Source organism: Channa argus, chromosome 4 (genome assembly GCF_033026475.1).
Source record: "Channa argus isolate prfri chromosome 4, Channa argus male v1.0, whole genome shotgun sequence".
Taxonomy (NCBI): domain Eukaryota; kingdom Metazoa; phylum Chordata; class Actinopteri; order Anabantiformes; family Channidae; genus Channa; species Channa argus.
This window is the reverse complement of record NC_090200.1, coordinates 15,901,862-16,119,971: the sequence shown is the minus strand read 5'-3', so window position 1 is coordinate 16,119,971 and position 218,110 is coordinate 15,901,862. Positions and strand designations below refer to the sequence as shown.

The window sequence follows — 218,110 nt, the reverse complement described above, 5'->3', positions numbered from 1 at the left end:
TTACTACTCACTAGGACACCATATCTGTTGCTTCCCCTTCAATACAATGCCCAACAATTTTAGGAAACCTATTAGGAGGTCAAGTGGAACCTGTCTTTGACCCTGAAAACAGTACACATAAAGAACAAGTTATTGTTACAGGTTGAACTATGCAATCATCATATTACACATTAAGTTTGAGTAATGTTTACTTAAAGCTACAGTTCCCAGCATGGAAATAACATTAGAAAATGTATCAATTTTATATATTTAGGACCTAAGCTTAGTTACATCCTGTATGTATAGCCTTTAAATATCTATAAAATTACTTCTGATCACTGGATCTAATTTAAAGGTTACATATAAAATCACAGAAGGACAGAAATTATAGAAAGACAGGAAGATTTTTTAAAATAAGGGAGATGCTGATCCTAAAATTAACACAATGCAAAATAGTGTCTTGTGCACTCTGGTACATTGAACTTGATTCTATGTGAAACACAACATGGTTTTGGTTATGTAGATCCACAAAATACATTTGTATTCACTGTGAAATTAAATATGTCTGAGAAAGATGACAAAAAAGATCAAAACTTTCTAACTTAAAGTAAACTTAAAGCATAGGTTTGGACCACAAAGAGGAAAAAAGATAAAATGAACATCAAACCAATATTTATTTTCTGTGTCACATTTGATAATGATCATCTCAAAGCACATGCATGCTCTGACTCAAAAGTAATTTAGTAGTGTCAACACATAACTAAGTAGCAGTACTAGTAGTTTCTGCTGTACTTGGGGACCCCTTTGCTATCGGGTGACCTAACAAGTTAACTGTGCAATGGGTATAGTGACTGTAGTGGATACACAAGATTGTGTGGATGACAGACTTTGCACCAGAAAGGTGGTTATATCTAGCTATACAACACCTGCTGTGGAGCAACATAAACAATAGATACAGTCATGTGAGTTGTTGGTCTTGTCAATCCCCGCATTATACACCAAACTATTTGTATATTTATATGTAGGGCTGTTGTGATTCCTATTTGTAAAGCTTAAAGCATATAAACATCACTATAAGCTCTTCACTGTACCATACACAGATTTGCTATTTAACAGTTTAGGTGGAGTTACAGAAAACACTACATTACCTAAAACTTTCCCTAAAAAAAGTGTCTGCAAAGCAAATAAGTGGGATCGTCATAAGATGCAAAGATTATGTTTTATCTACCTATTTACCTTCCATGAGTATAACACTTTCTTTAAATAAAGTCACATGGTGTTGTAAAATGTTTTTCAAGATTAAGTCAGGTTTGGAGGTGCAAAAGGTGTGAAGTCAACAAAGAGATTTGATGTAGAAGTATTTTGCTTGTCAGTGTGACACTGGCAAAATTACTATATTTAGACACCACTAGTATTTTTGCAGTAGAGGGAGACATTTCTTCGTAATGAGGCCAGGAGGCAGTACAGTATTTTTCATCAGGAAAATTTGTGAACCTTTTGTGAATTGCCATTTCTACAGTGATATGCCCGTTAGTTAGACTATTCTCACAACATTTTGCACCAAACAAATGCATCATATTAGGTTTTAGCTATTACACATAGAGAGCATGCTATTAAAATGTTTATGTTGTGAGATGCAAACTGTATTAATGAAAAGCCTTTATTTTTAACTCCACATTTCATTTTGAGTTTATCCAAAAGGCCGTAGGTAACATTTATCCCAATCAGACTAAAGTAGTCAATTAAAGATGAATTACTAAAATGATAAACATGAACTCAACTGGTGACAGAAGAACTTTTCAAAAGCATGACACACGTGAAACACTTGTTTTAAAAAGTATGATAACTTCTTATCTACATTTGTTAGTTTTGACTTGTGTCAGTCCAGTATTTTAACAGCTCCCATGCAAAATGTAGACAGAATTTAACAGAAAGTAAGATAACAGAACCATTTGTAGAGACATTTATTCTTCTTGTCAAGGCAGTGTATAACAGAAATATTCTGTCCCTGAGAAGAAACTCCTGGCCATACAATAAGGCAGAGGTTAGCTCACAGCATAATGAGAGGAATGAGGTATATCTACCAAAAACACAGTACCCTATAAGAGATAGAGGAAAAGTGACAGAAGAAAATTGAAACCATCAAACATTCTGACCAAACCAAAAACCAAAGTTCAAAATCTCGATTTGGTACAAGAAAATGGAGAAAATTTTACACAATCTTGACAGAAAAAGTAAAAAAAAATAAAAATCAGCAATGTCACAATTGTGTAAAAGACAAAACAGTTCAAGATCCATTTGAAATGACAAAGAAAGGCACATTAAACTGGAATGTGAACAACTTCCCCCTACTACATTTCCTATGTATTTTGCTGTCACCAGCGAAAATAATATTTAACAGAAATTCACAACAAAACAAGCAGGCAATTTGCAGGCAAATTGTTTTGCCTGCAGATTTAGCAGGCAAACCAATTAAATGAATATTATCTGGCTGCATGAACACATTCTAGTAAAACTACAGCTTGACTTAAATGACCCCTTCATGTTGTAACTAACATTTTGTCATTTTCATCATGTCAAAACCTGGAATTGGTAGAAATAATTTTGTACAATAATGCTCTGGTTCACTTTACAGATAGTTGATTAGGGTTCCATGTGACTATACTATCTGATACATTGGGCAACACAAAACAAACACATGTCTAAATTTGTCTTTTTTGAATTAATTCGCTCTCTCACTTCAGTGTTTTTTTAATTTAAGGCACTTCCGGATTTGTCTCTGCACAATGAACCTGAATTACAGCAGAAGGCACATTCAATATAGATAAGAACTAAAAAGTGGAGGACACTCAACAGGCAGACTGAGGTACACGTTTCTGAAATGTCACTGTTCCTAAACACAAATCATGCAATGCTAATATAATAAATACAAAGAGTTCCTTAATTTAAAACATAAAACAAATAAGGCTGTGTTTATCATAGCCACAATGTGCTGTCAAATACAAATATTCCACTTAGTCACCAATAAAACAAATCTTTTTCTTCTGCAGTTAAAGATTGAGCAAGAAATAGGACACTTGTGTGTATACATCCTTGGAGTGTGCACTGACATTTAATTAGCATTTAATTTTAAAATCAGGTCAGTTCCTTGTGGCCATTAGTGCAGAACATCATGGTTTCAGTGGTGCACGACATCATGCACAGCAGTATCTTCATTTATAAATGGTCAATACCCTCTAAGAAGTTAACAGTACATCCAGTGAAATAAACTCTGAGCGTATCAGTAGTATCTTCTTAGCAACGACCTTCACTGCTGCTACTTGTAAGTTGCTGTTTTACAAAGTCAACATCCAATGACAATTCTATGTCAACATCCTGTGTCAGTTTCTCTGTTGGTCAGCAGGTATTACGATTATGTAGCAGGAATCAACTACGGCCTTAAAGTGCTCTGGTCGCCGTGGTTGTAACCATGGCAATGTCACGATGCAGTAGCAAGAGACAAGGTCACCCACGGCTGGGGGACATTTGCCGGTTCCACATGCCACGTTTAGAGTGATAGTAGTGGAAGAAGTTCCTCAAGTAGATCCTCTCCACTTCCAGTCCTGCCTTGAGGATCCTTGAGAAATTAACAGAGATGGGTTCGTTTAATTTAATGATGTGTTTGTCAGCCTTCAGGGAATAGTTCCCAACCCTTTTAAATAGCAATATTAAGTGAAATAAAATAGGCCCGCTCGGACTCAAAAAAGGAATTAGCTATTTTACCTTTTACTGCAGATTCACGTGTGATTACAAACTGTTCCCATACTTTCTCAGATTACTCTCTGAGAAACATGCATTAACTTGTCACATTCAGGGCATGCAAGAGGAGAGATCATTATCATTATCAGTAACCATAACATGGTGGCTATTCCCTACATAGTATCATCAGTGGTGTCCAAAAATGAGTCAAACCACTTTTCAAAATGTATTTTTTAAATCATGTTGCATTGAACTGATAGGTTTTTCTATAACAAAAAACCAAAACACTTCTTTGTACGATGCAATGCAGTTAAACTGCACCACAAGCTAGTTGTATATGTTACAGAAAGAAACAGCTGAATAAAAACCTTCCGAAAAACTGTTTTAAGAGTATAGACAGTTGGACATTATTACATTAAAGGGATTATTTATTGCACCACTGTAATTGTGAACTGCATTATTTTGAACCGGTGTAGCTAATAACCTGACAACAGAAATATTGATTACATTTAGATGCTGGCACAGCTTTTTTCCTCCCAAGAAAATTAACATTCTTAAGCATGATTTCTCTACCAAAGTTTAAAGGAAAGAAAACATGGCCAGAATCTAAACCTGAATGCAACACACCACTCAACAACCATTTTGTGACACTGAGGAACACACCTGTCGAGCAGCTCCCAGTCTTCTCCTCCCCAGCGGTCTGTGAATTCCTTGGTGTTCATGCCTCCCACTGCATCCAGATCTGACTTATAAATTCCCAGCAGGCCAAAGCCATTCACCTCCCAGTAACCTGAAACCACAGACAAAAGTCACATTTTTTATCAAATCTAATGTTGCTTTTTTCTGCAGTTCTCTTAAACATCATGCAAATGTTTAATTTTAGAGGTTACATTTACTTAAAGCTCTTTTCCCCTCTTATGTTGTGACCTCTTTTTCCCTCATCTATCTCAGTGGCTCCTAATCTTGCTGCTCAGGGACCCCCTGCCCTGCTTATTTTCCAACTATACCTACATAACTAGTACCCTACCCACTGCTTATTACTGGGATCAGGTGTGTTCAGTCAATCAGAAGTTGTCTTTCCTTACCCCGCCCTCATCTAAGATGATATCTTTCAGCTTCTGACCGACTGAACACACCTGATGTGTGTAATACACTGTGGGTAGTGAAGAGAAATAATCAGGGCAGGGGTCCCTGAGGAATATGAATGATATTACATTTATTTACACTTGGCCCTGGTTTTAAATCTGCCATTGCTGAGTGCTTGATTTATCAAAACAGGTGTAGCCAGTAGAGATTGTTTGACTATATGTGTGTGGCAATGGGCCATAAATCAATCCAACATGTCTATAAAATAATAAATGAGGACATGAACTTAGACCTTGTTGTATACTTTCCTGTCCATTTCTGGAGCCACACATTTGCCCATCTAAGATTCATCACTAGACTAGACTTTTCAAAAGGTTCAGTAAGAAAGAAAAAAGGAGAGCCCTGATAGAGAAAAGTGGTAACTCAACAAATTTACAAATACATGCACAAAGAATACAAAAAAGGTTTGAAATGGCAGCTAATGTGGTATATGCAAACCAGAGTTTGTCAATTTCCTACCCTGAGCTATTCTGGGCACACAAAAAATAACTTGTTGTATCTGTGTACCTCTGGCATCTAATGGCGTAGCCCCACAGTTAAGCCTCATGACAATAGGCGCAAAGGCCATGTATCCTTCCACACAGTGTTTTCTGATGGTATCAATGATGGACGGAGGAAAATGGATGTGGAGATCACAAAGAAATACTATGCTGTGGTCATCCTGATAAAGGATGAAAGAGGGGAAGATAAAAAAAACAGATTAATTCATGCTCCTTATTTATATGAGTTCATATTTATTTTTTTTTGCCGAGTGTGTTGCAATACTCACATTTATAAGGTTGATACCTGCTTGAAGACCAGCAGATCGCTCAAAGTTTCCACCTAGCTTCACATACTCGTACCTGATAAATTCCATAGGCATCATTTTATTGTGCGCACATGCAAACAGACACAGACAAACAGACACACACACACACACACACACAAACACACCCACACATGTGCATTGAGCTTTAAAAGTCTGTGTCTGGTGTGAAAATGAAGCAGAACACACAAACCCACACCTGGGAAGTGAAGATTTTTGTAGAGCCTTCCTCACATCCACATCAGTACTGTTGTAGTCAGTGATGATGAGATTGAAGTTGGCGTCTCCAGTTACTCTGAATAGTTGTTCCATGTCAGCAATCAGCTGCAGCACCCACCTAGCCTGGTTTTTCACTGACGGACACATATACACAAATAAAAAAAAACTATAATGAGATCAGTGGTTTTAAAATATTTTATGTGTATGTCTCTGTGTTTATTGTCAAGCGTGTTTTGACTTTTGACATGCATCTGCAAAATCACCATCAGAAAACACGTGTTTGAGTTATAGTTACATAATCAACATTACATTTACTGTAATGTACAATGACAACTGATTTACAGCAAGTATTACATCCGATGAAGACAAATGTAAAAACTGACTGCTTGGGTTTTCTCAGCATTAAATCAGGGTCCAGACAGGGGATGTCAATATTTAAGGAATAGTTAAACCCTTTTAACCGCTCTGTATACTCTGATAATTATACAACAGTACAATAAGTAAGGCCTTTCTTGTGTACAAAGCAGAGAAGAGCAGGGGTTCTTTCTCCTTACTTATTTAAGTAACAAATATTGGCATAGGATTATGTAGCTAGGGCACCTCAGTTTGAATATTAAACTTTACACAGGAGCCCAGACATCTCCAAATCTAATGTTGACATACTGAGGCTAATGGTATTTAGGTCAAGTTTTAGTCATGAGTTACGGGAAAGTCATGTGTCTCAACCTTTACAACTGAGTACCTTGTTGACAAATGTTTTTTCTAGCAGTAGAAGCCAAAACAGAAACTACTGCACAAAAAAAAGCATGCCAAGTGCAAATGACTCGGTGAAGGGAATGCGCATGGGTAAATATGACTGCACAGTACCTGGTACTATGAAGTGGACCGTGGCAAAAGGATTCCAACGAAAGCCCACTGGGTTACACAGTACCAGCTCAGGTTTCGACCGTTGGAATCTAAATTCTCTGCTGCGTTGCCTGCTGTGGCGAATCAAAGCATAGATGTATTGTGACAGACGCAGCAGCTTGCCGTTCACATCTTTCAATTCCAGCTCCAGAAAGTAGCGGCTGCCCTGGATCCCATCCACACGCTTTACGACGTTAACCACACGCACCAATGTGAAATGTCTGCGTGGACATGGAAAAAAAAAACAAACAAAAAAAAAACACACAGTGAGAAGTCAGTGCAAGTTCATTATGAAATCTGTTCTTAATTTATTTGCTATTATGGTGCTTTAGTAAAAATATAATATTTTTAGTAAACAATTTTGCATTCATGAGAAATTCTGTTATATACACAATTGACAAGGGGTTCCAATGTGTACTCTATATCACAATATGATAAAGAATTAAAGAAGTACATAAGGTATATCTAGTACAAAAGTTATGTTTTTACCAATCAGGTGGCTTACAGAAAGAACATGACATCTGACATAAACGCTTCTCATCACTGAAGTGATGCACAGGCAGAAGTATACACAAAAAAACTTACTCATGGTGCTTTTCATTGAGTTGGTCCATAAAAGCCTTAACGATGGGCAGAGCATCCTTGGGGTGGAGCAGCAGATTGCCAGAGACGTTGCAGTTCAGATCAATCCAATCTGACCGCAGAGACTGAAGGTCCAGGTGGTTAACCTGGAATGACTGGCTCCAATTGACCTCAGTGTCAAATACAGGTGCGGGTGTAAGATCCTCATCGATGACACCTTCAAAGTCTTCCTCTGGCTCCCACAGATCATCTTGTTCACCCTCCCTGGTATCTCTCCTGTTGTCAGCTCTGTTGTAAGAATCGTGTTCCTCCCCTCGTGTATCCGACCACCTACTGTTTATCTTGCCTCTATCAATCGTCTTAGCTCTGTTGATGCTATTTTCTAAATCATCATGTAAAGGCATATTAATCTCTATCTCCTTATCCCTGAGGCGTTTTTCTGTGTCTGTGTCCCTTTCCTTTAATCTGGGGTAGGTTTCTCTATGGGGAGTGGTATGTTGTGGCTGGATCTCCATTTGCCTGGTTACAAACCTCCTTTTCCCTGGGTTTGGTACTCTGGGTTTTTCAGACGGAGAGGTTCCTGTTTCGAAGGGTTGAAGGTTTGAGTCGTTGAATTTCTGGACAATGTGCTTAGGGTTTGTTTTACGAGACCTTTGGTTCTGATGTGGTTTAGAGGTGAGCAGCTCTGACAGACCTACTGGTTGTTCCTTTTGTTTTAGCTGCTCTCTGACCTCTGGTATGGATTGTGGACTTGTCTGTAGTTGTCTCAAAGTTGTCACTACCAATTTTACCTTTCGTTTCCTTGATGACCTTTTTCGTTTTGGTTTTATCGGCTCTGCTTTGATAAATGTGCCATCTCGTGTAAACTTTGTCTGGTGTGTTTGATGTTCTGAGGTTTCCACCAGTTTGACAGTGACCCTCTGCACTGACTCCAGAGGCTCAGCTAGGTTCTTTGGCTCTGGGTCATACTGTGGGTCACTTTCTTTCCACTGTTGCTCCTTCAGCTTGTCTATGCGCAGTCTTGTGTCAGAAGAGTTTAGTGTGCTGTTAGTTTCCTGCTTGACTAAGGAGAAGAGTTTGCGCCTGCGTCTCTGAACATAATCATCATAATCATCTCCATTGTCTGGAAATAGGGCATTATCTATGTGGTCCAGCCTGGCTTCCTTTTCTCTTTCATAGGCTTCGTTGTCAAACTCATTCCCTTCATCTAGGACTGATTTCCTCCCATGGATACCAAATTCTGACATTTACCAGAAGCAGAGACAAAAAGGATGGTGACATTCCATGTAACTTATTTTGTTTTTTAAGAAAAACAATTTAAAAAAAAAAAAAAAAGTACCTCTGGGAATGTTTCCTTTCCCCTGCAAACCAGGACGGTCTAGCCTCATGTATCTAGAGAAACCAAACCTGGAGAAAAAAGGACAAAATTCAAGGCAAGATGAAAAATAAACACTTTCATCCACTGTTGTATATAAGAGTCACAGTAGATTAAAGGGTACAGAACCCTGAATTATATAGAGAGGTGTTTCTGTTACTCAGTTTATCTTATCCACAACATTCATATCAATGAGGTGAGGCTTAATTACGTTAGAATGCTTTAATCTTAGTTAGGAGTACCTGGAAAACTGTGTTTTTCCTAATGACTGTGTATTCTCATTAAGTATTGAGTAAGTCTTACTACTTATATAGTGGATCTACAGGTTATTTGTCATGTTTATCTCCAGAGGTCTCACATCTTTATGTAGTAAGGGCTCTCGGGGTAGAAGCAGCTGTTTTCTGACTCCATGTGTGTGAGTCGCGTGTAGTCATTGGGGTAGACATAGGACATGTGGACCTGGGAAGATGACATGAAAGAACATCCTGTTAGAGCAATTAGAGTTTATTTTTGGTGCTGCAAAGTGATAAATTATAAGGTTGGGTTAAATAAGTATTATCTGCTGTGATTAAACAAATATTTGAAACGTTAAGATAAGAGATCTTATATTTGTCCCAAATATTTGATTTATATTTGATTTGTTTTGGTGAGATAGGAACAGTGCATGTGTTTTCTGCATATATAACATATACTATGTAAATATCCTGAGGCTTGCAATTATTTGGTAAAAATCAGATGATAAGCTGGATGCCACTCTAGCCTCGAATCTTTGATAAATAAACTCACAAGAAAAATTAACAGCACTGTTTGCAAATGTTTTGGTTTTCTTCATGTATTGGTCATAAAATATTGTCTGTATTGACTTAAGTCACAAATGATGGTGAAAGAATTCATGGCAACACTGGGCTTCTGAACATGAAAAATCAATTAGAGTCAGGTGTTGAAACAAGAATTGAGGTGTGGATTAGAATAACCTTGACTTATAAAAATAATTAAACAGTGTCAGTGTGCCATTCAGAGGCAGCATCAGCTGATGTGACCCATGCCTCACGAAAAAAAGAGACTTCAGAAGGCCTAGGGTCTAGACTTGTTGTTTGCATGTAGCTGGAAAGGATTATAGACTAAAGACTTTGGATATTCATCAGTCCACAGTTAGACATATTGCCTATAAATGGAGATGATTTGATAAGGATGCCCACAGTGCTCATTCTTTATAGAAGAACGCCATTATTCTTAATGCCCATTCTTTCTAGAAGAACTTTTTTACCTAATCCTAAATTAGGTAAAAAAGTATCTTTTCCCAAAATTTTGTTTGGGAAAAACACAGAGCACTACTTTGAGTGTGAAAAGAGAACCATGTACCAACATAAAAACATATTCCCAACAGTGAAGTATGATTGATTATGATTAGGTGCTTCTTTGCTGCCTATGGGCCACTTGCAATTGTGGAGGAGAAAATAAATTCCCAAGTTTATGTCAATGTGACTGTCTGCTAACTGCTGGTCCGAAGAAGCTGGGTCAGGAAGCACGAAGATGACCCTAAACAATGAAATAAGTTTACTACTGCTTTGGAGACACAGAATATAACTTTCGGAGCAACCCAGTCAGAGCCCAAACCTCTAGCCAATTGAGATACTCTGTAATAACCTCAAGAGATCCGTTCACATCAGAAGTCCTGAGAATATAGCTGAGTTGAAGCAGTTTTGTAAGGAAGAATGGTCCGATATTCTTTCTGAAATATTGTGCAGGTCTAATCCGCAGCTACAGGAAGCACTTACTTGAGGTTATTCCTGCCAATGTTGGTTCAACCAGTTTATAAAACACTGACTTTTTTCCACCTTCATATACTCCACAGAGAAATGAAAAACTTTATTTTTTTTTATTATTAACTTGGTATTTGTGACTTTAGTGGAGATCAGATCACATTTCGTAACAAATGAATGCAGAAAATAGGAAAGTGCCAACAGTGACATTGTTTTTGCTTGCAACTGTATGAAGGTACAGCCAGCAGCTGGTAAGATTGGCTTAGCTTAAGTACTGTAAACAGGTGGAATAAAACTCAAGTGTAAATATGATATAATGTTATTTTATGGGCATGTGTATATAAAAGGACTATTCCTTGGTTAGGCAGTCACCATTGGGTGGCCGATCCAAAACCAGAAGAGACAAATATTTAGACTTTAGCAACACAGGTTGTAAATCAAGAGACGGAAATCAGAACCCATGCTAATGATTACTTTTTTGTAGTGGGTGCAGTACGCTTTCATTTCCTTTGAATTCAGGAGGCAATAAGAAGGCTACAATATGCAGTTGAAATTCAGATTCCTCTAATAGAGACCAATATGCAACATGACAGGAACCCAACAGGAGAGGAGTTTGAAAGGTGGAAATGCTTCCCATAACACTCTGGGAAAACATAAACATAAAAACTTGTTTCCTTAGTGCCATTCTGTTACTTTTTTTGCAAGGACAGGGGTCCTTCTTTTGAGAAGAGTGAGCTTTAAAGAATAATGTGAGTTGAAGTGCAAACAGTAGAAATTTAAGGTAAGTCAACAAACTACATAAACACATACAAACTGCAGTCCTTGATAGCGAAGCAGGGGAAAGTCTTTGATTGTGTAGCTGGGCTGGTATGAGCAGTCGGGCAGAACACCACGTAGGAACTTTGTGTTTATCAAAGGCACTGCAAACAAGCACAACACAGAGATTTGGGGGAAGATTACATTGTGCATTTGGTAGGAGGAAATAATTTGCACAATACTTGCATCCGGGACGGTAGAAAATGGAGGTTTGATGTATCTCTTTTGCATGCCGGAAAAATATAGAGCAAGACTTGTCTCTCACCTTGATAAATAGTGTCTCGTGGTTCTTCCCTCAGCAAATCTGCTTCGACACTGTGTTGTTTTGTGGGTGTGTGTTGGTGGCTTGCAGCAGTTTGTGGTATGTGGGCTACATCACTCATTAACAAGGCAGACTCATCTGTGGAACCAGGCCAAGGGGTATTATAATAAGAATCACTGTTTATTGTGCCACGAAACCACTGACTTGATGTGCAGTTTTGAGTATGCTTGCAGAATAATAAAGGCAGTGCTGGATTATGATAGACTGTGGTGTAGATTTACTCTGAGCTCTAGGCTAATAAAGATTCACTGAGTATTGTCTTTTTAGATAGCAGGAATAACGTGTGGGCTTTTGTGTACTTACTAACATAGAGGGAGATGTGCTTAGATTCAATAAGCATGAACCTGAAGCCTTGGTCCAGAAGCTTCCACTGTGTGAAAACAAAGAACTGCATGTCTCTTCCACTTTATTAGTCACATTGTACACAAATATGAGCACAGAGCTAGAATAAATGAAATAAGACAAGAACTATTCTGTGACTCTGTGCTGAGAAAAGCTACTTACTGCCACCTCCACATGGTCAGTCCCTTTGTCATTCTGCTTGTGGACAACTTCAAAAAAGTACTTCCTCTGAGCAGACAGCCTACCACACAGTAAAGGTTCATATTTAGTACTACATTATAGTCTTATCAGGCACAACATGAACTGTTTCTCCAAAGACATACAATTATGTAGCTTTAGAAATGATATATGTGTAGGTTTTGGTTGGGTTCACTGCTCAACTGCAGAAACTCCCACAGTTTGATAAAAATCTGTGTAACGCTATCTGTTCACCAGGACCTCTTGAGGCCGATTACAAGAAATTCAATGTTTCCTTGTTTAATTTATGCTATTTACAAAATGTATGGACTTTTTACTCTGCATATTTTTTTGCTTGTTTTCTTAAAGATAGTTTATACATTTAAACTAGAGGCAACATGCAGACAATAGGCAATGTTTAATCAGCACTGCTCATTATGAATTAGTTTGAGTTATATTTGCAGAATGTTATCCATACAGATTTTTATTTAGTTTGCTGATGCGTTTACACTATCATACTTTTATGCCAATGGCTCTAAATATTGCAATAAATTTGTGCAATACACACAAATTTAAAATTTTGTTTAAACAGGGCCAACATATGCAAGTACATAAAGTCAGTACTGCTGTAAATTGCTGATAGTTACAATTTGTCTTGCTCACCAAACTGGTCTAGAAACTGGTCTAGATTGTGAAGTTAAGTCCAGTGACAGTAAACCACACCCAAACTCTGTGACAAAAAGTCCTGCATACTGGCAGGAAATGCAAGTTAATAGTCTGAAACAGTAGTCTAATATTTTACCAGTAAATACCAGACATGTTATAAAGGGGGCCTGGTGATTTAATGTTAGCGCATTCGGTTGGGATGTAGACAGCCGCAGGTTCCAATCCCACCCCATCAGGTGCGGCCCCCCCAGCCCAACCCTAGTGCCCAGATAAAAATGGGCGTTGGGCGTCTTGACGTGAAAACCCAAATCAACTCAAGGAATGTGTATGTATGCTGTACGCTGATCTGACAAGCATTTGTATTTATATAGTTGTGAGGACATTGACACAATCCCTAGTCCTTCACATTACCTTTAACAATCACAAATGAATGCCTAGCCCCAGGAGCAGCCAAAATTTCCTCATAATGAAGATATCAAATTAAACACCACACTCGTGTAAATACAGCCAGTGCTGTACGCTCGACTGCACAATTTGTTGTGGATCCAACGACAAACTTACCAAACTGGTCTGGAAGTCTGACTGGCATATTTCTCAAACTCGCCTGGGGCTGTCCACTCTCTGCCAGTCTTAGCAAAAGGAAAAAGATGTGAAAATAAATATGACAGAATGGAAAAGTTTGAAAAAAATGACACTGCACAACCTAAAACGATGAGATATACCTTTCCAACCCATGCCAGTAACTGCAAATTGAGTGGCGAGTCATCTGCGCTGAGCCACAGTTCAGAGTTGTCATCAGAACTCAAAGAAAACACATATTCTCCTGAGAGACAGAGAAATTAGGACATACAGAGACAGAGAGAGGGAGAGGTAAATGGGGATAAATGACATGCATGTATTCAGTGTGCTAAGAACAGGACCTAGATGTAACAGGACATTTTATACCGTCAATGTATGGATGCAAGTAACCAAATATCCTTAGCCCGTAGTTAGTCCACTGAGGAGAGATGGCAAGCTTCTGCACTGTAGTCCTGGACTGAAAGAAGAGGAGAAAAACACAGAATCAGTTGTTTACTCAAAGTCAAACAATCTTGACTCCAGGGGCATGAGGATTTAGCATGTGGATGTAGAATCCACCTCTGAGTGAAAGAAAACTGTGTGTATGTAAACACTTATGTCAGTTTGTCTTCTAATCTCTTCTGTGCCCAAAACAAAAAACACCCTGTTGTTTTATTCAGTGATATCCAGTGATAATATCCAAGTTATTGAGTCTTTCAGAGTTATTCCGACTAAGACTAAGATCACCCCCAGTGTTGGTGAGAAAACCTAGAGCTGAAATCACCAGTAGAAGTTGTAATGCTATAGTAGTGGAAACTAATTAGTTTTGTCTTAATAGCGCAAATATTCTGTTTATATTTGGTTGGTCCCATAAAAAGGGGATTTTCAAAAGTAGCGCTTTTTTTGCACTTTTATTTTGGTGCTAAGCTAGCAATTTTTCTTGCCATGGTTATCATATATGAAGTAACATTATTATGTTAAACAAGATACTGGGTGAGATACAGTAGATATATGTTGAGGGAGGCTTAGCTCTTTGCACGCCCACACCCACAATGTGCTATGAGAAACAAAATTAATAGACTGATGAGGAGATCAATAAAATACATTTTTTAAGCACCTTAGTATATATTATCGTTAATGAAGTATTCGTGTTGGTCTTCCACCATCAAATTTGATGACAATGAGCTATGCGAGAACAGCATAGTTACTAATAGTAATCATTTATTATAACCATGCTTTTTTTGTGTAGACTGATAAAGAGATGCATTACAGTAGAGGCTAAACCATAGACATGAAAAAAAGACAAACATCACTGATACATCAGATTTTTAGAAGTCTCAAGTCAACTTATTTTTATTATTTTAAACTGTACAGTAAAAATATTTTTTTATAAGACATGAATACAATGTTGTTGATACTGTTTTGAATAAACTGCAACATTTATTAAATGGAATAAAGTGGAAAATTCTAAATTTTGTAGTAAATAAAAAAAACAACACCACTGGATTGGGAGTAAGTATAATACCCATTTACAGTAAATACAATTAATTAGTTAATTTGGATTAATACTGATATTGCATAGTTTAAAAATACACACAGAAGATTTAACACTGCATTAACACTCTCTGTGGAGTGGGACCATATGTTCACTGACTCCGTGTTACAATTACAACTCCTCAAGTGTTGAATGGACTCTGCTAAATTTACTGTGTAGCAGCTCTATCACTGCTAGAATGGTTTAAAGTGAAATTATTCATTAATTGTAAATAATGAAAAGCAATGAAAAGTAAAACTTAATTAAGGAAAACTGAGAGAAGATAAAATAAAGGATCTCACTCACATGAGGATACAGCGGGTAGTGCTGGTTCCTACGCAAGTCATCTGTGGAGCTGCCACACCAGTCCTCAAAGACGTGCAGATTGGCCTTTCCCTTATACTGCAGGAAGAGAAGGGTGAGACTGATGATGATGATGATGATGATGATGATGATGATGATTTAAACAAACTAGTGCCTGTGTTGCAGCCATTCCAAATTGGAAAATTACTAATTTCCTTAATAAGTTTAAATCAATAATAACACACAACTTGAAAATATACAAAGATATTACTTCTGGTTTACTGTGAACCAGTGTCTGTAGTCCCTCTCTCTTCCTATGTAAAAACCCAATCTTGCTAGGTTTTCTTTTCTTACTGAAAAGTGTTGCTTCACCCAAATTACAAAACAATAACTTTTCTCCTTTATGTCAGATGTTATCTAACTCTGTGTTTACCTTTTGTTTTATTTTTGCTGAGGTTTTGAGATTTCCATCTCTATGACTATCTCTACATTAAACTGGGTATATTCTACAATGCTCATTTAATGCCAAAAGATGCATCCCCACCAGGCGGCTCAGATTGCTGCTGCATTTACCTCATGCTTTATTAAAACAAAATGTGTAGGTATCCTGCTACTGACCATGTATGAACAACTAACAACCAAACCAGCCACCAATTATAGCAAGCAGACAACAACAGAATAGGAGTTCTGGCTCTGCCACAGAAAAAGCAGAGGACAATACCAGGGAGCAAGCAAATCAAACATCTTTACTTTAGAAGAAGTTACTGGTTTTTAACAGAGTAAAATGCCATGCTACTGTCACCACCTGTCTGGATACTGATATAGCAGTGTTTTAAATTTTTTTAAATTAATATTACAGTGCTTTCTTCTTAAAGAGCTTTTTACCAACATTGAATTAGGGCTAAAGGTAGAGAATAGACACAAATCTTCCACAAATCTCAGGAAATACAAGCCAAACTATTTTCAAGAGTATGGATCTCTAGAGCTTAGTCAGTGAATCTGTTGTATATCTGTCATTCAGGCAAGATGATCCTTTAGCAACGATCCTGTAGGTTTATACACAAATAAGAAGTGTATCACAAGAATTACATGACAATAGAAACCATAGTCAAAGTTCTCCTTCCCTACTCACTTACAATTGGTTCACTGAGAGTCAGGACAAATCACTAGAACAAACATGCACACATGCAGTCAGGTTTCAGCTGAAACCCAGATGACCTGTAAACATACACGTCTGTGACATCTGCTAGAGGGGCCATGTTATCTGATCTGTGAGCGCAGACTGTAGAACTGGGACAGAATTCTGTGGGTCAGAGCCTGAGCCTCAGTTTTACAAGTCCAGCATGTCAAATTTCATTAGCAGTCAAAGTAAACATTCTGCTGTCATCAGCACAGGTGGTTAAATGTTAGCCTCATCCAAGTGCTGAGGGTCACAAAATAGGTATGGTAGTGAGTGAAAGGACTTCATGGTCTCTGCATTGCTAGTAATCATTTGACAACCCTTTCCCCTGTGTTTCCATCTCTGTGATCAAAGGCCACCTAATTCTGAGAAGCTCTTTTGCTGTCAAGATTAATTTTATTTTAATTCAACTACATTTTATTCCGCTTTCCTTTCAGTCTGGCACACACTCAAAAAACAGGGACACATTTGATTGTTTTCTTGTGATAAGAAATACTAACAAAAAATAACCACCTTTTAAAACAGAAAATTGTCATAAAGCAATAGCAACATCCATCCCTACAGAGACTATTAAAATAATTATAACTAATGCAAAATGTGGACTGTCACCATGGAGTCAACATTCTTTTAGTAGGGTCTGTGTCACCCCTGTTTCCCTTACTATGGCTCTGCCCCCGGTAGTGGTAATAAAAAAACAAGTTGAAACATCTTTCAAAAGGTTTTGCTACTTTAAGAAAAAAGGAAAAAAAACTGACAAATCATGAAAGTAGGCATGTTCTGCACACTTAGACTGGGGCAGTTTATCCCATTGTTCCTGGTAGTTCCACTCAAGTCTCGCCTTATTTTTTAATCTCACTGCTGACAAAGGCATGAATGAATTTCAAAATGTGTAGGGTTACATTACCCGTTCATATTCTGACAAATGCTTTAAAACACATTTCAAAGTGCAGATAAATAACAATTTGAAGCAAACCTGTGTCTTTTTTTAAGGCAAAACAGTTTTGCAATGGCAGTCAATCACCTCTCCTGAATCCAATTGAGCATTATTTTCATTTGCAAAGAAAAAAACACCCTAAAAACGGGCAAAAACAGCAGCAGTAAAGGTGTGACAGAACATTACTATGAAGATAACAAGCATCTGATGATGTCTATTTAATTTCCAAACAAGCACTGAAACTGGCATTTTAATGTATGATTAAATTAGTCTGTCTAAATATTTTTGAATCATCTAAAATGTGCGTCTATAAATAAAGATGGCTGTAATTTCCACAAGTCCAAAGAACAGAATGAGTCGCAAGGATGAAAATTATGTCACAAATGTATATGCACCCGACTATAGCCTAACATAGAGTAATAGAAGCTGCTGACGTGGACTCAGAAAACATGCTTTACACAGAGGTAAACCGGCTGGGGTGGGAGGGGATGGGGCAGGCCTAGGCAGGTTTTTCAGGGTGCAAAATAGGTCAGTACATGAGAATGTGAGCACTGCGGACACACACACCTCTGGTTTCCAGGTTTGTGGAGTATAGCTGGAGCTCCAAGCAGCTGAATCCACCACACAGTCTGGGTTATGGTTTCTGCTCACCTGAAAATCAAACATTAAAGTCACCAATTTTAGTTTGGCTTCCACCACCCCTCCCTACACAAATACACACCCTTGCATCACCATATTTTCTATTACCACTCGTTTTTCCATGCCCCTTACCTTTTCGTGAAAGGTGTCTCTCTTCCAGCTGCTGCTGTCCGCGTCAGGATTCATACCTAAGGTGATGAATAAAAATAATCAGAGCAGCACATGGCTGACGTGATATGCAACTACGTAGCAAGAGTGAAACATGTGGTGTCTTCTAACGATCTACCTGGGAGCTGGAACAGGTTGGTCAAAGGCTTTAAAACACCTTACACTCCAAACTAAATGTATTCTAATCCAACATCAAATCTCCTTCTGACAGTTAAGGCATTAAATAATCTGTGAACTCACAGACTCCCCCTTGTGTATGAGACACACGTGCAGAACGACAAACTCTAAGAGTTAGGCGGAATCTCTGGGATTGCTGCTGACAGGATTCTGCCACAACCACAAAAACACTTACCAGGCTAGATTACCAGATTACCTACTTTACACCGCTTTGAGACACAGTGTCATAAATCTAACTTGCTTGCCGGCTAATAGTAGGTCACATATAGTACTATAGGTTTTGCTAGATTTCCAGTCTTTTGCAGGATGCATTTCCATCCATTTCTTGTGGGCTTATGTTGCATGAACAATGAAGCCCAGTGTCCCAACAGAGCCCCACCCACTTCTTCTCACAATTCAAAGCTGATGACCAATGAATGTCAGTTATCTTGTTCAATGAACTGGTATGGCACTCCTGCACTGGATAAAATGTTTGCAGATGCGGAAATATTATTCCCTCAAACCTTCCATCTTTTAATGTAAAGTGCTGTTGTTTTTTTATGAGTTTGTGGTGTTGGGGAGTAAATTGGATGTGCAGTGCTTGAGCACTCTGAGTCTGTCATTATCACCAGGGTGGAGACACATACCCTTGAGACATGAGGGCCAATTTTGGCAAGTAATTCTAGAGTGCTGGTTAAGAAAAGCAAGCCCAGGGATGTTGGATTTATTTTTATCTCCATCTGCACTCCTGCAGTCTTACAATTCATCTGTTGCAGTTTTATTCGTACACAGTCAAATGTGTAGTTTACATAGCCAAACAACCAACAAACCGTGATAACTAACAGAAGCTAAAATCAGCAGCCTAGGGAAATGTTCTCAACATTTCTCAAGTACAACTATACAGACTCATATCTAACAAAGTGCTCCATATAAAGTATCAGAACAATCACAGATCCACAAAGGCAGTCATTTCTCCAGTGGCACATTTATTAGCTGTAGCACTTCATATGTTATCTTTCCTCTTAAGTGCCCATGTGAGCTAGAAGTGGGAAAAACAGGCAATCCCTTAAAGACCTGAACCTTTAGAGCCATGGCTTTGAGTGCTACTATGGCAACCTGCTTGACAGTCTGCACTCTCTCTGTAGTTAATAGGTGATGAAAAAGTACCTGCCCTCGTGGAAAGGAGGAAGAGTTTTTGTATAAAGAGTGTACTCTATTTCCTAATGTTAGACACCCTGAGAGGCCCTTTTGCATTGTTGCACAGTTTTGTGCAAAACTTTGCATTTGCAAATTTGAAATGGCAAAATCACAAAACAAAAGCTATTGTTCATCAGCATAGTATTTAGTGCAGAATAAGCAAGTGCAAATGTTCCTTCATCAAAAATGTTTGTTTTTTAAATTCATTTATTATGGGGGATGCAAACCTTTTCACCAATTTAACTTTTGTTATAACTTTTTTTGAAACAGTACTTTACCATTTTTATTACTTCTCATGGTAAAAGCACATTTATACTAGCTGAATGTGCATTATTATTTTGTTAGGTTTAAGTTTGCATCCCATTACACTGTAGGTATGTTACAATGTTACAAAAGGTACCTACAATTGCATGTAGGTAGATGCTTTTAATTCATTTTTGATGAAGGAACATTTGTACTAGCAAATTATGCATTAACTATTACATTGATGAATAAATTATATTTATTGTTTTTGTCATTTCAAAATGAAGAGATGCAAACTTATGAACCCAGCTGTAAGATAATATGGACTTATGTATTTCCCTTCATTATCTATCTTCTTTTGTTTTCCTATAAGAATCGTGTACACTTGATGTTAGTATTAGGTTGGCAGAGTAAGTAGGTGAATAGTTATGCCTGTGGTGACAGTGAAGTGATGACACACAGAGTGATGCTTTCTGCAAAGTGACGTACATAATACCTGAAACATCTGTTGACCGGGTGTTAAAACCTTAAACCTAATTTAATTATCTAATGTTATACAGCATTTAATAAAGGCTAATGTATAAACATGTGGTTATACTCTATAGCCAAGCGCTGCCTTACTTTGTTATATGTATATATAGCCAATATGTGTGGGGTTTTGAGTTTAACAGTATTTTAAAACTGCATCCATATCAGCAAAAAGCCCATGAAGAATTATAATCAGGACTAATTTGTGCATAGCTTTTTAGTCCTAAATTACATCCCTGGGATACAGAGAAAAAGGGCACACGTATTAAACAGAATACAAATATGGATGTGCATTACAAACTACCTTAAACAATAAACACCGTGACATCAATTCATGCAATATTTGTCTCTAGCTGTTAATGAGCCAACCAAATAAGCGAAAACTACACCCTGTTTGCTGTACCAATAACTTCATTTTAATTTATAGAGATGCATATCCATATACATAAAAGATGACACAGCATGTAGTTAGAGCCCTTATCACAATCTATTTTATACTCCACTGCCAGAAAGCTTTGCAAAAAAAAGAAAAGAAAATTTGCTACATTGTGTTTTTGTTTATCTAGACTCACATTATTTTGTGTGACTGAAATTTTTTATGTTTCTCAAGTATCCAGAAAAACTGAAATGATCTGGGAACTGCAAATGAAAATCAGGCATTTCAAAACTGGTCCAACATCTTCTGCAGAACAGCTTGTTATGGATATCAAATAACACCGATTCAAAAAGGTTGTGGGTACATATTAATTAGGCACAATTAAACACAAAAAATGAAATCACACTAGCTCTCCCACTTGAAAAGCCAAGAGTTGAAACTGAAGCATGTTTTTTGCCCAGCTGCTATACTTATATAACATATTTAGAAATTCAGCCCTGTTTGAAGGCGATCTTGAGAAAAATTCTGCTATGAGGTGAGAGCTACAGCCCAGGAACGTGGGCATAGGTTTGCCCTGTTATGTATTTTAGGTCTCAGGCATGGGTTTACATGACAAGTTTTGCTCTTCATGTCTCTGTCTCTCTCTCTCTCTCTCTCTGTCTCTCTCTCTCTCTCTATCCTTTGGCTAGACACAAACTAGACTCTTCCTACTGTTTGATCTCAATCCACATGACCGTGTGACACCCTGATGTGATACTTAAACAGGAGTGCAATTCAACAGATGGTAAGCTGAGGTGTAAACAAGTTAAAGAACAGGAAGTTTGGTAAGCCATTGTGAGACAAAATTTTCTTGTAGGTGTAAAGTCAAAATATACCCTCCTGACCTCCCCATCCCCCCTCTCATGTCTCTCTCCACACACACAACCATACGCAGACACACACACAGCTTCATCTCTTTAAATAGGCATGTTGTTTCACCTGCTATAGAGTGATGTTTCATGTGCAAATGCATCCAGCTTTAGTAATAAAAGTTGAAGCAAGTGTGAACACAGTAACCTAAAAAACAGCAACATTCCTGTAGTTGCACTCCGTTGTAGATAGTTTAAACTATTCTCCATATTATTAAAAATGGTCTTTGACTTATTTAAACAGCATTTAAATTGCTGCTAATATTCTGTCCCCGGGGTAAATTTTTAAATGAGTATTTATAAATGAAATGGAGAAAGTATTAATAACAGCTTTTGAATAGAATTAATTGTATTCGCCAGCATTTCAGAAGAATAGCTTCAAAAACGAATAATGGAAATAAATTGAAAAGATAAATTGAAAGACAAAACAGCAGACTCATCAGAGAACATCTTAAGGAAGTTCTCTTCTGGTAGCATTTCTGTCATTGTGGTCTCATACGTGTTGTGGTGCAAGTTAGATGCATGGTGTTGCTGTAGCTTTAGCCTCATCCTTATGCAAGCGTATTCTTTTACCTTCTTACGTGAACCCTGCCCACTCTAAAACTCAGTTAAGGTTGAAATTGCATCACATTTGCAAAAAGGTTTACGGGACAAACTTTTTATTGAGTAAAATCTGTTGTAACTGCGTTCCGGACTTGCAAACCGCAAACTTACTACCATCACCGCTCCACGACTTTGCAGCGAGCATCTCGTGGTAGACAGCCACAGCTCCGACCAGCAGAATCGCCCCGAACAGAAGATATTTGCCCCTGCGCCGCAGTTTCTTCACGGGGAAAAATGCCGAGATCATCTTGGCTGTCGGGCGAAACCTGTCCCCGAGTTATTCATCGGTCAGGTCGCCCACTTTTTAATGAGAAGGGGACAGACCCCACCGTGAGCCCGTCCGTCTGCCACCAACCACTGCTCCCAGCGGGTGCGCTCTACCAGTGACTTGGGTATCCCCACTGTGCGCGGTCCCTGGAGGCTGCTTTCATCCCGCGAAAAACCCCACAATGGCCCGGTAATCCACACTGAGCGCTCTAGATCATCTGGAACTTTTAAGACATTTCCAGCTGATCGTTATCACACAATGCGTCCAGCTTCTGCTCCGACCTCTGCTCCGCCTGGAAGCAGCACCAACAAGTGAAACAACAGCGAAATCTCACTCCAGCTTGGCTTCAGCACAGCTTCGGGAAGACGGTAACAGAGCGGAACACAACCACGCCTTCAAAGTAAAATCCCGACAATCTCACAGGCGTGAAAAAGAAGTCATGGAGTATACTTCAGTGCGTGGAGTCCTTGTAAATTAATCAGACAACCAAACTATATTTCTATAGCATCATTTGTACAGGTTACAGCCATTCAAAGTGCCTTATAGATGATTGAAAAGTTGGTGAAAAGGCATCTCAAACAAGGGCAACAAAGTATAAAAAGTCAAGTGACAGCGACAACATTGCGCGAAAAAAAGTTACATTTGACGGTGTCCAACACATGGTACCAGCGGGGCATGAACTATATCCTGCTACAACGTTTGATTCCTTATGTTACAGCCAGAGGTAAGCAACATACTCATAAAAGCTTAGGCTACACTACATACCCATCGTTTCTCGACTTGTGTGGTTTATATTGAAATCTCAAACCGGAAGCGCTCTTTTGTTTGACGTAAACTTGACACTATTGCTCTCAGATTATAGGGAGGAGTGAACGTGCGCAGCGCCTATCACCTTTTTTCTTTTACCTGTAGCAGGTGGTGGTAACAACTGCAAGCACTTCCCCTAGTATTATTTTCCTTTCCGCTCACCTGCAACAACCACACTTTAAACTTGTTAGCCCACATTTTCTCCACAACTGGCATTTATTTACTAAGTGACATTCAGTTTTTACCTTAAAGTTTACTGGAAATAAATTTAGCTGCTTTTGACTACTTCATGCCCTGGTGTAGGACATAACCCGGATCACTTACATTGCCTATACAAAAGAAAACGAAAAGAACCTAAAAGAATATGGCTATAACGAATCAAATACAGAAAATAAACAAATAATTGCTCCTTTATTTTATTATTCACCAGTGGAGATCAAGCGGTGCAGGGCTGGAATCAACCCCAGGGAAATCGCATCCGTAAACTGACACCAGGGAAGGAGATCAAATCGTGGAGAAAGAAAGACTCCGACCTCCTGACAACTGCAGACATACACTCACTTGCCACTTTATTATGTACACCTTTACAATCTAATGCAATCTAGTACAGCAGCTCTGCCACCTCATTTATTTTAGAATATTAATATATATATTAAAATATTAGAACCACCTCTTCTTATATTGCACTCCAGTTCGACTCCATCACTCACTATGACCCCAATAATAAATAGAAAAGAATTATCAGCTTTCTGACAGTTTCAACTTTAAAACTGAGAAATTATAAAATTGTAAAAGTAGAACTCATGACAGAGCTGCTGTATCGAAATGCATTAGAGTGTACAAGTGTACTTAATACAAGTGCCTGAGTGTACATCGGCATCATTGTAGCCTACTTAAGATATTATTGTTGGGAAAAGAGACTGTTTTCTAATATTGGTTCCACATTGCAGGTTTCGCATTCAGGATCAATTTTGACCTGTATTTTTTCACTCAAATTAATTTCTATTGTATGTAACATCTTACATTTCAAACTTGACAATTGAGGTTTGGTTTGAAACAATGTCACTAAAAATCAAAAGCTCTTGAACCCCCTCAAATGGTTTAAATTATTTATGAACAAGTTGCACATTTTGGAGGAAAAGTTGGTGTGAACTGATTTCATTAAGTGTCAGATTCCTTCATAGCTAAATGTGTCAAGTTACAGTTGTAAAGGTGTTGTAGTTATTCATGCTGTGAACAAATGGCCTTTCACACATTACTTGGACAGTAAGGCGACAATAAGGAGGAAATCTACCATTACCAGATGTACAAGTAAAAAAAAAAAAAAAAAAAACACACATAATGAAGTTTCAACTATATTGTTTATTATATCCTTCTGTCAGTGAACCAAACAGACTTGTCAAACTGAGAAACCCATGGTTCATAACCCTGTTTTAACTGTTATTAGTTGAGTGTGTCAAGAAGAAGCTAATAAAAGGTCCATCCTTCCTACTGATGCTGCTTTATAATAAACATATTCCAGTTAATTGGTTGTAGTCATCAATTTAAGAACAATACCGAACGCACAAACACAACACTTGAGAAAAAAAGTACAAACTTGATAACCTTAAAGCAAATGAACAGTCCTGTACCCTGGGTGCTGTAAGGGAGCTCCATCTTTGGGCTGAGTGAGAAGCTCAGAAGTCAGCCATTTTTCCAGGTTAACGTCTTTTGACCCCACCTATTCACAATGTGGCTACATGCGTACTTAGGGACACATGCACTCTTAACATTCACACAGACACACACACACATCTACATACACAGCAATTACAACTCAGGGAATTGATCAGTAGGCCCATGAGTGGAGGGTTCGATAAATAGGATAAATGTGATAATCGGCAAAGGACAGGTGGTAGTGTGTGGGGAACTGTGTAGCCCTTAACAGGTGAAACGCTGCACTAAAGACTCTGCTTGGGATGCACTTTTTTTCCTACCCAAAACTATTAAAATCAATGTACAGTCCAAAGCTGTGGTTTAGAAGCAGGCTGGGGTGGTGGTGGCACAAACTAAATCAACATCTCTCTGTGCCATCATCCGGCAAAGACCCACCTGCTAAGCTGACTGTCACAGCAGAAAACCCATACACAACAAAGCCAGCGAAGACACACCTGAAGTCAATGCTTTCATTGACACACTTGTTCTGTTACACCTTTCATTTTCTCTCACACATACAGTCAACACCTTAAACAGAAATGGCTGAAGTTACAAACGTCTCGAGTACAGATGAACCTTAATGTAGTCAAATGTTCAACTATGCTTTTTATTCACTCGCAACTTCCTTTTCTCTGTTCTGATCCTCCATCTCTTCGTCACTGTTCTCTTTGCTTTCACTCTTCACCTTTTCGGCTTCTTTCTGTTAATGAGGAAAGAAAAACACAAATTACAATTTTTTATTTCCACTTTTCAGTCAGTGTCTTTTATAAACCTTACTTTCCCAGCCTCTTGTGATTGATATAGAAATTACCTTTGAATCCCTCTCTGCAAATTTCTGGAACATATTGGCGTAAATGCGTTTGTCTTTTTCATGTTGCTCTTTGATTCTTTTCTGACAAAGGACCACCTGGCAGGATAAAATGATGGACAGGTCAAAGAACTATAACTTCATACACAAGATACAATATACAGTTGAGTGCAAAACTTTGCATCCCCTTACTCTGAAATAGCAGAAATGGTAAAACAAAGAAAGCCACAACACAACCAAATGATGAACAGTCCGGCAAAAAGCTACAACACAAAATGAAAAGCGCCTGGGAGCAACTAAAAATACATTTACAAATCTAAATGTCTGTCACTTTTTAGTGTCCCCCAGAAACATTGCTATGACGGTTGTCCAGAACGGTTCCAGGGGAAAATAAAAAGTGACAGACATTTACATTTGTAAATGTATTTATTAGTTTCTTTTAGAGCCGTTTCCGTTTCATTGTGGCTTTTTACAGTGTGTTTGGTCATTTGACTGTGTTGGGCAGTGAGGCTTCAAATCTCACTGGGCGCGGCCTCACCCAGCCACCAAGGGCAACCTTGGTGGTGGTCCCAAGCTTGGACAAAAATGGGGAGGATTGCGACAGGATGGTTATTTGGGGTAAAAACTCATGCCAAATCAACATGTTCTGCTGTGGCGACCTCTTAAGGGTAAAACCGAAAGCCGTTGATTTTTGTCATTTGCTTGTGTTTCTTAATGCTTTCTTAATGCTGTGCCTGTGTCGTCAAATTGATGACGGGTTTTCTTGTGTTTGTGCTATTTGCATGTATTTTCTCGAATTGCAGTGCCCCGAGCCACCGTAAGTATGATATTCTGTACTTAGGTATTATTTAAGTCTTGTCTGCACTGAATATTACAAAAGAAAGGGAACTTAAAATATTGTTAGTTTCATTTTAGATGACAAAAATACAGTATAATCACGGTCAATACTCATGGTGAGTCTTGACTGTATAAAAAGGGACAGAATAATTTTTTCTAAGACCTTTTAAGCAATTTGTAACAGTTACAAATTTGTGTTACAAAATGCTTGTCTTTCTATTAATTTTTTTAAGTCTGCCTGTTTTCGGATTGGTGACAAACTCGGCTGCCATTAACACGCCCACACATGCACGCACACAAAACAAATTTTCTTGAAATATGATTTAAGACACACAGCTTTATACCTGGCTCTTGGCAGCCTTGTTGGCAGGATACAACTGAACAACTCGCTGGAAGTCGTCTCTTGCCCTGTCAAACTCCTTCATACCAAAGAGTGCCTCTCCCCTCCGAAACAAAGCCTTCTCATTGCTGGCATCTATCTCCAAAGCCTATAATGAAAATGATTGAGACATTTTTTTAATTAATAAAATAATTAGCACTTACAGCTTTAATTTAAAATACATTTGCATAACTAATGAACAGGTTTCTAGCCTGTCAAATACCGAATGAGTCATCAAATAATTATTTCCAAATGTGAAACCAGGTTAACGATGAACAACAAAGATACCTTATCACAATTTTCTAGGGCTTGGTTTGGTTCCTGTAGTTTAAGGAAGCACATGGCCAAGTTCAGATATGCAGCCAGCCGCAATGCTTTGGCTTTTTTCTCATCCTCCTCTGACAAGCCAGATTCATGTTCCAGCCATGACACAATCCTTTTATAGTGAACTGCAGCTCGTTTGTAATTTCCCCCCTAAAACAGAAATAGTTGTATTAGAAGTCTTAAAATAGTATTAATCAGTGTTAAAACTGTTTGCACCTTAACCCTCCCCTCCTTGCATACCTTAAAATACTGTGTCCCTTTCTCTTTGACAATGCCACTCTGTTCTAGCTTCTCAGCTGTGGTCATCTCCCATGACTCCTTTGCCTAAAGTAAACATTTATTACTTCTTAGAGCAGAAATACCACAGTATACAACTGACATGTAAAAGGCAGGGTCAAGTCCTGATGTGTTACTATACACGGCACTGAGGTCCGTTTACCTTCTCAAAAGCTGTGAGTTTAATCTTGTATTGCAATGTTGCTCCAGCGGGAATGTTATACTTTGAATTCCCTGCATTCCCAAAGCCATATCTACAAATAAAAACACACCAATTAGTTCTCATATGTGGTTAATAGATGTTGTGTTGCTTGCACCAGCTTAATAGTATAACAGTATTGTATAAAAGAATAGAAAAAAAAGACTTTTCTGAAGTTCAAGTTATTTGCTCTTTTTTCAAATCAGAGGTTAGCAGTGGTAGCCATGATAGTAACAATGTTTTATTACCTAGTTATTTCTTAGTTTAAGAAATTTTACTTGATAAGCATTATCAGAGACTATTTGCATTTCACCATGTTTCCTCAGTTAATCTGGATAATAAATGTATATAACATAGCAGCCTAAAGTACACATTAACACCTCATTAGTCAAACAATGAACAATCACAAGACACAACTGCAATAATACAAAAAATGTTTGGATTTTGCACGTGTGATCATACTTAGGCCTAATACTGAACAGTGCCTCCTCTCCCTGCTCCATAGCCATAATAGATTTCTCAACTCCAGCTGGCAAGTCATGACTCTCTCCATCCCCAATTTCAAACTTGAGTTCTCTCTCATCAAACACGCGTCCCTTATAGGTGCCAACCACAGTTACTGAAAGAAAATAGAAAATGCTGCAATAAGCTCATTCTACAAAACAGATACTTGATTTAACCACAAAGATGCTGACACACAGCAGACTTACAGCTGTGGCAAAGTGGTAACTGAAGATAAGTGATGTAATAAAAATGTTTTCAATAGGTATAGGAAGTTTGTTTTAAGCCAGAGGAGACTTTCATATACAAGACTGTTAAATTTCAATACTTGGATATCTGCATTTAAGTATCAAATCTGTCCCAGTCCACAAGTAAGTTAGTTTGTAAATATGTTTGTAGAACAGTGGTTGCAGACTGCTATTATTCAGTAAAGTTACATCAGTTATAGACACTAACTTGAGCCAAACTATTACTGTACATACAACTTTGGTGTTAATGCTCATGTGCAACATTGCTTGTGTGCACTGTTTAGCCCTAATCAACAAAAAGGAAAATTGATGTTGACATGTTGCTACAAGTACTGAAATGTAATGAAGAAAGCAAACTGCCATGTCTGATGTTATAGCAATACCTTCAATTGACATGATTTCAATATTTAATGGTCTTAAAGTTCCTTGCATGAAAGGCTCGCGAGCCAAGAAATTGTTTGATCTAAAAATACACACAGTCTCCCTTCAAAAATTAAAATTAAATCTAGTTTAATTGCACACTACATAATAAGTAAATAAAGCATAATTAGCAAAGTAAAAATGGTGACTTGATGTTTTACCTTCAACAGAAGCACCTTCATTTGGCTTGGAATATCCCTGGCCTTTAGTGATAATGCGACGGATGATTCCTCCATCTTCTTCATCAGTTAAGTCCTCACCACGAAATTCAAACAATTCCACCTGTAAGTGTGCAGATATCTAAATTAATATGTTGATATAGGAATGTGCATTTTAACAAAAACACCAAACAGTTTCAAATATATGCTACAATGGATGATCAAAACAGCTTGTTATCACTGAGCTTACCTCAAAAATAAGAGTGGAATTGGGAGGTATTTTGGGAGGGCTGCCTGCAGTTCCATATGCATACTCCGGCTTACAGATGAGCTGGCACAACTCCCCCACTTTCATTGTTGCTACACCGATGTCCCATGCCTTTATTACCTGTCCTAAAGACAGAGAAGACTAATTACAATAACAAGTTATGCAACTATGTTTGAAAAATGTTCCTGGCTCTGCTAGATATCAGACAAACCTTTGCCCAACTCGAAGGAAAATTTCTCTCCTCGGTCTCGGCTTGAGTCAAAAGGAGTGCCATCCAGAAGTGTGCCAACATAATGTACAAACACTTTGTCACCAGTCATTGGGAGATCTGAGTCGGTGCCTTCCCTTTTCACCAGCTGGAAAAATGCAGACAGAAAGAGACTTTCAAAACTGTGAACATTTTATTCCAATTCTTTTCTAAAAGGCATATACAGTCCATACATTTGTGACCTGTACATACAAGGTGCAGTTTGGTAATTTGCAAATTCTTCATTTTGAATGAATATGGGCAGTAACAAATTAATTTGTGTGTGCGTGTTTGTGAATATTAAATCTCCCTTAGCATTAATAGCTTTTTTGCATTTGGTCTTCCTCCAGGGTTCCAGACTCTTCCAGAAAAGTGGAAATGGCTAATCATGTGATTGCTGTTGTCACCCTGGCAATAAGTTTAAGATAAAAGCAATGACATAAAAGATGCATGGAGACAATGTTGTAAGGAGTTTGAAATAACTGTTTTAAATTTTAATAACCGTGAAACCAACCAAAGCATTAACCGTTAATTTTAAGCTAGCTGGGAGAATGTACAAATAACGACCAACCAGGTATGGATACAGGTAGCTGGAATAGCGCACATAACACAGCAAAACTCATTATTTTACCTTCAAAACGCCGCCGTCTTTCTTTGGTGTGATATCCTCTCCCTCCATTGGGATGGTGTGTTGCCCTTCACTTGTCAGCTCCTCTGCAGTCATTGTCAACAAGAAGACTTCTTCTTTCTACTACTCTGACCTGCACTACACTAAGTTATGACTAATGTGTAAAGCAAATGTAGCAGTCAGTAGCAATCGGACTAGCGTCAAACTAGCTAGGATAGCTAACTAACCAACGCTCGTTAAGTAATGCTACAGCTCTCCGCTAGCCTTATCAACGTAAACTAGCTCTTTGTGGACGTTATTATAAATAAATCACAAATGATACCTCCTAGCTCGCTGCGACGATGCTCGTTTACTGTTGTGAACCAAGCACACTTGTATCTGAACAATGTATGGGTTTCAAAGTACGCTTCTTCAAGTAGACGTTGTCTTGCAATCTGGCAGCTGCTAGAAGCTTAAAGAAGGGCAGAGAACTTTCCAGACATCCTAGGAGGAACCCGGGGGATGAACCCGCGTTGGTGGCGTTACTTTTGTTAAGCGTCCAACTCCCGGAGAGGCGGTGCACCTAAACAGAGCCGAGCAGATCCACAAAGTACAAATTGTTTTATACCACCATAAAGGTAATGATAAGTGTAGTTATTGTATAGTGTAATTACCTAATAGCACTGCATAGTATACTATAAATAGAGTACAGACACATTAGTCCCGTCCACAAAAACATCAAGATGCAGTACAACATGCACTTATTGTTTTATCTCGCTTCCTATTGGTCAGATTATGTGCCCACTACTGTCAGTTGGCGCGGTTGTTGAATAGCAGGTAGTTGGAAATAATAACATTTTACGCAAAGTTAACCTCCATTTTAGGAGACCTACGGGTGAGTATATGCCAGCGATTTATGCGGTGGTTACTCTCAACCGTGGGTAAAAGTCAACAAATAACATAAGGGTACTTGGGTGGCTTGTACAGTACATAGTTAGCCACGAGGTCGACATAGCTCAATAGAGTTTTGGTTGTCCTGTTAAGACTGGTAAACAGCGCACAGAGAACGCGTTTCATATCAAATTTAGTTTCCTGACATGCATGCGAAAATTCTTCAAAATGACGATTCAACTCTAGTTCGTTGCAATAAGTTGAATTCAATTAGTAAGATGATCGCGTACTAAAGCTGACATCCGTAAAGATTTTAAATGACCTGACATGATCTACCCAAAATGTAGGACTTACGTTAGAGATTTTACAATTTCCATAACGCAACATGTTATGTTTTGTAAAACGTTAACATTTCTGTCGTCCACCAGGGAATTCATAAAAATGGAGAATGACAGGGCCCAATTTCCATTTCCCTACCAGCCCTACAACATCCAGGAGCAGTTTATGAAATCATTGTACAGTGCACTTGACCAGGGCAAAGTTGGCATCTTTGAAAGTCCAACTGGAACGGTGTGTATGCAGGAGAGACACAAGTAATTGGTATATTTTATTAATAGCTTGAACTACTACTGTATTTCCTTTTTTACCCAGGGCAAGTCACTGAGTCTGATATGTGGAGCGTTGAGCTGGCTCACAGACTATGAGGAGAGGAGACGACAGGAGGCATCTGTCCTACTGCAGGGAGGAGAAGCAGCACTTGCTACTTCCACTTCTCAATCCTCTACTACCAGCTCCTCAGTAGAGCCTGACTGGATCACAGATTTTGTTCAAAAAAAGGCTGAACGCGATTTGGTGTCAAAATTAAAGGTGCAAAATCATTGTATTTCAGATGTTCCTCTGAATATGCACCCAGGTTTTTCCTAATGTTACTGGATGTTTGTGTGTCTTAGGAGGAGGAATTGAAAAGGAAAAGGAGGGAAGAACGCTTAGAAATGATCAGAAACAATGTTCAGCTAAAATATGCATTGAAAAGAAAGGTAAATGTCTTCTAGGTCCCAGACATCAGACCCAAAAATTGCAGTCTTTAAAACTACGGATTTTAATTTCTGTGTATGTGTCTGTAGGGCTGTGAAGACAATGAGGCATTCAAGTTGCTTCAGCTCAGTAAGGAAGAACAAACTGAGATACCCGAAGATCAAGAGGATGACGAGCTTATAATTGCGGAATATGAGAGTGATGATGAGTCAAAGCGCAAAAGCAGGTAAGGTCATTCATTCATGAGTAACAGATGTTATCATCTTTGCAAGAAGCCAAAACGGATGGAGATTGACATCAGGCTATGTCTGCTCATGTGCTCAGATTTTGTGAAGCTGAAGATGACGAAGATGATGAACTGGTCGAAGAACACGTTACTAAGGTGTGCGCCTGTGTGTGTAAGACACAGATTTCACATTTTAGCTGCAAGAATGTGTGTCCTGATATAAAACTTAATGATAATGTCTTGCTAATATCTGTCATTGAAATATTTGCATTCTCATAGATTTACTATTGCAGTCGCACTCACTCCCAGTTGGCCCAATTTGTCCATGAGGTGCAAAAGAGTCCCTTTAACAAGGACATCAGTCTGGTCACACTGGGCTCACGGCAGGTATATGTACACACACAAACACACCAGTAAACTCTGAATTCCCTAAATTTTATTATTTTCCCTAGATGTCAGCCAGTTTAATAGTAAACTTATTATGAATGTTAAGCAACATTCTCTTTCCTGTGTTCAAGCTAAATACTAAACTGTAGACCTGTAGAAGGCTTCACAGCTTTCTTGACATTTTTTTTATTCCTCAGAGCAATATTAGCTTGACTTTACACTGAACAGTGAGGAATGCAAGTATAGACTATAGATCCCAATCTTGACATGTAAGTATGCTTTGTCAAGGTTTTTGATCCTTTTAGGCAATAATGTGTGATATGTAAAGAGTTGTATAGGAAAACTTTAAAATTTAATCAAGACTCTAGTAAGTGCCACTAGTGTAAAGACAGTTGCACAGACAACATCAGTCAGTTGTAGTTTTTCTATATGAAAAATATGGAGACAACAGGCTGTTTTCAGAGTGACTCACCTCCCCTGTTTTTGTTTATGCAAGTAATTGTTATCTCTGGAAGAAGGTGCATCTAGTCAACTTTTGTTAAAGAGAGGGAGTCTGTTTGTTAAACAGATTTAATTGTAATGCTTCAAACTTCACAATAAGAGAAAAAGTGCACTATGGGGTGAATACACTGAAAAACATAAGTTTATTGCATCTGAGAGATACACAAGGTTTGTGTGACGTTACTGATAAAGCAGTATTATTTCTTTATTTACTTATTATTTATGACATTTTGATTATTTCTGATGATAAAAGAACATTTGTACTAGCTGAATGTTGCATTATTATGATGTTGTATATTTAGGGTTAAGCTTGCATCCCCTTATGTGCCCTTTCAATATAGGGGGATTACACAGGAACACTTAATTGTATTCAGTCAGTTTAACATGATTGTTTACAATGATGTCTGACACTAGTTTTGCAGTTAGCATAACTGTGTACTTTACAGAATCTGTGTATCAATGAGGAGGTGCGTCGACTAGGCAGCATCCAGCGCATTAATGACCGCTGCATGGAGATGCAGAAAAACAAACATGGTGAGAGCTTGTAAACACACTCCCATCAGAACTTTTGATCTAAGAGAAGGCCATTTCATGGCAATTTTTTATTTGTATTGAAAGATTGCATTTAAATCTGTTCCTCCATTTCACAGAGAAACAGATTCATGAGGAGGGTGTGAAACGTAAGCGAGCTCTGGCAAAGACAGTGTGTCCCTACAATAAAATTTCAGCACTGCAAGAGATGAGGGATGAAATTCTGGGGACCGTCCACGACATAGAGGAACTGCTGAAGTTGGGCAGGGAAACACACTCATGTCCTTACTATGCCACACGCCTTGCAATTCCACCTGCACAGGTAAGACAGTACTCATTCATCACCATGTCTGTACTTTTAGTGTCTTTGCTGATCTCTCTACGTTTATTTTAGATTAACAGCAATACACTGTATGTATTTACCCATCTATGTTCAAGCAGATTTTAATTGCAGCGTTAATCTGTGTTGATGTTTCACTGTCAGTCCAGGACATTCTTAAGAAAAAGATTTAGAATTTAAAAGAGAACTAAATGGTTTTATCAGGTAAGTTTATTTATTTTTTTTTTATGTGTGCATAGTTGGTGGTGTTGCCCTATCAGATGGTACTTCATGAAGCTACAAGAAAAGCAGCGGGGGTCAAGCTGAAGGGACAGGTATTATTAGATATAATTTTTTACATTTTTCACAGCTATAGTCACAACTGTCATTTTTTGTTGTTTGAAATACCAAAATAATGATACACATGATTTCTCATAAGAAGCTCTGGCACACATTGGTACATACTGTATCAATAAGATCCTTGAACAAAATGTACATACATATACCCTACATGATTATGGCATTGTCAGATCATAAGGAAATGGAGCCCCTGGAAAAAGACACAGACATGTTCTTATTGGTTATTTTCTCATGTGTCTGGGAAGATTTTGGTCATTTTGTTTGTATTTTATCTTTTTCAAGACAACTGTCTCTCTTTTTTTAGGTCATTTTGTGTTTTTATACTCAGGATTTTCACGTTTGTCTTTTGCCTTATTTTTAAAATAATTTTTGTGTTATAGAGGTCATTTTGTGCCCTTTTTAACTGAGTTCTGTGGTACTACAACAAAAAATATAAACACTTTTTATAAAGGCACAGTCACTGTGTCTAGTAGGCCTGTTCAGTAATCCCTCCACGTTTATATGGGGCATTTGACAATGACTGCGTTTACATGCACTTAATAACCTGTTTACTAGAATTTAGCGTATACATGCAGCAGAAGAGTTACCTTATTCTTCCTTCACCTCTGAGTTTTTTTAAACCTGGGTCAGAGATTTTAACTGTATAGTGACAGAAAACTGCTTTCTCCATGAGTCTCATGCAGCTGATCCACAACAGTCTGAACCTAAAAACGTATTTATATTTCTAAATCTAATCGGACTTTAGGTGGACTTAAATCTATGTAAATGCACTCACTGTTTCTGTACCTAAATATTCTTAAATATTAGTTTTAACATTAGGAAGTGGCGTTCATCTGCTACTGAATGCTATGGACAGAAATCTGTTTGAAATATATTTTCTTTTACAGGTGGTGATCATAGATGAAGCTCACAATCTTAGTGACACACTCTCCTGTATACACAGTGCAGAGCTGACTGGAGCACAGGTAATGACAGTAAAAAGCATCACACACATAGTCACGTTTTATACGATGCCTGTTCCCTCTGATATTTCTAAATTTTATAAACTAAACTTTTGCAGCTTTGCCGTGCCTATTCCCAGCTCACACAGTATGCTGACCGCTACAAGTGAGTATACACACGTAGACTCACATATTGCCCTAATTCACAAACAAAATATTATCTCACCCTTCTCACCATTGATTTGTATATTATGTTTATGCACAATCAGGAGCAGACTGAAGGCAAAGAACCTGATGTATATCAAACAGATTCTGTTTGTTATTGAAGGACTTGTCCGGGTACTAGGAGGTGAGTGAATTTTGGTAACAATTTGTTTTTGATAATTAATTATTGTTGGTTTGTAACATGGTTTCAAGAGGAAATTGCTGGAAAGTGAAGAGAGTGCCTGTGACATCGCTAATCTTGGTGTAACTCCTGCAGGTAAAGTGGGGCACAATCCTCAGAGCCAGACAACGCAAACGGGTTAGTAAATAACACTAATTAAAACACACTAACACACATATAAGAAGAATTTATGGACATGTTTCTTATTCTTCTAGGAACAGAGATGCTTACAATCAACAACTTCCTCTTCAAGGCTCAGATCGATAATATCAACTTATTTAAGGTAGGTGACAGTTTTACAGCATTAAAAATCAGATTCATATCTTCTGAACACTGCAGTCAGATTCTTTCAATGTCACTGTCCTTCTCACTTTAGTTACAGAAATACTTTGAGAAGAGCTTGATCAGCAGAAAAGTGAGTGTTTATGTCACTATGTATTGTTTAGGTTACACCTCATAGAGGGTGATCTTTTGAAATGTACATATAACTCATAGCTTCGCTCTGCAGCTAGGTGCCTTTGTGGAGAAGTACGCAGGTTCAGGTGTGAGTCTGCACACTCAGACTAACTCCAACAAAGAGAACCGACGCACAGAGGGCTTAAACCGCTTCCTTCAAACACTGCAGAACAACCCGAGCACTGCACCAGGTCAGATGTCAAATGTTTGTACCACCCAAATATTTAAACAGGATATTTTGGGGATGGGCTTCCTCCTTGCAGACATGTGCTATTAGGGTAGCAGCATGAAATGATTAAACGGCTTATAATAATCAACTTCCATAGCAGAATCAAGCTTGCTTTATAACAAAACTAAGGTGTGCTTAAAGTTGCTTCGAATAGATGGTATCCATGAGGTTGGAAGACTGTGTTAGAAGTACAGTCACAGACAAGATACACAAGTCAAATTGTTTATCAAATGCATCAAAGGAGACTATAAGCATGCAGGTTTTTTTTTTAGATCAAACTAGAAAGCTAGCCTGTTTCTAAATGACAACACTTTTTAAAGTGTCTAGCTGCAAGGAGGGTACTTTTTATGCATTTAAAAACTGATCTGTTCTTTGTGCTTGTCTGTGTGCAGTGTCTTCATCAGACCAGCAGGGTTCTGTAGAGACAGAGAAAGTTTTGTCTGCCTCTCCCATGATGCAGGTGGAGGGTTTCTTCATGGCTCTCACCAACAGCAACACTGACGGCAGACTGGTGGTGCACCGACAAGGTAGCATTTACACACACATTAATGACAGCAAATCAAATACGACTACTGCAGTCTTCAATTTTACTGCAGGTACTTTGTCTGAGAGCACCATCAAGTTCCTGCTGCTGAACCCAGCAGTCCACTTTGCTCAGGTGCTGAAAGAGTGCAGAGCAGTCATAATTGCAGGAGGAACCATGCAGCCTGTAAGTAATAGTTAGTTATTGAAAAATAAATTCAAGTCTTTGTTGCATAATTGTAAGACATGTTACATGTAGGTTTCGGACTTCAAACAAGAGCTACTGTTTTCTGCCGGAGTGGGAGAAGAACGCATCACTGAGTTTTCCTGTGGTGAGTGGCTCATTTTGTAACACTGCAGAACTTTTTTGTAGTTTTTCTCTTTGTGTATTTGAATGTACTCTCTTCTAATGATGTGTTTATCAGTTGGTTTAATGTAGGGAATGTTTTCTTTAAAAAGGCTCAAATTCTAGCCTATTTTTAGCATGAGTACTACTACATCTTGTGACTGAAACAACGATTTGTCAATCTAAGGTAAACAAATTGTAGCCCTTATATCGGAGATTCTATGAATTCAACCTGTGACCACACAGGTTGTGCATCAAACCCTTGTATTCCTGTACCGATGATGTACAGAAATAAGGAAAAGTACTGTGCTCTCAGATGCACAAGATCTGTGTGAACTTACAGCATAAATCAGTTGACCTTAGTTCACTGTTTATACACTTACTGGCATGTTTATTAATTCTAAGCTTTATACTGAATATGTGCTGATACAGTATCATACAGATAACTGTATTGTCTGTTTGTATTTTTTTGTTTTTGTTCATTCGAAAGTGTGTAAAGTAACTGATTTTAATTTTTGCTTGTAGGTCATGTAATTCCTCCTGAGAACATTCTTCCTCTCATCCTGTGCAGTGGTCCGTCTGGCCAGGAGCTGGATTTTACTTTCCAAAACAGAGACTCCCCACACATGGTAACAGACACATAAATATGCTGTTTCACTAACTTCCTACTGTAATGTTGTTGACCTGTAGAATTACTGCATATTTGTACCTGTTTGATGACAGATGAACGAAACAGGGCGAATTCTCTCCAACATTTGTAATGTGGTCCCTGGAGGGGTCGTGTGTTTTTTCCCTTCCTATGAGTATTCGAGACGGATCATTGCTCACTGGGAGGCTAGTGGTGCTCTGACTCGTCTGGCTAACAAAAAGAAGGTGAATTACATTATTTCTTTAAATAAACCACATTCTTTTACTATTTTGACCCTACATGCCATTATCATGTCTCAACTCCTGCAACAAGGGTAATGTTGAAGAAATAGCCTGTTGAAGAGTGAAAAAAGAACTTTACTATCAGTCTTTAACCTATGCCAAACACATCCTCAGATCTTCCAGGAGCCCAAGGCAGCTAGTCAGGTAGAGCAGGTGCTGAGCGAGTTCTCCCGTTGTATTCAGGTAAAATTGGCACTGCTGATATGTCCTAACAAAAATCGTCCTTACCACTTATAGTCATTGTTGGTCTAATTTCATTTTAGAGGTGTGCTCTGGACAGCGGTGGACTTACAGGAGCATTACTGTTCTCTGTGGTTGGGGGAAAGATGAGTGAGGGCATCAACTTCTCTGATGACTTGGGCAGGTGAGTGTACATCATGAGTGTACATCAATGTGCAACCAGTAACTCCCACTAAATGTTTTGTGTCAATTTGTGTTTATATTTGCATGAAATAATAGGTGTGTGGTGATGGTGGGAATGCCGTATCCCAACATCAAATCCCCAGAGCTGCAAGAAAAAATGTCCTATCTAGACAAACATCTGGTGAGGCGCTTTTCCTATTAGTCTTTATTGCATCCAAAAAGCTGGCAAGATAATATCACATGGGCATCAAGATGAAGATTATCATCAGTGTAATCACAGTTTGTTGTTGTTGGGTTTTTTTTTTAGCCCCACATCGGAGGTAGGACCCCGGGTCAAGCACTAATAGAAAATGTCTGCATGAAGGCTGTCAATCAGTCCATAGGTAATGATGCAATTTTCATAATGATAGAGGAGTATGCTATCAAAAGGTACTTATTATATATTAGGATTAGTAGTGATGATTATTTGATTTTTTTCTCCTCGAAGGAAGAGCTATCCGTCACCGTAGTGACTATTCCTCCATTGTGTTGTGTGACAGACGTTACTCCCGACCTGCTACTTTCTCTAAACTTCCAACGTGGATCAAAGATCGCACCAGCATATACACAACTTTTGGTCCTGCCTTTTCTGCCATGCGGAAGGTGAGATGCATTTGCAGTTACTTATAAACTCAATAAAATGGCAACCATGACTAAAATTGACTAATACTGTCTGTATATTGTTTCCTAGTTCTTCCTGGAGAAGAAGCATACGCAGATGTAGTTTAACTGTAGCTGGCCTTAACTGACACAGCTCATGTTTTCACCTTCATGAGAAAGCACCAAGAGTTGGAAGTTTCTACTCTTTCTACTAAAAAAAACAAATCTATTCTAAAAAAAAAAAAAAAAACACTAAAAGGTAATAAGTTCCTTATCAACATGATTGTCGCAGCCCTTTTATGCTGGTTTTTGTTTATATTCTAGAACACTGTGTCCATCAGACCCAGATTCCCCAGGCTGTAGTTCAAATATCAGCTTTTTTTTTTACATTTCACTTTTCACATATTGTCCCTCTGTTTTGACCAGGACCAACATATTTAATGGTTTAAATAATAAATCCAAGAATCCAATGTAATACTTGTTAATGCATGTTAAACTAATTACTGAAGCAGCTACTACAAACATTAGGTACAGCATTGATGTAGGCATCCAAATCACTGGATTATAAGTTTTAAATATTTAAAGCACTCACTGTAATGTGTTATGTAATACAAATATTTTATTCAAAAGAAGGATTTTAGTGAAATGGGTGTGAAAGTGTTTTAATGGTAATGGTTGTTTAATGTTTTTGAAATGTTTCACAATTCTTAATCAATAAAATTGTTATTTCACTTTCAGTGACATTCAGCCACTTAGACAAGTCAATGCAATATGATGCTATTACTGTAGATTGAGGCCAAGGTTCTGTGAGATGAAAACCTTCTTACTTTTACAGTTGGGTGCAAAATTTGCATCCACTTATTTTGAAATAGCAAAGAGTGTAAAACAAATAATTTTTTAATCAACATAATATATAAACGTTAAATTATAAATTTAAACGTTGATTATAATTGATGTGTAAAGGGGGTACAAACTTTTCAACTTTTTTTTTATTCACTCAACCATTTTCCTTACAAATGGCGTTTACTGTCAGAAGTACCAGCTAAATATGCATTGTTTTTATGTTAGATTTAGGGTTAATTTTGCATCCCCTTATGCCATTTTAGTGTAAGGTGATGCACATTTAGCTAGAAAAATGTTATTTTATCATCTGAAAAATAATGAAAATAAATAGTTATATTGGTGCAAATGTTTGCATTCCCCTTTAAAAATCAATTAAACGACTTTCGATGAAATTCTGATGAAGGTACATTTCTATGAACTGACTGTTTAATGAATATGTTGATTAAAAAAAAAAAATTTGTTTTTACTATTTTTGACATGTCATAGTGAGGGTATAACCTTATATTATTCTAAGGGCTGCTGAGGTGGCACAAGTGGCACATGTCTACTGTACGACAAATTTTCCACAATGATCAAATGCATTCAATATCAGTGCTTAAATTTAATGACCATCAGGTTATGCTTCCCAGTCGTCATCATCTGTTGTTGAGTGTGGGGCAGGAAGTGGTGGGATGACACCTGATATCCTAGCAAAAGCACCACCAGTACCAGCAGGAGTATCACTTGACTCCCCACCTGCTGGACCCTTCCCAGAAATGCCTGCAGATAGGACAACGCACATTATTCAAAGTATGTAGTTCAAATTATAAAACTACTATGTCTTGACATTAAAAAGACCCTCCTCACCTTTTCTTCGCATAGCAAGTTTATTAAAGAGATCAGACATGAAGTCTCCACCACTAGATGCTGCTCCCACTGCTGAGAAACAAAGAAAAGCAGTTACCAAGTAATCAGGCTATCAATATATTTAATATTAGTAATTGGAGCAGGGAAATAGTTTCATTTATTTCCCAGTGCTGCACTTCAAAGTGGAGCACATAATTATAAGTCTTTCTATCTGGTTAGGTGGCATAAGCACTTCTATTCAAAAATGAAATGTTAGGTCATGGCCTGGCTTGTCAACCATAAATGAAGGCAAAGATGTGCAGTCTAATATTAGGTCAGACAACTGAAAATCTAATTGTAACCAGATCAACCATTAAATGAGGCTGGCTTCTATAAAGGCCATAAAGCAAATGACTGTGAAGCCTGCTTTGATTGCATGTATTATTTAGGCTTCATTGTAAATCAGTTAATAAAACATGAGCAGAACCACATCACTACACATTATGATACCTTGCTCCTGCTCCTTCTGTTTCTTCTTCTCCATCTTGCGCTCTTTAACATTGCGTAACTTGGCTTTCCCAATGCCTCCAGCATTGCGGATAGACTCCAGCAGACTAGCACGGCTGTCTGATGGTTGAACCACCTCGCTGGGTGCACCGGAAACAGGACCTGTAGTCAGAGGTGTCAGTCAGTGTGAAATGCAATTTGGGTTTATGCCCATTAATGTCAATTAGGTCAAACTAATTTAAAAGACTGAATTGTGTTTCATAGTGTATATCGGGGGTAATAAATTATGATTAAAGTAGGTCCATCGAGAATTTCGTCATGTACAGGTCCACAGCATCATCATGTTGCATTATAATACAGTTATACATAAAAATTAATTTACAACCTCAATCCCCAAAAAGTTGGCAAGATGTGTAAAATGTAAATATAATTGGATGCAATTTACAACCTCAATCCCCAAAAAGTTGGCAAGATGTGTAAAATGTAAATATAATTGGATGCAATGATTTGCAAATCTCATAAACCCATTTTTTTATTCACAATAGAACATCAGATTTTGAAACTGGGAAATGCTAATATTTCATAGGAAATATTAGCTCATGTTGAATTTGATTGCAGCAACACATCTTTAAAAAGTTGGAAGAGGATGAAATTTACCATTGTGTAGCATCTCCTCTTCTCTCTCCCTGTCACTGTCCCTGCTATCACTCTGAATGCGGGTGTTCCACGGCTCTATTCAGTGAAGGCCCACCCTACTGTGCCTGCGATTGGCTAACATTCTCACCTTGACCAATCTCAGTCTTCATGCCTAAACCAATGGCAAGGAGTAGTGGCCAATCCCTATTGCTGAGTAGCTGTGTAGAAACAATGTCAAAAGACTTGCTGGTCAAAATGTAATCTCCGCCAAAATTGAGTAAAAACTCAATGATATGTCAGTACAGAGTCTGGGTCAAGACCGGGACTGCGGTCTGCATATTCTGACCAACGGTGTTTATGATTAAGCAACGAGCAGGTTTTCACCACACTGATAAACTCCCAACGTCAATCCTTTGAGTCTTTTGTGTGTAGACTGTATAAAACTTTGAATGTGAAATACCTGTAGGTGGGAGTCGAGATACTTCTGTGTCAGCTGGAGGAGGTGGTGGAGGAGGTGGAGCAGGGGGGACTCCTGCAGGAGTAGCAGGAATGAGGGCAGGCTCAGGAGGAGGTGGAGGAGGTGGAGGTGGAGTTGGGGAAGGAAATGAAGCATTAGTTGGAAGCTGAGACCCTGAAACAGGAAAAAAAATAAAATAAAAAATCAATCGGTTTACAAATACCCTATCAATCCAAACCACAAGAGCGTAGTGACCACTGTGTGTATATCAGACATTGCAACAAGAGACTGAAAATAAGGATTAAAATAACCAAAAGCAAGTTTAAACAGGTGGGTTGTAGGTTGCTTTTGATGGGTCTATATGTGTACCTGCTAGATTGCCTTCTTCAGAGAAGGAGGGCAATTCAGGGATGTTGTGTGTTGGTCCTGATGGGGCAAAGCCAGGTCCAAGGTCTGCACTGTAGGACAGGTCATCTGCGATGCCTGGTAGGTCAGGCAGGTAGGATGGCACATCTATCTCAGGCACCTCGCCCAGGTCTGGCATGTAGAAGTAACTCTCTGCTGTCTGTCAGAGAGAAAAATCATCAAGTTTAGTAATTGAATGTACTAGTACCAATGTTAAATGTTTTTAAAACATATCATTGACTGAGTTTTCTGTTTGGAATAAAGTGTAGAAGGTACCTGTCTCTCTAATTGCTCTCTCTTTGTAATGGACAGCGGAGCATCAAACGGTTTCTCTTCTTTTTCTGTCTCAAGTGTAGTGTGCGTTTTTGTCACTGCTCCCGCCAGAGGATCAAGGAACACATACTTCTTATATCTTTAAAAAAAACAAAAAAACACAAATCACAAGACATGGAAGAAAGACAAAACAAGACTCAACTCTGAGCAATGTCCACAGTGGGCATTTTTGTCAATTAGTCTTCTTGAACTCACAGGTTCTCTGTAGTATTAAAGAGCAACAGGGAGCTGACGGATGAGATGTTGCGCGGCAAACTCCCCAGCCCCTCCTCAGTCTCATCCTCAGACTTCTTCTTATTACTCACACACACAGGATAATACATTAACTTCTCCTGACGTGAAGAAGGAGAGTGACAGAGATGTGTAACATGTCAGTTAAATTGTGAATAATATATATTTCAACTGCCACCAAAGGCCTTCTGCACACAGACAAACAGCACTGCAATACTGAATTACATAGTCGAGGACATTGCTTCTGGGGGACATTGAATAATGCATTTCTACACCACAGAAAATTGCAAGCAGTGTTTTTCTTTTTTTTTTCTCCCTTTCAGCCACTCACAAATGTGTATTTAAAAAAAAATTGCACTTTAAAGACCAAGCTCACGCAGCAGAAAATATGCTGTATTTTTTTTATGTTTTTTTAAGATGGTGGAAGAAAAAAATTGATGTTCATTATAAATAATACAGAAGCTTGTGCTGAGCAGAACACACACACAGGGAAAAAATACTACTATAGAATTGGAGTGTATTCTTACAGTCCAATAATGATGCATAAATGTAACATCCTACAATATTCTGCCTATATTACATAACCAATCCAAATCTGAATTTGACTAATGTATACAGTAAATGGGAAGGGTCATTTAAATGCAGATTCTAAAGACCGCCTAATTCACCTCTTTTGTATCTCCTGTTTAAGGATCCAAATGGTCACTCATGTCTATGTCATGTTGGGCTAAGAAAATAATTACAGGCGTCCTTCCCTGCCACTCACCCTGAATAATCCTGAGATGATTCCTGGTTAAACACAATTTGTAATTCAACAACCCCACAGTGAGGCATCTTAGAAACAACAGATGGCCACTTGAAGTGACTCCTTTCCAACATACTCCCTTCCCAAAGTGTGCCCCCTGTACTTTTTTTCTTTTTTTGGTGTCAACTTGGAGCTTGGAATTATAGGTGAGTGTTTGAGTATGTATATTGAGTGGTATGACTTCCAACTGAGTTAATGGTGTGCAACACCTGCATCAATATGGATACAGAAGTGACACTAGAGGTCAGGGACAGTGCCAGTGGACAGGCAAAGGCAAAGCAAGGTGAACTAGCCATGTGATTGTGGACAAGCTTTTCTCTCCTGCATAAATTCTAATGGGTCATCGAAATGTGCTTGCACAGTCCATATAGAGTCAGACAGCTGGTCCAAGCCCTCCTGTCCTTGTATGACCACAGCAAGCTGTCAGAATTTGCAGCACTAATATAAAAGCTATGCCTCCATTTATCACGGTTTTGTACTTGGCTCCTACACCCACAGGCTAACAGACTTTCTTCTATTCTAGGCTAGGTTTACATGACTGACTCTTTTGGTTTCAAGACATTAGCTGTAGAACAAATGCATGTCAAAAATCAAAACCCATGTGCAATCAGGATTTCAGTGTACTGTATTTATTTCACCTGTAGGGTCTTTTCCTCAAAGGGTCTAAGTTTATTCTGTATCTTGTGCCGGGATCGAGTTTGTGAGGAGGGGTCTGTAGCTTCAGTAAAAAGAGAAGTGTAGTCCTGAAGTCGATCTGGTGCTGGGAACTTGGCACTGGAGAACACCTGTACATAGAAAAAAAAAAGAGAATATATAAAAGGGATCTTAAAATTAGATTTTTCTACCACTTTGTCAATATTGTGTATCAGAAATGAAATATGTAAAACTACTTTCCAAAGATACAGTGCCATTACCTTAGTCGCTTTCTTACTGCCTTTGATCTTGTCTACACGGGCCTGTGCTAGCCGGATCCTGTCAGTGACACTCTGCAGCTGGTGACGGTTCTTCTCTACACTCTCTGACACCCTGGAACCAATACACATACACAAAATAACATGAGTGCAGACATCTATAAACTAATTCAAATATACTATGATGTATCCTACATAGAGAACAGTGATACCCTATTCAACTTCTTGAAGGGTCTGCTGAATAATAAAAAAATATTATATAGTTTTTCTATTTAAGAACAATGTTGTACAAGAATAGCAGCTGTTTTGGTGGAGACATTGATTATTGGCTTTAAACCATCTAATTATTAAGACATTGTGTTTTATAAGGTTATAATCTCTAAATTCTCTTAATAAATGACAAGGAAGAGACTAAGCCAATGTCAACACTACTCATAAAGTCAAAACTCTCTCTTGATTTATTCTAATGGTTAAATGGTCAATTGATTGTGATCTGGAAGAGCCATAAACCTAAAAACAAAATTCAGGCTGAAAAGATGATTTACAAATTAAGTGGTATTGAAAACAGCCTTGTGACAACTTATGGCCTGAATGTATTTCCAGCCTCTCCCATAGTGAAACCTAAGGAATGACATATCTAATCAGTCTACAAAACAGATGGCTGTAAAAGAATCATTACAACAATTGTACACCTTTTAATAGCCCATTATTTTGTATTAGTTTTAATTAATACTTTGTTCAGAAACATGTCTCAAACTGTGACAAATAGTGCACTTGTGCATAGTTACCAGAGCCCAATTCTAATCACTTTACAACCAGAAATACATGCAACCCTAGAAACTGTGTTATGTAACCAGAAATTAAAATTCTAACTAAAAACAGTCACAGTTACCGTCTGAAAATATCAGTAGAGATGGTCTCCAAATAGAATAATGCATCTGCTATCTGATGGACAACCTCCTCTCTCCTCAGGTCTGGCTGGATGAGAGGCACAGAGTACACCTGGCCTTCCAGGAAATGCTTTTGTGTCATCCTAGAAAAAAAGACTTAGCAAAGTTTACAAGTGATTTGGAGCACAGAAGTTCCTGTGGACGACATTATACTTTCAATTCAGTCAAGAAATCAATGTCCGATCTGTGTGTGGTGAGTGAAAACCAATATGAATGTGGCAGTTCAGTGGTTTTCTAATTTCAAGCATGTTAGGTCCATGCTTGTTTGAGCCAATGCCACAATTTTTATACTCATGGACTGATTACAGTTATTTTACGTATTTTGGTTGCTGATACCCTGGCATCACTTTGTCATTTTTGTACATCCCTTGTAGTCATTTTACACGTCTCCAAGAACTAAATCCCTGCTGCTTTCACACACACCACACTTACCGACCTCATCCGACTCTAGGCCCTGCTGCTGCTCTCACATGACAATGTTGTGAGGTTGATGCTCTGTGGATATTTTCTGTCAGAGTTTTATTAGCAGCTGGCAGCTATTCCATTTAAACGCAAATAGTTTACTTGCAAAGCAACGGTCTGTGAAAGGTTACTATGCGGTTACTTGACCTTAACGTTAAAGACTCTATAATGAAAACCTAACGTTACCCGTGCTTAAAAAAAGAACGTTAACGTTAACCCAAACATAATAGATTTAATAACGTTATACGCTTCAAAATAACAATCTGGAAGATAACACCCTTACCTCACCATGTGTGCTGTTTATTCGTCACCGCTTACAATTAAAAAAAAAAAACGGGCTATCGATGTCAGCTACTTGTGTAGCAAAACAACAGTTCCGTGCTTCCGCATCTTCAAAACACGTGACCACACCATTATTGGAGAGTTGCCTTCATGATCTTTCGGAAATGAAAACTTTATAACTTGATTGAACTTCGACGACTTGAATGAACTGAAGTGCACATAGCTTATGAAAGGAAAAGCAGTATATCTCAAAAACAAAAGAATTACAGTCGTTGTTGTTATTATTATTAGTAGTAGTTGTATTATATTTTGTAACCTATTTCGTTTAACCTAATAGTTGACCAAACTGGGTCAGGTGTCTTTACATTCATTTTTCATATTTTCAGAAATGTATTTTCAGACTTTAAGTGCAATAAAACAGGACCAGCTCTTTCAGATAATTAGTTTTTCTACATCCTATAGGGTGCGTGCCTCCACTGGTGTTTTCTCGTGTCTGTGCGTAATAACGCATCCGTCCTCCAGCGCCACCCCTGCGCCCCCCCCTTCCTGTCACATCTGGATCTGGCTTCTCTCCTCAGCACCAGTCAGCGCAGTGTAACAGAGAGTGAGAGGGGGAGGGAGGAAAACGACCGGATAAACGGAGGCTAGCTCGGCCGTTCAGCCTCATCCAAAACCGAGGAGAATCAAGGAGAGGATAAAGACGGACACCTCACCCTCTCGTCTTCACTCACGGATATTTCTGTCTGTTTCCTCTGTCCTCTATCCACCCGTCCAGCTTTTAAAAAAAATCTTTTTCTCTTCTCTCCTCTTCTCTTATGATATGATGAGCTCCAGCCTGCTAGAAAACCCAGTGCAGGCGATTCTGTACCTGCGGGAACTCACCACTATCGTCCAGAACCAACAGAGTCTCATCCAGACCCAGCGCGCCCGGATAGAGGAGCTGGACCGGCGGGTGGACGAGCTCATCGGCGAAAACAGGCACCTCCGGGACGTCAGGGTACAACAGCAGCAACCTTACCATCACCACCATCACCATCATCATCACCCTGACCCCAGCTGCCTTCATCATCACCACCCCCAGGACCCCCAGCTTAAGACTAGCACGGGGTCGGTGCCAGACCATGCGTCTGCACCAGCACAGATCGAGGATGCTCCTGGGGTCGAGCAATCGCCTGCCCAACCTTTGGACGCAGGAGAGATGCAGCTGGTTCCGACCTATCCGTCCCCGGTTTCTCCGGTTGAAAGTGACCCGGAAAACGATAGAAGTTGCCCCAGCTGCCGCTCTTTGGTTCCAATGACTCCCACAAGCCTTTGTCGATCCCTGGCCCTTGCTAAGAAATCTGAGTGAGTAGATGCCAGGTTATGTGGTTGATGGGATATGTGTGTGTCCTAAATAAGGAAGATATAAGGTAGTCTGTTGAAAAGGTTTCACACATAACGTCTTATGGTACTGACTTTTCTGTTCTCAGTAAACGCCTGCCTTGGTTACAGTGGCCTGTTTTGAAGCGCTCATGATATTTGTGTGACATTCCTCTAAACCTGTATAATTAAGAACGTGCGTGCGCGTGGGTGCGTGCCCTGAAGATTGAGGGCTCTAATTAATGAAGAAGACGCTTGGAAATTTCCAGTTTCCATCTGTGAGTTTCTGCTGAGTACAGAGCCAGAAGAGGAAAGGTGGATTATTTAAATGAGAAACTGGATCACGATCACTGGATCATTACATAATAAACAGCTGTAGCCCTATACCCTTGTGTGTGTGTGTGCGTGTTTGTGTGTGTCTGTGTGTGTGTGTGTGTGTGTGTGTGTGTTGCCGTGTGTGTCTGTGTGTGTGTGTGTTGCTATAGGAGGACCAGTTTAGATTTTAGACTATGAAGGTGAGGACATGTTGGCCAGTCCTCACTTTTACACACACCTTCAAAAACCTGTTTGATGGTTATATGCTTATGTTACGGTTAGGGGTTGGGGGTAAAGGTTATGATAGGGCGATAGGGAAGGCATTAGCATTAAGTCAATTAATTTTCTCAAACATAAAGAAAGCTGACAAAAATGTGTGTGTTTAATTGTGCATTTGAAATGTACTCAATGCAAAATCAATATTGGCTGGAAACAGAGGAAGCTTCATGTACAATGATGAGACACCACCAGTCGCTGTCCATGGTGCTACTGGTTTTTCTGTTAATTACTGCACTGGATCTGGAATCTCTTAAGGGACCTCTGGGCCTCTCATCCTGTTGTGTTACACAAGACACATGAGCACACATACACACACACACATACTGTACCACCACCCCCTGCTTAGAAGCAGAGCCTCATAGTACATCAGCACCATCTAATGAGAGAAAACAGTCTTTCTCGATCTTTTTCTTTCTCTGTATAAGTGTGTTCTGTAAGTTGTATCCCAGCAGGAGTCCTGATTGGTCTCTCTGGGACTGCACCTCCGCTGGGGGGAACAGAACAGAATAGAGGAGGAGTTAAGAGCAGCAGAGGAGTGCAGAAAAGTGTTGATATTAATACTGAAGTGCATAACTCACCTGTCATACAATTCCTCCTCTTGAGTTCTTGAGTTGTGTGTCCTTGGGTGTGTTTGTGTGTTCGCCCACACACAAGAACAGGTATGGTTGTGCTCACCAATGGACTACCCTGCATTTACTATTTATTATTTTTTGACTAAAATTAGAACAACACATTTGGTTCCTAGTTTAAATTAGATTTACAAGGGAGGAAGAAATTCAAAAAAAAAAAAAAATTATTAAAAAAGAGCTGCAGGCACAAACAGTGGAGCTGTCCACCAGCTTATCACCAGAGTGGGCTAGTGGTTCATTTATTGGCCTTCAAACTGCCGTTGCTGCACCGTGTCATTGGATGCAACTTTAAATCCCCCAATTCTTATTGATTTTAGGTCCATCTGGATAAAATCAATAGCTTAACACCTAATTTTGTGTTTTTCTTGCGGGCAAGCCTTATAGGCGAGGTGATTGTGTGTGTGTGTGTGTGTGTGTGTGTGTGTGTGTGTGTGAGGCTTTAGAGGATATATATTCCTGTCATTACCTTCCATATACTGTCAGAAACTGACTAAAGTTAAGATCCGCCTGCTGCTTTTCCTGTTGTCAGTGATTTGTGTGTTTCAGCAGTTTCTGTGTTACAAATTATGTGTATTTTTGTGCGTATGTGAAGGTGCTTGTGTTAGCATATTTGACAAAATTCTGCATCTTACATTTTACTGTGTGCATTTATGTGAGTGGTTAATAAAGCTTAGTTTGTTTGCCCTACAGATAAACAACACGTGGGCTTGTGTCACTGCTAATTCACGTGAGGGACAGACAGAATTCTCTCCTACACTCATTTTGTGTCTCTCTTTATCCAGCTGAGCCTTCATATCTGCCCCACTTAGCCTGTGGAGCGAACAGTAATCAGCCATTCTCAGGAGAGAGGACAAGGCAGAGAAATATAAAGAGAGAGATGCATCCTCAGTCGTTGTCTTTGATGGAGCCCTTGGAGGTGTCTAGAGGAAGGAGCTGGAGGCTGATATCGTAATGGACCAGCAAAAAGGAAGGAGGCACAAAAAGAGAGCACGAGAGATGGGGAATAAAAACACAAAGAGTGACAAGGTGGGAACAGGACAGGAGGTTTCATTAGAGAGTGAAACAGGTACAGGGAGAGACCAAAACAGAGAAGAGTTAAAAGGAAAAAGGGTGCATTTGGGGTGGCTGTCATCCCAGTTTATCTATCTTGCTTGCGGACAAACTGGTTGGACAGCTGGGAGACAGGCTGTGGTGCAGTGGAAGGTATACACAACGCACTAGTAAATTTCTGGGTTCAAATGGAGCTATTCTAGTTCCATGTCAACCCTCCTCCCTCTTTCCACTGGCCTTATTCTCTTTACTGGATACTGGCTGATGAAAAGCACTACATTTATGGGACTCTAACAAAACGGGCTAGAGGGATGGTGTGAGAGAGGACACAGCATAGAGAGAGAGAGAGAGTGAGAACATGGGCCAACAGCAGGCAGCATGTACTGTTAAAAAATTCACCTGTTCTGTTTGTATGCGTTGTAGGGAGGCGGATGGTCGTTTTGTGCGTGCCTTGTACAAACAGATGGATGGACTCGCTGAGTGTGTGTGTTGGTGTGTGCGTGAGAGTATTATGTGTGTATATATGTCTACGAGACCAAAGCAACCTGGCCTCTTCCTCACTGCATGACCAATGAATAAAATCTGTGCAATTTGTGATTATACTGTTTTATATCAGCTTGATATAATGATTTAAGTCTGATAGTGAACGGGTATTTCAGTGTGTAACCTTTTTGTTGGCATTGTTAAATACACAGCAATGCTAAATATGTAGATTGAACACAGGGGAGTTAAAAAAGAGGTTACAACAGTGTTGATTAATTGTTATTATGGCTATTTATAAAGAACACACTCTAAAAGAAATACAATCCTTAATCTAACATGCATGTCTTTAGACTGTGGGAGAAAACTGGATAACCCGGAGGAAATCCATGCAAGCACGGGGAGAACATGCACACTCCACACTGAAAGGCCGCAGCCCGCCAGGGATCTGAACTGGGGACCTTTTAGCAGTGAGGTAGTAGCGCGAACCGACTACACAGCTTTATTCGTTTTTAATTATTTTTTACCATCTTGAAGAGAACAAGATTTCACTTATCTGTTATTTTCTAAAATATAATTAACATGTTAACATCCATCAACATTTGGATGTGTGGAGGATGAGTCTGGCAGTGAGGCTCACCCATTGATGTAGTTGCATTTGTAATTAGCTTCAGTGATTGAGTGGGGTATTTAACTTTGTTTTTGTTGGATATTCCTGGAGTTTTAGTCACAGTAGTGATCTGCACAACAAAGAAAAATTTATATTGAGGTGTAACATAATAGTTTTGGATATTCTTGAAAACCCGTGGAGTTGGTTAACTGGAGGCAATTGCTTGTCTGCTGAGGAAAAGCACTATTTGTCATATAAAAGATTAGAACATTGACAAATTTAGGCCTAACGACAGCAGGTAGTGGGCTTTACTGTCACCACTTGCAAACTTCTAACCTTTGGATTGTAAAACACAGCAAACATACTGCTAAATGGAAAACAAATTATTCATGTGTATGAACAGTTTCCATGTGTGTGCGTGTGTGTGTGTGTGTGTGTGTGTGTGTGTGTGTCTGTGAGGACTGTGAAGAAAAGACATTTCGACACGAGATTGAAAAATTTATACTTAAAGTACATGTATACGAAACACTAAAAAAGTTATCTTGTAAGTTCCATCTCAGCAGCTGCAGAAACACTCCCTGTTATCACAAAAAATAAAATAAAACAAATACATAAAATAAATGACAACATATATTTTTATTGTACCTTTCATCCTGTCATAATTATTGCGCTAGTTGTTTTAAATTTATTACTTAAGACAACCAACTTGTCAGATATCAATCGTTTATGTTGGAAAATAGTTTGAGAAAATCTCTAAGACATCTTAGTCTTCCTCTCAGGTAAAAGGACAAACATTTGACATTATGAATGAGGTATAATTAATTTATATGTAATCTAAAATTTTGTTTTTGTTAAACCTCAAATATATATTTCCAATTTGACTCCAAATTATGAGAAATTATTTTCCTGTAAATAACATGGGTAATTTAGTCACCAATGAACCTAATATGCATTGCATCTTTGGACTGTGGGAGCAAACCAGTGCACACGAAGAAAAAAATTACAAGAAATTCATAATTACTTATGTTTTTGTCACATATATTTTTCTTCTTCTTGGTGGTTGATGACCTTATGATGGAGAATAAGAATGTTACATAGGAGCTCAGATCTCTCAGCTTGGTGGAGTTTCTCCTGAATAGCCAATGGAAACGTTTCTTCTTCTCCTTTGTGGGGATTTCAGTTTCTTATCCTTATCCTTCTCAATGCCCACCACGATGGCCCTGATGGACTCCTGGAGGCATGAGGTAGCCTGGTGGTCAGCCATGAGACGGGACTTCTAATCCTCCCACTGACACCTGCCATTGTCCAAGCCCTGTTTCCAAATTTCCTTTAAGCTAAATGTGGCTGCAATGTTCTCATCCACTGAAACCTGCTGTTCTCAAACTTCTAAATCCAGGATTTTGTCAACTCGGAAATTTCCTCCTTGTGTGCATCTAGTAAACGGGACCTCTCTTCAATCCACTGAGAACGTTCAGTTCTCAGAGCCTTCTCTGGTTTCAATTTCAGTGCAGCATGCCTATCTTCCTGCGCTTTTTTAGACAGCTCAGTCTGCAGGAATTAACACTAGACAAGCACCTCCAGAGTTGACTTGGCTTTTTGTTTTTTTTTAGCAGTTTTTAATGAACTTTTCTTTAACTAGCAGAGATATTTCTTCATCCTTCTTGTCTATGATTGCATGGATTGTGAACTCTGGGATTGTGAACCCTGTTTAGTGTGTTCCGTTATAGCAGAGCTGCTTGTATCAGCACTCCTCTGAAACATCTGAACAACTAAAACATATTTAGCTCTAATGGCAGGTTACATTTCTAAAAACTCAGACTGTCTCTCTCATTACAGCACACTGTGGCTTATTCTTTACAGCACTCAGTAACAGACCGGACTGTGGCTCTGTCACAGCAGTGGATTTTGGGTCTGTCGACGCAGGAGATTTTGGGTCTGTCACCGCAGGGGCTCTGTTGGCACTGGACACTGTGGCTCCGTCTCCAAAGGGGACTGTGGGTCTGTCGGCACAGTGAATTGTAATCTTTTTTCCACTACAGCCTGTTTAGTGGTATTAAAGGAGGATGTTAAACTCACAGGTGGCTGTCGTGTGTTTGCAGCAGATAGTCCAAATCTCAGTAGCAAAGTTGACTTTTTTGCACGCCGATTCCCCTTTGACGTGTTGTCTTCAGGTCTTTGCTTTGACTTTCTAATTGATTCTTTCTGGATCAGAGGCACATTTTCTTCACTAACCTGCAAGCAATGGTCATCCACTCAATGTGTTTGAATTGTTGACTGGTTCACCTGCTTTTCATCTGGCTGGCTAGTTGATTCTATAGTACACTGTAAGTTTGCTGTCACTGCTGGATGTCTTGCATTGTCATCAGTAAGTTCTCTCATGGTCCTGTCCTCAGGTCCTTGCTTTCTGTGTTTCATTTGATAACTGTGGAGCTGAGAAATGTCTGTGTCTTGTTCCATATTTCTCCTCGGGTTACAGGGTTTGTGGCTCGCTAGCTTGTTGACTCTTTAGTAGAGTGAAGTTTATCGCTCTCTACACAATTTATTGATTAATTGTCAAATAACCATCCTTCTTGCAGTGATTAATCTTGGACTCTTGAATTTATTATCCAGCATTTTATTTTATTTTTACAATTGCTTCTTTTGTCTGTGTCCAATTTAAAATGTGTTTTGTGGTTCAGTGTGACCTAATCTGTCTAGTACAACACTACTCTGTAGCTGGCTTTGGCAACATGTCTATAGTATAGGTTTTAAGGAGGTTGCTAAGTATCAAAGGAAAGACTCCACAATGATGTCATCAAGGCATAATTATAGTATGAGGCTAATTCTTATGCAATATTGTGCAATAAAAAAAACATATTTGCTACTTGCAATCAAAAGAAATATTTTCAACCAAAAACAGTTTTGAGAATTGTTCTTCCCTTCTGATCCTATCCTTTGTCTCTCCTCTTCTGATTGTTATTGAGGGTTTTGTGTCATTGTATGACTTTATATTGTAAATCGAGTAATCAGACATATTATGTGTATAATTTTTTTTCATTCATCTATTTGATCACCCTTACACTTCATCTCCCAATATCAAAACAAAGAATTAACATTAACACTAGACAAGTTTCTCTTCAAACCAAGAGAAAATGAATTTGTACAGCAGCGAAGGAACATAGATGAGGGATAAATCCTATAAGGAGCCTCCTTTACCTCAGTATTAAATCTGTATTGCTAAAATGGTAACACAGCCCTTCATTTTGTCTACTCCACTGTGTTGAGAATAACTCGAGTTTTTAACTTGGGATTTTAATAAGCCTTAGTAGGTCTGTCCATCTCTCCCAGCAAGTGAGTGTGTGTTTGTATGTGTGTCTGTGTGTGGTGATACAACAGATGGAAGAGTATTATTCATAGAAACAGAGTATGATGAGTGTTGATCTGAGATGTTTAAGCAAAAATCTGTGTCCCTTTAAGTCTGTGGAAGTTGCTGTGAAAAGGTAGCTTTTTATAGCTCGGACTGTCACTCTGAGTCTTGCACTGACTCTGAATGCCTGTCACAGTGGGTCTGTGTCACAAGCAATATGCTGTGCCCAAGTCAGAAGACCCACTGTAGCGTAGCCAAGAAATTCACTGTCAACTGAATTCTTTCAGCTCATTGTGCAAGGACCTAATGTGACACTGCGCTCACACCCACACCTTCCAAAAATGTTACTGTGAGACATTGATGATCATGCCACATTTTCTTTCTCTGATATTAGAGGGTGTCCAGCATCCAGAGGGTCAAAGGGTCGATCTATCCACCAGCTTACACATGATGCGTGTTGGTATTTTTTTTGTTCGCTTCACTCTAAATTGCACCAGTGAAATGCCTAAAATATGAATGGAAATGTAAAATGCATGAGAGAGAAATGAGAGAGACAAACCTAAGAAGAAAAAGAGCAGGAAGTAGAGCTGGGTAAACCATCTGTCCAGATTGGGTTTTAGGAATTTTGCTAAATCACCACTGATTTAATGAATCGTCTGTGCGGGCAAGAACATCCGGACATGAGCATATAAACACTTATTCTCATTCTAAGCTTTCCCTGTCTTAAACTGACCTACATATAGTATTTACCCCAGGATCAGTGCTAAATTGTAAACAGAATCCATGGAAATAATCCAGAAGAGTCTAATGAGAGTCTCACCAGGATGTTTTGGGGATATTGGACTAAGAATAAATATAAAGGGGAAAGTGGGAATAAGGGAAAGTGCAGCTAATAAGTAAATGACTGAAATGTTATCCTTACAGGTCTGGCTGGCTCCCCTGTTTCCTTCCCCATTCGTTCACCTCTCCTCCTTCTTGTTTGTCCATCTACAGGAGTGAGACTGTGCTCCATCAGTTTTGCTGCCCTGCCCCTGAACATCCAGAGGCAGACACCACTGGTTTATCCAGGTAAGACAGACTAAACCACCAATCGCAAGCATCTTTTCTCCGCAGTTTGTAGTCCTACTGCTGCTCTTAAATCCACTGAAAACCACATACTGCACATATACACACTAGTCAAACAGTGTCATCTAGATGAGCAACTAAATCGTGTTAGTGCGTGCACAGCACTGTATAGTATGTGAGTGGAGCCTGAAGTCACGGCAAGAATGTTAAATGCTCAGTAAAAGTTCTATACTTATAAAGCCATACTTCTTACAGCCTAAGGCTACCTCACGTACTGTATAGTAAGAAAAAGAGAGAAAGGTAGAGATAACATATGAACAAAAATTGCCAATATGAAATTGCCCATGGCAACCCAGCAATGACGCAGCAGCTACCACTACCATAGTAACAGGCAAATGCATTGACTTGGAGAATCTACTGCAGCAACTTTTGCCAGATGTTAATGTGTAGGCAGGGTTGTCTTTCTGTTGTATGAGTTTGTTCTATTTTTGTTTGTTTGTTTGTTTGTTTTTTGTACGGATGAGGGCGTATGATTACATCACATTTCACTATGGGACATTTGAATGTGTAGAGCTCTGTTTTCAACTTTGAAAAGCTGATTTTTTTTCATGTTTTTTTTTTTCATTAATTGCCGTGTGCCCTCCTTTCTTTCTCCCTTCTTTTAATCCTCTGTACTCTGTTTTGAAGTCCAGTCTTTCCCAGTCAAGTCTGTCTCTTTATCTGCTGTAATAGCTTTCCTCCTTGAGTTGTTCGTTTCTTGTGTTACATCTCTTCTCATTATTTACCTCTATGTTGGAAGACCTTGTCTTTTCTAATCTTCTCGTTGCAATTATTCTTATATCATCCCTCCCTTTCTAGTCTCTCTCTCATTCTGTTTTTAGTAATATCACCATCTGTCTGTCTAGAATCCTCCTCTTCCCTCTGATCTGATGACTTAACTCCTACACCCACATAGTCCTGATTGGATGGGCTAATGGCCAAACGGCAGTGGACAGCCAACTGAGATGATGAGATGTAGAGGAGTGTAGTTTATTATATGTTATTTGTGTGTGCCTAACCTCCAGATCAAGTTCTGCCTGTAGCCTAACCTGCCGTATCTTTCATCTCCTTTGCTCAGCCCGTGTGCGTTTCGCTTCTGTATGTACACTACAGTAAGTCTCTGTGGGAGCTTGAGTGATGCAATTCGACAGATGTTCACTACTTTACTTACGTCACATTTCCAGGCAGAGCAGGAGTTGTGTGCTTACTGCATTTGTTGCTGCTATGTATGTGAGCATGTGTGAGGATGCGTGTGTGTTAGCAAGAGAGTGATTGTGAGTGTATACCACCCATATCATTACAGAGGCTTTTTGCTGTCCAGATGCATTAATAGCTCAACTCTTGCTTTTAAATCCTCTAATGTATACTAATGTACTCTAATGTATTCTGATGCAGCGCTGGGGCATGGCAGTGTTTTAATAGAGTTCTAGATAGAGACAGCCTCCAGCATGAACACACCAACCCACTCTCACCATATCTTTGTTTCCTTGCTCTGTGTATATTTCGGCCTTTCCTCTAGTTTTCCTTTTCCTTACTTTTCTCCGACTTTATCTCATTTAAAGATATGACCAAGCTTTTTTGGCCTCTCTCTATCTCTGGCTTTTGGCTGGAGACACAGAATAGTTACTTTCAAAGCAATCAAAGAGGGACTTTAGCGATGCACTCATTAATTTATCATGAACAGGCTTTTTCTTCTCCCCCAGTCCTGTTTAGCACTAGTCCCCTTCGTGTAAAAAATTATTAGAGTAAGCATTATCTGGGTTGAGGAAAGATTGCACAAGCACACAACATCAGGCACACACTCATAATTGCACACCATTATAAAACCTTTCAGGAAGGCATCATACCTCTGTGCTTACAGTTGTCCAGGTTGTATAAAATGTGCTGAATGTCAGTATTTTCTGGCCAGACAAGTTGGCTGTGTTTCATAAATCTAAATTTATTTTTTAAGAAACTTTGGATAACTGGTAAACTTGAATATTACAGTTATTCGTTTGGCAGATGTTTTACCCAAAGTGACTTATAAGTAAGGAGCAAACATCAACGGGAACTTGGGGTTCAGTGTCTTGCCCAAGGACACTTTGACATGAGTCCACAGGGAACATTTATAAAATATTTCTGGAATTAGAGTTTGTTATGCTTCTACCTTTTTTGCAGGTCATGTTTGAGCATATGCTTGTCTATTGTTGTATTGCATTTCTCAGACGTTGTTTTTATTTCTATTTAGCAAACTGAAATGTTCCTTCAAGTAATGTCATTGACATCTGGATGGACATTGTTGGTGTGCCAAATCAAGACTACAGATCCAATTGTGTATGATGATTCTTTTAACGACGTGGCCTATTTTCTACCTACTGTACTGTACCATGCATAAAATCCCATAAAAACTTAGCCTTTGATTTCTTTTAAATATAGAGATTTTTAATTTGAAGTTCTGGAGCAGACCATAACTCAAACGGATTCACCATGCACAACCCATCCTGGTATTCGTCTATATCAACCCCCTATTCCCACTTATCTGTCCGCTCTCGTTTCTTCACAAACTCACTCGTCCTCCTTTTCTCTTTCAGTCTACGTCTCTCTCTCTCTGCCTCTCTCTGTCTTGCTCTTCCGCCAGGGGGGCCACCATACCAGAAACCAAGCAGTGGCTCCCTCTGAAGTCTCCCCACACCACAGTCACAGCCTCAGCCACTGAGCTGTAACCACCAAATTTCAGTAGACTCCAGTACATGTCATAAATAAATTAGTAAACGTATTCATTCAATCTTTTGACGGCATGGCCTTCCCTGTCAGGGAAGCATGATTACAATTCATAGGTGAAATGTTTGCTTATCAACAACTAGTTGATAAATACATTAGCTGCTAACTTCCTAAAAAGGGCTCAAGTCACAAACTCCTCATTCATGGCCTTATTTATTTTTTAAGATTTTTTTCCAATCATTAATGGATTATTTTGATAATAAATCTGGTCACTCCTCTGCATAATGAAAAATATTGACAAATTATGACAATATTAGTTTTTGCAGCCCCACAACAGAATAATACATAAATAGTTAATGAGTTAAAGGAAAATTGTTGTTTTTTTTGCACTCACACATCAACAGTTTCACATCTGCAACTTCCAGTGGGGCAACAAATCTGACAATATAGTACTAGTAGTCTAATGAACCTTTTCACACTCTACATAGTTGATGACCTGCCTACACCCATAACAGTGGAGTTTTGAAGGTCAGGGGGGGGAACTGACAGAATTCTGTTTTCATTGCCGCTGCAGTGGACGAATGCTCAGCCTGGAGGATGGAACGTCCTCTGGTGGTGGACAGAATGTGGAGGGAACCAAGAGGGAGGGTCCTAGCGAGTATGAAATCTCCCTGGAGAATAAAAACAAACAGGTATGTCAAACTGTGTGTGGGTCTATATGCACATTCTGGGATGGAGCGAATGCTGACTTCTCCACCTTTTTTGGTTTAAGGAGCTGTGTGAAGAATGATTATTTGACATTGTGTCTTGCATGACAAAAAAGACTCCCATTTAGATCTATTTCTGTCTCTGTTGACATGAAAAGGAGCACCATCGACTCCACTGTCACAGCGGCAGGAACTCAGAAGATGCTATGTTGTCATGGTAACAGCTAATAACTGCTTCTGGCAGCTGGAGATGTCTTTATTTCTCATAGCAAACTACTGAAGGGTATGCTGTTGCTATTGCAATTGCTCCTGCAATATGAGCCTGTATCTGTGTGTGTTTGTGTGTGTGTGTGTGTGTGTGTGTGTGTGTGTGTGTTGTTTGTGTGTGGGCATGTACTTTTTGCTGGCGTCCTTCTGTTAGCAAACACACATCTAAGCACATGTATGGCTGTCCTCCTTTCGCTCCCTCTCTTTTGCCTATTCTCTTGCCTCTCACTCCCCCACCTTCATCTATGTCTTGCTGAAAATGTATGAGGGCAAAATTCTGGAGGATGCTGAGATTTTGGACTGATCTGTTCTGTCAGCAAATGAAACAGAAATAGGATCATGCAGGTGTTTAGCTTTCTATTCGTTTCTCAACAGCACCTTTGTCACAGCCCATCCATCGTCCTTCCCTTGGCCCTTCAGCCAGTATTAGCAGTTGAATGATGATAAATGATGTTTACTTTGACCCTAATACCATAAGCCCTCACTGGTTTTAAAAGAAAGGACAGATAAGTAAGAAAGGTACTTCTAAGGAGGTAAATTTCATGATTCAGGCAAAGCTGAAATTCTTTTGAAGACATGGGCATCGAATAGCATCGTGATGTTTGCCTGCTGGTGGGTGAATAAATATTTTTCAGTGACTGCTGTGTGTTTTGCCATATAACTCTTGCAATGTCTTCAGTGAGTTTCAAAGCCTTGTAAACATACTTGATATTTAAACTAACTACTGCTGGCGCTCTCCCTTTCTCTCCAGATAGAAGAGTTGGAGCAGAAGTATGGAGGCCATCTCATTGCCAGGAGGGCAGCCCGTCGTATCCAGACAGCCTTCCGTCAGTATCAGCTCAGCAAAAACTTCCAAAAGATCCGTAACTCGCTGTCAGAGAGCAAGCTTCCGCGTCGGATCTCCTTGCGCCAGCCCAGCCCATCAGGTCGAAACCGCAACTCAGCCCAAAGACACAGTTACAGTCTGCATCCAGGGGGAGGACACATACCCATTCGCTCTAAAACTCCCCCTCCTCCTCCATGTCGCTCCACCTCTCTGCCTCCTTCCCCTGCATCTGGCCCAACAGTTGCTCCCTCTCCTGCTGCCCCACCTTCTGCAGCCTCACCTCAAACCCCTGGACCCACGCTCACTCAGCTAGAGGATTGCTTCTCAGAACAAGTGAGTTTTTTTATTTCTGGCTACAGCTCCCATAAACCCGAACAAAATCAATCAAGACATCAATTTTTATTAACTTCATATATAGTGTCTCTGGGCAAGACACTGAACCCCTAACAGCCCTTTCCCAGCTGTGCAGTGCTGGTCCAAGCCCAGTAGAAATTGGGCAGGGTTGTGTAAGGAAGGGCATCCGGTGTAAAAAGCTGTGCCAAATCAACATGTGGACAATGATCCCCTGTGGCGACCCTGAACTAAGCCGAAAGGACAAAAATGAAAAAAAAAAATTAAAAACTGTCTTCACACATTTTAGTAGCAGGCCTTTAGGGATCATCAGTCCACAACAAAAATTAATTTGATCGATCTAGCCCTCATCCAGGTAAAGAATATACAATCAGCAGCTTGTGTTAGTCTTAAATGTATATTTTATCTGCCTAAACTTTAAATGGTGTGTCCTCCGTCTTGATAGTTTACCATAGCAATTAGCAACCCTGCTGATATTTCAACACATGAATAACTTGGTGTGTATTTTTTAAATCTTTATTGCAGCTGCATTCCTTGGCCCAGTCAATTGATGAGGCCCTTCGTGGTTGGAGCTTGTCAGAGGGTGGGGAGGGGAAGGGGCTACTGATGGACGCCGGGGCCCTTCGTGCAGCTGCTGAGAGTGCTGGTCTGCCACGAAGCGCCAGCTCGTTGCTTATGGCCTTCAGGGATGTTACTGTTCACATCGACAGCAATAGTTCCTACACCATCTCCTCTGCCACCACCACAACAACCACTTCTCTGGGCAATGCAGGTGGAGGAGAGCCTGGCAGCAGGAAGGCATCCTTGAGTGGGATGAGCAGTGGAGGAGATGGACGGTCAGTGGAGGAGCCTGAGTTTCCTGCACCTCCTCCCATTGAGGAGCTGGAAATGGTTGATACAGGATCCAGGAGGGGGTCTGCAGTGCAGGTGCCAGGAGGAGGAGGAATGCAGGGGCAGAGTAGCTTAGACAGAATCGGATCCACCTCCACTACTACCTCTACTTCAACGACCACCTCCACCTCAATCCAGTCTAACCAGCAACCTGCCCAAATGTACACACAGTACCAGCAGTATCACTACACTCATCCTCAGCAGATCCCCGGCGGCCCCAGCCCTGAGGCTCTGCAAGCCCTGGTCGTCTCTCTGCCCAGGGACCGCTGCCAGGATCCAGCCTCATGCCGCTCACCAACCCTGTCCACAGATACACACCGCAAACGCCTCTACCGTATAGGACTCAACCTCTTCAATGTGTGAGTTAGATGGCAACACACACACACACACACACACACACACACACACACACACACACACACACACACACACACACACACACACACACACACACACACACACACACACACACACACACACATTGTCACACACAGAAAACTGCTAAATATTTCTGCACCCTCTGGCTCAGGGTTGAAAGTACACTTTTTACTGTTTGTGTCTAACAAATCTCCATCGGCCCAGCAAACTGCTCTAAGCAGCTGCTCATTAGAGTCTGTGATCACTGGGAGGAGCTGCCTTTTCAGTGCCATCCTGTGATGTTGTGATGTCCATGACAAAAGAGAAGGAAAAAAGAGGGGCGGTAGATAAAATGAGGAGTAGAGAGGGAGAGACAGGGGAAAGGGAAAATGCAGCTGAAGAGGAGATGCAGACAAGGAGGTCATGAACAATGTGAGAGCTTCTCAGTGCCTATAAATAGACTCCACGGTTGGCCAGCACTTATTATTAGTTAATACAAATTAAAGTAAATTAACTCATACGCATCAGTGAGAGTGGGTCTGATCCAGAAGTCCAGAGTGAACATCTTGCACATGAATACACTCTTCCCTTTCTTCTTTCTCCTTGTGTTATTTGTTCTCTTACACATACATAGTCGTTTACATTTTCTTTCTCACTCAAGCCCATGTTGCCGTCTGCTCAAACGCACAAGAACATTACACACACCCTATCGACTCTAACTTTGCAATTCTGCTGTTGGCCATCTGCGACCAGGAACCCAGAGAGAGGTATCCACTTCCTGATCACGCGTGGTTTTGTCCCAGACACGGCCATTGGAGTGGCTCACTTCCTGCTGCAGAGGAAGGGCCTGAGCCGTCAGATGATTGGAGAGTTCTTGGGGAACAGCAAGTTGCAGTTCAACAGAGATGTCCTTGAGTGAGTTCTCACTGTTTCTCTGTGGTGATATATACACAGCACTCACAGTCTTTTCAGTTCTCATGGAGATTATTTTATACTGAGCCATTTAACAGATCATAAATAGCTTTTTACCTTTTTAAAAAAAAATCAGTATTTATCGCTGTTTTCAATTTGCAGCTGAAGGTTTTATTATCTACTAATACTTCATAGATCCATTATAAGCCATTAAGGCGGCACTACAGCATTTTAATTGACAGTTGTCAAACTCAAAAAATGCTGTGACCTAGATCTCCAAAAATGCAACAAAGAAAAAGACATTATCAAAACGCTTTCACAGACTAAGTGGTAGAGAAGTAAAGTGACCTTAATGTCTAAGATTGGTAGAGTGCCTATTTTCACACCACCTACTGCTAAGGTTGTGGGAAAAAAAAAACTTTCTTTGTCTCTTAGCAAACATTTTACTTGATCACAAAGACCCTCTGCCGTAACATTAAACTCCTGGTTTAAAGGAGCTGCAAAGCATGTGGAACACAATTTGTGTTCATTTTATTAACATCTAATTGACTATGCCTTAATTAATTTTCTGCTTTTATTAATTGTACTAACAATTGACCTATTAGTTTCGACATTACATTCGTATTACACTGTCGTCATCAGTAGATTTTAACTTTTAATTATTTGCACCACTTCAAAGTCTTCCTGTCAATGCTCACTTGAAATATAACAAAATACACAGTAGTTTACTAGAGCTTCTGATTCTTCCAAGGTACACACTAAAGTCCCTGGATGTAATACAAGATGTAATAAAAATGTGTTAGAATCTGACTTTGGTCCATTCATGTAGAATATCTAAAAGAGGACTTGAAATGAAACCTAATTGCCACATCTGTGAAATCTGAACTTTAGTCAGAGTCTGACAGGATGTGGCAGGTAATGGCAGGAAGATGAATCCTCTAAAGCCTCACACACACACACACACACACACACATGCACACACACACAGAGAGAGAGAAACAGTTGCATCCATAAATACAACACATCCATGAAAACACGAATTTACTTGCATCCAACTCGTGCTTGTTTCATCCAACCAGTGGAGACAGAGATCCAGGATAGAGAAGCTTTTTGCTGATGTTGTTGCAGAGACTGTAGAAATAGGTCACTGCACTGAACACACACACACACACATCTTCACTTTCTTGCACACAGATACACAGACATGTGCACGTCTTGTGTATGTACTACTCCCATTGCCACAGCCTATCCTCAGCCTTTCATGTACCTCTCTTTTGCCCCATCGCTCTTTGCATTTCATTATTTCACCCTCTCATCCCCCTCTTTCTTCCCCTCTCATCTCCCGCTGTTGTCAGACCTTTCTTTTTTATTGATGCTTGCACAGAGTGCGTCTGCACGTGTATTTCAGTGTGCATGTGCTGTCTTTATGTGCGTCTTCCAGGTCAGTGGTTCTATAATAGATGTATGACTGTAAGAGGACGATTTGCCATCAGCATTTGGGATTTTTTTGTGGACGCACAAGTACTAACACACACTGGCTCACTCACCTTCTCATTACAGTGATACACTAAAACTAAACCCCTTTCTTTCTTGCTGGCTCTTTTTTGCTCACTCTCTGTCTGTCTCTTTATAGCTGTGTCGTGGATGAGATGGATTTCTCAGGCATGGAGCTCGACGAAGCCCTGAGAAAGTTCCAGGCTCATGTCCGTGTTCAAGGAGAAGCACAGAAAGTGGAAAGACTCATCGAAGCCTTTAGGTGAGACTGTCAACTTGTCCTCTCGCTCTGGCTTCACTTTACAGTTCAAAATAACAACGGTACATCACATGACCGAACATGGCTGAGAAGGGTACTCTGAATTTTTTTAAAACAGTATATAGTATACTTTTGCCTGTGGCCACCTATGCTAAACAGGAATATACATACTTAAAATAAAAAAGATTTATCCCGATTTTATCTTGCAGCCTTGGGGTGGCAGACATATCCAGAGTGGCATACTAATAGACCAACTGTATAGACAAAGTGTTTTAACAGTTTCTGCCAGCTCGCTGCGGCAGGCTCTGATGAGACCAAAGCCCTGTATCATTAACAAATTACAGTGATTGCCTGTAACCTTTGACTAAACTCAGCAGTGTTTGATTGTCAGCCAATCATAACGGAGATCTGAGCTGTAGGCAATCAGTGTGTGTTCCATCAGCCCAAAAATAGATGCTCTATTTCACAACTTTCTCCCCTGGAGGACACCTTGTGGCCAACTGTTCAGGGTTTTTAGGCTGTCTAGATGTACAATAGTGTGTCCATTTCCGTCCAAATTCACTCATGAATATGTATCCATGTTTAGGACTCACAAGTTTTAGCCTGAGTTAGTTTTATGCTCACGTTGTCAGTGCCCTCCAGTCACTAAAATTTATGAGCATATCTGCTGAAGAAGAATCATTTAAATACTAAGGGGACTGTGAGAGACCTACTGTGGTTTGCATTCTCCCTTTAGGCCTTTGGCTGAGCTGTCTAGCTTTGCCTTTGATAAACCAGAAGAGCGTTTTTATGCTGCTGCTTTACCTGGAAATATCCAGCATCCCCAGGCCTAAAAAAAATGGGCAATAAAAATGCCCATCATTGTTTTCTGTTTCAGAGTAATTGGTTACATTGCTGTGTACATCTAGTGTCCCTCTGCTGATGTGCTGCTCTTTCTCTGTGGAATACTGACAATGTGACTGGCAGGACATCACTTGAGGCATTGCCCCTTTGATTTAAAAGGCTAGGATGACTTGTTGTTTGATGTATGTATTCACTGTTTTAAATGTGCATTTTTGTTTTTTTTTACTTTACTGCATCTGCAATATTTGGCCTTTGCTTATCGGAGCACCTGACCTTTTGTTATTTTTTGTGGTCTTGAGGCTTTATTCATAAAGGATAAGGGTGACTTTTCACAAAATGTCACAAAAGATTAAAACGAAAGCATATTGGTCCCACATCCTATGATTTCCTACTTTCCTCCCCTGTTTGGCACTCTAGCCCAAAGCACAGACCTAAAGACAAGAGTCCACAGTCGTAGAGGCTTTTTCATGCATTACACTGTACATAGACACAAATGCTTTGAGCTGAATGTCAACATTGCAGTGGTAATATGCACACATTGACATTGTGAACATGCTTAGCTGATAATTTTCACCTTCTTAGTTTGGCTTGTTAGCATTTCAACTTTCAATTTGCGTCTTAGCAGAAAACACAAACAACAAAGTACAGCTGATGGTAGTGGGAACTCTAAGGTCTTAGTCTTACTTTGTGAAGTGACTTGAGATAAGCTTGTTGTGATTTGGTGATATTTAAAAACTAAATTAAAAACTGAATTGAACTGAATGCCATAAGTTATGCTGGCATTTGGTCATAAACCAAAAATAATTGAAAAATAATTTGAATCTTGAGTATTGAATAATAATTTTAAATCTGGACTTGATGATGGCATTAGATGAAGGATCACAAAAGAGTCAGGTCATCCTGAGTAGGGCGTGCATCACTGTTCCACACAGGTGATCCTCTTGTAAAGATATTTCAGTTTGGACCAAAGTATTGGACTGACAGCCCAAAATGACATTGTTATTGTTGAGCCATTCTGCTAGAATGGATATGAAATAAATATGAAATTAAGCACCATTTTGCTACTTAATGTAAAGGCTATTGGCGCTGTAACATGAAATCACATCTTTTCTGTTCTGGGGGACATTCCTTACACTTCAGTTTAAGTGTACAGGTGTAAAGAAGTGAATTAGTAGCGTGCATTAGTACTAATGGTCTAGTGAGTAATTAGGGCATATGTAGGATTATCTCACAGTAAACTACAATTCCAAAAGAACCATGACAGCCAGTGCAAAGCTGTAGCCTATGCATAGTTTTGGTTGAAATGGTTGCTCTGTAATAGAGTGGAATAGGCTATAGAAGGCTTTTGCTACACAGACAACGTTGGAAAGCTAAATTTAAATCATTTTTTAATCTTTTCACTGGACCAGTTTATAGTATGTAAATATCATGCCATAAAAATGCTTGTTGGCAGCCCTGTCCTTTAAAAACGTATGTTCTTACTTGAAGCAAGAAGTGGTAAGGGAAGAGGTTAATAGGAACATTCATACCACTATCCCCGTCTGCTTCTGAATTTAGCACCGATCAGAACCTGCTGAGTCCCTGGGTGACTATTACAAATTTGTTAGTAATCTGAGACTAACTCTCACAGCTAGAACTGTGAGTACAGGTCAAAAACAAGTGGGAGTTATCAGGATAGCCAGGCATCCAGAGCCATGTCTGTTACGTAACAGTTGTTATGTCATCTGTTTGAAGCGTGTTACGCTTGTCATAAGTAGTTGTTTTTTACAAAGTGGTATGTGTGCCAGCTGGCATGCGACTTTAACATGCAGATATGACGATAGGAGATCCGGTGCTAGTGTTTAAATAAACTGCTTACATAAGACAGAGATCCACACTTAAGGATGTGTCAATGAAACATGTACAGTACACACACACACACACACACACACACACACACACACACACACACCTACAAACACACACATTCCCACTATGTTATTTTTTTCACTTCACTGTTTGCCCACTCAAACATGCTCAAACATGCACTCCCACTCAAACATGCAAACATTCATTCACACGTCTATCCACGTGTCCACATACATATACACTTCTACTTGCCATGCCTGCAGTGTTTGATGACTTTGCTCACATCTAGTGAGCAAATCAGACGGCTCCGTTGTTGCCTCTATGTGCCTGTGCATATTATATCTGGCAGTGTTTGTGCTGAGCAGCATCTATTTATTAACACAAAGTCATTACTTTAAAAAATGGGCTACAGTCAATTGATACTGAGTGACTTCTGTGACCTTAGATCTTATGTGGGGGTCTGGAAAAAACTTCCTAGTTGTGTTGGTCTCAGATGTGGCTTCTCGCTTGCATATGCTCCAACAAGTGCACAGTCCTCTGGAGCATAGCAGCCCTCTCGATGTCTGCATCCTGCCTGACTGCAGAGATAAAAGCCTCCCACTACTGAAATGGCCCACTGTGTAAGTGTGAGTGACAGTAAGAAAGATAGGGAGGGAGCTGTGAGGAAAGAGGGGGTTTGTAAAGCCTGTGAGCAGCAATGGAGCAAAGCAAGTACAAATGCAGCATCTTTGGTTCCAAAGCAGACAGGGACCCATCCCTTTGCCTAGGGCGTACATCATTTTGCACAGTCAAATGTGTCCTAAGTCCCGTCAGTCTCATTTATGACAAAGTGATAAACCTCACATCTAAATAGAAGTTTCAGTCAGGTAGTGTTTGAATCAAATAGTCACATTATAAAACAGTACATGAATGTAGTATTTTCTTTGGAGAGAGATGTTCTTTTCCTGTGTGTAACAGATAGAATAGCATCCTATTTAAGAGCAGTTTTCTTCATGGTCTTTATTACGTTATCAATTTGTACTGATCTCTCTCAATAATACACACTCAGATTTTTATTTATTTATTTTTTTTAATCCAAGATTTCCTCTGAGTTTGCTGTTGATATTTTGAATCTCAACACAGCTGAGAGGAAATGTGGGGATTTGGGAGTTCAGTTGGGCACAAGAACACAGTCAAGAAATGCATCATTACGTTCTGGTACACTGGCTCCAAGCCTGAAGGTACAGAGATTTTCTAATATTAAGTCTACCATCATGGGTTATGAATGGGCTGCAAAAAATATTAAAAACACCTCTTGTAGTGAAACAATACAGTTGAACAGCATAAAACAATACGGCCTCTAAAATGACCAAACAGATGAAGTAGTGCATCTCAAATGTACATACATTTGTACATTTATTTGAGGGTGCTGTTTTAAACTAGACTAAGCTTTTTAATATTTTTATTCACTTGATGCTGTTATTTTGGGTTGCTGTAATGTAGTCCATATGTACTGAACAGTCTTCTTACCTGACAAATAACATTTGCTCATTGTCATAATTTTTGTAATAGCGTCATTATTGGCACATACAGTACCATTTTCGAGGATACATCATATCCACAAATAAATGGCTTTTTAGGTATAATACAGTAATCTGCAATCTTTTTGTTGGTGTAGTGTTTTATGTCTTTGTTCTGTGTTTGTTACACCAGAGAAAATGTTGAAGCGAGCACATACATTCACATCAAAGCAATCATGATCTCCAGGATGTTACTTAGATCATCACTGAGATTTCAGTGTTGTTCTCAGTGTCTTATTGTCTTCATTTCTGTAAGAATTCACATAGCCAATATTATACCAACATGTTTTTTTTTTTTGTTTGTTTGTTTTTTATCAAAATCCTAATATCTAACTCAGATAGCCTATTTTTCCTCCACAGCCAGAGGTATTGTATGTGTAATCCTGATGTGGTGCAGCAGTTTCACAACCCTGACACCATCTTCATCCTGGCCTTTGCTGTTGTCCTACTAAACACCGACATGTACTCACCCAACATCAAACCCCAGCGCAAAATGGGCCTTGATGACTTCATACGCAACCTAAGAGGTCAGTGTATTCATGGAAAATATAAGAGAGAGATATGGACAGGATGTGTGCCTGTAGACAGAGCTGGTAGGATGAGTTGCAGACATGTTTCAACATTTGTGACAAGTAGTTTTATGAGAGTTCGAACATTGGGTATATATAGTAAGCACACATGCTCACCTCCAGCTTTTTAGAGCAGAGCATGAGGAGATCTGTTGGAAAGATATACCAGCAAGAATGATAAGGAATACGAATAAGAGAGTAGAGGGCAGAAGAAGTCAAAGTTTTACAAGAAGCACTCTCTTATCAACCTCTCTTAAACCCCACTATCAGTATTTTGAGTGACAGGTTCTTGCACTGAATTAAATTACTCAATGAGGCTGCAGTTGCCTGCTACCATCAAGAAAACCATCAACAGTGCAGGAGGAGATTCCTGATATCTGAATATCTGCCTTAGAGACTGGGGCATCAAACCATTTAATTGAGACTCACTTAGCATTAGATTTAGTGATATAAATTCAGGTTTTCCAGAAGCATCTCATTACCTGCTCTACACACCCTAAGACAGAGACATACACTTACTGCAACCAGGGCTTAAAGCAGAGCAGTTTGACTTTTATTTTTAAATGTCAGTGTCAGATTTTTTTGGACAATATTGCTCAAATATTTTTTTTGGTGAGCAAAACTTAAATTATAGGCTGAAAACAGTGTCACACTGTAATGATTAATTCCGAGAGCCCCTTCATAGTTATAATATGTACTGTCATTCCCAGAGACAATGACAGCACATATACGGGGATAAAAAGTACAATATTTTTGTAATTTACACAACCTACAGTAAAATAAAGTTAATGTGCTAAAATGTTTACACACTATGATTATTAAGGTTAATATTCAGGCTCTACATGTAATATCTGTGCCTTTTGTTAATCTTAAAGTGACAATGACTTGCAGAAGAAATTAATAAAGTCACTATCAACATCTGAAATTAATAAAACATTGCTAAGATAAGAGCAATGGACTCATCCCAAAATTTGTAAAATGGTGGTAACTTTTCTGTTTTTTCTCCAAAAACTGTTATCTATTCTGTCATTGTACATGGACATGGTATACAGTGAAAATTCTTGAAACACAACACTGTTTGTTGACATGTTCCCACCAACTGTCAGAAAAACATGGTACTGTGACAGCAATGGATATTGCGTTGCCCAAGCCATGCACAAATGAGTGAAGTCACACACACAGCACTAAGAAACATGGGGACCAATAAGTCTACCTTCAACTGTTGCATGGTGGAGCATTTGTCAGACAACAAATTTAACATCAAAATACAAATAAATAACTCTACAAGTCTTAAGGACTCTACAAACATAATTTCACACAAATAAGATTCTCTTGCTATGTAACAAGTATTTATTTCATTCACCCAGAAGAATCCATCAGAACTAAACCTTTTCACAAAGATCCCAGTAAAACAGTAAAACATAAATTAAACCTTACTGACTACTTCATTTGTTTCATAGCTTAGCAATTAGGCTCTTGGAATGTCCAGTGCCCCACCTTGAACTTATAACCAGTGACTTACATGTGGTAATTTTCTGCAGCATATTGTTAAGGCTCTGCACTCTGTTTCTACACATTTCCATTGATAAATATGATAGACGCGTGTAGTGGTTGGGCAAATGTTTGCCCATTTTGTGGGTCAGGGCTGATTTTGTTAATTATCTATAAACTTGTCCATGCTACTTAATAGCAAGGGCATATTTAGTGATGAGTCGGCCCCAGGCAAACCCAGACATGCCTGTATTCAGTCCGGATATACAGGCTATTTCTACTTTCTATAAATTTATACATTTGGGGCAAAACAGAGGCACAAATAAATTAGAATTGAATTAGCTGGTTTAAATATTGTGAGGAGCCGCAACACCTGTTGAAAAGCAATTTACTACATTCATTTAAAGTGATTTTTTTGTATGAGGCAAACCTGACAGTGAAATGAGCCACTTCTTCATGGTGAAGACAAAAAAAACCCAAACCAAACACCATCCATCCTTCCACATCTGCTGCTGCACCAGGTCATAACTTTACAGAACCTGACATTTATTGATCTGTGTGTCCGCTTAAAAAACATTTAGCAAACATGAACACACAGTAAGACTTGCAGTTTAACACCTCCTTGGTTAAAATGTGTCACCAGTAACTAAAGACAATCTCTGTCTCCTAGTTTCAGTAATGTTAAACCGTGTATAACAGGCAGAAAAGCTTTGAGGTGATAGAAATAAAAAAGCAAATATCCTGTTCACAGCGTGATAGTAAAGTGGCAATACCAACCAAATATTTCAGATTACACAGTTATCACTTATTGCAAAGCAGAATTGGGAAATGTAAACTGTTTGTCATCGTCATTAGCTCCGCAACTATTTGGAAAAATGAAGATCTTATCCAGGACACGTTTTGAAGGTGTAGTTTTATTGATCACACGGAAGAATGTCAGAAGCTGTGAAATATTTTCCCGTAATGTGTGGGGGTTGTGTGTCAGGGTAGCTGATAAATGAGTACATTTTGTTATTCCAGAGTAGGTTTTGCATGTCTATCAGTAACAAAGCTACATCATAGTACAGTACATTTCTGTTTTAGGGGGCCCTTCTAGATTGGACTCCCCAGGTCAATGGCCTGCTATGCCTAATGCTAAATTCAACCTCTGCCTTATAGTGACCCCTTTATTGCATTAAATGGGCTCTTGATCTCTCAGGTGTTGATGATGGAGCAGACATCCCCAGAGAGATGGTGGCAGGCATCTATGAAAGGATCCAACAGAGAGAGCTCCGCTCAAATGAAGACCATGTTACATATGTGAGCCGCGTGGAGCAGTCCATCGTGGGCCTAAAAACTGTGAGCAATAGCTTTGTTTGTGTGCAAGTCTCCCTCTATTTTCTTTGTTTTCTCATTTCAGGGAGCTGTGTTTGCTTTTTTGTTTCCTTTTGTGTGACGTATTATTTCACTGCAGTCTGTCCTCTGTACTACTTGACACATTTAACCTCTCCTCTGTAGATCCTGGCTGTGCCCCACCGACGTTTGGTGTGCTGCTGTCGTCTGTTTGAGGTGCCTGATGCCAACAAGCCTCACAAACAGAAACTGTCCCAGCTGCAGAGAGAGGTCTTCCTGTTCAATGACCTGCTGCTGGTAAGGATTCACTACTAAAATGTCCCCCACAGACTCACCGCAATGATCTAAATAAGCCAGTGCAGAACTGCAACCATAGAGCCACACAGATACACAGCGTGCTAATTTAGCCATGTTGTGTGTTATGTGTCCACTGTAGATCCTCAAATTGTGTCCCAAGAAGAAAAGCTCTGCCTCATACACCTTCTGTAAAGCTATGGGTCTTCTGGGAATGCAGTTTCACCTCTTCAGCAATGAATGTAAGATGCTGGTTTACAGCAGCAACTTGTCCTCAGTGCAATTTCACCCTGGTGCTTGGAAAATGCTGCCATAGCAATTTGATCAAGTCTGGCTCAGGAACTTTGGATGAATAGCCAAAGTGTCACCTGCACAAATAACTTATTACTATTTACTTACAGTAACTATCTCACAGAATAAAGTAATACTCTGATTGTATTCTAATGGAATGAAACCTGACACATAATGGTCATGACATATACAAACACACAGTAAGGAAATGATGAATGATATGAAACTGATAGTTCAGTATGTGTGGCAGTCACAACCGAGTGACAAAAATATACAATGTCAGGTTTCTCAGAATCAACAGAATTCAGTCCAGCACAGAAATACAAAGGTCACAGTAATGTAAAAATAAATTGCAACTGAAGGTGTAATTTATGGAGTTATAAAAACATTTTGACAGGTCTGTTAGTGCTGATCACCACAGCACCACAACTACTCGCTGAAACTTTGCATTATAGGTTTTCACAATAAAATCATATGTCTACCTAAAACCAAGATGTTGAAAATGCCATAAGTTCACAAACCAACGTACATTAACATTTTGAGGCTTGAGAAAAAGTCAGAGAATCACAGGTGTTAGTATTCAATCTGTGAGGAACATAATTCTGTTCAAAAATTATTTTGCCACATGCAGTGCTACATGCAACGCTCCTAGCACGGCTAAAAATATTTGAATAAAAAAGTGAAAACCACTGATCTTAAGTCCTTTGAGCTTCCGAAGATTTCTGCAGACCGTCAATGAGCCACTGCTGAAAATACATTTGGTTATTAACCTCAAAATACAGGATTTAGCAAGTATTCTTAGCAGCAAGTACAAACTGCAGCACGGAAGTGTTTTGAAAGATGCTTTTGAAAAATCCTGAATCTTTTTCAGAGAGTGATGGTGAAGGCTCTTTCTCTTTTTTTTCTTATCAGACTACGCCCATGGCGTCACCATGCTGAGCCCGTTTACCTCAGAGAAAAAGCAGCTGGTGAGCTTCTGCTCCCCAAGCGGGGAAGAGCTCAGGAAGTTTGCAGAGGAGCTCAGAGAGGCTATCGCAGAGGTCAATGAGATGGAGCAGATACACATCCAGTGTAAGGAAAGATTGACGCATATTTCAATTTATGCAAACGCAAATACAAACAATCAGCCTGGTTGCAATCTGTCTTTCTGGTGTTGTAGGGGAATTGGAGAGGCAACAAGGCATCCAGCCACATGGCATACACACCAATGGCGGGCAAGTGGACACACACACAGGACATGGCTCTCCCTCAGGTGCTGGATTTGCTTACGCAGCATAAAATGCATAACACAGCATACATTACTCATCACAATGCAGACAGTCTTCAAGGGAATGTAGAATATAAGACTTGATGAAAAAAAAGCACCTGAATAATCCCACACTGAAAAAGAAAATAAGCTCAGATGGACTGAGATGTTGCTTTGCTTGTAAAGGTGCAGGTACAGGGCAAGATTGGGAAATACCCAATATATTTGCTTTCTTGCAGAGTTAGATGAGAGGAGCATATTTGGGTGAATGATAATGAAGCTGCCATCAAATGCACGTTATCTTAGCTTAGCACTGGCACGCAGCCTGGCACAGCCTGAAGGTAACAAAATCCATGCACTAGCACCTTTAAACATCTTGTTTGTTCAATCCACAAAAAAGTTTAAAACAAACAAGTTCTGTTTAAACAGAGGGTCATGTGCTGCAATGTTTCTTTGCCAGGTGCAGCCATTTCCTCTAGTCACATGTTAATATTGAGCTTTAGAGGTGCTGGTAGGTGGATTTTGTTACTTTCAGACACTGCCAAACTAACACTTTCTCCCTATTTCCAGACTTTGTGTTTGGCCAAGTTAGTGGGAGCTTAATACTGTATTTAAAGCACAAACATGAGATCTTCTCATCTTCTCAGCAGGAGCAGATAAGCATCTTTTCATTATATATTTATTTAAATCTATTACAGCCCTATGTATGAAAACCTGTACAGGCCTTTTTCACATTCTGCACATGAAGCTAAAATCTGCTTGTTGACTTACAAATAGACCTGTTTCTCCCTGCAGGCCAACAGGATGCATATGATAAAACTGGCAACAACACAGTAGAGGTGAGTGCCAAAGCCACTCTTGTCTCCCTCAGGTAAGTATCTGTGTCGTCAGCTCTGTAGGTGTGGCTTCCTGTGTGTGTGTGTGCGGGGTGTGTGTGTGTGTGCATGTGTGCAGTTACACGGGGACTGTGCCTCAATCTAAAAAGAAATTTGCTTTATGCTTTGCTTTAAAAGAAGTCTGCCTGAGGCACATACCCACTATGCAGTCAAGGATACAAAGACCGTGGTGCTACAAACAGTCTCTTTCTGTGCCTCATGAGTGGATCAGCAGCCACTTTACTCGCTATATAACAACCTTTCTTTCATCAAGTGCTTGCCAGCCTTACTGTATAAGCCTTTGCAAGCCACCATACGCCTTGCTGGCTCCTAGAATACCATCTACAAAGCCAGATAAGCTTGATACTGTTAACGTCTACCGAGCGCGTCTGTGTTTGGGTGTGTGCTTGTGAAACCAGCCTGTCCCTAATTAAGCATAGTGAAAGAAGCTGTTTTCCCCTTTCTAGCTTTCTTTCTATTTGTGTTCTTTGCCCATATTCTCCTCTCTCTCCTGCCTCTCAGTCAGTCCCTTAGAGTTGTAAATTCATGTGTTAGGGAGACACCACGCCCTCGGTGTCACCTCTCTCCTGACATCCCCTTTATCTTTTAGCTTCTCATTCTGGCACTCATTGACAATATTTGCCTTTACACATAAATACGTGCACACATATAAAATACAGAATGTTCCCGCAATGATTTCTGACCAAAATCTCTTCTTATCCTGCAACCCTTTTCTCTTTCTTGGCTGGTGTGTGTGTGTGTGTGTGTGTGTGTTTGTGTGTGTGTACGTGCGTAATTTAAAAAAAAAAAGGGTGTGTGTATTTTGCATGCGCTCGCTTTACATTCTACCTACCTGCATGCCTGCATGCCCATGTGCGTAACACACCAGAGGGCTGCGTAGAGGCTGCGTTCAGGCTGGTAACTCCTCATGCGTTCTCTGACTGTTCCTAAACTAGGTGTCAATTCACAACAGGCTGCAGACCTATCAACTGAGCCAGCCCAGCACTGAGTCTACAGCTTTGGCCCTGGCTGCACCGCCCACCCTACTCAGCTCCGTGCAGCCCGGGGAGCTCCGCCCAGAAACACTCATCCAGTGCCAGCAGATTGTCAAGGTGATCGTGGTGGACCAGAGTGGCCGAGGGCGAATGGAGGCCTTCCTCAGTCAAGGCCCGGCCACCCATCAGCTCATCCAGTCAGCCATGTCCACACCCGTGCGGGTCAGAGAGGGAGACGGTCCTCAGCCCCCCCTGCCACCTCCCCCTCCTCCATACAACCACCCCCATCAGTTCTGTCCTCCTGACTCACCTATGCCTCTGCACCACACCATGCCCCTCACCCGCAGGCGCAACTCCAGTGGCTCCCGCAGCATCGTTTGAAATCTGACTCCTCAACAAACCTTGGAGGGTCTCACACTCAAACACACACAGACACACATGCTGGAGCATTAGTTGAGTCAGAAGAATAGGGAAAAAGTATTGCAAAAAAATCTAAGTCGCATGAAGGGACAAAGGAAACCAACAAAAATCTATTCATAGTTAGGACTGACAGGCATTTTTTTTTTTACGTGGAGTGGGTTGATGTCATTCCTGAAAGGCAACTTTTCTTTTCTTGTTACCCAGTAGCTAATGGTGTTGTCTGTCTAGATTTCACAGTCTGTGAGGGATCCTGTGACTTTGCAGTTTTTAAATGTCACCTGTCCAACAAACGTGTCTTTGAGCTACAACCGTGAAACTGAGGGGTGATGTCAGAAAAGCAAGCTCTGGCAGCTATAAAAAGGACACAGGATCACTTGAAATAGGAGGGACAAAACTCACTTTTTTAAATTGTCATTCAGTATATTGATGTGAAGTTCACACCTCTTTATTATTTACTTTGTCCAGATTTTCAGCATTAGATTCAGTACTCCTCGAGGAAATACAGCTAGTTCTGACTGTAATCATGCTCCTCATCTCTGCATAATGTGAAGAAACAAGAGTACCAGCTTATTTGTTTCCTTCATTGTCTAGGGAACGGATAATCAGAATGTGTGAAGGAGAAAGCAAAGAACAAAGTAAAAGGCTCTTGCATTTCTTAGTTGTCATGTATATATAGTGTAGTAAGCAAGGACATTGCTACTCACTAAAGTAGCCTAAAACCATATCCCGATGACAATCATATTTTTTTGTGCTTCATTGTTGTGTTTTTTCTAAACAGTAATGTGTGAGTGCCCTGAATCTGTAGCATTTTGCTCTCACAGAGCTCAGGAAAGAATGTGATGCACTGTAATATGTAATATCTGCACCTCTGAGTTGTACTGAGAGCTAAGTGCTAGTGTATCGTGTGTTTAATCTGATTACTTATGGGCAGCAGGGAGTAGTCCTGGTAATTCATACAAACAAGGCTACAACAGTCAGATGAAGCCTTTCTCTTGTACTTTTACCCCTAATGAGTTATCTAGTGTGAATATTGATGATACCTTTGGATTTAGGCAATATCTCTGCTCAGAGAACTGTACGCTTTAGTTTAAAAATGAATTAAAATCGCTCCCCAAAGGGCAGACCAAGGTCACCTCATATAAAAACGCACTCCCATCGCATATATTATATTTTATCTTGCGCACCGAAAATGTTACATAAGCAGACGCACTCCTTTAATGAATGTTAAATTATGGGAAAAACTGAAGATGTCCATGGAATAATTACTGATTTCATTGCAGTGCCATCAGTCCAGTGTTGATGGTTTTGAGCTTGAGCCAGTTTGTAAAGCAGATCACAAATCATCCAACTGAGAAACACTGAACACTTCTTGTACGTTTTGCACCACAGAATATATTGGATATATTGTAAATAGATAATATAGAATTATTCTGAAAAAGTGAATGGTTTGCCCAGTGTGTGTATCTAGGTGTGTATTTGTACAGAGAAGATCTAGTTTAAAAGAAAAAAGGATATTATAGTTATTATAGGTATTATTCACATTTAATATCGGTGGGGTGTCCTAAATCCTGCTGCTATAAGAGATGGGAAACAGGCAGCTTTTATAGAATACACTCTAGTTACCATGGTAACACACACAGATTTCAGATCTAAGTTTGTCATTAAATTGCCACGTCATATTATTACAGGATAATCAAGAGATAGCTGTGTCATTAAGGTGTGTAAAGGGCTATGCTGTATTGGTGAATACGCAGAGTAAACTGCAGGCCGCACACGTGCGCACACAGACAAACAAATATACACAGCGTATGTGTGTGTATATATATATATATATATATGTATATATATATATATATATATATAATATATATGTGTGTGTGTGTGTGCATGTGTGTGTGCAAACATGCTAACACTACCACACACACAGACATACAGTAGCTGCCAATGCAACAAATCCAGCTTAGATTCACCTTAGAAACTGCTTGATTTCTCAAGTCAGCAATCTCACTTTGTTTAAGTGTAAACTCTGACATGTATTATACAGCATGATAGTTTTTGTTTTCTTTTTAATTTACAGTACACGGGAGATGTTTGATTTTATGGTTGTATCATTATTGTCAGGGCATGTTGGGTTGATTGATGTCATTTCCCCCCCTTCTCCCTCTTTTTTGCCCAACACCTTAGCCCCCGTCTTCTCTGTGGTTGTCATGGAGATGAACCAGTCTGCATCCTCACTATGGAGCACTGTCATTAATCTTTGCACCCTCACAATATTTCTAAAAAGGATTTGTTAAAGATGAACATGTTTACTATTGGAATATTTCTAATTTTTCTGTTTGAAGAGAATGAAAGAATAAAGTAGTTTTTATTCTCAGTCTCAGACTATTTAGTCCACAACAACCCTTGACTGCTTTTGACATCAGCGGTGTCTCCACAAAGTGGGCGTCTGTACCTTTGCTAGCCTCTGTAATGAATGAATCTGCAGCAGGTGTGCAAGGAGCATTGTAAAATGAAGGAGGTTATAGGAAATCAGTCTACCCCAGTGTTTCCTTGTCCTGCACACAACCACACACACACACACACACACACACACACACACATAGTAGGTTTAAACATATGCATTAGATGATGAGCTCAGCCCCACAGCAATATTGAATCAGACTTGTACTTGAGGAATGTCAAGTTGTGTGTTGTGCATGTGTGCATGCATAATTTGGGGTACATAATGTCTTGTTGGAATCTTATTTTGTCAATCAAACAAGACCAGCAAGATGGTAATTTGTTTCATATTTCAATGTCAAAATGGCTACATCTACTGTAATGCGGGAAAAGTTCTCTAGTGATTTAGCTTTAGGAGTCAATGCCAGAAAATATACAAGTTGCTTTATTTTTGAAAATCAGACTTAAGAAAGGATCAATAACATCTCGACACAGGCAGAATTACAAAGAGATTAAGAAAAAAAAACATTTTGGCTGAATAAATTATCTTAAAAAAACAGAGATTATATCAACATAATACAGAAATTACAATACACTGTGGAATAAATTTGTGCAAAATACCTGCAGACTTACAGATGTAAAAGAGCTGTCAATAATAACTGTTTCTTTTTCATTCCCATTGTTTTTGAAATTCTATGTCCCCGTCTCCCTTTTTGTTTCTCTCACTCTTTGAAAACAGGTAGATAAGAGGTTTAGTAAAGGGAGAACTGTGCTGAGAAATGGGTTTAAATGGAGCAAAAAAGTCTTAGTCTTAGTCAGACTGAGTTCAGACAGCCCAGCTCACCTACGTTTATTCCTCCTCCACCTCCTTAACCATAGCATGGTAAAGGAAGTCCTGTCCAGGGACTGCACACAGCTCATTTCCCAATGACACAGAAAAACACTCCCAGGCTTGGGTGTCCCTCTATTTTCCTTTACATAGTGGTCTCTTCCCATTCCAGTTCAACATCACCTGAAGACCAGAACAAAGGTTTGGGTGAGCACATTGCTGTGGGGAGTGTGTCCCTTTGATGGTGTATTTGCAGTCTATGTTGTTTACCTTCCATGGCTTCCAGGGAGTCCATCTTCTCCAGAGCAGAATAGCTGACAAACCAGATGGACTGGCTGTTGCCTTTGTTGTTTAGAAGTTCCAGTGTACTTTGGTGCAGGAAGATGTACTGGGCCTGGCACACAGAATGAGACATTGGGCTGGATATAATTATATATATTATTTTATGCCACATTGGCTAAATTTCCACATGAATGCATTTTGTGTAGTATTAAGAAGTATAGTAATATTTTCCATTAGGGCATCCTGGTGGCAGATGATGACCATGTCCCACACATCATACCTGACTTCAACCCAAAAAGGCCTCACAAAAACAGGAACATTCTTACAAAGGTTTTGAAAAAACACAATAATTTAATATTGTGGATTGATTACTAAACATTAAGCATTAAGAGACTTAATGCTGCAGCAGCCACTTGATACGTTGTAATATGCAAATATAATTGTGTAAGTTAACTGTCTGAAAGAATTATGTCCCTTATTGTAGGCTTTGCCCAACTCTGCAGGCTGAACCCCCCACTGTCAAAATATGGACACAAAGAAATGTACAGAACATACAATAATGAAGACTAAAGAAGTAGAAGCATAGTCACAAGGCAGAAGGTCCCTCCAGACACTGAGAGACACACCGGCAGTCCATAAATTATGAGTGAGTGGGTTAATTTTAGCATAGTTTCATATTTTCAAGAGGGGAAATCCTGCACAGCATATGCCTTTAATCCACTGCCAGATCTTTCTCTTTATCAAACTGAGAATTTTCCAGATATTTTCTCTTGGGGATGAAGACACAGCAGCTCACAAAGTAAAAATTAGGAGAACTATTCTGCGTGATTGAGTTTTTAGTGATTTTTAAGTTTGCTGGAAAAAAGCAATAGTTTTTCTGTTTGTTTGTCTGTTTTTTTCTAAGTTGTAACATTTAAACATAAATAAAATATGTTGCTTTAATTGATGTGAACTCACCAGATTTTGTACCATACACATCCTCTCACTGCGCAACTCGGCTACCAGGCCGTAAATATCAACAAAGTCATGATCTCTGACGTGCTGAATGAGGTGGTCTAGAGCGATGAACACACCTGTTCTTCCCACACCAGCACTGAGGAACAGTGAGACAACAACACAACATTATACTCTTTTGGGTCACAAAAAAGCATTTTAAACAGTACCAGTATGCAAGCCACAGAAGCTACAGAGAGGGATGATCATATCATTTACAGAAATGATCAAATAGAGAATAGCAGAATTATCACTTGATTTTTAAAGAGATGGCGTCGTACCTGCAGTGAACCACTATAGTACTGTTGTTGTGCCTGTGAGCTCGGACAGCTTTGACAAATTTAATGAGTGTGCTGCAGGACTCTGGGACCCCATGCTCAGGCCATGATGTGTAGTTGAAGTGGCGAACCAGAATGTATTGCCCATGCTGCAAAAATGAATAACACAGGGAGTTTAATTTGAGATTTTACATGATGTGTACATCATGATGATGAATCTTAGATGGTGGACGAAAGTGTATCTGTGTTAGAATTATGTTACGTAGACATTATTACACTGACACAAACTATGATTGTTATAAACATGCAGATAGTTTTGCAGAGCGATAAAATGTTATCAGCAAAAGGTTCCTCTGTTTACTACAGGTAGAGAAGACTTTTTTCAGACAAATAATCCACGGGACAATGTTTGCTACGATACCACACTGTCCAGTTGTTTGAGGAAATATTTTACCTTTTTTAAAATCTTTGACCCATTTCTGAAGATTTGGACAATAGACTGAAGATGCACGAAAAACATTATTTGGTTTTGGTCTTATCGTGAAATGTTATGACAATTTTAAAAATACAGCAAAAACACCATCCTTTAAGTATGTAGAACATCTGTTGGTCTATTTAATTGCAGAAAAGGCACCAGGTTTACATTTAATATATTTGTTAAATGTGTACTTTTATATCCATCCTTATGAGAACTAGCTGGATATTTATACCTTGAGAGTGGGGACATTTTTGTAAAGTGAAAGCATTTGGATTTCAATTGTGCTTCATTTTCAGAGAAGAGAAATCTGTGGGTTAAGACCCAGTTGGAAGATTAGGATTAGAATTTGGTTTCAGTTATGGGTAGGTTAAGGACTGGGTCAGTACTTTAGGTTTAGTAGTTGAAAGTAGGGTGTTATGTCAGTGAGTGTCCTCACAAAGAAATAAAACCTGAATGTCTGAATGTGTTTGTGACAGGTTTTTAGCTCAGTTACCTTTTCTACTCTCAGTGTCCTGACAGTCCAGTCAGGAAGGACTTCCTCTGACACTTTCGAGATGAGAATGTCACTAAACACTGTCATTGGCTTGTTGTCCTCAGGCCAGTACTTTTGACACCGAATCTGAAATGTCACACACACACACACACACACACACACAAACACACACATCAGATCTTTGTAGTACATACAAGAGTTGTGATGGAGCCCAGATGGAGCCCAACTTATTCTTGAATGCTGACACTGGTGGTGTGTCAAATCTCTGCTGACGCACTCTGCCTTTCTCGTAGCACTGTGTTAGCATGGCAATGGTGTGAGTTCTTGTTTCCCAGATCATCCTCCAAAAGTCAGCCACTGTGCCGGGCAGGGGGCCCTGTGTGGCAATGAACTCATTGGGACAAAGGTAGCCCTACAAATGGAAAAGAGGGTATTATCTCTGACAGAAATAGAAGGCAGAAACAGATAGAGAACTATGTAGAACCAATATGAGTGTTTCTCAAAGTGGAATAACTACTGTTATAACCTGATAATGACAAAACTGGAAGCAACCCCCAAAGGTTAACTTTGGGGCTTTTAACAGCTGATACCTGGTACTTACCGAGATGAAGCTGGCGTTGATGTAGTCTGAGCCTGCAGTGCCTGGTTCTGACAGCAGTTTCACTCGATTATTATTGTCTAGTGATATTAAGTAGTGGTGACATCAACATGCATTTAATTTTAGAGTTAAAACAGAAATAAATTTGTATTTGGTATCATAAGCCTGGAAGGGTTTTCTTTTTTTTTTTGCCTGATCACTTACAAGGTTTAATGTTAGGAAATCGGTTCTTTGATTTGTTCCAGGGCAGGTCAGCATCTGTGGTTGCCAGGTCTGGCAGCAGCTTTGGGAGCTCCTGGATATATAAAAACTGACAATCAGTTATCACATAAATACACACACTAGGTTAACCCAGTTATAATATTGACCAGTTATACAACTTTTACAGTCTTTTGTTACTGTTTTGAAAACTGGCATCAAATTCAAAATGAGCAAATATTTCTCAGTTTAAACATTTGGTAGGTTATCTTATACTCTCCCAACTTTTTTTTTAAATGAGTTTGTGCTTTAAGCTGTACTTTAAAAAAAGAGTATCCCAGAGAGGGTGAATCTTTCAGAAAGATGGGATGAGGTTTAACAATCTGTGTTCAAGAAATGCACGTTAAATGCCTAAAAAAAAAACAATTAAAGTCAAATCACAAAGTATGTGGGGATTTCATTTCCTTTATGGTGAATAATATCAATACACTATTTAGAGATCCCTGAGAAATCTCTGTAGGCAAGCAGCAAGTTCAAAAACCAATACTGAATAGCCATGGTCTTTAGGTCCCAGCTAACACTGCCCAAAAATCAGAGACAATTTCGTAGTGAAAACCACTGCTTGCGCTGAAAGCCAGTGTCAGTGACTAGTATGTTGTTGCATCAACAAATACAAACAGAGCAACATATGCTGCCATCCAACTGAGCCAACTCTCGCCAAACTCCATTCTGCACATGTTACAACAGCATGGCTCGACAGTAAATAGTCCAGCTGCTAAAATGGCCTGCCTGCAGTCTAGACCTGTCACTGTTGAGATGCTAAAATCCTATATCAAGCAAGGATATGAAAAAAATCTCTTGTAAAATTAAAGCCACTGCTTTCTCAGTTCCCAAACACAGCATTGTTAATAGAAGAGTTGATGCAACACAGTGGTAATCATGCCTGTCTCCCTATGTTTTTGAAATGTGTTGCTGGCATCAAATTCAAAATGAGCAAATATTTTTTTTGTTTCAACATTTTATATGTTTTTTGGTACTATTTACAATAAAAAATATGTTTAAATGATGATGACATTTTGGGCTTAAGGGAAAAATTAGAGTAAAACAAAAAACACATTACTCCTGATTCCTCTACATATCTGGATTATCTTGACTTTATTATGTAAAGTGCCTTGAGATGACCATGTTGTAAATTGACGCTATATAAAACAAAATTTAATGAATTGAAATGATTACAAACTTAGAAATAGGTGCTGTTCATTAAAGGTGTCTAATATAAATAATAGATATTTCCAGAGGTATCTGGGTTGTTTCTTTTAAATGGCTCCAGGAAAGAGACAGAAGAAATCATCCACCATCTGACATGATGAATATGCAATATGTGTAGCTCATAACAGGGCAGTTTTAGACTATTTTCAGCTGTTGCTTTCTTTTAGGAATCCATTTTCAAATGCCTATCTGAAATAATCTTATATTAAATACCAAGAACAACACTGGAATTTATGTTGTTTTTACTTTGCAAACACCTTTGCTGTCTGAACTATTTTTTTTTTTTTATTATCTGTCCATGTGTTCAAGCTCCAGGTTAAACAGATAACGCAGATAGATTTTGTTGCTGTACATCAATTTGTTTGTCAGTGATTTTGTGGTTTTGAATATAATCATATTTTTGGAGGCAAACACTTAACTGCAAACTCTTCCTGGAACTTGGCATTGTCGTTGGCACACAGATCCTCTACGTGCTGCAGAAAAGTCTTCTTGTTGACAGGCCTAATAGACAGAGTAGGAGAGAAATACAGCAAATGCAAGAAACAGAGAAATACATAAAACTCCACAACTTTCTGCTATTTGTGTAAACTTATTCTAGGTTACAAAAATTACCACTGAGCAGTACAGGGCACGCTCATGTATGTCGTAGCTACTGTTCTGGGTGCATATTCACAATATTTATACAGGATGACTTACTTGAGTGATTTCCTGTAGCTGAGGAGCCTAAACAAAAATAGACAGCGATCAAAAATCAACCAAAATAAAGAAACTAGCTAAATAATTAGCCTGGTGTGTTTATCACAATGACTCTTTGCAGAGAAATAGGTGATATTGAATGTTTAAACGTAAATGCACTTCCATCTAACATTCACCCTGACTCGGGTGTATAATTTCGAAAGGAATATCTGCACATCAGTAAAGCCATGGTTATTCTTATGTGATTGATGTATCTTTGCATTATTGAAGACTTGTAACCACGCAGATCCTCAGCCATCGATAGAGCTGTGTGTCCACTAAGACCACTAAGCCTTCCAAGCAATTTTCAGATAGTGAGTGGGTAAACAAATTGAAATGGGCTCAAGCAGAGGAGTGTCCACTCAGCTCTGCAATCCCTGCCAATGATGGACGAATAGGAGCAGGCTTTGGGCAAAAATGTTGAATTCATTGAACTGTTGACCTTCACCAATGGTTTCATAAACGATACAGATGATTTGAAGGTAACATGATAATGCGCACACACACACACACACACACACACACGAGTGTCAAATGCAAAAGGGAGCACAACATGCAAAGTATACACAGCAGAAAATAAGACACACTGCTCAAAAGCCCAACTTACTGGATGACATAAATCTCCTTCCGTCTAAAGAAGAAGGAAGAGTACCTGATGGGAGAAGAGTGCTCAGTAATAACAAAGCCAAGGCAAATCAATGTATGTGTCTGCATGCAAGTGCAAGAAAAATTGGTTATTTTTAACAAACTCTGTTTATAGAAAGGTGGTGTTTATACAGATCACAGCTCACGGTCCAAGACATAAAGATATTGTGGTGACAGCAGCGCAGAGAGACACATACTGCTTTAATGAAACCAGAGTGAAGTCTGAAGAAAACTGGAGCAGCTGAACAGTGAGTGTGACATGCAAATGTCAAAAGTGTACAATTCGTGTTCTTTTAAGTATGTGACAGGTAAAATAAATGGACATGAAATTGTTCTGAGAATCTGCCTTTAATTTTGGAACTAATTTACAGAGAGCAGGATATAGAATGTTTTAAGACAGGTAAATATTTGCTCAAGCAGAGCTGTTACTTTCACACATGAGAGTTAAGAAAGAGTTATTTGCCAAGAAGAAACATTTCATTATTGATTTTCCTCTTTCATGTGGGTTTTATGTTTTCAGTGCTTTCAGTTTCCTGTTCAGAGCAGCATAGTGGTGTAGTGCTTAGTGCTGCTGCCTCACAGCTAAAGGGTCCCTGGTTCAAATGTCCCTGCTGGCTGCATCTTTTCTGTGTTTTACATGTTCTCCCTGTGCGTGCGTGGCTTTCCCATAGTCCCATAGTCAAATACATGCAGGTTAGGTTAACTGGTGACTCTAAATAGCCAGTAGGTGTGAATGGTTGTCTGCCTGTGTATGTCTCTCTGGCGACCTGTCCAGGGCGTACCCTGTCACTTGTCCAATAACAGCTGGGATAGGCTGCAGCCCCCTGCGATGGATGCATGTTTCTGTTTAGGCGGTGCCTTTCTTTAGGTATAAAAAGAAATTGACTTTTCACACCTACGTGGATCTCTCTTTTTTTGCTCCTTTTCCTGACATTACGCAGGTCAAGGGGGTTTTTAGATGTTTGGGGGAGGGGCATTCCACTAGCATTATATGATAATTGGCTGTTACGATATTTATATCTGTTTTTGCTGGCAAACTCAATCTGGGAGTCAATAAAAAAATTTGTGCATTACATTCCTTCTGTATAGTTTCTCACCTCTGCTCAGGCATCACTGATCGTTAGGCACCAATACTAAAGAGTGGCTTTGTTTCTCTCCTAAAGCAGAACTGTATCTTGAGAGGAAGGCGCTTGCACCACTTAATGTCTGTGCACTTGTTTGTGCCAAAAAAGAATACAAACAAACACGTTAGATGCTAGAATTTGTAGGCGAGGATGATTCGAGATGTAGACAGGATGACTTGTCTGTTATGCACAGAATGGAAGGTAAACAGTAAAGCAACAGTGATGGTGTGTTGTGTCATAGCTGCCGCTATTTTTTGCAATCTCTACTACACTAGAAGAGTCTGCTGTCAGGAACACCCATCAAGTTGGCAGCAGCAAAGACATTTTTGTCTTTAAAATCTTTGTCTGGAACGGCTAAATCAAGCATTGAATCATGTAGTGTGAATCAACCTCTGCTGCCAAAAATGTGTGTTATATTCTTCAAAGTGGTCCTTTTAGATTGGAACTACACTTTCAGACTTACCTGTTAAGTTTCTCCTGTTTCAGCTCCAGATCTGCCACAGCAATCAGTTGATCCAGTTTACACTTAGTCTCTATGATTTCTGCCTCTCTGGGGGAATAAGTTCCACCCTCCTTCTTGCGCTGGTGGATCCTGATATTTAAAAATAATAATATTTATAATAATTAAAATGGTAATGTCAATCAAACAAATGAGTTAATGTGCAATTGTTGCCCGTGTGTTTTGTCCATGAACATTACATTACATCAATGTAGTGTTTTGGTAAATGTACAAAGGTTCCCTGCTGCCGTCTTACTTGACTGAAGCACAAATGATGATGATGACTAAGACAGACAGGAAGAAGGAGAGTAGAACACCCAGAATCAGCTGCTCTTTACGGGTTAACAGTCTGTCCACTACTGAGAGAGCTGACAGAAAGCACAACATGGCTTAGAACAACAAAGGGGGCTATTCAGATTTTTTGTGGTGTAACACAAACATAAATATACATACCTGCAGTTTTGATGTTATCTGAATACAGAGAATCTGTGTATTGACCTTTGATGTTAGTGGCTCTGAACTTAAACCTGGTCAATGTAAAAACATAAACGTCCAGGCTCAGCATTACATTTGAATAACAGGTACATAAAACTGGGAGTTCGTAAATGATTGTGTGGTTAGGTATGTGTGTTGTGAACTCACACATAGGCAGTATTAGGTTTCAGAGGTCCATTGCAGAAATTGTCTGTGCTGTTCTCCACCATACAGTCATTGTTCTCTCCGATCACGTATGTTTCTGTTCCTGTGCGTTTGTGGCTCACCGGGGGCACGCTGCGACCGATTCTGATGTCTGCGTCTGTGCTCGATGCCCCATCCCTCAAAAAACACGGTGGGTTGGAGAACCCCTTGTCGGTCAAGTAAGGGGCAGGACGATCAAAAAAGGCACCCCTCCAGTTGGTTAGATTCTCTTTGTCCTTCACTGTAACAGGATGGAAGTGAGAGACGAAATAAATCACGGGAAGTGAGTAAAATTTCTGCTGACATTAGGCCCTTCGGCTTCTGCTTGCATTTTATCTTTTGTGAGCTTAGGACAGAAGTGACATACTTGTAGAACAAGATTGTACTTAAGGCTTAAGGCACAAACAAGACCAATACCCAAGTGTATTCAACTAAAAGTGATGGCTGTCAATGTTCTTGAAGACTCATACCATCTGACTCGGCCACGATGACCTGAATTATTGCGATTGGTCCATTATCGTCACTGAAGAAACAGGCAGGCGTGGGAATGGTGATACTACTGTGCGTTACCGTGGCAACCCCTCCATAGCCCAGCAATGCCTGGGGTTTTTGTTCTGGCCTGGCTGGGGCTGGAACACGTGCACATGTGAACACAGCAGCACACACCCACAGACACACAAACACACAGGTTTGTTATTATTTTGTGAAAACAGTAAATGTGAAGAAGTGATTTCGGTCTGTAGCATTTACATAGAAAATCTAACAAACAAAACAGACCACATAGCCAAATGAAACTGCATCTCTGCATTCTCAATCCAGACCGGACAACATTGCTCAGTTAACATTTTTTGTTGCTGAAACAACATTGTGCATACATTGTGTGGCACTGATGTTACAATGCAGAGGAAAAACAAAAAACTGAGCAGAGATGAGCCAGAGAGAACCTTTGATCCCTGTCGTTATCTGGATGTGTGTGCTGGGGGGGCTTCTACCAGCTCCATTCTTTGCACTAATCTACAGATGGACAAACAGAAAAAGAAACACAGCAGAGAAGTGGACAGGCACAAAAAGGAGTTACATACAAGAAAATACATTTAAACTTAAACATATACAGTATTTTAGTGTGCAAGAAGGGAAGTTCTGTTGAAGTGTATGAAGAGTGAGGAAGTGCTGTGTTTGAGTGTGGATGTTCACCTGTATACTGTAGTTGCGTCCTCCCTTTAGGCCCTCTATGACAGCAGTCAGTGTGTTTTGGTCTTTTTGGGTGATGTTAAGGCTGGTGTTCTTGACCAGCTGGCCCTTTTCATAGATGTACACATAGTAGGCTGTGATTTTTCCATTTGGCGTATCTGGTGGAGTGAAGGTCACCTTCAGATGCGTTTCTTCCTCTGGGATAACTGATATGGTCACGTTTTTGGGAGGGTCTTTGGGCTCTGGTGATAGAGTAGGAATGATAAAAGAGAAAAATAACCATAGGTATTTGAAGAGGAGCTGTCATAGATGTGAATTTTTACATACCTTCCTCCATTGTTTGAAATTCCAAAGGTCCTATGGATTTCCCCTCACTGGTAGCATGCTCCAGTGGACCTGTGAAGGCCGTGATTGTCACAAAGTAGTGGGTGAAAGCAGTCAAGTTATGCACATCAGTTGTCAATTCTCCTGGAGGCGGCACTGTTGAGAAGTTTAAATCAGGACCAGCAACCTGGCAAAACAGTTAATGGAAAGATTTAATATTGTTTTCTTAATATTTGCATTTTACATATACCGTGGTAACCTGCTGCTGAGCTACTGCTGCTAGTTGAAACAAAATCTGAACTGCAGAGCACAGTGTTAATCTGTCCTGCAAACATCTAAATGTGCTTTACGCTTCAATGGTGACGTGATATGCTAATTCGACACTACACATTTAGTCCACCGAGGTCACCTGGACAAGATATGAAGTTGGTCCAGAGAGGACAGCTGGAGCCTTCCATTCAATGTGAAGGCTGTTTGAGGTGGGCATCGCTGTAACATCACGTGGTGGGGCATCAGGGTCTGAAAGAGAAAATAACTGAAAATTCCAGTTGTGTACCATTAAATGGTTTGGAATGTATCTGAATCTGACACATACTGCAAATGATATATCTAAGTTGGCTTTTTTATATTTTTTAGAAATATTATTATCATTTTTAATAATAAAAAAAGGAAAAAAGAAAATACAAGGAAAATACAGACTAAAGTTTTGATCTTGTGAGATGCCATGAATGAATCGCATCTAAATGTAGTTACTTAAATCTGTATCTGTCCTACTGGTATGCCTGGTAACAAACAAATAGTTCTCCTGAGGATCTGGCCAACTGCCAACCCTCCCCTGACAATACACAATAGCCACATAATGAATGCAGTGTCCTTACTTCCAGCCAAGGTGCGTGCATAATTCCAACGTGTGTATTCTCCAACTCCAGCATTGGTCACAGCGGCCACTTTGAAGCGGTAGTATCTGTATTTAGCCAGGAACTGTAGTGTAAAGCTGTGATTTTCTTTGCTGCCATTCAAAGGGTTCACAACCACTGTGTAATTAAAGTCCACACAGTCTGAGGGCAGCTCATCTTCTGGGGCTGGCAGTGCAGTTAGTAGGCTCCCTTTTTCACATGCCACTGAAAGAAGCTGTACAATGATGCGATACTCTTTCAGGAGGCCTGGGACAGGGAGAGGTGGAGCCCACTGGAGAGTCATATTGTTAGGTGTGACATGAGAGATAGTGAGGAAGCGAGGGGCAGGTGGAACTGTTAGGAGAGACACGGAAGGTTTAATAAAGCATGAAGTAAAGATTTACAAAAGTCAATGGGAATAAAATCAGCTGTGCCTGAATCTACAAAATGAATGTACAGTGCAATAAATCCGACAACCTGATTCCGAATGAGTGATAGCAGTACAGTTTACTCCGTCTCCGGCTCCTGCAGAGTTGACTGCAGCCACATTGATAACATACTCCTTGTCTGGTGACAGCCCAGTTACTGTGTATTCCAGCGAGTTAACCTTGTAGTTTTGGGACTTCGTGTGTATTTTCACTATAATCTCATAATAATGGATTTTCCCATTAGTGTTGGCTGGATATTCCCAAAACAGATAAACTGAGTCCCAGCTCACTGCTGAGCATGTCAGGTTTCCCACAGCATCGGACACTGCAGACAAAGATAACAAATATCAGTTTTGTATCATCCTAGCACTGGCTTTAATTAAATACTCACTGTAAAAGCAAGTAACCAAGTTCAGTTTCAGTTATCTATAGTAATTTCGTCACACAGGCTTTGCATGGAAATTAAAAAAATTATAGTAACTATGCCACTGCAAATGTGCAGTCAGCGAACTAACTTTCCAGAATTATACTGAAGTATACTGATATACTAGAAATGAAATACTATAAAAATTAAACTTAACCTTCAATTTAGTGTATTTCTACTAATAATCTTTGCCGCCTTTATTTGTGTATTGGTTGTATACCAACTCAGCTGTAACAGTTCAAATTCAGCTTGTCCTTTATTATATTGCTGAGCCTTTTCACAGCGACATAAAGATTAAAAAAAGTCAGAGCACCATCTCCAATTCCTACATAAACTAAACTCTACTGCCGTTTAAACTGTAAAATTTTTATTTTTGAAAATATGTAGAAGTAAAAAAATATGTGTATGTAAAAGTATGTTCCTGTCTTTCCTTCTTGATTATTAAGTGTATCAACATGTGTACTTTACTGCTTTACATTTCCTCAGATTTCATATTGTGTCATGTTGTTTACTCTTAGACTTTACCTGACTCGTTAGTTGTGAAAGTCACAGGGATGCTGAACTGATTCCCATGGCCCACTCTGGTGTAACTGTAAACACTAATCTCATAGGGCGTATTCGGCCTGAAGCCTGACAGATACTCTATGGTTGACGGACCAGAGGAATTCTGCATTTGCACACACACACACACACACACACACACACACACACACACACACACACACACACACACACACAAACACACATATGGGATTAAATTAGCCAATTAATTAAATAATAATTAAATTAGCCATACATTTGATTGTGTGTGTTATGCATATTGTTACTGCTGTACAGTATCTGGAGTGTGTAATTAGGGTAACCATAAGTTGTGTATTCTTACCGGGTCTCTGTAGTGTGTGTGTTGTTATTCTGAAGTGGCTTTTAGCATGTGAAATTAATGATACCTGATGTGTATCGATGTGTGTGCTGAGGTCTAGGATCCTGAAGCCGTACTGTATCACCACCCCATTTGGCTCCCGAGGAGGCTCCCAGCACAGCCACACAGAGACTGCTGTGTGGTTGTGTATAGTCAGATTTTGGGGAGGAGATGTGGGGACTGAAACACAAAGTTAAAGTTAGGCAGATAGAGAAGAAAATAGACTGAAACACACAGTAGTTATAGTATACAGCAATAGTTTAAAAATTTAATCATCTCATAAATATGTTTAGGAAAAATTAAACGTGCTTTCAAACTAACCTCCCTCATCAGTGTGCAGCTGCAGCAGAAGATAAGGTCCTGCCCCTTTACGTGTTGAGGCTGTTATAGTGAGGTTGTAAGCTGTGTATGGAAGGAGATCAGTGAAGATGAACGAGGTGTTGGGGGAGTATGTTATGTTGAAACCCCCTGGGCCAAATAATGTGAGGGTATACTCTGTTATCTCCCCATTAGCCTCCAGAGGGCGCTGCCACACTACAGCGATGGAGGATGATGAAAAGTTCCGGGTAGACACCAGTAATGGAGCAGAACTAGGAACTAAAAAGAAAGATACTCACATGCATGTCTGAGTCACAATAAATGCATGAAAAACACTCCATAAATGTGTATGTCTGTATAGATAAACTCACTGTCATCATCTGTTCTCAGGTACACTGTGCTGGTGTGGTTAGTGGCAAGGCCTGCACTAGTGGCAGGGGTAACGGTCAGCACATAAGGGAAATACTTTTTGAGTTTAGTGAACAGGTAGATATTGTCAGTTGTGGTAGAGTTGATGATGTTGTTGACAGCTGGAGCGCCTTGGTTGGAAACGTTTTGCAGGGGGCCGGTCTCCTGTAAGGTCAGCACATAGTAGGGGGAGCCATTTGGTTCCAGGGGAGGTTCCCAGCTGATGACGATGGCCGTGGAGCTGTAGATCCTAGCTGTCAGGTTTCGGACTGAGTCACTCGGCACTGAATAAAGACAAAAGTACAACTGCGTCACTTTTATTAGCTACCAGTGACAAAGCGCTTAGCACTAAAAGGCAATAAATTAGGGTATCAATCAACCAAAAGCACACTTGAGGGAAAGTGAGCAGCACAGCAGGCTTCATCATCATCATCATCCTCTATCACAAGCAGCATCGTAATTATTGCCGGCATTGTTGTAATTGACAAACTCAATAACAATACATCAAATAAAACAATAGAGCATGACATTATTCTACACAGAACACAGCAAATGAAAACAGTGCAGTAAACAGACACAGATCATATAAAATTATAACAGAGTCAAAGACAAAGTGGAGAAAATCTCACACAATTAAAACCTTGGGCCTAAAAGGGAATGAGGAGAAAATACTCATCCTGTTCGTTATCATTAAAATGCATGGTACATAGTGCAGAAGTAAACGTGTGATGAAGGGGAAAGAAGAGATACAACTTGAGAGGTCCATATGATAAATGAGTGGATGTAAGGGGCCAGGGGTGTGTGGGGGTCTGAGCCCAGGGGAGTGAGCCCCTGCAGGGCTTGACTGTGCGGGAGAGACAAGGTGCCCTGGAGGTCCGGTGCTTGCTGAGAGTGGAGCAGCTAGAGCATAGGCAGAGATACAGAGTCAGTATGAGACAGAAAATACTTCACAAGCAAAATGACAACAAGAAAAAATAAATCCCAACATACACATTTTTAACTGTATGTAACTAAATTTGTGGTGGCAGCTGTCTGCACAGTTTTTCGCAAAATCACATAAAAACAAAGACATTTGTTATACAAACATTTTGATCTTTCACTGAGGATATCAAAGTACAAGAATTTTATGTGCAAATATGCAAATTGCAGTTTCCATAGTAACAATGCAATTCTAGCACAAGTACAGCGTTAACCTCAAAGCTGCGCAGGCTTTTTTTTACGGTGTCATCAAATAACCACCTCTGTATCCGCTTCTTTTCCTCTCAGTTTGAAGTCTCTAACAACTTTCGTCATGCTTACTAAAAGGAGACAAAAACTGACTTCCATGCCCAGTGTCTCAGCTGGACCAGCCGAGCCAGTTTGCAAGACTGAAAGTTATCTCCTTTCACTAACAGGCTGAAAGCAACATCTTTATTTGCAGTGTTTTTATGTAATTTTTTTGAAATTGAAGAGTTTTTAAAAAAAGTGTGCAGACTATCCCCCCCCCCCCCCCCCCCGACACTCTGGGTTGATGTATGCAGTAATTATTTTGCTTCATGTGCAGTACTTTACATATGTCAATTCATTTGAACAACTGTCATTTATATTGGTGTATGAATTCTTGTGTGTGTGTGTGCCTGACTGACCATCTTCTGGTAAGAATACGATTAGTGGCTCACTCTGGACCCCACCGTCCCCCTTCACAGTACTGGAGGTCATCCAGATGGTATAGTTACTTCCCGCAATCAGCCAAGTCAGAGTATAAGAGAGGGGTGAATCAGGAGAGGCAGGGGTAGGGAAGTGTGAAATTGGAACCCTCTGTAAAAAAAAAAAATAAAAAAATAAAAAAATAGTTCTAGGCTGATTTTCATGCACACTGAAGGACATTATTACTGTAATTATGCTGTATATGGATGAGCGATGAAAGGAAAGCCAAGATTTATTGTCTTTATGTATTAGAGCAGTATGAATTGTTTGACAACTTAGGAGCAGTTGAACAAACTGTAAACATTTTTTGAATGTGCAAACAATTAGCTATGACTTATTATTAGTTAGTTAAATATTCAGATAGCATGGAGCATTAGCATTGATTTATAGTCAAGTCCAATATCCAGCCTGCTCGCTTTTGGTCTCCACGAACTTCAGACAGAAAGATAAAGTACTTAACAGCTAAATGTTGCTCACTGTCTCACCTGCTCAATCAGAGTCTTGTTATGAGTGTAATAAATGCTGTAGTGTACAATGATTCCATTGGGTTGAGTGGGTGGGTACCACAACAAGGTGAGAGAAGATGCGGTCACATTTACAACAGTCACATTTTGAGGGGGGTCAAATGGCTCTGAAAATAAAAAAAGACATAAAAGAGGCAGAGAAAAGAGGAATTCAGAATTCTATTTATAGAAAATCAGTATTATGAGAGGATGATAGCTGTCAAAAACTCTTTGATCAAGCACCTGCAAAGGCGCTGGTGAAACTGATGTAGATCAGCACTCCTCCATCTCCCAGTCTGGTCCAGCTGGAGACAGAGGCATTGTAGTAACTGTCTGAGTCCACATTAACAACCACTGATGTTTCTGTCACATTCTGCCTCAGTTCACTCGTTTCATTCCTTAAAAGAGAGAGGAACCTATCATGTTGCACTGTTTGCTCTTCTCTTTTTTCCACATAAATGTCAATCAGGGATTTTTGAGTAAACCAAATAACTCACCAAACTGTGACAATGTAGTAGAGTATATCTGAATTGGCTGAAAGTGGTGGTTGCCATGACAACCCCACTTCATAATCAGACAACTTTCTGGCATGGAGGAACTGAGGAGGAGTTTCTGGAGCTGAGATGCAGGAGAAAGACTTTCCAGTAATATAACACATATACAGAAAGAGTATGGCCCATAAGTGCACTGAACTGATTAGGGATTTTTTTTAAGTTTATTTGCACTTGGAAAATCTGAAAATTGGATGGCCCCCAGAACATGTAAAAGATGATATTGTCCTGTAACAAAAAATTGGTTAGTTGTAATCAATCTCCTGTTTGTGCTCATCAGTGCCGAAGGGACTCATGAATTTGGTCACACGGTACCAAACACCTGTGATATAAAGTCATTAGCATCAGTTGCAAAAGAGAGACATAATTGAGGAGGAAAAGACAAGAAGAAAGTCAGATTTAATCAGCTGCCCTTCAAAGTCATGATGTAATCACTCAACCTGCTAGAACTCAAAACAACCAAAACACTTTTCTTTCCCCCCCACTCGCTCCACTCACCATCCTCCAATGTGGTTATATTGAGCGGCTCGCTGCTGTAGTTTCCTGGTCCGACACGTGTGTGTGCCTGCACCATGACACGGTAGTGTGCATACTTCCTCAGGTGCATGATGTGGATGGAGTTGGTAGCGGAGGTGAGGTTCAGGTGGTGACTGGAATTCCAAAGCTCCAGGCTGTAGTGGGTAATGACCCCATTTGGCAGCAGAGGAGGTTGCCAGGTCACATTCACCTCACTCGGACTGACCGACTCATATGAGAGGCCATACGGAGGACTACCAGGGACTGGAGAGAGGACACAAGAGGCATTGTGTTCATTAAAATCTGAACAGTATATATTGTTATGAAAGATTTTTAAATGTGTGTATGAGAGTGGATAGGTGCATTCACCAACGCACCATCCTCTCCGGAGAGCAGGTATAAGGTGTCTGATGTTTGGTTGCCATCCCCGTAACGTGTATATGCCCTCACAGACACATTGTAGTAAGAAAATGGTTTAAGGTTCATCAGAATGACTTTATTAGTGGACGTGTTCATCAAGGCTGAGAAGGATTCATTCTCATATAGGACCTCATAATGTTGGATAATCCCATTGGCTTTTTCTGGAGGCGACCAGGCCAATGTGGTGGTGGAGGGGCTTGTGTCTACCACAGTGAGATTCACAGGTGGGGAGTCAGGCTCTAAGGGTGACATGAAAAAAGAAAAAACAAACAAACCAAAAAAGGGGCAAAAAAGGTTTACCAGGTTACAAAGAAATAGAAATTTCGTTTGATTAAATCTAACATTTACTGTAATTGAGTAAAACACAACAAAATGGGGCAATCAACGACTGAGATTTAAAAAAAAAATTTTAACTCATTTATTATTCTGGGTCTCAGTATGTGGGGCATCAAACACAGTGTAATGGGTTCACAAAGGGAAATGCCGTGTTGTTTTATCTCTAAGTTGAGAACGCCGAATGGTTTGTAATAAACATTTTATTTAATTGCTCTTCTAATCCTTGACATTTTTTAACATTATAGAATTTGATCTACGTGTTGTTACGTTTAATCTTTGTGTGTATATATTTAGTTTGTGGCCATATGTCACAGTGTGTGTCCCTCACTTATAGGCTGCTTAGAAAAAAAGCGTGTAAACGTAAATATACAATTTGTGCTCAGCACGCACCATCTTCTAAGGTGAAAACAAACATATCATCCTCCTCAGACAGGGAGCTCTCTCCTGCAGCTGTAGATGCAGCTACTCGTAGCTTGTAACCAGTATACTTGTCTAAATCTATAGATTGGAACACAGAAGAGACATTTGTAAAAAAACAAAAAACTAATAAATAACAAAACACAGCCTTTATTATAATTATTATGTGTTTTATTACATATGTGTACATGTATATAGGATTAATACTAAACCTGTTATCAATATCCTGGTAGCATTAGTAACCCGCTTCAGGGCCTCAGTGCTGTGAACTTTGAGGCAATAGACAGTATAATGTATGATCCGTCCATTTGGCTGGAGCGGTGGGGACCATGTCACTAGTATGGAGGTGGAGCTGATGTTTTGATAGGATACTTCAAGCACTGAACTCGGGACTAAAAGACACACACAGAAGACACTCTTGAGGATAAACAAATGCTATAATGTTAAATACTAAGATTCCCACAGCTAGTAATGACAGTATGTGACCGCTCACCCTGCTCCCTGGTCTTCTCAGTGATATGTGTGGCAGGACCCTCTCCTACAGTGGTGGAGGCAGTGACCCTGAACGTGTACTCAGTGAAGGGATCTAGGTCTGATACCAGGTAAGTAAGATCCGCAGACAAAACGTCCATCACTTCCTCTTTCACTGTTACACCTGCAACATGCATACGGATAAAGAGAGACATATTGTACAAAACCACATGGACACGCAGAATTTCTAAAAACTAGAACAGATAAAAATGCTTGTTTAAAGGGCTGAAAGATGCTGACAGAAAGAGTGTTGATCGTTAGTGATCTCCCACCTGTAGTACCAGATGATGTTGCAGTGCGTGTTATAGGTTCTGTAATTGCATCACTTGTAGAAAAGCGGTGCTGACCCGGGGTCAGGGTCAAAGGGGTTGAGTCTGAGGTCATATCCCCAGAATTTGATTGCTTTGTTAGCCAGGGTGGAACCGTAGCAGGTGATGCAGAAGTGAGTGAAAAAGCAGAGGTCCGGTAAACTGCAGAGTCAGGAGACTGAATATCTGTACTATTAGAGTGTGAAGCAGAGGTGTAACTGGGCTTCTCAGTGACCACAGTTTCAGTGGCGGGTTGAATGATGGTGTTAGTAATGTAATCAGATCCTATGAAGCTTGAGGCAGCTATACCGGTGGGCAGTGTGTGATCAGAAACACTGGCTGTAAAAGCTGGTGGTGATGTGATCCAACTGAGGTCAGCAGTTCTCTTACGCCGCCCTCGGCCATTAAGGGCTTCATGGGTAAGTGCAGCATCTTTATAAAGAGTTTTATTCTGTAGGAAGGAAAATACATTTAAACTCCAGACAGTCTGTTTAATTTTGCCTTGATGGTTGCAGTATAAAGCAGTAATTCTTAACCACTCAGGCTCATCACAGCCCTTAAAGCAATGTCTATCTGAATCAGTAGACATCAGTAGATAGCAAACATATGGCTGGGATGCGATACCGTTGTGAGGACCATACTGTACACAGCAGTAAAATGTGGCTTACATCTGCAGTGAGGGTGATGTCCTGCAGCAGAGTGTCGTCACTCATGACCAGCAGTTTGTAATGAATGATCGGACCGTTGGGCTGAGCAGGGCTTCTCCAACTCACACGAATTGAAACCGAATCCTCAGCTACTGCCATCAAGTCCTGCACTGCACTGGGTGCTACTCATACAAACACGACAAACAGAGGCAAATAGACAGTGGTACACAAAACACACCTCAGTCATGTTGTATAGGCAAAAATTTGCAATTATATTTACAAGTTTGTTAAAATACGTTTAAGTCATTATCCTAAGTAGGTCATGGAGCTTAATGCAAATGCCCTAAGAGATATACTAGTACATTATGTTTAAATGTTCTCACCTTCAGCAGGTGTAATTACAGTACGTTGGGCTGCTGGACCCACTTCTCCTGCAGCTTTGGCTTGAACAGCCACTGTGTATCTTGTGTAGGGAGTCAAATCAGAAAAAGCAAACTGCATATTTGCTGTGTTGTTATCATACAAATAACCTGGAAAAGAACAACCATATGTTTAGCACATGTGTATTTTTCTTTTCATTTTCACTGTTTGAGTCTGTTAGTGTGCACAGACATACAAGTGTGTTCCTGAGTTTCTAATTAATAACCTGCAGGTCCATAAAGGGAGAGCACATAAGTGAATTTCCCTGTGATGATCACAGGAGACTTCCAGGACACAAAAATAGATCTTGATGTCATATTCAGTATAAGGATGTCTTGTGGTGGGTCTTCTGGGGCTGCCATTCACACACACACACACACACACATACAATGATACTTATAAATGCAGTACATCCATTATACTGTATGCTTATATCCATACATTGCTAAAATGGACAAATGAAAGGAAAGCTACGGCCTGATTTGCTTCTTTTTCTGCACCTGATTCGGGCATGCGAACCATAGTGGAGGCTATCTGCCCCTCTCCATCTGAGGTGAAGGCAGACACTTCAAATAGGTAGGCAGTGTAAGGTCGCAGCTGATCCACCCCAACTGATATGGGCACACTCCAGGAGGCTGCAGGGGGCACCGCAGACAGGGTAATTGGGGGAGAGGATGCTGTTATCTCCAAAGGGCTAAGAGTCGCACGGGAGAGGATATCAGCTGCATCCTAGAAATAGAAAATCATGTAGTTAATGGAAGGAAAACAAAAGAAAAAAAAATATTTCTAGCCTTATTTTGCATAGATTGTTGGCTTCGAGCTTTGGTGGCATTTTACAGTCCTGAAAAAAAAAAATTGAAAAAATATTTCACAATAACAGGACGACAGCCAGAGGTGATATGATAATGCAGCGCTGTACATTGCAGTGAGGCAGCGCTCCAGTCATGATGGCTTCTGCATTGACCTCCAGCGTACGGACCGTCTGCCCTGTACGAGCATGTTTTGCCTTGACAGCAAACTTTGTGATAAGGCCATGGATGCGGTGTGGCAGGAACCAGTTAACCATGACAAATGTATGGTTTTGAGCAAATGCTGTCAAATTAGTCACCAGGCCAGGGGCTGTAGGAAACATAAACACAAGTGAATATACACAAATAAACAAACAATTCTGTTTACAATGCATGTATGTGGAAACCTACGGGACTCATTGGTCTTTATGTATAGAGCTTTGCTGAATGCCCCCTCTCCAGCAGAAGATATGGCTGCTACCTACAGAGAGACAGAAAGAGAGAAAGTTAGTATTACATATGATATATAATTCATGTTCTTGCCAATAGTGCAGTCATTACATCCGAATTAGTTGCAAATCTCAGTCAATGATCACAATTGAATGACACACAGCCAGAGTTAATTCTGCAACCTTAGTAATGCACAAACAACAATAATACAAGATTATTATTCAGGGAATAGCAACATATAAAGAAATTGCGACATAAAATATATGACACAGTGTACATAGACAATTAGCTTCTGAGCTGCTGCTCAAATCTTTGATTTTTTTAATAAAATGTAGGATGTATCGGAAATAAAAACCTTCAAAGTGCAATCTAATGTAAACTGGTAGCTACAATTTACAGTATAATGTAATAAAAACCAATATAATACCCAGCACAGCAGAAGGATTAAACTAGATTTGAAGTGTGTATTTTATCTTCTTCCACAGATAATGATTCTCCTAAGTCTGAAAGCCATATGTTAAGTATTAGATTGTAGTGTGATATTGTATCCATCCTTCACTGCATCAATACTCTGCACACCCCCTCCAGCTATTCATCATTTTAAAATTACAATAAGTCATAATGCTGCAAGACTTCATAATTAAACTGCTTTTTACTCATTTAGGGTGTAAATAACACAAATAGATTGCTTGACTGTTAGATGTGAAGGGTTGATGAATGTATAAGGAAGTTGCTCAAGGTCAGGTCTCTGTATGATTTAAAGGGCAAACACATTCACGGGTGCGATGTAGTAATATAATACACACACATACAAATACTGAACAGTACACAGAGGTGTGACTAATATGTGTGTCAGTCTGTCAAAGTCAATTTGTATGAAGGTCATTGTGGGTTAATGAATTCTGAAAACTAATAAGCATGATCACATTCAAGCTCAGTGACAACAGTCAGTGGAAAGAGAGATGGCCGATCCATAGATCTGTCTACCTGATTAATAATGCAATCTGGATCAATTACTGTATTCATCCAGAGAATAGAATGGTCCTGCGGGATCTGTGTTAGATAGCCATATTCACATGATAATAGAAGAGGACATTTTCCAGGAATGTCTTTGTATGAGATTAAAAAAAAGTTTGCCCATACTGTCCCATGGCATGTATCTACTAAATATGAACATTTAAAGTCTGTAAAATATACAGTTTATACATATAAATATATAAATATATTATAAATATAGCATGTACATGTACAACAGTAATATCCATGGAAAGCTGTTATGTGTATTGTAAGCTTTTCAAAAAACGTGCTCCAATAATTTATTCTATTATTTTGGGGTTTGGAAATTTATTTATTGATCATCTCTGGTCCTTTCGTGTTTTTGCAACTTGTTTTCTGTCCCTAAAGAAAATTCCTATCTAACTGTTATAAAAATAAAGATTTACTTGATGAATTGTGTATCCCACCTGTATGAGGTATGTAGAACCTGAGATAAAATCAGTGAGCAGGGTCTCTGGTATTTCTAGGATCTTGATCACCTTTGTAAAGGTCACATCAGGATAGGGGCAAACCTCCCGGTACCTGCAAGAACAAAAATGGATATTTAAAATTATCACCTCTTAGTTCATATGACACTGTATATTTATGAACAATATGGAACTTGATGTACGAGAAAAACATTTAAACTAGGTGAAGGTGTAAAATAACTAGTGGTAAATAATAAAGTACATGGAACATGAGCTGTTACTCAAATAGAGTGGTTAAAATAAGTATACTTTCTACTTCACTCTAATTTAATGCTACTTAATACCTCGATTTGCCAACATTTTAGAGGAAATTATTATAACATTAAACTGCATTCGAAAAATCTCTTATTGGGGCTCATCATTTTCATATCCAAATTCTATTACGGCGCTGCAAACAGAGGATTTTGCAACACATTTATGAATGTACCTTGAAAAGGCACACAAAGCCATTCCAATCGAAAAAAGTCTGTGCAACACAGCAACTTTGCACAAAGACGACAAAATGTACACAGAAATGATGAGCATGTTTTAATAAACTTTGCATTAAAGTATATTAAATAGTATATAAATAGTTATTTCACAATTAGACTGGGTTTTTTTAATATAATTGATATTTTCACATATTTCTAGCCTTGAGGACTGAGCAAGTGAATGATGGTTGCACATGAAATTGCATTGTTGGGGACAATGTATCATGATCTGGACATCAGTTCCACTTCCTGCCCGGGACATTTATTTTGTAGCCACTTTTACCTGCTTCCTGCCGTGTTTTCATGTTTTCTTAATCATGATTGTTTTCACCTGTTCCTTGCTTCATGTATACCTAAATGAAGCTCTCCCCAGATCCTCTGTCTTTTTCCCAAGAGATTGTGCACCTTTCTCCCTGGTTTACCTGACATGCTTTTTTGGATTCCTGATTCTTGTTTTTTAAACTCTGTTCCCGGCCTGGGGTTTGGTTTCGTTCTGTTTTGTAATCTTAGTCACATATCCTAGTGTTCATTTGGGTTTGGTAGTTTATGTTTCACATTCGTGTCCTCCTTTCAGGAGCAATCTCATGTTGTAGAGTTTTTTGCCCTAAATAAACCTGGTTATCTGTTTACTCCCTCTCACCATCTCTTCACATGGGTTCGTCCTTATAAAAAATTGTGACACAATGTCGTAACTCTAGAGTCTCTGAACTGACTCACATCCTGAATCACAATTTTTCAAGAAAATAACAGAAAACTACCTGATCGCATATTCAATATTATTTCCAGCATTAGGTGGCATGGTCCAGGAGAGCAGAATACCGTTAGAGCCTACGGCCTCTCCTTCTAGGTTAGTAGGTGGACCAGGAACTGGAGAAGGGGTAAATAATTGTGAAGGAAAAGAGAGAAGAGGACATCAGATAATCAAAGGGAACAGAGGAGAAAAACTTTTAAATTTTTATTAATAGCTTTTGTATGCCACAAATTGAATACCTCAACTCAGTATCAAACTCCTCTGAAGAATAGTGTTGCTGTAGAAAGTGTGCTGATTCTACATGCTTGTGTATGCCTGTGTGAAAGCGTTTTAAGCTGCGCTGATGAATAGGGCCTCACACAGTAGTGGCATTTCACTGACATTCACTGCAAACCCATTCATCCTGAGGTTCAAAAGCCTGGGCTTAAGTTACTAAAAGGAATTAAGCAGGGAAAAGAGTATACCCTCTTCTACACACACACACACACCTACTGTACTAATTTCTTTTTACTTGTGTGTGTGTGTATGTCTGTGTGTACTGCATGTGCTAAACAGGGCCTAAATTAAACAATAGAGGGCACACACAAATCTGATGCCACCTTGATACCCTGAAAATAACAGCAAAAAACAATGCGTGTATATGCACAGCTCACCACTCTCATTAGTAGTGATCATGCGGCTGACTCCAGGGCTGATGTTGGAGGAGGAAGCTGCTGTGACTGTTACAGTGTATTGTGTGCCTGAACTGACACTCACCACATCCGCCTGTTAAAAAACAGCAACAATAGAGATACCTGCTCACAACGTACACAGATACACGCAAAAAAAAAAGGCAATTAACCATCTGTTATTTTTGTTTGTGCTGTGTAATAAAGAGTCTCCACAACTCTATTTGAAGAAGAACCATCTGTATTATCTGCATAAAGGTGGGTGGTTGTTAATGGATCCCAGCTTGCTTCCACTTGGGGCTGCACGTTTGCATCTCTTTACAGTTTGTTTATATTTGTGAGACAGATGAACAGTGTTGAATGTGCTGGACTAGTTTTGCTTTTGTGTGTGTTGCAACCAACATTTGTAAACGCGACACACAGCATGTTGCTTGGCAATGTGTCACAGACCACCCGGAAATATTACAAAGCATTTTTTTTTTTTTACATCTGTGTGTGCATGCCTTAATTTATATAGCTGCATGGAAGTGTACACATGAATTTATCTAAGACAAGTATGACTGGAAGTGTGTAAGCTGTTCATCCTAAGTGCTTTTTTTTGTCCTCTGTGCACAGCAATGTCAGCCTCTGAGTATTGAATTCTTACCTGCGAGTGTACTTGTTCCAAATGGACTGTAAGCAGCAGGATGAGTGACAACAAGCCCATACTTTGTGGCAGAGTTAGCTTTAGTTTAGTCACAGCAGGTTGGAGGCCTGGTGGCATGGAGAGCTGCATCTCGTGGTAAAGTGAAAATGTTAGCAGTGGTTGACAGGTGATCCACTAAGGTGAATAGAAATGACTCCAAGTCTAGAAGCTGGTTAGTGGTATGAGTAAAGGTCACAGAGTTACTTGTCCAGGCATATTGAAGTATTCCAAAATGTTAGTGGTTGGCCAAGAAGAGCAGTGAGTGCTTTTATTAGCACAAGGCTAATGCGTTCCCTCTGGTCTCTTTTGCTCTCTGGGGAGAGCTGCTTAAGCAAATGAATGATTCAGGGTTGAGCTCATGAGGCCAACTTAATAAATAATGAGATCTATTACTCAACCCTGTGTGCTCCTTTTTATGTCTGTGTGTGTGTGTGAGTGTGTGTAAAGTTACACTTTGGGGGATATCGGACACCTGGCAGCCGAGAAGAGGCAGTATGGGGTTGGACTTGATTGAATGGGAGGAGACACAATGCATGTATGTTTGTATGTTTTTGTGCATGAAGTTTGTGCATTGAGCTATGAGTCTGGCGGTCTACAATGTCACACTACCTCTCTTTCATATTTAGGTGTTTCAATAACCTGTTCTGTCTGGTCATCGCTGAGGAGGCTTAGGTTTAAAACATAGTTTAAATTCAGCTCTCGCATATAAGCAGTGTGTGTTTCACTGAGTATGTGTTTGTACCTGAACATATCCATCATGCGCAGGGTGCACTGTGACTTTTCCCTGGTTAGGTATCAGGCTCACTTGGTAATGATCCACACAACCCACTGACTGCTCCCACCGTAGTGAGAAGGAATGTACAGACACATTCACGAAACACAATCCTTGTACATGGGCTGGTACTATGAGGGACAGGAAAGGGAGCAACAGAGTAATTTAATGAATTGGGATCCGCATGAGAAATAAAAATGGGGTTTCATAAACCAGTGCAGTCCAGTGTATTGTCTACCTGTTGTTACAGTAAGAAAGCCAGCGCGCCCTCGTGTCACTCCTCTCACTCTCTCAGCACTCATGTTGTAGCTGCAGCCGTCCACCAGCCCTGTAACCACAGCAACCTCTTCTTCCTTGGGTACGATAAGTGTGTTTGTGACTGAGGCGTTGGCCACAATTACTCTGTGGAAGTCAAACTCTCCAAACACTCTGTCCCAGCTTACAGAGACAGAGGAAGAGTTCACATAGTCCAAGTGGAGGCTGCATAATCCAGCCGGGCCTACAAGACAGAGTGTGTGCAAATTTACAACTGAAAATGTTTTTGTTACTAGGAAATTATGCCCTTTAATATTTACAACATTAAAATTTAAGATAAATTATACCCTTGCAGATGAGCAAGGATATAATGTGCATTTGGGCCTGTTGTATGAGTGTTTCTGTGGAGGTGTGTCTCTCACGTGTGCTGAACTCTCTGTAGACTGCCAGGCTGGTATCTGAGCCCAATACACTCTGTATGCTGAGACCGTAGTCTGACCCTGGGATCAAATCCCTGATCTCATAACTGGTGCTTTTAACAAGCACCTCATTCCATAATTTCCTGTCCACAGCCAAGAGGCCAAAAACAAGCTGATAAGAAAAAGGAATTGTCAGTCCATATATAGGGCATGTAAAGAAAACTTTTTGAGTGAATACATGAGACTTCTGTTAAGTCTGATAATCGTATCTACCAATGTGTCTCATTTACTTCTGTTACAGTGTGTTATGTATCATACGTTCATGCAATGTGCTTGGTCATTTTTATTGGCTGTGGCTCTGCAGAGGTCATACATCTTTAAAGTGTTGGTAACCGAATCTGTGGTATGCTGACAACAGTTGCTAAGTTACCAACAGGTGAGTGCCCAACCTGACGCAAGTGGCCTCTTTAATCTGTGCAAAGTCACACATGGAAGTTTCTTTGGTCTAATAACCAATGACAGTTTTCCCTGTCTCTGGACAGATACATTAGAAAACAGTGACTTACTTTGTATGCCTCCACCTGTCCCGGTGGTGGTCTCCAGGTGACAAAGACAGATGTCACTACCTGCTCTGAAAGAGCCACTTCTTGTGGTACGTCAGGGACTGGGGACAAAATTCCCATTGGCAGGTGAGACTATGTACTGACACATAATAGTGCTTGGTCATCAGTCATTCTGACAAATGTATTTAATATGTAATCTGAACTTTTTACATGCTTTAGTATTTACATGTGTCAGACACCAATAAAACCCAAAGTCTGAAACCAAAATACAAATACACAAGAAAAACTCAAATTTGGAGCCAGGTCTGTCTTCAACTTGTAAACTCACATGTATGGAGGATCAGAGAAGTAGGTTTGCTCTTCCTTTCCCCACTGATGCTAATCGCTTCAATTGTATACTGGCACCCAGCACCAAGGCCTTCAAAGGTGTAGGTTCTGTAAACATACACAGATGTGGCTGTCAATATTTCTAAGCATTAGTTTTGAGTACTTAACCCTGCATGGCCATCAGCCTCACTTCCCGTTTTCAAAAAACTGCTAAAATCTAATCTCTTCTGTAACTTCCTATGCACTTTAAAAAAAACCCCTATCTGTTCTTTCTTGCAATTGCATATCATAAAACAGAAACACCTTTTTTCAAAGCTTCTTCTTTCTTCTTCTTTTCCTTTCGGCTGTTCCCTTTCAGGGGTCGCCACAGCGAATCATATGCCTCCATCTAACTCTGTCCTCTACATCCTCTTCACTCACACCAACTAACTTCATGTCCTCCCTCACTACATCCATAAAGCTGTCCCTCTGATGTACTCATTCCTGATCCTGTCCATCCTTGTCACTCCCAAAGAGAACCTCAACATCTTAAGCTCTGCTACCTCCAGCTCTGCCTCCTGTCTTTTCTTCAGTGCCACTGTCTCTAAGCCGAACAACATCGCTGGTCTCACCACCGTCTTGAACACCTTTTCTCAAAGCACTTTGCAATAATGTTTTCTCCTTGGCTTAGATTTTTTCTTGCCTTGTGCCTCACTTGTAAGTCATAAAAGCGATAAAAGTGTCAAGTGACTAAATGTAAATGTAAAATTAATTTAATAATCAAATGTTCTTTGAAATAAAGTTAGATCAGCTGTAATTCTAAGTTCACAACGCTGTGACCATTTGTGTGCTGGATGACAAGAATGAGGAAGACCTGATGTCCTTTTGAGAAATGATCTGCTCTTGACTGGATGTTTTGTTTTTGATTGACAGGATGAGTCTGTTCAATATTCCCCTGGCTATACTCCAATTAATGTGTATGGACGATGCAGTTTTATTGACGCGAGACATCTCCACTGGGCTGGGGGCTGTCAAATAAAAAAAAAAAAAACACATACAGTTATTAAAAAAGAAAAACTGAGCAGTGTGTGTATGTGTGTGTGGTTGTGTGTTTACCTGCTGTGATGTTTATAGTGACAGAGGAGCTGTCAGGGAAAGATTCCTTCTCTGTTCGCACTGCAAAGTGGTAGAGTCTGCCTGGAGTCAGGCTGGAAAACACTGCTGACTGACTTAACACCTTCTGCACCTTTAGCACAGAAATTAAATACACGCAAAGTTCATTTAAAAACTTATTTTAATTCAGCAGCAGCTGCAGTTAGCAGGGAGATGATTATATATATACACACACACACATATGTATATATGTATATATGTATGTATGTATGTATATATATATATATATATATATATAGAGAGAGAGAGAGAGAGAGAGAGAGAAATATATATATATTTTTATTTTCTTTTTTTACCATATGTGAATGGTCACAGTTGAGGCATATGACCTCGTAGCTGTGAGCTTGTCCTTTTGCTGGATCCCAAAGCAGCTCGATGGACGAATCTGTCACCAAGCCCTCTCTCACTCTGCTGGGAGGGGCCAAACCTAAAATTACAAACCATATCCCAGAACCCATACTGTAATTAACACACTGAAAATACTAATTACTTTTGGGTGCGGATATCTTAAAAACCTCTGGATTAAAGTATTTGACAATGGCTAATTTATTGTTAAAAATAACAGAATTATTACAATAATAATACAATGAAAACATTATCATTAAAAGAAATAATGAATTTTAATCAACCAACAGGATAAAAAACACCACATAAAAGTATGTATTTTTTGGAGGACAGACCTCTTCAGGGAGTCTGTCTTTTTTAACTTGAAAAAAGCTCAAAGACATCAGTGATATGCCTTGATTTAGGTTTGCCACAAAGGGATGTGTCGGCTTTAGAATACACACTGTCTCCCAACAACATCACACATCTATTGTAGAATATAAGGTTGGAGCCGGACCGAAGCCAATTGATTTTGTTGTTGTGTTAATTAAATCATTCATCACCGACTGAAGCCCTCAGAGTAGAACCCCTGAGAATAAAAACACTCAGCTGACACTTCATTAGGTCCACCTGTCTAAAACGAATGCAGTGTAACACAACACTCCTACAATCATTTTTCCTCTTTACAGATTAGAATGTTGTTTTTGTTCAAACTGGGGGCTAATTTGACTAATATGGTCAAAGAGGATAGAATTTGAGGATATGGTTTATGGTGCTATTTAATTGTATTTAATTCTATATCAAAGTGTTTTTTGGTGGTAATGGACAAAATAATACAAACAAGTACAGCACCAAAACCTGAGGTCTCTAAAATTAAATCCACAATTGTACCATTGTATAGTTAAATCGACAATTGTAAAATCTTCTAATTAAAACTAAAGAGCATTATCTTCGTAAGATATAATGCAGAACATGTGTTTAAGATGTGCAAATCCACAGAGGGAACTCACTTGTTCTAATTAGAGGGGTGTAGTATGGTGATCCCATCTGCTGTTGGCTAGTGCTGTACACTTGGATCTGGTACTCTGATCCTGGACTGAGGTTGCTAAGGTTTACGATATGAACGCCCACAGGGAGGGGGTACCAGTTACATGTAAACCCACATAAGGAATTATGTGCGCCACAAACTCCAAGACATATACACACTTTCACTCCATCGATAAGACCCAGATGTGGATGCTGGATGTAAAGCTGGGCAGAGGTTGTGCCCACTGAAAGAGGGACCGCTACCTGAACTGGCATTGGAGCTACACATAGAGAAGGAGAAAAATATATGGAGGCATATTTGTATTCTTACTGGTATGCTTGAAACACATATGCATTCTTCTTGTTTCCCTTACCAGTGGTGTGTATGATGCTGGTCCTTTGGCTCCTGCTTTTTTCCTTCAGTGAGACCACTCCAACTTCATAAGTTTCACCTGGTGTAAATGTGCCCAAATGAAAACAAATGGACTGATTTATCCACTGTTCATCAGGACTGGATGTGTTTAGCCACAGTGAAGAAGCACTGGGGCTACTGAATGCGTGGGATGTGATATAATAACCATCTGGAGGGTCATCAGGTGGACTAATCCAGCAGGCTGTCAGATTTCCCCTTGTGCTCAACACCGTCAAACCACTAGGGGGCCTTACCGCTAAGAGGTAAAACAGACGATGTTTTTAGTAGTCAGTCAGAAAGTTGAATCAGCACAAGTATTCTGGCATGTTAATGCTAGACTTCAATTTGAAATCTTCATATCATTTACACTGGCAAATTTCCACTTATGCAGACTCGTGGCTTCACAAGGCTGTTCAGCTGGGCACAAATAACAGCCAACAGTTCTGCGATATATTTGAAAAGGCAAATGAGTAAATCTGATCACATTAGGGCAATAAGACAAGCTTATCAAACCCATTCATTGGATTCATTTTTAACTGCTTATCTGAGAAGTCTCTTAGTTAACACTATCTTTACTGTCTACCTCACTTTTAGCACACTGGGACTAAATGATGTGTATGTGAGATCTAAAATAGGCTTTAAGTTCAGTCAAAGTTGATCTGTTGTAGAGTAAACTCTTGGAAAAATAAACTGATCTATGGTGACAATCTGAGAATGTCTGTAGCCGTACTTCATGTTTGATTCTATTGTTCATACTAACCTTTCCAGTTTTTAACTGTTAAAACTACTACCGGACACTTGTCAAATTAATAATGAAACATTTGCCACTACTAACATTCACTTTATTCAGAAACAAATGATAGAAACTTAAGCTAAAAAACTGCCTTTAAAAAAACAACAACTTAAACTTAAAAACTAAAACTAAATCAAAACATTATTATGAAGGTAATTTTCCAGAAAGTCAAGAAACTGTTGTTATAAAATTAACAAATGTTGAATTCCATTCAGATCTATAAGTTTCAGGGTCCATGTATTGTGAATGCTTGTTCACTGTCACAGGCATAGCTTGGGCACTTACATTACACACATTTATTGGTAATGTTGTTAGTGACACATGTTATCAGTGACATCTATGTTTTTCCTGCAATCACACATTGAATTACGGAAAGATTTATAACATGCTTACCAGTCTGTACAGTCAGCGGCACGTGACCACAGCTCTCTACCCCGTGCTGGGTGACTGTGTAAACTTCCACCAGGTATTTCCTGTAAGACTCCAGCTCTCCGATGACAGCAGTGTGTGACTGCAACCTGCCAGTTTCTGATGGCCGGGAGATGTTGACCATTCTAACAATCCTCTCTTGACTTGAAGACATGTCCACATAGCGTACAACAAATGTCCATGCAGCCGCATGATGTGTTTCTGGCAGGATCCAGTGAACACTAATCTGACTGATCGTAACGGGGCCAACAGTGATATTTTGTGGAGTAAGTGGTCCTGTGAGAAAGTGAACATAAACATTTCAAAAATGTTAACTTAAAAAAACAACTTAGCAGAAGATGCTTCAAATTGTTTTGCCTTCTTTGTGTGACTCATGTGTACAGCTGCTTGTCAGCAGACTCACTAGTATACGCAGTCCGTGTTTGTCCCAAGCTCCAGGTGGAACCAGCAGGGTGACAGGCCTGAAGGGTGAAAGTGTAGATGCTCCCGGGAGACAAACCCGCCACGGTTACTCCTCTGGAGGAAATGGAAATGGGTACTTTCACAATTCTTTTAATAGTGCTCTGGCTCTGTATCCTCTTTGAGACATCTGAATCCCTTCTTCGGTCTTCTTCACCTTGATCCAATTCTTTATTTGTCTCCTCTTGGTACTGGAGGAATATCTCAAAAAGCGAATGTTTAACTGAGTTCAAGGTTGAGAGGTCACTCCAACGAAGCTCCACGTGCTCCTCTGTCACCTGAACAAGGTCAAAGGAGAATGAGGACGGGACTGGAGGGTCTGTGAAATAGGGGGAAGCAGAGTAACCAATCCAAATTAGAAACTAAATATATTTCATAAGTGCATAATTTGTGCATCAATCATTCAGCTTCTCAGAATTGTAAAATACTGTATATACAAAAACACCAGTCAATAAAACCCCACAAATTATTTACTTTGGTATTGACAGATGAAGGGTAAGGGGATGTTACAGAAAAATGGAGTGAGAAAGTATCCCGGCCCCGTTGCGTTCCTCTGAAGGGCAAAACAGTCCGTCACACTGGCTGGCAACAATGTCCCGATGTTGTTTGTGAGGTTGTGCGAGGAACCATCAGACCAAAGAGGCTGGCCCTCCTCCTGTGACAAAAAATATACTATGCACTACATATAAACAAGACAAGCATCACCTGCTCACTGCTAATAAAGTGAAAGCATGAAAAACAACCCTCCTCTTTAAGGAGGAACTGCTGCCGCTACACTATTTTTTGTTTTACAAAGTAAACTGTAAGAAAAACACCTGTCTAGTGAAGTTCGCTATGTTCTACTGGGACATATCATCAGCGGTGAACCCAGCGGTCATTGGTGTTTCAGCTACAGCATGCTGTTGTGCCCAAAAGGTGCAACACTGCTTTAAAGCCAAAGGAACTGGCTTAATATACTTTGCTTACTATTCAAAACAACTGTCTTGAGGTTCACTTTTCACAGGGTGTAAAATGTAAAAAGTTTTCCTCAGCACAATGAAAATTATGTTTCTGAAATAAACCTACCTGCTGGTCATTGAGCCCAGTCCATAGCAGGAGCAAATTGTTGTGGCTCACAAGGTGAGAAGACACAAATAACAGATCGTCCAGGGTCTTCAGGTCAGCTAGGTGACTTCCAGCTGCCAGGTGCTTGCAGCTTTGTTGGGCTTCGCTCCATCTTAATCCTGTTCTTCTCACAGTGAAACAGCTTCTCTCATTGGCCAGCCAACCTGGAGGGCACCGAGCTGAAAACAGAAATAATCACTTAGACCACACATTTCACTCTGTCTGCAGTTAAGTTTTATGGTTGTTGGTTAAGTTGGTTGTTGTACAGCACATGAGTAATGCAATACCTGTTTCCATGCCAATGGTGAGCCTCTGCTTCAAGATTACATTAAGTCGCTTGAGGAATGTAGTTACCACAACACTGGCCTTAAAGCGAGTGCCAGACTGGAGACCCTTTATTGTGTACTGGGATTTTGCCTCAGAAGAGTTTATGTCGACAATTTGTGTGACAGATTGTGTATTAGTGTTGTACAGACTGAACGCGGAAAGGCTTTGGTTTCTATGAAGTTTCCACGTTAGGAGAGCAGTGGTCGCTGTGCTGTACACATGAAAAGAAGACAGACAAACTGGAACTGGACACAAATCCACAAGGAAAGGGCAAAAACAAAAACAGAGATGATATCATTAATATAACAAAAAAATTAAAACAATCAAGTGCAGTGTGTCACCTTTCTTCATTAGGTCAGTTAAATTTAAAGCAACAGTTCACAGAGACCCACCATAGTGAAAGGTTTTTGTCTCAAGTGAAACACCATTGCTGCTGGCTGTCAAAGTAACATTATACCCCCTTTGGTCCTCAACCAATTGCAGGGACATCTTGCTATTAGGAGTGCATGCTGATTGATTAATGGGCTCCACATACACCTGTAGAGACGTTAAAAGGTTGTTTATAGATCACAGACAAAAATAAAATCCAACTATAATACTTTTGACATGAGCTCCTTTACTAGTGTCTTTACCAGATGGTTATTAGCAGCAGAGCAGGTGACTGTGTAGCTGTCTGGATCCTGACTGGAAGGGAAGGATGGAAACACAATTTCCACCTCAACAGGAGTTAAAGGCTGTTCACAAGTCAGCAATGCCACCTAAAAGAAAAATGCTATTTCCTGAATTTGCCTGTTACTTCAAAATATTTTGTGTCTTCCCTTCAACAGTATTATAAGATAGACCTGGAATAAGTGAATAAGGATTGAGGACATTACCTGACATAAACTTGCAAGTAACCACAGGCGCTCTGTTCCACCCATTGGAAGTGTCACTCCATCTCATCGAGCACGCTTTTCTTAAGTCACTGATCCACATGGATTCATGCAGTCACAAAACCTGAAATTCAGTAACTGGCTGCCTTAGAACTAAACCCAGCATAGCTGTGCGTAAACATCGGTTGTGGAAAGTCCCAAACTATTTTGGTCGCTGACGCACAGCTGAGCATCACAGAGTTAACGGTCTGAGACTTCTGAGCGTCTTTTTATGATTTTGAGGAGCAATTTGCATCTACGTAGCCACCTGAAATCACGGGGAGCTATCACGTGTCTTTACTGAAGTTTTATGACCTGCCTGGACTTTGAATTTAGCGCGCACCCAGTCAGCCTTCAATGACTGTTCCTAACGAGCACTACCTCTTATGTCAAGGAGGTCGTTTTTTCTCTGAGTATGGGAGGGGGGAGAGAGAGGCAGGGAGAGAGACATCGATTTGTTCTGCCTCTTTGTTGGGATAAGACCAGTTCACTATGGAAACCGCGGGCACCCGGCCACACTGGAGCTGAGCTCCTCAGGAAAGTAGAGGCGGCGAGGTCGGGATATGGGGCATACTGAGGGGAGGAGAGTGGTGGGCTTTTAATGGGGAATTGAGATGTGCTCAGTGGGCACAGCCCTCAGCTTCACAGCTCTGTGTGAGCAATAGTTAACCAATATGTCACAGCCCACCAGTAGAAAATCTTGTTTTCATGAGCTCATGTAACCTCTAAAATAAGCATGCGCTCCAAATTGTTGGTAACATTTCAGTGGTGAGAATGGTTTGGCTCAGAAGTGGGGTGTGGTAGACGCAGTGGCCCATGTGGAATGACAAGAATGTGAAAGGAAGAAATGATTGACAAAGAGCTGAGTACACTGAGGAGTTCTGTTATGAAGAGGTGTCTCCCACACAGCAATAACCTCTCAGAGGTAAAAACACAAACACGTGTCAGCACTACAGATGCTGAATCAGGACGCCTATGTGTCTGTAATAAGTGTTTGAGAAAGATAAAGTTAAGGGTTGTGCTAAAAGGACACAAACTGCAGGTCACGGGGGCACACGCAGGCATGCAATAATTCAAACACACTTAAACTTTTTATTCACTTTCTTTACTTCAAAAGAAAAATAAAACTACAAACAGGGCAAAGATCACATTTAAGAAACCCATTAAACTTCACTAAAGAAACCGCCCCCTGTAACACTTTCATTTGTTCAAAGGCTAAAATGATCATCAAAACAAAACAAATGCATGTAAGGAAGGCAACCCAATGTAAATAATAAAAAAAAAAAAGCCATACCCCCTGGGTCAACATGTCAGTTGTTATTATACAGTAGAATAAGAGGCTAATGCCATTGTACCATTACTTGAAAGCACTAAAAGCTGCCAGGGTTGGCACAGCAGGTCTTTAAGTAAATAATCTAAAGTGCAGAACTACTTGAAAAACAATCTCCCAATGGTCACTTTCAATATCTTTTGCTTACAACTAAACTTGTGGCAAAACGAAACATGGCTGGTTTTATACTTGTTCAGTAGCAAATATGTGACATCCTTATTCAGATTTGCTCTTTAATTCTTATGCTCTCATTAAATTTAGTTCCACTGGCAGGAACAGTCCAGAGGCTCTTGGAAGTTGTACTCCACGACTGTGGCATTGCGGGAGCAGTACAATGTGACAGAGCGCGTTTGTAGTCCACTCTCACGACAGCATTTGCAGAACCTGGCGTGACTGTTGATGTTGAAGTTGAATATGGTGGCAGATGGACATTTCCCATCACAAGAATACACTGTTACCTGTGAAAGGAGGGAGAGGATGATAGGAAGAAGAAATACACTATAAGACTAAGTATATTTTTGTGGTTGAAATGTATTTAAAATATACTGTAGTTTCTGCCAATTCAGATCCCTCATTTTATGTTTGCATTTTATCCTTCTTTCTCACCGGTGCATTGCTCCTGCAGTCGTCTTTTCTAATCGTAGTCCGGATGGCCACACGTTTGCATGTCTTACCGTCCTCTTTACCTGCACACAGAGAAGTAAGATTAACACACAGTGGAAAAAATAAAAATAAAAACCCAAAGCAAGAAACCACAGCAATAACACATTACTAACATAGTGTAGCTTTTAACAACAGAATACACAAAGACGCAAATTCTGACATACACAAAGAAACACACTGGTTATCATGCACCCACACAAAACAATCTCTGATCTCTTCACCACAGAGTCCTGTCACTCATACAGCCCAAAGGGCACTTTGTTGCCCAGCAGCAGTATCTTGCTTTGATTGACACTTGGGTTATGGTGGTGGGGAACATAGTTCTCACAGCAGAGAATCTCCTATTGGCTACTCACCTTAACTTAACCTCATTGTCAGGCCAATGAAAACTGGTCGAACGAGTACTGTATAGGCTAAATGTTTAAATGCATATATGCATCTTAATTTTTAAAGTGGTAAACTTACGTTAGGCTTATTTTGTTTCTGGTGTTGACATTTTGTTCTTCATTTGAATTTTATATTTTACTTTTTTTGTGAATGGTTTCATAGAGTTTTAATTGAGGTTACTGTTATTTTTATACTCTCACAGTAAGTAAGAAAAGGAAAGGACAGACAAAAACACAAAATTAGACAGACACACATTCACACCAAATTTGAATGTGCAAGTAATTGAGTCACTGAGTATCAGGTGCCAGAGAAATGAGAACAAGATGGCGGTACCTGTGTCACAGTTAGTACTACCAGTGGGTGTTACAGGATTAATGGTAAACGGTAAAACACCCACTCCAGAACCTGGAAGCATCGATGTGACCACAGCCGTCCGGTTCAAATGTCAGGAGAACACACACATGGTTACGTTTGATTCAGAAAACACAGTTAAACGTCACACACAAACAAAAGACGAAATCAGTGCAGGTGGCATGCACATGAATTTTACTGTTTCTTGGTCATTTCATGTACTACAAAGAGCAGCTCAGGAGGGCAATCTCTAACCCGGGAACCATTTCGCATTCTCATTGGTAAAATGCTCACCGTGGAGCACCCCAGCTGGCCAAAATCCAAAGTCACTGCTAAAGCAGGCAAGCGGGTGAGGCTGCAATGCCAAACCACAGAGAGAGAAAATATCACCATTGCATGTTTCTTTACTGTTTAAGCCACACAACTTGGACAAATCGCATTACTTCATATCATTTTGTAAAATAAATATAAAAAGCAGTTCACACATCACCTATATTACTGTACAACATTTATTGCAGACATGGAGCGTTGCAATGCAGTTACATATTGAATTTTTGAAATTACTATAATTTATTTTCGTCTGGTTTCTGAATATGTAAACAGAGGACGTGGGACAAACTGGAAAGCCAGGCATTATGGAAAATGTAGTGATAAGCCAATCTCCACCGTCTACAACAGGCCACACCCCCAACCAATCAGCCAATAAGCCCACCCACTGCCAGGCAACAAGGCGCTCACCCAGCTGATTTACAGCTCAAAGCATTACCCCAAGCACAGAACAAAATTGGGAGACTCACACGTCCTGCAGCAACCGTCCACATAGCTCTGAACAACACCGCCATTCTGGAAGAGAACAGGAAAAAAAGCACATGGGGAGCTCAATTCAAAAGACAAAAAGAGTCCTTATTAATGCTGTACATAGTAAATGACATTGTATTTTCATTACATTACAAACATTTGTGTATTTACCTTGTTAGGGGTCAAAACGTCTGAAAAAACAGATCTATGCATACATTCAACACTATAAAAACGTCACTGTATTTACCTAAGAGTTTACCCTAAAACACAAATACATACTGCATTTAGAGCTCCTGACCTGAATACACTCTGTGTCATTAAATGGTGGGCAAATCACTCCAGACGCGAGTATCACTGCTCCAACTGATGTTTCCATACAGTCATAACGTGTACAGTTCTCCACCCAGGAACTCCCTGCCTAAACACAACATTACAATTATTACTTCGTAAAGAAAAAAAAAAAGGAAAATAAAGCATTTCACTCATGTCACTGGATGTGTTTGTTCCTACAGTGAAAAGCTCTGTTGTCCCATTTTCATTGGTGAAAGTGCAGGACACATTTTTACAGGAACCGCAGCAGACCTGAGGGTCTGACGATGGCACATACACCTGGTGCTAAAGAGATGAAGTTAACACAAAAGTGAGGAAAGAGTGGAATATGCAGAAGGGAATATAGGTGGCTAAGGTGGTATATAAGAGCTACAAAGAATGAGACATGCTGCAATGTAATCTTTCAAAATATTTTAAATATCTGGATGCATACTGGTCCACATTTTTGCGAGCAGTTGACAGAGTTGATTTCCATGGCATAGAAGCCAGAGTCTGGATCCCTGTGCTGTAGGCAGTGGACAGTGTAACACATTTCTCCCTCAAAATATTGAACCAGAGACTGACCTGGGCCCAGCACTGTCACCCCTTGAAAAAGACACACCTCTGCCTTCTCTACACACAGACACAGACACACACACACACGTAGCATATAACAAAATCTTGAGTGACAAAGGCTTTTTATAGAAAATGTGTCTGTGTGCTTTCATGCATGGATTATACATACGGCATGCATGCTGAGGACAGCCACAGTGGCTGCTGCTGGCTGGAACTTCGACTAGCATCTCCCCCTGAGAGAAAACGGAGTGCTGATTTAACTGAATTTACTTGCTTTTTTAAGCAAAGAGCTGATTAGACGGTGCACTGTGATGCAGATTTTTGCTGACTTACAACCTGGCAGATGGGGAGAGAGCTGCCCTCACACTGGCATTCTGGGAGGGAAGGAGGGATGGAAAGTTAAGACAAGAGTTAGCATGAAGTTGTGCATGTACGTGACAACAATAACAACTACTGAGGTTGTTCTAGTAACAATTGGATTATATGTATGTGTACCGCAGTGGTGTTGTGGGCAACATTGCCCAGGGACAGTAGTTTGAACCAAAGAGAGACCAGGTGCACAGCTCACAGATGAGTCAGGGCACAGGTTGACATCACACACTACAACACATGGGAAAAGGGAGCAAGTTTAAAAAGGACTTTGAAGGCTCAGCCAGAAACACACACACACACACAAATACTTCATGTACTTACCACAGTGGTACTGTGGACAGCAGCTGTTGGTGGTGTTTAAATCCACAGCCAAAATTTCGCCATGTGTGCAGGTTGGAATGGGCTCAATACATGACTCACACACTGCTCCAACAGAAAACAAAAAATCAGTTTCATTGCTCTAATTGATAAAAGTGTTAAAGAAGGAATTATACAGTACAGTCATGTGCAAAGGTTAGTATTTTGAAAAGGCAGGAAGAGTAAAATAAAGTTGTTGTTTTTTTCATCCTTTTATTTAAAGCACAATTATCTTTTACTTGTCTTCATCAGAAATTCATGAAATTAAAATTGTAATTAATTTGTCAAAACTTTTGCACCTTCACTATATTATTTTACTATAACTTCTTAAATGTACACTCCTTGAAAATTTTATTTTACTTATTATTTTACCAGCTGGATGAATAAACCTAATGCAAAACAAACAATCTTTTTTACAGTTTTTGCCATTTCAGAAAATGGGGGTTTTAACTTTTGTATGACTAGTATATAGCCAAGTATATAACCAGATTGCCAGTGATGTATGAAACATATTAGAGCGTACCGCACAGGTAGGAGTAGCAGCAGGACCTTTGTCCCCTGACTTCCACTAGGAATTGATCTTCCCTACAGTTAGGGGCAGAGACAGGAGGACATGCCATGGGGTCACACTCTGAGGAAGGCCATGAACAGCAAAGTGTTTAGTCAAAGTTCATCCCGAGTATCACATTTGTCAGAATTTTTACAAAACTTCTAAAAAGACTGCAGCAAAGATCTAAAAAATAGAAGTTAGTTCTTACCACATCGATACTCTGGACAGCAAGACAGAGCGCTGTAACCAATTACTAGCCTATTCCCATTATCACAAGGAGGAGCTTCACTGTCGCAGATGGTCATGTTGCACTCTGTCAAACAGTGAAGGAGCAAAAAGGACAGGGAGCAGGTCATGTAATGATTGAATGGATCATATTTTCAATTAAATATGATCTTTAAGTAATAAAATACAAGGAATTTTGATTAGCTACAAAACTGTTAAACCATCATTGCTTAAGTACTGTGATAAAACTAAAAGAATAGGTGAATGGATCCAAATCATTTGCTTGCCGAAGTTGTTAACATTTACACTCACCACATATCTTTTTAGGGCAGCAGGCTCCTTCTTCCAGCACATCAAGTACATACTCTCCCTCCCTCTCACACAGCGGTGTAGGGACAGAGCTACAGTCTGGTTCAACAGCCACCACTGAGCCGTTCTCCATACATTTATAGAGACAGCAGCTGCGAGAAGAGCCATTCCACACTTCGCCTGGGGCCCGGGGGTTACCCTCATTATCTGTACAAACTTGATGGACACACCATATAAATACACTGATAATACAGCTACAGTGGCACTATATTACACCCACACTCACATACTTTATGCTGTACAGCTGCACTTGAAGGTTTGAGAATCTTTTAAACTTTTTACTATTTTTGTATAAATTTGACCTGAACATTTTTTTTTTAATTTAATCCTATAGAAATGCTGGACATGTCCAAATACGGGAAGTTCATGCAAGGAAACATACTAATATGCAACCAATATCTCTGAGCTGGAGCTGTTCTATAAGTAATGCATTGAAATATTTTTAAGCTCAGATGCAGCGATGGTAAACGGTTAATGGAAACATTTCCATTACATACACCAGTTACCCAAGCCACGGATGCACACACTTTTAACGCACACAAATATTTAAGATTGGATATTTTTCCACAATAAATAAATTAATATGTGTGTTTAATTTTGTTTAACAGGTGTTGCTTTATCTTTTTTAACCGTTTTAGGACTTCCGTGAAAACCAGATCACAACTTAGCCCATATTTACTGCATGACGCTATAAAGAAATGGTTCACAAACTTTGAAACACCAATGTACTGTATATGTGAGCGTAGGTGTAATAGACTAAAATGTATTTAGACTGTCTGACAGTGTAGGGATGTGATTACTCTTCCACTCACCACAGCGATCCTCAGTTACACAGTAAGGCGAGTCAGCACGGTGCAGGATGGTACCACTGCGGCACACACACTCCTCTCTGATGAAGGAGCAGGTGGTCTCCTCATAGTAGTCTTTGTTCAAACAGGTGCGGCTGGTGCAGGTGCTCACACATGGCTTGTACTCCTTACCAGGGGGACACCGCAGTGCTACAGAATGACAGGCACTTAGCAATGCATGAGCAAATGAGAAACACAAATGACTACATCTGCGTATTATTTCTTTCCATGTGGTCCCTTACGGCAGAAGTTGTGCCGTCTCCAGCTGATGCAGACTTGATGCGTGTAGCAGACTGCCACGTATGCTGCCAGAAAGTCACACTGGTGATCTTTGTAGTGTAGGTCCCCTGCCCACATGATATCACAGAACTGCTCTGGGGGCACCTCCAAACAGACAACCAGTAGAGGCTTTAGTTACTGATTATTATTGTTTTATTATTAATTCTATCTGTTGGGATCAAACAATGGCTTAGTCTTTACAATGTCAGAATAAAAAAGTTTATGCCAGTCATAATTTCCCAAAGTTCGTTGGGACACTGGCAAATATTTTGCTTTATCCAACCAGTTTAAAACCCACATTCAAACATTTAACAACAGAACATATCAACAAAAAAACAGGAACAAACCCCTAATCCTCAAATTTGAGACACTGAAAACTGAGAATATTAGTATTTTTTGTTAATGACTTAAATAATAAAAAGTATAATACTTATTTTTGTCTTGTCATCAGTTAACTTACTAACGAGAAGCACAAGCTTACTAATAAATATTGTAAAAGGCTGTATGAAAGTTGTAGCTACCATGCTGTGGCATGGTGTAAAGGCTCTCTGGCGGAGCATGAAGAGACAGATGGAGCAATCTCCAGTGGTGCAGTTGTCTCCGACCCTCCGTGTGTGTTCAGTTTCATCTGTAGTGTGTACTCTCCACGCCTGCAAAAACAGCATCATGTCTCCCACCTCTCTGACCACTGTGCCATTGGGCAGCTTCAGGTCATCCTCTGGGTTCCCATCACAACACCCTGGCATAGTGGCAAACAGATGTTTTGTGTATGTGAGTTTAAATTGCTGCAATGTTGGTGAAATAAAACTGTATGTGTGTAAAGCTGCCTAATTAAACCAAATGGCTCTCAACATCTCAAATTGTCATGTCTCATAATGACTACCAAAAGTGATGCTGATGTTTACACATTAAGCCTTTAGGTGCTGAAAGCTGCCACTTAGATAAATGAGCCCTTTGCTAATGTAGTCAAAGCTGGTGTGTATGTCTGGACTTACCACACAGGCCGTGAGTGGGCACAGACGTGTTATAAGCAGAAATGTACTGCAGCACCATGATTCCAGTGCTATGATACCATTGAATGCTCATTCCACCGGGTGTATGGATCAGATACATGCTACCTGTGTCTTCCACATAAAGAGAGTGACGAGAGAATGGCAGTTTGACAGGTCGGTAGTTTACAGTCACCTGAAAACATGCAAGAATCCAATTATTTACAGAGAAGTTGATTTTTTTGCAGTAAATTAGGCAAAAGCGCCCACCTTACGATCTAGTCGGTTGATAATGATTCTGTAGGAGGAGGTAGTAATGTTTAGCTTCTTAAAACACAGACCAGATGTTCCACCTGTCGGACTCTGTAGGGAAGTGAAATTAAATCATTTAATTAGATATATGATAATAGCTATTCAAAGATAATGCATTCAAACTTTGCTTCTGATACAAATGCATGGAAAAGAAATGGAAAAGGAGACACTGTACTCACGGTTCTTCTAATGGAGTTCACACTCTGAACAAAACAAAACATAAAACATTTCACCATCATGATTAATATAATAATCAATTAAAAAGTTAACGATAAAATCAATAAACATTTCAAATGTCTTATGTCACAGTTAATATTTTATTCTTTTTGTGTTACCTGACTCGTTGGACATTTCTCCACAGTCCCAATAATTGTCTCTCTAGGCAGGTTAACCAGAATATAAGAGCCATTATCATACAAGGCTACATTGTTGCCATCAAATGTGATCACACGTAGGTCGGACATCACAGTGCAGCGACCTGACAAAAGTCAATCGTACCAATCAAATGAAACACAGCCCACTGGAGCAAACTATGGAATTAAAATAGTATGCCTGCCTATTACATTTTTAACATGCAATAAACCAAACCTACAGGGGCACTGCCACAGTGGACAGCAGGGGTCTGTGCTGATGAGGATTGGCAGGCCTAGCAGACTGCACTGGGGTTGTGTGGTATTGTAGCGACAATGGAGAGAAGAGTTATGAAGCAGCAGCTCTCCATTGAAACAGATGAGTTCTGCACACTCATCAATACGGTATGAATAAGGGGGCTGTGGACACAAATACACAGCAGTTTTTTTCCCTCAGTAAAAAAAAACATTTGCATTCCTGTAAATGAACTACATTTTCTGCTCAGCCAACAGCAATACTTACTGTGCAAGGAGTAGTGGGGAAGATGAAAGGGGGTGTGGTTGATGTTTCTTCAGTTATAGGAGAGGTTTCAGGGCTTGTGACTATTTCTGTGGTTACAGGCTCAGTAGTTGGCTCAATAGTTGTTAGAGCCACTGTTGAGGTGTCTGTTGGGGTGGTTGTCTCCGCTGGTGCAGGCTGAGGAGTGGTAATGGTTTTGGTAGTTGTTAATGGAACAGAAGTGGTGGAGGTGGAGGAAGTTGTTACAGCTGTTGTGGGTGGTGGCTGTGTGGTTGGGAAGGTTAAAGGCCGTGTAGTGGTGGTTATTGGAGTTGTTAGTGTGGGCGTTGATGGTGTAGTAACAGTAGTGGAGGTGGGAATGGTGGGCAAGGTGGTGGTAGCAAGAGTGGTGGAAGATGGAGTAGAAGAAGTGGCAGGGACTGTAGTGGTCTCAACATATAAAGTGGAGGGTGCTGTTGTGGTGACCGTTGTGGTGACCCCTATAGTTGGTGTAATTTCAGTCATCCGGAGGGTTGTTATCTCTGGCATAGTTGAGGGTTTAAGAGTGGTGGAAACAGTAGTAGTGGGAGGAGCAGGAGGAGATGTGGTTGGAGACGAGGTGAGCAGAGTGGTGATATGTTCAGTGGTTGATGTTGTCCTGGGAGTAGTAGTAGCAGTGGTGGTTGAGGTTGTGGTAGTAGTGGAGGAGGTAGTTGTGGCTCTGGTGGTGGTGGTACTGGTAGTTGTTGGCCTTATGGTAGACGTAGTTGTAGTTGTTGTAGTAGTTGTAGTTGTAGTTGTAGTTGTTGGCCTTGTCGTGGTTGTGGTTGTGGTTGGAGTCATAGGCGATGCAGTAGTAGTCCTGTTGGACCGAGTCACATATGCAAAGGGCGTTGGAGTTGGAGGAAGGGACACACCTAGGGAAAACGATTAGTATTAAGAACAACAACTTTTATGGCCATTGAGCAGAACAGACTTACTTAATACAATTCATTAAAGAATAGGAAGACATCCAGCACTAAGGTTTAAGTTGTATGATAAAAGTCTGACCATTTTACAGTATTTCTAAGGCAAAACAATCATCTGTTGTACTCACAGTCTTCTGTGTAAACACATCTTCTGGTGACTTCATCAAGCACCATGTTCTTGGGACAACGTGGGAAGCAGCCCTCCACACTACAACATACAGAAAACATTTTGGTAATCATGCTTTGCATATATTATGATTGTTGTGTAATGAGCGCTTTTAATAAGTCAAGCTTCCTACGGAGGCAGGAACTGGCAGCGTGTGGCATCTGGGTCACTGCATGTGTTCACACAGGGGCTTGCACAGGCCTTGTAGCGCCACTCACACATCATTCGGTAAGGTATCACAAAACTGCTGTCTGCAAGAGAAGATGAAAAGCACTTGACTGCTTAGCATGTGCATGTGTGTGTGTGTGCATGTCCTGTAAATGCGTGTAGATTACACTAATTGGTTTCTGACCCTCCAGTATGAAGCTGCTGCTGGCTTTGAAGCCTTCTGAGGTGTCATATCTCTGGGCTCGGGCAGCAGTGCGTGTCAGTGTCAGAAAGATTCCAGGTTGGCTAACAAGCTCAAATGAGGTGTGACCTGGCAGAAACAGACCCTGGTGCTGGATAAAGGTTGCCCTGCGACTAAACTCCGCCCATCGACTCCACCGCTCCAACTGAAGGCGGTTGTGCCCGGACACAACAAGAAAATAGTTTGGTCTCTCTGCAGACTCTAGTGACACCACAGGAACACCTACGGAAATAAGTAAATGAGGATTAATTTATGCAAAAACAACGAAAATAAGAGAGCTGTGTGAATGTTGATGCTCACGAGATGATCTATCCTTTTGCAGGCCCGCTGTGACCATAAAATTGAACAGTAGGCCTGGGGCGGGCAACTGTCCTGGTCTCTCTTTCATCAGAGGAAACAGTGCACTGCTGGTGCGATTCACTCCAAACATGGTGTCATTATAGACAGCACTCACCACAGTAAATGGGCCATCACCTAGCTCTTAAGGGTAGTGAGAGAGTGAGAGGGGAAATGAGTGTGGTAACAAGCTGTAGGGAATCAGAGTATCTAAAATTTGGAAATGACAATCAACAGAATAGCTCTTTGAAAATGACGAACCCTTACTCATACATACCTTGATTATAGTATTCGCAATCATAAGCTGAAATGGAGCAAGAAGTTATAAATCATTTCATTAGTACAAAGGTGACACCACGAAAAGATTTAAAAGAACAGATGTAACATGTAGAGATAAATAACTGAAAAGTAACTGATTTAAAGAGAGACTGGTGAAAGTGGGTCCTTGAAGACAGCAGGTCATATTCCTGACCAATACAGCATGTACAGTATGTGTGTATATACTCACGACAGACAGAGGGGGATCTCCAATGTATTGTGACCCCTTGCTGACAGCATTTGTGTGCATATGCAGCAATGGATGTACAAAGACACTCACAGTCTCCCCCACGGTTACAATTGCAAGTGTCTGTCAGGCAATTCCTATAGAACCAAGCCACATCCACCTGGAGGGTATGCACAGCATGTTTACTTGGTCACACAAATGCACACATGCATACACACACAAAAACACAGTCAAAAAAAAAATGGAACCAGGACAAATCTCACTGGGGGAATCTGGGGAGGTCTTGTTTAGTGGGTGAGGAGTTTTCAATAATTCAGAGAGGGAAGGATGAGATATAAAGACAAAGGGCTGTGGGTCAACCTCTGGTGCTGTGGGGATCAAATGACCTCGATGACATACAAGACAAAATGCAGCAATTATTTTAGTCAGTATAAAGGTAAGGTTAGCTGGGATTTTGACACTGGCCACTATATTGTACATAAACGACATTCTTTGTGTGAAACATTTTTTACTACATTAATCCAAGCAAAGAAACAAACTCAGTGGGAAAAGTGCTTTTTTCCTCTTGTGCAGGGAATGTTTTTTGGCTCAACACTAAAGATAAAAAGCACTTTACCAATGTTACGGTTAGAGCATATAACACACATACACATATGCATGAATCCATTATCTTGCATTTATTCTGGATCTCAAGGTGTTCTCAGACCAGATGAGAATTATAACCGCTCCCCTACAAACATTTAGGTCAACCCTGGGACCTTTTTACAATTACAGTTAGTTTCTTAGTGGAAGTATTTATATTTCAGTAGTAAAATTACAGTTATTTTTATTTGTTTTTTTAATTGCCAGCGCTAGAAGCAGTAAGGCGGCATGGAAGATGGAAGTGCCTAGATTTAGAAGCTAGAAACATTACCATTACTTTAAGATTGTTGGGACAAAAGATGATAAGCACATCAAAAAGTAGCTAGTGGTAAGATTCTTTCCCCAGCAAAAAACTAGCTCTTAAACCTCTTCAAGCACTTATTAAGGCGGCACAAAATTGTAAAGCTTGTGGAGATGCACCCTTATAAGCTCTCTGCGGCCTGTTGACAATTTCCACTATTGACTCTCTATCCTTCAGAATCAAGCTCTTCGTAAAAGTATTATAATGAGTAACCTTTCATGGGTTAAGTAAAGTAATAATATTTATTTGGAACAAAAAATAATGGTAGTGAATAAAATATTACATAACTTAATAATAAGCCCAACGCTGCTAACAAGTAGATAGAATACACCGGGGGCAGCTTGGTGTTCAGTGTCTTGCCCAAAGAGAGTTATACATAATCACAGGGAAACAGGGAATCACCTGAGCTACAGCCACAGCATGGAAGACACCCAATGTACACTGCCCCTGAGGCATCCTAATAAAATGTCTGAATCACTTTAACATGGAAGAGCAGTGGCTCTACTCCAAGCTCCCTCCCAACTCCTTACCCCATCTCTAACGCTGAGCTTGGCCACATTATGAAGAAAACTTATTTTGGCCACTTTTATTCCTACTTGTATTTTTCTTTCTTTCTGTTGCTTCGCAAAGCTTATGACCAAAGATCCACATTACTGCATTACTGCTGAAACAGCACAAATCTACCCGTTCATTTCACACTTCATAGTACTGTCACCCATGAGATACCCTGAGATGCTTGAGCTTCTTCAATTAAGGCAACAACCCCTTCCCAATCTTTACACTCAGCTGCAAACAATACTGCAAGCCCAAGGCCATTGTTATGTTGGAACCAAAAAAACAACATTACCTCAGAAATGATTCTGAGGTCCCCAAACTGGACACTTTCCTTCTTTCTAGTTGCACTTTGAGATCCTGTCTGTGATGCATCTTAAACAGGATTGGTGATAAAAGACAACTTTGGGAGATTTCAGCAGGAACTGAAAAGTTTTGACTTGTCACTGAGATAAAAGACACAGCTCTTACTCCGGATATACAAGTGTAAAGTGCTCCTCTTGAGTCTGAGGTTCAACAGTTGTTCTAAGTGTCCAGTCCAGTAGCACGATATAAGCTTTGCCAGGGAGGATTAGCAGTGTCATACACCAAAAGCTGGAGCCCACCCTCCAGTCCAGTGAATGGACATGTCTACCAAGAGTGCCTCCCCCTCAGAGGGCAGGACTTTCTCCGTTTGCTCCCTCATACGAAAGATTATTACAACCATGTTTGCGTGTTTCTCATTAAGAGAGATTTAACAATTAAACCAGCACAGTGACAGCACTTTATTAAAAACACATTAAGTGTATCAAAAGGAAACTCCAAGGACTAGTTCTGCATGATAATTATGTTCATCTCTTTTGAAGGTGTTATTTGCACATTATTAATAATGTCAAGCAAATGAAATAGGTGTTCCATGTATTTTGGGCTTCTGTTTTTATGTTGGTTTTAGGCTAAACAGTTTCTGTACGTACACATATAGCTCCATCTGCTGGTCACATCAGAAAATACTATACTTCAATAAAACATTCAGCTATGCGTCTGTATGTTTTGTAGCCCTGCATCTGGTGAAGTATTTGGTATATATCTGAGGAACAGCGTGCTGGGATCAGTTAAAGGTTGTTCCCATAACCTCTACACCCCTGTCGCAAGTAAGATAACATTTCTACAGCTACATTTACTCTGTACAGACATTTGTGTGTGTGTGCGTGCATGTGCCTGCATCAGTTTAATTGCACTTACCACATTGTGACAGGGCGCAAAGACATCACTGTAGAGAAGAGCACACTCCCTCTTGGCATATGGCTGTCTTCCTAAGTCCCCTTCACACGGTCGCTCAACCACATAGTCACTTTGACACTGAAACACACACACACACACACAGCAGGTGATCAAGTGTCTGATTACTCTTAAATATCACAGCAGACTCAAGGGAGACACGCACACATAAATTACAGGAGCAATAGAGATCTAGAGAGGAGAGAAAGAGTTAGTGGGAGACAGACAAAAACAGAAAGATTAAGCGGGTGAAGGGGGAGGAAAGTAGCTGAACTGACTCATACCTGTCCAAGGGCCCAACTATCTCCAAAAGTCTGTGCATTATTAACTTCCATGTGGCTGGAAGTGGTCATATCATTGACTGTCACACTGTCAAAGTTTCCACACAGCCCACTGAGAAGGCCCTGCAGGAAAAAAAGGCAAGTCTGGGTGATATTTTTAGATTCCTTTTTATTATAAGTTTATTTTTAAATGATCATAACCGTAATCTCCTACTACTAGACCAGACCTTCCACTGAGGTCCAGCTCTGATGTGGACAGTTGTCTTGCGGTCCCAGAGGATGGTCAGGTGCTGATTGGAAAAGTGTACCACAGTATAGTATCCCGCTTTCCACAGCTCAAACTCTGATCCTCGTCCCACAACAGTGGACGGGCTCTAAGGATAGGACACACAAAGCAGAATCATTGGATTTTTAAAGGGATTCTTTTTCAGAAGAACGGAGACCCTAACACATGATTTGATTGTTAATAGAATAGTGTAACCGTGTGTGTACAGGGTTGCCAGAGTTGTCGGTGAAGTAGATTTTGGTAAGTCCCACATGAATGACCAGTATTTTCATGCACACAATGCCACTCTCATAGCAGTCCTTGTTTTGTGCAACAATGGACACCTCTGGTTCTCCTGCACTCTGTTCAGAAGGAAAAACATAATATTACTTTCACAAGGACAGGAAGTTTCTCCTCTCATGTCTGTCCTATACTGTTACAACAAAATTTACCTCTGTTCAAAGTTTATTTCATTTACAATAGCCTCTACTATAGCCACAACAACCAGAAATGCAATATATAAATGCCACGTGACATATTCAACTTGTAATTTAATTCTACCTGATCATGCAGTATTCAGTCATTCTAGATACACCAGAGGTGATAAGAAGAGGAAGCAGCTCTAGGCTATTAAGACACAGCTCTGATCTGCTTCCCGGCTCTTTTCAATTCTGCACGGCGACTGGCAGTGTGTTGGGTCTAAATTAGGATTTCTGTTCTGCTAATTCTAATTCTATATCCCTGGGAGCGCAGGAGCCCTGGGGTTTGAACTGAACACTAGCCCCTTTGTATCACTAGTGCTTTGCATGTCTGCTAGCATTACCACACACACACACACACACACACACACACACACACACACACACACACACACACACACGCACACACACACACACAACTTTATCTGCTTTAATTAAAAACCACTTTCTCTACCAAGATTAGAAACAGAGAAAGACGCCTGTATCTTGATTTTTAGATCCAAATAACATCTTTCACTCGTACACAGTGTAGCACAAGCACTCTGATACAACCTAATTAGCACCTCTATACCCAAACCAAATCCATAAATATGTCAATGGAATATGATTTACAAATTCTACACCTTGATATTCACATACAATCCTGAACCATGTACACCTGAAAATACACTTTAAAATCAGCCCATAAGAAACTACTCACTTTAAGCAGGTAGACCTGACAGTCAGAGTGGTAATCATACTCAAGGCCATCAAATGTATAGTAGTGTCTATCACTATAGACAGTACAGACAGCTGGACATGGTGAGTAGCTGCAGTTAAAAAAGCCACGGTGACACACACTGAGGAGATAGACAGGTGCATGTACATGAGAAGAGTAAGAAGACAACAAGAGGATGAACAAAGATGTCATTACCTGCCATAATGTGAATTATACAGATTTTTGTTTTAAGATTACACACATTTTAATGGGTGTAATAATATAATATTTCATAAAAATGCCCACACTAACTACAGAAAATTAATAAAAAAATATATAACTCTATTACTGCTGAAAATGGTGATCGGAACATAAAACAAAACAAAGGGGGAGCGTATAAGTGTATACCATTTGTAACACTGTGTCTCCACAGTTTCTCCAGGCAGGTATTCAAGGCCCAGCCAGGCACAAGGACAGTTCTCTGGATAGTAACACTCTCCATGATGTAGCACCAACCTTCATAGGTAAAACACAGCTTAAGTATGAGGCACAGAACATATTCACCAGCCATAATACAGTGAGTAACATTCCCGATTCTTAAAGCCATTTCACTGCCTAGATGTATCCTGCATGTATTTTTATTACAGATGTGAAAACTAAATAATATTATTCAATGTGCCCTAGATGAGGTTTTTAAATTTCTAGCTGACATACGCCACTTTATATGCTCTGTCTTCCTTGACTAAACTGTCCTTGAAAACATTACAGATGTGTTTTTTCCTAATTATTACAGATGTTTTAACATTCCATTTGATATATATGTGGTATTTCACTATGATATAAAAGTACAGTGTTTTTCTTGTGTGTTTTGACACACAATCAGCAAATTATCATGAAAATGCTTAATCTACCCAGGTGGGCAGACACAGCCAGGGATGCATGGGGTGTTAGGTGGGCAGGTAAGGTTCAACATCAGGTTACGGCAGGTTGGTGCACAGGCTACGCCTCCTCTCTGTTCAGTGCAGCTGTGGTACACCTTCCCTTCTGGACACTCCCCAACCTCTACACTATCAGGCTCTGTATTTTAGCAAACACACACACAAATTAATGTTCAGGTTGCCTTAAACATCAACATCAACAGCCAGTCATGGGAAACAGTCTACAACTACCCACATAAGGCTCTTGATTTCAGCAAGAGGGAGACAGCCTGAAACAGCACTGTGTGGTTGGAACAAATGAGGGCAGGAGCTAAAGCAAGGGGAGACTGTGGAGAAATTACCTTTTTCCTCTGGCACACACTCCATCTTCCCATTTCTGCATAGGCTGATGGAAGACAGACGAAGGGAGAAAAAAAGAAGTAAGTGTTTAAGAAAGTAATGTTATCAAATACAAGGTAGCTTAGGAGCTCTACGTCTCATTTGACAATCACTGAAGCCTTTGTAATGTGTGCTGTAGAGCTGAGAGAGTAGCCGAGGTGATTTTTCACTTTTCTGAGCAAACCAAGGACAGTTGTGACTCACCAGGGACCAGAAGCGCTGAAAGTCACCTCTCCTGGCTGTGACACGCCACCCATTGAATAACAGTGACACTGAGAGCTGAGGAGAAACTCGCGAAATTATTTTAATTACACTAACAAATGCTGAAGCTTTTGTGTGGTGTGTTTTTTAGTGTGTGCATAGTCTTTGCCAAAATTGCAAATGATGACCATTGTTAGGATGATGTATAATGTGAATGTGAAGTCTTACAGTTGCACACATCGCTGGCGCACATCGTCATAGTAACTGCTATCTGGACAGCCACAACCCTCAGCACAATCATCAGGGTTACACGTCACTGTGCTAGATAGTGCTCGACATGACCGTTCACAGGATGACACACAGGAGTAGTACAGCATACCACCAAGACACACCACTCCTGTATACACATAAATACACAAACTCAGTGCATGTTTTTACTCTCTGTACCATGTGCACCACATCAAAGATTACGTATGTAATCTAAATTTTCACTCTTAAACTAAATACTTTCTAAAAGTAGTTTAAACTTTTGTTCATGTTAAATGGTTATATAAGAGATAAGCTTACATTTTTAGGACACAACATTTCTAACAGCACTGCTCTGTGATTTGTCAAATGCCAAGAAGGGAAGCTTCACGTTGTATAGTTTTTTGATATTATTAGAATTAATGATTCTAATAATAAATGATTCTTTAAATCTGTGCATTTCTCTATGATTTTGTCTTTGTTCATAATCAGAAAAACGTACCAAACATAAACACTTACCACATTCAGAGACTTTTGATCTGAAATCAATTTCGACTCCATGTTTGGAGCAGAGATAAGCATAGTGAGCCAATGCTGTGCACAGACAGCTGCTTCCACAGCGACAGGCTTGGTAGCGGCACTGCTGCTGGTAGATGTTTGGACTGATGTAGCCATGACATGGGGCAAACGCACTCTCCGAAAGCACCTCACACTGGGATGCGTAGAATACTAGAAGATACATAATCATACAACTTTTTGACATATTTGCAACAATAGTCTTAACAAACTTACATGGTCTGCAGCAACACTCTACAACTCGTAGTCCCCCCCAGGTACAGAGCATTCATTAGGTCTGCTGGCAGAATCACATCCACCTTACGTAAAATATGGCTTTTGCTAGACCACCATATTGTCTATATTCACAGTATTTAATTGACATAAAAGTTGCAGGTACAGACATAATAATTTAAAACTTAAATAAATAAATAAAGACATTATTACCATTTTGCTGGTTCATCTCACAAGGGTCCATGATTGGAAGATTAACTGGAGCTACACAAGCAGATGACACCTTCCAAGCATTGGCATGAAGCTGTGGTGTTCCCTCTATCATACCTGCTGGAGATCTACAGTACAACAGTACAGAGGCACACACACACACACACATAATCAGGTAAAGTGAAATTCTGAACATATAAATGGGAAGATCTTGCTTACAGGAAGTCATCTCGTAGATTTCCATTGAAGGTTCCACAAAGACCAAGTGTCTGTGTACGCCACTGAGAGTCTAGGTGCAGATAGACCCGTCCCCCTTGACCATCATAATGCACCCACAGACCAATCGCTGCCTTCAGTTGAGTAAACACAGAAGTCAGTTTTCGCACCTCCACTGCACCTATATCCCAGAAAAGCAACAACAAAACCTACGATCAAATACAGATTGAATATAGAAGGTTACAAAAAGGAAATCACTTCAATCAGAATTTTCAATTCCTACCATCTGCATAGGGCAAGACAGGTGCTGGGTTGACACCAATTATCACCTCCCCCTCTCTGGTCAAAGTGATCTGACGACTCACATCTTCATCCAGCACCACTGTGACTGATTGAATGCACACTTGCTGCTGTAGACACAAATACCATACAGAACGGGCTGGTTACATTTACTTTATCTAGAGGACCCTGCAGGGTTTGTGTGTACTTGTTAGTCATCAAACACAATACCTCGTCACAGGTGGTATACCGCAGTATGACTGTGAATCTGCTGCTGGTGCGGCTCTTGGCAAGCACATATTGACAGGCCCCTGGCTGGAGAAACATCCTACCATCAAATGTAGTCACAAACACATCGCCTACCACCGAACACTCCGCTAAGAAGAGACACAATGGAATTGGGGTTATTATTAGTAATGAACTTTTTCATCTTTAATTTCTACAAGAGCATAAAATGTATCCCCACCTGTGCAGTTGTTTTCAGTGCAATTCCACACTCCTCCCATGCACACACTAAAAGTAGAGCAGCACAGGAGATTAGAACCACATTGGCCATGCTACACATTATTAGTGAACACTAGGTCCACACTCACCAAACACTGCAGCCCTGTTGAAGCACATGTCCTTGTACATAGGATGTTCCATGGTAAACACACGGACACTGAGAAACAGCAATACAAGTTCCATTTTGTAGTATAAGACCTGTGGCAAAGTGATTTAAAAAACATGACCACATTTAGAGATCAATTCATATAATACAGGTAACCAAAAAAATGTTTTAGCTTATAGTTTTTGTTTAAATACCATCAGGACAGTAGCAGCCATCTAGACAATGCAGGTTGGTCCCCAAACATTCCTTCTCAAATGTACAGGTTGGTGGACAGCAACTGATACAATCTCTGTAAACAAAACTTTCCTCACAGCCATCATCTACAACACATAAATACAAACATTTAGATTTCAACCATAGTCAATGAACAGAAAATGGAAGAATTTTTCTTTCAAATATAGTATACTGTATGTATGTATGAAATCTTATGTTTCACCAAGAAAGCTGAGACACTTTTAAACTAGATTCTTTCTAAAATTCTTTATATAAGATTATAAGATTCTTTCTAATTTAGATATGTTAAACTATTATATAAGAGTAAAGCTCAAATATTTAGAGAACAACATTTTTAGGACACAACATTTCTAATAGCACTCATCTGTAATTTGTCAAATGTTGGTAGCTGCAGTAGTAACTTACTACAAGAAGGAAAGCTGTCCCTCCACTCCCTCACTGGATATCCTACATGTGAGCAAGCTCGAGTGTACTCAACCAAAGCTCGACAAAATGTCTCCTCATCATCAGATCTGAAAAAAAAGAAAAGAAAATAACAACACATAGAAAAAATTACAGGAGACACAAAATGTATCCAATAGTCAATGTAAGTGCTTTTACTTACACACATAGGTCAGATACACAGCTGGCCACAAAGGGATTTGGATCAATGTTTTCATGACATGACAGAAATGGGAAAAAGAGTAGTGCACTGCATTTCTCTATGGCATCCTGCAGACATTAAGAATACATATAATTTATAATATATTACAACAGATATAGACTAATATGGACATAGAATAGATAATATTATGCATATAATTTTATTACAGACAGGTATCGCATAACAAAGAATGTGTTAGGCTTTTCATAAACAAAGGCATTTTTAAAAAAGATCTTTTAGCCTCAAGACATATTCATTTTTATTTTCTAACAAGCTGTAAAGTATAGTGTACTGTAGTGGGCTTAGTTTGCTTTATTACATTCCATCGCTTACAATGTTTGCATTACAATGTGTGCCAGTGTTCCACCTGGGTGTATAACAAATTAATACAGATTTGAATGAGGGATTCTTACATCCATGTCTGACTCAGACTGGCAGGGCCCACTAAAGTCAAGATCTACTGAGGGACACGTTCTCTCATGGGGCAGGTCCACTGCCCAGCTGTTGGCAAACACTGCAGGTTCATCTGTCCGAATGCCTAAAATACAAATTTAACATATGAGTATGTATGTACAGCCAGCATGTATGCCCACAGAACACAAGAAACATACAGAATGTATGGTTTAGCACATACACCTGCTCCTGTACACTATTCAGACATGCACACATGCATTTCGGTTCCTCTACATGGCCATTACACACTTACTTAAATCAAACACTAGAAGTCTGATATGAACATGTTTTCTTACAGATAAATGCACTCTGACAACTAGTTTGTATCAGCTTTACAATCAGAGCTTCTCCACTTGTTTACTGTCTTTTTCTGAACTCCCCTCACTGTATTGGACAACTCTCTACTCAAACAAGCAGGGGACAGCAGTTCATATTTCTGGTCATCTGACTGAGAATTCTTCCTCCTTCCAGCCATTCAAAATCAAACTATCAGTTCTCCCCCGTCCTTCCACTCTCATCTCTCTAGATCCCACTGCTACTATAATTGGTCAGAATCATTGCTGAGTGTATAATAATAATAATTGAGGTGAGTGGGTGTTGAGAGAACAGATAAGAGGATGAGGGGCCGGTTTGGCCGGTCTTACCACGAGCATTGGTGAGATCATCTCCAGCAAGGTGGTTGAAATTCCCACAAAGGCCACAGGGGGCACCCTGATGCTCATCACTCATCTTCAGGTAGACTCCTGAGCCTCCATCCCAAGCCAAAGAGAAGCCAAAAACACTCTTCACGAGTAGGTAATCAGCCAGTCGCTCAATAAACACACCGCCTAGAGTTTGAGGCAGACTAAGCCTAACATTTCAGAAAGAGAGACGCATTGAGAGAGCAACAGAGAAGATAATTCTTTAAAAATCATGCTACTTTCTCCCTGAATGTGGATGGTGAGTTGCGTTTTTCCCCTTTTCCATTCTTACAGTTTTTGTAGCATGATGGTTCTTTTTGGAAGAGAGTTAAAAATCTAGGTGTGTTTTTCTTTGTATATCTTTGCAGAACAAATGCACTCACCTCCGTCCTCCCTGATGGACCTGATATCCGGAGATGTGGATCTCCTCCTCATTTGGGAAAAACAGGCTAAGAGCTCTTGGGCATGAATACACACTCCTGTCACACGCTCTGCTGTTGTGAACCTGGAAATAAAAAGAAAAGCAATTCCTGTCTGGAAATGATGCTGCCACCTGGGTGTTGTGGTATAGCAAATTAATTGAGACAGTAAGACTGTTTTTGTGAACAAAAGTCCCAAAAATAATGTTGTGGTCTGTCTCTTACAATTTCCTAACCTCCCCAGCATGTCAGTGACTCTCAGCCCCAAGACTATTTGCTACTCTCTTGTAAACCGGTCACAGATACTATTTCAAAAAGGGGTTAACCGAATACAAATAGACACTGTAGTTGTTAGAAAACATTACACCAAAAAGGATAAATAGTGCATTTGTTGGGGACCTTTTACAGCCATGGCATGTGTGCTAGTGAGTAAACTGAATAGTAAGTAGGACATGTTAATTGTCAACTTTTTTCATAGGATTTGTAGAAAATTAAAATATACAATTTCCTCAGATGTATCCTTCAAATAAAGCCTGGCAAAATGAGATGCTAAATATAAGAAGTGCTGTCAAACCAACCCAATGTAGTACGCTTCTAAAAATACAATATCTGCTACAAGCACAGTGGCCGTGGGATCAGTGCTGCTGCCTTACAGCTACATGGGTGCTATTGTTTCCTTTCACAGTCCAAAGACATGCATGTTAGGTTAACTAGTGACTCTAAAATTTCCCATGAGTTTGAATGGTTGTTTGTCTCTGTATGTGTCTCTGTGTCAGTCCTGAGATAGACTGACAACCTGTCGAGGGTGTATTCCACTCTTTGCACAATGACAGCTGGGATGGGCTCTAGCTCCCTGCAACCCCTTAATAAGGTTTGCAGCCCACTGTTATGAATTCATAATGAAATATTAAAATTTTTTGTTTAGGTTGTTAAATACATTACAGGCATTACGTACTGGTCAAATATTTCGATAAGTAATTTTCTATCTACATTCTCTTACCCACACTGTGTACTGTGGTGTAGCTGAGTGGCAGTCCTGGGCCAGAATGTAAGAACAGGTTCCAGGGAAGTAGAAGTATATTCCATCAAATGTTTCATAGTGGTGTTGACCCCACGACCTGCAAATCCCATCTCTATCCTGGCCCTGGTTAGGTACTGAGAGAAAAAGAGAAATTTATTCAGACAAGACAAAGCTTTTGTAAATCACAAAGTTGGTCAGTTTCATGTGCTAATACAAATACAATTTGGCATAACTTTATGCTTCATGAAGCTGAGAAGACAAGCCCTACACCTATCTCTTATATTATCTTCATATCTTTCACAATCTGGTATTTAATTAAAATTATCAATGGAAAATGAGTAGCTAATACTTTTAAAAACCGCTTTCTTAGAGGAAATACCGTTAGCTACCTATGCCAAGATGCTGCCGAAAACACTTCCCAAAATCTGAGGGGGTGGGGGGCTCTGACAGTGAGTCACATCATCTAACCTGAATCCAGAATAGTACATTTTGTAAATAATATACAATAAATAGTAGACAGTGTATGTTAATTACAAGATCCGTGGCTTATGAACAATTTTGTTTGGTATTTTTTTTTAGAATATGTGTTTGGTAGAATATGTGCCACCTTGATGTTAAAAATTTGGAATACAGCGGAAAAGCTTGAGAACAGTTATAATAATTATAATAATAAAAGGTCATTTTAATCATCAGTTCAGTTGCAGGTCCCTCAGAAACTATATTGCTTACAATATGTATGTCAACGCTAAATTAGTTTACAGATCAGATCTTCTGATATACATAGTCTTTTGAGAATACAGAAACCAGAAACTCCATCACTCAGCTCTTACTCTATTACCTTAGTTCAAGTGATTTTTTTTATCTAATAATGTATGAATGTATGTATGTGTGTGTGTGTGTGTCTGTGTGTGTGTGTGTGTGTGTGTGTGTGTGTGTGTGTTGAGCTAGAGGGCTATGGATTTATATCAACAAAGAGAGAGATGAAATCTGGGGAAATCTAATAATTAATGCTGGAGTGTAAGCAAGAAATTAATGTTTGTTGAATGATTGGACAATCTGCTGCACACACACTCTCATTGTTATATAATTCAGTGGGTAACTGCACACCGTTATTAAAAAGTTGTAAGCATAATAACCAGCTAGTCTGCTGCATACCAGGAAGGGTGCTCATCGGTCAACAGTATGCTTGTTGTGTGGAACAGGATAAAATCTGACAGCAAATTAAGTTAGGTGTGTGTATTACATTACTCACTGATCTGGCAGCGGTCTCCCAATGCCTGGAACTGAGCACAGTCACACACACCATCCTCCTGACACCAGCCACCATTGAGGCAGCCACAATATTCTGGGAAACAAACACACAAACTCACTTGCCCCAGTCTGTCTGGGTAATGATATGGATGATAAGGTCTAAATGTTCTGCTAATGCATTTGAGATCACTTCATACTCACCTGAAGAGGAATCTCTGGCTGTGTAGTTATGTACAATGCTGCGTGACAGAGTACCCTCCGACAGAAGTGGTCTGTATGTCTTTTAAAACAATAAACAATAAACCCTGAAATGAGATGTGCCTTCAACTATATTCTCAAGCTTTAACAGTGTCAGTGACACAGTACTGTATCATTGGTGTACCTGTTGCCATAAGTTAAAAGTTGCGTCAGGGTGAGTGGGAGAAAGTGTATGTGTTAGTGAGTGCGTCTCATTCTTTACAAAGACATCTTTGTGCCATTTGGGGTGTTGTGCGCATGTGGGTGCCCTGACCTCCTCTGGTTCTCTTAGGTGTAATGTACCAACCTCCTCCCCGAGGAGATCCCGTTTCCTCCGAAGTGCATTAGCCCTTCTGCACACACACAAACATGCACATTAGTGGGAAGGAACAGTCAGAGGGGAGACTTAAGTGCACTTTACACCACTTAAATTTAGACTCCAAACTACTCTTTACTGAACCCTCCCAAGCAGAAGTTCACACACACACACACACACACACACACACACTCAAGCTGTTACTGTCAGGCACTCGAGCCACAACATGAAGTGCAAACGCATTCATCACCATCAACCTACAAAATCATGTGACAATAACTTGTAAAACAAATTTCACAGCTATGATTTCTTTCATGATATCCCATATATTTTGGCCCCATTGATAATGACACAATCACTTACTCAATTCCTTCCTTTAACTTACCTCTGTAGTCTTCCGTCTGCTTCTGAAAGTCGGCTCTGAGCTCCTAAATGCAAAGTTCTACCATCAGTATTCAATTGTTAACCTGTCAGTAGGTTATTTATCTATTATGAAATCACCATTACATCTACAGGTGAATCCAGGGGTGTGCAGTGAGGATCATTTTAGTAAATACCCTCTTCGACATATGGAAATATTTAGCAGTAACATACGAGATTAAGATATATTATGAGCAGTTTATGTAACGGTTTTATGTTGATAAAATCGATTTTTACCTGACAGACACTGACAAACACAGAGATGGGTCACAGCAATCAAAAGAACCAAGGGTTGACTTTACATTCCAAAAGTTTTACTACGTCTGTTAGGATTATTGCCCATGTTTATTGATACATTTGTAGAAAACTTAACCAAAAGACTTCTAATAGTTAACACTAAAACTGTCAAACTCACCCTCAAATAACAACAAGTGGGAGATTGATAACGACATCAGAAGAAATCGTTTCACTATGCACTTTAAGTTCATCTCACAGTCCGAAAGAGAGCCGCGCTGAAACGTTAACGATGCATCTCTCTGGTCCCGGGAGGAGAGGATTTAGGACGTTCGTTAGAACCGGGACAATGTCTGGTCGTACATGTAAGATCTGCCTGATGGCGACAGCCCTCCCCCCCTAGCTGCCCACCCCCCGAGCAGATGACGAGTAGCCTGCGAGCAGGTAAGCTCCGTCACTCCCAACTTCCTTTTCCAGTAAACAGGCCTCGCTAAAGTCATCTTATCTCTGTATGTCAGCCCGCAGATATCTGGCGCTCCATCGTGGAGGTGTTTTTTTTTTTTGGTTTAGTTTTTTTTTTTTTTTACCAATAAAGTTACCGTCACATTTCTGGTTGTTGGACCCTGACCACGTGATCTGCTGGAAACACTCGAAACTAACTACACTGGAGTCAAGAACAGTAAAACTATAATAAGAGCGAGAGATGACGTGCGCCACACGGAGACACTCAAGAAAGTTCAAGAAAGTGTAAATCTGTGTAATTAACAATGACCAAATATTACTTTGAACTATTTAGTCTGAACACCACAGCAATATCTGATTTGTTCTAATAATGCTCCTTAAAACTTCCTATTACTAAAATATTAGTTGGAACAACTTGTGCAAAAGGATTTACTCTATTTTCAATTGATGTAAAAATAAATGAAAGTGGTGTGAAATCAAAATTCAAAGAATACACGAAACAGGAAACCCCCATTACTGTTTGTTATCTATGGTGTTGACATAAAGCTGAAAGCTGTTTGCTGTAACAGCAGCTCAGCAGTTTTAGTGTTGTGAAGCATGTGGTGGGCTGGAGACAGCCCCCAGTAAAGGTAAGGCTACTTTGGTCATCCTTGATATTAGGGGTTACAAACACCATGACACAAGATTAAAGATCCGTTTGCATTGTGTTGCCATCTACCATTCAACCTTTGCAAGTTTCCCTGTAAAAATCTGTTTGCGTGAGAAAGTTTAAGAAAGCAACCAAAGTGTCTTCAAATAGTTTAGAAATAATGGGTGCTGCTTTTTCTGCTCACTTCCCATTTTAATATGATTATTTACAAATGCGGTCTAATTTTAAACATTTTTAAATCAAAGCAAATAAAGCATCCATTTCACATTTAAAGTATGATTGCAAATTAAAAATCAACATATTTTGATATGTCACAGGTGTAAATAAATAAATAATTTAACTGAGGGTCCTGGTATTCTGCATGTTGGCTTACAGTTATTTGTAATACTTTTTGTTTATAGAGTTTTTTTGTTTGTTCGTTTGTTTTATTTTTGTCCTTTCGGCTTATCCCGTGAGACCAGGGTCACCACAGCGGATCATTTTGTCCACATGTTGATTTGGCACAGTTTTTACTCCGGATGCCCTTCCTGATGCGACCCTCCCCAATTTCTACCAGGCTTGGACTGGCACTGTGCTCCTGGGGATAGGAAAGGGCTGTTGGGGTTTTAGTGTCTTGGCCAGAGACACTGCGACATATAGCCGGGACCGGGGATTGAACCACTGACCCTTTAGTATGTGGACCACTGCCTTACCAACTAAGCCTTTTGTTTATCCCAGAGTAACAATTCAAAATGCCTGCTGCGACAAAGACACACTTAATAATTCTGGTGTATACAGAGTATTACGACAGACAAAGAAAATTGTATTCTTCTTGTTATTCAGACACTTAGAATATGATTCTGAAGACAAAAAAACATTCTGTAATTATGATGTCAAGACATTTAATTCTAGGCTTCCTTTCTACACCAGAATAGGTGTGTTACCATTGTTTTCCAAGCGGATATAATGACTATTTAGGGTACATAACTATCATTCAAAAGATGTTTTAACATGAAATAATTCATCCAGAAAGAGGCAGCAGTGAAAGCTTTTTTTTCCTTATCCTTCAGATTGTCTCCCTCTGCAGGTTAATCATGTCTATATCAAGTGTAGTGTGCGTGTTGAATAGCAGAGAAGAGATAATGGAAAACAGAGGATTAAAAAAGTCACTGGGTTTAATTGGCATTTTATACAGTGATACACCTTTGTTTATAATATGGGAGAGGAAACTACATAAGTAAGAAAGCTTAAAGTCTGCAACAGTGACTCAGATAGTGTCAAAGGTAAAACAGGATATTATTACTCAGTTAAGTAGCTTAAAGGTTTTTAAGGGGAATTAGGAAAGAAGTAAGAACAAAAATGAGAAGAAACTGAGGTAAAAGCTTCAAGGTTTGATAACCTAATGGGGCTAAGGGTTCATTTCTTGTTGGAAATGAGCACGTTGACTTCATCCTCTGGTTGGAGGCTATGCCACTGGGCTATTGGTCGCCGAGGGTTTGCCAGCATGTCCGCCCAGTGGCGTTGCTCAGTTCCAGTACTGTTACCACCCAGCAACACCTTACCGATGGCATCATTCTTCCCAATCTTATCATAGTCCAACACAGTCACCGCTATCTGCACCTTCTGTAAATATAAATACACATATACAAAGGTAATCTCTGATTGATTGCATTTGCATGCAAGTGCAATCAGGCACATACATGTGTACCTCTATATGTTCACATGGCACTTCGAAGCTGAAGGACTCATTATAGTAGGGGTTCAAAGTGTTCTTCTTTATTGTTGTTTTCTTTTTCTTAAGTCTTTTCCCATTCTGCATCAAGTGGATCTTCACATAAGGGTCTGATAGAGAGAACAGATGGGGTTTTATGTTGGAGTAACACACCAACAGCCTAGTACTGCTGCTGTTTCTCCATCAGTGAAACACAACATACAGTACGTTATAGTAGCTCCTGGTACTTTCCCTAAATAGAAACCGCTTTAAAGTGGACACAATGCTAAAAAAGGGCTCAACCAGAGCTAACAGATTAATAAGTATGCACATAGCCATACTATAAAAAAGCACTGCAACATATAGTTTAAAGTGATTTTTATGTTTTGTTGTGGCACTGGAGTTGTCTGACAAATACTGACAAATCTGCAGTACGTGATGCTAGAACTTAGCCACTAAGTGAATTGAGATTTCCTTGTTTCTTGACTCACCCGATAATCCACCCACATCCATTTTTTTAAGGTTTTTGGCCTCCAGAATCACCACTGTCAGCTTCCCTGCAGTAGGCACGTACCTCAAGGACAAACATATGTCTCCAAGCCGCTCATTCTATAAGAAAATAGGTGAGAGAAGAAGAAGTGAGTATGTGATAGTGGAACGGTCCAACAACTAAATAGGATGGCTTCATGAATAAATGTTAAATAAAGGCGAAGATTATCTTAAAATTGTAGGATGCTGCAGATAAGAGGCCTTGAGGTAATTTTTTTGGCTTTGAAATAAAGTTTAGATTTTATAGGTGTAAAGATGTAAAAGTATAAAGATGTAAAATGATAACTTTTTAATTTTGCTTAAACCAAAGAAACACTTTAAAAAACAATTCCCCCTAAGCACAAAGAAAGGCATCATGCAATATTTGGAATTAAAGTTGATTCAATATCTGTTTTGGAAAACTTTAAAATAGGAATTGTTTTTCCGATTTAATTCGTGCTTCCCCCCCACCCAAACGTTTTCTTTCTCTCACAGTGTGCTCCCACCTCCTCTTTCTCTGCCCTCTGGAGATCTCTCCACTCCTGCAGAGACTGGCTGAAGTCCGCACTACTCATTGGTATCTTCACAACTCCTATGGCATCGTGCTTTGAGAAACGGTCAAAGTCGTATACAGTCATCACCAGTGTCTTCCCGCCAAGTTCAGTGTATGGTACCTATTTAAAATAACTCATGTCAGCAGCAGTAATTTCAAACATTATCTGCCACGTACTGATAGTGATCCCACCAAATGGTGGTACATTTATGTTGTACCACTGGAGTTAAAAATTACCTTAAATGTAAATGTCTCATTGAAGGTGGGTTCAAGGGTCTTTCTATGGACCTTTGTTTCAAACTTTTTCTTTTTGTCGGGGAGCAGATAGAGTTTAACATAAGGGTCAGAACTACCTCCCACATCCATGGCAGGAAGCTCTGCAGCCTGCAAGATGCCCACTACCAGCTAAAGTTTTATAGCAAAGAAAACAGAAATGAGAGTTTGGCCAATTGATAATAACGAGTATTAAAACAACATTTTATACTTGGCAGATGGTGGGCAAAATCATGTCATTATGAATAACAATTTCACCGTATTTTCTGTGAAGTTGTAATCTAATGTGAAATGTAGTCTGCCCAGCTTCTCCTCCTCCTTGGGCTCATTATCTGACAGCTCTGTTTCTTTGTTGCCTTCATCTTTCATCATCTGCACACACACATATCACATGCAGCAAAAAAAATACAGCTTAACAAGTAATCAATGAAAACCTTCTGTCTCACGACTTAGAGACTGGATATTTGTGCTTTGTTCCTGCACTATATTGTATAGCATTACATAGCAAGAGGCTATTAAACAAAGATAATGTTTCCATCTAACGTTTCTTTGTTGTTTCAAGGACACATTAGAATGTGTAAATGTAGCTCGCATTCTTGAAGATACTCCAAAACAACTTATCTCAACCTCCACCACAGTTTGAGCAATGTGTAAAACATCCATTAGTCTTAACACACACTGACAGTTTTACTAGTCCTGGGTGACCTGGATGTCACAACTATGATACATTGCAAGGACAATACATCAGCAAGGGGAGACTGTGTGTAGCCTACCTCTGTGTAACCTCCATCCATTTCAGTGTCATATGCTCCCTTGCTCTTCTCATTCATCTTTTTTTTGTCCGTTTCTTTATCCTTGTCCTTCTTGTTCAGACACTTCTTCCACACACACATAGCACATGACAACACCAAACACAAACTTGCGATACATACAGCGGCAATAGCCCACGATGGCACTGTAGATCCACATAAAGCACATCCATTATTTACAATTTATATACATCATACTTTAGTCATTCACTTGAACTAAGTTTTTAAAAACATTTCCTATAAATTTAATTGAATCATTGGAAAATGCAGTGCAAGCCAGTAGTGCAAAATGAGGCACTGCCAAAAGGGAGATGACTGTCCTGTACTCGTTTTTTTAAACATAACCTGCTCAATGTAGTCTTAGGTATTTTTCACAACTTTTTTGACCTCTTCCATTCTGTAGCCCTAAAATGAATACAGTACAGAGCAGATGGGAAAACCGACCAAGGATCCATGGATAAGAACATTATATAATAGTGGGGGTCTAACTCACAGTGGATGCTGTGCAGTTCACTCATGAACTTGTTCAGGCTGTTATCTCCTGGATGTTTTTGGTTTGGGGTGGTTGTTACATTTGGCAAGTGGGGTTGGTTAGCTGGGGTGCTCAGGGCAACTCGGTTGTTTCCAGTCATTATTTGATGATCGACGGGGTCAAGAATTTAACTGGTCGTGAAACAGAAAAGGAGCATTTATTGCATATGTTATCAAAAAATTGGCACATCTGTAAAGGCCACTAAAAGTGCAAATACCTAAACACATGCACATTCGCACCAGAACAGAGTGTCATAAAAGCTATTAATCTTGATTTTTTGAAGCAATCATGTGCTTGTAGACACTGCTGTATATGACCATCAGTGTCAAATGACATCTCCTGTTTCTGCTGCTCTTGCACTAACACTTGAACACAGGATATGCAAGCTGCTGTCTCTACCAAACTTGCTGACATGGAGGGGAGAGGAAAAGAGGAGAGAAAAAGGAGAAGCAAAACTGAACGATCATGAGTGGACCTCTGTTGTACCTCCGTGAGCTGCTAGAAGTGAGAGTTATGTACCAAGGTCATGTTCAGTGCAGACTAAGAAAGTGGATGGGAAAAATGCCCCACTGCCGACACTTCCAAGTGGAAAAATATTTTGATGTGTTTTCTATGTTGCAGACAGCACAGGTAATGAATATCTAGGATTTAAGCAGCAGGCTATTCTGGATTATTAACCAGCTTTGTCTAAAAAGATAAGGGCTTAAACAGAAGCCACCACTGATACACCAACAATTGCAGGAGCAAACAGAAAAAGTTGAGGTATATCCTAATTATATTTCTCTGAAACTAATTATGTTTTAAGCAGTGGTGTGATGTCCTGTAAGTCTTAATGATTATTTCACTGATTCACTGATATAAGACTGATTTGTAAAGGACTAATACAATATGAGTTTTTTTAGAAAATGTATAAATTGTCTGTCTTTTGTTGTTGCTGCAGTGTTGTAATGAATGACTCACCATATGCATTTGCACCATATGGTTCCCAGACTTTGGTTGTTAGTGCAGGTAAAACTTTTTTTAAAATCAGATTTAGCAAGGTTTCAGATGAATTGCAGTATATAAAATATAACATAAGTGAAAGATAAAAGACTTTATATTCAAAATGTCAAGTATAAGAGCCTGTTAGAAAAGAAAAGCCTTGTTTGTAGCGTGACATCAAAGAAATCTATAATCATTAAGTGAAGGCAGTAGAACATAATTGAAACAGGAGTTTCCCTGTGCTGCTGTAGCTGACTGTATCTAGTACAGAATGACCTGCAGGGACTTAATTAATGTTTTTGCCATATTTTCGCCATCACACACATCATTTGTTACTTAGTACAATTAAGAAAGAAAGAAATCAATATAGTTTTGACTGATGAACAAAGAAGTAAAACAGAACCAGGGTCATACCATTCAGTTGTTCCAGCAGACGTGTTCAGACTCACAGGTACTCCTTTTCCTTACACAGAGGTGGAGAAGGAGAAAAAAATCACTGAAACAAAGAGGTGGCGGCAAACTGAAGTAGTTGTTATTGTTTTACCCTGTTGTTTTTGCCTCACCAGCTCCGAGACATCAAGAATAGGGGTCCAAGTGTATATAAGCTGGATCCAGAGAGAGAGAGAGAGAGAGAGAGAGAGAGAGAAGGAGAGAGAGCGAGAGGGACATGATGGGGTTGGATGTGTTGCTTTTCTGTTTGTGTTTGTTTGTGAGTGTGTGTATTTTAAATGCTCCTCTGAATGTGTTCTTCTGTGTCCATTCAGGTCTCATGGGAGTCACCTCTAGCGACCTCTGTCTCATCACTACAGGTCAACCTCACTGGACCACTGATGCATATTCATTTGTGTAGTGACATGGCTTTTTAAAGGCTTGTTAGCATAATGAGAGTTCAGCACAAGAGGACATTTACATTCAGAGTGGACATCTCCGCGCGCGTGTGTGTGTGTGTGTGTGTGCGCATCTGTACATCTGGCAGTATCTGCGGAACTGTCTCATATTGTCTATGTATAGATGATGTTGCCTAATTTAGAAACTTGGGATGTGGTTTCTGCAGTAACAAAGAGATCAAGTTCCAGCCCCACCCCATTCACCTTGAGTTACCAGAGATACAGTACATAAAAAGAGAAAGAGATGGAGTGGGTGGATGGGCAGAGAAGTGATTTATATTGTACTTATACACATGGATTTTTTTTTTTTTTTGGTTAGGACAAACATTTTAGGTCAGTTGACATTATCACCCATTAAAGTATGTTGTTTTATTATATTTGTAAAACAGTCTTCAGGCAAGCTGTCTAATGGCCATGATCAAGTGACATGCCAGGAATCAGACTTTTTGGCTATATTAAAAAATACACTTTTTTATGTATTTAGTATTTATTTATCTTGAAGAAAAGCTAGTAAATAGTGAAACAGACGTATTTTACTATAACCCAATTCAAAAAAAGTTGGGACCGTTTGCAAAAAGTAAATAAAAGCAGAATGCAGTGATTTGCAAATTTCATCAACCCAAATCTTTTTCACAATAAAACATAAACAACATATGGGATGTTGAAACTAAGACATTTTACCACTTCATGGAAAATATTAACTCACTTTGCAAACTCATTACAAATTTGACCAATACATAAACGAATTATTTATTTAATTTATTGTTGTCAACAGGTCACATTAACAGTTACAATACAATCTTCCCAGAATTGTATCAGTTTTAACAGTGCACAGAAACTGATGATGCTTTATCATCCTATTGAGGGACAAAGAGCTACAGACTATAATGAAACAAATCACAGGTTGTCAGTGATGAGTTCTTCCTAACATTTGGGAATGAAGACATCTACAGCTTAATGTGAACATACTATGAGGTACAACATTTCCCTGTTATTATTAGTCATCTTTATACATGTCTCGTGATAGGATATATATGTCAAATACCCAGGAGGTTTAAATTAATTTTAAATATTAATTTTGCTCCCTATCAGAGAATCCTGAAGGGGAACATCAGGCATTGTGTGTTGAAGCTGCAAGATAATGATCTGAAGCATCAAAGTGAAGCTCAGAAAGGCTCAAAAGGAGTTAAATTAACATTCTGAAGTTCAACTGCTTTGTTTTAATAAATACACTGCTCATTTAAAACCTGTATTTTGTTTTTTCTCAGGTTGCCTTTGCTTTATGTTTATGTTATGTTAGAGGGTTTTTTTTTGGAAGATCAGTAGTTTAGCATGATACACAAAGAAGTACATCTGCCTTTCCAGTTTTGATAGCTAAAGTCTAAAACTCCCAATGTTAATTCCTCTAAGCAACTTTGTGTTTTTCTGCTTAGTAGTAAAAAAATTTGTATTTATACCTGAAATTAATGTTATATTCAGAGGTTATGTCAGCAGTTAATATACATTGCGTTAATCAAAAGAAGGGACTTTACTTACACAGAATTATAACACTGATGATAGGATGGCCTGGAAACATACTTGGAAGGTCTTAGACCACGGAAATGTTTTTTTGTAAAGTATTACTGCATTTTTTGTGATCACATTAATTAATGATTTCAGAAAAGCTAAAGGCTTTTCAATGTTCAGAACACCACAAAAACATTTTGGTGCAGTGCATAAATACCATGAAAAAAAAAAGACTTGATCTGCCACTTTATGAATTTATTCATTTTCTTACATGTAAACAAAACTCTATCATAATGATTTCTAGTACAGTATGTTGTGTCAACCCAGAGGACAATTTTTCTGCTCCTTTACACCAAAGAGATAAAATTGTGATGCTCACTTCTGCCTTAATTTATTTTCTGTCATGTCTAATAGTTTTTTCTAAAATCCAGCAACAGAAAGACAAAGTTCTCGTTTAAACATAAAGGAGGTACAAAAGCTACTTTTTTCTCCTTTGAAGAAGAAAATTTTAAATACTAGAGCTACATTGGAGCAACACAGTATATTATTTCCCAATTTATTAGGTACACCTAAACTAATGCAGTTTGATACAGCACCCCTTTAATAAAATCTTCCTATAATATGAATTATAGTGTTCATTTTTGTGTTGCAACTTTTCTTTTGGAAAAGAAAATTGGTAATTTTCTTCTCCAAAGGAGAAAACAGAAAACAAGTGCCATCTCACTTGTATCTGAAGGATGACTCCTGTCTCACCTCCACCTGGTAAACATATTAGAGACATGTCAGACAAAACAGAAACTATAGGTTAAATGCGAATGGCACAAGCTAACAGCCAGATGAACAATAAATAATCTGCACAAAATCTATTCGGATTTATAAATCTCTCTGCCTATATGTCGGTGTTTCTTGGTTGTAGAGTGTCCAACTGCAAGTGTATGTCAGTGTCAGATGTTCCCTTAATATTCGTGTCATACACTGAAGCTTAGTTTACATTCTGGACAATCTCAGAGCTGGTCAGCTAGTAGTTGTCAGCCAGTCTTTGTTGTTCTTGCTGGACCAGGTGTGTGGAGAAGGACATGTGTGTCAGTCCGACTTAGCACAACTAAACACAGCGGGAAACGCCGCTATCTGATACACATGTTACACATGAATTATCAATTGCACTTCATGCACGGACCGTGAAGGCATGTCAGTGGAAGACATCTGATCCTCACAGACAGATTGATCGTAGTAAAACCTAAATCAGCACATATTAAGCAGATATTCACCACGCATGTACAGAGGAAAAAAATAAGTTCTACGAGTTCTATATTTGTAATATAAAGAATGTCACGATGTGTTTGGTGGAGACAGTTCATAACTGCACGCGCTAGGTGGCGATAGTCGTCTCTCATTTACAAAATAAACCAAAGAAGAAGCGTGGTCTCCATGATACGGAGGAAAGCTTTCCTGTTGGGCGGATGGTGAGTTTTCTAAAATAATAGTATTTTGTGCCTCCCCCCCCCCCCCCCCCCCCCCCCGACAGCATGGGAACCTCTCGCTTAAACAAATCTGTGTTTTATAACAGGCCAAGTTCATTTGAAGTGTATACGTGTTCAGTACAATAGGTTAGTTTAGCTAACTGCCTAGCTAATAGATGATAGCTAGCGTTTGTGTAACGCTACCTGACATTGAAGTTGATTAAAAAAAAACAACAACACAGAAGTATATGTGTAAAATTACACGAACACAACTAAAAACGTATTGCAGAATATTTCAAATTATAAAGACATAAATTTGTTAAAACCTGTAAGATGATTCACTCTTCCAATGTGAAATACGATCAAAGCTGCCACTTCAGTTCAGTTTTCGATGCTGGTATTAACACACGTGTCCAAGTCTAGTTCAGGTTTGTTTGGCAAAATTCTGAAGGTGAAAATGAACAATATCAACAGTTTGTTCAGCCTTTAATTGTTTAGCAGTCTTGAGTTTCCTATGTAGATGATAAAATGCCCAAATCAAAAGTCTAATTTTTCAACTCAAATCTAATAGGAAAAAATATCTATGGCAGCCGACATTGGAAATAATGAAATAACACACAAGTTTATATTGGATCTGTGATTGTAATATCAGTCTCACCTACTAATAATGTAAAGCTGATGGTACAAATGAAATTCATCAAGTTTAAAAGTGAGTGTAAAATGTTATATACCAAGCATCCAGAAAGTATTCCAGCACTTAACTTTTTCCACATTTTGTTATGTTACAGTCTTATTTCAAAATAGATAGAATTCATTATTTTCCTCAAAATTCTACAAACAATACCCCAGAATGACAACGTGAAAGAAGTAGATGAACAGCCAAATTATTATGTTTCAGTGTGTGAATTTAAACTGAAATGCTGTTAAAACAAGTTTAAATGTTCTGCAGCACCTAAAGGTTACATGTAAATCAAATTTAGTCCGTTAGTTAACAAACTAAAAAAGTATTTGCACTTTGATATGAACTGTAAGAATGTAGAAATTAAATATGTCAGAGCCCACAGGAGAAAGGAGACAATAAAATACAATAATATCCCTAAGGATTTCTGAAGAACACCTTTCAGCAACCCAGAGTTTCCCTCAAGTCATGGTGAACAAACTATACAGTACCACAGCACTTAAAAAACTGCATTGAAATGGTTTGGGCCAAAGTTGGGGCAGTTTTAAATATCAAATTCTTCATTTGTTGTTTGTAAAACAAACAAAAAAAACTTGCACCTTTTAAATCTGAGCATGTATGTCTTTCAGGATTTTGGGGCATTACAGAGGAAGCCTCTTCATGTTAAACAAGTGCTGCAAACAGTATGTGTACTTGAATCAGTCATCCTCCGAAGCTTTGGCCCAGGGGGAGGACAGGTACTGTTCACCCGAGACACTGCAGAGGCGATGTTGAGCCGAAGCGGGATACGTATTCTCACAGCACTACGTCTTGAGAATCCACTGGCCAGGTAACACAGCCACCTTGACTTCACTATGATACTCAACCTAGTTTAATTTTTTTGTGATTTATTTATGTTGTTTTCATTTTAGAATGGTCTTGGAGTGTGTCTGGAAGCATAGCACTGTAACAGGGGATGGATCTAAGACCTTTATCCTACTCCTAGCATCATTACTGCGAATGATTCACACAACTGCCTGCAAGGAGCCTAATATGTCTCACACTTATAACTCCAGGGAAGCAGCAGAAGCTGCCACTGCTAGGCACTTGGCTGATGAACTGCTGGCATTTGCCTTTAAAGAGCTGGATGATGTCATCAATATGGGAGTGGTCCCTTATGGATATCGTGTCTCCTGGGAGGATTTTACTGCAAAACCACCATCACCAGCTCTCACAAACAACCACGTTCAAAAGTTGCTGGCATCGTTCTATCATACACGTGTTGGTTACACACACTGTAGCTTCACAAGCAACCTGACCTGTGAGCTCCTCACAAACTGGAAGATTAAAAATTATTTGTCTACCTCATCACTTCAGTTTGTAAATGAAAACTTCTCTGCTCTGCATACACTTCTATCAGGCTATCCTATCACTTGTTCACGTTTGATTGAGGGGCAGGTCATCCACAGAGACTTTGCTACGCCTTGCCCTCAGACTCACCGCCTCCCAGTTAAAGCTGTGGTTTTAACTGGGTACCTGCAGTCACAGTTGCTAGGTGCAGGACATGCGCTTGAGTTGGGATGTGGAGAGCAAGAAATGGAGGAAAATTCAACAAAGAAGAAAAGCATTGTGCAGTTTACTGCCTGGTCAGAAAGATCACTAGAATGCATTATTGCAAATCTGCATCGTTTGGGTGTCTCTGTGCTTCTGTCTGGTGTGAAACAGTCAGCTGCTGCCCTAGCTTTAGCCACACAAGCAGATATATGTGTCGTGGAGTGTGTTAGTGAAGATGAGCTGTCTCTCTTCACCCAGCTAGCTGGCACTATACCTGTCTCTGACTGCTCCATGATTGAACCAAGGCATGTTGCTACTCTGAGCTTTTGCCGACCAGTACTGCTGGGAGCCAATAGGTATGGATATGTTGTGATAGAATTTCAGATGCCTGTATACATTATTGGAGCTTTCCTTATCTGATTTTCATTTTTTTTTTCATTGAAATCAACCTTTGAACTCTTTGTCTTCCACAGATATGTCCATGTGGCTTTCCATGATTCAGAGAAAATGGCCATGGTCAAACCCTGTAGTCTGGTCATTTGTGGCCCCGGGGAAGGGCAGACTGACCAGTATGCATGTGCGTTTCGAGATGCCATTCACATGCTGCTTACATCAATGCAGCCTATAGGGACAACTGCAATTAGAGCATCAAAAATTACTTTGCAGCCATTTAAAGGCGTCGCTTCCAGCACACCCACATTCCAGGAGTATATTTCGGAGCCAGGCTGTGTTTTGCCTGCTGGTGGGACATTTGAGATTCTCTTACACCATGCCCTACTTCAACATGGCAACCGTTTGTCAGCTTCTGACAGCACAAATATGGGTATCCCTACTGTTTCCCGGCTCTTAGCAAAAGCTCTGTTTAGTGTGCCCCAGATGATTTACTCCCACAGTCCACGACATTTCCTACAGATTCAAACCAGGATCCTGAGTTTTGTTCAGAATCATTCTCACTCTTTTCCCAGTCCTGTATACAATCAAGAACACAAGATTGGTTGCAATGATCATTCTCTAGAGGATAATAAACAGACAAGAAGGGTGCATTGTTGTAAAAAGGCTGACATATCATCAAAAGTTTTTATGTTGGACTTCGGCCTTGAATCTGTCTCCTGCAAATACCAGCTGTTACTGGCTGTTCTGCAGTGTGTCACAGGTCTTCTCCGGGTGGACATGGTGTTGCATTCACACACTGCCTTACGCAAACAGACGGACTAGCAAACATTTCAGAGAAGATCTGATATATTGTATCCAAGATGAAAACTATATTTTATGTCATAGCTTAAGTGTCTCTCATAAGTTGGAGGAAAGCTGTACTTTATGCATGACTGATGTTGTATTTTTTTTAATGACCAAAGTATTTTTCTTTTATTTAGCATTTTTTTGGGAAGTATTTTAACCTCATGTAGAAATAGTCAATTACTTAGAAATATTCAGAAATATATCATAGAAATATTGTTTAATGTGGTCCTAAACCGAGGCTAAATTTGGCAACAACATTTGGAAAGTTGACTTGGTTGTTAATCTCTGTACATTACAGAATGTGCACTTATCAAATAATTTAGTCGTTCACTACTCCGTGTTGAAGTAATGTGAATTTGTAACTGTGGGGCTCGTTATGGTTCTTTTTATTTTTCAGAATTTCTCTTCCTTATCTCAGAGCAACATACTTCTTCAAATTAACACACTTTTTATAATCAGTGTTATCTCCGTAGTGGGGGTGGATCGTGCGAAGGGCAACATCTGGCTGTCAACAAGCAAATCAGTGTGTACTTCCTTGTTCTGTAATCACACACTAAGTATATTTTCACATCTTTTAGGGGAAATAGTGAGTCATTAGAGATTGACTGGACTCTCTACCATAAATAAATCTAGATTGTTTGCTGTGATCACTGTCATCTAGTTTGGAGACAACATTTCTATAAAATAATGGGGTATCTCAGAAACAAAAGACTATTTTGGGGTTTGTTTCAAGCTTTCCATGACTCACACTCAATGGTAACAAATGTCAAAGAGGAGAAACTAGGGAAGAATTAAAATGTTTTTACCACCTCTTACATGGAAAATAAGCTGACAATTGTTTCAATTTCTATCAAGTCATCCATGCCGTGATGTTCCTTGAATGCCCTTGTTAACAGCTTAATCTTAATCACCAAGCAGAGTAATTTTGATGGAGTGGAGGTTTTTCTATGCTGTTAATGAACTTTACTTAGTGGCCCACTGAGAATAGTCCCAACAAAAATAGCTCATAATTTAACTCTTGCAATGTATGTACTCTGTGAGTGATTGCATACCATATTTTAAAACTCAGAGCTGATTTTGTACATTTTGTTTTATTTGGCTCTCAATATTGTCCCTGTGAAACAACAGTGCATAAGCTATAAATCAAATCCAATTTCTGTAAAATGAAAAGGACGTTATAAAACACATAATCAGACATCTAAAATTAGAAATCATTTACACATAAAACAAAGACAATTTAGAAAATGTAAAAAAAAAAAAAAGAAAGAAAGAAAAAAGGCATTTTAAACAAAGAAATTAGGAGATGGGGATAGAAAGAAACACATAAAGCCGAAACTACATTAAAGAAACTGAGATGCTACTCTAATGCCAAGCAGGGAAAAACCACATTCATGGCAGTTCACAGCTCAGCATTCAGTTGGAATTGCAGATTTTCGTTTGAATTCTGTATTGTGCTACAGTGGTGGTTGCCCTTTTTTGGCCCTGGACTACTACTAGGTGCCAGAACTATAATTCACCCCAGTGATAGATATAGAAATTTAATCAGTACAATGATATGATCTTTTGTTTAGATAGTTAGGAGTTCACAAACACTAATTTCAATCAAATGACCACAAAATTATACATCTCTGTATTACATTGCCACTGAAGCACAGATGACATCCATTCTATAGTTGGGGCTAATAACCAGATTGCATTTATCCAGTCCAGAAGGTGGGCCTAAGTGTCCGTTACAACTGACAAAGGATGTACCCAGCCTTTCTTAAGTTTCCACCCTTTAACAAGCAGTGTTTCTGTTGGCAGTGGAGAGTCGAGTGACTCTAAAAATGACATCATGCAACAATAACAAGTATTTCCTTATGTGATACTGGGTGTCACACCACCTCGCGAGACTTCCTGATGGCACAGCACAGCAGCATGCTAAAGATCATTCCGAACATCTGTAAGAGATGGAGGTGTGCATTATTTTTTTGCCTTAGCTCATGTCTGCCTATGGGTTCCTCTTCCATTTAGCAGACGTTGACATATTTGATGAGGTACAGTTAGACAGGTCACAAACCTACCATAACAATCCCAATGGCAATCCCCACTCCTCCTATAATGTGTAGCTTGGAGTCAAAGACCTCATCAATGGCATCAGGACAGCTCTGCAACAGAAAAGCACGATTCCCTTCAGCTTTCTTCAAACCTAGGCCGATCGTGATGTGTGCCACACATAACTGACAGAGCATGCAGGCTTCAGTGAAGCACTGTTGCCATAGTAACACAAGCGGCTGAGGAAATTAGTCTGCAAAGGAGAGACTGATAAACTTTTGACACATCACAGACCATCATTATAGATTTGACATACAGATATTTCCCCTCTCACAGAGCAGATGAATGGCAGATCACAGTTTTTAGTTCTATGACTCATCTTAAATATCCTTTCTATTTTCTCTGTCCTAATTAAAGTAAATAACAACCTAGAAGTGTTGTCATCTTGTCTATACAAACATACTGAGTAGTTGTACCTTAGTAATAAGCTCCTCAAGTGGCTCTCCCCGGGGACAGGTGTCTTTGGCCTTTTCTACTACACTTCCAGTTGGACCACAACAGTTCAGCTGCAAACATACACAATCATACCTTTAGATAACATGATGAGTTGCAGAAGGAAAATACACATTTCTTACAAGTATTCTTGTTAAAAAAATACTTCAACAGTGGTTTAGGTTTGGCTGGCAGTGGAGATGATGAACAGAATTAGGTGACTGGATGTACATATACTGTATGTTAAACTATTCATCAAGAAAGTTGCAGCAAAAAAATACACCTAAGACAAAATATTTTTTACTATGCAACAATAAACATATTTTTCTACAAAAAACAATAAATAAGAAATATACTAAAGCTTATTAATAAACAATAAGCTTTAGATGGGCAGGTCTGTGTGTTTTTGTTTCCTCTTGTTTCGAGTTTTTAACTCACAAATGTTTAGATATGAGAGATTGGTATCAGTCTTCTCATCTCAAAAGAAAAGTGAATAAGCTATTTTTCAAAAAGTTCAGTTTCTAGTTAGAATAAAAATGACATTTCCATTTCCATTGGGAAGATGCTTTTATTCAAAGCAACAACAATGAAAGTTAGGGAGAAGCCATTCAAGCTATGAGTGATAACAAATGTCTCAGCTTCAAGTGTTTATTTTTGTTTTTTTGTGGTGCACAGGAAGTTTTCAGTATTGGGAATAAAGCTGAGCATTAAACAAATAAGCATTATGGATATACATACTATAGTGATTATGAGCTAGAAAATACCTTTGAAGCCAAACTACATAACACCCTAAGTCAAGTCCAAACAGTTGGAATTAGAAGGAAGTGGAAATCAAGCAGAAATGGCTCACCCCATTTTGAATCACCCGCAATGTTTCTTTGAGACGCTCATCCTCTGTTGTTTTGTAGTTGTTGTAAGTCTGCATGTAAAATGTTGTAATGTCATCCACGACCTGCAACACAGCGGAAAACCAGAATAAAATGTCATGTAAATCTCTACAACAAACACTTAACATTTCTTCATTTTAAATCTGTACAGAACCATGTTTCATAACATCCTCATTTTCCAAACCATTAGTTGTAAATTTGTAATTTATTGCACAGATGGCTAATTTGTTTTAGTTTTTGGCTTGACCTTGTGAAGATGTTCTGTCATCCAGGTCAAGGTATTTCCAAAAGTAAAGTAACAATTTAGTGCCAGCAGGACTTGCTTGATTTTGTTTTACACATTTCATCTCTCATCCAAAATGCATCTGCAATTAAAGAAGTTGTCCCCAGACAGCACTTCTGAAAATTGTTTTTGGTTTGAATTTTTAAACATTCTACTTTGTGCACTTTCTTTCTGCTTCTTATGTACGTGTCTGTGTAAAAACTAAACAAACAAACAAACAAACAAAAAAACTGCATTGCTTCAAACATTGTTACCTTGCTTTGGTTCGAAAATCCCCAGATTCCAGCTGCGACCTCAATGGCAAATATGATAAGCAGGAAGAAGAAAAACTGCACAAAAACAAGATACAATTTCACTTATTTGCTTATGTGCATGTGTGAACACATAAGGTAATCTGAGAATAGCTAAACTCTGTTTACATAGGCTCCTCCTCCTGAGAGATTTAGTACAAAGAGATTAGAGTCACACAGGGGGGGCAATGGGGAACTCCAGATACTTCTGAGGCCATGACACTGTTCGGTAAACAACACATAGACGGATATATATGTTGCCTAGTAAGCCTGAGGTCTCTCTACAATCTATATTTGGTTAAATGGTACAACAAGCCTAAATGTGGCTGAGGGAGATCACCAGACAAGAGTTACATTTAGAGAAACAAAAAAACTGTTGTTTTTATAAATTTTGAATTTAGTTAATGTATGTAAACAGAAGCTCGGCAGAAAAAAAATGGAGAGCTGAATGAACAAAAAGATTGTGCAAACCAGTCCAAGCATGCAGGGGGACTCCTGGATGGCTCCACAACATCCCAGAAAACCCACCACCATCATCAGTGCTCCAGCTCCTATTAGGATATATACACCTACACACACAAACAAGCACACAGTTTGTCACAGGCAGCTTCTGTAGCATGCAGGAATCGTAGGTGTTAGAACAGACATGAAGGTTAAGAGTCATTTATTACTACACGGGCTGTGTCGTGTTGTATCATATAGTTCTATGGTATATCAAGTCAGTAAATTCTCTCCATGATAAAAACTTGTAATAGTTGCATATGTTCTGTTTACATTAGCATTGCAAATGAGTGTACAAACAGTGGGGGAAGGCCACACTCATACTTTAGAATACCAGGGGTTATTTCTGAAAAAAACAAGTGTCTGTCTGTTGGACTTGGTTCAGCAACAAATGAAATCAGAGACAAAATTCTTTTCACACAGAGTTTTTCAAGTACTATTTTTTAAAAATTTAATATCTAAATGTCCCTTGAGTTTGCTGGAATTTTTTCTCTTGAACAGAAACAAACTGCTTTAGTACAGAAGGGTTTGTCAGCATCCTTAAATAAAGAAAAACTTGGATTATACTGGTATGAATATCAATATTAACTGATATGAAGAAAAATGTAACTTAATGTATGCATAAAACATATATAAGTCAAGTTCCCACACCCCTACAATCATTTACGTTAACTAAGATGGTCAGTTGCATCTTCAAAAAACTAAAGCAGAAGAACAAGAAGAAATACATTTTGCTCCTTTGGTGCTCAAGGTCCTGCAGTGTCTTACCTGTGTAAAACACATACGGAGAGTCTGAACCCTCAAACAGGCCTTTGGTCTTTGGGTCGAATCGTAGCCACAGGCCTATAGCCAAAACAGCAGTGCCTGCAAGCTAAGACACAAACACATTTCAGATACAGTAGTTCACTTACATATACAGCACTAAATGTATTGTGTATTGTGAGAAAGTACGGTCAGTGAAGGTTTAGACGTCCACATTCTCTATATCAGGTGCTGTCAAAAATGTTCTTAGCTGTTTCCAGATGTCATTTCAAATCTGATTTGACAGACCCCATCTGGAATCCTTCTCCAGCTTTTGTATGTAGAGTTGTTCTGGCTTTATGAGTTTATATTATAGTGTAATTACCAATTACACATCACAGTTTATTTCCGATGCAGTATCACATTTTATACAAACCAAATAAAAGGTTATATTCAGCTACCGAACTCTTATTAAGATTAAATTGGGAAAGACAAATAACAGACAACAAACAGAGAAGTAACTACCATCCAGTAGAATCTTAATACTGCTGTTGTTTAATACACAACAATGGTGTTTTTGTTGTAGGCGTATGTGTATTTGTATAGGTGATTGTGCCTGCATGCGGAGTGTGAGAACCCCTGCTCTACTCAGAAAACAAGGCCAGGGAAGAGCTACCTACACACAGCTGTGTATGATAACACATAATATTTGTTATTTTGGATGTATGTTATCATATTGTGCAACACGGGTCTATTTTCAGTTTTCTATTTACATAGCACGTGATCAAAAATGCATAATTGTTTGTACTTTACACTATAAAAGTGAATCTGGGTGTGGCGCAATATTTTGTTATGTGCATAAACTGGCACTTATTGGCCTATTCAGTATAGACAAACAAACTTTAATGCTAATCTGTTTTATAGAATGTGTCTTTGTTTCGATTTGTTTTATATATATATATATATATATATATATATATATATATATATATATATATATATATATATATATTTTTTGTGAGATGTATTTATTTAATTGTATTTTTTAATTGCCTAGAGGTAAATTTATTCACCTACAGATATTCTCAGTCATCTAGGTCATGGTCTTTAAAAAAGTGCTATTTTATGGCAGCTGTCCTTGCTTAGGGTTATTGAAGACATTTAATATCTCTTGTATCGCAATGTTTTTTACTGTGTTGCTTCTAATATACAGTTTTTTTTTTGTATCAGTTAACTGATTGCACAGAGACAACTTAAGCAGGCGTGAAGCTTCTTGCCAATATGATCCTAACTCTGCAGCTGTTTAAGCCACACATAGAATGGTCATGATAAGATGATTTTTTATCATTGATGATCATTATGCATAATGTGAATCCAATAGCAAGTAGCTGTGTATGTCATTATGCATCTTATTATATTGCGTAACACTGGTCTGTTCTCAGTCATCATATATATTAGCATACGCACAAAATAATAAAAACGTTTGTATTTTAAATTCTAACTGTCAATGCAAGATGTATAAGAGAAATCTGTTTAACTGACTTTTTAGTTTACATTTAAAAAAAACAAATCAAATGTGTTATTTTTTCAAATTTTTCAGGTGATACATTATGTTCTATAAACTTTTAAAAATGTTCTTTATGTGGATACAATGGTTAGATTAGAGTAACTGACAAAGATTAAACAGAAGACAAAGCTTCTACTCCCTTGCTCTCTTTCTCATGTGCTATAGCCATAAAAAGTACACCTACCCAGAAGATACAGTTGGAGGCAAACATGACACGCTTGGCAGTCCTTAATCTCTTAGTAGCCATGCTGATTCAGTCTACACACTGCACCACTGTCTGTGTTTAATAATTAACTTCTTCCCAGGGTGAAGTAAAAGCAGAATGGTGTCAGGTTAACAGAAACTGTATGTTAATGGAGCCTTTTTTTTCCATAACCACACCTTCACACAGCCACATGACCACACAGGGAGTGTCAAGATTGTGTTATTTAAGAAACTGATCTTGCTGCCGTATTATCTCATTTATGAAATGTGGATTCTCGCCCATGTTCAGTCAACGTATTTTGTTTCATTTTCTTAAAATGAAACAAAATATACTGCATATATGCAGTTTATGCTGGACTACAGGATTTCGTGACTTAGGAGGTGGCAGCGTCAGGCTCTGTTCAGACATGCTGCCCTAAAACCTTTTCTCAAATACCTGCTTGGCAGCATATTTAATGCTCCACTTTCTGAATCTTGTGTGACTACAGTTAATATGCTAATTTTGAATTACTACTTCCCATATACACTCCCAGAAGATATTATATTTGAAAGACACAAAAGCTGCCTATGGACAATGTTGTTTTAAGACTGAACTGTGATAAGTGTGTCATTTGATTTGAACAGAACAAGACCAGAGTTTGTCATATCCTGCTTAATCTTACTCAAATGGGGAAAAACTACTTTTGTAACAGAGGTTGATTAAGAAACAATTACCTTTTTAGGCAACTTTTGCGGATGTGTATGCAATAGCACTGAAACATGTATGCCTTTTGTATAAATGATTTAGTGCAAATATAACTTATTCCAATATTGTTTTGTTTTTTGGATAATTTTCCCCTTTCCCACGCTTACTCTCACACACACACACAGTGGTAATGGTTACCCTTAGTTCTATGTATAGCTGCACACATTGGGAACGCTCATAGAAGGGCAGACATCTATCTGAAACCACAAACAGATTACAAACAAACGGGAGACACACCCTGCTGGCTTAGTGGGACACAAACTGCCTAAATGGGATATCTAGGAATTATTCACCCAAACACACAGGTTGTCTCCTTGACATGCGCATAACACATCACGTGACGGAGCAGAAGTCTTAATTATTATTATATCAGTCAGATTCCCCACCACAACAAGCCCCTTCCCTTCCCCCATTGCAATTATTAAAATGCCGTGCGCGCAAACTCCACAGTCTTGTCTGCACGGTGGAACTGGGTCACTTGGCCACTGGGGATTATTCTTCTAGCCTGCTCAGTACCCACAAGCATTGGGACACTTTGTGTTGAGTGTTGACCAGAGCCAAAAATCATTTGAGAGACACCTCGACTGACTGTGACAAGTAACCCAGGCTGCATGTGAGTGCTCGGCACGATTCTGCAACTGGGACTCCGTATGATTTCATTCAATAGTAACGTGCTCACACACCACGCAAAGCTCACACACAAACATCGAACACTGAGCAAATTTGTGATTTGTCTGTAGGAACAATGCGTTTGCTCGCTCGAAACTCACCCAGAACACTAGGTTGAAGGCAAACATCAGGTATTTGATGCACATCTCTCCTCCCGACAGCGCAGCCATGGCTGTACTTAAGCTGTGAATCACACTTGTGTTGGTATCGCCAGTGCAAACCGGCAGTAGAATCGAAGACCTTCCAAACAACGGTCAGTATGCAGAATGAGGTTATTTGCGACGCGCCGGCACTGATACGCGCGTCGTGCTGTGCGCGCCTGTTGTGGTCCGCCCCCACAGATAACGAACTGCACAGGCAAAGCTACCTACTGGAGCTCCCGTTTCTTTCTTTTCGTTTCATGGAATGTTTGCATTTAGCTTGTTTTTAAAATTGCGCTGAAGCACATTAAACCAGTATCATTCCTACACTTTTTTATCCTGCAGGAATTTGTTGCAGGACTTTGCAGTAATGTTGATAATGGCATTTCTATTAACTTCCTCGTATTCTTACGTGGGGCTTGAAATAGCATACGTCCGACTCATTTTTATAGGCATTTCAGATTTTATGTCATTCTAATTTATTTGTATTTATATTCGGCATTGTTTCTTAATTTGTAATATTTTTCATACTAATTTCAAGTAATAATAACTAATAATAACTTGTAGCCAACCCAAAGGGATGGTCCAGTTGAACTTAATTCCTCCCTCCATGCAACAATACATGAACAGCAGCCTGCTGTGGGCTTCTTTGGTTGCAAGTTCCTGCAGCACCCCGGGCGGTGCGATGACGTAAGTCTCCCAGAATAAGAAACGCGCGTTCACGGATTGAATGTAGCCTACTGTACATGAATGAACACGGTGCACGAGCAGGTCCTCGACAGCAGTGTATCTCCCAGACTGACAGCACACGAAGCACACAAGTAACACAAGTTACGCGCCATGGTCAACGTCCTAATGTTAAAAACACCTGTTTCAGAATTGGTTGTATAATCTTGTTACATCCAGCTTTGTGAGCATTCCTGCTGCATTGTGCAGTGCATCCCGTTTTAGGTTCAAAAGAGTTCACTTTTGTTTAGCCGTCTCCTGCTTCTGAAAGATAAAATCCGGATTGTTTTTATTTAAAAGTTTACAAGGGAATAAATACGTGAATGAATCCAATTATATTGTGTCTTTTTTAGTTTTGGTTTAATGATTTCGGTCATGAAAACATCATATTTGACAAAAAATAATTAGAATAGCTTAAACTGATAATAATTATTATGTGGAAACCATTCAATAAAGTGATTAATATGACTCAGCCCTCTTTGCTGTTATGTCTGCTTCCTGCTGTAATATTCTCCTTGTGTATGTATATATAGATACACATTTCTCAGTTTTTAAGTTGAAACTGTCCTAAAAGTGATAATTCTACTCTCTGTTTATCATTGAGGTTTTGGGGGGTTGGAGATTTACTAGAGTGCATTATATTAAGTGGTGGTTGTTTTGGCCATCCAATATAAAATGAATGAGGAGGCCATATTTAATTTTTATTTTATATATATATATATATATATATATATATATTTATATATATATATATGTATTTATATATATATATATATATATATATATATAGAGAGAGAGAGAGAGAGAGAGAGAGAGAGAGAGAGATTACACAAGATAAATTCTTTACTCTCTTAGCTGTGAAGTTCATATTGGTCATATAGGCATCAATGGCGTGTTTTGCTGAACCAGTGTACTGTGGCACACTTAACTGCAGAGCTGCCTACAGGATTAAGGTGAACACCAACGGTATCCGTGGCACAAGGAATCTTATTCTTCCCTCCGTGCTGTTACTCTCTCACTGTTGCTACACTGTCAATCAGTTATCGCCTTCTTCACCGCTTAGGGTCTCAGAGTGTGGGCACGCCCAATTGCACTCGTCCTCCTTGTTACCAGGAGCACTTTACAGTCCTCTTCATTCACATTTTCGCAGTCACAATCAAAAACATTCACACACCGATGGGGGAGCTGCTATGCTGCTGGTCTACACTCACCGGGAGCAAGTAAGTTGGGGTTCAGTGTCTTGCTCAAGGATACTTTGACAGGTGACAGGAGGTGCCGAGGATTGGACCAACAACCCTGGGATTGGTGGACAACTGCTCTACGTACTGTCCCACAGTCTGCTGTGTGTTTTGTCTGCATCATTTGTGTGCATCATCCATTCCACCTCCTAGCTGTCCAGTGTTTCTCTAAGTGTAGAAATCTTTCAGATGGAATAGTTAGAATATCCTTCACCTGCTAAAGTATTTGAAACAAAGCAGAAGACAACATCTGACAATACTGCAAAATGTCATTTTCATATTTTGAGTACATTTCGGTCATAACAACACAATATCTCTACTCTCAACTGGGTATTAACTTAATTAAATCAATCATCACATAGTAAAGTGGTTTTAGATGGACAATGAAACCTCTGTCTGTTCAGCATGTGACTTTTGTGTGTGTGTTTGTGAGATACTTCCTGTTCCACAGCTTCCTTAGCTACTGCATATGCTCAGTCAGCGTTGTTAGGCAGTGATAAGCAAACATTTAAATCTGGCAATGCAGCAACCTTATTGTGTTGAAGAACAGATTTGCTCTTGGATTTCTGGAAGTTTTTTTGTGTGTTATGTTTGTGAACAATTAAAAACACATCTACAATCTGGAATCTTTACTGCTTTCTTTAATTAAGATTTGTTCCTGTGTCTTTTGTTTTTTCATCGTGTGTCTCCCTGCAGTTCTGCTCCCCTCCAGCGGAGGCTTCCCACCACTCAGTTCGACCCCAGTCTGTCTCCAGTCCATCTTGGCTTTCCGCTCCTCAGCCGGCACCGATCAACACCTCTGTTTCACGTCATCCATTTACTTTTGGTTTATAAGGACTTCCATCCCTACTGTTTGTTTCTAGTGTGTCTCTGCATGTCTTCTGTTTCCCTATTCTCGTTAGTTTTCCGGACCACCAGCTTTAGAAACCTTCCTAGTGCATTAGTCAGTCTTGAAGTTTATTTTGTTAGTTAGTTATCATAGTGAGCTAGTTGCGGTTTTGTTTGCTCAGTCAGTTTTGTTTTATAAATTGTTTGTTAGTTCCTCCTACCTTCTTTAGTGAACGTTTTGGTTTTACCAAATAGTTTGTTACTTTCTCCTACATGCTGTAGTGAGCATTATTGTTTTTCAAACTGCTTGTTACTTCCTCCTACCTGCTGTAGTGAGCATTTTGTTTTCTAAATTGTTAGTTGTTCCTCCTGCCTTCTGCAGTGAGCGTTTTCTGTTTTTTTTTTCCTTTGCCTGCCTGCTGTAAGTTCTATTTATATTGTTTGTTAATAAATCTTCTTCTGCACTTCCTGTCTAGTGTTGGCTCTTGCACTTGAATACCAGTGTGTGTTGGAATCTCACAGCTCATGTTTCATTGAGCCACAAATTCAGCAACTTGAGCTAAATAATACAATGGTAATGAGATGGTAAAAATATAAAAACTGCATGAAGTAACAGTGTAAAGTGTAAAGGGGTTATAAACCTTACATTAGCAGTGTCATTAGACATCTCAAGTAACACTGTATTATATGTTAGCCATCTCGATGTAGAAAGGTGTGATGTGTTTTGCTCTTGAAAGATGAGAGAGACTGCATAAGGAGCCAAAAGAGTTGGATCAGCCTTCTATTTCCATAGAATAAAGACAAGGAGCCTTACTGTCTTGTCAATTTTAAATCCGTTGTTTTCAGTATGATGAGGAAGAGTGTGTTTGTATGGCTCGCTCAGCCAAAAGAGAAACTGAGCGTATAGCATGCAAAATGGAAGTGGAGTACTTTCTGTTGGCACAGGCAGACAGAGAAAACATCACAGGTGATTCAGCCTCAAGCTGCTTCCAATCATGCACATAAGAACACTTTCTGACAAAACACTTTTCACTCATCTTATTTTGACTTAGATAATGAAATAAGGGGAATAGCATGTGGAACATCATAGAAACTGTTTTGTTCCTCATTCAGAGAGACAGATAGTGTGAATCTGTAATCAGACCAATACAAAAACATGCAGTCAATTGTTCAGATTTTATTAAATCCAATCTTTAGTACTTTGAAGTGTTGATGAATGAGGAAAATGAAAGGGAAAAGAGAATAGAAGAAGTGACTGGTGTGGAGCCGGAAGTAGCAAAAATTAGTAAGAGTGAAGTGAGGAGGGCGTTTATGAGGATGAAGAGTGGAAAGGCAGTTTGTCCTCATGACATACCTGTGGAGCTATGGTAGTGTCTAGAAGAGGTGGCAGTAGAGTTTCTAACTAGTTTGTTTAAAAATATATTAGAGAGTGAGAGGATGCCAGAGGAATAGAGGAGATGTTTACTGATGCCAATTTTTAAGTACAAGGGAGATGCAGAACTGTGGCCACTACAGAGGAATAAAGCTGAGGAGCCATACAGTGAAGTAGTGGGAAAGAGTAGTGGAAGCTAGGCTAAGGACAGAGCTGAGCATTTGTGAGCAGCAATGTGGATTCATGCCTAGAAAGAGTACAACAGATGCAGTATTTGCTTTGAGGATGCTGATGGAGAAGTCCAGAGAAGGTCATAGAGAGTTGCATTGTGTCTTTGTAGATTTAGAGAAAGCGAATGACAGGGTGCAGAGAGAGGAGCTGTGGTATTGTATGAGGAAGTCTGGAGTGGCAGAGAAGTATGTTAGAGTGGTGCAGGACATGTATGAGAACTGTAAGACCGTGGTGAGGTGTGCTGTAGGTGTGATAGAGGAGTTCAAGGGGGAGGTGGGTCTGCATCAAGGATTGGCTCTGAGCCCCTTCTTGTTTGCTCTGCGGACACTGTGGCACAGGAGGTAGAGCGGATGACCTCCAATTCCACAGTTGTTGGTTTGAGCCCTGGCTCCTTGGGTCACATGTTGAAGTGTCCATAAGCAAAAACATTGAACCCTAACTTAGTAATTCCCCATGAGTGTTGGCCAGCTGCTTAGCAGCTCCCCCAATGAGTGTGAGTGTGTGTTATTGCGAGTGCGAATGGGTGAATGAGACGCAGTTTGAAGCGCTTTGAGTACCAATAGATAGATACGCACTATATAGCTGCAGACCATTTCTCTGGTGATGGACAGGCTGATAGATGAGGTAAGACAGGAATCTCCATGGACTATGATGTTTGCAGATGACATTGTGATTTGTAGCGAGAGCAGGGAGCAGGTGGAGGAAAATCTCGAGAGGTGGAGGTCTGCTCTGGAAAGCAGAGTAATGAAGGTTAACCGCAGGAAGACAGAATACATGTGTGTGAATGCTCAAGTGGAATGTTGAGGTTACAAGGAGCAGAGGTGAAGAAGGTGCAGGAATTTAAGTAAGCGGTTCAGAGCAACGGAGAGTGTGGAAAAAAATTAGTGCAAGCAGGTTGAAATGGGAGGATAAAAATGTCATGCACATTGTGTGATAAAAAGTTGGTGGTTTGGACATGTTCAGAGGAGAGACTTTGAATATATCAGTAGAAGGATGCTGAGGTTGGAGCTCCCAGGCAGGAGGTCTAGAGGAAGACCAAAGAGGAGATTTATGGATTTAGTGAGAGACGACATGAAGTTAGTTGGTTTGAGAGAAGAGGATGCAGAGGACAGGGTTAGATTGGGGCACATGATTCGCTTTGGCGAACCCTGAAAGGGAACAGCAGAAAGGAAAAGAAGATGACTAAATCCCCTCTTTGTTCTGTTATGACCTGAGTCATTACGTGTATTAATATTGTTATGTTGTCTTTTTCTCCTCCTCCTCTGTGTTTTGTGTGGGTGTATCTGAGGGGGGTTGAGTCACAGGTGGTCGTCACGGATTGGGCCATTCGAACTGATTGTCGCCACCTGATTGGACAGGATGGAGCGTCTTCCTCCATATACACCAGGATTTCAACAGCCCCACCCGGTCCAGCTCTGCCAACCAACCCAGCATTCTGTTTGGACTTGACTCTCGACCCAACTCACAGAGAGCTCTGTGAACTTTGTTTTTTTTTTGACATTTCTGTAAATAATTATAAATATAACTCACTGTATATATTGAGTAGCCACCAGGTAGCCACAATAGGAGCGAGACGCCCTTTTATTTTACAATTTTTTCTCCTGTTTTGAGTAAGGAGGTCAGGTTAGACATCCTGTCATTTATTTTTGTATTGTTTGGTTTGCTATGGTAAGATAGGGATGGTGCTAGGGTTATAGTTTTTTGTTTTGGCCACTGCTCACATCCAAAGCAAATAAAATTACTATCTTTTAGAACACATGGTCTGGTTTTTGCTTGGGAATGTAAACTGTGGTGGAGCACATCTTGTTATGTTTAGGTTCCCATAGACCAGGCGCATAACAGTTTTTAAGGAAAATCAGGGACACATGAAACATTGCCTATACAATGCAAAACATCCGTCTGACACGAATTCTGTGTTCATTGGGGACAGCAATGCATGTGAGAGAAACTCTGTGGACAAGACAGACTGCTGCAGCTTCCATTCATACACATGCAACAAAGGATCAGGGCTATGATTCACCATGGTGTATGTATGTACGTCTAAGCTAATGAACACTTGTAGTCCTTCTCGTGTAGACATCAAACAAATCCCCAATTTAATCATCATAAATCCCGTCCTGGCACATTGATGTTCCACAGTTTTGACAACATGAAAACATGTTTGAAAGCTCGACCTTGAGAATTAACACAAGACAATGGCTGAGTCATATGTTCTTTTTGTGGTTTTCCAGAGACAACTACACTATACACATACAGTAGTCGCCTCATGACCATTCACTTTCAGAGTTTATTCAGGAAATGTACTCTCTCCCTGAGCATACTGAGAACATTTCCACACGTTTCCACAGGTGGTTTGAATTTAGCTTTTACATATTAAACACATCGCACGATCAAATCCATATATGTCAGTGTCTGTGAGCTCTGTCAAGCAGTCTTCATTGCATTTAAGTGGCAAGTTATTAGTGCACGTTTGTGTGTGCAAGCATGTCTTCATTGCAATATGTGTCAGTGGTTGCATTACCCCCTTCCTTTGCTCAGCCATCAGCAACTGTCCCTTGGGCATTGGCTTTTTCTCCTCCCATCTGTTTGACACTGGCCATGGCTTCTGAGGACAATCTCTGGGCTTATGTCCTCCTCAATGACATTAAGGACACCGCTCTTTCCCAGAGGGACAGTCTTTTGGCCAATCTCCCTTTTTCCCACATGCATGGCATTCATCTGCAGCTGTTAGACATCAGTCACCTCCACTTCCACCCTCTTCCTTCCATTATCCACGGTATTCTTCCTCCTCCACAACCTCTGTCATATGAAGACATCTTCATCGGTCCATGGCCGGAAGACCAATTGAGGACCGTCTGGGCCCGCCACTTCGACCATAGGTGTGGTCAAGACTTCTGTAGGATTTCTTTCTTGTTTGCTTTGGTTTCTTTACTCCTGAGGTGGTTGTAAGTGAGGCAGATGATGATGGCTATGGGGATCTGAACTGGAGGAAGACGAGGACGAGGACAGAGATGTGGAGGAGTGAGGTGGTTGGTGTTGTTGTTGTGGGGCTTAATATTGTTGCACTCGTTGTTTGTAGTCTCCTCGTGGTGGTGGTGGCACTGATGGGTAGAAGTCCAAATCCTCGTCCAGCTTCAGCACATTAATCTGTGGATAAAGAGGACACACTGGGAGTATACGGTGGTGATGTGTGTTTTCTACTGAAGCATTGTATTTTCTGTTGTCTTTTCTGTGGAAACATCCGAGGTTTCTATCCAAAAGCCATTGGTCCTAGGAACTGCTAAAAGACTATGCAGGATCTTGAAGCTCCTAGGCCTCTGGTAAGGGCCCCAAGCTTGAAGGAGTAAGACCACTCCCACAAACACAGGGATGTTCATCTGTTATATTACATATATTTTCTTACCCATCTGAAAAGACATTTGAGTGTCAGCAGTCAGCAAGGCTTTTGAACACAATGTAACCATTGCAATATTGTTACAGCTTTAATAAAGCTACCCATAGGTGGTTGTTAGGTATTACATTCAACAAACAAAATATGATTTATAACTGTCTAAATGTTGACGACATGCGTGAAATGGTTAAATACAGTCATTGAATGTATATTTTGTCAAAGGGCTCCATTTTCTTTATCAAAACAAGCCTACAAAATAAAAGCCAGGAAACAGGAAACTGAGCTGGGAACAATGACACACTTCAGAAAAAGTTTTGCAGAGCATATGCACATAAATACAAATGCATCATTTTTAAAATTTGTTTCACCTGTGATTTCCATATGTGACCATCTCTGTCCTGCAAACATTAGCTCGCTGTCGCACTGTTATTGCTTATTGGGAGAAAGTCAAGCAGGTCAGTAAACCATCTGTGTGGATTTACAACAGGCGTTTAAAGTTTCTAAACCTGTGGCCCACTCCTGCAGGTATTTACACATAAATTACTTGGATAGATCTCTTTTTAGGACTCTGTTGATGTGTACAGACTGTGTTCAATTTGCATCTCACTCACACCATTGTCTTGGTTAACATAATGAAATTTCTAGACAGCAGAACTGATATGAGAACTGATGTGAGAAGATGCAAGCCCTTTAAAATATTTGAAACAACAGGCATATTTTTGGACACACAATACAGATATTTTGGTGGTTACAGATGTAAAAGATTGTTTATTTTTTGGGAATGTGCTGACATTGAGTGTGAATGTTTTTGTAATCCCTCAATGATATCTTCTTTTCTCGTTTTCCTTATGATCTGTGAAGTTTACACCTGAGATTGTTTATCCCTACTTGTTCCCAGTGTGTCTGTGTGTGTGTGTGTGTGTATGTTATTTTGGCAAAACTTAGTCATGTTTGTCCTAGTGGAACCAGCAAAGCAGTGTTATTGCGTGAGATAGTTCAGCTAAGTGTGTTTTCACAAGAATTGTTTGAGTTGGAACTGATACAAATACGTACGTGTAGACTAATCACTCAGCCAGGCGATCAGTGGGCATATCCTGGTATTGTCCTAATGAATGTGTTTGATCATGTATGCTGGCACCAGGCTGTGGACAGAATGATATCCAGCCCTCGTTGACATAACCTGGCAAGGGGAGGCACCTTTTAAGAAAACCAGTGACCACTAGAAGGGGGGTACAGGGGATGTTCTCTATAAAACAGAGATCCCATTGTGGTTAGGTGTCAGTGTATGTGACAGTTTTTTTCCATTTAAACTCTTCAGTGTTTCAGTGTTCAGTGTCAGTGTTTGACATTATCATGCCTTGAGTTTGAGCTCTAAACGTGCACATTTTGGATTTTCTCATGCTGGATTGTCTTGGCTTCTTTGAAAATCTGTGAAAAAGCAGGCTAGAGCCATGAAGGTACGACTAACAGGAATTTTGAGAAACAGAGAGAGGTTTTTGAAATAGGCCAGGCACTCTTACTTATACTAATGTTATTTTTAAGCATGGTAATAGTTATACTTGACTGTGTATTTATGTGTATGTTTCAGCTGTATAGAGTGCGGTATTTACAAGAAGCTTGGTTTGTCCTGCATCTGATAAGTGAGTGTCATATTAGAGGATCTCCAGATTGTCTTTAGCCATTGTAACACTGACTTATAGACTCAAAATATATTATTTTCCATCTAGACATTTCAGTTGCATATTTGGTACTGAATGTTTTCTGCATGTCCAGCTTGCGTTGCAGGTACGACAGGAAGATGCAGTTTGTTTGGACGACACTACCTTCACACATTTGATGGTGTTTTATATGAGTTTCCTGGAGACTGCAGCTACCTTCTGGCTGGGGACTGCAATCACCGTTCCTTTACTCTTCTGGGTAAAGCAAATTCAGACAATTCAGTAAAGAAACATATTTTAATTCAAAAATGTATACGTACTAAATGTAGTACATAAAAATGTGTTTTGGCTCTGCAGGTGACTTTGTCAATGGTAAAAGAAGTGGAATCACCCTGTTTCTGGGGGATGCCTTTGAGCTGCACCTGTCTGTAGATGGACAGCTTTCACAAGGAGAAAGAAGGTAGAGTAATACAGTACTTACCTTGTCATGAAAAAATCAATAGTTAAATGGTTATTCATTTTGACTTGCTGTAATTTTTTTTTTACATGTTTCAATATGAAGAAACTCGTGTGTCTCCTTTTTTGTAGACTGCCTCTACCCTATGCATCTCACGCTGTGTTTGCGGGCTCAGAGTTGGGCTATTACAAGCTCTGGAGTGAGGAATTTGGCTTCACCGTTACTATTGATAATGCAGCCAACATTGCCTTGACTCTGTCTAAACACCATGCCAACCACACTTGTGGCCTGTGTGGCAACTTCAACTCTGTATCAGCTGATGAATATACTGCTCAAGAAGGTAGATTCATGTGGGAAAATTGGTCAATTGTCTATGACTATGTGCATAGGTGATATATGTAGATCATTGACAGTAGAACTAGGGAGAGTCTATTCTTACTAGAATTGAGGAAATTATTTTAGTCCCTAGCAGAAAGCAACAGGAAGAGTAGCAATTCAGAACAGGAAAAGATAACAGGGCAAAAGGAAGTTAGAAAAACATACATGGTAGGATGAGATTAAGGAGAAATCTGTCAACTTGTGGTACATGTTTCTGTGTGCCTGTGTTATTCCAGGATTCCTAACAGATGACAGTTATGATTTTGCAAACTCATGGGCAGTAAAGGGGGCTGATCAATCTTGTCGTCGTGTGTCAAGTCCCAGCCAATCCTGCAACAACACAAAGGTACTTCAATGGTGATGACAATTAACACATACACGTAGTACATGTACACATCTGTTAGGACATCTGAAAGGAAAGCTGAAACACTGTCTGGTTACTTTACGCTCTTGTCTTAACAGCCGATTAAGGGTGTTGATTTGTCTAATTGGAGAAAAAATGATAGTCACTTTGGGGTTAACATGTTTATCATTGTCACCAATAGTAAGATCAACAGTTAAGCATGGGTGACATGTACATTTTTCATGCACAACCTACATAACTGCTTCAAGAAACAGGAGAGCAGATACAGTACAGTCCAGTGTAAATTGGTCCGAAATGTACAGGCAGATACCTGCAGAAAGGGTGAAGGTTTAAATCTCACATTCACAGCACATTCCAAACTGGGATGAATTTAATGGAATGAAGCCATAGTGGACTTGTTCTGTAAGTTGTTGCTTGAGACTGTTGTACTTGAGGGACTACTCTAGTTCTCAACATATCTAAAGGACATTTAAAGTAAACAGGATGCAACACAAACAAAGACTGTGGATACGTTTGATAAATATTTAAAATATGTCATGGGCTATGAATACATTCTGAAGCCACTCTGTTTTAATTCTTAGGTATTTAATAAGGAAAAAATAATGAAATATATAATAAATTGAACATTTGAACTTTATATATTTGCTGAGTGTATAATTTGGGTTTAATTACATACAGACTATTGTTTCTATATGTTATTGACATTTCGTGTGTTCAAATTAATAAAAGCCTTTCTTAATTATTTCACTCATACCTATTGTCAGGAATAAATTATTTTTTTGAGATGACAGATTGTGGGGGCCTGGTGGCTTAGTGGTAGAGCATTGGGTTGGGATGCAGAAGGCCATGGGCTCGAATCCCACCCTGGTCAGCCAGTTTTCATTATTTAACTAGTTTTAATTATATAAAACACGATTTCCTATTTAAAGAAGTAAAAATAAAACAAAAGATTAATATCAGGAATTTTGATTGAAAATGTGGAATTCCTCTTTGATTCACTTCCTTGCTCATTGTTTGCATGCTTCTCTCTGTGTGTGTAGATTTTGTCCAGCTGCAGCACTTTGCAGACGTCTAGTGTATTTCGGCATTGTGCCCACCTTGTCTCTCCTGAGGCGTTCCTGTTGCTGTGTCAGGAGGAGGCATGTCACTGTGACCAGAAAGATGGGGAAGACTGTTACTGCCCGATCATGTTGGAGTATGCCCGAACATGCCACTCCCATGGGATACTTCTTCGGGGCTGGCGGGAGGAGAGCCAATGCTGTATGTTTGTCTGTGCAAAATTGTACTAGCCGGCAATAAAGGTACGTTCAGAATCTAATTTTTGTTCTTGTAAAGTCCCAAAGTGTCCAGTTGGTATGCAGTACAGTGAATGCACTAAGTCCTGCTCCACAACCTGCCATAGTCTCAACATCCAAGAGGTCTGCAAGGAAGAGTGTGTGGATGGCTGTGCATGTCCTGGTAAACCTGCACCCACTGTATCTCCATGTTATTCTCTCTGTCTCTGTATGTTGTAATTCATGGTTGAAGGTGTAACTTTCAGCGGGTAAGATTTTGGATGGCAATCGCTGTGTGGCAGTATCTGAGTGTTCCTGTGTGCACATGGGACGACATTTCCCTCCAGGATCAACTATCTCTCAGGATTGCAACACCTGGTGAGAGGACACTACGCATACACAAAAATTAATAAGTACATATACAGAAGTGTACTTTACTGTATGAAAAATATTAAACACTTTCTGTTTGTTTTTCTGCAGTGTGTGTCGCCACGGTTCCTGGGAATGCACCAATGAAGGCTGCCCTGGTGGGAGAAATTTACAGTATCTATCAGTGTGGTTTCTTACATATACCACTGGTAAATAAAGTCTTGTGTTGCTAATTGCTCGTGTTTTGTCTGTGTAGGCGAGTGTTTGGTGGTGGGCCAATCTCACTTCAAGACCTTTGACAACAAGTTCTTCACCTTCGTTGGCCATTGTCAGTATTTGCTGGCAAAGGACTGTACGGACAACGAGTTTTCTGTCATTATAGAGAACGTTCAGGTAATGGATTTCTTTTATGTAATCTAGAAAAATCTACTAATCTACTACACTGTGAAGGGCACATGCAGTGCTGAGTCCAGAAAATGATACCCTGATACTCTTTATTTTACTTATTTAGAAGTCCTTTATTTTTGCATATCAATTGCATTTCGCTCTTATTAAATACAAAGAAACACAAGTAGAATGTGTATCTATTAAACTGATGTCTTTCTACTCCTTCACACAAATGACATGTTGATCCTGTGTTTCAGTGTGCAGATGATCAGGAGGCCGTGTGCACACGTTCAGTAACTCTCAGTCTGCCCTCTCTGGAGGACATGACAGTGAAGCTGAAGCATGGAGGACTTGTCTCCATCAATGGCATGGACATCCAGACCCCAATGCATCATGGTATGCCACTTTGGCAAATGAGTGAATAGGATTTGACAGTGCCTATTATATTACATACATAGTGTATGTGATGTTTTAATATCTTATAAATGTGTTTCTTGTTTGTACACTTTTATAGGCCGCCTGCATATACAGACATCACTCCAATCCTCTGTACATGTAAAGTTTGGAAATGACCTTCGTCTGGACTGGGATGGGCGGGGAAGGGTGCTCGTAAAGGTGGAATTAATTATTAAATAAATACATAAAAAATTAATTAATTAATCATTAAAGAAGCTTTTGGAAGTCATACATGTGTGAAACTAAACAAACATTTGTACTTTATTCTCTCTACTTCACCAGCTGGACCCACTGTGGGCAGGGAGGCCATGTGGTCTTTGTGGTAACTACAATGGCAACCAAGGTGATGACTTCTTGTCTGGTTCTGGACTTGTTGAGGCAAGTCCTCAGTCATTTGGTCAGTCATGGAGGATCAACGGAGAATGTGAATCCACCCACAAACATGAGACTGATCCATGTGCAGTTAACCCCAAAAGAGGTATATTCGGCCACATACAGTTGACCCTCATCAGCAAAAAAACAACCAGATCCTAACATTTAATCTTTCTACTTTTTTTAGCCCGTTTTTCAGAAGAGGCGTGTGCAGTGATAATGTCAGTCGTGTTCAGTCCGTGCCACTTTTTGGTGAACCCGGGTCCGTTTCAGCGATTTTGTCGTTATGATGTGTGTGCATGTGTGGATGGTGAGGAGTGCCTCTGCTCTGCTTTGTCTGCTTATGCAGCTGCCTGCTCTGCCAGAGGAGTGGTACTCAACTGGAGGTCTCCCTCCCTATGTGGTAACTCTCACACTCAATTAATTTACAAGGGTTTTCTTTGTTGGCTTTTTTTTTTATACAGCTAGATATAAATCTGTGCATTTGAACGTTTATGTCATCAAGTGTGTGCAGCAACATAATTCCTGAAATAGTTGAAACGGTTTTGAACCACAAAAGATGAATATTTTTTACTGATGAAAACAAACCTCTAAAAACTTGAAAATAGATGACTAATTCTACCCTGATTTGATTGTGTCAGCGCTGGAGTGCACCAGAGGCCAGGTGTATGAAGCCTGTGGCAGTGTGTGCGACCGGACATGCCGTTCTCTTTCCGGGGCTGAGGCTGGCTGTCAGGGGGAGAGATTGTGTGAGGAGGGCTGTTTCTGTCCTGCTGGAAGGTACCTGAGCAACTCTGGAGAGTGCGTGACTGCTGACCTGTGCACGTGCATGCATGATGGACAGATCTACAAACCTAATGATGTTTATGCTGATCAAAACAGCATCTGGTTAGTGAATGCATGTTATATGTTATAATATAATATTTTAATGTATCTAGTGTTACATAGTTTTTTCTTTTGCTTGCATGTATAGCTACTGTGAGAACGGCTCCATGCATTGTAGCTCCACTGACACCGGTAATGTGCTGTCAGACCTCTTCTATGATGATGACCTGGCACCAGCCAGAGGTACAGTATTTGTTTGGAAAGCATTTTATGGCTTTTGTAATCTATGTCCCCTGTGTTATATTTCATTTCATTTCTATAAAATCTTTCCGTCAATGTACACAATGTACACAACTTGGTCAGTACTGTATATCTCTGCCCTGAACAACCAAAAAAATATAAAAACTTGAGCCTGCTTTGTTTTCTTTCTGCTTATTTCTTTGTTATAGAGCGACGGTCAGCTCAGTGCCCACCGCCATTAATTCGTGCAGAGTGTGCTCCCGGAGAAAAAGGTCTTGAATGTGCCAGAACCTGCCAGAACCTTGACCTACCCTGCTTCAGCCTTGCTTGCATCCCTGGGTGCTTCTGTCCACCTGGCACAGTAGGTGGTGTGTTTTCTTTGTGTGTGTGTGTTTGCGTGTGTGTTGTACATATTTGAAGATCTGAAGCGCCAAACAACAAAAATAGAACATACTGACTGATTGATCAATTAGCGAATTGATTTTAGGTACGTCATCACAGAGACTGCATTGCGCCAGAGCAGTGTCCCTGTTACCATAACAACAGGCCCTATACTTCAGGGGAGACCATCTCTGTGGACTGCAATACTTGGTAAACTTATATCTTGCAAACATTGTTATGAATGTAAATACCTGTGCCGTGCTTTCTAAATGGTTTTTCTGTGTTGCAGTGTGTGTGAGAACAGGAAGTGGCGCTGCACAGAGAAGGTGTGCGATGGTGTGTGCCGCACGGTAGGGGAGGGGCATTACATCACTTTTGATGGCCTCAAGTATTCCTTCCCTGGCCTCTGCCAATATGTACTGGTTCAGGTATGAAAGGGAGATTTTAAATCAACATGTGATGATTGCAGAGTCTGTTGTCCAAGCCGACTCTGAAATCTCTTCTATTTTTTCTACTTTTACTATCAATAGGATATGTGTAATGGAGAAGGGGGTTCTTTTAGAGTGCTAGTGGAGAATGAGGCCTGTGGAATTGTGGGGCATCGCTGTGCAAAGGCTATCACGATCTTTTACCAGGAAGGGTTGATCACAATGCAACACGGGGAGGTAATACACTTAGAAACACATGCATAACTTGTATTCTTTTTTACACAGGCTATATGATGAATTATTCATTCAGGCGTGTAGCCACATTTTTTTGAGGTATCCATCATTACCGTGTATCTCGCTCACAGGTGAAGATGACGAGGCCAGTGCTGCAGGGCTCACAGGTGGAGATAATCAGATCTGGTCATTTTTATACCTTGCTTCTGGGCAAACACATTTCAATAAGCTGGGACAAGGGAACCCGTCTTCTGGTCCACATCTCCGCGGCATACAGGGTAACTTTATGTTTGTATTGATCGAATCTTTGTTCACGGTGATGTATTTTTGATGAACATTGGTGATGAACATTTCCATTTTGTTGCTTGTTCTGTGTGCACAGGGTCATGTGTGTGGTCTTTGTGGTAACTTCGACGGAAATGTCAACAATGACTTGATGAGCAGTAACAACCAGCTGGAAGTAGACGCCTCTCACTTAGGGAACTCTTGGAAAGTTGTTCCCAGCTGTGCTGATATAACACAGGTAGATTAGACCCTATGTCTAACAGTAGACAATGACTCCAAGGTTTCTGTTTTTGGTACCTTCTCTAAAGGATTTTTGTACTGTACACGACTGAAATCCATGGGATGTGTGGGACGTTTAAAATCAAATTTAAATGTAAATTATGCTGTAATGTAAATTATGCATGATTTGCGGGAATCCCCTAGTTTTGTTAATAGATTCTAAACTAAAAGTTTTTCTTGCATGAATAGATACCTCCACCTTGCAGTGATAACACTGTAAAGCTGGTATCAGTGGAGCAGTCATGTCGTGTGATCACCAGTCCTCTCTTTAGAGAATGCAACAACCAGGTAAGTCATTGGTACAGACACACTAGACTCTCCCACATACACTGTGTGTGCACGTGGTCCTTTCTTTACCATTTGACGTGTGTTTTAGGTGGATGCAGAGCCTTACGTAGAGATGTGCGTGGAGGCAGCATGCTCTTGTCCATCAGTGGGTGACTGTGTGTGTTTCTGTGATGTCATTGCCGCCTACGCTCAGGCGTGTTCAGAGAGGGGTGTGTCTGTCAACTGGAGATCCAATGATCTTTGCCGTGAGTATGAGGGTTTTTCCATTTATCAGTTTATACATAAACTACTCAAAAAAAGTTAGGGATATTTGACTTTCGGGTGAAAGAATGCACCTAAAATGCACTATGACCTTTACAGGTGAACTGGATTCACTAAATGTTCTTGATCAGTGACAATACAGTCAATAATTTGTTTGAATTTGAGGTAATTACCGTCGCATGCTTCTACTTAAATGCGTTACTTTCATTATATAATAGCACGAACTTTTTACATTTCCCAAAAATTTCACCGGAAAGTAGAATATCCCTAACTTCTTAGTGAGTAGCGTATATTTTCTATCATATAATTTACAGTATATGCTAAATGTCAACAATGACTTGATGAGCAGTAACGATAATGATGTCTTTAAAACTGCCGAAATCGAGTGGCCTAGAAAAATTATGCCAAATTCTGTCTTTGTCTAAAAAGTCATATCACATGTAGGCCTGCATGTTTTTAGTACACTTGTACACACCTTAATAGTCTGCAAATGTTTTTCCACATGACAGATTTTGTTAGCAACCGTATTTAAGTCTTTTATGTAAATGTTAATTTTATTAAGCACTAATTTTAACATTCCCGTATAGTTATAATGGCTCGAAAACAGACATCATATTGTATCACATGGTTGATGAAGGGACTTTAACTTAACTTTAATGTATTCTTGTGTTTCATTAGCCATGAGCTGTGAAGAACTGAACCCCACAAGCCCAGTTGCAGGCGAGGAGTTATGCCAGTGGAGATATAACACTTGTGGCGCTGCCTGCCCAGTCACCTGCCAGCACCCAGATCCTCTCCACTGTTCACTCACATGTGTGGAAGGTTGCCAATCTTACTGCCCTCCAGGTGACAAATATACTCACTGCATACAGTACAACACTCACTACTATAAAACGTGTTTAATCTGTGAATACATCATAACTATAATTGGATAAATTCCTGATCAAACTCAGGTCAACTGCTGGATGAGGTGGCCATGCGTTGTGTTGATCCCTCTCAGTGTCAGGTGTGTATCCATGAGGGTCAGAGAATCTCCCACGGCAACAAGGTCATTCTAAACCACGATGATCCTGACCACTGCAAGATATGGTAATAATGCACCAGAACCTTTAATGTAGTCTGGATATTTTGGATTAGTAGTTGATTGATTCGAATGTGATTCTCTGCACATTATAAATTACTTTTTCTTTTCTGAAGTCACTGTGACAACAACACCCTCAGCTGTGAAGCCTGTACCTCCTTCACCCTGTTCACCACTCCCACACCAACACTAACCTCTGCCACCTCCACATCCCTGCCCTTCACTACCTTGATGCCTGAGAGTACATGTGACCGTGCAATGGATCTAGCATTTTTATTGGATGGTTCTGAAGCCCTGAGTGAAGCTGAATTTCAGGAAACCAAAAGGTTCATACTGAGAGTGGTTGAACGATTTCGCATGGGCTCAGCTCACACCCGAGCCACTGTGTTGCTTTACCACTCTGGAGTCAAAACATATGACCTGCAGGTACTGTGGAATAACATGTATTGTATATGCGTCACAAAGAAAAGTGCATGTTTTGAACAAACACGGACAAAGTGTTGAATTATAGATTCTATGGAAGTGTACTGCACACGTGTTGCTTTGAATTAACTGCTTTGCTGACATGTGTACACTGAATTTCATAACAGTAAAGTCCTAAACCTCAGTCCTTGATCTTTCTATTTCTTTGTCTGCAGGTTCAGAAGCGGCTGTTTAAAGAGACTGTACATGAGCTGCATTACGCAGGAGGAGAAGCAGCCTTCCTGGATGAGGCTGTCAAGTATCTGGTTATCAACATCTATGACAAGAACAAGCGGGACAAAGCTGGCCGTATTGCCATCATCTTGACTGCCAGTGCCAATCCCCGTCCTGTCCGTGCCCTCGTCAAGATGCTCCGTAGGAAAGTCATCACCACTCTTACAGTGGCTCTGGGTCCTGGGGTAAACATGGATCAGATTAATGATATCAACAAGGCCAACCCAGACAACAGGGCCTATGTGCTTAGCAGCACCACTGAACTGCCAGATCGACTGTTAGAACTGACAGATTACCTCTGCACCTTAGGAATGGAGCCCGAGGTGGCAAAACCTCCAGTTCCAAAGTCCAAAGCCCAGGGAACAACCACCACTACCCTAGCTCCTCACTCAGAGCCACATCCCACACAACACCTTTCCGAGTTCCCTACATCCACTCCCCCAACTACCGTGTCTCCCATCATCACATCTTTATCTCCTATCTCTCGAGTCAGAGATGTTACATTCATCCTAGAAGGCTCTGATTCCGTTGGTGAGGTTAACTTTAACAAGTCGCTTCACTTCCTGGAGGAAGTCATCTCACAGCTGACAGAGGAAGAAGAGTTCATTCGCATCACTGTGATGCAGTACTCTGTAACAGTCACTGTGGAGATTAGTCGGTGGGAGTTGAGGCAACGGAGAAGCTTACTGCTGCAACGACTTAGAGAGATTCGTTGGAAGGGTGGAAGCAAGACAAACACTGGTGCCGCAGTTACTAAGACCTTCCAGGAAATTGCTACTGTCCAGCCTTCACGTGGCCCCAGCCCCCCACAACTCGTTTTTCTGGTGACAGAAAATCCACCTACTGACACAGTGAAACGCCCACCTTCCACAAGCACCCAAACACATGTGTATCCCATTGGAGTGGGACCAAAGGTGCGTGAGATTGACTTGCTACCATTCAGCTCCCCTCAGCACCCGCTTATGGTGGAAGACTACAACCTCCTCACAACCCTAGTCCGCCGTGTGGTCAATATCACACACACTGCAGTCAGGCCTCGCACTCCTACACTGCCCCCCCTGGTCATCCCCACACACTCTAGCCTTCCACCTTCTGGTAAAAGGGACACACTTATTTTAATCATTTATTGCATAAGGAATTCTTTATTATTCATTTAAAAAAATCTTTTCATAGTTCCGTGCAAGAAGCCTGTTGATGTGTTGTTCCTGTTGGAGACTGGAGAGCAGTTAGAGGACATGAAGACGTTTGTCCAGGGCTTCATCAATAATGCTGACCTAGGTAAGCAGGACTCGTTACACCGATGCGGTTTATTGTTATTAGTTCCACTTGCTTTCAATTTGACTTTCAAAAGCAAATTACAACAAAAAAAGATCAACTTTCGGCTTCTCCCTCCGGGGTTCACCACAGCCATACATGTTCTGCACGTGGATTTAGCATGAATTTTGCCCTTCTTGCCGCAACCATCCCATTTTATCTAGGCTCAGGGCTGTCACCAAGGTAGCCCTTGGTGGCTGGTCTAGGCCACACCTGATGTACACAAAATTTTAATAATTGCCTGCATCTAAGATTTTTCCCACTTGGCAGTTTTGTGCGTCAAAACTATAGGTATTAAAGATTGTATTGTAAGTTCAAAAAACATATTTACCGTAATATTTAAGTTGTAAGAAATACAGCTGTACAGTCACCCACTGAATTCTTCTTATCTTGTATGGACATCACAAAACCAGACATAAACACAAAGTACCACAGATGAGACTTTTCTGTGGGCACTAACGTAAACATTTAAAAGTGTACACTTGAATATTTTTATTTTTGGTAAACTATAACATTGCATTAAGCTGCCCATACTTTATACTACTTATGCTTTCTTATGTAAACAGATTGTGGATCTTGATTTCCTATCCAGTGATTTACTCCTTATCTATTTGCACAGGGCAGAATGGCACTCAGGTCAGTGTGGTTCAGTATGGAGACACTAACAGAGCAGAGCTAACCTGGAAGGCGAAACAAAGCAAACCCCATCTCTTGAACCTGGTGGAGAGCATACCAAGACGTACCACCGCTAAGCCCGCACTAGGTAGTGGATACATAATTGAATATTCACACACTTTGAAGCAGGCACACACTCACGTACAACATTGTTCTGTCTTTGTGCAGGGTCAGCACTGCGATTCGCTGTGCAGATGTCCATCTCACCAGTCAGTGGTGGAAGAGTCGGTGTACCCAAGGCTGTGGTGATGCTGGTGACTGACAAATCAACTGATAATGTCAAAGAAGCAGTTGATGAGGCACTGGCAGCAGGTAATTATTCCACTAATAAAAGGATTGGATTCCTCACATTTCCATCCTTCATCTTCTCCTGTTATATTTCACTGAAAATGATTTCTTCCCTCAGGTGTGTCGGTTTTCCCTATCGCTGTGGGATCACGCTATGACAGGAGTGAGGTTGACCTGCTTGGTCACCAGGGCAACCAAGACAACACTCTGCACTTGAACAGCATGGATCAGTTACTGATGTTGCTGACGCTAGATCATGGTTACACCGAGAGAATCTGCAGAGGTACAGACACATGATTATTCTATGTAAAAACAATGAATCCAGGTTAATACTTCTCTTCCTGTTTTATAGTTTATTTGAGTTTTTTCAAAATGACATTGATGATACAGGAAGACGGTAATAAAAACGTTTTGTGTTTCCTTGGTTTTTAGCTGGTCCACCTGGTGTGTGTGTTGACGATAATGGGAATGAAAGAAAGGTGAGTGATGTCTAAGTTTGAGCAGTTCAGCAGTCTTTGTATTTGTTATTAATTGTGTATCTCTTTTCGCATCTTTCAGCCTGGTGATTCATGGCTCATGGAAGACGGCTGCCACTCTCTTCTTTGCCACCCTAGTGGGGCAGTGACAGTGCAGAACCACAAAGTCAGCTGTGACAGACTGGAGCCACCAGCTTGCAGAAACAACATGCCACCCGTCAGAGTCCAGGAGACCTGTAGCTGCCACTGGGAATGCCCTTGTATGTCCATCAAAAAGATCAAATAACCTCTAGAGTTTCTAGCAACACATTTAACCCATCTATATTAAGTGCATATAATTTCCCACTTGGTCTGTTAACAATGAATGCTGAGGCTTGGATTCCAGTCTATTTATACTGACTCTCTTCCTCCTGCCTGCTGTGTGTTGAAAGGCATGTGTATGGGCAGCTCCACCAATCATGTCGTTAGGTTCGACGGTTTGGCACTAAGGCTGGATGGGGAGGGAATGTGCTCCTACACACTTCTCACTGTCAGCAGAGGCACCAGTGAAGGGTCAGAGGTCAAACTACACAGTGGGCCTTGTCAGGACTCAGCAAGCTACAACCAGGTCTGCATGAAAGCAATGGAAGTGATTCATGGACCACATAAGCTGCTGCTAAACGATGATATGACGGTAAGCTGTGCTTGTGTTGCAGGTAAGAATGTGTGCACTGAGTTCATTATCATTATGTATGAGTCTATACCTTTTTAGTCACCCACTGTGTGTTTGTTTGTTTGAGCAGGCAGTGATCGATCAAGAAGAGATTGCATTGCCATGGCGATACGATGGCCTGGAGCTTGTGCGTTATGGAGGAGTGATGCTCCAGCTGAAATCAGATGACGGCTATGTCCTGACTTTCACCCCTCAGAGCAATGAGTTTACCATCACACTACTAAGCTCCTCCACCACTGGCCAAACTGCTGGACTCTGTGGTAGAAATACACACCTTGCAAAAATCACTTGTTTTTTTGCTTTTATTACAGGTGCAACACCATCACTACCTTAAGATGTCTCATAGTTCTCTTGTTTCTGTCTTTCAGGTGTTTGTGGGGATGAGAAGGTTAATGATTTGTTTTTACGTAATGGCAGCTCAACCACCAACCAGGCAGGCTTCATCTTAGACTGGACTGTGGCTATTGATGGCGGTGTATGCCTGCCAAAAAGGAGGGCAATTTGTGTGTTTGGAGCATCAATGGGATGTCAGGCCTTACGCTCTGAGGTATTTGAACCGTGCCACGCACACATTCCGGTCCAGGTGTTCCTCACAAAGTGTGAAGAGCAGGCATGTGAGGAGTCAGATGTGTGCGAGCTAATTTCTACATATGCACGCCTCTGCAGACAGAGAGGTGTATGTGTAGACTGGAGGAGCCGCCACCTCTGCCGTAAGTCAGTTTTCAATGTACTGATTTCTATAGATTTCTGTGAACTTGCTGCAGTTGATGCATTTAAACACCCAATCTGAGCCTAAACTTAACCTGAGCCTAAACCTTTTGGCTGCTTTGTTACAGCATTACACTGCCCCAGCTCTATGGAGTATGATGCATGTCGGACGGGATGTGTGGAGGACTGTGGTAGCATACAGACGTTGCCTGGCGACTGGTTGGTTGCCAGGGGCAACAAGTCATCTTGTATGGACACACCTACTGAGGGTTGTTTCTGTACTGGAGGGACAGTTTTGCATCATGGACATTGTATATCACTGGAAGCATGCCAGCAATGTGTCGACCATCATGGACGCACATACGGGGTAAGACACAAAAATATGTCTATATGTTTAACAGAAATATACAAAATGTAAACCAACTTCTTAATTACAGAAACACATAATAGAAATATATGGAGCAACCTAGGTATTTACCATTACTATGAACTATGAGCGCCCTCTAATGTTTATTCATAATATAACTAAATTTTGGATAAAAAAAGTGAACGTGTTTTGTTTCTGTTTGCACAGTATATGCAAAGTTGGGTACCAGATGAGAACCCATGTCTCATTTGTATGTGTTTGGACAAACAACACATAAACTGCACTGCTCGGCCCTGCAATGATGTCAAAGGCAAGAACCCCTACTGTATCAGATTCAGATGGGTTTATTTGTCATACGCAGGTTAACTCTCAGTTAACAATGCAATGAAATGCTTATAGACAAGAAAGAAGCAACAGACTTTCTCATAAAATAAAAAACAGTAAATACAAACCCTAAGAAAAAAATATATGTATCTATCTAAACAATAGAATTAAATTTTAGCTGTTATAACTACCTATACAAATAGCAAATCTTTACATTAGTAGATAGTAGAGGGTAGATATGACACTTTTCTCAATAATCATTTATATGTGCTCGTAGCTCCAGTGTGTGGGCCCTGTGAAGTCTTGAAGGAGAAGAGAGATTCCAAGTGCTGTCCAGAGTATGAGTGTGGTATGTGAAAAAACAAACTATATACTATTATTATTTAGATTGCAGATTAGCCCCATCAAATAAGAGATCAGACCTGTCTGGAGGGACAAGCCTAAATCATTTGTAAGTGAAACAGAGGTCTAATTTGCCAGATGAATTTTCTGAACCAAGTGCAAACCACACATCATTGCCCTATTGTGATTTCCCCAAATTGGTATCTGCTTTAGATGAGTGACATGAAAATCGGTTTTGTGACCCTTTACAAACAAATATAAAGCCTTCCTGTTTACATTATTTCTGAGCCCCCTGGCATTGACAGAGTTTAAAGATAAAGACATATAGAACAAGAACTCTAGAAAAGTGCCAAAACAACTGATTTAGCTTCACTTGAGATTAATAAAAGGTTGAAATAGAGTCTATCAAAGATTTAACAATAGCTAAAAAAATAAAGTAAATAAAAGTTTGGTTTAAAGGTGCACAGCTGATTCTAAATAGAATTACAAAGGAATATATTACTCACGTTTGACTTCCAAACTGGGCGTAGATTTCTTCCTTGTTGCTTGTTCCCTGTTCCTTTGGTGGCTTGAGTGAATTCTTGTCTTCTTTCGCTGAAGTGTCGCCTTTCTGATTTTGTCCCATTGAGAGCGTGATGTAAAATGTACAATTATACGCCGCACGACTTCGCCTTAGCTGAACTTGGACCCATTCTGTGCACAATGTCAAATTCCTCATATTTATCACGAAGCATGATATTCTCTTTGTCCAGTTTCACAACTCTAGCATCAGTGGAGTTAACCGTTTCAGCTACAGCATCCTTTTCTCCCCCCATTGACTCTAAAGATTCAGCGATGTCCTTATATCCAACCCCATTACAAAAACATAGTGTATAATAAGTGTATAAAACAAAACAAAAAATACCATGTAAGAAAATCTATGTAAAAATGTTGGATAACCAATTTTTAAGAATGTGTTTTTGTCATTTTAAGTGTGTGATCTGCTGAATTGTAACGTGTCTGAAGTGCCCCGCTGTGAAGATGGTCAGACTTTGGTTCTGAAAACCCCTGGCGAATGTCAGCCTGTATATGAGTGTGGTAAGATATTTGTTTTGTCTATATGATGCCCAAGCTCTGCTTTGCTTTAGCTCACACACAAATGTAAATCAGAGCACACATCAGTGTGTGATCCCTTTCATATGTTTGTCTCCCCTTCCCTTTCAGTATGCAAAATAGAAGAGTGTTCTCGACAGGCTGCCCCTGCTTGTCCCGCATATCGCCAACTGTTGGTCAAAAAGACAAAGTGCTGTGATGTGTTTGAATGTGTGTGCAGCTGTCAGAACTCCACTCAGAGCTGCCCTGTTGGGTTCATTGCATCCTTCTCTACCAATGATTGTGGCTGCACAGAAACCAGCTGCCTACCAGACAAGGTGAGAGTTTGTTTGGACCCAACGTGCATTGCATGACTTTCCTGATTTTGTTGTTACTGTTACTTTACTGTGTGTCTCTCCAGGTGTGTGTTGTTGATGGTGTGGTACGGCCTTTGGGAAGTGAATGGGAGGAAGGCTGTGTGAAATGCAGTTGCGGCCAGTTAAAAGATAAGGCGACATCTTTGCACGTTGCACAGTGTGTCCCACCTGTCTGCAATCAAAACTGCCCTAGGGTGAGACACAAATACATGCATTGAAACATGCTGTTTTTTTTAGATTCTAACCACAGATACTAATGTATTTGTTATATTTGTTAGGGTTCAGTTTACAGTCCATCAAAAGGACAGTGTTGTGGAAAGTGCTTACCAACCAGCTGTGTGGAGCCAGGGGGAGAAATGCGAGGGGACACAATGATTGGGGGAAACCTCAGACATGTATGTGTGCAGAGGAATCATATATCCATATAAGCAGAGACTAAGATGCCTGTTTTTGATGCATCTGATTTTTACTTAGATGCTTTTTATCTGTGTTTACAGGTAGGCGATATGTGGCTGTCTCCACATAATAAATGTGTGTTAAATCGGTGTGTGAAAGTGAAAGATGAGGTGTTTATCTCTGAAACAAATGTCAGCTGCTCTGTTATGGATGTGCCATCCTGTCCACTGGGTACCAAGCTAACCTGTGACACTCAGGACTGCTGCCCTAGCTGCCACTGCGGTAACCACACATTTATACAGTATTACACACAACAAGCAGGCAAAACTTGAAATATCTATCACGTATCAAAACACTCTAATTCTACTACAGTACATGTTTGTAGTGATTTATATTAACAATGCTCCAAAAATATCAGAGCAAATATTTATTATGCCTTTGTTAACTGTGAAAACAGAGCTTAGAGATGAACTAAACAGTATAGTGTAGTCTTTGGATATCATATTGCAGTTATAGTGTCTGTCCAGCAGAGGACCCATTTATTTTAAACTGGTCTTATGAGGCCTGGAGTTTAATCTGTTGTTTGACAAATGACAATAAAATTACTTTTGGTTTTCTCTCTACAGCTCCCATGGAGGCCTGTGTCCTCAACCACACCATCATAGCAGTGAGTCATACAGAAAATGTGTCACTCTATGCTGAACATTTTGGATAGTACTCAACTCAATCTGTGTGTGTTCTTACAGGCAGGGGAGAGTATGATGGTGGACGTGTGTACGCACTGTTCGTGTATGGTGGAAGAGGGTGCAGTGAGGAGTTACAGATTGTCCTGCAGAAAATTCAGCTGTCCTGACTGCCCAATGGTGATTATGGTCCCATTATTATGATAATATTTTACCATTATTACTTATCATCATCAGTAACCAATAAATTCAAATGCCCATTTTTTTATGACTCATTCTCTAATTCTTGGACCACATTTCTCCTTTTTCATCATCACATTGATGCAAATTACCAATTGATCTCTGTAATAGTGCTTTATTATTTGCACTAAATGGTCCAGACAGATTGATGTCATATGTGCAGTAATTTCCTCCTCATGTTTTCCTATATTAATCAACATCCAACACTAACAACTATTTCAGGGATACAGTCTGCAGAAAGAAGAAGGTGCTTGCTGTGGTCGCTGTATTCCCACCACTTGCTACATGCAACGACCGGATGGAAAGATGATCAGTGTGCCAGTAGGTGTTTTACAAAACAGGGCCTTGCTGGGGAACTGTGTCACTCAGCCTGAATGCAGACATACTGTAGCACTCATTGACAGTTGCAAGTAAAATTATATACATTTTCTAAAATGTATAAAAGTGTTTTTCATTTAGACTTTTTTTTTAGGTTTTATACCAAAATACACAATATTATTTTTAGATTTGTATGTATTCTATAATTACTCATTACCCTGTAGTTTCTGTATGCCTTTGAACAATACACTACCATTGTCAAAACAAAAGACATGAGGTGTTGATATTTAAAACTAAATATTATGTTTTCTGTTTCAAGACTAGTACATTTAAAAATGAAGACTACTTATCGGCAGCAGGGATGATACTGTACATAGTTTATGTGTGCATGTACCTCTCTCCATCTAGGTGAACACCACTAGTGAGGAAGGCTGCTATGTGTATACCTGTACGGTAAACAATAAAGGAGATCTTGTGCTTCTGGCCAAAGTGACCACCTGCCCCCCTTTTGACCGGCAAGCCTGTCTGGACGAGGGGGTACGACTGCTACACAGAGCACCCTCCATCCATCTTACAATATTTCCACTCTTACACATCAGTGTCTGCCAGGCTTTTCTAATAAATGCTTTTCTACTTTTCTATTTGTTTCCAGGGGAAAGTCAGCCAGATCGGAACATCCTGCTGCGAGATGTGTAAGTTACTCTCTGCAAGAGAGCTCCCATGTAAAACAAAAATCTTAATGTTTTGATTTTAATGAGAGTCCGTGCTTGTGTGAAGGTACGGAGCCGGAGTGTCGGAAGACGGTGGGAACACTTAACTACATCAAAGTTGATGATTGCCAGGCAGAGCACCAGATAGAATTGCACTATTGTGAGGTAAGAGACCATACACACAAACACGTTTAAACGATGATGTATAGTTTTTCCTACTATGATTAGGCTAAAAAGTTTTGTAAAATCCTAAATCTGTCCCTCACCATCCCATCCTTCTTTTTTTCCATGTGGTGTTGTCTGTCAGGGTAAATGTCGCAGTAAGTCCATATACTCTCTGGAGAGGGATGCTGTGGAGCAGGAGTGTGTGTGCTGTGCTGCTTTGGAGACAGAGCCTCTCAGTGTTCCCATGTTGTGTGCCAATGGCACTCGTAGCCACCACACTGTACTGTCTGTCACTGCATGCGACTGTCTTTCCAAACAATGCTCCTAAAGAGGAAGAGCTGATATTGTTTTGTGTAGATGGTATGTGTGTATCCAAGAAAATGTACCCCTATACAGTAAAAAACCATCATAAATAACAATACAAACTTGACATTTTCTTTCAGCAATACTTTTTTGTTTCGTGTTTTATAGTCTTCTGAATATTTCTTTTGAAATGATTTGTAGAGAGTTTTTTTTATTGTTTACATATTATAATAGTTTAAACTTAGTTATATTTGCAGACTTTTAAACATCTGATTATTAAAATATGAAATGTTATTGAGTAAACATACAAAAAACATCAGTCTTGGAATGTAGTTAAGTAAAATTAACTCCAAATTGAATGCCAAATATACGCTTACTTTAACTAGTATTTGAATGTATTTCTGCTTATTACCAATAATAATGATCATGTCAATGTGATGCACCCTCACCACATAAACAACCCAACAATTTACTAAATGGTAACAATGGGCAACCTGTAATAAAAAATTGACAACCTTGTATATTTTGTATTTATAAAAAATATACAAGGTTGTCTAATTATTGTCATATCTTTATAAGAGAATGCTTCGAGGTTTTGCAGCAGCCTAGTGTTGCATGTTTCATTTGAGATGCATGCCTGCAGAGGGTAGGCAAGCTTCAGTTTCAAGTCTAGTCACCTTTAAGCTCCCCCGCCACACACACACACACACAGGCATTGGAGCTGTATGGATCACACCTTCTCTATGGTCAGGGAATTAGCCGCCCTGTGCGCGTGCCTGCTAAGCCACAGGTTCAGCGAGTGCGCGCAGATTGTCCACCATTTCAGCCCCTCACCAGGCTGTGCAGCTCGAGCGTCTTATCTACACAGAAAAAAACAAGAATAATAAAACAAACATCCCCCAAGACCACCGGTGAGTTGACATTTTCCTTTTGTTCATGTGAAGTATAAAATGCTCCTCACTTTTACCTTTATCACTAGTACTGTCTTGTTGAAGTTTCCTGTGGTGGCGTCTTTTTATTCCTTTGCCTTACTTTATTTGAACTGTGCTTTCTCAAAATCCTTTACCACGGCTCTTATCATTTAAAGCCCATGGTGTCTACAGTTATGTGTGTTTCGGTGGTCTTTCTGTCCATTTGACCACCTGCAGGGACACAAGTGTTTGCTCACGAATATGTATGAATAAGCAGCTCCCAATGGCGGACAAGTGGAGAAGAATTAATTAGTCAAAAGGAAGTAATTAGTTTGTTTTGACCTAACCTTTAATCTTATTTTTTTTTTTAGCTTTATTAAAAAAATTTGTTAAAAATAAGTTTGGTTAAAGTCAGTTTGAATCACATAATTTTACACTTATTATTTTCCCGTTATATGTCATTAAAAAGAAACAGGCGGCTGGTAAAAGTAGCGGTGTGTAGTCTGCTGTATAAGACTGCTCTCCTGCTTCCCCTGCTCCGGTAATGTTAGTGTGAAGGCCCACTGACCCTCCAGCCTCTGCTGGTGAGCTGTCAGCCGGCTTACAGGCCTTTATCCCCGCGCTGAGATACACACTTACACACATTTGTACATATCTTTATATACATATATATTTAAGTATATTAACAGATATCAAGAATGTAAATGTTAAAGTTTAATAAGCTCTCTGTTAGATTAGTATAAGATCTCTGTGTTGCGATTTCTTTCTACATTGGTAAACCATAATAAATTATTTATATTTAATCAAAAGTTATTCTTTTAATTAAAATCTGCTCTTTACAAGACACGTGGTCCAAATGGCATTACAACACTGTGGGAATATCAGAAACAATTTTATCAATTATTATTTTTTAGGTGTAGACAACTGCATAAACATGCATGAATTAACACCTAATTTTATGTCAAATGCCATGAAAGCAACAAATCTAAAAGTTATGGTTGGCTTATTACTCTGTAAGATATAACTGTAAGATATATGTGCATACTGATTATTAACTATAACTAATGAGCTAATTGACTGATGCAACAAACGTGGACCATGTGACTAACAGCAAATGAATTAAAGAAAACCCCAAACATGAATGTTCTTTAAATTTTGTTTCTTCTTCTGAAATTATTTTAATGCTTTCACCTTTCATCTGTCTGACCTTTTGTTCTCTAAGTCGTGCTTTTGATGTGTGCCATGTACATGAGAAATGACAGTCCCTGATGTTTCTTGCAACCACTGCTCCTAAACAAGGAGAGTTGATATGGTATTGTGTAGATGGTATGTGTGTATCCCAAATAAAAAGTACCTCTTTACAGTAAGAAACCATTATAAATAACAAAACAAACTTGGCAGCTCCTTTCAGAAATACCTTTTTGTTTTCTTGTCTTATGAATATTTTTGGAAACTATTTGTAGAGGCTGTTTTTTTTTTACTGCTTACATATTTTAATAGTTTAAAATTAGTGATATATGAAGACTTTTAAAAATCTGATTCTTTGATTCAGATTTGTTGTTTGAGAGATTAGCTTTTAAGCAATTTGAAACCCAATGCTAATATTGTCACAATATGAAATCTTATTAAGTAAACATACAAAAATATTAGTCTTGGAATGTAAGTAAATTTAACTCTAAATTGAATGCCAAATATATGCTTGTACTTTCATTAGTATTTAAATCTATTTGTACTTCTACTGCCATCTGTAGGGGAATTGTCCCTGATGTTTCGGCACTGGGATCATTACGGTATACATTTCCCCCACACCTGTAGAATCCCACATAAAGATTAGTTAATCTGCATACCACATGCACTTAAAGACAATAATTGTTACACAGGTTGCATTAACATCATAGGTGTCAAAACTTTATGATTACTGGAGTGACACCACCGTAAAGATAGAAAATGTGTTTACCTTTAATATTGATATTTTGTATTTATCCACTTGTACAAGAGATCAGATGAGAGGTTGCTGTTGCTCACAGTTGTCAAATGTTAATTGAGCCAAAGAGAGACTAGATAGCCTAATTTGTCTAAATAAGTCCCTTCACTTCAATTTTACACACTTGATGTTTGAGAGTACAAACAGTCAACTTCAAAATTAAGGAAAACATTTTGTAAATATTGTCTATTGTGTGGTAATTGAAGTAATTTTATTTATAGACTAAAATAGTGCTTTCTGCACATTCATACTAAACCTGGGAGAAAATAAGTCTTCACAGCTGGATGGTCATCACTTTAATAAAACATACTATAGGTCACACAACAAAATAACTGGGGCAAAGATTTCGCCTTTTCTTTTCTAAAAACTACATCAAATCTCCTAGGTAAACCTCTAAATACTGAAATGATTTTATTTCTGTTGATATACACCAACAGAGGGATGAAATGGAAAAGAACATTTGCCTGTCACCACAGACATGAGTGAGTCATCGCCCATTCACTCAACAAAGCTTGTTTCATTGGCCCGATCGCTGTCTGGGCTTGGGCTTGATATCACCAATGGAGGCCCCATCAGCAGCCTTGACACGGACGATCCCCCTCCTCCGGTACGAATCTAAACACTGTGGTTATAACGACAGTAAGATATTCCCCTCTCACACAAAAGTTTTGATTTGTTATGAACCTCTGCCACAGTAGTCCTTAAACTCCCTCCTTGTACCTGTCATCATTTAGGTCATTAATTAAGTGCTTATGTGTTTGTTAGGACTCTGGCATCGATCTAGGCCCCGGCCTTTTTTTCGCTGATGGCAAAAGAAAAGTAGACTATGTCCTTTGCTACAAATACAAAAAAAGGAGGGCGTCCAGGGGACGTCTTTCCATTGCATCGAATGGCAGTATATCTATACCCATACCAGGCCTATGGGAAGCAGAAGGAGAGTCTGGGGAGGCGGGTGCACCTGCAGGAGATGCAGAGGAGTCAAAACTGTCTGAGGAGGAAAAGGCTTTAATGAGGGAGGAGTTTGAGGCTGGACTACTGGAAGCTGGACTACAAATAGAACGTGATAAAGAGGTGTGTATCTGCCTTTGAAGATTTGGACTGTCTCTTGAAGCACGAGTAACATGCCTGCACTCTAATAAATACGGAACTTCTTATTTCAGTGACATAGTAATAATTACAACCTTAACTATGAGAAGTCACGTAGTTTATATTATGTGCTGATGCATTAGTTGGTGTGTGCTTGCCTGGTTCTGTATATCTGTGTGTGTGTTTGTGTATGTGTGTGGCATTATGAGGTGCTTATATGATGAATCAGCAGAATTAAGAGCACTGACTTTAGGTGTGAAGCCAAAAGCTTGTTTATTATTGAAGAGTATCTTCTGCCCATGTGCTGGTACAGTATTATTTGTTCAGCTGTCACTGTGTGCTGTATCAATTTTAATATTTTGCATTGTGCAGTAGGCAAAAGGAATATGTTTTATAGTCTGAATTGACTACAACTTGAAAAGTCTATTAGTGTGCTAATATTTTTAGAACCTGAAGCCCTATTGAGTAAATTATTTTCCTCATAGTGGTAAAACATTTTAGCGTCTTTTTTTAAGATTCACCTCTTAGAAAGGGCCTTGCAATGATTTTTTAAATTTCCATTTGTATTAATTTTACCATTACAATAATTTTAAGAAATTTGAAACCGTTAGGCAGAGTCTGATGACTGAACAGGAGGTAATAAATTTTAATGCTGCCACTGGAGACATGCTGGTGGGCTGCTGATAAAATGAAACACTGATGTCATTACAGGTTGTAATTGTAGTTGTCCAGAAGCCGAAACGTAGCTTGTCACGTTTCACATTATTCAAATTAGTAATTGTTTATAATTGCCTCCACCAATTTTATATTCTTTTCAGGATTAGGAGCTTCAGGGCTTGAAATAATAGGATTTTCTACGAAACATCCTCATTACAACACAAACTAGCATGCAGTACTTACAGGTTTAGAGAAGGCTCATCTGGCTCCTACAGGACAAGTAGCCAGACCAATTATCTTCAAAGACGAAGTGAAGGAGACAACTAAACAGTTAACAGTTGACGTACTGTATGTACGTAGTTTTTTTTTTTTTATTTACATTCCTTATTCATGTGTGTAAATGTGTGTTTTTGTGCACAGAGGTCACATGGTGTAGGATTTATTCGGCTACACATCCCATGGCCAATACTCTGCCGAGAAGCAGAGCTCCAGAAGATTAAAGTTGCTGTGAAAAAGGTCAGCAGTTTGACCTAGACATTTCCACACCCTGGTCATTGATATTATAGTTCTATTCCACTCTGTCTACTCTATACTATACTACTAATATTATTATTTTTATTTATTTGTAGCATGACATTTCTGACCATGTTTGTTATGATTTTTCTACCAGAAGTTTGAATTAAGGAACCGAACAGGCATTGCTGGGATGTGGGATTCCTTCGTGAACAAAGTCAACACACCGTTTCTACCAGATGTCCCCGACTTTGACATCCACAGAGACCCACAGACACATGTCTATCTCAAAACCCTCAAACACCCTTTTATCAGAGACAAACTTTACCTGTGAGTACTGCACAATCAAATTCATGGTATACTGTAAATGTAGTGTATCAAAATAAAATAAAAAACTACTTTGGGAGTCTCCCTTGGCGGGCGACACATAGGCATTAGTTCACTCATGTCCAGCACATGACACCCTACTATCGACATGACCTGTAGTCTGTGTGCTTTTACTATCTGTGACATAAATTGGTGAAGTTCTCATTTAAACTTACCATTACTGAAAAGCAAAAGACACAGTTTTGCAGAGTTTCAGATTTGCAGACTTATCCCAACACAGCCTAATTCATAATTCATAATTCATCTTTGCTGAACAGGCCTATTGTTAATAATTTGATCTGTAATGGTTCCTTATCATTCATTACAGGTATGACATCAAGTCAACAGAAACTCTATTCGACAATGCAACACGCAGCAGAATAGTGAGTTTAGGAACTGTCTGTTCTTTCATTTTGCTGAATATTCGGGCATATATTGTCATAACATTTGCTGTGTTTGTGTCAAGGTGGCTGAGATTATTTCACGCACTACATGCAGGCAAACTTGCCAGACTACTGGTGAGTTTTATTTTAAGCTTTTCAAGTTATTGCTATGCATGCCGTTACTCACATTTTAGAGAATTTGTGTCCGTAAGCCTTCAGCTTCAAAACTGTGTACATGACTTTAAGGTAAAATTGTTTTTTGCATATTAAGGCATCAACTCATTATTGGCTCGGGGTGTCTATGACTCTGCCTTCCCTTTGCATGATGTGAGTAAAAAGAGAAATTTTATATATGGGACAAATACGAGAATCTTTACAAATTTAATAGAAAAGCAAATTCTTACAAATTCTTATCTGCAGTTACATCAAGTAAAGCAGTATATCTCATATAATGAGCTTGTCACTTTTACTTTAGGGCTCTTTCACAAGGAGGGGAAGGAAAGACCAGTGGAATGACAGACAGGTTGGTTGAGTGGGCTGTATGGCATTCATGCTTATCCGCTGAACCATACTATACTATGGTATAAATCTAAAAAGATATTGTGATTCTACATGCCTTTGTCCTTTACATTTAATCAGTAACTGTAATTAATTGGTAATTTACTCTTGTTCTGTGCTTGAATTCCGCACAGATCCTCCATACAGAGTGGGCTAACTATGGAGTTATGCATAAATTCCAGCCTGTGGACATGATCAGGTACAAAGTATTTAGTGCAAGCAAACATAAATATCTAGTTATGCCGTGAGACTGCACGGTTAAGTTGCATATTTCCGTTTGATGGAAGAAATCATGCGATGATTTAGCAGTTTGTTGAGATATAGGGGCAAGCTAAAGTTTGTGCTGATGCTGCTGTTTGAGAAAAGTCTGCATTATTACAACCAAAAGTTATTAAGCCCACAGTTTTAGGAGTAATCAAATGCTAAGCAAAGTTCTCACTGTTAAAGAAACATTATTTTGAGTGTAAACTGGTCACACAAGCTTGAGGATTGTTAAAGATAAAAGTTCAGCAAATGTCTAAAATGGAAAAGAACCTGTGCTTCAAGGGGTTAAAAAGTGAGCTGAAAGTGAGTTTTTGACATATGAATCAACAAGCTAGTTTGAGGGAACATTATTGTAACAATAAACCAGAGTTGGATTTATTAGCCGGCTGTTTAGCATTCCCATCGTTAGGCCTTGTGGCTGATGGTGCAAATGCCTGTGGTACCATGTAGCTGGTTGGTAATTGCCTTTATTTTAACAGGAAATACTTTGGAGAGCAGATTGGGTTGTATTTTGCTTGGCTGGGTGTGTACACTCAGCTCCTAATCCCTCCCTCTGTGTTGGGCATCATTGTCTTCCTCTATGGCATATTTACAGTGGATGCCAACGTGCCAAGGTAAGCATATACAGACTATTCAAACTTGCTTTTGAAAAGTACATTGCAACATCACTATAAATGTCAGTGCATTGTATTAGTTATTTTTACACACAATCGCTTTCATATTTCAGTCAGGAGACATGTGATGAGAACCTGAACATCACCATGTGTCCGCTATGTGATGAGGTTTGTGACTACTGGCGCCTGAGTACGGTGTGCTCATTGGCCCGAGCTTCATACCTGTTTGACAATGGAGCCACTGTCCTCTTTGCTATTTTCATGTCTCTGTGGGGTAAAGATACATTTTAATACACTAACTGATAATTTCACAGCATGTCACAAATGCATTAAAAAATTCTCACAGTAAATATACTGTACACATATTACATTGAAGCTGTTGAACAAGCCATTCGTCTTTTGCTTAAACAACATTGTATAATTTGATACTTTTTAAACATTATTTTAAATCGTCGGGTTTGAAATATCTGTAATTTTTTAAATGTCTTGCATCTGCTTCTTGTAGCCGCCTGCTTCCTTGAGCACTGGAAAAGGAGACAGATGTGTTTGAAACATTCATGGGACCTGACAAGCTTAGAAGATGAAGAGGTAAAACAATATAATTAACGCAATAAATTCACATATTCACATACTTACATGTATTTACTTGAGAGTAGGCACAACGTTGCTTGCTTTGTTTGTCTTGATCATGTCACACCTAAAAATCTTTGTCTGTCTTTTTCACTTCCTGCTTTCCCATCTTCCGGTTGTTAAGTAGCCCAGTTAGTCAGTGTGAGATTACCAGTTTTCTCAGAACAGCACCCTCCTCCCAACACACAAGTACACACGGACACATGGCCACCCATTTATACACAACGCAACTCTTTACCCTGTAAACGGCTGTAATGGGATCTGTTCTTAAAGCAGTACACCTGCTGGATAAATGACTAAGCAGAGTCGCAACACAAACACATCCCAGCCTATTACAAGTCTCGTTCTGCCGGTTCTCCATTACACATCATTTTGTTTCTCTTTGTGTCTCCCTTTAATTTATTGCTGTCTGTGCTGCCTGAAGGAGTGGGTGCAGGTGGGCATGTTTCTGTGCACATTATTGTAATCACATAATGTATTGTGAACTGTAGCGAATCTCAATGTATCATCTGTAGAAAGAGAAGCAGCAGTTTTTAAATATATAAATAAAATATATATAAAAAATATATATATTATGATATATAATATAATAGATATTTAATAGATATAGACTATTATGCCCCCTGCTGTAGGCTACTAGCCCAACAGAGCTTCAGACAAGAGATCACTGACATCTGACTTTAAAGTTAAACAGTCATTTCACTGTCAGAATAAAGCTGGATTGTGCCAATTTGTGGCGTTAATAGCTTTTGTAAATGATGACACAGCTTTACAGTTATGCTTTTGATATCTCACACAATGATATTGTGATGTGAGCGTTATCCAGTCGTTATCCAGTCGTGTGTATGTTAACATCTGTGTGTCTGCTTGTTGCAGGAGGAACTGCGGCCTGAATATGAAGAAGCTTTGCAGGAAAAACGAGCAAAGATTAAAGCACAGTCTAAGAGAAAGGTATCGTTTCTGAGTGTTGGATTTTGTGTTTCTGATTCAATTATATGATTTGTTACAGAAATTGCATCAAGAGTTACACTGACAAGCTTTTAAGTGAAATTTATCTCACTCAAAGTGTGTTTTACCATGTTGCAGTCGACTAAAGCCAGGGATGGGGTAGATGGAGAAACAGACCAGATGCTGACCTCCCAGGTATCGTGGCACTGCTCTATATGATTGAACATTACATGCACACTGTTGCTGGAGGGGGAGCACAGGGCTGTTACACTGAGGGGATTTAAACTTGCTTCACAGTGATCGTTGGCAGACAGATAATATCATTCTTTCAAGTAGACTTAAACAACTTGAACAACTGTTGCTATACAAACAAACTCTGCATTCTGTCTGATGTTTTCATCTACAACCAATTATTACAGACTAATTCCGAGTGTATGAATTCATGTTGGTACATAAAGAGAAAACACCCTGCACTTACTTTGGGTGCTTGAGTCTAAAGCTGCTTACTTACCTGAGATTAGCCCAGATTAGTGATAGAGAGGAAAGAGGGAGAAGGGAGAGGAAGAAGGGGAGGGAAGTTGTGTCCTTTCAGATGGCAAACATCCCCTTGACAGACTGAAAACACAATGTGTGTAAGCAGAACATGTGCTCAGCATTGCTGTGTATCACATAGTGTATGTGCGCATGTGCTATAATGTACATTTTCTGTATCGCCCAGTAATATTCATGTTTCTCCTCACAGAGAGAACCAGAGTCTCTAGACATTGAGGATCACCTGTCAGGTTACCTCATCAATGTTTCCTCCTTACTACTGCTGGTACTGCATTTATGCTCTGTTTATAGTTGCTTTTCTAACTTCCATCTGTTTTTTCATTGATCACCCTGTTAACCTGATTTTAGATCACACAATATCCAGTAGCCATTGTAATATTGAGAATATCAGAGATATACGAGAAAATTGCAGTGCATTTAAATGCATTTGTGATAAATAATAGTTATCAAAGGATACAAATATTCATACAGACAGAATCTTGCCATATAACATTTTTGCGTGTGTTGTTTATGTTTAGACCTTCGTGACTTTCTCTGCTGTATTTGGGGTGGCAGTTTATCGTATCTGCATGTTAAGTGTGTGGTCCCTGAATCCTGATCCTGAAGCAAAGGCCAGTGTGAGGATGACTGTCACCACTACAGGCATTATCCTCAACATGCTGGTTGTTTTGGTGTTGGAAGAGGTCTATGGAGCAATTGCTGTGTGGCTGACTGACCTGGGTATTGTTCTTTTTAGAAAAAGCAGTTAGTGTGTTAGTTTGAACAAATGTTCGACAGGATATGGAATGTAAAAACAGACTGGTGGATTAAATACATGCAGATACGATAGCAGAAAAGAACAAGTAGCTTTAGTGACATTTACATAAATATGTCTGATTCTGTAAGATTATGTTAATTGTACATTTGTCTATTTAATCTTGCAAGAAAGTAATTCTAAACCTAATTATTGTTTAATATTTTATCTGTTCTTCACAGACTTTCTCCTGCGCTTAAAGATGCTAAGAAATGCAGTTTTCATGATTTGAAGCTTGTGTTATACAACCCCAATTTAAAAAAAGTTGGGATGATTCTAAAACTTAAAAAAAAAAAGAATGCAATGATTAACAAATCTCGTCTACCCATATTTTATTCAAAATAGAACATAAACAACATATCAGATGTTGAAACTGAAATTTTAGCATTTTATGGAAAAATATTAGCTCAAGAAACACTTCAAGAAGTCAGTGTCTGTGAATAAAGGTTGCAGTGCAATCCATAAATAAAGCCATATGTAAACATGATGCAGAAACGCTGCCGTGTTCTCTGGTCAAAATCTCATTTTAAATGGTATGAGGCAAAATGGAAAACTATTTGGTGGTCAGATTAATCAAAATTTGGAATTCTTTGTGCAAACCATGGACGCCATTTCCTGCTGACTAAAGAGGTGGGGGACCATCAAGCTTGTTATCAGCAGCCAGTTTAAAATCATCATTGATGGTACGGGGATGCATTGGTGCCTATTGTGTGGGCAGCCTACAGATCTGAAAAAGGCTCCATCAATGCTAAAAAGTACATAGAGGTTTTAAAGGAACATATGACAACGTCTCTTTCAGGGAAGGCCTTGCATATTTCAGCAAGACATTACTAAACCACATACTGAATCCATCACAACAGCATGGCTTCACTGGAGAAGAGTCCAAGTGCTGAACTGGTCTGCCTGCAGGCCAGACCTTTCACCAATAGAAAACATCTGGTGCATCATAAAACAAAAAATCCAGCAACAAATCCCCAGGACTGTTGAGCAGCTAGAATTCTGCATCATGCAAGAATGGGACAATATTTCTCTTCTAAAAGTCCAGGAACTGGTCTCCCCACCCCCACATTTTTACAGGCAGTTGTTAAAGGAAGATGAGAGTCTACACAATGGTAAACATCACCGTCTTCCAACGGTTTTAAGATTTGTTGCTGCCATCAAATTCAAAATTAGCTAATATTTTCCATGAAATGGTAAAATTCCAACAAAAGTTTCAACATCTGATATGTTCTATTGTGAATAAAATATGGGTTGATAAGATTTGTAAACCATTTCATTCTATTTTTATTTGGGTTTTACACATCGTCCCAACTTCTTTTGAATTGGATTTGTAGATTCAGAAAATTACAGAACAAAGCTGCTACATTTTCCAAGTGATTGTGTTTGTGTGATATGTTGCTGTTGGGTAGTAATTGTTGTCTATTTTCTAACAGAACTTCCTAAAACTAAGGAAGAGTATGAAGAAAAGCTGATCTTCAAGTCTTTCTTTCTCAAATCCATGAACGCCTTTGCACCAATTTTTTATGTGGCCTTCTTCAAGGGCAGGTTGTGTATTTAAAAATCATACTTGACTTACTTACCATAATTGTCTGGCTTTATTCTTTATCATGTGACATAGTCTTCTCCTCATTCAGGTTTGCTGGGCGGCCTGGCGACTATGTTTACGTGTTTGAAGACTATCGCATGGAAGAGGTTGGTTTAGCTACTTCACATTATGGATTATTATTTATTCATAACAAATATATGTTTACTTGTGTCCTGACCGTATTTGTGTGTGTTCTCACACAGTGTGCTCCACCAGGCTGCCTCATTGAGCTTTGTATCCAGCTAAGCATGATAATGCTTGGAAAGCAGCTCATCCAAAACAACGTGTTTGAGATTCTCATACCGTATGTTTGCTTTTAAAAATGTCTTGCAAAACTGCTTTATTTTTGGTCCGACAAAGAATGACAAACCTTTTCTTTTATGTCTTACTCACATTGTCTTTTTTTGCAGTAAATTGAAAAAGATGTACCGAACAATGCAAGAACAAAAAGGAAGTAAAAAAGCAGCAGAAGATGAGGAGAATGAAATAGAAGAGAAGAGGCCAAGACAACAATTTGACAAAGATTTCACCCTGGAACCTTTTGAAGGTGTCAGCCCTGAGTACATGGAGATGAGTGAGTCTCTCACTATTTGTACGTGCTCAGTTACTCATCACTAGTGCAATCACACAATGGAATTTTAACAATCAGTGCATGTGGATCTTAATTTTTACAGTAATCCAGTATGGGTTTGTGTCTCTGTTCGTGGCCTCCTTCCCATTGGCACCAGCATTTGCCCTGCTAAACAATGTCATTGAGATTCGCCTCGATGCTGCGAAATTTGTCACTGAGATACGACGGCCCGATGCTGTGAGGTGTAAAGACATAGGTACAAATCATACCTGGTAGCATCTCAATCTCCACTCTGTTAGTCTTTATGTGAATGTGGGGAAAAAACTGTCCTGGAACTTTTAATCACCTTCTTTTCATTTACTGCACCCTGCCCCTCCATTCTTTGTCTCTTTCCCTCCATATCTGTCCTTTACTTTTATTCAAATACTCCTACCATACACACACGGATGGACACATTTTCCTTCCCCCCCTTTGTCTCTTTTCATGCACATGCCATCTCCAGGGATTTGGTACAATATTCTATGTGGAATCAGCAAGTTCTCTGTCATTACCAATGTAAGTGTGTGTGAGTTTTCAATATGTGTATGTATCTACTGTGCCCAAACCTTTGACATCAGAGAAACAGAAAAAAGGGTTATTTGAGTTAAATTACAGGAAGAGGTATCATGACCTCATAATGATGTCTTTTCAGAGAGCAAAGTCTCACAATAGCCTGTGGCTGCAGATGTAAGACAATAAAGAATACATGCATACGTTAAAAAAAAACTTTCAGGAGGACATTTAAGAATGTTCAATAATAAATTCAACATCCAAACAAACTAGTGGTAACTAATGAATAATGATGTATATTAATTAAGTCATTTTCACTCCTTGGTTGTCTCCTCAGGCATTTGTGATCTCCTTCACTTCAGAGTTTGTTCCACGAATGGTGTACCAGTACATGTACAGTGCAAATGGCACTTTGAATGGGTACACAGAGCATTCACTGTCCTATTTTAATGTCAGCAACTTCCCACCGGCCAGCGCACCCACCACTACCCTCATCACTGGAGTCTCCATGTGCAGGTCAGAGTGATTCTCTTAACCTTGACCTGCATGGATCCTTTCCTAGAACTTAACTTGTATTTTAACTAAATCCCTAAGATCCCTGGAGTTTTCAGAATTGTAAAATGTGGCATGTGGCAGGGATTTACTGATGCACCTTTTTTTATACCACTATAGTTAATGTTAGTCCAGGCTTCTCCTTGCTAAATGCGATGCCGCCTGTGTCTTTCAGGTATAAGGACTACAGAGACCCACCATGGGCTCCAGAGGCCTACACATTCTCCAAACAGTACTGGTCCATCCTGGCAGCAAAATTGGCCTTTGTCATATTCTTTCAGGTTTGAAAATTATATTTAAAGTTGTTATTTTCTTTAGCCCAAATGTCCCTGCAAACAAACCATATTTTACTTTATGGATTCACCACTTTATTGCAGAAAAATATGATATGTGCATGATTAGATTATATGCTCTCCAGATACAATTTTCTATTGTGATCGCTAAATGAATTCAGTGCTTTTACATAGAGTAACCAGGTTACAATTGGCTTTCTCGGGAAAGCTGATTTCTTAAGTGTCATGTAAACAGGAAAGTTGATTTCCAAAACTGCTGATTTCTTTGCCATGTGTATGTGTAACCAGGTTTATAATCAGTTTACTCCAGCTGTGCATGTGTGTGACAAAAGGCTGCAGACCAGAACACACCGTTAAGTAAAAGGCAGATTGAAAGAAGATATCATTAACGAGGCTGTTCCACCTCATTTTAAACAAAGTCTGCTTAAAGTTAGACAGAAAATGCTAACTAACACAAAGGGTTAAATAAAGTCTAAATAAATTACTTTTCTCTGTGGATTAAAAATTCAGACAGTCAATATCTCCCTGATTCCAATACAGCAAAGCTGTGCATCACTATAGATTAGAACAATGGAAAGACCCTTTAATATGATTTGCTTCTAATTGAACTCATTATTACATCATTAGAAAAATCTTTTTATTCCAAGCATGCTCTTAAATGTAATTATACATTGCTTGATTTTATCCTACAGAACTTTGCAATGTTTCTCAGCATGTTGGTTGCCTGGATGTTCCCAGACATACCACAGTCTCTGCGGGAACAGTTGAAGAAGGAGAACATGGTGCTGATGGAGTTTCTACTCAATCAAGATCAAGAAGCAAGTGCCAAATCTCACGCCTCAAAACGCTCCATCCACTGCCTTCCCACCAACATAGACATTATGGTGGTTGCACCGCCAGAAGAACAACAGGAGCAGAATGGGGAGGAGGACGAAGAAGTGGGTCTTGAAATCAACTTGGAAGAACCCATGAAGACCAGTGACAGTGATCCAGAGGTTGAAAAGTCATTTAAAGAAGAAGTAGAAAGGAGAGAAAGGGAAAATCATGGAGAAATAAAGGGAAAGGATAAAATGAGGGATAACGAGCTAGAGGGAGATGAAGCCAAAGAGGAAGGAGAACAAGTAAATGATGAAGAAAATGATGTAAAGGCAGATGAGAAGGACTTTACTGTAGATCTTGACTCCTTCATGAGTGAGCTGGGCCTGTTAGGTAAGAAAAATATCTGTTATTTTCTCTTACAATCGTTGTTTGTTTTTAAGATCAACTAAATTTGTCATTTTCTTGCGAATAATTATTCTATTTCTTGTCATTTAGATGAGGAACCTTCATCAGGCACAGCTAAAGATACAGAACTTCTCTACTCAGGCTCCAACCTGAAATACCAAATAGAGCACATGCCTCCTTCACATCCATCATCTAAAAGAGGCACCTCCCAGAGTCTGAAGGGATCCAAAGGTGATATTGACACTAAGCTCTTCTTACTACTTGCTCCTCCACCAAGTGAGTTAGGCACGAGGGCAAAAGCACACTGCTCCACCCTGCCTTCCCTCCATAGAGGGGCTGTGGGTTCTCACAGCCTAACCCATCCCAGCCAATCCACCAGCCTCACAAGCTTCCCGCAAGTCACAACTCTTACTCCCCTGCTGCCCCCGGGCTCTTCATTGTCAGCCTCATCCAGCCGATTCTCTTCCTCGCATGCTCCACCAGTGTCACCCTCATCTCCACATCCTGCACGGTCCCCATTGCAGTTCCCAGAGCCCAAATCCTGCACTGAGTTGTTTGTGCTAAAAGGCCCTCTGGCCCAGCAGCCATGCCCCAGAGGCAAAAAGCGGTGCTTCACTTTACCTCCACGACAAAGAGCCACCGGTCTTGAGGAACACTCCACCAAATCTAGTCAATCCAGCAGCTTTATGGAGCTGGGAGACCTCACTCCACCTTCCCCTGCTGAACTTTTCAAGCTGAAAGGCCCTCTGCCCCAACAGCCACGCTCCACCACCTTGCCTCTACGACAAAGAGCTACTAGTAATGAGGAACACTCTACCGAGCCTAGTTATTCTACCAGTTTTACAAAGCTGGACAATTGCACCCCACCTCCCCCCACTGAACTTTTCATGCTGAAAGGCCCGCCGCCCCAGCAGCCACGCTCTAGGAGCAAAAGCCGTTGCTCCACCTTGCCTCCACGACAAAGAGCGACTGGTCCCGAAGAGCACTTCACCAAGCCTAGTCATTCCACCAGCTTTACGAAACTGGAAGACCATATCCCTCCTTCCCCCAGTGAACTGAAACGCAACACACCAGTATGAGGACAGGGGAAAAAGAGTGTGGCAGAGGGTGGGGGAGGACTAGCCAGATTATAATCTCCTGTCTATGCCTGGAGCCTGACCAATCTGTCTACAGACCTGAGATCTGCAGAGGGACCAAGCAGAACAACTAAACTTTCTTTTTATCTTTTCAAGCCTCCACGTATTTATATTGCTCAGTGGGGTACGACTAATCCCGACTAAGGGAGCTCTGGACAATTCAGAGAAAGACTGCTCTGAGACTTTAATTTCCATGCCCAAAGAAAACACAACCGGAACTTTACATTTGTTTTTTTGATGGTTTGTTATTTCCCACAGCCACAGCTTGACAGCCACCACTCCTGTTATTTTCAGTCCCACAAATGCAGCAGTGCTGCCTTTTAGACCAGAGGAGAATGGCATTATATACAGCACAGTTAGTACCAACAGTTATGCTTGTAGATATACTGTTTATTTATAGAGGTTTTGATATATAAAAATGTAAAAATCTAATAAAAGGACATATTTCTAATATAATTTTTTCCCAGTTGAAGCTGTTATTTTATAATTGAGCTATGTTACCTTTTTCAGAAAACACTGAAAGATTAGGAAAAATTTGAACTTTTAATGTAGTTTAGGTGAAAAACCATAAATAATAAAGTATTTTTAGTAAGAAGTAAGAAGTATTTAGAGATGGCAACCACAACAACAGTATTCATAACATGGCACTAGTAAATCCTGAGACGTAGTAGCAACACTGGTTGATTGTGTTGTCTCTGGTGCCCCCCTCTGGTGTGTGTTGAAACACAAGTAATTCAGTGTCCTATTTTACAACATGCATGATCAGTGGTGTGGTGGTTCACTTTTGGGTAACCTGAGATTTTCAATGCTATTCCGCAAAATCACACTGAAAATTTACCTCATACGTGTGATTAACTATTGAGAAAGTTTAAGTTTCCCGATCGAAACTGAGAAAGGAAATGTTGTTAACCAAGGTCACTTAATTTGTTATCAAACCAGGCAGTTATTTCTGCAGTGTTGTTTGACTCTCTTTCTTTCTGACTTGGTGTGCAAGATCCTTTTTCTTCTTCTATCCATAACCTGCACTGGCTCCTCCTCCCCTGCTTCACCAGTGAATGGGGCCTTTGTGGGGGCTTCCCAGCATTCCAAGGGAATTCATGCAGGTGAGGGTGCAAACAATCCCACACTCAGATGACTGCTGCAGCCTACCATTTACAACTGAAAATGCAAATGCTCCAAGGGCTATTAACAGGCTCCCAGTGCTGAGCTAACACAACCTTAAAGTACGTGCTGCAACTGCAAGGGTGTGATCACAACAAACAAAGACAGAGGAGGAGGGAAGGATCCTGTTCTTTCTAAACAGGTGAGCTATCGCACGCATGCTCAAAATCAACAACTCCCTGGAGTCTGTTATCAGTCTGGCAAAGCATTAGCTCACGAGCAAAGACTTTACTTCTTTTTTTTTGTAACTTGTGCTGTCTTCGAAGAATGGCTCTGCAAGAGTGACATATTGGATTTATGAGGGCTGTTATTATATGTGGATAAGTGCAGTATATGAATTGTACAAGTAGCGGACAGGTCCCTGGAATACCAAAGGTGAGTAAAACATGGGCATCTGTACGTATTTAATTATTGGCTTAAAACAAATGGTAATTACTTGGGCATTGGATTAACTACACTGATGGTCAACATTAGCTACAGGGCTGAGGCTGCTTGAATTTCACACAATATTTTATTGTTTAGCCCCATTGAACTTTGTCGCACACACTCTATCAACTTTTTTCCATCTCCTACCTCAGCTTCTCTCTCCTACGTTTTAACTTGTCAGCACAACACTGCCTGCAGGTATTTATCCAAGTTTTCCCATGCTGACTTATTAACTAACATTGAGGTTCAGGGACACACTACTGTTATTTAGGGATTCACAGAATAACAGCAAATACTTTTATGCTTATTTGGACTGCTCTGAGTAAAACATTTTTATCTACACACTATCAGGGGCAGAGTCCACATGACAAAAGACTTTGTCTTCTTGTTTGCCTCCGGGAACTGCTCCTCACCCTTCTTTATCTTTTTTGCCCTTTGATATTTATGGACTACTTCTCCATCTCCAGATAACTTTTTCTTTCCTGACTGTCCACAGAGCTCCTGTATCTGTCTTTTTATTATTATTAAAAATCCATGTGGACTACTCCGTTCCAGCCTGTTTTTTAAAAGCTTGCAACATACTAGGCCTAAGTTTTACAATTCTGCATTTTAAGAAATATATTTATTTATTAATAAAATTTATTTTAAGGTGTGAAAAGAAATAATTGCATCATGGTTGTAAAATCTAATATTTTTTATGGGTGTATTCTGTGACTTTGAGCAGCATGTTGCAGACAGTCGGTAAGTGGCTGTGGTGGGATCATCTGTGGCTCCCGCGAAATGTCTCCTGGTCTGATCTGGAGGACAGTGAAGGTCGTGTCTATGCTAAAGGCTTTCACCTTTATGCTGCTTTGCCCTGCGCCCTTGGTCTGCTTTTAGTCAGATACCTGTTTGAGAGGTAAGAATATAAAGTACATGCAGAATGTGAGTTAATGTGTCCACATGTCAGTGAGTTTAACAATGGACGTCTGGTTTCAGAATGCTGGGATTAATTATGTTTCACAATCTGATGCAGTGTTGTTGAAATCCAGAGAACCCGGCCACTTCTGTTTTAAGAAAGAAAAAGTAAAGATGTGCAATTTCACATACAATAGGATCTGTACTACTTACAGGTATATACTGTAACACGCTTATGTGATGTTGCAGGTACCTGGCCATACCACTGGCTAATGTTTGGGGAATCAGGGACAGGATCCGCCTGACAGCAGAACCAAATCTAATCCTAGAAATGTATTTCTGCACCCAAGCACGAGCTCCATCACAGGTAAGGACGCTGTTCTTGTGGTGTGGAAACACAAAATGCAGTAATTAATGCAACATGGTGGAGATATTTGAAAAAAAGCCTCTTGGGTACATTATTCGTTGCTGTGTTTTCAGAAGTGAATGCACTATAGACAGTTATTGCCAACACAAATGTTCGATCCTGCTGCTGCTATAATTAGATGCGCAGTAAAATACATGTGTCATTTTGTTTGGCATCAAACACTGCTAATCTTTAGAGAGTTAACTTTAACTCTGGTTTATAACAATTGGCTCTTTTCCCACGTGTCTCAGGCTGATGTGAGGTCTTTGTGTAAGAAAACAAGTTGGCCAGAAAGGAGGGTTCAAGTGTGGTTCAGGAGGAGGAGGAACCAGGAGCGACCAGGGCTTCGGAAAAGATTCTGTGAAGCCAGGTTTGTGTGTAACTGTACACTGATCTGAGTATGTTAATGTATAAATATATGATATTATTGTTCTTGTCTGTTTACAGCTGGAGATGTGTGTTTTATTTTTTTGCATTTGTCGGTGGAATCCTAGCTCTCTATGATGTAAGTAGTTTTGACATTTTCTCGTGTTTCTATTACAGCATTTGTCTCTTGTGCCACGCAATTTACCCAAAGTGCAAATTGATTGCTTTGCTCCTTTGGGACATGTCATTCTGCTTAGTTTTTAATCTTTTCTCAACTTCTTTGCACCCCTCTTCCTGTGTTTGGGTGCACTGTTTATTTTACTCAAATCTCCTCTTTGTCTTGCGTGGTTCTATGCTTCAGAGGTTTTTAAACTCTTTGGAAGTTGACAGACATACGGGTCCTCTTTGACAAACATTTACCCTTGTTGCTGTTTTCTGTAGTATTCACCAACCCTGTCTTACACTCCCCTCCCCTTTGTGTTTGCTGTAGAAACCGTGGTTTTATAATCTGAAGGAAGTTTGGGCGGACTTCCCTAAACAGGTAAGTGGTTTGCCATTAATGTGCAGATATTTTGTAAATATGCAACAGTATGCAGAATGATGAACATCTGTCCGTGTATTATGTGTCTATGCAGTCCATGCTACCATCTCAGTACTGGTATTACCTCCTGGAAATGGGCTTCTACTTATCTCTACTTCTCAGCCTCTCGTTTGATGTGAAAAGGAAAGTAAGTGCACAGATGTGCAGATATCCATATTCATTCTGAAGCAATTTATTTACTTTCACCTCAAATGTATGTGTCATACATTTAATATATAGATTTTATTATAGTTATATATTGCATTTTCAAACCGTGTGACATATATGTTTCCCTGTCACATACAGGACTTTAAAGAACAGGTGATTCATCATATAGCCACGCTTACTCTTCTAGGTTTCTCCTGGATTTCAAACTACATCCGCGTTGGCACCCTTGTGATGGCAATTCATGACTCTGCTGATATACTACTAGAGGTCAGTGCTACTCTACCATATGTGATACATGTATAATGTCTGGTGGGGTATTAGCAGATTACGGAAACGTGTCAATGACACAGCTAAGTGCAGCAGCAACATGCTAAAATATAGAAACATACTGTAGAATAAAAATGCTTTACGTCTTTAAAAAAACAAGTTAGTGAAAGCAATTTTTGTTATAAGGCTAATTTGTGCGTTCAGAAAGTATTCAGACACCTAAACTGTTGGTGGACAACTGCACATACAGGGGTTTCATTGTTCCAGTAGGAACGAGTTGAACCACCAAACCTGGGGTGTGTTTATTTTTTTTACACTCAGAACCCCACAAGAATAAAGTGAAAACAGAATCAAAGAAATGTCTGTAAGTTTCTTTAAAAAAAAAAAAACTGAGGAGAGGCTTCCTTCTAGCCACCCTGTCATAAAGCCCAAAACATTGAAGGGTTGCAGTGATGGTTTTCCTTCAGGAATTTTGACCCATCTCAGCACAGGATCTCTGGAGATCTGTCAGAGAGAACATTGAGTTTGACGAGGCGACCAACTCTTGGAGGCCACTGTGCTCTTAGGAACCTGCTGTGCAGCAGAATTTGTAGATTAATGAGAAAAAATAATTTGAACAATTGTTACTCAATAAAATATGTCCAAAAAAAATGTAATAAAAGTTGATACTTTGTTTTTTCATAACAGGGTGCAAAGGTATTCAACTATGCCAAGTGGCATGGGACTGCTAACGGCATATTTGTGGTGTTTACAGTTCTCTTTATGGTGACAAGACTTGTTATTTTTCCTTTCTGGTAAGTGTGTGAAATCAGCGTATACAGCATGATGCATAACTGGCCTGACGTGTAACAATATTATGTGCACTGTACATCTTTTCCAGGGTGATCCACTGTACATGGGTATACCCACTCGAGCAGTTTGCTCCCTTTTTTGGCTACTACTTCTTTAATGCCATGCTGTTGGTTCTACAGATACTCCATCTCTACTGGGCTGTTCTCATTTTACAAATGGTTTGCAAGTTTATTTTCGGCAAGGTGTGTTTACATGTGGCTTTGTGTGTAAATTCATTTTATGAGAAAGATAGAAAATATTTACCATCTACAAGTTACATGTTCTGTTGCTACTCTTTGATTCACATTCATTTCCCACCTCTTCTCTGTGATTTCATCTTCATGATGCAGCTTGAAGGCGATGACAGGAGTGATGAAGAGGAAGATGACGATGACTCATCAAAGGAAAGAAACCACAAATTGAGTCACACGAATGGTGCTGGAGCTAGAGGTCGGGCTAATGGCCACTAAAACAAAGAGACAAACAGAAGCAGAGATAAAAAAGCAGAAACATGGACAGATTCAGCCGGAATTACAGCTATTAGAAACTAATTTCATAAAACAAGTAGTAGTAGTACAAGTGAAGTATGATAGACTACACAAACAGAATTAAAGATGTGTGGTTTCTGGACTTCACTGAATTTAGAACTTTAAACAGTACCTGATCATGATCATACTGTATTCCTAATTAAGAATAAAATAAAAATATATACTTGTTACATGTTGTTTTTGTATTTTTGTGTTTATTCGGGAAAATTATAATGAAATTCATGGCGTGGGTGCATGCTGCATTGGATCTGCTCATAAAATTTTTGGTGGCTCTATTTGTTCTTGCACCGATTGACCGTCTTCCACTGAGCAGAAGCTTGTGATTTTAAAGAGCGTTATCCCCAACGTTGTACCCGTACTCATTCTCGCGATAATCAGCGAGAGCCGACAGAAGCTAAAATCTGGTTACCATAGAAATAACAAAACAAATCATTCCTATGCTGCATTTAACAGGCGAGACGCTAAAAGTAGCTCGAGTTATTGTCTGATTTGAAGACAAATAGTTAATTCAGCTTGAATGGCTCATGTGAACACGTACCGCAAAAATGTAAAAATTGGGAACTGGAATGACGAACTGTTCTTATATGAGGTTTGTATCAAACTGAAACTATCATTTACGCTTCTATTAGCTAACCACTAGCGTTAAAATAAATATTACATCTCAGCTAACTGTAATGTTACCGTGAACTCATCCCGTAGATGTAGTTATTTATGATTTAATCTAAGTTATCTTAGCTAACTGCTTGAGTACAGGTCTATGTCCTATGCTACGTTTCACTATTGTTATACACAGCAGTTCAGCATCAAAGAAGAAGCCAAATATTGTTACAGAATAAAAAAATATAAGAAGGGCGATAATACAGTCATAGTTGTTGTTAATTTCTCAGCTGAAAAAAAATCATCTTATTCGACCTGACATTTACCGTAGATTAAATAATTAACCGTAAACTGAATGTTTTTGAATATTTGAGAATGTAAAATAAATTTATGTGAACACTGTTGAACAGTTTAGCTGCATTTTATTATTTAATTTTTTTGTATGTGCTTGGAACTGGCACTACGCGTCTGGGGATAGGGATGGGCTGTTGGGGGCTCAGTGTCTTGCCCACGGACACTTAGACGTGTGGTCGATTTTAGCTGCACAACACAGGGCAATAATTCACCTAATAGGATTTAAGGGGTTAGCTAATAGTAATTTATACATGCAGGAACAGAAGGACATGTATACATTATAGGGATCAATCGTTCACTGAAACCAACAGAGCATAGGAAACAAAATTGATATATTTATTAATATTACTGGTTTGGGGATCATTTTATCCTGTTGAGGGTCACAGGGGGCTGAAGCCTACCCAGCTGTTAATGGGTAAGAGGTGGGGTACATGCTGGACAACTCTATCCCAGGGCCAGAACATCTACAGGCAATTTAGAGTCACCATTTAACTTACCATGCATGTCTGTGAAATGCCGGAAGAAATCAGATTACCTGGAGGAAACCTACAAAGAGGCTGCAGCTGGCAGGCGGACTTCAAACCAAGGGACATTTTAGCTGAGAGGCAGCAGCACCAACCACTGGACCACTTGTGCTGCCCCGTATTAAAGAAGCCAATTTTTATATCTGTTTCCAGGATGCAAAGAAAGAGTTTCTGGAGAAAAAACAGAGGGGCGAGCTCACTTCCCAGAAAGTAGACTTCCTCAAAGAGAACATTTTGAGACCGGTAAATTGGGTTTATGGCTATTTAAGCAAAAGTATTATTACAGTGACAATTGTAAGGAAAATGATGATTGTGTTTGTCTTTGTTTAGGTAAAGCTTTCTGTGACAAAAGATGGAGGATTACACTTTGGGGATGTTGTGATGTTGGTGAATATGGGAGGTGAAAACAGGAAGTGTAGCGCAGTAAGCATCAATGCAGACATTAAAGGTTTGACAAAGACTTTTCCACCTGGCATTCAAGCCCCATGTGGAATCAGTGGAGGAAGAGGTCTTCAGCCCTGCACACGCAACGCCTTCATCATTACCAGGTACCTAAATAAACACACCTAAAACCTTATTAGCATACAGATATGGTTCATCTCTCAGATGTAAAACTGTACACTGCTTGTGTGTGGACAGTGTAGATGGCAGTCCGGAAGGGTCGCCTTTGCATTTTGAACAAAGCTTTGCCTTGAAGACAACAAGTGACTTTGCAAGTGGAGTGAGTCACCTCTCTCTCTCTGTAACACTCACACACATACAAATAGATCAGTTAGTATGTCATGTCATGCCATTAGACACTGTAAAAAGAGTTATGTAATAACCTCTGTGTCTCTGAAGCACGAGAAAGAAAAAATAGCCCTGATAATAATGGATTATCATGGAACATGGTTATCTCAGTTGGTCTTGGATACTGTGAATGGATGATAAAATAAAAGGGACCATACGTATCTCTTGAGTTCTCCAATTTGATGAAAGTCCAAAATTAAATTGGTACAGTTTGTCTTTAATAATATCTATTAACAATTATCAGACTTCAAGTAACCTAAATATGAGAACATTACTGATGTTTTAACACTCTAGTACAATTCTGTTAGATTATGATTTTTAAAATTTTAAAGTGTCATTTTGTGTTTTGTTTTACTGTTTTTGTTTTGCTTTCTTTCCCTAGCTTTACTTGACGAGCGACATTCAAAGTTTTCAAAAGGTAGATTCAGTTTGAATATTATCATTAGGAAAGGAAAATACATTTTACTGAGCAACCACTAACTGCGATGAGATACTTAACAAATGACAGATGTTGAGATTTTATGTGCATACTTGGGTAAACCACAGAATTCAATGTTTGTCCTCATAACTACCTCATAATCCAATAATATTTTACCTTAATTTTCAGTGTGCAAAGAAGTCCCGCCTCCAGGAAGTTAACTTGGTTGACAGTAGTTCCTTTCTGTCATGGTGGAGAATAAAGTATTTGGACCCCCAGGAAAGGCTTGAAAATGAGGGTCTGCCTGTTCCCGTAAGTTTTTCAGTGGGTTTTTTCCACCTATTGCGAAATCACAATATCTTTGTGTCTAAGGTTGTAAATGAGCAGTGTACAGAATGCTTCTGCTGTGTTTTGCTTTCCTTTACCCCTTGCATTGACAATTTCTATGTAATTATCAATAGGCTTTTTTTTTGATAGGCTAATGAGAAGGTGCTGATCGTGCACTGCAAGACAAACAACGCTCTTGCTGTTCTTGGTGATCATGTCCTTTGGTATATTTTCTTTTAATAATTACTCTTTAATTATATTACAATGCTGTATGAAATGTAAGAGACAGACTGTTGATTTCTGTAGCTCTTATATGACCGACATATGCCAAATGTGTTTTGAAAGTCGATGAAAAAACTGGGGATAATTCCAATAATTACAAATAAAATCTGAGTAGGTAGAAAAGAAAACTGCAGTGTATATAAAAGTAAATGTAGGTCATTTATGACCTTGTTTCACATTCATAGTCTCTTGACACAGTCAGTCTATCCATTTACTTCCAGTCACTTCTTCATAGCCACTCATTAAGGCCAAATGGTCAATCAAAAGGGACGTAAAAGTCAGGTTATAATGTGTCCACAGCCATTGTCCTTCTGTGGGTAACACTTGTGTCCCTGCAGGACTACATATGGCAACGAGTACGAAGTAACATCTCATACATTTTTGGATACTCACAAAGCCGAACAGGATAACAACCACTGGATGCTGTGCACCTCTGACCCTGCAGGGGACGGACTGGTGCTTTTCAGCCACCTGAGGTCAGCGGCGCGCGCCAGGGAGGCCACACAGGAGAACCTAGACTGAATCAAACACAATCCACTCTGATACTGTACCACACAAATGTGTTCCGAGATTTCAGCTTGGACTAAAATAAAGGTTGCAGTGATTTCTAATTTTTGAGTTTTGACTTTATTCAAAATTTCAATCAACTTTAATGGTGATTGAAATTTGAGACAAATTGAGTAGAATTGTAGTAACACACGTATTATTATATAATTATCAAATAGATTATTTCTGAAATGTATTTGCGAAGTATGTAGAAATTGATTGAACATTCTTGAGTTTGCTGACTTAACCCTAACTTTATTGGAATTATTTTAGAGAAGGTGTAAGGTTTACTCAATACAGCCTGTATGGTTGCACAACATAGTGTGCAGGTAGTGTCACCCTCAGCCATCCTGACTCTACATCCTTGTAAACACACAGTGAAGAACATTTAAGTATGTATAACATCTAAGTGCACAGCTTGCTGGAACAGTGATGCAGTTACAAATGCATGACATAACAGCAACAGTTTCTGTTGTTCTATCTTTTATATGCCTTTTACACCAAACTGACCAGCGAAGGCTGATTTCAGGGAGACTGATTCTGTTTTGACAGCATGGTTGTATTAATTTAAATGCCTCCAAATTCGGTTCTAAATATCAGAGAGGATTTTTCAGATGGTTCCAATTATCTTGAAATGAACCACTTTCCTCTGTTGTTTGTGACAGGTGACATTTTCACATCTGATTCTCAGTCTAGTCGTCTCCACTCGAACCCTTTCTGTAAATTCAACTAAATTCAGGTGATGTTATTTAATGTTCATGTGCCTTTGTCCTACTTTTAAAGAAGTAGTTTTTCCACGTTGTATTAAGACCTTTTGGGGACAATTGTAGCGTGAATGCTGTTGGAGATGCAAAAAAATAGCGGAAGACAATCGAGTAAATGTGTTTAGTGTTTTGCTTTTTTGAGGAATATCACTAACTGGTATCAACACATAAATTACACTTTAAAATATTTAAATGTTTTGTGATTGTAAGAATGCATACATATTTGCACAATGGGGTGTGTACCTTTTGAATTAGAAAAAAAAAACAACAGCATACTATCTAAACACTGTCCAATGTTTTGCATGTTTACCATGACATGGTAGGCTAGTATCATGGTAGGCGACTGTGGCCCCCCACTCTACCTTCCTGCGCACTGTCGCCCTTACCATGATAGTTGTCCACCAATCTCCCAGTTGTTGGTTCAATCCCCAGCTCCTCTGGTCACATGTCGAAGTGTCCATGAGCAAACACTGAACCCCAACTTAGTTGCTCCTGATGAGTGTTGGCCAGCTGCATAGCAGCTCCCCCACCGGTGAGTGTGAATGGGTGAAGCAGTATGAAGCGCTTTGAGTGGCAATAGGTAGAAAGGAGCTATATAAGTGCAGACCATTTACCATTTACTTTTGGCATCTGCAGCATTAAATGCAGTATTTATCTTTGCTGCCTTCAGAGGAATGGTGATAAATGTTCCCTTTGTTCCATTAACACTCCACGTGATGAGCTTATGGCTGCAGTGAAGCGTTTGCAGCAGAAGAGGGCGACTCTTAATCAGCGAAAAGACCAAAAAAGTCAGAACCTGAATCTTATGAGAAGATGCCCCCCCAACCCCCCCAAAATTGTCTTGTCCTGTGTCACTTATCATATTCTTTTTTTTTTCTTTTTTACATCGAGGAGGAAGAAGCTTTATGTTTTTTACGCTTTCTTGGCCGCTCACTCTACCTCAATATAGGAGACTTTCTAGCAGCAGGATAGTTTGGCCGATGAGATTACAGAGCAAACAACCCATCCTAAACCAAACTTATGTTTATTATCGCCACATAAATTGTTGCTCAAATATAGCGTATTTGATGCACAACGATGCACAACTTTGTACTATTAATTATTTATCAAATGCAGCTTATAAAATATAGACATTAAAAACGGATATATTCTGGTAACAATATAAAACGAAATTAAATTAGAAACGAATA

At 39.7% G+C, this 218,110-nt stretch overlaps 14 protein-coding genes across 27 annotated transcripts; 7 read left to right on the top strand and 7 right to left on the bottom strand.

The window, feature by feature from the left end:
• Positions 1-1,680: 1,680 nt before the first annotated feature.
• Positions 1,681-22,860, bottom strand: b4galnt3b (beta-1,4-N-acetyl-galactosaminyl transferase 3b). Its single transcript, XM_067502305.1, has 20 exons — positions 22,275-22,860; positions 18,117-18,172; positions 17,913-17,996; positions 15,235-15,330; positions 13,782-13,872; positions 13,559-13,659; positions 13,398-13,465; positions 12,156-12,234; positions 11,955-12,021; positions 11,595-11,729; positions 11,324-11,433; positions 9,109-9,209; positions 8,715-8,782; positions 7,379-8,615; positions 6,755-7,014; positions 5,868-6,021; positions 5,633-5,705; positions 5,371-5,524; positions 4,381-4,507; positions 1,681-3,595 (listed from the first exon to the last, which is right to left on the bottom strand). The coding sequence occupies exons 1-20, from the start codon at positions 22,408-22,410 to the stop codon at positions 3,484-3,486; spliced, it is 3,309 nt and encodes a 1,102-aa protein (XP_067358406.1). The 5' UTR covers positions 22,411-22,860; the 3' UTR covers positions 1,681-3,483.
• Positions 22,861-24,580: 1,720 nt separating this feature from the next.
• Positions 24,581-30,700, bottom strand: fkbp4 (FKBP prolyl isomerase 4). The gene is made up of 11 exons (XM_067500230.1): positions 30,230-30,700; positions 29,563-29,707; positions 29,334-29,476; positions 29,087-29,207; positions 28,219-28,375; positions 27,721-27,811; positions 27,522-27,605; positions 27,246-27,431; positions 26,923-27,066; positions 25,745-25,840; positions 24,581-25,633 (listed from the first exon to the last, which is right to left on the bottom strand). Exons 1-11 carry the CDS (start codon positions 30,320-30,322, stop codon positions 25,541-25,543), a joined length of 1,353 nt encoding a protein of 450 aa, XP_067356331.1. The 5' UTR covers positions 30,323-30,700; the 3' UTR covers positions 24,581-25,540.
• Positions 30,701-30,981: 281 nt separating this feature from the next.
• ddx11 (DEAD/H (Asp-Glu-Ala-Asp/His) box helicase 11) lies at positions 30,982-40,486 on the top strand. Of its 2 annotated transcripts, none has more exons than XM_067500226.1 (28): positions 30,982-31,100; positions 31,525-31,666; positions 31,748-31,963; positions 32,047-32,133; positions 32,221-32,357; positions 32,456-32,513; positions 32,637-32,744; positions 33,692-33,779; positions 33,896-34,098; positions 34,356-34,430; positions 35,343-35,420; positions 35,516-35,562; positions 35,666-35,745; positions 35,878-35,919; positions 35,997-36,064; positions 36,158-36,196; positions 36,290-36,428; positions 36,859-36,993; positions 37,063-37,175; positions 37,248-37,320; positions 37,860-37,963; positions 38,058-38,207; positions 38,379-38,447; positions 38,528-38,628; positions 38,724-38,808; positions 38,935-39,010; positions 39,115-39,269; positions 39,358-40,486. In XM_067500226.1, the coding sequence occupies exons 2-28, from the start codon at positions 31,538-31,540 to the stop codon at positions 39,388-39,390; spliced, it is 2,688 nt and encodes an 895-aa protein (XP_067356327.1). In that variant the 5' UTR covers positions 30,982-31,100; positions 31,525-31,537; the 3' UTR covers positions 39,391-40,486. The 2 variants fall into 2 exon arrangements, with proteins under 2 accessions (XP_067356327.1, XP_067356326.1); XM_067500225.1 differs by lacking the exon at positions 30,982-31,100 and adding an exon at positions 31,128-31,439.
• A 204-nt stretch (positions 40,487-40,690) lies between these two features.
• Positions 40,691-47,054, bottom strand: wash1 (WAS protein family homolog 1). Of its 3 annotated transcripts, none has more exons than XM_067500227.1 (11): positions 46,915-47,054; positions 46,112-46,252; positions 45,223-45,334; positions 44,947-45,093; positions 43,468-43,604; positions 43,216-43,351; positions 42,904-43,099; positions 42,538-42,708; positions 41,445-41,603; positions 40,956-41,027; positions 40,691-40,868 (listed from the first exon to the last, which is right to left on the bottom strand). In XM_067500227.1, the coding sequence occupies exons 1-11, from the start codon at positions 46,920-46,922 to the stop codon at positions 40,726-40,728; spliced, it is 1,422 nt and encodes a 473-aa protein (XP_067356328.1). In that variant the 5' UTR covers positions 46,923-47,054; the 3' UTR covers positions 40,691-40,725. The 3 variants fall into 3 exon arrangements, with proteins under 3 accessions (XP_067356328.1, XP_067356329.1, XP_067356330.1); XM_067500228.1 differs by having other exon boundaries at positions 40,956-41,024; XM_067500229.1 differs by having other exon boundaries at positions 46,920-47,005.
• Positions 47,055-47,214: 160 nt separating this feature from the next.
• Positions 47,215-78,454, top strand: iqsec3b (IQ motif and Sec7 domain ArfGEF 3b). 3 transcript variants are annotated; one of them, XM_067500222.1, is made up of 15 exons: positions 47,215-48,257; positions 55,975-56,049; positions 59,360-59,477; positions 60,511-60,918; positions 61,462-62,186; positions 62,938-63,099; positions 64,730-64,852; positions 69,460-69,626; positions 72,358-72,497; positions 72,657-72,788; positions 72,928-73,027; positions 73,989-74,147; positions 74,236-74,328; positions 75,118-75,161; positions 76,154-78,454. In XM_067500222.1, the coding sequence occupies exons 1-15, from the start codon at positions 47,734-47,736 to the stop codon at positions 76,571-76,573; spliced, it is 3,390 nt and encodes a 1,129-aa protein (XP_067356323.1). In that variant the 5' UTR covers positions 47,215-47,733; the 3' UTR covers positions 76,574-78,454. The 3 variants fall into 3 exon arrangements, with proteins under 3 accessions (XP_067356323.1, XP_067356324.1, XP_067356325.1); XM_067500223.1 differs by having other exon boundaries at positions 76,171-76,341; XM_067500224.1 differs by lacking the exon at positions 47,215-48,257 and adding an exon at positions 55,376-55,437.
• A 533-nt stretch (positions 78,455-78,987) lies between these two features.
• ptprq (protein tyrosine phosphatase receptor type Q) lies at positions 78,988-114,294 on the bottom strand. 2 transcript variants are annotated; one of them, XM_067500220.1, is made up of 59 exons: positions 113,966-114,294; positions 113,723-113,848; positions 113,483-113,627; positions 113,051-113,335; positions 112,725-112,942; positions 112,134-112,314; positions 111,604-111,978; positions 111,165-111,476; positions 109,941-110,234; positions 109,551-109,847; positions 108,513-108,643; positions 108,160-108,289; positions 107,918-108,071; positions 107,066-107,172; positions 106,741-106,838; positions 106,178-106,346; positions 105,739-105,999; positions 105,471-105,631; positions 104,029-104,140; positions 103,383-103,491; positions 102,095-102,209; positions 100,593-100,662; positions 100,313-100,512; positions 99,894-100,122; positions 99,620-99,748; positions 99,357-99,503; positions 98,995-99,155; positions 98,291-98,777; positions 97,981-98,142; positions 97,700-97,879; positions 97,461-97,568; positions 96,692-96,973; positions 96,297-96,578; positions 93,022-93,342; positions 92,654-92,929; positions 92,361-92,512; positions 91,939-92,080; positions 91,039-91,314; positions 90,544-90,915; positions 90,075-90,184; positions 89,669-89,852; positions 89,345-89,583; positions 89,095-89,164; positions 88,621-88,779; positions 88,115-88,391; positions 87,926-87,999; positions 87,729-87,840; positions 87,437-87,565; positions 85,812-85,856; positions 85,166-85,192; positions 84,889-84,970; positions 83,207-83,297; positions 83,006-83,082; positions 82,682-82,816; positions 82,405-82,530; positions 81,437-81,582; positions 81,120-81,255; positions 80,151-80,274; positions 78,988-80,063 (listed from the first exon to the last, which is right to left on the bottom strand). In XM_067500220.1, the coding sequence occupies exons 1-59, from the start codon at positions 114,008-114,010 to the stop codon at positions 80,026-80,028; spliced, it is 10,182 nt and encodes a 3,393-aa protein (XP_067356321.1). In that variant the 5' UTR covers positions 114,011-114,294; the 3' UTR covers positions 78,988-80,025. The 2 variants fall into 2 exon arrangements, with proteins under 2 accessions (XP_067356321.1, XP_067356322.1); XM_067500221.1 differs by lacking the exon at positions 85,812-85,856.
• Positions 114,295-115,143: 849 nt separating this feature from the next.
• otogl (otogelin-like) lies at positions 115,144-140,709 on the bottom strand. Of its 4 annotated transcripts, none has more exons than XM_067502725.1 (58): positions 140,380-140,708; positions 139,930-139,972; positions 139,536-139,581; positions 139,193-139,271; positions 138,993-139,085; positions 137,720-137,874; positions 136,684-136,805; positions 136,265-136,470; positions 135,581-135,705; positions 135,129-135,235; positions 134,930-135,036; positions 134,485-134,610; positions 134,274-134,382; positions 134,147-134,193; positions 133,912-134,057; positions 133,685-133,811; positions 133,405-133,582; positions 133,189-133,313; positions 132,706-132,915; positions 132,169-132,337; positions 131,944-132,018; positions 131,703-131,746; positions 131,335-131,500; positions 130,832-130,939; positions 130,427-130,565; positions 129,475-129,609; positions 129,210-129,356; positions 128,986-129,105; positions 128,666-128,782; positions 125,953-126,109; positions 125,722-125,748; positions 125,409-125,588; positions 125,052-125,330; positions 124,833-124,950; positions 124,662-124,741; positions 123,590-124,482; positions 123,309-123,486; positions 123,052-123,194; positions 122,896-122,919; positions 122,675-122,767; positions 122,411-122,600; positions 121,937-122,154; positions 121,379-121,520; positions 121,101-121,286; positions 120,232-120,444; positions 119,903-120,007; positions 119,668-119,775; positions 119,109-119,210; positions 118,911-119,015; positions 118,749-118,789; positions 118,585-118,648; positions 118,294-118,472; positions 118,041-118,145; positions 117,829-117,948; positions 117,530-117,575; positions 116,715-116,786; positions 115,938-116,017; positions 115,144-115,789 (listed from the first exon to the last, which is right to left on the bottom strand). In XM_067502725.1, exons 1-58 carry the CDS (start codon positions 140,450-140,452, stop codon positions 115,589-115,591), a joined length of 7,893 nt encoding a protein of 2,630 aa, XP_067358826.1. In that variant the 5' UTR covers positions 140,453-140,708; the 3' UTR covers positions 115,144-115,588. The 4 variants fall into 4 exon arrangements, 3 of the variants coding, with proteins under 3 accessions (XP_067358826.1, XP_067358827.1, XP_067358828.1); XR_010914293.1 differs by lacking the exon at positions 116,715-116,786 and adding an exon at positions 117,027-117,087 and having other exon boundaries at positions 115,733-115,789; positions 140,380-140,709; XM_067502726.1 differs by lacking the exon at positions 116,715-116,786 and having other exon boundaries at positions 140,380-140,707.
• A 1,706-nt stretch (positions 140,710-142,415) lies between these two features.
• Positions 142,416-147,252, bottom strand: syt1b (synaptotagmin Ib). Of its 2 annotated transcripts, XM_067501721.1 has the most exons (9): positions 147,090-147,252; positions 145,656-145,825; positions 145,127-145,308; positions 144,612-144,725; positions 144,318-144,485; positions 144,034-144,201; positions 143,491-143,608; positions 142,997-143,130; positions 142,416-142,911 (listed from the first exon to the last, which is right to left on the bottom strand). In XM_067501721.1, exons 2-9 carry the CDS (start codon positions 145,792-145,794, stop codon positions 142,705-142,707), a joined length of 1,230 nt encoding a protein of 409 aa, XP_067357822.1. In that variant the 5' UTR covers positions 145,795-145,825; positions 147,090-147,252; the 3' UTR covers positions 142,416-142,704. The 2 variants fall into 2 exon arrangements, with proteins under 2 accessions (XP_067357822.1, XP_067357823.1); XM_067501722.1 differs by lacking the exon at positions 145,656-145,825.
• Positions 147,253-150,457: 3,205 nt separating this feature from the next.
• Positions 150,458-155,920, top strand: bbs10 (Bardet-Biedl syndrome 10). Its single transcript, XM_067502148.1, has 4 exons — positions 150,458-150,531; positions 151,837-152,036; positions 152,119-153,096; positions 153,214-155,920. The coding sequence occupies exons 1-4, from the start codon at positions 150,529-150,531 to the stop codon at positions 153,953-153,955; spliced, it is 1,923 nt and encodes a 640-aa protein (XP_067358249.1). The 5' UTR covers positions 150,458-150,528; the 3' UTR covers positions 153,956-155,920.
• Positions 155,052-162,682, bottom strand: cd9a (CD9 molecule a). Of its 2 annotated transcripts, none has more exons than XM_067502149.1 (8): positions 162,494-162,682; positions 159,235-159,337; positions 158,437-158,534; positions 157,930-158,004; positions 157,356-157,457; positions 156,490-156,579; positions 156,043-156,126; positions 155,052-155,919 (listed from the first exon to the last, which is right to left on the bottom strand). In XM_067502149.1, exons 1-8 carry the CDS (start codon positions 162,560-162,562, stop codon positions 155,854-155,856), a joined length of 687 nt encoding a protein of 228 aa, XP_067358250.1. In that variant the 5' UTR covers positions 162,563-162,682; the 3' UTR covers positions 155,052-155,853. The 2 variants fall into 2 exon arrangements, with proteins under 2 accessions (XP_067358250.1, XP_067358251.1); XM_067502150.1 differs by lacking the exon at positions 162,494-162,682 and adding an exon at positions 160,959-161,116.
• An 8,900-nt stretch (positions 162,683-171,582) lies between these two features.
• Positions 171,583-191,472, top strand: vwf (von Willebrand factor). The gene is made up of 53 exons (XM_067500312.1): positions 171,583-171,775; positions 171,907-171,958; positions 172,092-172,235; positions 172,334-172,436; positions 172,565-172,773; positions 173,048-173,157; positions 174,216-174,435; positions 174,511-174,633; positions 174,716-174,827; positions 174,930-174,976; positions 175,075-175,211; positions 175,463-175,601; positions 175,720-175,820; positions 175,944-176,139; positions 176,221-176,436; positions 176,675-176,921; positions 177,007-177,101; positions 177,308-177,459; positions 177,586-177,689; positions 177,769-177,907; positions 178,010-178,144; positions 178,273-178,419; positions 178,524-178,664; positions 178,895-178,993; positions 179,082-179,238; positions 179,933-180,100; positions 180,208-180,343; positions 180,452-180,761; positions 180,974-182,126; positions 182,205-182,309; positions 182,965-183,108; positions 183,189-183,332; positions 183,427-183,591; positions 183,741-183,787; positions 183,867-184,044; positions 184,216-184,457; positions 184,567-184,756; positions 184,865-185,206; positions 185,333-185,571; positions 185,779-185,881; positions 186,173-186,244; positions 187,210-187,314; positions 187,441-187,646; positions 187,730-187,879; positions 187,964-188,080; positions 188,183-188,363; positions 188,708-188,748; positions 188,828-188,944; positions 189,227-189,325; positions 189,731-189,859; positions 189,975-190,014; positions 190,100-190,197; positions 190,340-191,472. The coding sequence occupies exons 1-53, from the start codon at positions 171,770-171,772 to the stop codon at positions 190,523-190,525; spliced, it is 8,538 nt and encodes a 2,845-aa protein (XP_067356413.1). The 5' UTR covers positions 171,583-171,769; the 3' UTR covers positions 190,526-191,472.
• Positions 191,473-192,960: 1,488 nt separating this feature from the next.
• ano2a (anoctamin 2a) lies at positions 192,961-207,108 on the top strand. Its single transcript, XM_067500313.1, has 26 exons — positions 192,961-194,002; positions 194,161-194,466; positions 195,559-195,654; positions 195,809-195,981; positions 196,346-196,400; positions 196,484-196,535; positions 196,672-196,727; positions 196,876-196,923; positions 197,093-197,157; positions 197,702-197,836; positions 197,950-198,110; positions 198,342-198,424; positions 199,343-199,417; positions 199,553-199,609; positions 200,157-200,231; positions 200,485-200,686; positions 202,193-202,304; positions 202,394-202,451; positions 202,548-202,648; positions 202,755-202,918; positions 203,019-203,171; positions 203,418-203,470; positions 203,802-203,980; positions 204,192-204,297; positions 205,002-205,518; positions 205,624-207,108. Exons 1-26 carry the CDS (start codon positions 193,874-193,876, stop codon positions 206,610-206,612), a joined length of 4,200 nt encoding a protein of 1,399 aa, XP_067356414.1. The 5' UTR covers positions 192,961-193,873; the 3' UTR covers positions 206,613-207,108.
• Positions 207,109-207,826: 718 nt separating this feature from the next.
• On the top strand, positions 207,827-212,489 carry cers3b (ceramide synthase 3b). Of its 3 annotated transcripts, none has more exons than XM_067500315.1 (11): positions 207,827-207,972; positions 208,981-209,154; positions 209,403-209,520; positions 209,811-209,929; positions 210,007-210,064; positions 210,416-210,466; positions 210,561-210,653; positions 210,812-210,940; positions 211,628-211,734; positions 211,821-211,974; positions 212,122-212,489. In XM_067500315.1, the coding sequence occupies exons 2-11, from the start codon at positions 208,982-208,984 to the stop codon at positions 212,239-212,241; spliced, it is 1,122 nt and encodes a 373-aa protein (XP_067356416.1). In that variant the 5' UTR covers positions 207,827-207,972; position 208,981; the 3' UTR covers positions 212,242-212,489. The 3 variants fall into 3 exon arrangements, with proteins under 3 accessions (XP_067356416.1, XP_067356417.1, XP_067356415.1); XM_067500316.1 differs by lacking the exon at positions 207,827-207,972 and adding an exon at positions 207,979-208,205 and having other exon boundaries at positions 211,821-211,950; XM_067500314.1 differs by lacking the exon at positions 207,827-207,972 and adding an exon at positions 207,979-208,205.
• A 211-nt stretch (positions 212,490-212,700) lies between these two features.
• Positions 212,701-216,198, top strand: cfap161 (cilia and flagella associated protein 161). The gene is made up of 8 exons (XM_067501691.1): positions 212,701-212,908; positions 213,948-214,037; positions 214,125-214,342; positions 214,434-214,515; positions 214,966-215,001; positions 215,191-215,313; positions 215,479-215,552; positions 215,949-216,198. The coding sequence occupies exons 1-8, from the start codon at positions 212,837-212,839 to the stop codon at positions 216,130-216,132; spliced, it is 879 nt and encodes a 292-aa protein (XP_067357792.1). The 5' UTR covers positions 212,701-212,836; the 3' UTR covers positions 216,133-216,198.
• Positions 216,199-218,110: the final 1,912 nt, after the last annotated feature.

What these genes read in the sequence shown, in the direction of transcription:
- cers3b (XM_067500315.1), top strand. Translation starts at nt 208,982, where the DNA reads ATGTTGCAGACAGTCGGTAAGTGGCTGTGGTGGGATCATCTGTGGCTC. An exon ending in GTCAGATACCTGTTTGAGAG is followed by an intron (nt 209,155 to 209,402) that starts GTAAGAATATAA and finishes GTGATGTTGCAG; the next exon opens with GTACCTGGCCATACCACTGG. An exon ending in GCAAGTTTATTTTCGGCAAG is followed by an intron (nt 211,975 to 212,121) that starts GTGTGTTTACAT and finishes TTCATGATGCAG; the next exon opens with CTTGAAGGCGATGACAGGAG.
- ddx11 (XM_067500225.1), top strand. An exon ending in TCACACTGGGCTCACGGCAG is followed by an intron (nt 32,745 to 33,691) that starts GTATATGTACAC and finishes TGTACTTTACAG; the next exon opens with AATCTGTGTATCAATGAGGA. An exon ending in CAGAGCTGACTGGAGCACAG is followed by an intron (nt 35,421 to 35,515) that starts GTAATGACAGTA and finishes AAACTTTTGCAG; the next exon opens with CTTTGCCGTGCCTATTCCCA.
- cd9a (XM_067502149.1), bottom strand. Translation starts at nt 162,562, where the DNA reads ATGGCTGCGCTGTCGGGAGGAGAGATGTGCATCAAATACCTGATGTTT. An exon ending in GATTTTCGAACCAAAGCAAG is followed by an intron (nt 157,458 to 157,929) that starts GTAACAATGTTT and finishes GCTGTGTTGCAG; the next exon opens with GTCGTGGATGACATTACAAC. An exon ending in TTGAGGAGCTTATTACTAAG is followed by an intron (nt 156,127 to 156,489) that starts GTACAACTACTC and finishes TTTCTGTTGCAG; the next exon opens with AGCTGTCCTGATGCCATTGA.
- ano2a (XM_067500313.1), top strand. Translation starts at nt 193,874, where the DNA reads ATGAGTGAGTCATCGCCCATTCACTCAACAAAGCTTGTTTCATTGGCC. An exon ending in AAATAGAACGTGATAAAGAG is followed by an intron (nt 194,467 to 195,558) that starts GTGTGTATCTGC and finishes TTTTGTGCACAG; the next exon opens with AGGTCACATGGTGTAGGATT. An exon ending in AAGACTATCGCATGGAAGAG is followed by an intron (nt 202,452 to 202,547) that starts GTTGGTTTAGCT and finishes GTTCTCACACAG; the next exon opens with TGTGCTCCACCAGGCTGCCT.
- b4galnt3b (XM_067502305.1), bottom strand. Translation starts at nt 22,410, where the DNA reads ATGATCTCGGCATTTTTCCCCGTGAAGAAACTGCGGCGCAGGGGCAAA. An exon ending in CAGACTTCCAGACCAGTTTG is followed by an intron (nt 12,235 to 13,397) that starts GTAAGTTTGTCG and finishes ACTGTGTGGTAG; the next exon opens with GCTGTCTGCTCAGAGGAAGT. An exon ending in CAGGTATCAACCTTATAAAT is followed by an intron (nt 5,525 to 5,632) that starts GTGAGTATTGCA and finishes ATCCTTTATCAG; the next exon opens with GATGACCACAGCATAGTATT.
- bbs10 (XM_067502148.1), top strand. An exon ending in CTTGAGAATCCACTGGCCAG is followed by an intron (nt 152,037 to 152,118) that starts GTAACACAGCCA and finishes TTTTCATTTTAG; the next exon opens with AATGGTCTTGGAGTGTGTCT. An exon ending in GTACTGCTGGGAGCCAATAG is followed by an intron (nt 153,097 to 153,213) that starts GTATGGATATGT and finishes TGTCTTCCACAG; the next exon opens with ATATGTCCATGTGGCTTTCC.
- wash1 (XM_067500227.1), bottom strand. An exon ending in TCTACTGATATTTTCAGACG is followed by an intron (nt 45,335 to 46,111) that starts GTAACTGTGACT and finishes TATTGGTTCCAG; the next exon opens with GGTGTCAGAGAGTGTAGAGA. An exon ending in GAGAGCAATTAGAGAGACAG is followed by an intron (nt 43,100 to 43,215) that starts GTACCTTCTACA and finishes TCTCTCTGACAG; the next exon opens with ACAGCAGAGAGTTACTTCTA.
- iqsec3b (XM_067500222.1), top strand. Translation starts at nt 47,734, where the DNA reads ATGATGAGCTCCAGCCTGCTAGAAAACCCAGTGCAGGCGATTCTGTAC. An exon ending in CTTCATACGCAACCTAAGAG is followed by an intron (nt 69,627 to 72,357) that starts GTCAGTGTATTC and finishes TTGATCTCTCAG; the next exon opens with GTGTTGATGATGGAGCAGAC. An exon ending in TGTTCAATGACCTGCTGCTG is followed by an intron (nt 72,789 to 72,927) that starts GTAAGGATTCAC and finishes TGTCCACTGTAG; the next exon opens with ATCCTCAAATTGTGTCCCAA.
- fkbp4 (XM_067500230.1), bottom strand. Translation starts at nt 30,322, where the DNA reads ATGACTGCAGAGGAGCTGACAAGTGAAGGGCAACACACCATCCCAATG. An exon ending in TTCCTTCGAGTTGGGCAAAG is followed by an intron (nt 29,477 to 29,562) that starts GTTTGTCTGATA and finishes CTCTGTCTTTAG; the next exon opens with GACAGGTAATAAAGGCATGG. An exon ending in CTGTTCAGTATTAGGCCTAA is followed by an intron (nt 27,812 to 28,218) that starts GTATGATCACAC and finishes TTTTATTTGTAG; the next exon opens with ATATGGCTTTGGGAATGCAG.
- ptprq (XM_067500220.1), bottom strand. Translation starts at nt 114,010, where the DNA reads ATGGGTGGAACAGAGCGCCTGTGGTTACTTGCAAGTTTATGTCAG. An exon ending in ACTATAGTGGTTCACTGCAG is followed by an intron (nt 81,256 to 81,436) that starts GTACGACGCCAT and finishes ACTGTTCCTCAG; the next exon opens with TGCTGGTGTGGGAAGAACAG. An exon ending in CTCCCTGGAAGCCATGGAAG is followed by an intron (nt 80,064 to 80,150) that starts GTAAACAACATA and finishes TCTGGTCTTCAG; the next exon opens with GTGATGTTGAACTGGAATGG.
- syt1b (XM_067501721.1), bottom strand. Translation starts at nt 145,794, where the DNA reads ATGACTGGAAACAACCGAGTTGCCCTGAGCACCCCAGCTAACCAACCC. An exon ending in TGGATGGAGGTTACACAGAG is followed by an intron (nt 144,726 to 145,126) that starts GTAGGCTACACA and finishes GTGTGTGTGCAG; the next exon opens with ATGATGAAAGATGAAGGCAA. An exon ending in ACAACTTCACAGAAAATACG is followed by an intron (nt 144,486 to 144,611) that starts GTGAAATTGTTA and finishes ATAAAACTTTAG; the next exon opens with CTGGTAGTGGGCATCTTGCA.
- cfap161 (XM_067501691.1), top strand. Translation starts at nt 212,837, where the DNA reads ATGGCTCATGTGAACACGTACCGCAAAAATGTAAAAATTGGGAACTGG. An exon ending in ACGAACTGTTCTTATATGAG is followed by an intron (nt 212,909 to 213,947) that starts GTTTGTATCAAA and finishes ATCTGTTTCCAG; the next exon opens with GATGCAAAGAAAGAGTTTCT. An exon ending in CAAGTGACTTTGCAAGTGGA is followed by an intron (nt 214,516 to 214,965) that starts GTGAGTCACCTC and finishes TTCTTTCCCTAG; the next exon opens with CTTTACTTGACGAGCGACAT.
- otogl (XM_067502725.1), bottom strand. Translation starts at nt 140,452, where the DNA reads ATGAACTTAAAGTGCATAGTGAAACGATTTCTTCTGATGTCGTTATCA. An exon ending in GGACAGCTTTCCTTCTTGTA is followed by an intron (nt 134,611 to 134,929) that starts GTAAGTTACTAC and finishes TATGTGTTGTAG; the next exon opens with ATGATGGCTGTGAGGAAAGT. An exon ending in CACTGAAAACAACTGCACAG is followed by an intron (nt 134,058 to 134,146) that starts GTGGGGATACAT and finishes GTCTCTTCTTAG; the next exon opens with CGGAGTGTTCGGTGGTAGGC.
- vwf (XM_067500312.1), top strand. An exon ending in GTTTGTCCTGCATCTGATAA is followed by an intron (nt 171,959 to 172,091) that starts GTGAGTGTCATA and finishes CTGCATGTCCAG; the next exon opens with CTTGCGTTGCAGGTACGACA. An exon ending in GAGATCCAATGATCTTTGCC is followed by an intron (nt 179,239 to 179,932) that starts GTGAGTATGAGG and finishes GTGTTTCATTAG; the next exon opens with CCATGAGCTGTGAAGAACTG.